General features: G+C 51.6%; 9 protein-coding genes across 16 annotated transcripts; 5 read left to right on the top strand and 4 right to left on the bottom strand.

The window, feature by feature from the left end:
• Positions 1-10,579: 10,579 nt before the first annotated feature.
• Positions 10,580-29,706, top strand: Acer1 (alkaline ceramidase 1). Its single transcript, XM_051177645.1, has 6 exons — positions 10,580-10,745; positions 24,494-24,608; positions 24,695-24,836; positions 25,414-25,551; positions 28,907-29,044; positions 29,265-29,706. Exons 1-6 carry the CDS (start codon positions 10,653-10,655, stop codon positions 29,431-29,433), a joined length of 795 nt encoding a protein of 264 aa, XP_051033602.1. The 5' UTR covers positions 10,580-10,652; the 3' UTR covers positions 29,434-29,706.
• Positions 29,707-38,066: 8,360 nt separating this feature from the next.
• On the top strand, positions 38,067-79,148 carry Mllt1 (MLLT1 super elongation complex subunit). Of its 3 annotated transcripts, XM_051177643.1 has the most exons (13): positions 38,071-38,248; positions 46,580-46,760; positions 51,871-51,953; positions 65,610-65,753; positions 68,676-68,801; positions 71,306-71,839; positions 73,895-73,982; positions 75,081-75,189; positions 76,653-76,752; positions 76,849-76,920; positions 77,015-77,086; positions 77,165-77,318; positions 77,811-79,148. In XM_051177643.1, the coding sequence occupies exons 1-12, from the start codon at positions 38,237-38,239 to the stop codon at positions 77,291-77,293; spliced, it is 1,650 nt and encodes a 549-aa protein (XP_051033600.1). In that variant the 5' UTR covers positions 38,071-38,236; the 3' UTR covers positions 77,294-77,318; positions 77,811-79,148. The 3 variants fall into 3 exon arrangements, with proteins under 3 accessions (XP_051033601.1, XP_051033600.1, XP_051033599.1); XM_051177642.1 differs by having other exon boundaries at positions 38,072-38,248; positions 77,165-79,148; XM_051177644.1 differs by lacking the exon at positions 68,676-68,801 and having other exon boundaries at positions 38,067-38,248; positions 77,165-79,148.
• Positions 79,149-82,624: 3,476 nt separating this feature from the next.
• Positions 82,625-92,765, bottom strand: LOC127216538 (long-chain-fatty-acid--CoA ligase ACSBG2). Its single transcript, XM_051177240.1, has 13 exons — positions 92,621-92,765; positions 91,973-92,247; positions 90,362-90,450; positions 89,827-89,947; positions 89,290-89,370; positions 88,855-89,004; positions 88,562-88,768; positions 88,040-88,221; positions 87,653-87,886; positions 86,659-86,876; positions 86,357-86,496; positions 84,420-84,666; positions 82,625-82,764 (listed from the first exon to the last, which is right to left on the bottom strand). Exons 1-13 carry the CDS (start codon positions 92,763-92,765, stop codon positions 82,676-82,678), a joined length of 2,178 nt encoding a protein of 725 aa, XP_051033197.1. The 3' UTR covers positions 82,625-82,675.
• A 3,771-nt stretch (positions 92,766-96,536) lies between these two features.
• Acsbg2 (acyl-CoA synthetase bubblegum family member 2) lies at positions 96,537-124,521 on the top strand. Its single transcript, XM_051177641.1, has 13 exons — positions 96,537-96,694; positions 102,674-102,903; positions 106,566-106,654; positions 108,094-108,214; positions 109,389-109,472; positions 112,220-112,369; positions 115,190-115,366; positions 120,100-120,281; positions 120,371-120,604; positions 122,192-122,409; positions 123,313-123,452; positions 123,578-123,824; positions 124,412-124,521. The coding sequence occupies exons 1-13, from the start codon at positions 96,640-96,642 to the stop codon at positions 124,483-124,485; spliced, it is 2,001 nt and encodes a 666-aa protein (XP_051033598.1). The 5' UTR covers positions 96,537-96,639; the 3' UTR covers positions 124,486-124,521.
• Positions 124,522-131,016: 6,495 nt separating this feature from the next.
• On the top strand, positions 131,017-189,201 carry Rfx2 (regulatory factor X2). 5 transcript variants are annotated; one of them, XM_051177636.1, is made up of 18 exons: positions 131,017-131,212; positions 160,146-160,237; positions 162,789-162,878; positions 164,270-164,340; positions 164,915-165,176; positions 171,288-171,362; positions 177,190-177,371; positions 178,504-178,623; positions 179,858-179,973; positions 180,392-180,510; positions 180,711-180,823; positions 181,327-181,481; positions 183,108-183,205; positions 184,638-184,787; positions 185,455-185,663; positions 187,004-187,157; positions 187,650-187,692; positions 188,025-189,201. In XM_051177636.1, exons 2-18 carry the CDS (start codon positions 160,154-160,156, stop codon positions 188,135-188,137), a joined length of 2,154 nt encoding a protein of 717 aa, XP_051033593.1. In that variant the 5' UTR covers positions 131,017-131,212; positions 160,146-160,153; the 3' UTR covers positions 188,138-189,201. The 5 variants fall into 5 exon arrangements, with proteins under 5 accessions (XP_051033593.1, XP_051033595.1, XP_051033592.1 ...); XM_051177638.1 differs by lacking the exon at positions 131,017-131,212 and adding an exon at positions 150,691-150,776 and having other exon boundaries at positions 181,384-181,481; XM_051177635.1 differs by lacking the exon at positions 131,017-131,212 and adding an exon at positions 150,693-150,776.
• Positions 189,202-193,558: 4,357 nt separating this feature from the next.
• Positions 193,559-195,415, bottom strand: Prr22 (proline rich 22). Of its 2 annotated transcripts, none has more exons than XM_051177633.1 (3): positions 195,210-195,415; positions 195,060-195,125; positions 193,559-194,652 (listed from the first exon to the last, which is right to left on the bottom strand). In XM_051177633.1, exons 1-3 carry the CDS (start codon positions 195,319-195,321, stop codon positions 193,559-193,561), a joined length of 1,272 nt encoding a protein of 423 aa, XP_051033590.1. In that variant the 5' UTR covers positions 195,322-195,415. The 2 variants fall into 2 exon arrangements, with proteins under 2 accessions (XP_051033590.1, XP_051033591.1); XM_051177634.1 differs by having other exon boundaries at positions 193,559-194,634; positions 195,210-195,414.
• A 342-nt stretch (positions 195,416-195,757) lies between these two features.
• On the bottom strand, positions 195,758-201,033 carry Dus3l (dihydrouridine synthase 3 like). Its single transcript, XM_051177632.1, has 13 exons — positions 200,846-201,033; positions 199,982-200,267; positions 198,914-199,417; positions 197,891-197,932; positions 197,626-197,778; positions 197,386-197,502; positions 197,151-197,216; positions 196,936-197,046; positions 196,688-196,784; positions 196,476-196,551; positions 196,158-196,346; positions 195,936-196,064; positions 195,758-195,863 (listed from the first exon to the last, which is right to left on the bottom strand). The coding sequence occupies exons 1-13, from the start codon at positions 200,938-200,940 to the stop codon at positions 195,791-195,793; spliced, it is 1,938 nt and encodes a 645-aa protein (XP_051033589.1). The 5' UTR covers positions 200,941-201,033; the 3' UTR covers positions 195,758-195,790.
• A 5,600-nt stretch (positions 201,034-206,633) lies between these two features.
• On the top strand, positions 206,634-212,487 carry Nrtn (neurturin). Its single transcript, XM_051177631.1, has 3 exons — positions 206,634-206,981; positions 211,172-211,353; positions 211,974-212,487. Exons 2-3 carry the CDS (start codon positions 211,185-211,187, stop codon positions 212,396-212,398), a joined length of 594 nt encoding a protein of 197 aa, XP_051033588.1. The 5' UTR covers positions 206,634-206,981; positions 211,172-211,184; the 3' UTR covers positions 212,399-212,487.
• A 6,934-nt stretch (positions 212,488-219,421) lies between these two features.
• LOC127216815 (3-galactosyl-N-acetylglucosaminide 4-alpha-L-fucosyltransferase FUT3-like) lies at positions 219,422-220,555 on the bottom strand. Its single transcript, XM_051177680.1, has one exon. The coding sequence runs from the start codon at positions 220,534-220,536 to the stop codon at positions 219,448-219,450; it is 1,089 nt and encodes a 362-aa protein (XP_051033637.1). The 5' UTR covers positions 220,537-220,555; the 3' UTR covers positions 219,422-219,447.
• Positions 220,556-240,630: the final 20,075 nt, after the last annotated feature.

Raw genomic sequence — 240,630 nt, 5'->3', positions numbered from 1 at the left:
CGGGTGTATGTGGTGGCCTGCAACCTATCCGTCTCCTGGAACTACAACTCCCAGGAGCTTTGCCTCCATGACTCCCAGGTATTGGCTTTCGGGAAAAAAAGGGGCAGAACCTAGATAGAAAGTAGAGTCCAGGACTCGCTAATGAATTTATTGAACAAAGCAGTTTAGGGAGTTGGGGAGGCTGAGGGAGGGCAGGGCGCCTGGAGGACTCGAAGGACCCCAGAGCAGGAGGCCTGGATGTTGCCAGAGGCACCGGACTTCGCTACACCTGTATTCGTTTTCAGACGGTGCCCAGCTTTCAGAAACGTCCCTTTATTGTCCCATCCCAAGTGGTGGACAGTTTCTGCTGTACAGTCCTGCACCTCGAACTGCAGCCATTAGACACAGATCCCAAAAACTCCCTCCACGGCCACACCTGTTTCTCCGTTGTCCTCTAGCCTAGCCTGTGCCCACGTTGGTCCTCACTCAGCCGCTGGAATTCCTTGGAAGAGGTGAAACTGATCCATCAAGCCTGCGACATGGCTCCTCATCAGTAACCTATGCACGCTTCTCCTTTGCCTTCTTTGCTCATATACTTGACTTCAGTAGCCACACTTCCCTCCATGTGAGACTCCCCTCTGCCCTGTGCTCTTTCACAGTGTGCCTACACCACCAGGCTGAGACATCATGTGTGCAGAAACTCACTGCCTTTGCTACCATCCCAGTCATATTCGGAATTTCCCCAAATTAGTTGTCACCTGATGTAAGCATTACTTAAAGTACTGATTGATTTTTGGTTTCGTCTTTTGTGTATGTAGAGCAAGAGTGTCACAGGGAGATAGACATAGAACACATTGGTTCATCTTCATTCGCAGTGCCAATCCTTGCTCCCCAGCCCCTCACTGGGGAATTCTCAGTGGGGTCTCTACCTCTGAGCCAATGCTTATTTAATATTCTTAGCAGCACTAAGAAACAAGACCTACTTCATCTCCAAATTACTAAGAGGAAACTAAATAAGCAATTTGTTCTAGGCCAAACAGCTAGCAAATAATAGACTGATACAAGGTGCTGATTTTCTCATTCTGCTAGGTCCCTTCTCTGCTTCAGCCCCAAATAAACACACAGACTTATATTACATATAAAACTGTTGGCTGATGGCTGGGGCTTCTTATTGGCTAGCTCTGTCTTAATTATTAAGCCATTTCTGTTAATCTATGTATTTCCACGTGGTCTTATCTTACCAGAGAAGGTTCTAGACCTGTTCTCCTTCGGCTACATGGCATCTTCTGCCTACTTTTCCCAGAATTTTCCTCATCTCCTAGTCCCACCTATCTTCCTGCCTCTATCAGCTATTGGATAAGCAGTGTTTTAATTCATAAGTCAATGAGAGAAGCATATACATAAGGACATCCCCCATCAGCTGACTTCCTGAGACTCAGTTTCCTTGCCTGTAAAATGGGAGTATATGGTGAGTCCCAGGATTCCTAAAAGGTTTCCTAGGCAACCACTGTGTTCCCTGAGGAAGATACTTTTTGGTAACTGGAGACTTGCATTTAAATTTGCAGAGGCCAGAAATGAACATCAAAGGCTATAAATGTTTCTCCCCAGAGCTCTCTAAACAGCATAGGCTCTTGGTTGCCCACCATAATCAGTTGACAAGACTCAATTGCTGAAGACACCAGTCGCTTTGGTTACAGGACATGAAGTCAAGCTGGAACTGAGCTGAGGGCTTCCTCCCTGTTGGCTTGTTTTCATAGTGCCAGAAGGTGACATTCATTCTGTTAGAGAGAAGACATATGTGGCCTTCTGCAGTGTGGACCCCGACTACTGCCACTCTGACCAGTCTCAAGTTGGTGACACTGGTGTCATAGAGTTGTGAGAACCACAGGGGCGACCAGCAATGCAGGGCTGCTCTCTAGAAGGCAACCATGCTTGGTCATGTAAACTGACCAGAGCTCACACTCGGAAGTTGTAGGCCAAGGAGAAACTTGGATCTCATTGCTTGCTGAATGGGAAACTCCCTTCTGAATATTGATGTCTGTTTGCAGAGACTCATGAGTCAGAACACAGAAGAGTGTTCAGCCCTAAGTGGTACATTTGTAGCACCACTGCCCCTCAAGGCTTGGGGAACATCAGGAAGAGGGAGCAGACAGAATGTGAAAGCTGGACAAGATCAGGCCAACAAGACCAGTCAGAGTTCCAGCAGGCAGCAGTTACTAGATTCGGTGGCTTTTACAGAAGAACACATGGAGGGGAGGAGGCTGCTTTGGAGTAACAGGAATAGAGCTGAGTAAAATACTTTGAATAAACTATGAAATTGTTAAAGAATAAAAGATTAAATAAAAAAGTTAAAAGAAATACAAACCAGGGCATGGGTAGTATGTATGTATGTATGTATTTATTTATTTATTTATTGAGGCCGGGTTTCACTGTGTAGCCCTGGGTGTCCTGCAACTCACTCTGTAGATCACGCTGGCCTTGAACTAGAGATCTGTCTGCCTCTGCCTCCTGAGTGCTGGGATTAAAGGTGTGCACCACCTCAGCCCAGCTTGGTTTTCCTTTAAAACTCTATAGAGCAGGCTGTTTTCAAACTCAGAGAGTTGCCTGCCTCTGCCTTACAAATGCTAGGATTAAAGGTGTACACTACCATATCAGGCTTGGTGGTTTACATCTTTAATCCCAGCACTCAGGAGGCAGAGGCAGGAAGATCTTGGTGAGTTCAAGTCCAGCCTGGAATATATTGTGAATCCTAAGGCTAGCCAGGGCTACATAGAGAGCCTTGTCTCAAAAAATAAATTTAAAAAAGCAATAACAAAACATGTATTTTGGTGATTTTGAAGGTTTAATAATAATAATAATAATAATAATAATAATAATAATAATTGTGGATCAGTAAATGTGCAAGTGCTACAAGGACCGGACCAGAAAGGGGCATTATATCCCCTGGAGCTGAAAGTACAGGTTGTTGTAAGCCACCTGATAAAGGAGCTGAGGACTGAACCCAGGCCTAATGGAGAAGAGCAACTGCTCTCAACTGCTGTGTCACCTCTGCAGGCCCAGAGTGTCACTATTCAGATCTCAGTGACCTGTCCAAGGATAGTATGTATTGCCTTTGTTGTTCTGAGACAAGGCCTCACTCTGTAGTCCAGGCTGGCCTGGAACTCAGCAATCTCCCTGCCTCAGCCTCAGGACTGCTGAGGTGGTGGGCATGTAGCACCAAGCCAGGTTCAATGCTAACAAGTCTTACTCCTTTTCACACTTGAATTGTTTTAAGACAAAAAGTCTTTGTCGGACCATTGGATCATTCTACGCAGCAAGCTGAAGTTGAGGGGTGTGGAGGAGTTGGTGTTGTAATCCAGGCAAATCTGGCCCTGCCCCTTGGGAAATTGGCATAATGTGTTACCCTCTGCACATGGCAAGTAGTACCCTGGCTCTGTACGCAGGTGCAAAGTTCCCTTTAAGAGAAAATATCTGCTTGCTCCTCTCTCCACCATATCTCTGAGGAGGCAGGCAGATCTCTGTTTCTCTGTCTCCTCTCTCTCTGTTTCTGTCTCTTCTCTCTCCCCTTTCTCCCTTCCACCACACCCTTTTCTTCCGGAGTAAAATTTACTTCCCATGTAAGTTCTGCCTGAGGGTGTGTTTGTGCTTCACCCCCATGGGATTTGCCTTGGTCCCACCTTGCATCATATTTCTAACAGTTGGAATACCCTTTCTATTCTTCAGAGGGTTACAAAGTTTCCTTATGTGGTGATTTTTGTCTGAGACAGGGGTCTCCCGTAGCCCAGGCTGGCCTGGAATTTACTATGTTGCCAAGGCTGGCTTCCAATTGCAGAGCCTCTTTCCTGAGGGCTAGCATGACAGCAGCCAGCATTGCCTTTCCTTTGGAATCTACTAATTAAGCTCATGATAGCTATGTGGTTTACACAAACTGTATACAGGGAAAGGAGGAGAAACCTCAAAAGAATCCAGATAAAATCTATAGATGTCAATAGCGCCAACTCTCTGATTTTGAAAGTAGAGTTACATAATGTGGCTCCAGTGAGGTGTTGGCTCATCCTTGTGGGAATTAGCAATCCTGGCAAAAGAGGCACCACTGCTACAATAGAGAGCCCACTCACTGGTGGCTCAAATCTCTCATCTCTGGCTGGCCTGTATTGACCAGGCTGTCACTCAGAAGATGGAGGCAAGAGGATCAGGAGTTCAAAGGCAGCCTTAGCTACTTAGTGAGTTTAAGGACAGCCAGGGCAATAGGAGAATTGAAAGAGAAAAGGGGTAGGAAGAGAGAGAGAAAGAAAATTGTTGCCTAAACTTTTCTCTGGGAGATATGAATCATTGTCACTGTCTTGGACTCCTGGAAACCACCCCACCCCAGTCTCTCGTGGTGAGCATGGCGTTTGTTGGGTCACTGGGAGCATGGCAGATGGAACCCTGTACACACTGGTTTCCCACCTCTGGTGCCCCTTGCACTGAGACCACATGTGACTGTTCAGAACGTCATGCAGTTGTGGCAAGTGCAGTAATGGGGAGGCTGCTGCAACCCCACATGGTTTATTTGTTTGGCTTTTTTGTTGTTTGGTTGATTTGGTTTTTCAAGGTAGGTTTCTCTGTGTAGCTCTGGCTGGCCTGTATTGACCAGGCTGGCCTAGAACCTGCAGAGATCCATCTGCCTCTGCCTTCTGAGTTCTGGGATTAAAAGTGTGCACCACCACTGCCCACCATCTACTCCCACTTATTAAAGTCTCTGTTTGGTTTTTATGCCTTTTCAAGACTGAGTCTCATGTAGCTCAGGCTGGCCTGCTACTGGCTACATAGCCAAGGATGACCTTAAAGTGCTGGAATGGCAGGTGCATGTCATTGCATTACCTTCTAAAGTGTGTCAAGTTTGTGAGTTATGTGGACAAGACTGTCCTATAACGCCTAGACAGGAGCGGGCAAGAGGCCTCAGCTGGTAAGCCTGAGGGCCTGTGTTCATCCCTGGGACCTGAATGAAAACAAGTAAAAAGGTCAGGAAAGGACATGACTGCTCCTAGGCATGGTGGAGAGAGTTTATTGTGGATCTGTGGGTGAACATAGCTGGAGTCAGACACATGCAGAGTGGACAGGGCCCTGAGCCATGTGAGGAGGAAGGAGGGGAAAGGAGAGGGGGGAGGGAACCAGGTGCAGCAGCCACGAGGCCAAAGGTACAAAAGGGATGGGTAACCAAAATGTCTCAACTGTATATGGAAGAGCCTCTGGGCTGCAGTGTTCAGGGTAGAGGGCGGGGTATGCCAGACTTTGTTACAGGTAGGGACTGAGGGATGCTGGGAGAACCTGAAGGCCAGGTCCTGCTTTGATATATTAAATAGGGACCTCAGCCGTCTGTCCCAGGTTTAAGACCTAGCACCACCCATAATGTCTGGACCAATAACTTCAGTTGCCCTTGGACTGCCACACATGCACACATAATGAATAAAGGAAAGGAAGGGAAAGACAGGGATAGAGTCAAGCTACCTCCGACACAGTGGGGTCTCCTCACTCAACATAGCCAAGCCTCCACCTGCTGAGTTTTGGAACAGGTGTGTGCCACCACACCTGATACCAGCTGGGATTTCTGGCTGATGGCTAGTTCAAATGTTCTGGGTGTGTTGGACTGATTACAGCTGAACTGCCTACTGCACAGGGGAAGGAATGGCCGTGCATTCTTCCCTTCTTGCTCTCACGGTATTTTTTTTTTTTTTTTTTTTTAAGATGAAGTTAAATTTTAAAAAAGAAAAGGGCTTGTTGGGCCTGCTGGCACATGCTTGTCATCCCAACACTTGAGATGTGGAGGCAAGAGGATGGGGAGTTCAAGGGCATCACCATCACTGGGAGATGGTATCTGCTTTGAGGGTTTTGTTTTCTGCTCTGGCATCCATGTGAAGGTATGGCACAGTGCCTGTACCCACAGCACTGGGAAGACACAGACAGGGGGATCCTAGGCTCACTAGCCAGAAGCCCCAAGGTTCAAAGACAGACCCTGTCTCAAAAAAAAGCAAGGTGGAGAGGCTAAGTTCAGATCCTGGTACTCATAAAACAAGCCAAGGGCGTCCACAAATGCAGCTTTCCCTGGTTCTGGGAAGAGCAGAACCCTGGATGAGAAGAGCAGAACCACTGGGGACTGCTTGCTTGCTGTGTGGGTGAGACATCAGCCCCAGGTTCTAGAAGAAAGGGAGGAGAATGATGGAAGAAGTTAACAGCACTCCCTTCTGGCCTACTTACATACAGAATAATAAATATTTTAATTTTTACAACAAAAGAGGGAAAAGAATATGTCTCATGGCATATAAGTGCTTGTTGGCTGGGCAGTGGTGGCCCATGCCTTTAATCCCAGCACTTGGGAGGCAGAGGCAGGCCGAATTCAAGGCCAGCCTGGTCTACTGATTGAGTGCTAGGGCAGGGTCCTCCAAAGCTAAACAGAGAATCCCTGTCTCAAAGAACAAACACAAACAAAGTGCTTGTTGCTCAAGTCTGATTTCCCAGTCCAAACCCTGAAAGCCATGTAAAGGTGGTGGGAAGAGAGAGCTCACTGCACACAGCTACCCTCTGACCTCTAGGTATGTCCTGCAGACCACACAGGTATATCACAGAAGCACACACACCATAACACACACACACGTTTAAAAATGAGGAAGATGCCTTTAATCCCAGCACTTGGGAGGCAGAGGCAGGTGGATCTCTGAATTAAAAAAGATAGGGGGCAGTGTGAACAGAGACAGACCCAGAAGGACAAGATGTAAATAGTATCAGACACCTCACATATGTGCATATATATATATATATATATGCACACATACACACTATGTACAATATATACACATGTATGCACATATAAATACACATATATATATGTGGTACTTTGTAATTGGCCCCCATAAGCTCATAGGGAGTGGCACTGTTTGAGAATGTGGTCTTGTTGGAGGAGGATGGGCTTTGAGGTTTCCTATGGTCAAGATACCACCCAGTGTCTCAGTCCACTTCCTATTGTCTTCTGATCAAGGCGTAGCCAGCACCATGTCTGCTTGCATGCTGCCATGCTCCCTGTCATCATGATAATGGACTGAACCTCTGAAATGTAAGTGAACCACTCCAGTTAAATGTTACCCTTATAAGAGTTGCCATGGTCATGGTGTTTCTTCACAACAATAGAGCCCCAAACTAAAGCAACATGTATATATATGGATACACATATGGATACAGTGCATATGTATGTACATATACATCTCTATGCATACATATATACACATACACACATAATACACACACACATGCACAAATATACATGTAGGCACACATATGCATACATATATACATATGTACTGGTTGGTTTTGTGTCAACTTTACAAGCTCCTGAAAAAGAGCCTCATTTGAGAAAATACCCCCAAGAGATCCATCTGGAAGGCATTATTTTCTCAATTAATGATCAATGTAGGAGGCCACAGTCCACTGTGGGTGGTGCCATCTCTGGGCTGCTGGTCCTGGGTTCTATAAAAAAAGCAGGCTAAGCAAGCCATGGGGAGCAAGCTAGTAAGCAGCATTCTCCATGGCCTCAGCATCAGCTCCTGCCTCCAGGATCCTCCTCTGTTTGAGTTCTTATTCTGACTTCCTTCAATGATGAACAGTAATATGGACATATAAGCCAAATAATGCTTTCTCCCCAACTTGCTTTTTGGTCATGGTTTCAGTGAAGCAATAGAAACCCTAAGACTATATACATATACATACATATACACACATGCACATATGCACACATATACATACACAATACATATACATGCATACATACACACATATACACATATGTATATACACATGTATACATTTTTTTCAGTACTGGGATGGAACATAGGACCTTTGAAGATTCTAGCCATGGACTTGCTACTGAGCTGCATCCCATCTCTATTTTTGTTTTTATGGATTTATTTTTTGAGACAGGGTCTCATTATGTAGCCCAGCCTGGAACTCTTTGTGGCACTGGCTCGCTTTAAACTCAGAGATCCACCTGCCTCTGCCTCCAGAGTGCTAAGATTAAAGGTGTATGCCACCATGCCGGGCTAAAATTTTATGTTACTGTATTTTGTTTATTTATTTTTATTTGTGTTTTTATTTGTTTGGTTTGTTTTCCAAGACAGGGTTTCTCTGTGTAGCCCTGGCTGTCCTGGAACTTGTTTTATAGTCCAGGCTGATATGCCTGCCTCTGCCTCTGGAGTGCTGGGATTAAAAACATATATCACCATTGCCTGGATATTTAATTTATTGTTTAAATAGCATCTCACGTGATCTACAGCAATAGAGAATTCATCTCCTCCTTCCTCAGCATTCCAAGTGCACAATATTTCTTTTTAGCATCATCACATTTTATTTTACTTTACTTCTGTGGGAAAGATGGAGCCGAAGCTCTCATGAAGTCATAGCAAGCTCTGACACCACAGCCCTTAATGAATATTTACTGGGTGATAAGTGCTGCTCCATCTGCTGAATCGTACTGTAAATAAAATACAAAAATACCATAGTGTAAGCCTAGAATCCCCCAGTGAGGGAATGGGGGTGTGGTCAGGGGTGGAGCCCCGCCTAGAATTCCCCAGTGAGGACATGGGGTCGTGGTCAGGGTGAAGCCCCATCAAGATCCCCCCAACCCCCAGTGAGACACTCATCCTCATCATTAACACCACAGAAACAGAGAGAATTCTTACACACAGGCAGATAACAACCTAAAGCCTGTTACTTGGAAACCTTAGGCAGGGGGATGGTATGTTGGAGCCCATCCTGCATTAAATAGCGAGACAGGTAGAAAACCAAGACTAGCCAGGCGGTGATGGCAGATGCATGCCTTTTATTCCAGCACTCCAGTGGCAGAGGCAGGCGGATCTCTGTGAGTTTGAGTCCAGCCTGGTCCTGTATCAGGACAGTCAGGACTGTAGAACCCTGTCTCAAAAAAAAAAAAAAAAAAAAAAAACCCAAAAGAAAAAAGTCCTTCTAGTGATCTGTGCGTGGTGTCTTCGACGTTCAAACTCACCAGGCTGCACCGCAGGAGGACTCAGTGGAAAAAGGCACTTGCTGCCAGCTTTGGTCATCAAAGCCTCATCCCTCACATGGTAGAAGGAGTGACTCCTGAGAGGTATCCTCAGAATACATAAACAAACAAACACAGAAATGTAGGCTCTGGATGTTTCCAAGTTCCCTCATGGAATATTCCAGAGGGCAGGGTCACACAGGAAGGTCTCCAAGAGAGCAGAGCTGAGCCCCAAGGTGATGGCCTCTGCTGGTTGCCCCAGATCCAGGGAGACGTGCCCCGGACTCTCCATGGGGACCAGGTGATTAGGTCTGTTGGGTCAAGAGTTGAATCTTAACCAGTATGGGAAATCACTTCTGTCACCTTAGCATTAAGAAGGCTGAGACAGGAGGATTGCTGGTTTCAGGCCAGTCTGAGTTATACCATGAAAGTCTGTCTCAAAACACCATTTTTTGTTTTTTAAGCCAACCAGACTTTTACTACCATGTAACATTATTCCATGTCTGAGTTTATCTGTCTGAGAAACAGGAATTGTTGAACCTCTGCAGACTTATTATTTGGTGGGTTTTGTTTGCTTGTTTGTTTGTTTGTTTGTTTGGTTGGTTGGCTCTTTTGTTTTTTGAGACAGGGTTTCTCTGTGTAGCCCAGGCTGACCAGGGAACTCACTTTGTAGGCCAGGTTGGCCTCGAATTCACAGACACCCTGCCCTTGCCTCCCAGTTTATTTGTCTTTGAGATGGGGGGGGGGTCTCATTAGCTCAGTTTGGCTTCAGATTTACTATGTAGCCTTGAACTCTGAATCCTCCTGCCTCCACCTCCCAAATTCTGGGATGACAGGTATGTGCCATCACTAACTGCCATGCCAGGCATGGAACTCAGGGCTTCTTGCATGCCAGGCCAGTCTTGAAACATATTTTAACTTACATGAATGAGCATTTGCTTGTCTGGTGCCCGCAGAGGCCAGGAGGGGGAGTCGGGTCCCTAAAACCAGACTTAAGGATGGGTGTGACTATGAGCCACCATATGTGTGCTGGGAACTGAACTCAGGTCCTCTGGAAGAGCAGCGATGTTTGTAACCTCTGAGCCATCCTTCCAGCACCCCAGCCCTATTCTTACCTTTCCTTTGGAGACGAGGTCTCACTTTGGAGCCCAGTCCAACCTTAAACTCCCCATCTTCTGCCTCTGCCTCTGAGATTCCAGATGACAGGTGTCCCCACCACAGCTGGTTCTGTGGGTGCTGGGGTAGACCTCAGAGCTTTATGTGTGTTAGTGGAACACTCTACCCACTAGGTACTGCTCTATCCAACCCCTTATTACCACAGTATTAAAGTAGTCACTCTCCTCATGTCGTGCTCCTCAAGTGCCGGCTTGGGTGGCCTCCTCCCTGCTCATTGTCGCCCAACCCGAGCAGCACCACCCCCTCAGCCTCTCTGCCCAGGGCGGCCTTGGTGCCCTACCACCGTGCACATCTGCCAGGCTACCTGGTGCAATAGGGGAGCCGCCCAGCAGGTTTTTCCTCTCAGCCTGCTCGGGGGCCTTGAGCTGTTCTGTCCCCACCTTGCCTGGGCTGGGCATTCTGAGTCTCGCTCACACAGCTGGCGCACCTCTGCCAAGCACAGGACACCAGCACCAGCACCAGAGCAAAGATGCCCAGCATCTTTGCCTACCAGAGCTCTGAGGTGGATTGGTGTGAGAGCAATTTCCAGTACTCGGAGCTGGTGGCTGAGTTCTACAATACGGTAAGGGCCTGGGTAGGGGCTCTGGGAAGGGTGGGATGGGGTAGGCTTACTGAATGTTGGATTAAAACACAGCTCCTCTACAGGGTATGTTTGAGCAGTTGACTGTGTGTGTGGCCAGACAGATCAGCTTGTATCCATTCATTCATCTGGTATAACTGCGATCAATGGCAGGTTTTTAGAGTGAGGTTGGACCCAGGCAGGCTTTCTGGAGGAAATAAGAATGCCTGGGCTCTTATCTGCAATCCCGCAGCCAAAGATGATGAATGTATCCTATGTTTACCTTTTATGATCCTATTTGAACCACTCTGAATCTTACCTTCCTGTACCTGATAATGCACTACACCGGGAGTACTCAACTCTCAGTACTTCATACACATCGACGGTGCTGGAGAAACTTGAAAGATGCAGTCAGGTAGAGGAGGCTACTCGAGCTTATTGTCACTGCCTGGAACACAGATGCTTAGCCCCGGGAAGCATCATCACTTCCCTTTTCTGAAGACAGGTTCTGGAACGTGCAGCCTGGGCTACCTGCCATGCATGTCCTCTGGTGTTTGGATCCCAACGCTGGAACTGGAAACCAGCACCCACCACACCCAATACTAGCTTGTACTCAGTGTTTGCCGTGTGCACTTTGGACAGACCTTTCACCTCCACAATCTAATCTGATCCACACAGCCTCATGGAGAGACGGGGAGACGCCATCAGGGGTGTCTCATTGTGTAGCAAGTGTTCCCTGCGATGAAGATAGGCTGGGAACTAGCCTTGTACTTAAAGCTAGACTTAGAGTTTCAGCTTGACAGATTCAAGATGTACTTGTGTGTGTGTGCATCTCTCTCTCTCTCTCTCTCTGTGTGTGTGTGTGTGTGTGTGTATGTGTGTGTTTCCTTGCAACAAAAATTCAGGAAGGGTTGGTGAGATGACTCATAGTAAAGGCGACTGCCGACATCTGAGTTCAATCCCTGGGGTTGACATGCTGAAAGGAGAGAATCAACTCCTCAAAATTGTTATCAGATCTCTGTCCCACCTTGAATCCCTCAGTGAGGTGCTGGAGCGTGGTCAGGGTGAAGCCCCACCTAGAATCCCCCAGTGAGGGACTGGGAGTGTGGTCAGGTTGGAATCCTCACCTAGAATCTCCAGTGAGGGCTTTGTTTCTGTGTCCTCAGTTTCCATCTAGGTATTGAGCCAGGTTGAAACTACCATTTTCAGACATCAGAGAGGATTAGGTTTCTACAGATAAACTTTCTGCTTTACCAAAAGCCATTCTTGTCCAGAAAATTCTCTGGCCGTCTTGGTCCACTCTGATGGGTCCCCCATAAAAGATCTCTAGAGTGTACTAAGTCAGTTTTGGCTGGGCCTTGGCCTCTCATCCCCAAATGTCCATTGTGCCCCGCCTCAGCAGCCTTAGTCATCAGGAGAGCCTATCATACCTGAAGGGAGAGAGCGATTTCACACCCTCAGCCACGGGGACATTTCCATATGCAGTCCAGGTGTTTCACAAAATGAGAATAAAACTTCCTTCAGTATGAATCCAATTAGCTTTTGTTCTTTCATTTTGTGTGGGGCCCAGGCTAGCTTCAAGTTCAAGATCCACAGCACCCCCACCCTACCCAACTTCAACCTCCCAGATGCTATCAGAGGCACCTGCCATCACATCTGACCTTATTTTTAATTTTTCCTAATACATTTCTTATCCATTTATTTATTCTCTGTGTGCAAACTCCCTCATGTGGAGTTGGGAGATCCAATGCAGACCTAGCTGGGGAGAGTTTCTGGCTGTGTGAACTGGGTCTTTCTCCAGGGTTAATTTCCACTGCACTAGGGCAGAGTGCTCGATGGTTATGTAAATGAGCCTAGATAAGGTTGTAAGCCAAAACAACTTTATTGACAGAAGCCAGGTGTGGTGGTGGCCCAGGACTGCCACCCTGCAGGAAGGTGAAAGGCAGGCAAACTTAGGTGGTGACTTCCAATCTAGCCTGGGCTACAGTATGAGGTTGTCATAAGGAGAGGGTAGAAGGACAGGAAAGGAAGAGAAAGGAAGGAAAGAAAACCAATCATGTGTACACCTGTCATCCTAACACTTCAGAGACTGAGGCAGGAGGATTCTCCCTAAGCTACATGATGAGTTGGGGGCCAGCCTGGGCTACAGAAGACTCTGTCAAAAAAAGAAAAAGAAAAAGAAAAAGGGAGTGACGAGTTTGTGCCCCCCCCCCACATCCCACAAGAGACAGGGTTTCTCCATTTACCCCTGGCTGTCCCACCTACAAATTTGTTCTTAGTGGGTTGTCCCCTTCCTGTTGCTTTATGGTGGCAGTTGGCCAGCCCCAGAGTAAATAGACTGTGGGAAGGAACTGTGGTCCAGCCTTGGTTAGTCAGTGCACTACAGCAATCTTTTTTACCTAAGAAATCCCCTCAATAGACAGTATTTATAAACCAAGTCAGCCTGAGTCACTTTTGCCTGGGACACACGGATGGATGCAGATGCTGGAAGCTGAGACAGTGTTCATGACATGTATGCAACTGGTATATTCTGGAGCCACACTGTGCATTTGAGTGTGTCATTCCAGCACTGGGCAAGCTGAGATCAGTCAGGAACTGAAGGCCCTCCCTTCTTTGCTATGGAGAGTTTGAAACCAACCAGGGCTACATGAAACCCTGCCTCAAACAAGATGGAGAGCCACTGAGGAATGACACTTGAGGTTGTCTGCTTGTCTTAGTTAGGGTTTTTATTTCTGTGAAGGGACACCATGACCACAACAACTCTTATAAAGGAAAGCATTTAATTGGAGCTGGCTTACAGTTTCAAAGATTCAGTTCATTATCACCATGGTGGGAGGTATGGTGATGTGCAGGCAGACAGGGTGCTGGAGAAGGAGCTTGGTCAGCAGGTAGCAGGAGACTGAGGCACACTAGGCCTAGCTTGAGCATATGAGACCTCAAAGCCCACCTCTACAAGATACACTTCCTCAAACAAGGCCATACCTCTTAATAGTTCCATTCCCTATGTGCCTAATGGAGGGCAATTTCATTCAGATCACCACTGGTCCACACACAAAGACACACAGACACAAAAATAAAACAAGCAACTGCTTTTGCATGCTACCAGAAGGCAACCCAGGAAAAAGTCTAATATTTTTACAGTGATTTCATGAACCACAGCCTGCAGTTGCAGAAGATGGCTTTGAGAATGGATCATCTGCATTTATTACAGGGTCTGGTTCATAGCCTGGGCTAGCCTCTAACTCAAGATCCCCCACCTCAGTTTCCCAATTGCTGAAATAGCAGGTGATGCCACTGTTTCCAGACAGAATTTCTCTGTGTAGCCGTGGCTGTCCTGAAACTGGCTCCATAGACAAGGCTGGCCTTGAACTCACAGAGATCCACCAGCCCCTGCCTCCTGAGCACTGGGATTAAAGGCATGCATCACCACTGCCCAGCATTTTCATTCTTAATGATTTTTTTTTTTAAAAGACAAAGTCTCTCTACATAGCACTGGCTTTTCTGAAGCATACTATGTAGACCAGGCTGGCCTCAAACTTGCCAAGAACCTCCTGCCTCTACATCCAGAGTGCCAGAATTAAAGGAGTGGGCCACCATGACTGCTAGAGAAACTTTTAAGTTACATTTTGGAAAGGCTTATTTTAGCCAGGAATGGTAACCAAGCCTTTAATCCCAGCACTCAGGAGGCAGAGGCAGGTGGATCTCTGTAAACTCAAGGCCAGCCTGGTCTACATAGCAAGTTCCAGGAGAGCCAAGGCTCTGTAAAGAGACCCTGTCTCAAAGTAACCAAAAATTAAAAAAAAAACCTTTAAATTATGTATGTGTGTGAGTGTGTGTGGGGGGTGCCTGCATGTGAGCATGGGTGCCCTGGGAAGCCAGAAGTGTCTGGTCCTCCAGAGCTGGATGTATGGATGGCCATCAGCTGCCTGACATCCGTGCTGGGAGCAGAACTCAGGTCCTTTGCAGAGCACTGCTAGGCACATTTTAATTCAGTGCATGTGAGTCAGTGTGTGTGGCTTGGGACAAGCAGAAGAAACAGCACACAGAAGCTGAGGGTGTGGTCGAGGCACAGGGTGCCTGATTAGTAACTGAGGAAGTGGGTAATGGAAATGGTGGCACTAGGAAGTCAGGATTGGAGTGAAAATGGTCTGAGACCATGGTGCCTAGAAGGTGACTTGAAAGGCTGTGATGCGAGAAAGCATAGCCTGTTGAGAAATGGCAGGTAATGTGGGAGAAGCCAGAGCCCAGGTTGTATGAGGATGGATCCAGGGCCAAATTGGAAGCAACTGGCTGAGGGATACATGATTTATCAGACAACATAGGGCAGGTGGACCCTGTCTGAGTGGTGGCGTCACAACATGACAACAGCCATCAGTTGGGGCACCTAGATAATATATGGACATGGGCCGAAAGAGCCAAGAGCCAAGTAGGACCTATGGGAAGGCCCAGAGGTCAAGGGTGGGGAAGAGCTGGCTTCAGTGAGATTGAGGGTGACCTTGGGATTCATACTAGTTTTCACCTGTTAACACTGGCCCGCTGGCTTTGAGTTTTCTGAGTGCTTGGGGGTGTTTCAAGGCACTCAGGCTCCTAGGGACTGTATTTCTTTACTTATCTGCACGTGTGTGTTTGTGTATCTATGTGTCTGGGTGAGTATGTGCGATACATACTCTTGAGTCTTGAGAAAAAGGCACTGGCTGCCTGGTGCTGGACTTACAGGTACTTGTGAGCTGGGAACCGAACTCGGGCCCTACACGTGTAGCAACTGCTCCTAATTGAGGCATCGTCTCTCCAGCTCGAAGGGGCTGTGAAGATACAGAACATGGGAATCATACAGCCCAAGCAAATACATGGAGGTAGGAATAGGTAGGTGCTGGGGCTCAGGGCAGGGCACATGTGGAAGGGGCCATGGACTGCCATCCACCATACCCTCCCCATGTCCTCTGAGCCAGCTCAAAGCTGCCTACTTCCTGGCTCTTCCTTGAATGCTCTGTATGTACCAAGGCTGGGGGGGGGGGGTCTAGTCCTTTCTGGTCTACTATCTACAGCTTCTGCATTTCTGTTTATCCACTGGTAGAGCAAGAGCAACTGAATACAGGTTAGTTCATACAAACAGACAGATATGGAAGTGGGTACACCCACACTATTCCCTGGCAGATAAGAGGCCAGAAATACATACTTACTACTGAAGGTGTGTACCCCAGCCCATGGAGACAGGCTTCTTTGCGTCAGGTGAGGTTCACCTGGCTATTTATTTATTTATATTAGAGACAGAGACTAATATAGTTCTAGCTGTCCTGGAATTAGATATATAGACCATGCTGGCCTTGAACTCATAGAGATCTGCCTGCCTCTGCCTCCCCAGTGCTGTGACTAAAGGCATGCACCACCACTCCCTGATCACCTTGTGCTGGGTCTTCTGGGAAAATGGCCAGGGTTCTAACCCTTAGCCATCTCTCCACCCCCTACATGACTTTTTAAAGTGGGGTTATTAGAATCTGAACCCAAGCAGGGCGGTAGTGGTGCATGCCTTTTATCCCAACTCTCAGGAGGCAGAAGCAGGCAGACCTCTGAATTTGAGGCCAGCTTGGTCTACAGTGAGAGTTCCAGGACAGCTAGGGCTACACAGAGAAACCGTGCCTCAAAAAACAAAGCAAGACAAAAAATAAATCAAACAATCAAACAAAAAAAAAAAAAAAAAAGAAAGAAAGAAAATAGAATTTTAACCCAGTCCTCACACTCACAAGGCAAGGACTTGCTGACTCAGCCATCTCCCCAGCCTCCCTGGCTCTGAGTTGGTGGCCTCTGTCCTGCTGGGCTCTTGGGATGGATGGAGACACCCAAGCCAATGGGACAATAGTTTCTTCAGTTCCTTCTTTACCAGCCAAGGAAGAAAGAAGCAGCTGGTGTGTTATGGTCTCTGGGACACAGAGGGGATCCAAATAGAAAACTTTACCCCGGTCTGGTGTTTTGGAGGGAGAGACAGACACTGCTGGTGTCAAGGGGTACAAGAAGTCAAGCAAGGATCCTGGATGGGAGAGTTGAACTTCCTCATTCTCTGTCAAGGAATGAATGGGTGAGTGAGTGAGTGAGTGAGTGAGTGAACTTTTGTTTTGAAATAGGTAGGTCTTAAGTAGCTGAGACAAGCCTCAAACTATGTAAGCAGGCTTGACCTTGAACTTCCAATCCTCTCTCTGCACTACCACACCCAACTTAAAATCACTGAATCTAGCCAGGCAGCGGTGGTGCACGCCATCCGTCCCAGCACTTGGAGGCAGAGGCAGGCAGATCTCCGTGAGTTTGAGGCCAGCCTGGTCTACAGAGGGAGTTTTAGGACAGTCAGGACTACACAGAGGAAACCCTTTCTCAGAAAACAAAAGGAAGTACAGACAGTACTGAAGAGCCTTTATGTTTGTGGTGTGCACTAACCTGGGCAGAGAGGGCATCAGGAAAGAGGCTTGCATGGTGATGCTGTGGGCTAATCCTTCTGTGCTCTGTGAGCATGCATTCCTCTCATTGGTTAATAATAAAGCTGAATTGGCATATAGTCAGACAGAATAAGGCTAAGTGGGAAAGCCAAACAGGGATACAGGGAGAAAGGAGCAGAGTCAGGGGAGAGATGGGAGCCAGCCTCCAGAGGAACTAGACATGCCAGAGAGCAGGTAAAGCCATGAAGCCATGTGGCAAAATATAGATTAATAGAAATGGGTTAATTTACTTGTAAGAGCTAGTTAGTAATAAGCCAAACATTTCATAATTGATATAAGCTTTTATGTGATTATTTGGGACTGGCGGTTGGGACAAAAGAAAAGCTCTGCCTCTGATTACATGATGATTTGAGTTTGATCCTTGGGACCCATAGAATGGAAGAAGAGAACTGATTCCCATAGGTTGGTCATCAACCTCCACAGGCAAATGACAGCCTCTTGCCCCCAATAAGTAAATAAATGGAAATTAAAGAAATTGAAGCTGTTCCCACAACAAACACGGGAAACATGATTGTAATTACCATTGACATTTATTAATACTATCTAATACTATATATTTAACTGAAACCCTCATAAAATTCCTTTGAAGTAGCTACTCTTTCCCATCCACTATACATTTTCCAGCTTTGCTATGTATTCTGGGATGACCCAGATGATTATCAGTTCCAAACTGATAATCCTCCAGCCTCAGGCTTTGAGTCCTAAGACAAGAGACTCTTACCACATTCTAACAAGAGGGAAATAAAGGCTCACAGAGAATTAGTTATTTTCCTGGGGTTACACAGCAGAAAACTGCACTGGAGCCTGGCTCTAAGCCCTTCTTGCTTAACCACTGGGACATGAGGTTGCCTAATCACTGTTTAACCACCACGTGGATACTAATTCCTACAGGTAAGTCTTGTCCTGCTCTGCCTCCAGGTACTCCACCCTGAACCCACAACCCAGGTAGGCAGTAAATGGGAACAAGTGATCCTGCAACAGGGCCAGATGACAGGTGCTGTCTGTGGGAACAAGAACGTAGGACAAAGGGTGTCAAGGTGACTCCTGGAGACAGTCCCTGAATCAGTAAGCCCAACAGGTTCTCACCACCACCTCTCCCTGCCTTCTCCAGACACACAATGATATGTAAATTGAGCTTGTTACAGCGCCTGTTTATTGTTTTACAGTACTGGGTGTGAAACCAGTGACTCTTTAAAGCCTGAGCAACACAAACCTCACTGGGGGATTCTAGGCAGGAGTTCCACCCCTGACCACGCCCCCAGCTCCTCATTGGGGGACTCTAGATGTGGCTCCACCTCTGAGAGATGCCTTGAAGTCCTCTTTCCAACTTCTATTTCTTTTTTCTTTTCTTTTTTTCGAAATAGGGTTTCTCTGTGTAGCCCTCGCTGTCCTGGAACTCGCTCTGTAGAGCGGGCTGGCCTCGAATTCACAGATATCTGCCTGCCTCTGCCTCCCAAATGCTGGGATTAAAGGCGTGCACCACCACCGCCTGGCCCAACTTCTATTTTGAGATTGGGTCTTGTTATGTAGTTCAAGCTGCTTTTATTTTTCTGGGGTCTTTTTGTTTCCTACTCTTTCTTTTTTATTTTTTCACTCCTATTCTTTCTTTGTTTGACAAAGTCATTGTAGCTGTACTTGTTAGTTTTTCAATTTGACACAAGCTATTTGGTCATTGGTGAAGATGGAACTTCAGCTGAGAAAATTCCTCCCTCAGATTAGTCTGTGAGCAAGCTGTGGGTTTTTGTCCTGAGTAGAGATTGATGGGGGACCCATCCACTGTGGATGGTGTCATCCCTCGGCTGGTGGGCCAGGGTTCTGTAAGAAAGCAGGCTGAGCAAGCCATGAGGAACAAGCCAGTAAGCAGCACCCTCCATGGCCTCTGCATCAGCTCCTGCCCCCATGTCTCTTAATGATGGTCTGTGATGATGAAATAAGTCATCTGATGTCCAGGCTGCTGTCAGTAATGCTGTTCATCACAGCAGAGAAAGCAGACTAACGTGGAACTGGTCTATAATTCTGGCTGCCTCACAGGGATATGCATGCTTCTGCCTCTCAGGCTGAGGCTAAACTGCTCTGCCACACCCAGTCTTGTTTTTCTTAATTGTTACTTAAAATAATTTTAAAATTTAAATATATTTTGATCATAATCTCCTCCAAATTCTTCTCCCGCTCCCAATTCATTCAACTTTAAGTTCTTTCTCAAGAAACAAAAACAAATAAACAAACAAACAAAAAATCACCCAAGGAGGTGGTGGTGCACACCTTTAATCCCAGCACTCTGGAAGCAGAGGTAGGCGGATCTCTGAGTTCAAGACTATCATGGACTACAAAGCAAGTTTCAGGACAGGCTGGAACTTCATCTTGAAAAAAATCAAACAAACAAAAAGATAAACAAAAGCTGTCATAAGATATTGGATAAAACAAATCAACAGAAGGAAAAGTGCCCAAGAGCAGGCCCAAAAATCAGAAACCTGTTTATTCATGAAGTCAGGAGTCTTATACAAATACTAAGCTAACAGCCATAACAGATATGCAGAGGACCTGGGGCAGACCCATGCAGGTCCTGCACTTGCAGCTTCAGTCACTGCGAGTTGAAATTAGCCTTGTTTAGTTGATTCAGAGAGCTTTGCTGTCTTGGTGTCCCCCATCACCCCTGGCTTTCACCCTTTCTGCCTCCTATCCTGTGGGGTTCCCTGAGCTCTGAGGGGAAAGGATTTGACAGAGACATCCCATTTAGAGCTGTGTGTTCCAACGTCTCTCTCTCAGCCCCCCCTTTTTTTTGGCAGTTGTCAATGGGTATATTTTAAATTATACCTATTTATTTGTGTGTGTGTGTACGTATGTGCATGCACACACATGCCATGGGGAGCATGTAACCATCAGAGGGTAGCCTGTGGGAGTATCTTCTCTCTTTGCATCATGAGGGCTCCAGGGATCAAACTCAGATCATCAGGCTTGACAGCAAGCAACTTTACCTGCTGAGCCATTGCATTGGCCTGATGCCTAAATCATAGGTTACATATAGATACTGGAGACTATATATACACATACACATATATATGTATGCACACACACACACACAAATAAATGTGTGTGTGTGCAGATGTGGATTGTGTGGATGTGGGACACACATACCATGGCAGATATGTGCAGATCAGGGGACAACCCCTTGGTCAATCCTTGTCATGTACCTCCTTAGAGATGCTTCTGTTTGTCATTTGCCAGTGAGCTGAGCACACTGGACTGGCATGCTTCTGGCGATTCTCCACTCTCTGTCTCTTGCTACTCCAAAAGAGACCAGAATTCCACCTGTGCACTGTCCAGTCTAGGTTTGGGTGGGTTCTAGGGATTTGAACTTGGATCCTCATGCATAGAACTTCATCCACTAAAGTGTCTCTGGGGCTCCCAAGGCCACCCTTATCTTGGTTTCTTCTGCCTCAGCCTCTGGAGTAGCTGGGATCACAGGCCAGCTCCATAGCTCATAGGTGGCCTTTTTAAACATTTATTTTATTTTTTTTTATTTTATGTGCATTGGTGTTTTGACCACATATGTGTCTGTGTGAGGGGAAGGTGTTGGATCCCTTGGAACTGAGTTACAGACAGTTGTGAGCTGCTATGAGGGTGCCAGGAACTAAACCTGTGTCCTCTGGGAGAGCAGCCAGTGATCTTAATTGCTAATTGGCAGGTGTTCTTAACTAAATGGAAATTGTAGCCACAGAGGCCAGTGAGTCCTGGGGTCTTTGGGTCAGCAATTCTAAAGGTGTCTGTGCCTATTTCACAGGTTATATATAGATGCCAGGGAACCAATTACCATTCCAGAGCCTCAAGCTTGGCAAATGAACAAGGTAACAGGATTACTTAGACCCCAAGTGTGGGGGTCAGAGGAAGCCCTGAGTGAGTGTGTACAGTTGACATGACCTCACTGTGTCAGGGTCCCAACACCTCACACCCAAGGAAGGAAGTGGCAAAGCCTTCCAGGGTGGGACTCGGGAACTGCTGAACTTTCCACTGGTTTGAGTGTGGATGTTGACAGTGTATGCAAAAACTAGCAACCACAGCTCCCTCCCCAGAGATCTCTACAGTTTGAGATGGTTCCCATACAGAGCCCTCCACACAGATTAGGTAAACCACCATGCTTAGCTGTGTACCATGTCCCTGCCTCCTCCATTAAGACAAATAAAATAAACGTGCTTGAATAGCTTGGCTATTTCTGGTACATCTCCATCAGAAGGTCCCAGATTTTCTGTAAATGTCTTGTGTGTCTGTCTTTTCTTGATTTCCTTATGGCCCCAGTCAAGTTTCCAGGAGTAGGAGATGCAGGACTTGGCACCCTACCTGTTAACTATGACTCAATTAAAACTCCAGGGGTTGCAGAGATGGCTCCAGGTATAAGCATTCTCTTCAAGCATATGGGCCTTAGTTTGAATCCCCAACACCTGCATAAAAATCTGGGCATAGCTGAGCATGCATGAAACCCCAGCACCAGGAGAGTGGAGACTAATGAATGGATCCTGAGAGTTTATAGGCAGGCAGCCTAGAAGAAATGGAGAGGTCCAGTGAGAGACCTTGGCTCACCAGAGGAAAGCAGAAAGGAGGAAGGCATGGAACACATACCTCCAAGGTGGTCTAGAAGTAGATGGTTCTACATTTTGTAGATTTATTTATTTTGCTTTATATGTATGAGTATTTTGCCTGCATGTATGCTATGTGCACCATATGCATGCAGTACCTGCATATGCCAGAAGGGGGCAGAAGATCCCCTAGAACTGGAGTCACAGGTGGTTGTTAGCCCCCATGTGGTTGCTGGAACCAAATCTCTTAAGGAAATGTCTCAGTTGATGCTCCAGCCTCAAGTAGATGGTTCTAGAACTGGAGGTCCTTTGTGACTCAAAAACACCCACCAAATCGCATGGTTCAGCCAGGCACAGTGGCACCACCTGCCATCCTGGTACTTGTGAGATGGAGGCAGAAGGATCATAAGGCAAGGTCATCCTGTGCTCTCATAGCACAAAGGGAAATAAAACAAAAACACTGCCTGATTCCTTCCTTGGTAATCTGTGTGTGAGCACACATTCGTGTGTGCTGGTACCCCATCACGAACTAGGGAGATCAGCGCACTGCTTTTGTGAGTGAACTTCTTTTTTTCACCGGGGATGGAACTTAGGTGCACAGCCTAGGTGGCAAGCACCTTTGCCTGCTCAGCCCTCCTTGCCAGCTCCTTTTTTGCCTTTCTATTCTGTAGTTCCTACTCACATAGCAGTGCACATCTGTAACATCTGCACTCAGAAGGCTGCGTTGGAAATTTCGTTTACCCAAGGCCAGATTGGGCTGTAGAGTGAGGCCCCACCCCACAAAGAAAGGAAGGAAGGGAAGAGAAGGCATGGGAGAGAAAGGAAAAAGGGGGGAGGGGAGGGACAGGAGGCGCAGGAGACCTGGAAGCGTCTCACTAGCTAAAATCAAGTCACATGGCTGCATGTAGCTGCAAGGGAGCCTGACAAATACTTTCGCTACAATAGAAGAAAGTAGACTCAGATCAGTGCGGGTAAGGTGTTGTTAGTTTCTAGGATTTACCTTGTACAAGCCTGAGCCACATCATCGTTTAGCTGAGGGGTAAGAAGGGAGGATGGTGGTGGGGATCTTGTGTGGTTACTTGCCGTGTTGCTGGAACAAAATACTTAACAAAAGTGATTTTATTTATTATTCATTTATTGGTTTTTCGAGACAGGGTTTCTTTGTATAACTTTAGAGCCTATCCTGGCACTCTCTCTGTAGACCAGGCTGGCCTTGAACTCACAGAGCCCTGCCTGCCTCTGCCTCCAGGGTACTGGGATTAAGGTGTGTGCCACCACCATCTAGCTGGCAAAAGCAATTTAATAAAGAGTTTATTTTGGCTCTCATTTGGAGGCATTGTGGTAGGGGATGCATGCTGGCAGCAGTGTCAAACAACAATCTGTAGAAGTCAGATCTCCCTTCACTATGTGGGTTACAGGGATCTAATTCAGGCTTAGCAGCAAGCACCTTCACCTGCCAAGCCCTCCTGTAGGCCCTCAGGTCCCTTTTATACAATGTTGTAATGTTAGTTTAGAGTCTGTGCAATTTTTTTCCCATAGTCTTTAAATATTCTTTAGATAACTTTCTCCTTACATGATATGGATATTGTGCATAGGTATCACTGCATTTTGCTTGTCTCTCTGTTGGAGACAGACAGGGTCTTACACTGTGACAGGGTCTTGCATTGTATCCCAGGGTGGCTTGGAACTCCTAGCAATCCTCCTGCCTCAGCCTCCAGATCTGTGAAATTACAGGCATGTATCACCACTCTGAAAATTTCTGAAATATGTGTATATTATATTTGGGTTTTGAAACAGGGTCTCCCTGTGTAGCCCTGGCATATCTGATCAAGCTGGCCTCGAACTTGGAGAAATACCTACCTCTTGCCTCCTGAGTGCTGGGATTAAAGGCATGTGCCACTACACCTGTCCTGAATATTTTTAATGCACAATTACTGATCTCACAAGTTTAGAATTTCCTTCTAAGGGGAAAAGGGGGAAGAACATATATGCAAAAGATTTAGTGAGTCCTTAGTGCTCCCCTCACTGGATAAATGAAAGAATCAACAGAATAATGGATTGAATGAAGGATCTACAAATGGTCCAGGAATGGCTAGGATCAGTGGAGGAGACAACAAACTGGCTTAGGGGCAGAGCCCTGCCTGGAATGCCCAAGTGATGGTCAGGGGTGGAGCTCTTCCTTAGCAGTCCATCAAAGGTTCAGGATTCCATTAGTACCAAAGAGTCTCACTGTGTAGCTCTGGCTGCCTGGAATTCTCTATGTAGATGAAGCTGGCTTTGATTTCAGAGAGATCAACCTGCTTCTGTCTCCTGAATAGTAGGATTAAAGGCAAGTCATACTAATGATTAACATTTTTTTTTTAATGATGGGAGGGCTGGGCTTGGTGGCACACACCTTTAATCCCCACACTCTATTTTAGGCAGAAGCAGGCAGATCTCTATGAGTTTGAGGCCAGCCTGAGCCTGGTCTACAGAGAGAGTTCCAGGACAGTCAGGCTCATATAGTGAGACCCTGTCTCAAAAAACAAAACTAAAGCCAGAAAGCTGTTCTGGGAAGTTAACATTTGAGTGATGAACAAATCCTGGTTCGTTGCTGGACAGCCTAGCAGATGGAGCAGCTACGGGTTGGCCCTATGTGGGAGGGAGCTCCTGCCCTGTTCCCCTCTAACCAGCCTGGTTCATGCTCCGCTTGCAGTTCAGCAATGTGTTCTTCCTCATCTTTGGACCTCTCATAATGTTCCTCATGCATCCTTATGCCCAGAGACGCACCTGGGCCATCTACGGAGTCTCGGTCCTCTTCATGGTCATAGGTACGTGCAAGTGTGTAAAGCTGTGAAAACCTTCTGGAAATGGTGCCTCCTCTTGACAGCCTCTGCTTGTCTCTGCCTGCCCACAGGTCTGTTCTCGATGTATTTCCACATGACACTCAGCTTGGTGGGGCAGCTGCTAGATGAGATCTCCATCCTGTGGTTGCTGGCCAGTGGCTACAGTGTGTGGTTGCCCCGTTGCTACTTCCCCAAGTTCATCAAGGGGAGCAGGTACAGCAGGTGCACCCTCTGTGGACCCCATGTGATCTTCCCCTATCCTGAATCCTAAACACAGGACCATTTGAGAGAGCTTCGAGTCCCTTCCTACCCCTAGGCCACCCGTGAATTTTTCTTAGATCCTTCATAACTTACCTGGAATTGGTAACTTACCTGGGCTTCCATGGACCTGTTCCATCGACACCTAGAAATTCAGGAACTTTTTCCTAATTCTAAGCCACCAGCGGTGAGGGGAATTCTAGGAGCCCATGCCAAAGGTCCTCTGCATCCTCAACCTTACGCTGATACCTTCTCCCCATCTTCTGAGCTCTTCAAGCTTCCATGAACCCCTCACCTGACCTTAGCAGGCCTCTTGAATCCTCTTCATCCTCCCAGCCCACTTCAGGCTCCCTTTAGTTCTGGTCTGATCCCTCTGGGTTCTCTTGAATCCTGTTCTTTCTGAGTAGACCTGAGGAAATTCAGAGGCTCTTCCTGAGCCCAGATGGACTCCCCAGAGTTCTTGCTCTGTCAAATCCATTTTGGCTGCCCAAAGTGACCTCGTTTAACACCTGCCCATCCCATCCTCCCTCAGGTACTACTTCAGCTGCCTTGTAATTACGAGCACTGTGATCAGCACCTTCTTGACGTTTGTGAAGCCCACGGTCAATGCATATGCCCTGAACAGCATAGCTGTACACATTCTCTACATTGTGCACAAAGAGTACAAGAAGTGAGTGCTAGGGGCAGGGGGAGTGGTCGGGGTGGAGCCGCCACCTAGAATCCCCCATTGAGAGGGGCTAGTTGCTTAAGTATAAAGCTCATGCTTAACATGTACTAGTATATGGGTTCTATTCCCAGCACCATAAAAAGGATAAATGTTAATGCTTTTGAGAAAATGTGTGGTGGCTGTAGCTGCCTAGGAGAAAGCTTTCCGTTCTCCCTTGGAGCCCTGTACTCCATTGTTCTGCGTTATGAATGTTCCCTGACCCCAGTTTCCTGCAGGGGGCGCCCATTCCCCAATGTTGACCCATTAATAGAACCGACTTCAGAGCAGTCTGCCTGCAAACATTGTCTGCTTTAAAACATGCTTTATATTCATTTATTAAGTTTTTGTTATTGTTGTTTTTCGAGACAGGGTTTCTCTGTAGCTTTGGAACTCTGTCCTGGAACTAGCTCTTTAGACCAGGCTGGCCTCGAACTCATAGAGATCCTCCTGCCTCTGCCTCCTGAGTGCAGGGACTAAAGGTGTGTGCCACCAACGCCTGGCCATTTATTTATTTTTTTTTATGTGTGGAGGTCAGAGGTCAGTCAGTTCTCTTCTTCCAAGGCGTGGGTCCTGCCCATCAAACTGGGGTTGTCAGATTAGCAGTAAGTGCCTTTACCCAGTGAGCAATCTCAGCAGCCCAGAGCTTGTCTTTTTTTAATTTTTAGTTTTGAGGTTTCATGGGCCCACACTGCATCGGGACTGGCTGTGAAGCAGAGAAGGACCTTGAACTCCTGTTCCTCCCTCCTCCTGGCTGAATATACAGGTGTGCTCCAACACATCCAGCTCAAAGCTCATCCTCCTTTCCCTTCGCCCTTACATATGCTTGTTTAGCTCTTTGTTTTGACACAGGGTCTCACTGTGGAGCTCTGGCTGCCCTGGAACTCTCTGTGGAGACTAGGCTTGCCTTGAACTCCTGGAACTCCTCCCAGCCTCTGCCTGTCCCTGTGTTAAAGCAGAATTTAACTTTTTAAAAATAATTATAATCCCCTTCCCCCTGCACCAAGTGCTGGGGATTGAACCTAGGCCTCTTAGACACTAGTCAAGTGCTCTACCAACTGAGCTAGAGCCATGATAATGTTTTGTATTTGTAACTCGTGCTGGGCCTTAGTGATTCTGGGCTACTCAATGGGGCTGACTGAGAAATATTAAAAAGAGAGAGAGAGAGAGTGCAGAGTGAAGAAAATTCCTGAGAGTGGGGCTGGATCCTTGTGGTAAGAGGGGTGGGATTCTCTGAGTATTGGGAGACCTGAGGCAAGGGTATGAGAAGCCATAGGGAAGTGACTAAGGAGAGTGTCCTTCTACAGGGCCCTGTTCCAATCCTGTCAGCTTCTGCTGGGACTCCATATTGGCCAAGCCAACTGGAAATCATTGGCCAATCCTGGCAAAAATCACTGGCCCGCCATACTGGAAACAATAGTCAAACCAACAGTAAACCACAGCTCAAGCCAACAGTGAACCACAGGTCAAACCAACAGTGAACCACAGGTCAAGCTGACTGGAATCCATAGGTTAAGTCAACCTATCCCATAGATCAAGTCAACCATATAAAATAGGTCAAGCTGACTGTGTATCATAGGTTGAGCCAACTAAAATCCATAGGTCAAACCACCCAAAGAGAAATTCCTAGAAAGCATAGGTCACATACACTGTAAATTACAGGTCAACCCAATTAAAAAGCCATTGTTTATGCCAAGAAACCATACAGCAGCACAAGTGAAAACCATTAGGCAAGCCAACTAGAAGCCATTGGCCAACTGACATAGATGTCATTGGTCAAACCAAGTGAATGGCTTCATCATGAGGCAAGTAGGTAGAACCTGTGTGTGTATTGATAAAGGACGGCTTTCTCATCCATCTTCAGACTGGGATTTGACTCTGCAAACCAGAACCCAGATTCTGGTCTTATGTTGTCTCAAGACAAGGCCACCAGAAAAATGTACTACTTCTCTCTCTCTCTCTCTCTCTCTCTCTCTCTCTCTCTCTCTCTCTCTCTCTCTCTCCCCTCTTCCTCTCTCCCCCTCTTTCTCTTTCACACATACACACACATACACCTTAGTGAGTCTTAGCTATTGGCACACAGTAGGCACCATTGTTAGCTTTCTGCTGCTATTGTAGCATAGCTGAGACAGCATGAAGAGTTAAGATTAGTCCCACATGACCCCACAGGACATAGACCTATATAGTCCCAGGTATCTGGGAGGCTGAACAAAAGGATTAGTTTATCCTAGGAGTTTGAAGCAAGCTTGGAACATATAGGCAGAGAGAGAGAGAGAGAGAGAGAGAGAGAGAGAGAGAGAGAGAGAGAGAGAGAGAGTTAGATGTAGAAGGAGGTAGAAACACAGAGGCAAAGTGAGAAAAAGAGCAGAGACAGAGAGAACTATTCTAGGAATTTTTTTCTTATTTTCTTTATTCTTTTTTTTCAGGCAGGACTTCACTTTGTAGCCCAGGTTGGCCTCCAAAATCTCAGTCATCCTCCTGCCTCAGCCTCCCAGGTTCTGGGATGACAAATGTGTCTTCCTGAACTTGGTTTGGGCTAAGTGTTTTTGTCTGTTCGCCTGTTTGCTGTTTCAGCTGATTGTTTTAGAGGTTTGGGTACTGATTGGTTGACCTTATTGACTTGGGTCAGTGGTACTGGGGTTTTCACAATCCCCTTCAAGGACACATTATCAGTGGCCTAAAGACATCATCTAGGCCACAATTCTGAAAGGTTCCATCACCTCCCTACAGGGTGGAGGTAAAGACAGATCTTTTAACAACACATAGGCCTTTGGGGAACACCTCAGAGCCAACCTACAGCAAACCAGCTCCCTAGAAAACACCACTTCTTCCTCCCTCTCTCAACCTATGAGATGCATCTCTCAGAAGAAGAATTTCCCATCAGCCACTTAGCACACTTTCTTGGGACACTGTGTTAGTGCAAATGCACCCATTAATCCTCTTTTCCATCCACCCATCCACCTACCCACCTACCCATCCATCTATCCACCCACCCACCCATCCATCCACTCATCCATTCATCCACCCACCTAGCCAGTCAGCCACCCATCCATCCACTCATCCACTCCTCCATCCATCTACCCATCCATCCATCCACCCAGCCAGCCAGTCAGCCACCCATACATCCACTCATCCACTCCTCCATCCATCCATCCACCCACCCACCCAGCCAGCCACCCATCCATCCATCCATTCATCCAGCAAGCTACCCACCTATCCATCCATCTATCCATCCATCCATCCATCCATCCACACTCCCATCCATCTGTCTGTCTATCCATCTAACCACACCCCACAAAACAGCCATTCTTTTTGTCCCCAGGACCAGCAATGGGGATCTTCGGCATCTGATTGAGATGTCTGTGATCTTGTGGGCTGCCGCACTGACTAGCTGGATCAGCGACCGTGTACTTTGTAGTTTCTGGCAGCGGATTCACTTCTTCTACCTACATAGCATTTGGTAAGACACCTCTTTTGGATCCCAAGACCCCCAAGTCAGAGATCAGATGCCAGAGTTTGGGTTGTAGATGGGAAAGAAGGCCCAGGTATTGGGATATGGAGGTGGTGGGGAGAGGTTACAGCTAGCAGTCTGGAACTATAGATACCACTCAGCATCCACAAGGATACAAGATTGGGTCAGACCATCTATTGACTTCTTTCTACCCTTCCCTCACTCACAGGCATGTTCTCATAAGCATCACCTTCCCTTATGGCATTGTGACCATGGCCCTGGTGGACGCCAAGTATGAGATGCCAGGTCAAACCCTCAAAGTCCACTACTGGCCCCGGGACAGTTGGTTCATTGGGCTACCCTATGTGGAGATCCAGGACAATGACAAGAGCTGCTGAGTTCTGCTGGAGTCTCTGCTCTCCAACCAGCCACTCAGTCTCCTGTGCTCTGAGGATGGAGGACCAGAACTTCATCTGGGACACTGTGGTCACTTTTCCTTTCCCTCATCCACACTCCATGCCCTGCTCTGTTGCCACAAGATGGGCTTTCTTGTGGCTCTGAGTACTAGTTTGATGACTGAGGGTTGGACGCTGCATGACTGACTTGTGTCCTCCTTCTGCCTGTGGGACCACAGCTTCTCCACACCACTGATGTGGTGGGTAAATGGATGCAATGGTGGCTGATACAGCACCCACTTGAAGCGTGATGCTTACTCTCTGGTATCTTGCACATCTGGGACTATTTATGAGTGTTATAGATTCAACTTGGGTCATGACTGTGTTCTGGGAAAGTAAGGAGAATCCTAGAAAACATTGTAGGTCCCACCCCTAGGTACAAGTAATTGTATAGTCATCCTTGAACCACATATACACTCAGCACATGGTGACAGACAGGAAAGCCATGAGGAAGGGAAATAGAGGGCCAACATGGGTGACATCATGGAACAGGGTGAGTGAGAGGGGAGCATGGTGGCCATTCTGGGCACTTAGTGGGAAGGTTACTATGTTATCGAAGTTTCCTTACAGCCTGGTCCCACAGCCACTTCAGCCCCAAATAAGCACACAAAGACTTTTATTAATTATAAAAGTGTTGGCCGATGGCTAGGGCTTCTTTGGCTAACTCTGTCTTAATTATCAACCCATTTCTATTAATCTAAATATTTCCACATGTTCTTATCTTACCGGAGAAGGGTCCAGACCTGCTACTCCTTCCTCCATCCTTCACTACATGGCATCTCTTCTTGCAGTCTTTCTCTGCCTTCCTTTCCCAGAATTCTATCTCCAGTCCCTCCTATCTTCTTGACTCTACTGGCCAAACAGTGTTTGTTCATCAATCAATAAGAGAAACATATATACAAAAGGACATCCCCCATCACTCTTGAGCAAAGGTGTTTCCACAATGGCTAAGGGTATGGAGATAGACATGCCTAAGTCTGATTTTCTGTTCCACAGGATTAAGCTTGGATAGTCTTGAAGGTGTGACATTTCCCAGGGCAGATGTTCAAACACTGTTTGTAAATAAAATTTCCTTCCCTCCTGGGGTTTCTGTTGAATAAAATTAGCTCTTGTATGTATGAAATGTTTGGTATAACCTTGAAAATATCCATCCACCCTTCCAACAATTCATTCATCCATCTATTATCCATCCACCCACTTTTACACCCACCCACTCACCTACCCACCCACCCACCATCCACCTGCCCACTCATACCCAATTCATCCATTCAGCCCTTCTTCACATTATTCCTTCCTCCCTTGATCCACCTACATAAATTAAAGTTGCAAATGTGGGTTGGTGGGATGGCTTGCCATCCAGTCTGATGACCTAAATTTGATCCCTGAAATTTGAATGGAGAAAGAAGTAGAATAAATTGTGTTCTAACCTTCACACACACTTGCTGTGGTACACACAATACTACTAAAGTGCGGTAGATGCACAGACAAAAATTTTAGAATGTAAAAGATGCATAGAAGGAGATGGAAGCATTGGCACAGCGATTGAAAGCACTGGCTGTTCTTGCAGAGGACCCAGATGGAATTCCAGAAACCTTGTGACAGCTCACTCTGGTACCAGGAGATCCAATGCCCTCTCCTGGCCTCTATGGGCACTGCACAGATATGATACGCAGACACCCATTCAGGTGAATGTTCGCATACATAAAATTTAAAAATCACAAATGAACTCTCCTGATTTTATTTGCAGTTCACTCTTACCTATAGGGTGTCATCCTCTCTGTCAGACATCAGACATACAGAGTCCCCTACCCTTGCTATAGTATAAGTGACAGATGGTAACTGCATGGGTGCTCACGGACATTAATGTGCTGCAAAAGCAGAGTGATTGAAAATGTTGCCGTAGGGGTCATATGCTGGGGGAGAAGCCCCCCTCATGGGTGGTAAGATGGGAATGCCCTCCACAGAAAGAACAAGCCCTCCAGTCCCTTGGCTGCACAGGATAACCTGGGAAGAGAGGCAAACTAGCCATCGCTGATCGCTGTTTGGGGCGGGGTCTGAAGCAGCAAGGCAAGCATTTCCACAGCTCATCCACAAGGAGGACTTGTGGCAAAAGGTGCCTCTGTTCTGAGTTGTAGACAAGATTTTTCTATTTAGCCAAGGCTGTCCCAGACCTCTCAAACTTCCCACCTCAGCCTTCTGGATACTGAGTTGGCAAGTATGCTTAACTATGCCTGGCTACTCACAGTGAATGGGATTTCTGCATCTGTGGGTCTTTTGACATCTGCCACAAATGAGAGTTTGTAAATGTTATCTAATCCCCACCCCCACCCCACCCCACCATACAGACACAGGAAAATATAGATATGGCTCAGAGAAGGCAAATGCCTTGCCCAAGAACACAGACTAGACTTCATTTCAGATCTACCTATCCTTTCCAAAGGTTCCTTGGACTGCTTCTAGGTTCCCTCTGTCTGTTTTCAAACCCAGGTGTTCTTCAGGTGTGTCCCCAGGATGAATTCCAGTCTTGAGAGATGGAGGCAGTCCTGTGAACCTGTGGTCCCCCCCCCTCCTTTTCTCTTTTAGTTTTTGTTCTTGTTTTCTTTTTGTTTTGTTTTTCGAGACAGGTTTTCTCTGTGTAGCTTTGGAACCTATCTGACACTTACTTTGTAGACCAGGCTGGCCTCAAACTCATCATAGAGATCCGCTTACCTTTTCCTCCTGAGTGCTGGAATTAAAGGCATGCACCACCACTACTGCCCAGCTGACTTTCTTTCTTTCTTTCTTCCTTTCTTTCTTTCTTTCTTTCCTTCCTTCTTCCTCTTTTTTTTGAGTCAGGATCATGTAGCCCAGGCTGGCCTTAGATTTACAGCAACCCTCCTGCCTTCACCTCTAGGATGCTGGCTAAAAAGGCGTTATTCACTATTCCCAGCTTTTAAAAAAGTTAAATATCTTTGTTTTTTTGCCATAGTCATCTATGGTTCCCATTGCAGGGGTATATTCCCAGTGGGCTTGGCATCAGGGTTAATCTGGGCCAGGTCTCTAATGAAGGGTCACTCCAGTTTGCTCTCCTTTCTCTAAACATCAAGAGACCAGGTGGACATTTGTGACAGTCTGAAGAACCAAGAGGCACAAAAAACACACTTGAAGCCTGAGAGTGGGGGGTTAAAAAACTCTTCGGAAGGCTGGGCCATCTACAAGGTCAAATAAAAAAAATAAATAAATAAACGAAGTATGGAGTCGGGCAGGCTCTGTGGTGCAAACCAAGACAACCAGTAGAGGGCAGTAGTCACAGGCACAAAGCAGGAGTCAGCATGTCCTGCAGAAGGTTAGTGTCCAGCAGCACACCAGGCTAGAGCCCCTGCAACCAGTTTCCCCATTTGGATGTTGTGAATCACATGGCAAGAAGATGACAGAGATATCTGATGGGATTAGTTACATGTGCATCAAATCCCCAATCTGCCATTCTCTCTTCCTCCTTGTCTTTCCCTCCTCCTCCTCTTCCCTCCTCCCCTTCTTCTTCTTTTCTTAACTTTCTCCCTTCTGCTTGAGACAGGGCTTCATTTGCCCAGGCTGGACCTAAACTCTCTATGTAGCTGAGGATGACCTTGAACTCCTGATCTCAGAGATCCTCCTGCCTCTGCCTCCTGAGTGCTGGGGTTGAAGGTATGTGCCACCACCCAGTCCAAATCTTAGTTTTAATATAGGAGGTCTGTTTTCTTGGCCCTGGCATGGTTATGGGCTCCTTTAATTGCAGCACTTGGGAGGAAGAGGCAGGTAGATCTCTACAAGGTCCAGGCCAGCCTGGGTTGCACAGTGAAATCCTGTCTCCAAAAGGAGACTGGTGTGGTGGGTGTAGTAGTGCATACCTTTAGCCCAGTACTTAGGAAGCAGAGGCAGGTGTATCTCTACGAGTTCAAGGCCAGCCTGATCTACAGAGTGGGTTCCAGGACAGCCAGGACTACACAGAGAAACCCTGTCTTGAAACAAAACAAAACAAGCAAAAGAAAGAGTGATTTATTTACTTATCTTTTTTGTTTTTGTTTTTTGTTTTAGGATATTTATTATGTATACGGTGTTCTGCCAGCATGTATGCATGCAGGACAGAAGAGGGCACCAGATCTCATTACAGATTGTTGTGAGTCACCATGTGATTGCTGGGATTTGAACTCAGGACCTCTGGAAGAGCAGCCAGTGCTCATAACTCCTGAGCCATTTCTCCAGCTCCAGTTTTGGTTTTTTGAGACAGGGGTTTTTCTGTGTCTTGGAATTCCGTCTATGACCAGGCTGACTTTGAATTTAGAGATCTACCTGTCTCCCTAGTGCTGAGATCATCATGTACCACCATGCGCGGCTTATTTATTTACCTGGTGTGTGTGTGTGTGTGTGTGTGCGTGCATGTGTGCCCCTTGTGCATGTAAGTGTCTGTGGAAGCCAGCGAGGGCATCAGATTCTGCATTCTGTGGTGTTTGAGAATGGTTCCAACAGGCTCATCGGTTTGAATACTTGTCCCCACTTGTGGAACCGTTTGGTAAAGATTGGGGGTGTTGGAAGACATTTGTAACTCAGGATTGAGCTTTGAGGGTTCAAAAGACTCCTGTAATTTGGATTTTGCTCTCTGTCTCCTACCTGTGGATCCAGACATGAGCTTTCGGCTGTTCTTGCCTCCATACCTTAGCTCTGCTATGAGGAATTCTGACCCTCTGGAACTACAAGCCCAATTAAACATTTCCTTTAAGTTGTCCTGGTGGTGGTGTTTTATCACAGCAATAGAAAAGTACCCAATACAGATCCCCTGGAGCTGGAGTTAAATGTAGATGTGAGGCACCTGAGGTAGGGATGGGAACCAAACCCAGGTCCTCTCCAAGAATAGGACCTGTTGTTAATGGCTGAAACATCTTCCTAGGTCCTGGTTCTCTATTTTGATTGGTAGATTATGTCATTTAGCATTTCTCTATTGGCCATATCCATTCCCATAATGCAATTATGCATGATGCATAGGCATGCAATGGTAAATAGGTAATAGGGGCTTCTCCTAGAAGGCTGATAGAGGACACAATTTTGCCTCACTGTGCATGTACCACAAACCAGTTCTGGGCAGATTGGCCCTTCTAGTCTTTATTCCTGGACACACTGGGAAAACACTGGAATGAAAACTCCAGTGGTGACAATTTGTCACCAAAGATGGGGAGGATTCTGCTCTTATTCAGGGATGAAAGTGTATACCCTGATGCAGATGTCAATCAAGAATCCCAGCTTGTTATGTGTATTGTTTGGAGAGAGATGTGTTTGCAAAGAACATTCAGGGATTTGGCCACCAAGTGAACTATCATAAGAGGACGGTGGGCATAACCCAAACTCAGTGTGAGTCCCAGGACACTAAAATATCTCCTGTGCTTGCCTGCCATTCAGTGACTTTAGCACCCAGCTATAACTGCCACATTACTGAGTTACCCAGGGACTGGCTGGAGAGATGGCTCAGCTGTCAAGGATGCCTGCTTTTGCAGAGGACCAACATTTGGTTCCCAGCACCCACACTGGGCCCTCAAAACTGCTTGTAACTCCATTTCTAGGGGACCCAACACTTCTGGCTTTCACGGACACCACATGCAGACCAATTTGCCAGCACTCAACTATAAAATGTAAGTAGGTTCAGAGCCAGGCTCAATGGCTGTTATCTCAGCACCTTTGAAGCAGAGACAAGAGGAAGGCTATGAATTTGAGGTCATGCTGGGATACAGAGTTACAGAGTGAGATTGAGTCCAAACTCCAAAATAACACAGGTGTGGTGGTGCATTCCCTTAATCATAGCTCTTGAGCAGCAGAAACAGGTGGATCTCTGTGAGTTTAAGGCAAGTCTCGTGTACAGAGTGAGTTCCAGACCAGCCAGGGCTACATGGTGAAATCCTGTCTCAAGCAAAACAAAGCTCAAAAACAACAACAAAAAACTAGATAGGTAAATAAATGAATAACATGGTTACTCATTAGAGCTTTCAAAATGATGATCCCCCCTCACCCCCTCCATGACTTTCTCTGTCTAAGAGCTCATTCACCGAAACTGATTTTGTGCCTTAAGGACTTAAGTCGGTATCACCTTCAGAGGTTGGTGTTTGGTTTTGGTTATTGAGATATGGTTTCACTTTGTAGCTCAGGCTGGACCTGAGACTGCCCTGCCTTGGTTTCCTGAGGGCTGATTGCATGTGTGTTTCTGGCTCTACCTCTCCAAAGCTGCTAGAGGACCCACCCTAGGGTCCTCTAGGGAGTGAGATCCTGTAGTATGTATCTGTGTCTGGTTTGAGCCACTGAGCCTAGTGTCATTGGAGCAGGTGTCAGGGTATCCTACTGTTTGTCTGCATATATCATAGTATACTTTTTTCTTTTATGCTACACTAAACTACACTTTTAAATATTTTATTCCTTCACTATCAACACTGGATCTTGGCCGGGCAGTGGTGCCGCTCACCTTTAATCCCAGCACTCAGGAGGCAGAGGCAGGCAGATCTCTGTGAGTTCAAGGCCAGCCTGGTCTACAAGAACTAGTTCCAGGACAGCTTCAAAAGTTACAGAGAAACTCTGTCTCAAAAAAAACAAAACAAAACAACAACAAAAAAGACCCAAAAAGAAAAAACACTGGATCTTGAAAACTTTATTTCTGTTGAGTGTGTGGGCATGCCTGTCATGGCACACACATGGAAACCAGAGGATAACTTTGAGGGGTTTGAGTCTTTCCACATTAATGTGGATTTTAGAGGATCAGATCCGGGTCCTTGGCTCATCTCTCCAAGACAGTATGCAGAAGCCATTCCTGCCAGCTCCTGTCAGCACTAGAGCATGACTGTCCCTCCTCAGTTGCATCCCTTCACTTGAGCTAGTCTCTCTGAAGGGTGAGAGAGGTTTAGTCGTCTTCAGGGCCAGTTAAGACACTGGTGGCTTAGTACCCTGACTCCATAAACAAGGGAGGGCAGGTAGTCTCCTCATCCCCATTTGTGCTCACAATCTTACTGTCTCTGCCTCCCAAGTGTTAGGATGAGAGGCATATGCTGCTGCACCTGGTTTATTGGACATGAGAGTGGGACGCAGGGCTTTGGCATCCTAGGCTAAGAACTAAGCCCCAGCCCCAGACTCCAAATAAAAAGTGGAAACAGGACTGTGGGTGAAGCTCGAAAGCGGGGCCCTGGGTTCAATCCTCAGCATGTCAGGATATTCAAACAGCCATAGTTGCCAGTGGTAATTGTTAGGAACTAGCAGCCAGCTGACCCCCGCTCCTGACGATGGGCAGGATGCTCATGGCTACATCATCACTACGTCAGCCTTACCTGGCGGCTCAAGCTTTACCTGGCTGCCAGAGGACTCAGTTACGCATGTGCAAGCCCCCCTTTTAACACTAGCATGCCAAGCTTGCCCCTCTCTCTTGCCCTCTCTCTTATCCCCTCTTGCTCTCCCTCTCTGCCCCCCCCTCCTGCTTTCGGTTGGCCACCAGCTACCCCCTCTTTCTCTCCCTTCTCTCAATAAACTCCACGTGGGCGCTGAGTCTCGTGTTTGTGTTTCTTAGGCATTAGTTGCGCAGCAAAAGAACAACAGTAATGGTGCACACTCTTAATCCTAGCACTTGGGAGGCAGAGGCAGAGGCAAGCGGATCTCTGTGAGTTCGAGGCCAACCCAATCTACAGAGCGAGTTCCAGGACAGCCAGGGCCATACAGGGAGACCCTGTCTTGAAAAAAACAAATAAAATCAACCGACCAATCAACCAAAGAGGGAAAGAAAACACAAACAGCTGTCATCTACAGTAGCACTGAGTAGACTGACTCGTTACTTTCCCGGTGTTCAGAGTGCTTGCTGGTCATTTAGAATGGCACCACTTCCAATGTGCACCGTTACAACCACAGCAAGAAGAACCACCTCAAACAATTCCTCTTTGTATTTTTTAAAAGACTTCTATTATTTTAAATTCTGTGTGTGTGTCTGTGTGCGAGCCCTGAACCTGTGTGCGAGCCCTGAACCTGTGTGCAGTGTGCGAGGAGGCCATAAGAGGGCGCAGAAATTATATGCCTCAGCTACAAGGTGGTGGTGGTGGGGTAAGCATCGACGCGGACGATCTCGATTTTGCAGATGCTCAAACTGAGGCTTGCGGGGGAGAAATCGGCTAAAGCCATTAGCTTTTTACGATCCAAATCAGTAAACTAACCGTCCGCTGCGTCACACAGCAGCAACAAACGTCGCCGGCGCTCGCTCCCTCCCTTCCGAAGGCTCGAACCCGAAGCCTTCATGCCATTTTGGGGGACGCTCGGGGCCCCAGCGCGCAGGCGTCACATCGCGGCCTGGCCCGCCCCCTCCACGTGCGGTGCACACCTCGCGCCGCTCGGCCGCGCTAGCTTCGCGCCTCCCTCCCTCTCTCCGCCCGCCCCCTACGGCGCCTGCTTCCCATTGGCTGACGGCTTCGTCGCTCGGTCCGCAGCCCGGCGGGCCCCCACCAGCCAGGAAGTCCCGCCCCGCGCGCGGCTCTCCAGCCTTCCGATAGGTTTGATAGCTTGTCTGTTGGCGAGGCCGGGCCCGAGTCGGCGGCTGGGGGCCCGCGGTCGCTGAGCGGCCCGGGCTGGCGGCGGTTTCCGGTTCAGCGCGGCTGGCGGGCGGGCGGGCGGCCCGGAGCAGCGGCGGCGGTGGCGCCCGACAGACAATGAGGGCGGCGGGGCGGCGCTGAGTGGCGGCGGCGGGAGCGACGCGGGCCCGGGGGCGGGGCGGGTGCCAGCCATGGACAATCAGGTGAGAAGCCTCCGCCTGGAACCGGCCTCCCGCTGCCCTGCGCGGCGCTGCGGCCGACCCTGCGCGCACACGGCCCCGCGCGCGCCCAATGGGCGCGCACAAGGCAGGATGCCCCCCTCCCGCCACCGCGACCCCCGGGCGCCCCTCCCCCATCGCCATATCGGGGCACCCCTCCCCCACCGCGACCCCACGCGCCCCTCCCCCATCGCGACCCCAGGTCTGGTGCAGAACCCCCTGGGATGCATCCCAGCACTCCAATGACACCCACTCCACTCTGGAGAACCCTTTTCCAGTGTAGTGTATCTATACCACCCTGGAGCCGCCACAGCATCCTGGGAGATGCAGCCTGAGACACCCTTTAGAACCTCAGTGAATCCCCTGGGCATCACTCAGGACCCCAGGATTTCAGCACCATGGGAACTATCTTGTTTCAGAGGCCTCCGGAGGTACCCATAGAACCCCAGTCTACACACAGTTTCCCGAGGTGCCTCTCAGGATCCCAGGGCTTTAGGACCCTGGGCATCCCAGCCTGTTCTAGAACCCTTTGGGATCCCTACCCCCCTTGGAGCTTTAGTGCTACCATAGCACCCTGGGGATCTCCTGCCGGGTCCACAGCTCTCCAGGAAGACATGGAACCCCACAGCACCTTGGGGATCCTGCCCTGATTCAGAATCCCCTGGGCAATCCTTTGGAATCACAGTACATGAATGGAACCCAGGGCACCCATTGGAATTCTAGAGCTACCCAACCTATCTGGGAACCCCAGAGTTACTCACAGTCCCTGTGGATCCAAATCTAGGCAGACTCCCCTCAGAACTCCAGGACATCCCACAGCCCCTGGCACCACAGCCTGGTCCAGAACCCTTGGAAACAGGTCTCAGCTTGAGTGGGACTCCCAGCCTCTGTGGTCCCAGCATGGCTCTGAATCTGCAGAGACCCTCAAGTGTCTTTATAGATAGACAGCTTCAGGAAATTTAGGTCCTCCCAAATCCCCCTTCATATCCTCTTACATGCCACACTGCCCCAAATCTGGCCCCTTTTCTTTGGAGAGAGTCCTTCCTGGACTTGTGGTCCCTAGTCGCCCCAAACTCCATGAACCCCCTGCCAGATACTTGTGTACTGGTTGGCCTCATTTGTTTTGAATGTCCCTTGCCAGAATTAGACCCTCTTCTATCCAAGATACTACTTCAGACCATATTTTCCATCCTCCTGCCTAGCCTGCCTCATCAACTCCTTCCTCACATGAGCATGTGTCCCTGAAACCCTGAACTGCTGCTGTGAACTTAGTTCTGATGTGGGACCTTGAGCTTGGGCCAGTGTCCGCTTCTTTGGCCCAGCCTGCTGCCACTTTCCTCTCTGCCCAGGGCCCAAGGGTGGTACCTGCCTTGAGACGCAGACCAAGGGCAGTCTCTGCTCTGACCTGGTACCCCACAAGCCCTTCAGACTCCTAATGATCCTGTTATGTCCCTTGGGTTTGGCCAGCTTTGCACCTGGGACCTGATTTATGACTGTCCAGACATCCTAGTGTAGCCCTCTCACCTGTCTGACCCTGATCTCAGCTGGTCTTCCCACAGCCACAGTCCCCCAATCATAATCTCTTCCTCCTCTGCCCCACCCCCTCTCCTCATAGTCCCATTGCTTCCCCAGCTCACCTAGGCAAAGGTGGATTCCCCAGGCTCCCAGTAGCAGCCCCCTCCCACTTGGTAACCAGCCCTGTTGGTTCTTGTAAACCTGAGTGAGTCCCTTCTGGTATCTGTGCCCATGTCACCCAGCTCCTCACCATGTGAGCTCCTCCCCATCTTCAAGTTACTCCCACCCAGGGCCGTATCCTCTCCCTTTCTTTCACAAGCCTAAGTTTTCAGGGGTGCTGGCCTTGGGAAGTTATGGGGCTGTGAGGGTGGCAGCTGATGGCTTCTGCTGTTAGCAAGGGCAGGTTGGGACATTCCTGGCTGCTGGCACCATGGAGGCGGCTTTGTCTGGTTTGACCATGTGGCTATGTGGTTTCAGGCACATGAGCCAGGGACCTTCCTGTGTGTCCCACTATCCATGGGCTAGGGTCATTGGGGGCAAGTGGCAGGTGGCATGGCTCTTGGATCTGGTGTACTTGGCTTTGCTAGTGAATAGGCTGGTTTGCAAGCCTGCTTGCTATCTGGGCTCTTCCTTGTTTGAACCACACAAAAAGTCCCTGTCCCTTCAGCACCCTCTACTCCAAAGTGCAGGGCATGGCCCTTGTCCTCACCAGAGTCCCCAGAGGTTGGAGGCCATTCCCTCTGTGGTGTGTTGTGCAGCTGTCACTTGGTGACTGGGATGGTGAGTAAAGATGGCAGTCTTAGTCCGGGACAGTGGCGAAAAGGCTCCTCTTAGCCTGAGCTCAGCCGTGACTGTGGCTGCTTTTAGGTTTCAGCCAAGGAACATGCAAAGTTGAGTCCTTAGGTCATAGGCAGCCACCATGACTGACCACCTGGCCATCCAGGAGTTTACACAGACAGGACCCTGCCACCAGAAGTCCACCAGTAGCACTGGGCTGAGTTGTTGGGTCTTCATGTGCACTCTGCCCCTCCTCCCTGCCAGCTCCTGAGAACCCCAGCAGGTGCCCTCATTGAAACTGTGAGACCCCTGTGGGGAGCTGGCACTCACAGATGTGATTCTTCCTCAGGAGACTGTTGGTGCACATGGTAGAGTCCTAGCCTCCCTCCACCCATATGTGCCTTTCAGGGAAGCAGTGGGCTGGACCTTGGGTGCTGGCTCTACATGCTTTTCTTCTATATCCCCTATTTTGGTCTAGCCTTCCCTTGTGATTCTGAGGCTGGTGGTGCAGAGGCCAGCACAGAAGTGTTAGTTTGCTTTTTGCTCTGGGCTTCTTGCTTTCCCTATAGATAGGAAGGCTTGGAAAGTGTTTCAGGTGTCCCCTACACACACACCACCTCTACCACCACCACTCTGGTGCTGTCTGATATGCTGAGCAGGGGCATGGCCAGGATTTTGGAGGGATGGAATGGAGTTGGTTTGCCCAGGTACAATGCTGGGAAGTTGAGAAGGGTCTGAGAGCCCAGTGGGTTTCTCCAGCAAACCACTAGAGAGGGTGTCAGTATCCAGTGGTCCCAGCTAAAAGCCTAGGAATCCCCTTCCCAGAGTTGCAGGCCTGGCCTCAGAAAGGGTGTGGCTGCAGGTGGCACACATGCCCACAGCCTGGCTGTGCTGTACTCCAGGAGCAGAGATTTGGCTTAGGTATGGGGGGCTGGGGCAGCTTAGGCCAGCATGGAATCTTATCCTGATGTCCTGAGTGTTCTACCTATCCACAGGAGTTCTGGAAGGGACTATGTAGGCAAGGTGCTGGAGCTGGCATTGAATCCTGGGTCCTCTGCAGCTAGTTTCAGGCTTTCTAACTCTGCGCTGCTGGTTGCTTTTATAGGGGCCAGGGGCCTGGACTGGGGTTGCCGATGGTCGAAGTACTACTGCCCGGGGCCATTGTCCACATTCCTAGGAGATACATGGTGGCTATCCTCATGTTGTGGACTCTCTCATAGAATGTTTTCAGTACCTGGCATGTCCATGTGGACAGCACACCTGTCCCTTCCCAGCCCCTACTGGTCCTTCTGTCTTGAGCCTTGTGCTCTGTCAGGAGTAAGGAGGTGGCTGGGCCTACAAAAAGGGTTACAGTGGACAGTGATTGGAGGATGGGCTGGGGCTGCTGGCTTGGTTGTTTTTTATTGGTTGTCCTCCAGACTTGTACCTTTTGGCCAGGTGCTTTAGTGATTGTCTTAGGACACCTGCTTCCCCAGGAGCCCTGTCTGGGATTAGAGGGACAAGGAAGGTTCTAGAGAGCTCAGTTGTCTTGGTCTGTGGGTTCCTAGGTCTGGGTCCTAGCACCTACCTATCAGTGTGTGTGGACCTTACTACAGGGTGAACCCAATGTTTTTTCTTGCTAAAGGGGAGGGCCAGGTGTATGCCAAGGTATTGGCTGCAAAAGCCAAATAATAGATGTAATTATTCCATGGGGTGATGTGTGGATTCCCAGAGGAAAGGTCATTTGTTAAAAAGAATTCCCACCAGGAAATCAGGTGAAAGCCTATAGGAAAATTAACAGCTAATGACTGCCTCCTGGGCTCAAGCTTGGGCTGGGTGTTTAGGGGTGTGGTAGGAGAAGTGGATGATAGATGAGTGAATGGGATGGGTTGATAGGTGTGTGGATGGAGGGTGAATGGGTGGAGGGAGGAGGGATGGATGGATAGATGGATAGATGGATGGGTAGGTGTATTGATAGGTGGCAGGGTGGATGGATGGGTTTGATGGTTATGTGAGCTCATGGTGGGTGGATAAGGGCAGATGGATGGATTTGGAGTCACACAGAGCTGTGAGATGGGATTTAGGCCCTTTGCTGGTCCACACCTATAGAGAATGGATTCCCTCAGGAAGGAACTGTGAGATGTCACATGTGCTGTTTGCCTGGCTTGCTGGATTGGGATTCTGGGTCTGAGTGCCCTCTGCCAGTTGTTCTGGCAGTGTGAAGCCTCCAGTCTGAGTTTAACTGTCCCCAGATGGCACTCTGAGCCTTTGGGCCTTACACCCCTTGGCTTCTGATCTTCAGGAGCAGGACGGGTGACACTTCTGGCTAGGCCCTGGCTGCTCACCTCTGCATCAGGGTTTCCTTGAGGTTGCAGGTAACAAGGTGCAGTTCTCAGTTCTGGGTTATGCAGAGGTGTCCATGCAATAAGTGGTCAAAGTGCTGGGAGGACCTGGTTGTGCAAGGCAGTCCTCAGGAAGCTGTGCTGGTAATGGGAGTGCGGCTTTGCAGCAGCGCCAATCCTGGAGAACTAGCTGGTTGGTTGCTCAAGTGTGGCTCTGGTTCTGGAGGGTACAGGGGATCCAGGTAGAGGAGAGCAAGGAGGGCCCTGTGAGATAATAGTCCCTGGGTGGCTAGGGCTCACTCAGCCACTGCCTTGAGCTGCTGCAACTTCAGGTGCCTTTCTCATGTTGGTGGCACAGACCCTGTGCTATCCCACTACCACTATTTCTAGAAAGTTCTAGCCTCTCAGCTCTTTCCTGAGGTCCAGCTCAAGAAGGACAAAGATGGTTAAGCATGGGGGACCTGGACACTGTTGGTCCAGTCCAGACTGTGTTGCCCTCAGCTGGGTGTGTTGTGATCCCAGTTGGTGCTGGCCCCTTGGGCATCAATGTCTCCAGCCAGGACTTTGGGCACAGTCTGCCATTGCCTTGAAACCAGTTTACTTTGGCTGTGCCTCGAAGTTCTGGTGTTTGTGTCCTCAGCTCCAATGGAGCTGTGGTCATTTGTTCTTTTGCAATAGCCAGTGTGCTGCCTGTGCTGTGACCTGACTGGGATCCCAGTATCATAAGCACTGCCAGGCAAGCAGCGTAAGGCTCAGCTGGCAAGTCGTAGGATTCAGGGAGACAGGCCCACAGCAGATAGAAATTCCAAAAGAAGTGGCTCAGGGGAGTAGGGTTACCAGTGTTTAGGAGTCCAGAGAGCCTCTAGCCAGCAGTGGCCATGTTCATCATGCCTCTGGGGTGCTGGTGGTATTGCTCCAGAATTATGTTGAACATTCTCCACCCTGTGCTCAGTCTGTCCACAAAGGCATCCTGGGGTCTGGCCATGTATCCTAGGCTGGTCCTCTGTGGGTCACTGGCAGGCACCAAACCTAGCTATATCTAGGGGTTGATGTGTCCTGTCCTGTCATGTCATGTCCCCCCCACTCCCCCACCCCTGCCTCCAGATGTCCCCAGTGCTGGGATTCTGAACCTCTGCTCTCCTCTTCCAATGACTGTCCCTGCAGAGTTGCAGCCCTGCCCCCTTGTCCCAGAGATGGGTCTCTGCACTCAGGTCCAGCTGGTTTCTCCTTTCAGCCCTCCTTTCCCTTTTTCCAGCCTCTCCTCCACTCACCACTATTTGTACTTGAGCACATCTTTCAGGTGTTCCTGTCTTTATAAGACAACCACCACTAAGAGTCTGATTTCACATGCATGAGCACCCATTTCCCATCTGGCTGCCCCTCTTGTCATCCCTTTGGCAGTCCTAGAGCAATGGAGCTTTTCCTTGGAAATGAAAGGATGCTTGTCCTGGCAGAGATCTGAGTGCACAGATACTAAAGGGGTTTTGTAGAAAGTGTGGGGAGAGGGGTTGGGGGCATAGGTGGGACCTCTAGGGCCTGGGCTCCTGGCTCTACTGGCAAGGGCTAGTAGAGGCCAGTGTGTGGGAGTTCTTGGCAGGTGGCCTGGGCCTCTTCCTTCATGTCTCGCTTGTCTGGGCACAGCACTTAACAGGCCAGCTTGGCCTATGCTGCTCTGACTGTTTCATACTAAGTGTCAAGCTCTTTTGTCAAGTGACCACAGGGAAACCCCAGCACTCAGGATGAAGAGGGATGGAGAGAGTTCAAGGCCAGCCTGGGCTGTTCAGTGAGACCTTGTCTTAAAAAAGGTAGGGTAAAGATGGGTGCAGTAGAGCACACCTTTAAACCCAGTACTCTAGAGGCAGTGGAAGGCAGATCTGTGTGAGTTCCAGACCAGCCTGGTCTACAGAGTGAGTGCCAGGATAGGCTCCAAAGCTACACTGAGAAACAACTGAGAAACTCTATCTCGAAAAACAAACAAACAAACAAACAAACAAAAAAGCCTAGGGAGCACCTGGTAGTGTACCTCAGTGATAACATTGCTTGCCTATCATGCAGTTAAAGCCCTCTGTTCAATGCCTGGTAACACACACACATACACACACACCCGCAAAACAAAACAAAACAAAACAAAACAAAAAAAAAAAAAAAAAGCTCTTTTTGGGTTGAAGGGTTAGCTCAGTAAAATCCTGCTTGCAAACATGAGGAACTAAATTGGGTCCATGTGAAAAAGCTGGATATTTGAGATCCCAGCCTTGGGGAGTGGAGATAAGGGGATCCCTGGGCCTGGAGAAACGGCACAATTATTAAGAGCACTTGGTACTGCTTCAGAGGGCCAGAGCTGGGTTCCCAGCACCCACAGGGTGACTCATAAACATCTATAACAGCAATTCTAGGGAATCTGGTTCCCTCTTTTGACCTCTCCCCATGCTCCTGGCCTCACATACAACAGATACGTAGACAAACACGTAAATAAAGTAAAATTAAATCTTAAAAGGTGAATAGTATTCTGAGGGTGACATTTAGAGCTGTCCTTTGCCTCCATGTATACACATGTGTGAATGCACATACACCACATTAAAAGTATATGAAAGGCTGAGAAGTCAGCTCATTGGCTTAAGACTTGATGTGCAAATGTGAAGCTAGAGTTGAGCTCCTCAACACTTGTGTGAAGGTGGGCAGGCAGTTAGGCAGCCCAGTGCTGGGGAGGGAGGCAGAGGTTCGCTGGCCGCTTCAGCTTTCGGTTGCTGTGATAAACACCATGGCCAGAGACAACTGGAGCAAAGAAGGGTTTATTTTGCTTTCACAGCCTATCTCGGAAGTTGGGGCTTGCTCCCCATGGCTTACTTAGTTTTGCTTTTTTATACATCCCAGGACCACCTGCCCATGGTGGGCTGGGCTCTCTCATGTCAATCATTAATCAGGAAAATACCACAGGCCAATCTGATAGATGCCTTTTCTCAGTTGAAGTGCCCTGTTTAGATGACTCTGGCTTACTCATGTCAAAAACAAGGGACACCAGAGCAAGCTAGCAGCCTGGGCTAGCCAGACCAGCACGCTCTGGGCTCAGGTGAGAGGCCCTTCGTTCATGTGTAATATAGAAAGTGGTGGGGAAGAACCCAGTGTCAATGTTGGCTCTGCATCCCCCCCTTTCCCCCCCATACAATGTCTAGAGAGGGTTTTACAGATTGCAGACATTCTGAGGTGGGTGGGCCTGCCCTGGTGCTGGGAATCTCTTGGAGTTTAGTGGCATTGCATTTACTTTGGGACTGGCTTGAGCCACTTAGGGTTTCAGGATACATTGTCAAAACACCTTCAGGAGGGAGAATGAGAGTGCTCCCTCAAGGAGCTGCTGTGGCTAGCTAGGCTGGCACCCTGGGGTCCTTCAGTACAGGGCTGCCTAGTTCTGATCTGTGAGGTCTCAGGCTCTGTGTCCAGGTGGACATCAGGGCCACAGATACTGTGGGGAGAGGCCAGGGAAAACTGCTTCATTAGGTCCTCCCAGTGATGAATCAGCTGGGATGTCCAGGGAACAGCATTGAGTTGAAGGGACCACAGATGCTGCAGCCAATGGGAGGGGCCAGGACCTTGTGTGTGGTGTATGTGTATTTGCTTCCTGGAAGCATGCAGAAGCACCTGCAGCTAGCACTGACAGTATGTGGCTCTGCCTCCATGCTGACCTGGCCTTGCCTCTCTTCCTCCTCAGTGCACTGTCCAGGTGAAGTTAGAGCTGGGGCACCGTGCCCAACTTCGCAAGAAGCCCACCACTGAGGGCTTCACCCATGACTGGATGGTCTTCGTACGTGGGCCTGAGCAGTGTGACATTCAGCACTTTGTGGAGAAGGTTATCTTCCGACTGCATGACAGCTTCCCCAAACCCAAGCGTGGTGAGTGTCCTTTCCCTGTTCCTCCCCACCAGTGTTCCTCCACCCCCAGCCTGATGATGTGTCTAGTGCCTGCCCCGCTCACTCATGGGAAGTGGAGTAGCCAAGAGACATCCCAGGCCAGAAGCAATCAGGGTGATGGCTTAAGAATTCTCTGATGAGTCTCACGTGGTATACAAACCACCCCTAAGGGCAGTCCTATGCCCAGCAGTAGATGGACTACACAAAACGAACTCAGTGGTATGTTGGGAGGTTTTTTTTTTTTTGTTTGTTTTTGTTTTTTTGTTTTGTTTTTGTCTCACAGTGCTTTGGGCTTTTTCTTCCCTTACAGATCTTTTGCTTATGTTAGTTGTGGGATTTCTCTGTGTATGTCGTCTCAGCATCTGTATGCTTTTTTTTTTTTTCCCCCTTTGGCTCCCCCCCCCCCCCCGTTTGTTTTGTCCTATTCTGGTTTGTTCATTGTTTTGTTTTGTATTATTGCTGCTTTTAGATGCCTGTTTGTATCCTAATGAGAGAGGGGGAAAACGATGTGGATTTGGGTAGGTGGGTAAATAGGGAGGATTCGAGAAGAGTTGGGGGAGGGGAAACTAATCACAATATAATATATGAAAGAATCTATTTTCAATAAAAAATGCATATTCTTTAGGGTGGAAAAATTATAGGTACTCCTGTCACTCACTGCTGTCCTTGCTTACATATCTCTTTTCTGGGTACCATGTTACCAAGGCTGCAACATGTGGTTCCCATCACTGTTCCACACATTTTTCCACTTGCCTCAGGAGCTGCTTCCCCAGAGCACAGTCTGTTAGATTTGCGGTCAGAAGTGACTTCCAGCGGAAGGTACTCCTGGCAGGCTTTGGCAAGTGCATATGTGTAGACTGGGTCACTGTCCTCACTATTGAGTCTTTACTCTGGCTCAAGCTGGTCATGCCCCTGTAGTGCATACCAATTTTCTTTTGTGCTGTGCTGATGGTGGAACATAGTTTTACATATAAGGTGGGTACTTAATAACTGGATCACACCCCAACTTGGAGGATGGTGTGTTATGGGCAGGGGTACTGGGGGTGGGGGGAATTCTAGGCAGGGCTCTACCTCAACCATATCCCCAGTCCCTCACTGGGGGACTCTAGGCAAGGGCTCTACCCCAACCACACCTCCAGCCCCTCCCTGGGGGACTCTAGGTGGGGCTCCACCCAACCACACCCCAGCCCCTCACTGGGGGATTCAAGGAAAGGGCTCCACCCCAGCCACACCTCCAGCCCCTCACTGGGGGAGTAGGTGGGGCTCCACCGCTGACTAAGCCCCCAGCCCCTCCTCACTGGGGGATCAGCTACCTATAAATGCTATTTTCTTGTATGTGTTAGCACTGCACAGAATGCTTTTCTATAGTGAAGCTCATCAGGTGGAGAGAATTGTTGACCTTCTACGTTGCTATGTGGGCTGTAGTTCATGGGATATTGATAAAAGGCCTGCAGTGGTGACATAAAGTTTTGTTTGGGCCAAGCACTTCTGTTCTACTATTTTTTCTTTTTCCTGACTTTGTGCTTTCCATCCTAATTTTACCCCTAAATGCTCATTTTCTCAGTTCTACCTGCCTTCTTCCTTTTCTTCACCCACCTATCTATTGGTCTGTCTTCCATTTACCCATCTGTCACCCACACACACATCCTCACATTCATCGCCACTCTTCCCTTCCTGTACCTATCCTTCCATCCAGCCACCTATTTGCTGTCCTCCCTTTCATCCTGTTGAGTTTCTGGTATACTGCAACTACCCCCATGCCTCCCTTACAAGATAGTCCTCTGTGCCCCTCCCTCTTTGGGTCCCTTCCCCTCTGGGATCTTGGGGTGGGGGATGTTAATGAAGAGGTGGTTCCTAATCAACGCTGTGCCTCCTTGTCCCCAAGCCCTGGCTCACTGGAAAGGCCGTTGTTAGTTTTCTTGAGCCTTGGCAGACCTTAAACTAGCCATGTAGCTGAAGACGACCTTGAACTCTTGGCCCTCTTGCCTCTGAGTCTGGAATGCTGTGATGGCCCATGAGAGTATGCCAGACATACACTTTCCACACCCAGTGGTGGACCTTGTGCACCTTGGGTAAAGACTATAAGTACGCCACTAGGCTGTTTGTTGAGACGGTGCCATTATGTTGTCCAGCTCGCCTTCAAACTTTGTAGCACTCAACATGAGCCATCACTGCCTGGCTCATGACTTTTAAATTTTCTTGAGTCAGGGTCTCATAGCCCAGTCTAAGCTTACTTCCAATTTGAGAATGACTTGAACTCCTGGCCTTCCTCTGCCTTGGAATGCTGGGATGCCATGTACAGGTGTGTCACATGATACCTAGTGGAAAACCTATGGTGTGTGTGTGTGTGTGTGTGTGTGCGTGCATGTGCGCACACACACACACACACAAGTGCAGGTGCCCCATGAAGCCAGAAGAAGGCATTAGATCCCCTGGAATAGGAATTAAAGGCAGTTATGAGGGGTGCTGGGAACTGAACTGGGGTTCCCTGCAAGGCTGTTATCTCTTCAGTTCCTAGAAAAATTTAATTACATTGATTGATTTTGTGTGTATTGGGGGAAGGGTGTGCCATGGTGCCTGTGTGGGTGTTGGAAGACAACTTCTGGGAGTGTTTTCTTCCTCTACCATGTAGGTCAGTTTGGTAGCAGGTCTTTTACTTTCTGAGCTATCTTGCTAGTCCAGATTTCAGTTTCCTTTTTGTCCTCTGAGACTCTGTGGCACTGGGAGTCCCCAAAGAAGCCTGTCTGTTCCTGCTGAACACTGGAGATGTCAGGAGCCTTTTTGGAGCCTTAGATACACAGGAGGGCTTCTTAACATGGGTGGGCTGAGGTATGTCAGACTTGCTGAGATAGTTTGTGAGCAACTAGTGATCTGGAGGTCGCCTGTCCCGCTGGGACATGGCCTTGTGCTGGTCTTTGCTGTCTACATGAGATCTCTAAGGGCTTGTGGAGAGATGATGGGGTTGGAGTTTGTTAGCATTGGTGAGGGCAGAGTGGTAATAGGACACTTCCTATCTGCCCCTCCATCGTGACACAGACCCCGTTGAGAAGCACTCTGAAGCCCGAAGACTGTCAGTGGGTTGGGCAGTAGAGAGTCTGCGTGTTTTTCCTAGGAAGATGTGGAGGGACTAGATTGCCTCAGCTAGCGGCATGTGTGGCTGCTTTCTGAAGTGCTGCCTGTGGACAGCCTTAGAGGTAGAACTAATGCAGCTTGTGATCTGGAGCAATGGAGCAAGGTGTACACGTGGTGTGTAAAGGGCACAGAGTTGGGCTCATCAGGGGGCAGGGTGGGGTGACTTTTGACCAGCGCTCAGTGGGACTGGAATCTGGGAATCAGTGCCTGGTCTTTGGAGAGAGTTCAAGAGTGGTGAAGTACTTTCAGGTGGCTGGAGCCAGGAGATGGCCCTTGGGGTGGTGGAGAGACACAGTGGGGCTTTGTGGGGAGCCAGGTGCAGGATTCATGTGATGGGTTGAGTGGCTGAGCAGAAGCTGCCCAGGAATACCTGGTGCCAGACAGTGTGGGTGGGTGGGGTGGGAGTGGACCTCATCTGTAGCACCCAGTGGACAGTGGGCCTATCCTGAGCTGCTGGCAGGTTTGGAAGTTGGCCAGAGAACATCCAGGTGGCCTTGAATCCCTGGGGGGCAGAATGAGGAGTCAGAACTGGGGACCTTAGGAGAAACAGTGGGGTGCATTAAGACTGAATGTTAGCATGCAAGTACACTTTGACCCTGCTGGGGTACATGTCAAGCACTACCCTGGTTCTGTAGAGACAAGCTCCACCCACTCCCCCTTTCCCCCTGTTCTCTGAAGAGGCAGGCAGAGCTTTTCCTTTCTTGCTTTCTCTCTCTTTCTCTCTCTCCCTCTTATCCCTCCCTTCCTGTCTCCCTCTCTCCCCCCTTCCCTTTCTCTATTTTTTTCTCTTCCCTTCCCTTCCCCTAATAAAACTTACCATATAAGCTCGGTCTCTGGCATGGTTTATCCTTCACCCACTGTGGAGCTTCCCACCAAGTCCCTGTCACATTGTATTAGAACAGTGAACACTGAAGACACTTGGAGAAATAGTGGGGGTACACAAAGACTGAGGATACTAGGAGAAACAGTGCAGGCACTACGAGGCCAGGGCATCTCCAGCAGAAGACCTGTATGTGGAATAGAAACCAGATTAGTGGGAACTGAGAATCAGGCCACAGTCTCCACCTCCATCAGTTCAAGGATGCAGCCCTCTCAGGAAAAAGCTGGGGTGGTGGGTGCTTCAGTGGCCTGTCTGATATTGTCCTAGCCCCTTTGCCCCAGGGACACCTCAGTGAGTGGAGAATGAATGAACAAGCATAGGCATTGCTCTATGGCTGTAGTGATTCAGGTGCAGACCCTGATGTCCCTAGGAAGTGCTGCTGCAGGTGTCCACAAGTGTTGCTAGGGTGGGAAGGGCAGGGTAGCCCTGGAAGAAGCAGTGCACTGTACAGTGTAGCCATGGCGGAGGAGGTAGAAAGAAGTCTTGGGCTTGCCCGTCTCATGCCTACCCTGCAGCTCTAGTCCTGAGGAGCCACAGGCTAACCTGGCCCTTGTAGTTGCCTGCCTGGGTTCCATGTAAAGCCGTACGCAGTCTCACCTTTGGTGGCCCCTAGGCCCTGCAGGCTACCTGCTTGCTAAGCTGTCTCCACAGCCATATGATGTGTACAAGGTCTGACTCCTGCTGGCTCCTGTCCCCTTCCATCCTCCTTTCTCCTTTTCTCTTTTGCCACCATGACTTAAGCAGCCTCTCTCGGGCAGGGTGTTTGAAGGTTGGGGGTAGACAGTGGGACAGGTTTTGCAGGCTGATGTGTTGGAGTATCTTGGGGAGGTGCTCCTGAGCCCCTTGCCTGGCATCCCTGGTACCAAGGTGCTTGTCACTGGATATGCCCTGCCCTCTGCCGACCATGCTGGGGCCCTCCCTTGCCTTCTTTCTGACCCCTCTCTATCCTGTCATTTTACAGAAGTCCTGGCCTGGAGCTCCATTGTCCCTGGAGCCAGGTCTCCTGCAGAGTAGCCTAGGGCCTGCTTGGAGAGCTGTTGTGGGCAGGGGGCTGATGGAAGATTTTTACTTTCTTCGCAGTGTGCAAGGAGCCCCCCTACAAAGTGGAGGAGTCTGGCTATGCAGGCTTCATCATGCTCATCGAAGTGTACTTCAAAAACAAGGTGAGAGACTGGGTCGGTGTGTGTGTGGGTGTGGGAAGTAACTGTGACCATGGGTGTAAGTGAGGCAATGGGACGAGGGGCAAGTGCCTGTCAGCACAGTGCAGAGGCTGAGGCATGGGTCATGGTCCCAGCCCACACTGCACAGGGGACCCTGACAGAAAGAAAAGCAGAAAGTGGAGGTTGAGCCAGCTGCAGTCCCCATCGGCAGAGAGGAGCAAGTGAGTATAGGTCACTTGACCTAACTGGAACAAAGAGTTAATGAACAAAGACACAGAAATCTCCAATCCAGTGTTCTCAGAGAAACAGAAACTGCAGCTGCCTAACAGCTGGGCAGGGAGGCTGAACAAGGAGATGGGGTGTATGCACATAGCTGGATAGGAAGGTGGGTTGTTTAGCTACTCTATAGGAGCAGCCTCAGTAGGAGAGTGGTTCGTAGACTGCCAACACCCAAGGGGAGAAAGGTGTGGTGCCCACTGTGTATACTGTCAACATTGTAATTACTGTGTGTGGTGTGTCCCCCAACCAAGGCTTTGCTATCCCTCTGACTCTGAGGCTATGGAGTTAGAAGGTACCTCACTCTCCCACACAGACCTACAGACAATCTTAAGTGCCCTAGACGGGCAAGTGGGGAGTCTGGAGAAGTGTAGCTAGTGTCCCTGAGTGAGTAGAGTACACAGGAGTAGTGCAGCCCCAGAGAGGGGCTTTTTCACAGCCTGCTTCTGTACTGCGCCTGTGGGTACTGTTCCCTTAGTGGCACAGGGCGGCCAGCAGTGGCACAGAGCACCCAGGCTCTTCCTCCTGAGCTGCCACTTCTGCCTGCTGGGAACCTGCACTATGCCAGTTGTTTTTCTTTGGATTCTCTCTCTCTTTCTTTTTCTCTGTATTTCTTATAATTATTTACTCTATGTGTGTGCACACTTGAGAATGAGTGTGCACATGCTCACATATGCACACACATACACACACGGAGGCCAAAGAACAACTTGTGAAAATTGGGTTCTCTCCTTTTACCAGGGCACTTTGGGGATTGAACTCAGGGCTTCAGGGTTGGCAGCAAGCATTTTTACCCATACAGGTCCTCTTTCCATTGTTTCGAGGTCCATGATGCCTTGTAGAACCCCTGAACGGTGGCACAGTGTTTTCCTGAGGGGTGTGTGTGTGTGTGTGTGTGTGTGTGTGTGTGTGTGTATGTTTACATGTGTGTACATGGAGGCTAGAGAGCATCTTCAGAGAGTTCTACCTTATGAGAGCTCACTGCAGTGAGCTCTAGGCATGGCCTGTATCTCTCCCAGTTCTGGGATTACAGATCACACTCGGGAGCAAACTCAGCCACATGCTTGTAAATAAAAATTTAACAGTGAAGTCACCTTCCCAGGCCCTAATGTATATCCTGGGAGTGTCACACTTAGCTCTATTGGAAAAGACCTCCGCTGCTTGGGGTGCCTTGTTCCACCTGAGTCTCTGAGTCTTGGGTCCTTGTTTATACCAGGCCTGCAGGAGATTGAGAGTGGCAAAAAGGGACCTCTGGGGACAGGCTCAGGTGTGCTGCCTCATGGGAGAATGTAAGCATATGGAGTCTCAGCCATGCCATGGCATCAGGGACACAGCCAAGGTCATGAGTTCCTCCCTGCGGCCCTCAGTGATTTTTGAGCAGTAGGATGCACACAGCAGTCCTTCTTGCTGTGGTCCAGGCATGCGCCAGGGGACTGTCACCCACCCTGGAGCAGCTGAACCACTTCTAGGCTAATAGGCTCCCATATCCTAGTCTCAAGAGCTGTTTGTAGTCCCCTGTGCTCAGAGGCCTTGTGTCCCTGACACCTGTGGGCCTCTCCCTGCCTAACCAAGCATGTGGTCTGATTGGGCTGGGCTCTAGTTCTTAAGGTGCTGCTCCTAACCCTAGCCACCAACAGCCCTCTGAGGTGTGCACTGGAGCCTCTTGTGCTAATGACTGGGAGGCTGTGTGGTGAACATATCATGCCATGGGAATCACAGTGCTCTTGAGCATAGGCAGGGCCTTGATTACTACATAGGCTACCACCCCAGCTTTATGGTGATAAATCCCCTCTACTCCCCCAGTAGCCAGAACCAGATGGCTGCGGGAGGATTGAGTGGTCTGGCTTTCTGATTGCAAGGCTGTAGTCAGATAGGATATCGCGGTGTCCTTACATGTCCAGTTCCTAGGGATGGGACAGCACAGAATCCCTGGGCTGGGGCGCTGGTGCAGTGGCCTGGGTGGAGGCTGTTTCCCCCTGTTCCTGTCCCACAGTTTGTCTGAGGCACATCCTAGGGTGGGGCTGTCATCTAGGTCCTTGTGTCTTTAAATGGTGGCAAGGCACCATTTAAAGAGAGTCACACTCCTGGTGTTTCTGAGTTACTTTGGCCATGGTGGGATGAACCAGGGCAGCTGGGCAGCACAGTCTTGGTCTTCAAAATCAGAGCTGTGCCCTCACCCTGATGGGATGGGTAGGCTGTACTATGAGCATGGTCTCTGCTTCCCGTGCTTCTCAGGGAGGAGCTCTCAAGCTCCCCGCAGCCTTCAGATGTGATGAAGCACAGACTGAACTGGATGTTCATGTGCCACCATGCCCTCTGGGCTGGGAGCCTGAGGTGGCTGTGCATAGGTCATGTAGTCTGCTTCACCCCACAGCCATACCAGGTGCCAAGGCATCTCTGCTTGAGGTCTTGAGATGCTGCGCTTCATATGAGCTGCAGGTCAGGCACTCTCATGAACCCCTTGTTTTCTCTGGGCTGCTGACCATGCACACAATGTTATGTCCCCACGTGTCCTGGGGCAGATCTTGGCTCTGACTAACTCATCATGGGTTCTCTCAAGTGAAGCTCTCTCGGTGTCTGTGGCTTCCTGCCTGCACACATGCTCCTGGGACAAAGGCTGGCCTGAGGAATTGTGTCTTGCTGGGAGTGAATACCCTGGAAGGAGCAATCCCATTTGTGGTCACACCAGCAGTGCCTGTGCCAAGCATGGTCTTGTCTCCTCATCACCCAGGCTGCAGATACTGGAATGCTGAGGGATGATAGGGAGAGTGGCCACAGCAGCACTGAGTCTGTAGGGCAGTGCAATGATAGCAGTGTGGTCTGCAGGTTGTGTTCCCACATTGCCTTGTGTGTTTCTCCTGGGGAGGTTTGCTGAGGATTTGATGCTGGGAAGTTAAGTACAACGCTGGAAAAACTATGAACCAAGACCTAGTGGAATTAAGAGCTTCCTGACTGTAGGCCTATACCATTCCCTACCATCTCCAGCCTCAGGGTGGAGCCAGGCCAGTCACATGGCTGTGGATTGAATCTTGCTCTGGGTGATAGATGTGCTAGGTGACACACCCGAGTCACTCAGATCTACCTGCTGCTGTACCCTAACTGCATATGCCATGTGCAGATGTGCATGCATGGCACTCAGACTAGGCGGCAGGCAGGATTACAGGGGTGCCACTGCTTCAGCAACAGCAGAAAGAGCACAGGCTCTGGGTGACATACCATGCTCACATTTCAGGACTGCTGCTGTCACAGTGGACAGGTGACCTCTCAGGTCTCAGGCTGTGAGCTTGGAAGGTTCTGAGGGGGGCAGTGGGCAAGGGCTCCTTGCTTTGTGATGTATTCCATGGACATATGTTCACATATGTCTGGGCCTGTCAGGGCCAGCTCTGGCTTAGAGACTTAGTGGTAGCCCTGAGGGAGTCAGTAGCCACTACCTTCTGGTTTTCATATCAGCCTTTTTGTGCCTGGTCAGTGTGTGACCCTGTCTGTGCCTCTTTAAAGATGCCGGATTTAATGTCCTCTGTTGATTGTGGACATCATTGAGGTGGTTGAGCTGTCAACCCTGTCTGCCCTGAACCACAGTGAACCTAATAGTGTTTGTCAGGGTTTAGATAGCACCTCAACTGTTTACTTGTTTGCTTGTGCTCTGCCTGCTGAGCAGCATCAAGCCACACCCAAGGCCTTCCTCCTGTCTCCTGCACTCAGCACACTCTCGGGGGCTACTTTAAATACTCTGTTGTCAGTAGATGAGATTAAGTTCAAGAGCACAGGCAGCAGAGAGCCATGGTTTGTTGTACGTCAGGCTCTCCTGCAGAAGTTACAGATATGGAACCCATATGCTGCAGGGGGGATCAGCCCTGCAGCATTTCAACTCTTGTTGCAAATGGAGTGGCTGTGACAGCCACAGTTACATCTCTGTACTGGCATTGGTTCGTTCGTTCGTTCTGGTAGATGCTGGTGGAGGGACAGCAGGAATCTGGGAGGAATGGGGTTCTGGCTTCACCTGAGCAGCTCCTTCATGTCCCATGGTGGCTTGCACCATTTTGGCTTTTTATTTGTGATGAGATGTCCTGTGTCAATGTGTCCTCAGCCCTGCCTGCTCTGTTTAAACCGTGGCCATCCCCATGGATGGATGGATGGATGAATGAATGGGTGGGAGGGTGGATGGATGGGTGGGTGGGTGGATGGATGGATGGATGGATGGATTCTCTTGTTGAGGTTCTAGCCACTCCCTGTTGGCTCACAGTGGTCACTGATAACTTCTCTTCAGAGAACACGCCCGCCCCACTCTCAGATTTGGTGTTGCTGCTGTGTTGTAGAAGCTCTTTGTATTCTGACCATTGTGACTGCCAGATGTGACCCGCAGGTGTTTTCTTATTTGTGTCCTTATGTACAAAGATCTCACCTTTTTATGAAATTTGTTTATCTGGGTTTTCCTTTTTTGTTTGTTTTTCAAAACAGGGTTTCTTTACTGAGTTCAAGACCAGGCTGGCTGTGAACCCCAACATCTACCTGCCTCTGCCTTTCGAGTGCTGGGATTAAAGGTGGGTGCCACCAATGCCCGGCATGGTTTTCCTTTTTTGTACATGACTTGTGTTACTAAGTCTGTGGCTCAGTTGCTGTCTGAGGGCACAGAGGCTGTTTATTTAGGGTTTCTATTGCTGCGGTGAAACACCATGACCAAAAAGCAAGTTGGGGAGGAAAGGGTTTTTTATTTATTGGGCTTATCCCTCAGCATTGCTGTTCACCTTCTAAGGAAGTCAGGACAGGAACTTAAACTTAAACCTGGAGGCAGGAGCTGATGCAGAGGCTATGGAGGGTTCTGCTTACTGTGTTGTTTTCCATGGATTGCTCAGCCTACTTTCTTACAGAACCCAAGACCAGCAGTCCAGGGACCACACCACGCACCATGGGCTGGGCCCTCCCATATTGATCACTAATTGAGAAAATGCCATACAGCTGGATCTTAAAGCAGCATTTTCTCATCTGAGGCTCCTTCCTTTGATGACTCTAGCTTGTGTCAAGGTGACCCAGTGCAGATGCCAACCCTGGGCTCTATACAAGATTTTTATTTTTCAAGACAGGGTTTCTCTGTAGCTTTGTGACCAGATTGGCCTCGAACTCACAGAGATCCCTGCCTCCCGAGTGCCTAGACTAAAGGCGTGTGCCACCACTGCCAAGCTGTGTTGTTTGTTTTTTTTTTGAGATAGGGTATCACTTTGTAGCCCTGGCTGGCCTGGAGCTCACTATGTAGATCCTGCCCCAGCTGGCCTTTCATTCATAGAGATGAGTCTGTCTCTGGAGTGCTGGGACCAGTGGCTTGTGCCATCATGCCCAGTTTCATTTTTATGTGTGAATATTTTATTATGTTTGTTTATTTTGTGTGTATGCTCATTGGGAGGCCAGAGCTCAATGTATGAAAGTTCATTCTCACCTTCCACCATGTGGGTCCTGGAGCTCCAACTCAGGCTTAGCAGTAAGCACCTTTACCTGTTAGACTATCTTGCTGGACCTTTTCTTTATTTTAATACAGCCCAGGGTCTCAGCACAGGGAATGATGTCTCCCACAGTGGACAGGTCTCCTCAGTTTACTTAACCTAATCATGTCAGAATAATCTCATGTCAAAGTAATCAGGCATGTTAGAGTCCTGACTCCCACACAGGTAACTCCAGATCTCATCAAGGTGGCAGTCACCACAGCCTCACACCTGCAGCTTCAGTGAATTAATTAACACTGTAACTTAGGCACGTGTGTGCATGTGTAGGGTTTCCCATGACCCTCACATCATTTGCAGTCAGCCTGTCATTGCTCTGGTGAGTACTTCAGCATTGGTAAAATGGGCATGCTCACCTCATTCCTGGTTTTAGGGGAAGTGTCCAGTTGAGTGGGACATCTGTCATGGATCTGTTGTAAATAGCTATTATGGGTTAAGGAAGACTAGTTCTAAAACTAAAAAACAAACAAAACTTTTCCTACCCCAGCATAGCTCAGGGTTTGCACACATCACATGATCCTGCTCAGTGTCTGTGCACATCACCCATGAATGTGCAGGGCCCTCAGCAGCTTGTTTAGTGGGAGCTGTCTCCTGACCACTGAGGAGGTAGCAGGGACTAACTGAGCTTTCCATGTTACACCTGCCCCTACCTTCCTATGCCATTCGCTTTCATGATGGAAGAGGTACTAAATTTTGTCAAGGGCTCTTTTTCTGCCACTGTCAACAAAACCATAAGGCCACTCCCTTCCTGTCACCCCTGTGCCACCGCAGGTGGCTTTGTGTGCTCTGTTTTACACCCCTGACCTCACCCTGGGTGTGTGATGTACACTATTCACAGCTCGAGTTCGCTTGCAATCCTAGTTTTTTCCCAGGGTATTTGCATCTGTGTTCATAGGCAGTGCGGGTTGGTGGCTTCCTGTGGTGTCCTTGCTTTCTGTATGGGTGAATGCCAGCAACATAGACCATCTTAAGGAGTGGCCATCCTGCTAAGTTCAACAGGATGGGCTGTTGTCTTTTCATATTCAATAGGATGTGCCAGGGAGGATTTGTGGTCCTAGAGCCATCTGTCTGTGGCAGGATGTGTTTATAGTCCCAAGGTAGTTCAGAGTCCACTGTCCTCCTGCTTCAGTACACCCAGTGCTGAGATGCAAGTGTCACCTCTGGCCTGTTGTTTCCAAGGAGTTCCTGATAGCTGCCTGAATCTCTTGTGAGTGGTGATCTTTTGAGAATCTCTACTTTTTGTGTGTGTGTGTGTAAGATTATTTTGTTGAAAAGATATATTTTTTGTGTTTGAGTGTTTGCTTGCGTGTCTGTGTACCACATATATGCCTGGTGCCCAAGGTGGCCAGAAGAGTGCATTGGATCCCCTGGGCCTAGAGGCTGGTAGATGCTGGGAACCAAACCTGGGTTCTCTGAAGGAGTAGCTGGCTCTCTTCTGGACTGTCTGCTTTGCCATAGGAAGATGACTAACCTGTCTATGCTGTTGTTGAAAGTACCCCCTTAGAGTTACACTTTACTGTGTGTACTGTATGTGTGGTGTGTAGAGGTCAGAGGTCAGCAGAAGTGTCTGCTTTTGTCTTGCCCCACATTAAAAAAAAATTGGGTTTTTTTTTTGTTTGTTTGTTTGCTTGCTTGCTTGTTTTTGCTTTTTGGTTTTTCAAGACAGGGTTTCTCTGTGGCTTTGGAAGCTGTCCTGGAACTCGCTCTTATAGACCATGCTGGTCTCTAATTCACAGAGATCTACCTGCCTCTGCCTCGAGGGTGCTGGGATTAAAGGTGTGCACCACCACTGCCTGGCTTAAAAAATTATTTTACTTTATCTTTTTAAAGTAGGATTTTGTTTTCTTAAAAAAACAATTTTTTTCTTTATTTTTATGAGTATGGGTGTTTTGCGTATGTGTGTGTCTGTATGCAGGCCTTGTGCCTACAGAGACCAGAAGAGGGCATCACATCCCTGGAACTAGAGTTACAGATGTTGTGAGCCACTGTGTGGATGCTGGGAATCAAACCCTGGTCCTCTGAGAGAGCAGTTGGTGCTCATAAGCACAGAGCCACTTTTCCAGCTTCTCTGTACCTTAATTTTTGACCCAGAGTCTCTTACTCACTGAACCTGGAGCTTGCTAGCGGCTGCAGAGGCTGATGGACAAGTCCCTAGGGCCCTCCTGTCTATACTTTTCCATGGCTGGGGTTACAGGCACGTGCTGCCATACCTGCCTCACACAGGGGCTAGAGATCTGCACTCAGGTCTTTGAGCTTGTGGCATGGGCACTTTACCCTCCACCATGCTGGCATTGCCCAGTTGGCTGTGGTTTGGGTCATTTGTATGTTCTATTTTTTATTTTGTGTGCAGGTGTGTGTGCCCCATGTGTGTAGAACCTGCAGGGATCAGAAGCTGGCGCTGGTCATGTGAGAGTGCTCTTAACTGCCTGCCATGCTGTCTGCTGGCAGGTTTGCCTAATCTGCCACAGGCTGGTTACAGTAATGCCATCAGACAGGCCATTTGGAACTGAGCTATTTCCTGTGCCATCTTTGCTCTCAATGTATTTTTCTTTCTTCCAAGTCAAGGTCTCACTCTGTTCAGGCTAGCCTGGTCTTGGCATCCCCCTCCCTCGGCCTCCTACACACTGTGACGACAGGCACTACCCTGTGCCCAGCTCCCAGGTGACTCTTGTCTGTGTCTGTGCTTGCTGAATGTGTCACATGGTTTCAGCCTGGTGTGAGGTTCCCTGGCCTCTCCTGTCCCCACAGATCAGCTGGTGGTCCTCCTTCCTGAGGTCGGTCTCCCTGTTCTGTTGCTGAACTCTGCACTGTCACTAGGAGCTGCTTCTCAAGTTGTAGTTCAGGGCAGAGCCCCATGTTCCGTCTCCACCTCACAATTTCCCTGCACCTGTCCCAGGGGACCTCAGGGCCTTACACTGGAGGAGGTTGGGGCCAGGGTTGTGCCTGATGTCCCTGTGCATGTTCCTCTTGAGAACAGGACTGGGAAAGACTCTATTATGACCACATTGATATCTGACTGGTTCTGAGATAGTTGTCCCTTGCTGTCAGCCCAGTGAGTCCCCTTCTTGGTTTAGGGCTGTGTACCTAGAAGGCTGGTTGTTTTGATTGTGAAGATGGGCATTGTCGGTCCCATCTGTGCTCAGGTGTCCTAGGTCCTGCAGTAGTCCCATCACAGAACCCCTCATGGAGTCACATACCCAAGGCAGTTGCACACTATGTAGGGGCCCATGTGTTGGGTCCATAGTGGTTCTGATCCCCCAGTCCCTCAAACACAGCCTATTGAAGGCATCGTGGCAACCTCTCATTTGTTCCCAGCCTCCAGCTCTGCCTCCTTGGGTTGTTTAGGCAGCAGTGTGAAGAACCCTTGGCTCTGGCTCTGCTGTGAGTGGGTTTGGGCCTGGCTTAGCAATTGATGCTATCATAAACACTTGCCACTGGGCTCCAGTTTTTATCAGGGTAAGACACGTGTGACCTGTAGCTGCCCCAGGCTCCCAGTCCTTACATTGGAGTGCTCTGGCTCTGCTTTGTTGAGGGGATTCCCAGCATGTGACTCCCCCCCTGTGCCATGCGCAGTGCAGTGCCTGTAGCTGCCTCTACTACCCTGCCGTCACAATTCCTCAGTGGCCACCAGTCCTCCTTCCTCTGTCTATGAGCTTTATTTTGGGTCAGGGCTTTGTGTTTCCTGGCTTCAAGTTCTGTGTGGCCAAGGATGACTGTGCTGTCAATATGCATGTACCCTGTGCTCGAGTTCGTCGATTCCTTCTTCTCTTTTCTAGAAGATTTGTTTATTTTTGTTTCATATGTATGAGTGTTTGCCTGTGTGTATATCTGTGTACTGTGTGTGTCCATGCTTGCACAGACCAGAAGAGGGTGTCTGGTTTCCTGAAGATGGAGTTGTCACACAGTTGTGAATCATTATGTGGGTGCTGGGAACAAGTGCTCTTAATCCAAGCCATCTCCAGGCCAGATAGTGCTTCCCTAAACTGTCCCAGGACACTCCCAATGTCACAGGGTCCTCTGTCCTTGTACAGTGTCTGCTGCCAATACTTCACTGGCCCACACTCCCAATGGTTCTCCTGTCTTCCTTCAGGGTGGATGACACTCCTCTCTCACTACAGCAAGAGTAGGTGCCAGTGCATGTTGTTGGGACCCTTGGAGAGCTTTTCCACCGGGTCTCTGGGAAGGCCTTGTGGATGTGGTCTGTGTGGCATAACTGTAGCTACATATGACCTGGCTCTCTGACCAGATGCCATTGGGACTCAGACTGTCCCTGGTACTGCAGAAACCTGGGCACATAGCAAATCCTGGAGGCACAGGTGATCCCAGGGGAGATCAGGAGAAGGGCCCATAGGACACAGATGGTGACAAAGAGCTTCAAGGAGAGCATGACAGAGCTGTGTGTGCAGTGAGCAGTTTGTAATTTAGGGAGGTTTAGAATCTGCAGAAGTGGAAAGCAGCCTGCCAGCTTCGGGCTCGCCTGCAGCGCCTTCTCTCTCCACTCACAGAGTGTTTGGACATGAGCCCTGGTGACTTACTGGCTCAGTGTGTGACCTGTAAACAGTCCACTGCGTGTCTGTAGGAGATAAGACTTTGTGACACCTCTTCAGAATGTCTGTAGATTTGCACCTTAGCGTCTTGTACATGCACTTCCTGGTGCCTCATAGGCCAGTGTCTGATGTGGGGGCTGAGGGTAGAACCCAGGGCCTCTCATGTGCCAAAGTACATGCCCTGTTATTGAGCCACACCCAGCCCAGGTGTGTGTGTCTGACTCTCTGTGTGTTTGTGTTTATCTCTGTGTCTGTGTATATGTGTGTCTGTCTCTTTCTGTGTGTATCTGTCTCTCTCTTTGTGTGTGTGTGTGTGTGTGTCTATTGGATTATATGGTTTTCCCTCTTTGTATATGTGTGTTTTACTAGTCTGTTTTGTTCAGGATTTAAATCAGCTATCAGGACAGTTCTTGGCTCTTTGGCTGGGTTTCAGAGCCTCTTTCAGTCTTCCCCTTCTCTTCCTTCCTCTCACCCCTTCCCTTCCCACCCTTGTTCACTCTCCATCACCTAAGAGTGTGATGCTAAGGATAGCCCCTTTGTAACATCTCTTTGTGAACTTAAACTTGAACCTGGGTCCTCAGTCATGTTCAGACCACACTCAAATGTAGCTGACTGCTGACTGTAAGTCTGTGGACCCCAGGCTCACAGCACACTAGAACCATCATGGTGACTGCTGTTCTCTCATATCCAGGGTGGGGGAATGGGTCCAGGTGCTTGGGGCCAACCTGCCCCGAAGCCCTTCCTCCTGAGCTGTGTGGACTCCTGGCCCCCTTGGCACCAGCACTGGTTTGGCCAGTTGGGTGGCATTGCAGTTGACTAAAGCTAGACAGATGCTGGCTTGCTGCCCATTGTGGCAAGTACTGGTGACTACAGTGCACCCATGTGGGGCCTTTGATGAAGCTTGGAGTTGAGACAACTTGGGGATTGGCTGAAGTGACTATGGACCTTAGACTTGGGGGTCTGGTTAGTACACTGCTGGCGCTCACGTCCTGGAGTGTAGGCACTTCTCCACTTCTCAGACGCTGCATCCCTGGCGAGGTCCCCTGTCTTTCTCTGTCTTCTGTCACCTGTCCTGAGTCAGCATGGGTGACTAAAGTGGTAGTGCATCCCAGGCTGTTCTCCCTGTTACTTCATGGAGAACAGGGCTCAACTGGTTTGGCATGAGGACTTAAGCAGCTCAGGAAAGCTGTGTGTGTGGTGTGTGTCTGTAATCTGTGCTAGGGATGGAAACCAAGGGATCCCTGGGACTCAGTGATCGGCCAGCCGATAATTGTTAAGTTTCAGTGAGACCCTACAACTGAGGAAGACATTAATTTTACCTGCTTTGTGTGGGGGGGCGGGGGAGGCTAGGGAAAGAGAGGAGAGTGTGTACATGCATACATGCCTAAGAACTTAGCCTTTTCTCCTTAGGGTCCTTGCTTGTCCTGTTGGGCCATCTCTCTGCACAGCCCTTCCAGGCGCTGCTGTAGAGTGGCAGCCAGGGACTATGGGAGGCAGTTGGTCTGGTCCTTCTATTGGTGACTAGACTAGTGGTTAGTCTTTCCTCTTCCATCACCATATCTGAGCCATTCCTTCAGCTATCCTTCCCCTCCCCACCCCCTTCATTTCTCAGATCATTTGCTGAACACCCAGGGTGTCCATTTGGTGCTCTCTAGTACCACCCATTTGGGGTGCTGGTTCATCTTCCTAGCAGTTTTTCTCAGTTGGGACACTGGGTCCTGAGGCTTGGTGATCCCAAGGGCACTGTCTGAGCTCACATCTGTGCTGTTGGCCAGTAGACTGGGCCCAGATCTAGTATTGCACAGTAGCAACTCCCCCACTTCTGTCCTCCCTCCTTGCCCTGCTCTTGTTTCACTGGCTGTGTTCATTTTGTAGGGAATGCAGGGTAAGTGCCCAGTCGTCTCCATAGCCAAGATAGAGCCCGTCTGTGAACAGTGATGTTTGGGATACAGTTAGGGGTGGTAGGTGAGAGATCCAGTGTGGGATGTTGATCTCTTGTAGAGCTGACCAGCCCATCTATTGCACCTGTACTAGTCTGTGGCTGGAACAAGAGAGGCCACAGTCCCCATTCATCTAGGCCAACTTCCTGCCTAAGCATGGGGTCCTCACCCTCCATTGCCCTTCACTCACAGCTCTTAGAGGACCCATCTAGTGTTTGCCATTAGATGATCAAGGACACCTGGGGCCATTCTGCTGCTGTGTTGGGACGGCACCATAGCTGGCCAAGCCCCTGCTGTGAGTTGAGTAAACTGTGACCTACACATCCCTGGGAAGCCAGGGAGACTGTCCCCTTCACTAATCTACTGAAGGAGCACTTGGCAGGCTGGGGCATGGCTGCAGGAAACAAGGTCATATTGGCCTGGGGCCTGTCCTCCTGCTGCTAGCAGAGATTTCCTGTCCTGTGTCCTGGCTTTCTGTGTAGTGGAGGTTGTTTGTTTTGTTTGTTTGTTTGGTAGGATTGGTTTTTTTTCCTTGGGAGTTGAATCTATTGGTTAGCTGACATGACTCACTGCTTCAGCAGGTTTAAAGTTTAGGCTGCTGTCAGTCGTTGGACTGGGTCCATCCCAGCCGAGTTGGGAATGGGCCCAAAGGCCTCTTATTTTTCAGGGAGGACTGGCCTTCCCTCCATCAAGGATGTTATATAGGGGATGTATCTGGAGATGAGGATGGGTATGGCAATTCTCTTCTCATCCCAGCACTCAGGAGGTGGAAGCCGAAGCACTGTGAGTTCAAGGCCAGCCTGAACTGTACTTTGTTTACACAACATCACCTGGCAAAGGGGTGTTGTGTCACCCTAAGAAAGGTTCTTTGTGGCTTCTACACCACTCCACACAAAGCCTCTGGGTTTTGATTTCTGTGGTGGCTCTCAAGGACCTTCTGTAGTAAAAGCCCACTCCTGCTGGCTCACAAGATGGCCCTAGAGTAGGACCCACAGAGTATCTGGGGACTCCATAAGGAAAGAGCAGAGTGCCTTGCTGTGTGAGGCTTGAGGAAGAGCAGTCTCTCATGTGCTGCAAATTTATGGGCAAGCGAAGGACCCTCTTAGTTTTTTGTTTTGTTTTGTAATTATTTATTTATATTTTATGTGTGAGTGCTCTGCATGTATGCCTGCATGCCAGAAGAGGGCATCAGATCCTATTATGGACCTCTGGAAGAGCAGCCAATGCTCTTAACCGCTGAGCCATCTCTCCGGGCCCTGAAGGGCCGGCCCTATTGTTAATGGCTGGCAAGTCCTTTGGATGGCAGAAGAGATGGGAGGAGTGGGGCAGGCATGGGAAGGCCCTGTCCTGTCCAGTGTGTGGGCTCCCTGCTCACTGCTGATGAACTTCCATGTTTTGTTGTAGGAGGAGCCCAGGAAGGTCTGCTTCACCTATGACCTGTTCCTCAACCTGGAAGGCAACCCTCCTGTCAACCATCTGCGCTGTGAGAAGCTCACTTTCAACAACCCTACCACTGAGTTTCGCTGCAAGCTGCTCATGGCTGGCGGGGTGAGTGTGCCTGCCTGCCATCTCTGCTCTGTGCTGGCTGCTAGTGTGCCTGGGCCTGGGTGGTCCTTAGCTGGTGGGGTGGGCAGCACCCTGAAGGCATGGAGGGACCTATGGACAAGGGCAGACAACTGGCTGGACATTAAAGGAGAAGGTGGCAAAGCCATCTCCAGTGACTTAAGGTCACAGAGCATGCCCAGGTGCTAGCCTAGGCCTGTGATGCTCTGGCAGGGGGTGTGAAGATATGGGGGGGGGTGGGCAGTGGATGTAGTGTATGTGGGTGTGGGGGGCACTGTAGGGGTAGTTAGTATGGCTGCCTGTGGTACATGTATGTCTGTGCACATGTGTGCATGCAGGTGTATAAGCATGGGAATGATTGATAGTGTAGGTATGTGATTATGCATGGGAGTGTGTTGTGTGGTATATTATGCATGTATGTGCCATGTGTGGTTGTAGTGTAGAAGGTATATGTCTTGTGTTGTGCCAGGTGCTCAGAATATATGTTTAATGTAGGGTGTGTGTATTCTTTGCAGGTAATATGTGGTACCTGCTTAAGAGAGCATGGTGTTTAAGGTGTGCGCACAACGTGTATACAATATCAAGGGCATAAGGTAGAGGTGTGTGGCCTGTGTGGTGTCCTTTGAGATGTATGTGAAGGGGATGTGTCTAAACATAAGACAGTGTATATGGTAATATCTGAGATTTTGTGTTTATGTGTGTATGTGAGAGGGCATGATGTGGTCTGTGGGGGGGGGCCTGTGTGTGGTGGTCTGTGGTGTGTGTGTGTGTGGTAGAGAGAGATGTGAGGGGGCATCTGTGTGGTATGGGAGGACTATGTGGCCCTGTGGTAGTATCTGTGGCCAGCCCTCTTCCTCGGGTCCATGCAGCTAGGGTGTTTTTTTTATAATCAGGTATCCCCTTTCTCTTGGTTCTGTAGTCAGAACTGCCTTCCTCAGAATGGAAGTGGTTGTTCCCAGGCAAGGATTTGAGTGGGTTTCGAACCCCTGTGGTGCCAATGAAGCTGTCTGACTGCCTGGGTGGTTTAGGGCAGTGGCAGCTTGGGATGAACACGCAGACAGAGGTGATGCTGCTCCGCCCTCAAGTTGTGGAATGGCTTAGGGTGTGTGGGTGTGTGCAGAGGCTGCTCCACCCCCTGCTGCCCTACACTAGGAGCCTCGTATCCACAGCGTGCGTGGGCGTGTCCAGGGCCCCAGGTCAGCTTCTTGGGAGCGTCAGTGGCGTCTCAGGCCTCTCCAAGCCTCTCAGGTGCCAGGGGAGGTATTACCCAAGCTGTGGAGAAGGCTCCCAGGGTATCACCCGGACACGGCATAGGAGGAACAGGGAGGGAAGCTGTGTCCAGCCAGCCTCGAAGACAGACTGCAGTGAGGTCTCAGAGTGCTCCCAGGGAGCCCGCCAGCTAATCACTCTGCAGCCCCAGTTGTCCTAGCTATGAGACAATGGCTCTCAGGTGACTCCCGGTACCAGGTAACTGTGGCCCTTGTTGTTGGCTTTCTGGGTCATGAATACTTGTGGGGATAATGCTTCTTGTCCAGGAGCTGTGGGTACTGGGGACCTGGAGATGGCATGTCCCTGTACTGGCTCCAGGTTCTATACTTGACTGTCCCTAGGAATGACTGGATTGGGGTCCTCCACTGCCCTAGCCAGGCAGCCTGTGCTGCCCTGCTTGGTCTCATCTGCTTGTGACCTGGGGTTGTTTGCACCAGGTAACCTGGCCCATGTGGCAGCTGGTCTGAATGCCATCCCCACCTGGCCTCAGGCATCTTGGCAGGGAACAGAAACTGCTGGCCCTGGAGGTTAGACTGGCTGGCAAGTGGAGAAGAATGCAGTCCATGAAGGAACTGTCTAAGGCCAGTTGCCCTGCAGCTGGGTGTTCCTGTATTAGGCTCCTGTCATGTCCTGGAAGTGAAGTCACTTACTCACAGGACCACTGTCTTGGGGCTTGGGCCTCACAGATGCTTCTAGGAACTGGTGTTCATGAGGCTCACCCAATAGGGGACATACAGCCTCTCTAGGAGCCTCACCTTTGTTGTGGTTGGGCAAGCACCAGTGTCAAGTCACAGCAGGGCAGGTCAAGTTACTGCCCTTTTCCAGTGCGGTGTCCTTTGACTGTGGGACACGAGCATCCCAGAGGAAAGGAGTGGCTAGTTGCAGAGTCCAGGTGCTCAGAGCTGAGCACCACCTCTTCGGCCAGCCTGAGCCCTTTTCTTGAAGCCCCATCCTGTCTCTGTCTGCTGCACTCTATGTGGTGTCGTGTCCTCAGTGGTCGGCTTCTATCTTTATGTGAACTTGCTGTTTGGAGGCCAGTCCCAAACTGTTGCAGGTGTCTTGGGAGCTGCTGAAGCAGGGTGGCACTTCCTGAGCCTCAGGCCAGTCCTCATCCCAGCCTGTGACCTGAGCTGGCCAATGTTCTCAGCAGTCCCAGCTCTGGCCACTTAGCTCTTCTCTTGCCCCTCTTACCCTTGGCCCTGTTCTTGGCCTCTGCCTTGCTGCTTGGGCTCCATGTGGCCAGCTGCAGCTGTACCTGAAGTGAGGAAGGCTTGTCCCCAGCTGCATCTGTGCTGATCCCTCAGAAGCCACTCTGCTAATACCAGCTTCTGCCTCTCCTGCTGTGCCTCCCTCCAGCCTCCTCCTCAGTGCTCAGCAGTCTGTGGCCCCAGCTGCATCTCTTGCTTTGCCACAGGTTCTGAATCTTCTTGGCCAGGGCTGCAGTCTGCTGGCCAGGGTCCATCCTGGAGGCCTTGAGGCTGTCTTGGTCCCTGCCACTCTCCATCACAAGGACAAACCTGTGACTCTTCTGGGCAGCTGGCCTCCGGCTCCCTTCTCCCTCCCCAGGAGGCCAGCTCCACGGCCGCCAGCCCATCGCCTGGCGCCTGTGGATAACCTCTGTCTCTTCTTTGTCACTAGGTGATGGTAATGCCCGAAGGAGCGGACACGGTGTCCAGGCCCAGCCCCGACTACCCCATGTTACCCACAATTCCACTCTCTGCCTTCTCTGACCCCAAGAAGAACAAACCGTCCCACGGCTCCAAGGTTAGTGAGGTGGAAGGCCAGCATGGCAGAGCGTGTGGGCCTGGCCGCTGACAATTGCAGGCCATTGCCACCATCTGCTGAGCCCGGCCCTGCACACCTGCCACCTACATCCCGAGCCTCTGCTCATGCTCCTTGTCGCTTCGATAGCTAGTGTGGCAAGGAGTAGTGCTTGTGACCTGGCTGCTCATCCTGCGCCCTGCTCCTCTTGAGTCAGGCCTCCTGGGCCCTCTTTCCTTCCCGGTGGTGACTTGCCTCTGGCCACTGGGCAGGACATCTCTATCAGTGGTCCCTTTGGCTACCTTCTTGGCTCCAGCAAGGCCAGGCCAAACCTGTAGCCTCTCCCAGGTCTCCTGGTCAGCATTGCTGGCATGGGGCCAGTTTGGGGAATGCTGAGAGTAGCTTGTGTGAGACTGAGCTAAGTCTCAAAGACACGCATTTCATTCTGTTATTCAGCCCTCTGGAAGGTTCTCACTGGGCCTCCTGCAGTAATTACCCCAGCCACAAGCTGGCCAGTGCTCTCAGCACCACCATGACATCTGAACCCAGACCCTGGCCCAGGCCAGTCCCTCGTGACACGGGGACTTGGCCTTCTTGGGACCCTCTCAGGGTGACTGCTGAGCTTGTGTGTCTGTCCTTCATTTCACATTCTTCTTGCTTCACTTGCCTATAGGTCGTTGTCAGTGGGGCATCCCTGTGAGACTTGGCACCCTTGGGCCCCTCAGGAAGAGAAACAAGCACCAGGATAGGCTTCTTCCAGCTCTTTCCACAAGGCTAGCAGGCCTGTGGCATCCTCAAACTGGTCAGCATCTTGGAGTCCTAATCAGGCCCTGATGTCACCCTTCACTGACCTTTGGAGGCTGGAGGAGAGGCCAGGCTTCGCTAGCAACCTGGGGCTCCTCGCCCAGCCACTGTTTGGAGTCCATAGAAGGCTAAGGTGCTCTGTGCTGGTGCCTCCCTGGTGGCTAACACTGCTGTGGGGCACTGCCTAGGGCCCTACAGATTTTTAGGCAGTACAGTTTCTTCTTTTTGGATGACTTTCCCAGAAGCTCCAGACGTGAGTGTCAGCCCCTGTGCTACCCTGGCTGAGTAGTTTCTGATGGCCTTTGGTAGGAGCCAGGCCCACCTAGACCTGTCCCCTGGAGGCACAGATTGTGTCACCCTAATGGGCACCAGGCCATGAGCCTTGGCAGCCTCTCTTAAGTTCACTTCTTCACTGTTAAGGAGAGAGGGCAGCATTGAGCCCGCGACAGCTCCATCCTCACACACTGCTTTCACAGTGTTTGAGATTGGGGCTCACTGTGGAGCACTAATTGGCTGGGAACTCCATAGTTACCTAGGCATGCCCCCCCCCCAAAGTGGCTCCTGTCATCCACTCACAGGTGTGGGCACATTCTCATCGGCCACTCTTGCCCCACAACCCTGCAGGCTTGTCCTCTGCAAGAGAGGGTGAGGACCACACTCTTCTCATTTCTTGCCTCCCTCCTGACTTGCTGGGGCACAACTCCCCTTCCTCCAGTCTGTGCAGTACACTTGTCGCCAGGCCTTATGCCAGCTGCAGTGTTCCTTGTCAGGTTTGCAGGAACATGGCCAGTGGCATAGGCCACAGTCCTGAGGCAGGTTCATCTATCCCTAGACAACTGAGTGGTCCAAGCAAGTTGCAGAGTCCTTCTTGCCAGGTGCTTCTCCACCAGCTTGGTGTCCTCTGTGGTACTTTCAGCAGTGTCTGTGCCCTGGGGTCTGGCCTGCACGGGACGAGCTGTCACCTGTCAAACTCTGAGCTATTTTGCCTGGCCACTGCCATGCCTACTGAAGAGAAGGTTGGAACTGGTGGAGGCATGAGTTGAGCACTCCAGAATGGTCTGGGTGACTGGGATATGGAGAGGGGATATGAGAGAAAGTGTTGCCTATTGGGCTGTAGCCCTGCTGACAGGCATCATGGGCACTGGCTTCTTTTCTGAGCCCTGTCTCTGTGAGTTAGGCACTCGTTCCCCCATTCAGAGGGAACATGGGTGCAGAAAGCTGGGCATCCCTCACTGGTCCCCATGGCTAAGACAGGACTGTCTCCCTGGGATGCCCATGCCTGTCAGCCTGAGGCCTCTGGACCCTTAGGTCTAGCTTGAGAAGAGCCACCTAGGTCATCTACCTTGTGCTGTGCCCACCCTGTCAGCTTGGAAGTGCTGGCTGCCCAGCTCAGCTCCAGGATGGTTTGCCAACAGCGAAGATGTGGACTAGGGCCTCGAGGAGAATGGCTGACTACACTTCCAGTCAGTGCAGTCCTGGGTCTCCCAGATTCAGGTAGCTGCAGGCACTGGTGGCTGTAGTGACCTCACAGGTTTGTGGGCATGGCTCTGCTGTGTCTGTCGACTGCACCCTTTCACTCTGTAATTCTCTCTACACATTTCAGACAGGCGCATCAGCCTGTGCCCAGGCCAGGGTGGCAAAGTCCAGCAGCCCCAAGGTGCTGCTAACACGGCTTCCTCACCTTCCTGCCCTTGGCCTTGCAGGACGCCAACAAGGAGAGTGGCAAGGCGTCCAAACCGCACAAGGTGGCCAGGGAACACCGTGAGCGGCCGCGCAAGGACTCAGAGAGCAGGAGCTGCTCCAAGGAACCGGAGCGCGAACCCAAGAGCGCCAAGGACACTGCACGCAAACTGCCCAAGGAGGAGAAGGCCCCAGCGCCCAAGGCTGCCTTCAAGGAGCCCAAAGTGGCCCTGAAGGAGGCAAAGCTGGAAAGCCTGTCCCCCAAGGGGGCACCCCAGCCCCCTACCCTGCCCAAAGCCTCCAGCAAGAGGCCTGCTGCCACGGACTCACCGAAGCCCAGTGCCAAAAAGCCTAAGAAGAGTGGATCAAAGGGGGCACGGCGTGCCCCGGGCACCTCACCCCGCACCTCTTCCTCTTTTCCTGACAAGAAGGTGGCCAGAGACAAGAGCAGCAGCAAAGGTGACAAAGGGAAGTCAGAGAGTGAGTCTCGGGAAACTAAGCGGACCCAGCAGGCTGAAGACTCAAACTCAGAGGACGAGGCCTCCTTCCGGTCAGAGGTGAGCAGGTGTGCTGGTTGTCTCTTGCCAGGCTGCCATCTACCCTGCAGCAGCTCTCTCTTGCTCATGCAGTAGTAGCTGAGGTCCCTAGGTGGTATAGGCCATGTAGTACTTCAGTTCAAAGCCGCGGCCCTGATGCTACCCACTAAACAGGCTGTGGCTTTGGTGCTAGGCAGGCAACTTTAAGATCAACCCAACAGTTCACCCTTTGAAGGCCTGTCTTCCTGGTGGGCCTTGGCCATGCTGTCCCATCAGGAGGGCAAGTGTTGGCCACAGAGTCATCCAGAGCTCTTTCTCTGGGAATCTCCTGTCTCCCCCACCTGCCCTGCATAGCGAGGTACAGGTACAGTCTTTCCACTTCTGGGAGACTGCCTGCCTGTGTCAGAGCTGTGGGCTCCTAGCTGTAGAGAGTGTTCTGTCCCCTGGAGTTCTCAGGGAACTGCCTCAGCTCTGCAGAGCCAGAGCAAGCAGCCTGTCAGAAGCTTCCAGGGCGCATCACTGGAGGTGTCTCTGAACTCAGGCACTGGGCTGTGTGGGTCCATGTCAGCAGCCAGAGTTCGACTCTGGGTGACTGAACACTCTCTTCCAGGTGCCAGGACAGGCACTTGGGGCAGTTGTGATCCCAGGCAGAGAGCTCACAGGATACTCTGTGGGTACTTGTTGGGCCTCAGCCAAGTGTAATCTCCTGGGGGGAAGAGATGGGCAACTCTGAGGAACCAGTGCTGTTGTAAGCTCAGTGTCCTTGCCACTGTGCTCAGTCCTGCTGTCCACATGCTCATGCTCATGGAGTTTCTAAACCACTCAGTCCTGGCCACTGAGGACCGTGTGGGAAGTATGGCTGAAGTAGGGCTGTGGTGAGGCCCACTGGGCACTTCCTGGGTCTCACTGGAGAGAAGTTTCCAGATTCTGGTAGTCTCTGCTCTTGGGGTCTCTGTGGTGAGAAAGGTGCCAGGAGGTCTGTGGACCACCACAGTTCCACTGAGGCCTCGGAGGGGCACCTGTCCCCGCCACCTCATGGCCTGTGCCTAAGCCTAATAGGTCAGCATCCATCAGGGGGCCTGCAGGGACACTCCCGTACAGGTGGGGAAGTTCATTTTGCTGCCCAGGGAAAACAAATGAACCCCGGGTGTGTGCAAGAGAGGGTGCCCTGGCTCCGGGCCCAGGCTGTGAGGTCCCACCCTGAGAGCCTCACAGTGGACAGCAGTCGTGGGTGGCTAGGGCAGGTTCCCTAGGGACTCCCACTGGCCAATGGAAGGTGGGTGGGGAGAGGCCAGGCTGCAGGGGACCCTGAGCGGGACAGTTTCTGCTATTAGCCTGCAGTGTTCTCTCTGGGTAGAGCTCTGGGTCCTGAGCTCTACCCTGACAGGTTTGTCCTGTTCCCACACTAACCCTTTGACTGGGGAGGGAGAGGCCGTAGCCACTTAGTCCCATGTAAATGACAGACTTAATGGGGCTTGGGCCCTAGAAGATCTGCTGTCCCTGTTGCTTTTTCTGCTTCCTCCCATGGCTAGCCTCCAGCTATTATCTGCAATAACTGGTCTGTATCTACCTATGATCTTGCTATGTATCAAGATCACACCCCCCACACCACACACAGCAAACCCACACTATATACCGCAACTCACATACCTTACCATACATTGCACACTACAGACCTCCACCACAGATCACACCCTACACACTGCACACACCACACACCCCTCCCAGCACTCACTGAACGACTCTCCAGTGGCACCCTGCCTTGTCTTGTCCTGGCTGTCACTGCCCCCTGGTGGCCAAGTCCATCCCTGTACAGCCACAGGAAGACCAGGCAAGGCGTACACTGCGCCAAGGTGTTTGTGACACACAACTCTACCATCACTCCTGTGCACCTGGTGGGTAGTAGTGAAGCTTGGGTAGTGTCTTGACATTAGATCACTTTCCCTAAGCCCCAGAGAAGCTCATGCTTCCTTCCCTGGCACCTTGGGGCCATATAACTGCTTTACTGCCCCCTCCTCCAACTTGCAAGGTAACAATCTCTTCTCTCCCTCTGTGTTGCCCTGGCATGGGCTGAAGTCGGCCCAGTCAAGCCCAGCCAATGCCAGCTCTAGCTCTGACTCCAGCTCCGACTCAGACTTTGAGCCATCTCAGAACCACAGCCAAGGTGGGTCCAAAGGGGAGGTGGGGCTGGTACAAGTGGGTGGAAGAGGGACAGTAGGCACAGCCTAGGGAGGAGCACAGGCCTGGGAGAGGCATGGCTACAGTGACAGGATGTGGTGGGCTGCTTGTTGCTTCAGAAGGACTGACCTGGGCTTGCACTCTTGAGCCAGACCCTTGTTTGGCATCTCTTCCCCCTGGGCTGAACTCAGTGCCCACAAGTCAGGGGAGGCCCGTGCTATCAACTGGGACACCTAACAGGTTTCCTGGTGGTGTGGGGATTGGTAAAGACAAGGAGCTGTGCTCACCAGGAACCAGGTCACTCCCTGGAGCTCACAGGCCTACAGCCAGACAGGTATTCCCTCCGGAGGGACAGGCACTCAGCATGGTAGGTTCAGCCTGTCCTGACCTATCAGGCTGATGTCTGTGTGTTGGGCCTGGCTGTTTCAGTGGGCCTTCCAGGGAGGGGTATTTAGGCTAACTTCTGTATCTTGCCTTAGAGCAGCCTGGGCAGATTGTGGGATCAGGCCCAAGCACAGCCAAGCTGCCCTGATGAGCCTGCCTCCCATGGTGGCAGCCTCCTTTGGGGGCAGGAGCCTGGCTGGGGGATGGGGTCCTTGAAGTTCATACTCTCCAAGGTTCTTACCCGCTGATTAGAGAGGGAACCAGCTGAATCGGCATCATGTGACCAAGGTAATTGAGGGCTTTGTGTCCCTCTGTTGCCTTGGCAACAGGAATATAAACCAAAGATGCCGTCTGTAGGGGACTGGAACTGGGTGCCTCTGGAGAACAGGGAGGACGGTGGACCCAGGGAATCATACAGGGTTTCTGAGGACTGGGTATCCTCGTGAAGGGGTGCAGGCTGGGCGGGGACTGTGGTCCCAGGCAGAGTAGGGGGCCAGCTGAGACTCTGAGCTTTGGCTGCTGTGATGGAGGGGTCTTGCAAGGTAGTCACAGACCAGGAGCCTGAGGCCTATGAGGAGGGCCAGGAAGGTAGGGGTAGGGAACTCTGCTGTAGGCCAGGGGAACCCTACAGGTGGTGATGAGTCTGGGGTGACCCTGGGGCAGGCCTCCAAGGGCTCAGCTCTCCCCTGTTTGCCCCCAGGACCCCTGCGCTCCATGGTGGAGGATCTGCAATCTGAGGAGTCTGATGAGGATGACTCGTCATCGGGAGAGGAGACCACCGTCAAGGCCAACCCAGGCCGAGAGTCCAGGTGAGTGGGCAGTGCAGACCCGATGGGCCTGGGTGGTATTAGAGGCAGCCTGAGTGTGTTAGGCTTTCACTGTTAGGGCCAGGTTGGGGAACTCTGAAGCTGGCCTTTTCATCATGGCTTTTGGTGGCTTAAGGTTGACTGCCTGTGGGAGAGCTGGGCACAGCAGAGGTGTGTTGGAGGGTGGGGGGCATGGGTACCCAGGTGAGCCAGGGCTAGGGTAGCCATCTCTTGTGGTGAGCATGTCTTTACTGTGGTTTCCTGGAATGGGAGATCTACTGGGACCACCTTTCCAGGCCTCCAACAGGCTGAATACCAGGTTGTGACGGGCAGAGCTGGGGATGGCACAGCAAGCCAGGGCTGCAGTGGCCCTCCCTTAGGGTAGTGTACCCAAGAGTTCACTGTAGAGAGGTCCCAGAAAGTTTGACAAATGTTGGTGATAGTCCCTTCCCTGTCATCCAGGGCTACCAGCCTTTCCCTGTTCACAGTGAGCCAGGCCCTGCACACTCACACAGCATCATACACCCAAGAACCATGAGATTCAGACTTATCTCCCATAGGAGCTGGCCTCTGTTCACAGAGAGGACTTGACCCTGGGAGAAAATGGGAAGCAGGTTCTTGGGAGTCACACACAATCCCATCCAAAGGGGTCATAGATTCATGGGTTACCTTGTGGAGACATATATATATCATCTTCAGGGTGTTTGTGTTAGCCAGCAGGGCTAGAATTATCTATTGTCAGGGAAGGGTCACACACAAGGTGCCTGCTGGCAAGGCCCCATGTCTTGCCTTACCCCTAAGGAGGTCCAGGGCCCAGCATCCCCAGGTGCCACCTATTGAGCACAGGAAGAGGCAGAAATAAGGGAAGCCTGGGACTGTGGTTGCCTGGTAACAGCATGACTTGGAGTCTTGCTTTTGGCCTTGGAGCAGGAGCCCTGGGTGGAACCAACTGACCGGGAACTAAAGGAGGAAAGTGCTGTCCTGGTAGATGGTTCAGTGAATAAAGTCACTTGCCACCAGGCCTGAGGACCTGGGTTTGACCTCAGAGCCCAATGGTACAAGAAGAACTAATGCTGGGGCCTGTTGGAGCCAAAGCATGCTGTTGAGTGTGCCAGGAGACTGCTCTGGCCACTGTCAAGGAGCTTGTTACTGATAGGATAAAACAAGGGCTAAGGGTCTACCTGTCACTTGGGTACTCAGGTTGGACATCATTCTGTGTGACCTTTACAGCAGGACTGCTGCAGGGGCTGAGACTTGCTGCAAGGGTCTCTGGTGTTCAAGGTCAGCGTGGTGTCTCATGCAGCAGCTAGGAGTGGGTCAGAGAGCCCTGGAGCTCAGCACTGGGCAGCTCCTTCATGGGGTGAAGGCAGGGCAGCATGTCCATAGTAGCACCCCATTTCTACCAATGTATATAGCATGAGTCAACTTGACACCACCCTGCCCCCCCCTTTTTTTTTTTTTTTTAGGCTAAGCTTCAGTGACAGTGAAAGCGACAATAGTGCTGACTCCTGCCTGCCTAGCCGTGAGCCTCCACCCCCCCAGAAGCCACCCCCTCCCAGCAGCAAGGTGAGTGGGGTCAGGCTCTGAGCTGGGCTCTGTAGCTATCTTGGGAGGGTTAGGTAGGAGGGCATGTTGGAGCTCACAGGTCTGGGGTCCCTGCAGGTGTCCGGCCGGAGGAGCCCTGAGCCTTGCAGCAAACCTGAAAAGATTCTGAAGAAGGCTACCTACGACAAGGTGGGGTGCTTGGGCCTGTGAGGGTGTGTGTTGGCGGGGTCTTGAACTGTGCTGCACCCAAGTACCCCGAGCTCATTGACACACTTCTCCTCAGGCTTACACGGACGAACTGGTGGAGCTACACCGGAGGCTGATGGCTCTGCGTGAGCGCAACGTGCTGCAGCAGGTACTACGCCCTTTCCTCTCAGGCCTGGACATGGGGCACCCAGCTCTGTTCCCTGAGTCCACCAAACCCACCTTACAGATTGTCAACCTGATTGAGGAGACTGGTCACTTCAATGTCACCAACACCACCTTCGACTTTGACCTTTTCTCCTTGGACGAGAGCACCGTTCGCAAGCTGCAGAGCTGCCTGGAGGCCGTGGCCACATGACCCCAGCCGCCACTGTAGAGCCACGGTGGGCATGGGCACGGGAGGGGCTGGGCATGAGGGCTGGCCCGCCATGGCTCCCGCTCCCGGTACCACCCCCAACTCACCATGGTGCCCTGGTGCCCCTCAGTGGTTGGTGTTGAAGGGGCTGCGGGCCACACTTCCACAGGAGGGGGTGACACAGGACACATGTGGCCTGCAGCCCCTCGTTCATTCTGCCAGTTGTCCACTGTGGGTAGGGCTGAGTGGCAGGTCACTGCCTGGGCCTCTCTGAGTGGCCAGGATGACCACAGTCTTCCATGCAGTTCACAGGCCTCCCTCTGCTGGCCTGCCTCTTACACTCACGGGTCTATCAGTGTGACCAGGGCTAGCCATGGACACCTGGCTCTGCCTGGCAGGTACCTGCCCCTGGCATCCTGTCATGCAGCCTTGTGTATTATTGTGTGTACTCTGGGTGTGTCCAGCAGCTGGGGAGGCTCATGCCACCTCCTGCTAGAGGCACGGGGGATCTCCTCTCTAGATCCCAGGATACCACTGCCTCTCGTGGCCCCAGGCCAGTGAACACTACAATGGGCACGAGTCTTGAATCCACAAGGGCCACCTCTGTAGCCATGTGCCAGCCAAGCACCCACAGTTCCAAGGCTGGCCATACTGGCACTACTGGGCCATCATTCCCCATGGGCCGCCTCCTCTGCTCTCTTGCTGATCAAGTCTTTGAACTTTGAAAACATGAGCTTTTGCCAAATATGATAGGACGGTGTGTGTGAGGCGGGCCCAGCCCCAGACTGCCTCTGTTCCCAGCCACATGGCCTCTGCCTCTGCAGTGGGCCTTGAGAGGCGTTGGACCTTTGCCCCGTAAACTGCCAAGGGCCAAGCCAGCCCCCTTCCCATGCCTAAGCCTGGAGGACCCTCCCCAACCCCAACTCCAGTTGTTGTCAGTGTTTGTGCCCAAACCAAGGTGTTTGAAAGAGGCCTGAGCCCAAGCTGGCTCACAGTTGCCTCTCTGATGTCGCTTCCTCCCCAGTGTGGGTTCACCCCTGGAGGCCTGGCCTCCCAGCTCCCTCTCCCTGTCAGAAAGACCCCAGCCTCTAAGGCTTCCCTCACCCCCAGGGAAAGGAGAGGCCTCCCTCTGCAGCCCCCTTCCTACTCCCTCCAGCTGGGAGGAAGCAGGGTTGGGGCTCCACACCTCTTCCCAGACAGGCCGACAATACTCTCCACCAGGCATTCTGCAGCCTCAGCCTTTGGTCAGAAGGCCCTGGCACCGTGGCAGCCATTGGCATCCACATGGAGTGCGCCAGGGCCCCAAACAGCCTCAGCCCAGGGTGCCATTCTTCCTCCTTTTGCAGTTGCCAGGGGCCCAGCCCTCCTGCTGCCCTGGGCCTCAGTGTCCAGCCCTTCCAGATGCTTCCAAGGCCCTCCTGGAAGCACCCACCCATCTCAGTTACCTCCTCTGGCCAGAAGGTCACACCACTGTCCTCCAGAGCCACTCTGGGGCCCATGCTGGCTGTCCAGAAGCCTAAAAAAGCTTGTAGACAGAGCCCCGAGGGCTCTAGGGACTAGTCCATAGGAAGGGGTGGCACCAGGATTGCCCCCCCAGTGAGTCCCTGTGCTACAGCCTCCTGAACCAGCTCATGACACTGGGTGCAAAAGGTATTGGATACCTGTCCCTCTCCAGGGTTTCACAAGACATGTCTCCAGGAATAGACACGTCACTGGCCCAGACGAGCCCTGGACAGAGGGACAAAGAGCCGTGTTTCTAATGAGCTGCAGGGCTGTTGGTCCCGCATTTTAAACTTTTTGTTAAATTGTGAAATTATGGAGGAGTTTTATAGAAAATAAAGTGAGATGGGAACAGTGAGTGTCCCACCTTTGATTCTGTCAGGAGTGGGAAGAACCACACTGGGAGCCTGGACTACAGAGTGGTCCACAATTTCCCATTCCCTTGGGAGCGATGGGTGAGGGCTGGTTACAAACAGTCTGGAGTCACAGAGGAGTGGGTGGACCAGCAAGGGGGTGGGGGGGTGACGTGGGAGGAGGACACCCAAGTGCTGGTCTTCCAGTTCCTACACCTTGGCAGAACCCACAGGCCTCTGGTGTCACCCTCACTGGGCCCATTTTTACAGATGAGCTCCCCTCAGAGAGCCAGGAACGTGGATGAGTGACATACATAAGCCTACATCCTCGGCTACCACACCCACATAGCAATCACCTCTTGAGTCCTATTAGCAAGTGGTTCATGCTCAGTGGTGAGAATGGACTCTTCTAGGACTTACCATCCCAGCCCACTTTGCTCTCAGGGTACTGCTGCCAGATATCATTCAAGAAAGTTGTTGGTGTAATGGCTATCAGACAGATGCCTACTCACCAGTGTTTGCTGGCCACGCTCAGGGCAAGGGCCCTGGAGCAGGACCCTGCAGAGAGATGTATGGGTGACTCAAAATTTTGAGGGCTAGACCCTCAGGAAAAAAACAAACAAAAACTGTTGTATGAGCCTGGGGACCTGGGTTCCATTCCAGAATCCACTTAGTCAGGTGTATAACAACATTGGCATGTTTGTGTGTGTATATTGGGAGGTGCTAGTCAGGGCCAGGAGACAGTGTTGCAGGTCATTATGAGCTGCATAGTTTATTAGGAACCAAGCACTCATCACCACTTAGCGTTCTCTGTCCCCCACCCCCACCCACTGTAAGCAAGGCAGCAAGGGTCTCACTTGACAGCCAGTGAGGACTGTGACTTCTTTCCAGGCCCAGTTCCAGGTCCCTGTTGTATTAAAAACAAGATTGAGGATAGTTTCCAAGGAAGAACAAAGGTTTGACCCCTTGTCTCCACAGGCATACATGTGCATGCAGTTTTTATTAAAAATATGTGGGCACATAAAATTAGAATTTACTAGTTGTACCTAGCAAAGTTTATTTGGGATTTGGATCACTGAAGAATACTCTTTCTGTGACTGCAACAGATTACCCGAGAGTGGGTAATTTGTAAAGAAAAGGTCTGTGTGGCTTGCAGTTCAGAAAGCAAGTTCCAGTCAGGCTGCTGCATCAGCTTAGCATTTGGAGGTCTTTGTTATGTTCCTCGAGCAGGTGCGCATGCATGGAGAGGTCTGAACTCCCATAACATGTTCCCCATGAAGAAAGCAGGAAGCCATGGAGAACCAAGCTCTGTAAGAGTGTTGCTGAGGACAGACCTGGTCCTTTTCACAATCTAGTTCCCACTGACCATTCCTTGTTATAATAGTTTGTTTTGAGAGAATGTCATGTAGCCCAGGCTAGCCTTGAACTCCTCCTCCTGCCTCTATCTACTGAATGCTAGGCTGACAGGTATGCACCCCATACCAGTCTGTGTGTTGTTAGGAATGGGAGCCCAGGGCATTGTGTACATTAATGTGCTCTCTGCCCCCTGAGCTGCAGCCCATAGTAGTGTTTGCTAAGCTGATGTCCCCAGTGACATCATCAACAGGTCAATGACATTCTCATGCCAACATGATTACTTCCCAAGGTGCCATCCCCTCCCCTGGTGTCACCATATGCCAATGTCACCTACCTTATGATACAGCTATAGGACCATACCAAATGACATCATGCTATTTGGACTGTCATAACCTCTCCTTGAAATCTTAGCAGCTTCGAGTGTTTTATCCCTGCAGTCTGTCTTACACACAGGTTTCTCCGCCTTATGCTGGTCTAAACAGCTCAAGTTGTCTATCTACCATCATCTCCACCTCTAGACACATACAAGAACTGTCCATACTCAGCATTTTTTTTTTCTTCAGAATGGAAATAACTTCCAATTTGACTCACCAGTCAGACTGGGGGTCCAGAAACCTGATCCATTCACTTTGTCAGTTATAACTTCCTGGGTACCCATGATGGACCAAAGGTCAGCTACCTTAGTGAGTCAGGCAGATCCCTGGGGGTACTTGAACTGTGTCACCATTGAGCCCACCACAGTGTAGGTGCCAGTTCCAAAGTTGTATCCATGGAGGCCCCTGCTTGATTCCCCACCTGTATCCTCCTCCCCTGCCAGCAATCCTGACAGAATGCTTAATGTGTGGATGGGCTCCAGAACCTTCTGAGAGTCATTTCTTCCTGCATTTTAATGAGTCTTACAGGACACCAGGGGATAAGTTCCATTTCCTCTGTTATAAATTCTGTGCACCGGCTGCCCCCACTGATAGGACATCCCCTGTGGTCCCTTCTAGCCCCATCAAGCTTGCTCAGCCATGTGTCCCCAGGGGAACTCCAGCACAAGCTGTCTTGAGCACATCACAGGCCTTTAATGTCCGCACTTGTGAGGCAGAGGCAGGAAGATCTGTGAGTTCGAGACCAGCTTGGTCTACATAACAGAGTGAGTTCTAGGGCAGCCTGGGCTACAGAGAAACCCTGTCTTGGAAAACCGGGTGGGGGTGGAGTCCCAGCTGCTTGTTATGAAGACAGCATAAGATCTCCTGAGTGTGCCCCCTAAACTCCATGTCCAGCAGCTACTCTTGGGTCCCTTTGTTTGCCTCTGTTGCGCCCACAGGGATCATTTGCAGTTAGTTTCTAAGGAAAACTAGGTCCCTGCAATTCCTCAACTTCTCATTTAGTGTAGTATATAAGTGAGTTGGAGAAGCAGCTCAGTGGTTAAGAGAGCTTGCTGCTCCTTCAGAGGACGCACATTCAGTTCCAAGCACTCATGGCAGCTCACAACCCTCTATAGCTCTAGCACCTGCCTAGAATCTACTGGTGAGGGGCTGGAGGTGTTGCTGAGAACCAGACCAACTGTGACAAAAAGCAAAGTGTAGTTTTCAATTTAAGAATAAAGTCTGTGGGGGGCTGGAGAGATGGCTCTGTGATTAAGCAGCTCACTGGCTGCTCCTCCAGAGGTCCTGAGTTCAATTCCCAGCAACCACATGATAGCTCACAGCCATCTGTAATGAGATCTGGTACTGTCAGCAGAATACATTTTTTTTTTTTTTTTTTTTTAATGAAGTCTGGGGTGGGAGCCATTTCAGTTTGAGTCTTCCTTGATGTGTCAACATGAAGCCTGGGTCAGGAGTCACTACAATTCAGGGTCTTAACCTGGCATCTGCAGCCTCTGGGCCCTGCTGAGCACTGTGCAGTGTCCTGGGCCTCCACCTATTTCACAACCAGTCACGACAGCCAGATGTCGCCCAGTGTCCCTTGACAAAATCACCTCTGGGTGAGATCCACCACTTTAGTGAACACATTTAATTATTCCTTTAGAATTCAGATCCCAACACTAGAGGGCAGGATATGCCTTCCACCCACACATAGAGCATCCCCCACCCCTCCCTCCCCCCACTGTAGACATTGCCCCTTGACAGGTAGGATGGAAAAACAGGAACTACCAGCATTTGGCCGAAGATTGGAGTGCACAGGGTTGCTAGGAGCTTGCACTCCTTTCATAGAATTTCTGGATATCCTCCTGGTATAACTTGGCCACAATGGTCCTGTTTATCTTGGACATGGGCCCTGTGATGGAAGCAAGGCTGTGGTAAGCCCCCTCGAATTCCTCCCAGGAGTCCCCTCTTGGAAGCCTGAGCTGTTGTCAGAGGGCTGAGTGGATGTTAGCGCATGAGACCTGGGTCAGGAGAGTAGAAACCCACTCCAAGGTACCCCATGAGTTCTCTCCTACAGTCACAGGGTGGGGGTAGGTGAGGCAATTGTTAAAACGTAGGCATGGAGATGCCACCCCCAGGGACCTGGGGTCTAAACAGCTTTGGGCCACATTTTGTGGGTCCAGTCCAGAATCTTCCAACACTCAGATGCTGCCTCAGCCCCCAAAAGCCAAGAATTAGATCTGGAGTTGGTCTATCTCCTGCTGAGAGGAAAGTGTTGGGGTTGAGTTCAGCAGACCACATTTATACAAGCAAGGTTTAGATGTGGCAGACATTTTTGAAGATGTATTTTATTTTAAATATAGGTGCGTGTGTGCGTGCGTGTGTGTGTGTGTGTGTGTATGTGTGTGTGTACACGTGTGCTTGCAGTGCCCTCAGAGGTCACAAGTGGGCATCAGATCCCTAGAATTGGAGTCAATAGCTGGTTGTGAGCTGCCCAGTGTGTGTATGTGTAGGCATTGGGAACTGAACTTGGGTTTTCTGCAAGAGCAGTAAGTGCTTTTAGCCCCTGAGCCGTCTGTCTGGTCCAGATGTGGGAATGTGTGCTCTTCTGGCCTGAGGAGGGTGTCATGCTCCATCACTCTCACACAGGGTCTGTCAGTCAACTTTGAACTAAGCTGGTTGGCAGCAAGCCCCAGGGATTCGCCTGTCTCTGCCGCCACATCATGGCGTTAACAGACCTTCACCTCTACACCCAGCTTTTTAGAGGAGTCCCTGTGGCCCTCATGCACAAGCTCCCATAGCCACTAATAATCTCCTTAGCTCCCAGCGTGTTTTGTTTTGTTTTGCTCTTGAGGTAGGGTCTCACTATGTAGCCCTGGTTATCCTAGAACTCACTTTATAAACCAGCCTGTATCTGACTCCTGAGTGCTGGGTTAAAGGTGTGCACCTCTACTTCTAGCCCTCCCCTCCCCACTGGCCAAGTAGGCTAGGCTGATGGTCCAGGGAGGACCAGGGATTCTCTGATTTTTGCCTCCCCAGCATTGGGAGATAGCTGTTCCTGCAGAGAGTCTGGGTTCACTTCCTAGCACCCAGATGGTAGCTCCCAACTACTCCAATGGCAGAGCATCTGGTGCCTTAGTCTGATCCCTGTGGGTACAGGACAAACATGGTAAACATGCATTCAGACAAACAGTCATATGCATAAAAATAAAGGCCAACAGCATGCCCGCGGTTGGTTTGTTTGTAACATGAGTCTGCAGTAATCAAACAGGTCTTTGTGATTGTGCTGCCATCATCCTTACAGACTGAGCCATCTCCCCAGGTCCAGGTTTATTTCTGAGACAGGGTCTCTCTCAATACCCTGGGCAGGCCTTGAATACACGATTTTCCTGCCTGGCTCCCAAGTTCTCAACTGACAAATATGTACTACCATGCCTATTTTAAGTGTGTTTTGTTGCAAACATAAGCTAAAGCCATATGACCACAAACCCTTCCCGTACTCGGTGGAAACCTGGGGCTAGGAGGCTGAGAGGGTCCATGGCTCACCCATGCCTGCCACTCACTCACCAAGCTCCCCACCGCCAACAGAGAAATCGTTGTCTAGAATGACCCACTTAATAATCTTGGCACCCTCCGAGGGTGCCTCGGCATTCACATCCTGGATGCCCTGGCTGATGAACTCTGTGACCAAGGGGTCACGGTCGTATAGGACATCTGTCAACCAGGTGGACTGGCTCCGCAGTTTCCGGCAGCAGGCCACAACCTCGCTGGTCAGGGCACTCCGAGGCTCTCCAGTCTCTGGATTGATCTGACACTGTGGAGGTGGACAGAGTTAGTGTTCTGTGAGCATCCTTCAGGGGCTATTCCCATGGCACGTGGGTCCTCCAAGTTACGGGTACCAGGGCATCAGAAAGCCCTGCCGCTTCCAGTAGGGAGGGGAAGAGCATGCTGCTCAAAGGTCATGCAAGCCTGCAGAGCAGGCATCTGGGAGTCAGTTCTCTCCTTCCACCATGTCATGTGAGTACTGGGGTTGGAACTCAAGTAGTCAGCCTTGGCTCTCAAGCCCTGCCCATCTTCCCCTCAACCAGGCTGTGGTTGGCATCCTCAATTTAGTACCTTGATGCCAGTGGCCCTGTGTCCATGCTTTGAGGGACACTGGTGAACAGGGAAAATTCTAGATTCTTGTATACTCTCAGGCACTCTGCATCCCTCTCCAGAACCAACAACCAGAGCTGGGATGTGACTCCACGTGACAGCTGCCTCAGGGTGCATCTTCACTGTCAGTGGGCCAGGGTCTAGAGTCACCTCTGCCATGTGCCTGGGTTTCCAGAGGCCTAACTGAGACAAAAGGCCCATCCCGAATGTGGGCAGGGGTCCCTGGAGAAACCAGGGCTGTGAGGTGACTCAGTGGGTAAAGGCCTTGAAAAGCTGAGGACGTGAGTTTCATCTCTGGAACTGTGTACCAGTGGGAAGAAAGTGAAGATGGAGGTTTCTGTCCCGCCTGGTCCCACAGCCACTTTGTCCAAAATAAACACACAAAGACTTAAATATTAAGTATAAAATATTTGGCTGATGGCTCAGGCTTCTTATTCGCTAGCTCTGTCTTAATTATTAACCCATGTCTATTCATCTATGTACTGCCATGAGGCTGTGGCTTACCCGTAATCTAGCATATTACTCCTTGGGCAGCATGGCGTCTCTTGGCAGCCTCCCCCTGCCTTCCTCTCCCCAGCCTTCTCCTGGTCTGGTAGCTCCGCCTATGCTTCCTGTTTGGCGACTGGCCAATCAGTATTATTCATCAACCAATAAGAGGAACATATATACAGAAGGACATCCTTTTTTTTTTTTTTTTAAGGACTTTCATTTGTATATCAGGAAATAATGCACTCCACAAAGCTGTCCTCAGACTTACACACAGGTGTTGTGGCACATAGACACAGATACCCATAACAATAAGAAAAGTTTTAAAAATTAAGCTGGGTGGTGGTGGTACAGATCTTTAATCCCAGCACCCAGGAGGCAGAGGCAAACAGATCTCTGTGTTAGAGATCAGCCTGGTCCTGAGTTCCAGGACAGCCTAGGCTACACAGAGAAACCCGTTCTTGAAAAAAACAAACATGTGTAAGTGTCTGTATTGTGTGTGTGATGCATGGAAGTCAGGGGTCAGCATCTGGTGGTGGTCCTTGGCACTGTCTGCCTTTTAAATTTGAAGTATGGTCTCACTGGCCCAGAGATTCGCTGGTCTTCCTGGCACTGGGATTATAAAGTGTGCTCCCTCATGCCCAGCTTCACACATATGCTCTGGGACCCAAACTCAAGTACTCATGATTGCATAGCATGTACTTTATCCATGAAACATTTCCCCTGGCCCTGAAATTGCTTCTAGTTAGGTATTTAGTCACAGTGACAGAAGCTACTAAAGTGGTGACTGACTGAATGAGTCCCATCTCGCCCATCCTCATTCCGTACTGTCAGAGTCTTGCTCTGTGGGAGCCTCCAGGTACCTTCAATGTAAGGAGGGCGCACAGGTATGGGGCACCCTGGCCCACCATCATTGCATAGCGCACAATGGGAATACGCATCCTCACTCGCTCTTCGATGGGACTCGGGTTGATTACTTCTCCTGAGCTCAGCGTGATCAGATCTGTGGCAGGAAAGAAAAGCATTTGTCTCTGAAAAGGTACATCCAGTGGCTTATTGGGTGGGGCTGGAGTGGGGACAGCCCCTGGCATCCCTCCTGGAGGGAATGGAACCAATTGTGCCTTTGTATGGTGTGCAGCCTGCATGGCTGTACCACATTCCTCACCGTTGCTATTCCCCAAGACATAGGTGAACTTGTCGACATCCAAGAAGCCCAGGTCCTGCGTGTGTAGCCAGCCCTGGCTGTCCACCTTCTTCTCCGTGCCTTCCTTGTCATTGAGGTACCCCATGAAGATGTGGCGGCCCCATATGCACAAGTTCCCGACGTTTTCCCTGTTCTCCTTTTCCACCTTTGTGTGGCATCTGGGAAGGGCCTTCCCACAGCTGTGGACATGGAGGGGATAGCAGTGCTGGCATGCTCCCCCACCAGGATGGATGCCCTTCAGGCCTCCCCCATCTAGTCCTCTCCTCACACCCCTTCACTGTCTCACTCAGAACAAAACAGTGCAGAAATACATGAAATAATTAAGGGTAAGGCCCAAAATTGCAGTCAAGACAGACAGCCACATGTTGCACTGCATTCTCAGGGTCAGACCGAGGCCAGAGAGGCTGGCCATCTGAGTTTGCTGTTTTAGGATTCAGCCCAAAACTGGATGTGATGGCACATGCTTGTCATTGCAGTTTGGGGAGCTGAAGCAATGAGTTTGAGGTCAACCATAGTCGTGCAGGGAGATCCAGTCTCATAAACAAAAATGCAACAAAGTGGGGGTTGGGGGTGCTGCCTTTTATCCCAGGACTTAGGAGGCAGAGGCAGGTGGATCTCTGTGAGTTGGAGATAGCAAGTTCCAGAACAGGCAGAGCTACAGAGAGAAATCCTTCAAACCTTCTGTGCCTCGCCTCATGCACAACCCGAAACAATGTCCACAAAGGACTAAGTTTCCCAGTCTGTTTCCAGGCTGCCCCCCGCCATGTGTGGGTGCCCAGCATATGCTTGATACTAAGAGAAGCCTGGATCCTACCTTCCCTCACCCCCACCCCACAGAGAGAAACATCCCAGGAAGCCTTGCCCACGAAGAGCAGCAGTCACTTGCTCAGGAGTGACCCACATCCTGGGGACCCCTGACCCGCCTGGGGTAAGACAGACCCCACCACCGATCTACCTCAGGAGACGGAAGGCCTGGTGGCTGGATATTGTGTGTAGTCCACTGGACTCGGTCAAGCCGTACATCTCAAAGATGGGGATGTCCAGGCTGAGGAAGAAGTCCACGGTGGCCCTCGGCAGCCCCAAGCCCAGGTTCAGGAACTGCTGGCAATGTTTGAGACCCAGGAACTTCCTGGCTGGGTCGAAGGTCAGCTTTTTGGCCAGGCCAAAGCACAATGGCTGGTGTATCTGCCTTTAGAAGCGGAGCCATGGCCACTTGTGACCCTTGCCCCCGCTCCTGGGTCACCATCCGCTGGGTCCCCGGCGCAGGCTCCCAAAGCCCCTTCCCTGTCTAACCGCATCTCTGCCCCCTGGTCCCTGTCTGCCCCCATCCTGTAGGCTGTACCCGAGCAACCGCCTCCTGTTGGTGTTGAGCCCTAGGCGCATAGCCCAGCGGTCAATCTTCCTGCGGAAGGCGGTGGCATCCAGCTGTTTGGTCTTCAGGTTGTCCAGCATGCAGTCCCACACCCATGGGATGCCGCAGAACGTGGTGGGCTGGACCTCGCGGAGCATCTCCGTCAGGAAGCCCTGCATGGGGCGGGATCAGGCTCTGGGGGACCACCATGCACACCAAGTTCATGAGGCAGGGAAACCAGCTTGGGGACCAGGTTGGGGCCGAGGACAGCGCAGGTAACAGGTAGAGCCATGCCACAGAGGACCCCTGTCCCCGAGTCGAGGAGCGAAAGAAAGAGGGCCAGAAGGGGGTGGGCAGAGTCCAGGAAACAGAGGGAGCTCTGTAGCCGCTTGCCCCCTACTCTTGTCACTTCACCCCTAGCTTACAGCTGGCACAGAGACAGTGAAGGATCCCTGGCACCCTGTCCTTTGCTGCTCACACCTGACCATTGTTGCTCTCAACCCCAGAGCTCACCGTGCCAGGGGCTCGTGCTGGCCCATTCCACTTCCCTGCCTCTGGTGAGGGGAAGTATACTGTTCCAGCCACGGAGATGGCCACCCATACATCCAAGATCTGGGCCCCGGCGAAGCAAAGTGGCAGGTAGCTCACAAGGACCTCCTGGCCATCAGGAGGACACTTGTACCCTAGGCTCTGAACAGCGGCTGCTGTGGTCCATGTGATCTGAAAGGTTCATCACTAAGTCAGGCCTAGGTTCTTAGTTTCACAATCCACCGCACTGGGCCAGCCCCTCGGGGAGCACCACTCACGTTGTCATGGCTGAGCATTGTGGCCTTTGGGGTCCCGGAGGTGCCCTGGTTGTATACCAAGGCACAGCACTGGTTAGGCTTCTGTGAGTCAATGACTTGGTCCAGTTTTTCATCCGAGATGCCATCTGCGAGGTCCAGGAAGCCTTTCCACTGCAGAAAGGCTGGCCAATGGGCTTTGGAGGAGTCGAGGCTATCCCAGAGACCCTCCCAGCCCAGCCACCTTGGCTCCATCTGTGCACTGGAGTCATGAAAAGGAAAGCCATTTGATACATGCTCCAAAATGGAGACACTTCAAGAGCATAATGCCAGGCACATAAGGACACACACTAAAGAATCCCACTCTGGCTTCTGTGGACCCTCGGTGTCACCCAGCACCAAGGTTGGCCTCCATGTATGGGCTGGCTTTCCATCTCTGACTCCCCTGTCCAGGCATACCGAGTATAGATTTGGCTGTACTTCCTGGATGTCTTCTCTGTATTGTATGATGGCCTTGAGATGCTTCAGATAGCCCTGGATCTGCAGGATACCGTGGGGTCAGCACCAGCAGAAGTGGAGAGTCCTGTCGCTCAGGATGGATTCAGACTTACTATGTAGTGGGAAGTGACCTTGAAATCCTGATTGGCCTTACTACCAGTTTCTGTGGTGTTGGGGATGGAGCCCAGAGCCTCATCCATGCTGAGCAAACACTGTGTCCGCTGAGCTCAGCCCCAGTGTTTTCTTTTAAAATTATATCTTATGTGTGTTGGCGCATTGGTATTTTGCCTGCATGTATGTCCTTTGTCCTCCAGGGCAAATGCCCCTGCCCCCCTTCTTTGTTCATCTCCCCTTCTCCCTCATCTTCTCTCTCCCTCTCTCTGTCTCTTATTCCCTGCAAATACCCTTTGTGCTGAGAACTTGGTCCTGGGGTGTCTGGTACAGACATTAATTTTTTCACTGAGAGCATCCCAGACCCCATGTACTCAAGAGACTCACCTGGTTAACCTTCTGCAGCTGTCTGTCATTATCCACCACGAAGATGTCCATCTCTGAGGTCTCGGCGATGCCCTGGCAGGCTTTGGGCGAGTTGCTGCAGAGGATGCCCACAGAGATGCCACTGGAAGCAGAATGCAGAAGCTGAAGACCTAGTGAGTGAGGGCTTTGGGGTACTGTGGGGTTCTTGGGGCATCTTCATACCCCCTTAGAAGGTGGGACTCAGGGGAACCCCTTTCAAAGCTCCCACAAATATTCTACACTGAGTATAGGGAGGACTCGGTACTAGGGTATCAAAAGAAATAAGTATATCTAGAGGAAGGGGCATAAACGTTGGGTTCCAAAGGATGTATATGAGTTTGATGGATGGGGGAGAGAATAGAAGGGAGAAATGAGAATGCTAAGGACTGTGTTGTTGACAAACCCTGTGAACAATTGAGCTGTAGCCCATGTGTGCTCCCTGAGCTGAAAGAACCCAACTGACTTCCACAGAGGCAAGGCCTCAAGAAGCTCCAAGAACAGGCCGGGTGCCCCTTACCCTGCCATGATGGCTCCAATGTTGGCAATTACCCACTCTGTGGAGTTGAAGCCCATGATACCCACGCCATGGAATCGTTCCAGACCCACCTGAGGGAGGAGAGACCTTTGAGAGACTCAGCTATCATCACCCTGATTTCACAGGAATCTTTTTGTTTGTTTTGTTTTTTCCAGACAGGGTTTCTCTGTGTAGCTTTGGAGCCTGTCCTGGAATTCTCTCTGTAGACCAGGCTGGCCTAAAACTTATAGAGATCCACCTGCCTCTGCCTCTGCCTCCCAAGTGCTGGGATTAAAGGCGTGTGCCACCATCGCCTGGCCTCACAGAAATCTTTAGATGAGAATCTCAGTCTCCTTTTCTGGACCATTTGCCCTCCAGCTCCAGGTGCCACGTAGCAGTAATGCTAAGCAGAGCATCTCCACCACACTCTTCTGTTACCCATCCATTCACCTGCCTATCACCCATTACATGCTGTCAATCCACCATCTACCCATCCATCCATCCATCTACCCACCCACCCACTACCCATCATCTATGCGTCTCCACCACACCAGGCTGCATCTTTTGCACAGAATGTGCTCCCTGGCCCAGGACCTTTCCATGCTCTGTGCCCTTGGCTTGGTATATTCCTCCCTAAATTTCCTGATGTGTCATAGTTTAAAACTCCACTCCCTACCTCCTGTTCTTTCTTCAGCAGGCTCTGGATCACTGACCTTATTTCCCAGGCTGACTGGGCAAGACACTTCAGGTTCCTTTTATGCCCTTCCCTAATGTGAAGGATGGACATTTAAAAAATTCATTTACTCAACAAACACCAAAGGATGGAACAGTAGCTTCCCAACTAACAAAGATGCCATCATGGGTGGATGGTGGGGCTGGGAGATGGCTATATTGGCAAAACACTTATGTTTTGCTCAGTCATGCGTGGACTTTTGGATGAAATCATTCTTTCTTACACTCTTTTTTTATTTTTTTTTTTATTTTTTGTGTATGTGGGTATTTTGCCTACCTTTGTGCCTATGCACCAAGTGCACACACAGAGGCCAAAAGCGGCATCAGGTCCCCTGAAGCTGGAGTGATAAGACAGTTGTGAACCACCATGCAGGTGCTAGGAATGGAATCTTGGTCCTATGCAAAAGCAGCCGGTGATTTGCCACATCTCCAGCCCCTATTTCTATATATTGTATGTAGGAAAGCATTCAGTATTCACACAACACATGTGCCCTGTGTGAACATGTTCATATTTATGAATATGCACACTCTAGATTTCATGATTTACATGAACGTATTTAACTGTATGATATGACGCAGTATACATGTGGTACACCTGATAAAGCTCTGTATACACATACAATACTAAAAGACACAAAATATGTGTAATACAGAAACTATCCTCAAGGTCTGATACACACGCAATGCATCTTTGATACAGAATGAATCTTATACATAGGAAAACTGAGGCACAGGGTGGCAAGTAATTCGCATGACTAAGGTGGTGTGCCGCTCAGTGGCAGGAATGAACAACAGGAATCACCTGGCCCCATACCGCCCACAGTGGGCAGGGTGCGCATGCGCAGGTGGATCAGCGTGGTTGTGCGGATTCAAGCACAGTACCTTGAGGAAGGCCTTGGCAGCCCGCCTGCAGGCCTCGTAGTACTCAATGTAGGTGAGCAATTGCCAGCTCTTCTTGTACTTGGAGCCTATCGCCAGGTAGTGTGAGTACTTGGTGGCGGCACTCATGATCATGTCCGGCACTGTGATCGGAGGCTCATTCTCTGAGTTCTTGCCCATGCGCAGCTTCACTTCACCATCACGCTCAGTTGTCCAGTAGCAGCTACCTGCTTCAGGGTCAGAGGTCACTCCATGGGATGGGAGGAGGAATGAGGTTCCTGGGAGGATGGGGGTCGCTGTCCCCAGTACAGGAGGACATGGGGTCAGAGGTCATTTCTCACATGAGGATTGGAGGATAGAGGTCAGTGTCTCCAAGAGGACAGGACAAAGGACAAGGGTGATGTTCACTGTCTCCTGACCCACAGGAGAGAGAGCACAGAGTCATAGTGACTGAAGCCATAGGTCGATAAAGCTTGGAAGGTACCACCCTGGTTCCCCTGGTACACCTGGCCCCTCCACAAGGTCCTCACCCGCACTGATCATCCACCCTCTGGGACCAGTGCTCCTCCACTACCTGGAGTGACAGGACTCCTTGGGACCCCATGCTGACCCTGTCAGCCTCTCCTAGCACCCAGGGTAGGGGCCTCCCACCTGGGGCCATTGTATCTGAGTCTACAGATCTTCGTGTGGTTTCCTTCTTCGTCATTTTGCTGTAAACTTTGGTCTTCAGGATGGTTTTTACTGGCAGGCTAGACTTGGTGCCTTCAGGGTTATCTTGTTCCTTGGGGTCAGACATCCCCTTGACAGAGATTAGACACACAAGAGATTAGTTCACACAAGGTTATAGGTGTCAAGTGTACCCGTTAAGATGCCTGCCCTCTCATGGAGTGGAGTGGACAGTAGTCGAGTTGTCTGGGCAAAGATGAGAACCTACAGACCAGTTGTGGGTATTAGCACAGGAGACTAAACAAACTAGGTGTTAGTGAGAATGTCTCGTGTGTGTGTGTGTGTGTGTGTGTGTTGTATGCAGATGTGTGGGGCCCAGAGGTCATACCCATGTGTGGTCCTCAGCTGCATCATCTGACCCCCTCCCCACACAAACCTGCTGCCAGTGAGAACCAGGGATCTTCTTCTTGCTGGAGGGGGTGGGGACTGAACCCAGTTCCTCAGGTGTATGTGGTATGTGAGTTAGTTCCAGGGTAGCATGGGCTACAAGAGACCCTGGGGAGGAGAATTGTAAGGGGAGAAAGGGATGAAGGAGAAAAGATTACGGTTTTTCAGTACACTAACCCTGCCTAGCTGCCAGGAGTTTCTGGAGAGAGGCTAGGGCACATATGGCCCTCAGACCTCCCTCTTCTCCTTGGGCTCTTGATGCTTTATCATTGGTGGGGCAGTGGTGATTCTTGTCCAGCTCCGTCACCACCTCCCACTCTAGTCACAGAGGGACAAGAAGCACCCAGACTGGATGTCCTCCAGGACATTCTCTTCTATAGTCTAACCCTTGTGACATCACTGTATTCCGTGAGCCAGGGCCTCAATGGAAATGTGACCCAGTGCTCCTTTTCAAGAGGCTAGCTCTGGGGAACAAGGACAGGTGCAGCAGAAAAGAGACTTTGCTATAAGTGCTACCAGCCAGGGAGCTCCCAGGACACTGATCCCCAAAGAGCTGGTGGCAAAGTTCTGGGTTCTGGTCTGGTAGCCCGAGGAACTCCAGTGTCCCAAGGGCAGACCGGCCTACATAAGACCCTGTGTCAGGATACTAAGAATAGAATGACCTGTGATCTTGATTCCCCTTCTGGACATTTGACAGAAACCATCGAAAGAAGGGAATTAAGTGGGGCATTGGTGGGGCACACCTTTAATCCCAGCACTCAGGAGGTAGAGGCAAGAGGATCTCTGTGAGTTCGAGGCCAGCCTGGTCTACACAGCAAGTTCCAGGACAGAGAGAAACCATGTCTTGAAAAACAACAAACAAAACAAAACAAAACAAAACAAAAAAAAAAAAAAGAAGAAGAAGAAGAAGAAAAGAAGAAAGAAAGGACTTGGTGATGTCACATATCCATATTCACACTGCAGCTGCTCTGCTCCTAGCCTGTGCTCAGTGTGAGGGAGGGCGGGTGTGGGCTCTCCAGTCTACAAGAGGACATTCTAATGGACACCCATCCTAATCAGGGGGAACCATGATGATACAGTGAAATGTGCCAGACAAGAGCACATGCCCCAGGGGCTCACTTGTAGGCCCCTAGAGCAAGTCACAGGAAGTGCTTGGTGGGGATCCGGGAGGATATGGAGCTTGGGACTGAGTACTGAACTGCACAGAACTTCAGTATGGAGAGAGGGAAGGTTTTGCACTGGAGTGATAAGGTTACATGGTATGATTGCATGCTTTGTTTGTGGGAGGCATCTTTGAAGTCTCTATTATCCAAGGATAACTTTAAACTCCTGGTCCCCCTGCCTCTGCCTTCCCCCGTGTTGGGATGACAGGCATATGTCACCATGCCCAGTTTGTGTGACACTTGGGATCGAATCAGACCTTGTGCATGCTGTGTAAACGCTACCACTGGCCTACAGCCCCAGACACGATGGTGATTTTGTTTGTTGTTTGTTTGTTGTGCTGTGTGTGTGTGTGTGTGTTTTCGGGCTCCTGCAAGTACCTGAATGGACCTGTCTCGTTTCACTTATATTTCTGTCCAGTGTAATGCACAATGCCCAGCACTGGAACTTTAGAAAAAACTAAAAAACTAAACAAAAACCTCACAAATGCTTACAAATGTATGAATGAGTGTTGTAATTTTAAAAACTCCATGAAGAGAAGTCACACCAAATAACAGGACTCATATCAGAGGTATATGGGAAGAGGAGAAGGGGCAAGAGAGGGCAGAAGGGGAGGCAGAGACTGGTCCCTGGGAGCAGGAGTAGAGAAGGGGGAGAGGAAAAAGAGGGGGAAGGGGAAAAGATGGGAGGTGGGCAGGGCCTTTTAAAAGGGAACTTGATTGTGCACAGGAGGTGCTCTTACTGGCTGTGGCTAAGGGCGCCTGAATACTAACAGTGAGTGGGTGGATGAATGAATGAATGAGTGAATGGTTGGGTGAATAGATGAATAAGTACATTGGTGAGTGAATGGATGGGTGAATGATGGGTGAAGAGAGCCCACGCTCCCCCTTCTCCTGAGGCAGAGTGCAGGGGAGGATGGCCAGTGATGTCACAAGGGGTGGCCTGAGTAGAAGATTCCAGAAGCCTGAACAGGACAGAAGCTCTGTGGGGCAGGAAACCCCACCTATTTTGTCCCTCTCTCCACCATCACCCTGACAAGCCTGAGGGGGTGACCAGTGCTTCTGAGACGACCCACCACTGACCAGCTCTGTGCAAGGAGAAATACCTTGGAGACCAGATGTGCCCATTTGTGACACCTGGTCACCTGGGCCAGAGCCGCACCCTGTGAAGGAAGGGTGATGTTTGGTAAGGTTCCAAGATGACCTCTGCATGGAGCACATGGCCCTTTCAGAACAGAGCGTGCACTTAGGGAAGGCAGAGGTTTAGTTTCTCCCCATGGAGGGAAGATGGCCTTAACTCCTGATCCTCCTGTACTTGCTGCACAGATGAGAGTTGAGGTTCCTAGATCCATGTAAAAGCTGAACCTGGCAAAGTGGAAGGCGGGTGTCCACCAGAGCTGCACTCAGATGTTGTGACAGTGTGCATTGTCCTGATGGGAGCAGTCAGTGTCTGTTGCATACAAAGGGCATCTAAAGTCCCTTTGTGTATGTGTGTGGAAGCCAGAGGCCGACTTTGGATGAGGGCCCTCAGACACTGTTTACCCTGTGTTTCGAGGGCAGCTCTCACAGAAACAGAAGCTTCCAGTGAGCTGTGAGTGGGTCGGATGGCTGCTGGTGAGTTCCAGCAATGCTCCTGTGTCAGCCTCTCCAGAGCTGGGTGCACACCACCACATCTAGGGTTTCATAGATGCTGGTGTCAAACTCAGGTCCTTGTGCTTGTACAGCACACATTTACCCACAGAAACATCTCCTCAGACCTTGCTTTTGAACTGAATTTTGTTTTGTTTCTAGACAGGGTTTCTCTTTGTAGCCCTGGCTATCCTGGAACTCATTCTATAGACCAGGCTGGCCTCGAACTCAGAGTTTGCCTGCCTCTGCCTCCCGAGTGATGGGACTAAAGACATGCGCCTCCACCGCCCAGCCTATTATTTTTAAAGAGCAAGACCTACTACATTGTTCAGCTGCCCCGACTCTAACCACAGCCCTTCAGAGAAGCATGGTCACAGCATGCACCCTATGCCTAGCTACTGATGCTTAAAAATTACTTTATTATTATTGTGTGTATTTGTGCCTGTGTGTGCCACTGCATACATGTAGAGGTCATGGGACAACTTGGGGCAATCCATATCACATGGGTCCAAGGGATTGAACTCAGGTCATCAGTCTTGACTCTGTGTTTACCATTGAACACCCTCTAACTTAGAAATCCTCCCAGGCCAAGTCAGACATGACTAAAGCAATCCTGAGCAAGGGTCAGGCAGACATCACCAATGGATGGAGGTCAGGCCCTCTGCCTTTCTTGCCAACCTTACTCTGTTTCCTTCTCTGATTCATTGCCTGTGGCTGTGCAGCATTTTGACGAATGCTCCTTGTGAATCTGGAAAGGCTGAACCACCAATGGCTCAGGAGAAGAAGGTGGAGGACCCTGACAGAGGCATGGATGTCACCCCAGGTCTGTGATGGCCAGAGAGCACCGGGGAGTGGGTGGGCACCGTGGCCCACAGTGCCACCTGGGCTATCTTGGCCGAGTATGCCTGACCTTCCTGGTTGGGCATGAAGTAGCAAGTGGTCAGCAATTTGGAATTCAGTCACTTAGACCACGGGTGACCACTAGGGGTTGTTGGCCCTTTGGGAACCTCACTTACATATTATCTAGTTTCTGGAGCTAAAGACAAAGGGCAAAAGTAACCTAAGGGGGGATTAAGTGAGGTGGATGACAGCTCTAGGCATGCTGCAGGACACACGATCTAGAGAGTTCTTCACAGAGCCTCTTCCGGGCCATTCAAAATAGTGTCAGCCGACCAAACTAATCACATAGGTACTTTGTTCTTTTCTTTTGCTTTTTCTTTCATTTTTTTGGGGGGGGGGCAGTTGGTTTTTTGAGATAGGGTTTCCCTGTGTAGCCCCAGCTGTCCTGGAACTTGATCTGTAGTCTAGGTTGACCTCAAACTCAGAGATCCACCTGCCGCTGCCTCCCGAGTGCTGGGATTAAAAGAACGTGACACCAATACCCAACTCACACAGATACTTTAAAAAAAATTACATGGGGCTGGAGAGATGGTTTGGTGGGTAAGGTCACTATCTGCTCTTGCAGAGGACTTTGGTTCTATTCTCAGAACCTGTGTGGTGGTTCAGGATTGCCTGTAACTACAACAGACTCCCCTGGATCTGAAGTTTTTGTCTCACCTTCATGGGCACCAGCCACTTGTGTGGTTCACAAACATACATGCAAACAAAGCATCCTTGCACATAAAATTTGAAAAAGGATTGTGTGTGTGCATGTGTGGTGCATGCATGTATGTGTGCATGCATGTATGTGTGCATGCATGTGTGTGTGCATGCGCATGCACCTTCCTTCATGATCACACACATCTACACCATGGAGAGTCGGCAGCACCTCTGTGTGTTACAGATCGTTCTTTGTCCCGGGCAAGTTCCTGCCGCTCTGGAGCCCCTAAATAAACACACAGACACTATATTAATTATGAAACTGTTGGCCAGTGGCTCTGTCTTAATTATTCACCCATAACTATTAATCTATGCATTTCCACATGGTCTTGGCTTACCGGAGAATGCCTTGTGTGTACTCTCTTCCTGGGTTCACATCTCATCTCCACTCTGCCTATACTTCCCAGCATTCTCCTCCTCTGGTAGCCCCGCCTATCCTTCCTGCCTGGCTACTAGCCACACCGTGTTTGATTCATCAACCAATAAGAGAAACATTCACACAGCAGGATATCCCCCATCATCTCTGTTGGCATTGTGCCCATGTGGGTGACATCCCAGGAGCCATTCCTGTAGATGACATGGGTGAGTGTTAGTGAGTTGGGGTCATTATGCAGGGACCTGAGAAAGCCCTAAGGTCAGCGTGTGATCTGAACAGCTTTGTTCACCCCTGTACCAGCCCTTCTCAGAGGAGAGGTTTGGAAGAGTGGACACTTCTGTAGTCCCTTCTCCAGCAGTCTTGACCTTGTAAAAACTTGCCTTGGAGCTTTGGAGATGGCTTCACAAGCATGGGTACCTCAGTTGCCCCAAAGCCCATCAGAAGGCTAGATGGGGAAGGCTAGTGGCTATGGATTGTGACCCTAGCCCTGGGGAAGCAGAGACTGGAGGGATCCCTGGGGCTCCCTGGCCCCAGCCCAGGCAGTCAGGGAGTTTGATTTCAGTGGAGAGACCATGCCTCAAAACACAAGGTGGAGAGCAACCCAGGAGGACATGGATGTTGACTTCTGGCCTCCATGTGTACCTGTATATATACGTATCCATACACACTGGTTTATACAGATGTATGTACACAGACACAAGTATAAGCACATAAACATAATGTACATATACACAAACATACTCATGAACATCAGTAAACAATCACAGATATAAACATACATATGCACAGATACACATGCACACACACACTGTTATGTGTTACCCCCATTGTGTAACAAGAAAGACTTTTCCCAAGGAGACACCAAGTCCACTCATCCCAGGTAGGGAGTCTGCAGCAGAACAAAGTATGGATACCACCAAAGTCCCACTTGGTGAGCCATGAGTTTTACTGGGGTCACTGACAGGAATATGGGTGAGGGGAGACAGCTGTGTCACCAAGATCCACCCCAGCATGGCTGACAACTCACAGAGCTGGAACCTGTAGGCCACCACACAGGGTGGAAAGCATCCTTTCCAGGTGCTTCAGCTAGCCTGAGCCTCTTCCAGCTCAACAACTCTGACAGCGTGTCTCGGCAGTTGTTAGCAGTTATATACATCTGTAGGGTGTGCCTTAGCTAGGGTCTCTGTTGTTGGGATAAACACCATCTAAAAGCAAGTTGGGTAGGAAAGGGTTTATTTTATCCTATGCTCATGGTCCATCATGAGGGAAATCAGGGCAGGAGCTGTAACAGAGGCCATGGAGGCTGCTGTTTATTGGCTTGTTCCCCCTGGCATGCTCAGCCTGTTTTCCTACACCATGCAAGAATGTATGCCCAGGATGGTGCCACATCCAACTGGCTGGGCCCTCCCACATCAATCATCAATCTAGGAAGTGCACCACAGACTTGTCTATACGTCAATCTGATGGAGGCATTTTCTCAATCCAGGCTCCTAGACACATCTAAGGTTGTGTCAACTTGACAAAAAACAATGAGCACATGCAGGGAGGAGCTGGTGAATCTGGTCAGTTTCAGGGACTTCCTGAGGGTTCTGAATTGTTTACTTTTGAGCATTCTTGGCATAGTGGCGTGTTTGATCTCAGAGGGAACTTCTACTCAATGCACATGTACATAAACGCACACACTTGCAGGTTCCTCCTCTCCAGCTTGCAGTAGTACATGCCCTTGGCTGTTGCTGATGCTCTGAGGCTGTGGCCTCCCTTCTGGCCTTCTCTGATCCTTGGTACGTTGGTTATTTTCAGTGGTATGGTGATACCATGACCAAAGGTAACTTAAGGAAGAGGTTTTATCTGGTTTATGGTTTGGAGGACTGAGTCCTTGATGGAAGAATGGCAGCAAGTAGCAGTCATGGCAGCAGGAACCAGGAGCTGAGAGCTTGCATCTGGAACCAGTGATCAAAGTAGAATTAGCATGGGGCTTTTTAATCCCAAAGCCCATTCTGCTGTGACATGCTTCCTGCAGCAAGGCCACGCCTAACCACCCACCCCTCCAAACACATACACAACAGCACTAGAAATAGGGACCAAGTATTCAAACATATGTACCTATGGGGCCATTCTCATTTAAACCACCCAAGAAGTCAGGACAGGAACTCAAGCAGGACAGGAACCAGCAGCTGATGCAGAGGCCATGGAGGGCACTGCTTACTGGCTTGCTCTCCATGGCTTACTCAGCCTGCTTTCTTAGAGAACCCAGGACCACCAGCCTAGGGATGGCATTACTAACAGTGGGCGGTGCCTTACCCATCAATCACTAAGAAAATGCCCTATAACAGAATCTTAAGGTGGCATCTTAATCAAGGCTTCCTCCTTTCCGATGACTGTACCTTTTGTCAAGTTGACGTAAATCTAGCCAGCACACAGGATAACCCCTCCACACACAGCCTGGCTTAAGCATCTCTGAAGCCACAGAAAAAGAATCCACAGTTCATTGACTCTTGCATCCCTTGTCCGTTCAAAGCCAGCACCTTGTAAACTGTGCTACCAGCTTGAGATGGGTCCCGCCCCCTTGGACCACAGCACTGCAGTCTTTTCATCCAATTGCTTCCCAGGAGCACAGATGCCCTCAGGAGTTAGAGCTTAGCTGGGTGGGGTTGGCCTGATGGTCCTTCCCTGCGTCCCAGTGCAGGGCCAGCCTCTCTCTCTTTTTCTCTGCACACTCTACATTTTGAAACTCTTGCTCTTTTTCACTCTAGACCTTCCTAAGAGTGGTCTCTCTAACAAGACAGAGCCAACATTGTGCTTCAAGCTTCCTGCAACAAAGGAAGAGCTCGTTACTTTAAAAAAATTGTTTTTCATTTCACTTTACGTTGTGGATGTTTTGCTGGCATTCACACCATGTGTTACGGTATCGTCAGAGGTCCCTCACAGTCTGGGGCATTTGGACTCTGGTCTCGAGCTGGTGCTGCAGGAAGTGAGTGTGTCACATGGGTAGGATTTGAGATGGAAAAGCCCTCTGCTTCTTGCCAGGGCTACATGAAAAGGTCCCCACACATAGATCAGACTTGCTTCAAGACCTCACTTGTGAGGATTGATGACTGGCTGTGTGTCTCTCTTTATTTTTATTTTTTAATATTGTATGTGCATTGATGTGAAGGTGTCAGAAGGTCCAGTTCCCCTGGAACTGGAATTACAGACAGTTGTGAGCTGCCACATGGTGCTGGGAATAGGACCTGGGTCCTCTGGAAAAGCAGCCAGTGCTCTTAATTAACTGCTGAACCATTTCTCCAGGCCCGTGAATCCCTCTTTAATTAAAAAAAATTCATCCCTTAAAGCTCCCCCCACACCACAACCAACCAAAATTTCAAGACGGTTAGCAGTGGTTCTCAACCTGTGGGTCAGGGCCCCTTTGGGAGTCAAATAACCCTTTCACGGAGGTCACCTAAGATCATGGGAAAACACAGACATTTACATTATAGTTCATAAAAGTAGAAAAATTACCGTTGTGAAGTATCAAGGAGCATAACTTCATGGTTGGGGTCACCACAACATGAGGAACTGTATTAAAAAGGGTCGCAGCATCAGGAAGGTTTGGAACCATTGAGAACTCATTGTATCTAAACCACAGTGCACTGATGCCCCATGATCCTGTTGTCTGAGACGGTCTTTGTCAGTTCCTGTTTGTTTTGTTTCCCCTTTTGGACACCATGTCTTGTTTAGCCCAGGCTGCTCTTTAACACACCATGAAGCTAAGGATGACCTCAAATTCCTCCATGTATGTGTGTGTGTGTGTGCATATGTGTGCAGGAGAACATGCACCCTAGTATACCCACATGCATGTGGAGGCCAGGAGGCAATGTTAGGTGTCCTCCTCAGCCACTCTCATGTATGTATGTGTGTGTGTGTGTGTGTGTGTGTGTGTGTGTGTATGCATACATGCATGTATACTTTCTATCCTCTGTCTACATCTATCCATCCATCTATCCCGTCTATATCCATCAATTTATCTATGGACTTACATCTATTTATCTGTTGGTCCATCTATTTGAACCAGTGGTTACAGGCCCACCATGATGCTCCTGGGTTTTGTGTTTTTCGTTGTCGTTGTTGTTGTTTTTAACCTGAGCACATAGGACCTGAGATCAAGTCCTCATGCACACACAGCAAGCCCTCACTGACAAAGCCTACTCGTAGCCTCCAGAGCTCTGAGCTGATAAACAGGAGACACTGTGCCTGGCTCCTTTAAAAAAAAAAAAAATTACATTTATTTGTCTGTTTTTGAGGGTGGGGCTTACCGCTGTATACATGTGGAGCCAGCTCTCTCCTCCCCCCCCCCCCATGTGCATCCAGGGGCTTGGACTCAGGCCAGCAGCTCGGTGGCAGCACCTCTAGCCATTGAGCTTCCAATATTGGATAGAAATCCTGATGGGGGCTGGAGATGCTGCTTAATGGTTAAGAGCACTTGCTGTGCCCTCTTCTGGCCGTCGTAGGCACTGCAGGTGAACAGTGCAGACGTACATTCAGGTGAAACAATCACCCACATCAATAAATAATTGTAAAAATTCTCTGAAGGCCGGGCTGTGGTGGCGCACACCTATAATCCCAGCACTCATGAGCCAAAGGCAGGCAGATCTCTGTGGGTTCAAGGCTAGCCTGGTCTACAGAGCAAGTCCCAGGGTAGCCAAGGCTACCAAAACAACCAAAACAGAAAAACAAAAAACTGTGTGAAAATGCCCATGTAGGGCTGAGGCTGTGACTGGGCTGTAGAGCATTGGCCCAGTATACACCAGTGCTCCAGCTCAGCACCACCCACACCTACGACTCTTACAGCTCCTCCCAGGCTGTGGAGCACTCACTGTGATGAAGAGGTGCTCCTGAGGCTCTCCAGACATGGGCCAGGCCATGAGACCCCGATGACCATTCCCGAGCTGTTTCAAGAGTCTGTCGAGCGATTTGGTGCTTACCCAGCCCTGGCCTCAAAGAACGGCAAAAAGTGGGACACGCTGACTTTCAGCCAGTACTACGAAGCATGCCGCAAGGCAGCCAGGTCTTTCATCAAGGTGAGCAGCTCCCTGCATCAGCCATTCAGAAGCGGTGGTCCATAGAGTGGGGTGGTAGACTCTGGGGTCCTAAGTTCTGAGCCAGCCTAGGGTACTGGAACCCTGTCTCAGAAAACAAACAGAAAGTTAAAAAGGAGCTGGGTGGAGCCTCAGTGACCAGAGTGGTGTCTCAGCATGGGCAGAGAGCCCGGGCTCCATCCTCAGTACCACATACAATCAGGTATGGTGGTGCACACCTGTCACCCTCACTCAGGCAGGGAAAGCAGGAGGGCTGGGAGTTCAAGATCATCATGGCAACAGAGTGAGCTAGGGTCTAGCCTAGGCTACATGATTAGACACCATGAACAAGGCAACTGGGACTGGCTTACAGTCTCAGAGGGCTAGTCCATGACCATCATGGTGGGGAGCATGCAGAATGCGTGCACGGTGCTGGAGCAGTAGGTGAGAGCTTACATGTGGTAAGCAAGGTAAGAGTTGGCCTGGGGTGGTATTTGAACCCTTCAAGCCCACCCCCAGTGACACACCTACTCCAGCAAGGCCACACCTCCTAATCTTTCCCAGTTCCACTCACTGGGGACCAAGCATTCAAACATATGATCCCATGAGTCCATTCTCATTCACACACATTCCGCTCCCTGGCCTCCTAGGCTTGTAGCCATATCATAGTGCAAAACTGCATTCAGTCTAACTTCAGAAGTCCCTATAGTCTAGCACAGTCTAACACTTCCGAAGTCCCAGGTCTCTTCTAAGGACCAAAGCACTCTCTTAACTGTAAAATCAAATCAGAGCTTGCACACTTCCAGCATGCAATGACTCAGAACATAACGTTATCATTCCAAAAGGCTGGGAAGAGAGCATAGTGAGGAAACCAGAAGGATGGAGAGCTGGCAGGGAACTCCATGTCCTGTCCTGTCACTCTGGTGTCAGCTTGGATGGCTCTTTGGGTCTGCATGCTTTCCAGTATCAATGACAGCAGCACACTTCTGTGCCTGGGTCTGACTCCCTGCCTGAAGTGCAGCTCCACTCCATGGCAGGTATCCCACATTCAGGCATCTCCATCACCTGGGGTTCTCTAATACATCCCAGGCTTCACTTCCACAGCCTCCATGCAGGGACTCCCCTACCACATGCCTGGCCTCTGCGCTTCCTTTAACCATGGCGGGACATTCCAAACCACTTTACTCCTTACCCTTCGTGACCAGAACCATATCCTGATGCTGCCAAGGCCTGCTGCCTCTTGGGGGAAGAGCCTAGACACCCCAGACCTTTGTGCGCATGTGCTTTGACTCATTGCACAGCCTTCCTTTAATTTCTTCCATACGTTGCAGGATTAGCTGAGTGGGGTCTCACCCTGAGGGTACCACTCCTTTATTTCAGCATCAGACTTTTCTCTAAGCATGTCATACCCTTGAGCACAGGACTTGGCCCCAACATGACATTCGTGATGCCGCCCAGAGCACATTTTGTACTTCTCTTTGCCCTGCTCACTCCTTCCCTTGTAGACCTGCTTAGATCACTAACAGTCATGTGACATAGTCAATATTAGGCTGTCTTGAAATCTCATTTGCCCACAACATTGGTCCAAATCTATTCACATTAGCCTCAGGCAGAAAGTAGCCACATTCTTCATCAAAATATCCTAAGTGGCCTTTGGCCCTGTTGCTAATACTGTCCTCTGAAACCTCTTGAGTTGGGCATCCATAGTCTACAGTCTCCCAGCACCACTGTCTTCCAAGATCATCCTAGGATGGCCCATGAAGGCCCACTTAAAGCATCCAGCCATTGTCCTAATCTAAAGCCCCAAAGTCCATAATCCACCAACAAGTGGCATGGTCTGGCCTGTCACAGTTTTACTCTGCTCCCTGTCACCAACTTCCATCTTAGTCAGTGTTCTATTGCTGAAGAGACACCATGACCAAGGCAACTCTTATATAAAAAGGCATTTCATTGAGGGGCTGGCTTACAGTTTCAGGATCTTAGTCCACAATCATGGTGGAGGGATCAGACAGGCATGGCGCTGGAGGGCTACATCCTGATCCACAGGCAGAGGGAGGAGGAGTGAGGCTGGGCCTGCCATGGGCTTTTGAAACCTCCAAGCCCACCCCAGTGACACACTTCTTCCTACAGGGCCACACCTTCTACAGCTTCCCAGACAGTTCTACTACCTGGGCCCAAGCATTCACATATATGGGCCTCTGGGGGCCATTCTCATTCAGACACCACAGTAGATACAGATAAACATTATTTTAAAAAGCTTGGGGTGGGAGTGGTGGCTCAGCTGCTAAGGACTCTTGCTGCTCTTCCAGAGGACATGTTTGGTTCTTGGCAGTGGCTCAGGCTAAAAACTCCAGTTTCAGGAGACACAACACCTCAGGCTTCCATGGGCAGCGGTATGCAGATGCACACATCTGCGAGTGTGCACACACGTGCTCGTAATTAAAACTAAGGAGGTGAAGGGTGGATCCTAGGTTACCCACTTGTGGCCTGGCCTGTATGGTGAGTTCCAAGGAGAAGCACAAGGCTGTGCCTGGAAAAGTACAAAGGCGTGGGCCAGGCCCCACGCTCCCCAAAGGGGCTGTGCTTCCTGAACCTTTCCCAGCAAGAACTGATTTCAAAAGCCAGGTGTGGCTGTGAGTTCTTGCATTCCCCACCCCCACCCCCAGCCAGTGGGTGAGCAGAGGCTCATCCCAAAGGCTCTCAGGTGTGGCTGCTTGTTCCTGAAGCCCCTGAACAGGTGGGTGAACACAGACTCACTGGCCTGGTGCAGTGGGACACCTGTCTCAACACAGGGACAGAGGAAAAGGTGAGGTCCTGTCCAGCCTCCTGCATACCCATACACCCAGATGAATGGCATGTGAGCAATGACCCCTGAGGATACCCTCTGTGGGCACATGCATGCACAGGCATGCACACCATTCATACACATTTCCTACAAAAAAGGCATAGAATTAGCAGACCACCCAGAATGTTCTCTTGTAAGTATATGCTCGGAGGAATCATGACCAGGGCCTTACAAGAATATCCATACATCTGTAGCCACCACAACAATGTTCACACCAGCCAAGTGCCCACAGTGCTGGTGCATAAGCAAAGTGTGATGTGTCTGAACAGTGGGGTGCTATACAGCCTTGGAAACAGGAAACCTGATACATGATACTGCATGGACAGCCCTCCCACCCCCCACCCCCAGGACAAGATACTTGATGATGTGAATCTTACACAGAGGACACACACTGCAAGATCTCATCCTAAGGGGTTCCTAGACCCATCAGACCCACAGCACCAGGAAGTGCGATGTGGGTTCCAAGGTCTGGAGAGGGACAGAGTTAGCATTGAACGTGGGCAGAGACTCATGTGGGGGAAATGGAAGAGTCTTGAGGCCGATGGTAGAAATGGCTATACAGCCAAGTGGACGTGCTTTCTAGCCCTGTCCCACAATGACTTCTGCACCAAGGGGACTTCATCGCATGGATGCACAGAGGGCAGTGAGCAAGCTCCTGGCACTGGAGTGCAGGCTGCACAGCAGCCCCCTGCTCCCTGCGACTGCTTTCGCGCTGGTGTTTTTGTTTGTTTGTTTCTCCCCTCCTCCTGACCAGATCTTGAGTAGAAGTGGTCATGCCCAGGAGCTGATGGCAGCTTCCTTCTGTTTTTGTTCCCTCCAGCTGGGCCTGCAGCGTTTCCATGGCGTCGGCATCCTGGGCTCTAACTCCCCTGAGTGGGTCATAGGCGCCATCAGTGCCATCTTGGCTGGGTATGTTCCACCGCTGGGGTCATGTTGACGAACCACTGCCACCAGCTGCTCAGTGTTGGGTCCGGGAGCTGCACAAATATTGAGAACTAGGCCACCCAAGTTAGTTGAGCAGAGGCAACTTTAGTTCATCACCACAGGGGACCAGAACTTCTATCTAGTCAGGGCCACAGGCAGATCGGGTTCTGACACCATGACTTGGAACAGAGTGAGTAGCCTCTTTTTAAAGCAAAAGTCACAGGTAAGGGGGGCGGGCAGGGGTGACATAAGAAAGAATTTTTACAGTTTCAGATTTGGGTATTGGCACATTCCGGGAATTTACAATTTGTTATAACAAGGTGTTTCTACAAGCTTAATGGGGTTTGCTTACACAAGTCTGTGGTTATCATAACACAGCTCCTGAGACATCTGGGCTCTTAATTTTTAACCAATATGTCTTCTTGTGACTGCAGAGGATATGGGACAAGGGTCATGCACAAGATGCTGGGTAGATGGCTAATGTTCTTGAATTATTGTTGACTCATCACAAACCTGGATTCAGATTGGCAGGTCAAGAGTAACACCCCCTCCACCTGTGACCTCGGCCTCATCTTCGTTTTTAAAATAGCTTCTTCAAATTTAAGATTTGTGCACATGTGCGGGTGTATATTTGTGTGTGTGCGTGTGTGTGTGTAGATGTCCAGAGGCCAGGAGAGGGGGTAAAGGGGCCAGATCCCCTGCAGCTAGAGTTACAGGCCATTGTGAACCAAGGTGGTGCCGGGAACTGAACTGGAATCCCCTGCAGGATTGGCCGTCCCTAGCCCCGGCTGAGTTCTCAGAATTGGAGTCCTCTACGGAAGCCTGGTAGTTTGGGGCTCTGTGGTAAAGTGGTCCTTCCAAAAACACACAGCCCTGGCTAGGGAGCCAGCTGGGTGGTCAAAGGCTTCATGCTATCAGTGTGAGGACCTGAGCTCAATTCTGAGAAGCTACGTAAGACACTAGCACTGGCTGGGGAGATGGCTCAGAGGACAAAGGTGCTTGCCACCAAACTTGCTGACCTCAGTCTCATGCCTTGGCTTCAAGGGTAGCAGGAGAGAATCAGCTGGCTACCCTCTTACCTCCACGGGCCCACTGTGGGATGAGCCACCACATCCACACAAATGCATGTAATCCTAAAGAAGAAGACATTGTGGGAAGAGCACTGGCTGCTCTTGCAGAGGACCCAGGTTTGATTCCCAGCACCCACATAGCAGCTCACAACTATCTGTAACTCCAGTTCCAGGGGATCTGACTCCCACTTCTGGCCACTGTGGGCCCTTTATGCATGTGAGATACACAGTCAGACATACAGACAAAACACCCGCATACATTAACAAAATAAAACAAGAAAGTCTTTAAAGAAAGGATGATCTCTTTCAAAAGCACTGAGTCCGCCCACGATTGAGTGTGTCTTGTGTCCCCAGGGGCCTCTGTGTTGGTATTTATACCACCAACTCAGCTGATGCCTGTCAGTATGTCATCAAGCATGCCAGGCTGAACATCTTGCTGGTGGAGAATGACCAACAGCTGCAGAAAATCCTGTCGGTGAGTGGGACTCCGGGTGGGTGCTGGGATGTACAGTCTGAGGCATACCCACAAAAGATCTCCAGAAGAAACTGCCTTTAGGGAGCAGGGTGAGTGTGGGGAGGTTGATCCCCAAGCCTTCCCAACCACAGTCTAGCTAGCCTCCCAACCCAGGAGGCTAGCACGGCTAGGCACCTGTGACCCCGAGCATTTATGTTCACTTTCATTTGTATTTTTTACGGATGTTACAGAAACACCTTCTACTCCTCACATGTGCATAGATGCCCAGAACTTGCCTGGGTTTGCAGGATGGTCTGGAACCCAGGGGGCCAGATGAACACATTGTTCAGTTTAAGATTGGCCATCAGGGCCTGAGGAGGTGGCTCAGTGGGAACCTGAGGCTGAATCCCTATGCCAGGAGCCAGGGCCAGTGGCACAGATCTGTCATCACAGTGTGAGGATGACAGAGATAGGACCCCGGCCAGTCAGTCAGTGAGAAACTCTGCCTCAAAAGACAAGAAGAGAGTGATGGAGGAAGATGCCCAGCATTGTTCACCCCCTGATGTTGTCCTCTATACACATGAAGATGCACACACACATAGACACAAACGTTAAAAAATTAAAATACAAGAGCTGCTATGGCAGTTGGGTCCATGTTGCCAGTCTTGGGTCAGACATTATCTAGAAACTTTTCAAGCAGGGACTACATGTCTGTCCACCTGTGGTCTAGTTGTTGGTCATGTTTATTCAATGAATTTCTTCTATGGCCATGTCAAAGAAAGCATGTCTGTCAGTTTCGAGCTGGGTCCTCAGGTAGCCCAGGCTGGTCTCCAACTCACTGTGTAGCTGAAAATAACCTTGAACTCCTGATCCTCCTGCCTTCATCTCCTGAGGACTGGGGTGATAAGTGCCATCACACCTGATTGATGTGGTACTGAGTACACACCACAGCACGTTGTGAATGCCCACTGAGCACAGCCCCAGCCCTGATTTTTAAAAACGTCTTTCTTTTAAAAAAATTACATCTGTATATGTGCATATATGTGTGCTGGTATACGCATGCCATCGTGTGTGGAGGACAGAGGACAGCTTTGTGGGGTTGGCCCTCCTCTCCCACCGTGTGCAGGCGCCTTGATGAGCAGGCCGGTGCAGATCCTGCGTCCCAGGACCCTGAGTCCACAGGGAACTCTTTCAGATTCCACCGGACAAGATGGAGACTGTGAAAGCCATCGTGCAGTACAAGCTGCCCTTGGAGGAAAGCATCAGGAACCTGTACTCCGTGAGCGCGGGAGGGGCGGGGCTGTGGGAGGGGCCTGCGGGAGGGGAGGGGCTTGAGTCTGGTTGAGATCGTAGGTGGGGACACAGAGGTGAATACACAGTGAGTGGGCAGGAACTCCTTGAGGAATTGTGCAAGGTGGTGGTGGGGCCTCTCTAGGGAAGGAGGTGGAAAGGCCCACACAAGAGAGTGGGTGGGCCCCTTAGAAAAGTGTGTGTGGCTACAGAGACAGTGTTAATGGGCGAGCAGTGGCAAGTGTTTCTGTTCTTGTTGAGATCCCTCAACTCAAAACCAGTAGATGAAGGCAGGAACTCATTATTTTGTGCCTGTCAGAAAAAACAAAGTAGTTGGAAAAAAAGAAAAAGAAAAAAACAATTGAAAACTTAGTTGATTAAAACATGTTATTTAAAATCTTATTTTCAACTTTCAAGGGGGAAATTGGCATATCTGTATTTGCATGTTTTATCTTTTTGAGACACAGACCCATAATCTATATCAAACTTATAGCCTACTATATGCTTTTTCTCTTTTTTCTTACAAACCTTACTGCATTTACTTGTGTTAGGAGTGTATTATTTGTGGGGGGGCGGGGAGGTAAGAAAGGTCACCTCTCTCATTCCATCATGTGGGTCCTGGGGTAGTCAGGCTTGACTGGGCGGGCTCATCAGTCCCACGATCTAATATTGTAACATCTATGTACATCGTGGAATGACTACATGGAGACAGTTAACACACATGGCTTCAAGTATTTATCTTAAAAAAAAAAAAAAAAAAAAAAAGCCCATTGCCAGGCATGGTAGCCACACAGGAGGATCTCTGTGAGTTCAATGCCGGCTGATTCGGCATACATTGAGAGTTCCAGGAAAAGTGGAGCATGATGGTGCACACCTTTAATCTCAGCTCTCAGGAGGCAGAGGCAGGCGGATCTCTGAGTTTGAAGCCAGCCTGGTCTACAGAGCTAGTTCCAGTCTCGAAAAAACCAGCCAAACAAGATTTATCTTTGAAGCAAGGCTGGGGACACAGGCCTGCTATCCTAACCTATAGGAAGATTCAGATAGGAGGATTGTGAGTTTAAGGCTAGTGGGAGCAACAACTAAGACACTCTATTAAAATGAAGAGGCTCAGAAGTAGAAAGGCTGCTGAGACTTCCCAGTGAGGGGTTGGGGGCGTGGTCAGGGGGGTGAAGCCACTGCCTAGAATCCCCCAACGAGGGGCTGGGGGCAAAGCTGTCTGTCTTCTTGCCTGGTGTGTAATGAGAGATCTTTAATGATGAGTTTTAAGAGGAAAGAAAAATCAAAAGTAAGCCTCCTTAGTTAGAAGTATCCCTGACTAACTCTTCAGGCTTGGCACTCTTGAACTTGGGGCAGAGGACCCTTGGTAGGGATAGTACTGAAACAGTGGGATGCTAAGGCTTGCCTCTAGCCTTTGGCCACTAGGTGGCAGCAGCATCCTCACTGTAGGAACAGCAAGTCAGTACAAAGATTATGCCATGTTCCCTCTGAGCAGCAATACCCCTCACTGGGACACTTACAGGGGATGGTTCTGTTACACAGCAAGGTATCTATCTATTCCAATCCTATAAGGTTGGAATGGAGGTAGATCTGGATATGTTGCCCAGGCTAGTCCTGAATTCATAGCCCAGGCTGGCCTAAAGCTTGACATCCTCCTGCCTCAGCCTCCTGTGTGCTGGGATTTAAAATCTTGCTACCATGACAGGGGTTCAAGCCTACAGTTTTAAGATTGAGTTTAAGAATACACGTTTTTATGGACCAGTGCCTCAGTCTACTTAGCTGCCCTGGAAAGATCATCTGAACCTAAAGGGTGCTATTGCCTTTAGCCCCAGCAGAGGCAGGCAGATCTCTAAGTTAGAGGCCAGCCTGGTCTAAAGAGTGAGTTTAAGGACAGCCAAGATTATACAGAGAAACCCTGTCTCAAAAAGAAAAAAGGCAAACCCCAATTGTCGTGAAGAAGGGAGGCCAATTGTCAGCCTCTTTAACTGCAGCTCAGAAAGGTTTTATGTGGCTAATCTCCTGGCTCTTGGCCCCCACCACCGCAGGACCCTGCAGTCCCATCTGTACAGCCTGTATTCCTCCTCTTCACAAACTCTGACTATTCAGTCCTGGATTGATGAGATACTCTGGCTTCCTCCAGTCAGGGATGACTTCTGGGTGGGGAACCTTGACAATGTGAGCTCAGGAAGCCTAGGATGGGAGCTCCCTCCAGGGAATCACCTGCCTCTGGGGGTTGGGCCAAAGAGAGGGCTCAGCAGGTAAAGGGGCTTGATCCTGGAAACTCACATGGTAGAAGGAGGGAACTGACTTCTGTAGGTACACTGTGGCATCTGTTCCCCAAGAATGCACCCCCAAATAAGTAATTAACTGTAACTCTCAAAATCTTCTGTTTAAACTATTTGAGGGTCAGTCTTTTGTTATTTACAACCCATGCTGTCCTTCAGGATAGCATATACACCAAAGGGCTAGGTCAGGGGACCACAGATGCTTGTCCAAGGCCACAGCACTGCCAATCAGTCAGTCACTTCTTGGGACAGCCCAAAGAGAGGGTCTAGCATTCCTGTGCTGTAGATGAGGCCTGTCTGAGCTGACAGGCCCTGGGGGCGTAGCTGGGGCATTTCTGAGCACTCTCCCAGCTGTTGGCCCTTCCTCTGTATTAACTGGAAACATGTCTTGGGGTAAGCCAGTGGGATGGATTCTGAGCAGGAGCCAGCTAATTCCCCACCTTGCCATCCACAGTGGCATGACTTTATGGAGCTGGGTAACGCCATCCCCAACGTGCAGCTGGATCGCATCATCTTGAGCCAGAAGGCCAATCAGTGCGCAATTCTCATCTACACCTCGGGCACCACAGGGAACCCCAAAGGGGTGATGCTGAGCCATGACAATGTAAGCCAGGGTCCCCCCCACCTCTGCCACCAGCATGTTCACCTCTGGGTAAAACAGAGCAACATGGAGGGGTGTGTGAGGTCTGTATGGGTCTTTTCTCATGGGGAATTGGGCAGTTGGTAGAGCTGGAGGCTTGGAAGACCTGGGTCCAAAGCCAGGCTTGGTGATCTTGGGCAAGAAAACTGATGATGCCATGCCTCAGTTTCCCTGTCTGTGAAATGGGAGTTGGTGTCTTGGTTTCTATCTGGTGGCTTTTTTTTAAGTGTGTGTGTGTGTGTGTGTGTGTGTGTATGTAAATATGTCTCTCTGTTTCTATATGTTTGAGTGAGTGTTTGAGTGTGAGACTCTGTATGTGTGTGGGGGGGGGACCTGACCTCAGCTGTGGTCCTTCAGGGGTTTCTATCTTGGATTCTTTGAGATAGGGTCTCTCAGTGATCAGGCCAGGCCAGATGGCCATGGATCCTCCTGCCCCACCTCTCTGGGGCTGGGATTATTAGTGAGCACCATCACATTGGCTCTGGGTCTCCATGCAGGAAGGCACTTTACCCACCAAGACATTTCACTGGCCTGATTGGTTTACTTTATTTTGTTTTTAGATTTTGAGATAGGGTGTTATGTAGCCCAGGCTGGCCTCAAACTTGCTGTGTAGCTGATCCTTCTGCCTCTGCCTCTGCCTCTTGAGTGCTGGGATGATGGCATGAACACTTGTCACTGATGTCTTCCTCAATTGCTCTCCATCCCATATATTGAGTGAGGCCTCCCATTGGGACTCAGGATCCTAGGTTCAGCTGTTCTGGGATCCTTTGCCTCCACCTTCCAAGTGACAGATTGCAGGTGACACATGTGCACTGTGCTGGACAGTTTTGTTAATGACAAAGCCAGCGCATCTGAGAGGAGGGAGCCTGCATTCAGAAAAATCCTCCATAAGACCAAGCTGCAGGCCAGCCTGTGGGGCATTTTCTTAATTAGTGATCTGTACCAGGCCACCAGCCAGCTCCCAGATCATGACACAGAGACTTAGTTATGAATGTCGGGCCTCAGCTCAGCTCTCCTCTGGACTGCTCTTTTTAACTTAAATTAGCCTGTTTCTCTTTATCAACCTTTGCCTTGGGGCTCCTTGCCTTCCTTCTGTGTGTCTTACTTTGGCTGCTGGCCGGGGAATCCCTGTTCTCTCATGTTCCTTCTCTTTCTTCTTGCTTTTTCTCCAGCCTAGATTTCTCCTCCTATTTATTCTCTCTGCCTGACAGCCCCACCCATCCTTTCCCTGTCTAGCGTTTGGCCATTCAGCTCTTTATTAGACCAATCAGGTGCCTTAGGAAGGCAAGGTGAAACAGAAGCAATATATCTTTACATAATTAAACACACATCCTTACATTGTTAAACAAATGCAGCATAAACAAATGTAACACATCTTTGCCCAGTTAAAATAATATTCCAAAACAGTGATCAATGAGGAGGGCCCACCATTGTGAGTGGTGCCATCCCTGGGCTGGTGGTCCTGGGCTGAGCAGGCTGAGCAAGCCATGGGAAGCAAGCCAATAAGCACTCTCCATGGCCTCTGCATCAGCTCCTGCCTCCAGGTTCCTGCCCTACCTGAGTTCCTGTCCCGATTTCCTTCAGGACTGAAGAAGCCTTCCCCCCCCCACATTGCTTGGGCCTCACAGCACTGGTGACTGTGACTAGAACACCACTCATGTCTGGATTCTGGAGACCTGAACTCCAGTTTTCAGTCTTGTGTGAAAAGAGTTTTTTAGCAGAGCCATACCCCATCCCCTGCAGATTGACATTCTAGATTAACCATCACAAAGCAGTACCCTTAGATTCACTCCTCCTGCTTGCTGGGGTAGTTCTACACAATTGGGATTCTGTTTGTATGCATATGGAGCATGTCTTCCCAAGTCACCCTCCCCCTTCTTTTGGGGACGGGGCCTCTCATTGAACCTGCTGTTCACCTGTGGCCAGCCACCAAGTCCCAGGGAACCTTCTGTATCCACAAGCATGACAGTAGTGGGTCACAAATGGGAAAGGTTGGGCAGTGGCTTTAGTACGGCATTCTCCATACGAGCATGGGATCCTGAGTTCAATCTTCAGCACCCTGGGCGTGGTAGGAATCCCATGTGAGGTGGGACAGAGACAGGAGGATCCTAGGTGCAGTAGGGGGTGCTCACTGGCCTGGCAGCCTACTTGAACTGTTGAGTCCTAGATCCGGCAAGAGACCCTGTGTCAAAAAACAAGGCAGAGGGGGCTGCAGAGATGGTGCAGTGATTAGGGGTGGAGTGTGGAACCCAGCACCCACATAGCCATCTGGGCATCACATGAGCCTGTCACAGCTGGAGGTGAGTCAGGCAGAGACATGAGGGTTTCCAGGCTTACTGCTGCTTCCTAGCCTGGCTGCAAAGTGTCCAGTTCAAGAAGAGAGCCTGCCTCAAAGGGGTACACACACACTCACAGGTAAGTACACATCTCAAGAAATTGTGTATGTGTGTGAGAGACAGACAGACAGACAGACAGCAGGTGTCTGTGAGTGTCCTTGGAGACCAGAAGAGGTGATATCTGGAGCTGGAGCTATGGGCGTACATCAGAGCCACCACGTGGGTGTGGAGAGCTGAAAGGGCCCTTCCTCCCTCTGCAGGAGCAGCGAGCCACCGATCCACCAGCAAGCCACTGAGCCACCTCTCCAGTCCTGTAGCTAAAATTTCAAAACAGTGAGGTGGGGAGCAGTTGAGGAAGAAAACTGGTCTCTATCACACATGCATGTGCACATGTGCACAGTGGTGCTTGGGTGAGGCATCAGAGCTCTGGATTACCCTTGTTTTCTAGATCACATGGACCGCAGGGGCCTTGGGCCAGGAGCTGTATCTGGGCCACGCTTCAGGGCTCCAGAACACAGTAGTCAGTTACCTGCCACTCAGCCACATTTCGGCCCAGATGATGGATATCTGGATCTCCATCAAGGTCGGGGGACTCACTTTCTTTGCTCAACCAGATGCACTCAGGGTAAGGCTGGGTGAGGGCCCCAATAAGCGTCTGGACTTCTTTTCTCCATCTTCCTTTCCTATTTCATTCCACAGTATTGAAAACAGCTGAGTAAATTTTCTTAGTTTTATCCTGATGTGAAGAACAGTTGTGTAGACTGCACCCTAAACAAGTTCAGTAGAGACCTGAGTGGCGTTGGAAGTCTGTATCACCTTCAATATCTCTTGCATTTATGTATTTATTTGGGGTATGCGCCATGGTGGGCACATGCTGGTCAGGGGACATTTTAGGGTCCATGGACCATTCTTTCTCCCACCCTGTGATTTTGGGGACAGACTCAGGTCATCAGGCTTGGTGGCAAGTGCCTTCACCCACTGAGCCAACCTGCTAATTTCCCCCTTTAAGAAAAGGTTATGTGCTCACATATGTGTGCACACACAGGCTCCTGTGAATTCCCAACCTCTAGGGTCAAGTCTGGCCTGAGAAGCACCAGCTGCTCCCGCAGAGGACCAGGGTTCAATTCCCAGCACCCAATAGCAGCTCACACGGGCATGTAACTCCAGTTCCAGGGGCCCAGTGCCCTCCGTGAGGACAGACATTTTTGCCTGTCATTTTTAACTCCTGTCAGTGTTCTACTGTGAGCCGGCTGCTTATCCTTGTGTTTGTCCTAGGGTGGGATAACTAGAAGCAAACCCTGAACTGGGTTTGTAACTTATTGCAGTGAGATAAAGATTGGATGGAAAAGAGACAAGCAAGGAGCAGCAGAGAGGACTGAGCTAAGAAAAGAAGGTTGAGCCAAGCATTGGTGGTGCACACCTTTAGTGCCAGCACTTAGGGATGCAAAGGCAGGTGGATCTCAGTGAGTTTGAGGCCAGCCTGGTCTAAAGAGGAAGTTCCAGGACAGGCTCCAAAACAATACAGAGAAACCCTGTCTCAAAAAGCCAAAAAAAAAAAAAAAAAAAAAAAAAAAAGGGAAGGAGGAAGAGGTTGAGCAGTGCAGTGCCAACAGACCCCTGGGGAGCTCTGAGCATGACTCAGGTCACAGGTGGTGCACGTGGCCACACGCTCAGCACGTCTGTGTGCTTGTGTGCAAGCCCAGCTGCCCAGTATTGCAGTTCTGTGGGAAAGAAGATGCTGTGGCTCATGAGGGACCAGTCCCAGGGTTGGACTGGAGCCCTGTGCGTGCCGCTCCGCAGGACCTTCTTGGCTTCCAGCTTGGACCCTGTTTTCTGGGGTCTTCGAGGTCTTTCCACCCCTCCCCACTTCCTTCATAGAGCTGGAGATGACCGTTAGAATAGCCGTGGAAAACAGATGCCCTTTGCAAACGTCACAAAACCACATGAGAAGTCTGAGTCCACATCATTCTTGGCTGCCTCATATAGTGACAACAAAAGAAGCCGGTTATCACAACATACATGTGTCCTTATGAGCGCTGGGCTAGAGGTTCAAACTGGCCCGTCAAGTGGCGAAAGTGGAGGTGTCACCAGGGCTGGTTTGTCTCAGAGCATTTGGGGGAGACCCGTTTTCCTGCCTTTTCCAGTTTCTAGAAGGAATGCTGCCTGTATTCCTAGGCTTGTGGTCTCTTCCTTCATCTTCTAAAACCGTATTATTATGTATGTGTTTATGTTCCAGGCAGTTGGGTCCCCACATGGGTGCTGGGAACCAAACTGTGTGCTCTGTAGGGCCATCAAGTGCTCTAACTAGTGAGCCTGCCTCCATCCCCTCTTCCCTCTTTAAAGCCAGCTGCTCATTATCTGCAGTTCCATTCCTAACACAAAGCATATAAGCACAAACATCAATGGACAGACACTTGCATTCGAACACAGAAAAACACATGAACACAGTTCACATATTCAAACAAACACACACGAACACACCATAAACACAGTCACATACATAGACACATATATGTAAATACACTGTCTCAGGTAAGATTTCCATTATTGTGATAAAATATATTGAGCAAAAGCAAGTTGGGGCCAGGAGGTGGTGACCCATGCCTTTAATCCCAGCACTCAGGGGCAATGGCAGGCCAATCTCTGTGAGTTCAAGGCCAGCCTAGTCTACAGAGCGAGTTCCAGGACAGATTCCAAAGTTACAGAGAAACCCTGTTTCAAAAAACAAACAAGCAAACAAAAAATGTTAGGGAGGAAAGTGTTTCTTTGGTTTATATTCTCCACCCCTGTTCATCACTGAAGGAAGCCAGGACAAGAATACAAACAGGGCAGGAACCTGGAGGCAGGAGCTGATGCAGAGACCATGGAGGGTGATGCTTACTGGCTTGCTCCCCATGGCTTGCTTAGCCTGCTTTCTTATAGAACCCAGGACCAGACCAGCAGCCCAGAGATGGCACCACCCACAGTGGACTGTGGTCTCCCAAATTGATCACTAATTAAGGAAATGCCCCACAGGCCAGTCTGGTGGAGCCATTTTCTAAACTGGGAGTCCTCTTCCCAAATGACTCTAGTTTGTGTTAAGTTGACAAAACACTAACCAAAAATGCACACAAACATAAACATAGACATGCAAACATACAAATAAACACAGAAATGTACATTTACACACAGTGACAAACATAAATACAAGCATATAAACACAATGAACACACATATAAACACACATAGATGCCACACTTACACCTGCAGTCACACAGCATACATGTGGGCCTCAGTCCCCTGCTGATGCCCTGTCCCTGCCATGTGGACCCTGGACAGGACACTGAGCCTCCTGATCACCCAGGAAATCTGGTTTCTCAAGATCCTTAATTTATTGTTACTCTTTGAATTTGTATTAGAGTTTAAATTTAAAGTGAGTGCTGGCTAAGGCATCTGGGTCATGTTAAAAGTGAAACTCAATGGAAACAGTGAAGTGTGTAGATTCACATAGAGTCACATGCAGACTCAGACACAAACACAGTTACATGTTGACACAGACACGACAGAGCTACACACGGCCTCAGACACAGTCATGAGACGCAGACACAGCCACACACAGACCACCACAGAGACCCAGAACCACACACAGACACACTCTGCCTGACAAGGAGCCTGAAGACCTGAGTTTGGTCCTCAGTCCCTTCAAGATGGAAGAGAGAACCAATTCCTTCCAGTTGCCCTCTGACCTCAACAAGAATACCGTAAAGAAAGTGAAAGAAAAAAGTCATTCATGGCCAAGTTTAATCCAGATAACCAGGGCTCTGTGGTTTTCAATATGATGGATGTTTCTGGTGGCAATCATTCCCTCCTGTGGGCCCCAGAAGCATTGCATACCACAAATATTAGAGCTGATGCTACAGAGACATCTCAGCTGGTAAGATCATTTGCTGCACAACCATTAGGACCTGAGTTCAAATCCCAAATGCTCATGTAAAAAGCTGGGCGTGGCTACTTGCATATACCCTTCTCGCGCGCGCACACACACACACACACACACACACACACACACACCCAGTGCTGTGGGAGTAGGAGGTCTCTGGGAATTGCTTGGCAACCTAGCTTCAGGTGCTAAGAATGAGTTCCTCTCAAGCGAATAAGGCAGAGTAGCCTCAGGACACCGGCCTTCCTCCTCTCCCCTCCATGTGTGTGGCTGTGTTATCTTGGGTGTTTTGTTTGTGGAATAGGATGGGATGCAGGGTAAGTGCTCACCCCGGAGCTGTGTGCCAGACCTTTGAGTGTATCATGTGTTTCCACTGACCCAAGAATCCCTTTTGCATATTTTTATCACATTTAGGTTTCCCCCGCTTCTCCATTGCCTTCCAATGCAGGTTGTATATTCATGTTTTTAAAGCATCATCCTCACTGACATTTCCTTCATTATTAATGATGCTGAACACCTTCTCATGGGTTCACTGACTGCTTGGATTTCATGTCTTCTCTTTCTTTCTTCAGATGTTTGTGCCCTTTTTCTTTATTCTTCCCTCATACATTCATCCTGACCATAGCCTTCCCTCTGCATCCTGTTATGTTGTGTCACTGGGAGACCTGCTCCCTTTAGAAGGAAAAATGAAGACTACTTGGATTTAATTTCTGTTCAGATCTTCTGCATTTCAAGTTTTCTTTGTATATCTAATTATGTTGATTTTTAAGGTTTCTTTAAGCATTCAGGTAATGAAGCCTTACCAGGTGCCATGATTTGCAAGAGCCTTCTAGTTCCCTGGCTGTCTTCCGTTTTTCCCTTCGTGGTCTTTTTAAGTGTGAAGGAAGTTTGGCTTTGATGAGAGGTTCAGTTTATTGCTTTTCCCCATGCCCCGCTACCACAAAGATTTTCCGGCTTTCCTCTGTACGCTCTTTACATTTAGCTCTTCACTTCGGGTTGATTTTCATGCTGGCTGAGAAGTAGGATTGTAAGGCAAGCGTGACTGTCTGCTTTCATACATGAACATCCTTTCCCAGTTGCAGGGAACTACTCAGGATACACGTGCTGAAGTCAAATGATCATAAGTGTAAAATGATGTCTGTGCACCAGTCTGTATGCTTTTACACACACATCCACACATCCACATCCACAAACACACATGCACACATATTCATGCACACATGCACTCACTTGCATACTCATGTTCTTGCACACGTGTGCACATGTGCAAACATGCATACGTGGGGATGGGGGAGTGGATGAATCTGAATCTGATTGGCTGCTGTGAAGCCAGGGGGTTGTTGCCTATGTCTGATACAAAGGCTGCTCTTGAGGAAGGGAAAGGGACATGTGTGGCTCCTCAAGGAGCTGCAGTACTTCACCTGCTCTGTCCCGCATAGGGCACCTTGCTGTACACCCTTCAGGAGGTGAAGCCTACTGTTTTCCTGGGGGTGCCTCGTGTCTGGGAAAAGATGCAGGAGAACATCAAGGAAAATGTTTCAAAGTCCTCCAGTCTGAGGAAGAAGGCGTTCACATGGGCGAAGATGCTCGGCTTGAAGGTCAACACCAAGCGGATGCTGGGGTAGGCACAGTGTCCTGTAGTGGGTGTGAGGGAGCATGGAGGAGGCTGTGCCATCTGAAGCTAGGTCTCCTTAACGATGCCATTCCTAGGAAGCAAGACATCCCCATGAACTACCGCATGGCCAAAGCTCTTGTGTTCACGAAGGTCAGGACCTTCCTGGGGCTGGACAACTGTCAATTCTTCTTCAGTGGGGCCGCGCCGCTCTCCCAGGATGTCTCAGAGTTCTTTCTCAGTCTGGACATCCCCATTGGTGAAATATATGGGATGAGTGAGACCTCTGGACCCCACTCAGTGTCCACCAAGAACAGCTACAGAGTGTTGAGGTACCAGTCTGCTGCAGCCCTCAGGAGCCCCCAGAGTCATGGCGTGACGTGTGAAGGGGGTGGTGACTGCTGGGTGACACATCCTGAGCCTGGGCATCCCAAGGATCCCATTCTCCAGTCTCCCTGCCCAGGACCTCTGGCTTAGCACACAACCTTCTGGGAAGGGCACTTGTTCTAGACCCATCTATCATGTTGTGTGACTTTCCCTGGGGAGACTTGAATGAATGTGTGTTTACCCCAGAGAGAGCACCAAAAATACCAACGAATCACTTCCTCTCAAGTGTACCTCAACACGCTTATTGGGGTGATTAAAGACTGTGGGTCAGAGGTCGCCGACAGGAGTGCCTGTAGCACGTCGCCCACAAATCCACAGCAGCCTGGGCCACACCTCAGAAAAGCCGCATCCAAAGCCCCTGCACATTTGACAGGCAGCTCCAAGTGTCTCCCTGGGACTGTTTCGTTAGTGGAATCTGGGGCTGGGCTCCGAGGCATTATACGTTTCAGGGATTCTCAAGACTTGTGAGTTTTCATTACTTCCTGAGTTCTAAGAGGCCTCCTTCCAGGAGGCCATGTTCTAGTCCTGAGGAAGATATTGCTGCCTGATACATGGTTTCCCTCCCAGTGCCACTTAAGTGTTCTGTGACCTCAGGACCCCATTGTCCTCCAGCTCAGGAATCTCCCTGGTTCTTCTGTGGGTTCTGTGCAGCTCATCTCACCAGGTCACAGTGATCCTAACCTTGCACACTGAGGGGCCCCTCTACTGTGGAGGCTGACCTCTTCCAGAATCCTTTAGCTACTCTGCTGACCCTGCTCCTGCCACCACATTGTATGTCTGGCTTTCTGCTTTTGCATGAGGTTTGCTGGCATACAGAATGCAACCGAGAGACCAAAATAACAGTAATGATAACAGCAAAGGAGGAGGAGGGGGGACGAGATGAGGAGGAAATGGAGGAGGAGGATAACTGGAAGTTGATGGTGTCCTTGGACTGCAGACACACCCTCGGGCACACTTCAGCTACATGTGGCCTTCTCTACCCATGACCACATCATGTCATTTTACCAGGACATTAGTCGCACTGTTGGCTAGACTGAGGAGGAGCCTCCTGTGTCCACCTCCCAGCATTAGGATGGCAGGCATATGGCCCCTTATGGTGTACACAGTGCATTTCTATAAGCCAGTGGACGAAATGTGCTGCCTCAGTTTCCCTTCTGTGCCTCTTCTCATAAGGTTGAAAGCAGCTACCCACACATTCCCTCTCTGTGTAATGTTTTGTGCTGCTGTCCTGGCCATCACATGGCTGTTGCCCCCAGCGTTCTCATAGGAGAAGTGGCTCGCTGTCATCCTAGGGTCTTCAGGGGTTGTAGTAGTGGATGTAGAAACAACTTCTGGTCCTTTGGACCTTTCAGATGCCCTGAATGTGGAGAACCTGAACACTGGGTCAGACCAATATCCACTGAGTCTCAGAGGGGCCTGAGTTCAGCTGGGACAGCCGAGGAACGTCAGGACTCTGGGTTGCCAGTATGGGAGGACCCGGGGACCACACCACCCTGTCTCTGATCCACTTTTATGGCTCACATCCCCGACAGCTGTGGCAAGGTTTTGAATGGCTGCCGGAACATGCTGTACCAGCAGAACAAGGATGGCGTGGGTGAGGTGTGCATGTGGGGCCGGCATGTGTTCATGGGTTACCTGGACATGGAGGATGCTACATTGGAAGTGCTCGACGGTGACGGCTGGCTGCACTCTGGGGACATGGGCCGAATGGACAACCAAGATTTCCTTTATATCACCGGACGAATCAAAGGTGCCAAGAGCATTTAGGGCAAAGAGTACTAGATGTATTAGGGAAACTGGCAGGAATTTTGGGGTGTCCAGGCTGCCAGAGGTACAGGCAGTGTGGGGGATGTTAGGGTGTCAGGTACTAGGGGCACTAGCAGCATTCCCAGGTCACCAGGGTCCTTCCCTGTAATACTGGGAGCAGGTTGCTCTAGACCTGAGACTTGTGCCCCTGAAGCCTTGTGCCGGCTTTGCCAAGCAGTAGAAGAGCTAGCCAGGAGAGGCCAGGAAGTGTCAGAGAAGCTTCAGAGGGAGTGTGGGGTGGCCCTGTCATCACAGCACTAGGGAGGCTGGGGCAGGAGAATGGGGCAGCCTGGGGCTTATCCTGGGCTGCACAGGGAAAGTCAAACAACCCTGCAAAAAAACTTCAATGCATTCTGTCACCATGATGAGCACTGTAATCAGAAGCAGCGTAAGGAGGGAAGGGTTTATTTAGCTCACAGCTCAGGCCACACTCCATCATCCAGGAAGTCAGGACAGGGATTCAGGGCAGGAACCTGGAGACAGGAGCTGGTGCAGAGGCCATGGAGGGTGCTGCTTACTGGCTTGCTCCCCATGGCTTGCTCAGCCTGCTTTCTTATAGAACCAGGACCACCATCCCAGGGATGGCATTACTCACAGTGGGCTGGACCCTCCCCCATTGATCACTAATTGAGAAAATGCTCCACAGGCCAATCCAGTAGAGACATATTCTGGTTCGGGTCCATCTTCCCAGGAGACCTTGGCTTGAAAGTTGACAAAAACTAACAGGACAAATTCTGTCCATGTGGGGTCCTGAGAACGTAGATGTTGGCAGGGAAGCCAGCCACAGCAGTCTTTGCCCTGGTCCCAGGTGGGTGGGACCCTGTACCAAGCTGGACTCCCATTCCAGAGATCCTGATCACTGCTGGTGGTGAAAATGTGCCCCCCATCCCCATCGAGACCCTGGTGAAGGAGAAGATCCCCATCATCAGCAACGCTGTGCTGGTGGGTGACAAGGCCAAGTTCCTGAGCATGCTGCTGACGCTGAAGGTGACCTAGAGCTGCGCCAGCCTCTGGGGGCTGCAGGCAGCTGGGGCTCAGGCTCTGCTTTGTGGCTTGGGTTGGGGTCAGGGATGACTGGGGAACATGCATGGTGACAGGCTGTCCTGGGGTAGTGTGAGACAGACCAGATGAGCGGAGAGCCCCTGGACAAGCTGAGTGCAGAAGCCATCAACTTCTGTCGGACACTGGGCAGCACGGCAGTCACTGTGTCGGACATAGTGAAACTACGAGACCCGCTGATCTACACAGCCATCCAGTGTGGCATAGACATCGTGAATCAGGAAGCGATCTCTGATGCGCAGAGAATTCGGAAGTGGCTCATTTTAGAGAAGGACTTTTCCATCCAAGGTGGAGAGCTGGGTGAGTAGCCTGGCCTGGGCCTTTGAAGGGTGACTCTGGATTAGGTCTGTGGAACCAGCTAGGACATGGGACATTGTCGCTTTTACCAACCATTGAGCTCCCAGCTGGCCTCCATGTGCTGCCCTTTCCCTAGGACAGACACATTCATGCTCTGGAGCTAACACCAGAACTCCACTGGGCTGGAGGGACTGATCAGTGGTTAGAGCATTTTCTCCCTGTTCCCCACCCCCAACTCAGGACAGAATTCAGATCCCAACCAAGTCTGGTAGCTTACAGCCATCTGTAACTCCAGCTACAAGGGATCAGATACCCTTTTCTGGCCTCTTTACACAATACACTCAAATGCACACATATGCCCCACATACAGAAGACACATCATTAAAAATAAAATAAATCTTGAAGAAAACAAAAACTTTATTATAGGCAGAACCCTCACTACCACGAGTCTACATGAACATCTCATAATCCCCTCTCACTGAGAGCAGGAGCAGACATCCAGGCCAGCCCTGGGACCCTATCCCTGGTTGCCCATGATGCTTGTGGCCCTTTTCCCTCCATAATTTAACTGCCCTCTCCTTTTTCCACAGGGCCGACATCAAAACTCCGGAGACGTATCATAACCCAGAAATACAGACTCCAAATCGATTCCATGTACTTGTGACTGCTGTGGCAAGAGCTTCCTTGATGTCCTCATGGTGAGACCCGATGGCCTGGCTTTGTCAGGCTGGGTGGTAATGGGTGATGGCAGAGCATCCTGCCCTTTCTGTCCTTATGATACAGTCTTCCCAGCCAGGACCAGTGTTTCTCATGGATCCCCACTTATTTATTTGATCTTGACACAATATGTATGTGAGTGCCGTGGTCAGGGGACAACCTTGGGTGTCACCTTGCTTGTTACCCCCACTATGCCAAGTCCTGCAGCCTCGATGGCCCACCACCTTCTGGGTTCTCCTGGCTCCACTTCCATCCCCCATCTCAAGGAACTCTGCTGGGTCTGAAGATCTGAACGCAGGGCCTCACATCTGTGTGGCAAGCCCTTTGCCCACTGAGCTGTCTCCTTCAGTCCCTATTTCCCATGGCTTTTGTTCAGAGATCTGGGCTCTAGAAATTCTGACTCACTACACCTGCTAGCCACGCTCTCTCCTCTCCACCCACAGGGAGCACGGTGGGTGAGGGGGGCTGAGCACAGGCATGGCACCCATAGTCACTCTCAGTCAGATGTCACCCTGTCATGAAACTGGTGTCTCTAGCTAGCCCATCTGTGTGGCCTGAGGAGCAGGCCTCCCAGGAAAGGACACCACAGCTGGCCACCAGCCCAGCTCTGGGTCCATGCATGGACAGGGCTGCTGTGTGTATGAGTGTATTTTGAGATAGGGTCTCTCACTGGCCTGGAATTTTCCAAGTAGGCTAGGCTGGCCGGAGAACCAATGTGCTGGGGTATAAGTGTGCACCACAGGTAGCTATATCCTCTCGTTACCCTTCCCTCCCTTCCTTCTCCCTCCACTCCCCCTCCTCTCCCTTTCCCCCCTCTTCCCCACTCCCTCCTTTCTTCACACAAGTGCTGGGATTTGAACTCAGGCCCTCTTGTTTGTTTACCCTCTGAGCTACCTCATCTCAGCCTTTTTCTTAAGGACACTGGTCAGACTGGATTGGAGCTCACCCTATGCTCTTCACTTTAGTGCTATAACAGCCCCAGTTTCCAAATAAGGTAGCATGAGGCATGGGGCTCAGGCTGCACAGTTGAGCCATGGCACTCGGCCCTTCAGTTCACTTCTTAGCCAGCACACAGTGCCTCCAGGCAGTGTAGGGCTCAGGGCCCAGGGCGCAGGGCCCAGGGCGCAGGACGCAGCTCCGGTTGTGTGGGTGGACGTGTACCCGTCAGATAATCAAAGCTGTATAGTATAGCAATGGACATGGGGACATGGGTGGTCTCTCCCCATCCTCCTGACAGCATAAGCCTTCACTTTGAAAGGTTCAGCCTAAAAGTCTCAAAGTCTAACTGATGTCAATATTGGTAAAAGTGTGTGTGAGAGAGAGACGTGCAGGCCAGAGGAGTTCATTAATCAGGTGCTCTGGTCTGAGACTATTCCCTTGAGACCAAACCTGAAATAGGCTTTTGGCCTACACTGCTGAGCACAAGCTGGAGAAGCCACTCCCAGTTTTTAACATGGGTTCTGGGGGTTCGAACTCAGGTCCTGATACCTGTCCAGCTCTCTCATCCATTGAGCCATCTCCCTAGCCCAACACTAGATTTTAACTGCATGCGTGGTTCATGTGGCTGTCCTAGCATGGTGTCCCTGTAGCTCACAGTCGGTGGATGTATATTCATTCCCTCCAAGGCATTGACTGTCCTACCAGGGCCCCACAGACTAGCCCAGGCCCCTCCTCTCCAGCCTCCCACAGGTAGACCTCATCTCAGTGGTTGACTCCCCTGCCCAGGGAGACCCCTCCATGCAGAAGAAGCCAGACCACCCTTGGCTCTGTTGGTCCTGCCTCAGCTTCCTGTGGCAGGAGGCCCAGGATAGAGACACCAGAGTTGACCAACCTTCCCTGCATGAGAGAAATGGCAGTGTGGCTGCAACACGCTCTTCCTCCCCTAGGATTTTGTATTAGGAAGAAAATGCTTCAGAGGTGAAGAACTGGACCCCCAAACACCTTCCTGGGAGCAACATGGAAACCTCTCAAATAAGATGTAGTCAGGCACATCACAGCTTGAGGCCTCGTTCTTTCCTGGTGCAAACACCATCCATCCACCCACCTGCCCTGTGTGACGGTGAGAGCTGAGTGATGGAGTCCACTGTGGGTTCAAATTCTGGGAAGCCATGTGTGCGCATCCTCCTGAAAATTGGCACATTGGTTGCCTTGGCTCCTTGTGTGGTGATTTTGGCGTCTGGTGGGGGGTGGGCAGGGGGCTGGGAGTCAGGTACCTTGCCCTAGGGCTCTCCACGGCAGTGGCTGGGAGTCCCTCATTCCCTGATCAGCTAGACTGCCTGCCACCAAGCCCCAAGGATACCCCTGTCTCTGCCCCTCTGGCAGTTCATCAGGCTAAGCCATCTCCCACCCCTCAGCTAGCCTAAGCTGACTCAAACTGGCTATGTAGCTCAGGCTACCTTTAACCTCATCATGTAGTCCAGGTTGGCCTATCAGCAGTCCTCCGGTCTGGGCTTATTCCCCCTTTGACAGCACCCTCAGATACTTTTAACTTTGGTAATACCCAGTTTACTTTAGTCTTGCGTTGCTGTATGAGCTGTGGTGTGCATGCGTGAGTGAGTTCGGGCCTGTGGAGGTCAGAAGAGGGTGTAGCATCCTCTGCAGCTGGAGTTTCAGACAGCTCTGAGCTGATACATGTCAGTGCTGGCAATAGAACTCTGGTCCTAGGAACAGCTGCTAGCAGTTGAACTGCTAAGCCATCTCCCTGGTCCCAGGGGTCCAGCCCACAGGTCCAGTGAAAACTTGCACCATGCTGAGTTTCCCAAATGCACACTATACAGGCAGCATGCTGAGTATCCACCACAGGTAGCAGATCTGCACCAACTAAGAATAGTGCAGCTTGTTAGTGGTGCACGCCTTTAATCCCAGAACTCGGGGGTGGGGGTGGGGACAGAGGCAGGTGGATCTCTGTGAGTTAAGGCCAGCCTGGTCTACAGAGGGAGTTCCAGGTCAGCCAATGCTACGTAGTGAGATTCTGTCTTGAGAAAACCAACCAGCCAACAAATAAAATTAGTGGGCACCAAAGGGATGGTTATTACAGACTGGATTTCCTCACATTTGAATTGGCAAGAAGCCGCCCCTTAAAAGGTGTGGGCATCAATGTGGCCACTCACCCTGGTGCATCTTAATGAGAAAGTAGAAAGATAGCTGAATGCATGACCCTGTCATTTTCTGTTGCTGTAACAAAATGTCTGAGGCTGAGGAACATAAAGTTCAATTACCTCACATTTATGGAGGCCAGGATTCCAAGATCCTGTTGATAAAGTCCCCAACCCACCCAAGAGTCACATGGCAAGCGGCTCACATGAAGGAAAGCAATCCCTTTTGGAAGCAGGAACAGACAACTGGCCTGGACTTGGTGATCCTGCCTGAGTCTGCCCAGTGCTATTGTGACAAGCATGCCTCGCAGCTTCCCATCTTTTTCCTTGTGTGGTGTAGTCCTGTGTGCGTGCGTGCATGCATGTGTGTGTGTGTGTGTTAGCCTGGAGCCCGCTGTTTCTGCTATGCTGGATGGCTGGGAGCCCCCAGAATGTGCTGCCTCCTCCCACAGTGCTGGGTCACAGGCCAGGTTGCCTCTCTGGACTTTATTCATGAGCGCTGGGGACAGAACTCCTGTGTTCACTCGCTCACTGAGTGTATTGCCTTCTAAGTCATCTCCAAACTCCTAAATTCCACTGTTTTCTTTTGCTTTTTTAGGGGAGCAGTGGTCTCACTGTGTAGGACAGGTTGGCCTTGAATTCATAGCAATCTGCCTGCTTCTGCCTCCTGATTATAAAGAGCTGGTCCCACAATCCCACTTTTAAAGGTCAGCTGTGAGGGGTGGGGGACAGAACCCCAGATCCACACAGCCACCACAGCAGCCTGAGCATTTTGCTTAATATATGGGAGTGTTGGCTCAAGCACACCAGGACTTTAATGATCCAGAAAAGAACTTTAGGATGAAACAGCCTGCTTGGTACTAGAAGACAATGTAAGGACATTTGTGGATTGATTTATTATTTATGTATTGGGGTGCAGGTAGAGGTTGAAGGACAATGTGTGTAAGTCATCTCCCTCCAGCATGAGAGTCCCAGGGATGGAACTCAGTTCTTCAGGCTTGGCAACAATTACTTTTACCTGGTGAGATCTTATTGGCCCCTAAACAAATTTTGTTTTTAAATTTAGATTTTTGAAAAGGGTTTGTTGTTTTTGTTTTCTGGGCATATGTGTTTTTCCTGTGTGCATATGTGGGTAACAAATGCATGCCTGGATGCCCACAGAAGGCAGAAGAGGGTATCCATCCCTCTGGAACTGTATTTATGTATAGTTTTGAGCCATCATGCAGATGCTGGGGACTGGACCCATGTCCTCTGGAAAAGCAGTCATTGCTCTTAACTGCTGAGCCATCTCTCCAGCCTACACATTAGAATAAGACCTTAAAGCTGGACATGGTGGTGTACTCCTTTAATCCCAGCACTCTGGAGGCAGAGGCAGGCTGATTTTTGAGTCCGAGGTCATTCTGCTCTATAGAGCGAGTTCCAAGGAAACCTGGGCTACACAGGGAAACCCTGTCTAACCCCCACCAAAGACTTTAAGCATGAGGACTGAGAGAGACCCCTCCTCCAGCATTCGGGTGCCAGCTGCTCTATGGAGCCTTGGCTCTGAGTCTTCACAGGATCTGGTAGGTTCTAAGCTCACAGGGGAATCCCTCCGTGTGTGTGTGGGGGGGGGGCATACACGTGAGAACAGCCAGAACAGCCAATGAAGAAAATGCCTTCTGGTAAGACATCTTTACTTACCAAAGGTCTTGCTGAGGTTCTCAAACTGTCCAGTCTGACCAGGGAAAAGAGAACCCGCCCAAGGCCCCACACATTCAGGGCTTCAGCCTGCACCACTGTTAGCCTGATGTGAAGTACACATGAGGTTAAAGGTGGAGAGTGACACCTGCAAGTTGATATCTACATGTGTGTGACATGCATACATCACACCCTAAAGGAACACATGAAAAAAATCTATGCAAGAAATGTACTGACACCAGCTAGTGAGAGGCTCAGGACTCGGAGGCAGGTTGAGATGAGAGGCCTCTCCTTCCTTCCCGCCCTCAAGTGTTCTAGGTCTTTCTATGCTTCCTAGGCACCACTTCCCAGAGTTCCCTTGTCGAGGACTGGGTTTCCATCCCATAGACCCTTGGGGACACACTCCGTGGTGTCCAAAGCAGTGCTACTGCTGAAGGGCTACAGTTGGTAGAGACACTGATTCTGTTTTCTCCAGCACAGGGATTTGCCTGCAAGAGTACTTAAAGGTGAGTTTGTGGGGGCTGGGTCTCTCAGCAGGGCAGGATAGCCTACGACCCCTGTGTCATGGCCCTAGCCTTCCAGTTCCTCAGATACATTTATTTTGGAAACTTCAGTCCCAGAGACAGGGTCTATGATCCTTCTCAGAGTCTGAAGGATTTCACTTGTGCAAACATGTTTGGCGGCACAGGCCTGCCATCCCAGAGGCAGGGGGCTGAGGCAGGAAATCATCAGCTTGAGCTAGCCTGGCCTACATAGGATCTAGTCTAGTGTGGGCTACTTAGCAAGACCCTGCGTCAAAGAAAAAGTAAAGCTAGATCGCTTTGGGTATATAGGTACAGGTGAGCCAGACTATTCCGTGAATGAATGAAAGAGCAGAGCTAAGGTGGGAGGAGCCCTTGAATCTCCTGCCTGCCCCTTCTCACAACTCGTGTTCCTTAGCTGTCAGTGTCGCCCCACCAAAATAAAAGCTGTGAAGGTCCCAAGTTTTGACCTGCTCATAACATATAGTGCATGCGCGTGTGTGAGAGAGCGCGCACACCCATCATCCCGCACGAGGGAGGTGGACGCAGGAGGATCAGGAGTTGGAGGCCAGCTTCCGTTACATAGTGAGTTTGGGTACAAGACACTGTACCCAAAAAACAGGGAGGAGGTCTGAGAGCAGGCTCCAGGTGAAGAGCAACTGCTGCTCTTGTCAAAGACTCGAGTGTGCCAGCTCACAGCCACTAGTCACCTTGGCGCCAGGCGATCCGACGCCCTCTTCGGGCCTCCGTGGGCACTGCACGCATACGCACCGACAAAAATTTTTCCAAAGAGGAAAGGGTTTTCAGTCTGTGGACCGTGAAAGAACGGGCGGAAAGCCGGAGTCCACTGCTCCCCTTAGATGGTCAGAGCCTCCGCATCTGGCAAAGTCACTGCAACTTGGAAAACTCGCGCTGCCCCGACCCACTCCGCCCGCCCGCCCTCGTGCGCCTCCTCCTAACCAACCCAGAGCCGCGCGCCTCCCGCCCGGCCACGCCCTTCCCCACAGCGATTGGCCAGGCTTCTACTCAGGGGCCTACCCTTCATCACTGACGGGCATCATGAACAGCCAATAGAAAGAGCGCCCGCCCTCCCCGAGGCCGTTGGAGATGGGCGTGGGCGGGCCGTTGGGGGGGCGGGGCGTGCAACCTGGTAACCGTTGCCGGGCGCAACGCCCCGCCCCGCGAGGGCTGCGCGAGGCAGAAGCGGGCGGGCGCTAGGTGCGGGCGGGCGGGCGGCGGGAGCCGGAGGAGGAGCGGCCGGCGCCGCCACCGCCGCCGCCATAGAGACTGTAGCCGTGGAGACTGTTACTTGCCAACGCGGAGCGACACGCAGCGGCTGCCGCCGCGGGAGCCGCTACCCGAACTCCCCGCCGAACTCCAGGTGAGCGATGCGGGCCCGGGCAGGGGGCGGTGGCGGGCGGGGACCCCGCTGGGGGGGTCGCGGGGGCGGGCGCTGCGGGACCCAGCGCCCCAACTTTGCAGACGCCAACCTCGCCTACTTCTGATCGCACCTCTGATTTGGGGGAGCCCTGTGCTGAGGGCACCCGGCTCACACTCTTCAAAGTTTGTAAAGTGTAGTGATCTTTTCTCGCATTTGACGCACTTAATCTAACTTTGAAGGGCGGGGACTCCAAAAGACCCCCCCCCCCGTCTCTTATTTTTAACCAGAAACGCCTGGAGTGCGGAGGCGTCCCCAAAGTGGCTCCTCACTCATTATCCCCCAAAGCCAGGATGGGGGCTCCCCAAATCTGCTCCTTACTGTCATCACCCAAAACCTAGATTGGGGGCTGCCACAGAGCCAGCCATTTCACTCAAGTCTGAAAACCCTTTACACTTCTGAAATCTGGGTATACTGGGACCCCGGCCTCATCCCTGAACTTGACTCCGAGGGGAGCCTTCTGTTTGCCCCCTAAGTTCCGAGCGTCCGGTTTCCTCCTCGACTCAAACACTTTGGGTTTGAGGGCACCGCCCCCGGCACCCCTTTCTTGTGCCTTGACCAAAATAGTCAGCGCGTTTGTCCTGGAAAGGATTCTTCCCCCTCTATTGTCCACCCCAAATTCCCTCGGCGCCTCAGATCCTCGGACCCCCTCCCCCGCCGCGTGAAACCCCACAGCACTGCGTTTGGGGGTGTCCTGGGACCCGTGGTCCTTTCCCACACCGCCCCGGGAAGCTCACGCGCACCCGCAGCTTTCTCTTCGCCGCCGGGATCCGCAATCCAGAAAACTTTCCTGATGGAAAATACTGTGTGAACCGTTTGCAGAAAGAGCCGGGAGTCCAGGAGAGTGCGTGCGCACCGGTGCGTGTGGACCCCACCCGTGCACACGCACGCACACCCCAAAACACTCGTGTCTCTTCTCGCCCCTCCCCATGGGCCGCGTTCGCAATCGGGATTCGCTAGAGCAGCGGTTGTTTCTTCGCTCCCCCACCCCCAGTCATTGCCTTGCTTTGCTCACAGCTTTACACCAGCGCCTGGTTCCGCCGAGGAAAATCCTACTATGATTGGGTGTTAAATAACTTTATTAGCATGTATTACTTGTGCACAATATGGCCTCTGACCTTTCCCTGCATGTATGTGTTCTGATCACACCCCACCCCCACCACCCTCACCTCTCTTATTCCCTCCCACTCCTGATGACACCTCTGTTCCCACCCAGTCCCTTTTCTACTTTTTGCCTTTTTTTCCTTGAAGAGACTGAGTTTAGTTGGGGTTGCTCTCAGGAACAGGGGCACCCGAAAGCTGGCCACAACCCCAAAGACAATGGCTCCCTCCCCGGCACCAGCGTTAACTGCCTTTAGGTCTCGGGCATCAAATAATTGTGGCAAAGTGAATCGCTTTTCTGTTTAACTTTTTATATGCATTTATTTATTGTGTGTGACTACACACGTGCGCACAAACACGTGGGTCCCAGGACCATGGGTCAGCAGGCCTGGTGGCAAGAGCCCTTACCTGCTGAGCCACCTCCTGGCTGGCTGTGGAATGGGCTTTAATTTAAAATGAAGTAAAAATACTTCCAGAGCAAGCATGGCATTAATAATAAAATAATGACACAGAACTTTTTAAAACCTTTTCTGTCTGTCTTTTTAACCTCTTTGGCCAGCCTGTGGAGGGCCCTGACTGAGTCTAGCGGCTGTCCCTGCCCTTCCTCCCTGTCGGATTCAAGGACTGGAATAGACTGGAAAATCCAGCCGGGTGTAGTCACTGGTCCCCTCCCACTAGAGAAGTGAGAGCTCCAGCCAGCCTCGGGGAAAGGAATCTAAGGCTCCTACCACCAAGACACCATGTCCAACACACCGGTTAGGAGGGGCCAAGGATACTTTGACTCAGTGATGGTTTTTCAACCCAATACAATGTTCTACTACCAGTCATGTGGGTCCCTGCAGACCCTGAGCCCCAGGGCCACAACAGGGCTGTGAACTATGTCACCATACTCAGCCTTTAAAATACAGCTTATAATTCTCTTGCTGCTTAAAGGGTCTGTGGTGCCTTAAATTACATTAATGGTGTTTTTTTTTATCTTTATTATTTCAGTGTGTGTGCATCACCTGTTGTGTGTACATGTGGAGGTAGGAAGACAAGTTACTGGAGTTGGCCCTTCATGTGGGTCTTGAGTTTCAAACAAGGATTATCAGGCTTGGCAACAAGCCCCCTTCCAGTCCCATTGGTGATATAAATATTCATATATTCTAATCAACACACTAATGTATTCGTATATTAATTAGTTCATCTATGAACTGATGATTGCTTGGCTTGTTAAATCCTTAGCTAAAAAGAATCATATATGTTTTTGTTTCCTTCTTTCCTTGTTTGTCTACTTATTTATTGAGGTGCTGGACTTAGCACATGCTAAGCAAGCATTCTGCTGCTACCCAGGCATCCTAGCCCAAGTTCTTTTTATATTATTGTGTTCTTTGAGGAAGGGTCTCACTGTGTAGACCAGGCTGTCCTGGAAGTTGCTATGTAGACCAGGTTGGCTTTGAACTCACAGAAATCTGCTTGCCTCTGCCTTTGCCTCCCAAGTGCTGTGATTAAAGGCATGTACCACCACCATCCCCCAACACTTTACTATAATTTCAGGACTGTGTGGGACTACCCAGCCCACCTATGTCCAGCATTAGTATGTGGATGGCTACTCCTTTGTAGATTGTTTCTCGTACCTGAGGTGGTTAAGTCCGGCTCCCCATGATCCCCCAAGTCCATTCTCCCCATGTTACTGTTTCGGTAGTGAGCAGCAGCTGGGCAGTCAGATTGTGAAGCCCTCTAGCTTATCTAGAGGCCATCAGCAGTTCTCACAGCACCCTGTCCCTCTAGGTGCCTTTTGTCTCCTTACTGGAAAATGACAGTCTTTAACATTCTGCTGTCTCCTCTGGGCTTCTGTCCAGTGCCCCATGTACTGCATGTACACATTTTACTTTATTTTGCAGTGCTGGGGATGGATTCAGGATCTCGAATGTGCCAGTCTAGCTACAAAAAAAAGCCACTGAAATTTAAACCTCACCGCCAATGTTGAGTGTCCTCCCTTTGACCCCCCACCCCCACTTCAGGCATCATGGTGAGTTTGCTGGGTAGCCAGCCCACTGGGCAGGGCAGCTTTGATGTCTGAGATCACCAACTTTCAGATGCCAACACTGTGATGTCTGGAAGAGAGCCACTGGGAGGCAAGCTGGCCTGGCCTTCATGCCAGGACTTGAACTCAGCCCCCAGGACCAGGCACCCAGCCCTATGCAGCTCAGCTCTTTCTCACATTCCTGTCGAATGAGGTGTGGGCCTGGCAGGTTCTGTCACCCTGCCCAGTACCCTGGCAACTCTGGCTTCTTTTTTTGGGCCCTCATGAATCCTGTGATTTCTTGCCAAGATGGCTGACTGGCCCCTAAGTCCTTATAGACCAGAGACTGCTGCTGCTGCTGCTGGAGATTTGTACCGCAAGGGTTCACTGATTACTTCAGGAATACTATACAGCTGTTCAAAGTGTGGAGAGTGGAGCTGCAGAGCTGGCTCACAGTTAGGAGCACTCGCTGCTCTTATAGAGGACCCCGGTTTGGTTCCCACTCACACACACACCGGTCTGCAGCTGGAGCTCCAGAGGACCTGATACTCCTCCCCACGGGCACCAGGCGTGTACATGATACACTGATGCCTGCAAGTAAAAGTCCATACACATAAAGTTAGAAAACTTAATAACAATAGAGTGGTAGGCTGGGGCTCAGTGGGTAGAGCGTGTTTGCCTGGCATGCACAAAGCCTTGGGTTCTGTCCCCAGCACCTGGGAGACCAGAAACTAAGTGTGTGGAACATGCCTGTCAGCTAGCCCTGGTGAGGCAGAGGCAGAAGGATCAGGGGTTCAAAGTCATCCTGGGTTACATAATGAGCTCAAGGCCAGCCTGGGCTACATGAGACCACTCACAAGATAGACAGACAGAAGTGTTATGGCCTCTCGTGATTAAGTATTACATATAAGGTGATGATGATCAGATTCACAGGGTCAGGAAGTACAAAGGCCCTGGGGTGGAGTGCTGTGTGGGGCCTACTGGGTATACTCAGGCAGAACAAGGGGCTGGCTGCTGCCTGGAGACTGGAGGGAGGTGAGGTAGGGGGTGGAGCCATGGAGACGGGCTGACAGGTGTGAGCTGGAGGTGTTGAGCTGTGTCCAGGAAAGGCTGCCTGCATCTATGGCTCATCAGATGCCAGTCACCATCCCCACTATCTGAATGTCTCCCTCAGGGTGCAGAAGGTATTGTGCCTAGAGGGCCAAGACAAATGGGAAGGTAGTCAGGGCTTCAGCAAACCTCAGAGTGGCTGCCAGCGGCAGATGGAGAGAAGGGCACGGCCATGTTTTCACGTAACTTCCAGAAGGTCTTGGCCTAAGCAGGGATTGTTAACAACAATTCTTGGGTCAAAGCCTACTGGTTATTTTTAAATTTGGGGGGTGGGGAAGCTGTGATATGCCAGGTTGGCCTCAGACTTGCTGTGTAGCCAAGGATGACCTTAAACTCCTCATCATCATTCTATCAACACCTACTGAGTGCTAGGGTGACAGTCATGTGCCACCATACGGGTTTAGACAAAGCTGGGGATGGAACCAGGACTCCTTGGGTGATAAACATTCTACATACTGAACCTCTGACTCCAAAATCTTTCATGTATGAAGCAGTGACAGACACAAGCATCTGTGACACAAAGAATGTGACCATTCAGCTTGAGCTGCATCTCCCAGACCATCCCCTGTCTCTGTGTTATGGGCTGGGCTCCTCGGGGTTGGAGCTTCTGGTGCCTGCGCTAGAGGCTGCAGCTGCAGTGGGAAAGGTGATAAGCACTGAGGTGTCTGTCCCAAAGGGCTTTCCAGGGCCCGGGTTCTCATCACTAAGTCCCAGTCCTTCAGGAAGGACGGTGACTCCTGAAATGTGTGGCTTCAGGGCCAGCAGAGCCTGGCAATTCAGCGACCTCAGGGATGTGGAGGGGGTGGGATGGGAGCCAGCAGGGGCCATGCAGCCAGCTGTGTGTTTGGGACACTGAGGGGACAGCAGTGAAGTAGGCGGGGCACTCATAGGTCAAGGAGCACGTATCCCAGCCAGAGGTCAGGCTTCAGGGGTGTGTGATGGTGTGAAGTTCAAGAGTGGGTAGACAGTGAGAGGAGCCAAAGATGTCTACCCAACTCACGGTGGGCCTGTCATTGAGACACACTGCCCAGCCACATGAAGAGCATCTGTGTGGCCGTGGCCATCTCCATCTCCAGAGTCCCCTTCTGCCCCGATGAGAGCCCTGCAGCCATTCAATACCAACTTCTAGCCAGTGATACCACCGTCCCTGTCTCTGTGGATCCCAGGGCATTGGGACCTCCTGTGGGTGGCCTTCTGTGTCTGGCTCATTTTAAATGAGCATTGTATCCCCAAAGTCCCTTTTTGCTGGTGGGATGGCTCATCTTGTTAACTAGACTGCAGCTGGAGTTAACTAAAACCTGAGCAGCTGAACATACCTGTGAGGGAATTTTTTTATTTATGTATTTATTTATTTTTTGGTTGCACCATTTGAGGTCAGAAGACCCACCCTACATGTAGGCCACACCTTCAAGTGGCCACTCACATGAAGGACGTGGAAGAAGGGTGCTTGTGTTTTCTGCCGGCTCACCTGCACTCTGGATGGCAAGTTTATTCACACTGATGCTGCTAGATCCCAACATGGACTAAAGCCTGGCAGCTCCAGGACTCCCCTGACCTCCAGCACCAAACAGGACTGCTGAGATGTCTGGTCTCGGAGACCCAAGAACCACTACGACACATCAAGAGACAGCACAGTTGGACTACTTGGACCACAGCCCATGAATTGTATGTTCATTTTTCAGCTCTGTTCCTTAGAGAAACCTGGAAAATCGGCTAGATCAAATATCAGAGTTTTCTTCATTCTCATGGTTGAGTAATATTCCAGTGTGTGGATGGACTACATTGTGCTTATCCACCCACCCGTCCACCCATCTATCCACCCATCTATCCACCCGTCCATCCAGTACTGCAACTGTTTCCATCCAGACACCGAGTCACGTGAACCGAGGCCTCTGAGCAGAGGGAACTGAGTAGAGGCAGAGGTGGCAGAGGAGGAAGTCACTTCGTGGACTGAACACCAAGAAGATGGGAAAGATGAAAGTGGAGAAATCTCAGGAGAGGGAGAGGCTGTGACCCAGAAAGGCAAGGCACCTTGGTTCACCGTGGAAGTCACAGGCATCAGGCTCTGCCTGTCTTGTTCCCTGCAAACTGTTTACCTCTGAGAAACATCATGTTGCCCAGAATACATTCTGTCCAAGAGGCGGTCTATGGGCTAGGTTCTTGGAAGAAGTTTCTAGAAAAGTGTACAGACTTCTTGTGACTCTGTCACCACCAGTCTTTCCGGCCTCTGGGAGGCCTCCAGAAGGATGGTAAAGGAGGAACACTTCTTTCCCCACTTTTTAAAAAAAATAATTTAACTTGCATTGGTGTAAAGGTATGAGATCCCTCAAAACCAGAGTTACAGACAGTTGTGAGCTGCCTTGTAGGTGTTGGGAATTGAACCCAGGTCCTCTGGAGGAACAGCCAGTGCTCTTAACTACTGAGCTATCTGTTCAGCCCCTTCCCTCTTTTCTAGAAGGCCTCCTTTAGGCCTTCGTTTACTGCAGTGTTCTGGAGCCAGTGTCCAGCAAATATTTGTGGGCCCAGTCAGCCACCATCTGAGTGGCTGCCCATGTTTCAGGATGTGGAAAGCTAAAGGGAGAAGGTGTTGGGGATGTGGTCACGTGTAAGCAATCCCAGTGAGAGCTCGGCCCGTGATCCAGGAGTGTGTGCTGTGTGAACCCTTAAAAGGCCTGCAGAAGCCTGTGTCTTCCCAGCATGGAGACTCAACCACACTTCTAGCCTCAGCATAGGCCAAACATGGCGGCCCCCAGATATGCCCGGTCAGGGAAAGAGTCTCCTTCCGCTCAGCTTACGACTTCCGGTCCGGAACCTATCCTTCTGCTTCCAACACGCAAGTACGGGAGGCCTGCGGACAGGGTGGGTCGGGGCACCTTCCACCCTGGGGCAGGGGATTGAACCTGGAGTATGAGGCTTGACAGCAGATGCCTTTATTGCTAAGCCCTGAGGGGAGCACATGTGTGCGGAGGCGAAGCGTAGTCAGAGCTGCAAGTTCTTTTTGAGAAATTTCCCGGGGTCTCGTCGTTTGTGAAGTCTTAGTGTACAAGCGCAGAGGTCTGAGCATACAGAGTAGGGTATTTAGTGCTTGGCTCTGTTTGGTCAGTGGCAGTGCACAGATTCTGTACTTGGTCTAGTTTGGAAGTTTCCAGAGGTTTCACTATGTTTAAAACTGGATGTGGGACAAATGTAGACCTCCAGAAGACAGCAATTCCGCCATCTATCTGCCCAAGCATCCGACCATCCATCCCTGAACCATCCCTGAACCAGAGATTTCCTGTTAACTTCTAGGAAAAGGAAGTTGGGAAGAAACTCCCAAGTGTTGCAGTTTTATTTACTTATTACACCTTTCCCATTTATTTGTTGAGATTATAATACCTTATTACATTTTAAATTTTATTTTGGTGTGTGTGTGTGTGTGTGTGTGTGTGTGTGTGTATGTGTGTAAGTTGGAGGACAGATTGTGCAAGTTGGGTCTTTCCTTTGGGTCCCGGGGCCGGAACTCATGTTGGCAGGCTTAGCAGCAGTGCCTTTGCCCCTGAGACCTCTGGCAGGTCTGTGGGAGCTGCAGGGTCATCTTGGAAGCTGGTTCTGACCAGGCAGTGTCCTGGGAGGAAGTAGTCACTGGATCGGAGAGAGCTGTGTGAAGTTCTTTCATTTTGCTACCAGATCTTGCCCCTGGCTGTGTAGCCCAGGACCTGCACTCTCCCTCAGCAGCTCAGCTGTCTCTTGCCCTGGAATGTGATTCTTAGAATGCTAGGCACACAGAGTGCCCTGTCTGTCTCTCTCTTTCTGAGTCCCTGATGCTCAAAATGCCCATTATGAAAGAAAGATATATACTGAATATGAATATCGATGTGGGAAGGGAATATGGTTGTTTGGAAGGCTTGGTCTTGCTGCTACTGCTCTATAAAGCTCAAACCACAGGCACCCAGCTGCCTAGCAAGTGCTCACTCCTGACTCATAGGATATCATGTAGCCCAAGGCTGACCTTTAGCTCTGTGTTGCTGAGGATAACCCTGAACTCTCTGCTTCTACCTTCCACGAGCTAGATGTGCACCACCCAGCCCGTGGAATGGGGTACTGGGGATGGAACTCAGGGCCACAAGACATGCTAGCATGTTCTCTATCCACGGGCCTCTGAAACTCAAATTGCAAACCAGTTAAAGAGATGGCTTGAGTTTAGTGAAAAAATTGAGCAATTCCCCCAGGGAAGGTCTGAGGGCATGGTCAGGGGTAGAGCCCTCCCTAGAATCCCCTAGAGAGGGTCTGGGGCCATGGCTCAGCAAGGTGCCCACCTAGCATGTGAGGCCTGGGTTCTGTCTAAACACAGCCAAATAAACAAGCAAGAAACTCCAGCAAGTTCAAGGGTAGTAAAATATTGCTGATTGTTTCCCAGTGGCCCATGATAAATACGTTTGCAGACTGCTGTTGTATAACCAGGCCCTCAGAGCATCTGTGCCTGGCATCTTGCTGTGTGGCTTCTTAAGGTCCTCCATGGCCATTACTGATGTTCCTGGGTTTTGCATGAGGAACTGCAGCCATGTACCTGAGCCTGACTTTGTGACCTTCTGCCTCTTACGCTGCTTATGAGAATGGACTAATTTGCCTCTTTTGGTTTGGTTTTTTTTTTGTTGTTGTTGTTTTTGTTTTGTTTTGTTTTGTTTTGTTTTTCCCTCCTTGCAACAGCATCTCACTAAGTTTCCCAGATTGGCTTCAAACTCCTGTCCATCCTCCTGCCTCAGCCTCTGGAGTGCATAGTCGGCTGACATACCCCACCAGGCATGGCAAAAATTGCTCTGTTTTAGGCGCCTGCCCTATACATATTTCTGCATATTAGTGCAAGTGCCTCATGTTTCTTGGGAAGAGGCAGCTGCAGAGCATGGTGTGGGAAAGGAGACTGGAGTGGGCTGGCCTCCAAAGCAGATAACCGGTGTCTGCTGCATTTTCAGGGTCCATAAAAATGGCTTTGCTTCATCTTGGCTTAAGGTCAGAGAGTTCAAAACTATGCTTACTCTTCCAAGATTTAAAGTAATAAGACCTGAAGGTCTAAGGCATGGCTACTGTAGGATGTTTGGTCTTAGGTATGGATGTCTTATCTAAGTAATAAGAGACTTGGTCTAAGGTATGATTACTCTTAGCCCTCAAGGCCAGATAATGAGAGATTTATTTTACTGAATATTTGGAAAATTAAGAAATTAAGTCTATTTGTTCCTTGTTTCTTGATAAAGAAGTCTCTTGCCTTTTTCCCTTTTTTGGTTGGGGTATATAGAATGTTGAAGAATAAACTTGGGTCTAGTATTCACTGGATTGCCCTCCTGACTCAATTCTGTGCCTCTATCTTGTCCTTAGTATCTTTTCCTGCCGTTTCTCAATCCACCCTCCCCCTCTCAGGTACAAACTAGGAAGGTCGGCTGGAGCCCCCCCCCCCAAAGAGGGTTCCTACAGATGGCCCCTCAATGTTGGGCACAAGCAAAGGGTTAATAAAGACTGGAGCTCCCCAAAGATGGGTTACTACAGTGCATGAGACAGAAGAAGGTCATGCTGCTGCTGGTGTTTTCTCAGTTGTAGCTAAAAACAGTGTGTGTAGAGGCACAACTAGGGAGATGTGCCAATAAAACTTTATTTGCAGATGTTCAACTGTGATTCCCATTTATTTTAACTTGTCACAAAATATTTTGATTTTTGATGCCTTCCAATCACTTGAAAGAAATGTGAAACCCATCACCTTAGTAGCTGGCAGATGATACAAGCAATTGGTGGCCAGGTTTGTACAGCAGGCCATGGCTCCATGGTGACTGTCCAGTGTGGTGGGTCAAAACCTCAGCATTCATGGTCTCCCTTCTTCTGAGCCATATCCCAGGGAAGCTTACCCCCTGCACCCCCTCCCCTGCCTTACAGGGCCCCATGTATTCCATGCTGCCTTTAAAGTCCCTGTGTAACTAAGGCTGACCTTGAACTCGAGCTTCTGCCTTATGAGTGCTGGGGTGACTGGTGTGAGCCAACATGGTTAAATGGTGCTGGGGATGAACCCAGTAGTTCATGTGTGCTAGACAAGCACTCTACCCACTAAGGTCCCCCCATCCCCCGCCTAACGTTCCCACTTTATGCACAGCTCAGTGGCTTTGGATATAGTCACAACATTGTGTAACCATTACTGCTATTCCAGGACATTCTGTCACTCGCAAAGAAGCTCCATCTCCCGAACAGCCCTCTCTGTCCATCACCCCATGAATCCATTTCCTTGCCTCCGGGTTTCCATGTTCTGGATGTCTGTCTCTGTCACCAAGCCTCAAACCCTGTGGCCTTTGGTGTCTAAGTCTTTCTAGCTAACGTTCTGGAGGTCAGAGACATGACAGGCATCCATGGATGAACTAACTGCATCTGGCAGCCCTCAGTAGCCCCCGTTCCTGGCTCCTCTGCTGATGAGCCTGTGTTTCCACTGAGCAGATGTTTCTCGGGACCCGCTAGCTCTGGATTAGAGGGACACTGTGGTACTGCCTGCACCCCAGAAGGAAGCGGATGGTTCTGGGGCTTCTTGCCTTTGACCACCTCCTCCTACTGCCCTGCTGCCCTTCTACCTAAGAAGCCAAGGCCACAGCTGCTACCTCCACAACCACAACACATGCATACATTTCCCATTCATGGCCTTCCTGCCCAATGTTCCAGAATGTCAGGTAACATCCTGTGACCATCTGATGAAAACATGTCCTGTCCCCAGCAGCACACTAGGATGCCATCTTGCATCCTAAAGGCACCAGAAAAGGTTCTAATGCCCTTGGAGAGCCCTCCCTGAGCCGCACCTCACTGTATCAGGTCCCTATGTGCCTGCTGCAGCCGCATTCCTCACTAGGAACTGCACCCATACTCCCCTGCCAGGCTGGTTCCCCAGCCACAAGTCTGTGCTTGTTGCCTTGAGTACACCAGGGCTGGAGGAGCAGCCAGGCTTCCTGTCCCCAGTCCCAGCTGGGGTGAATGACTTGACACTCAGCACCACCAAAGCAGGGCCCTGCTTCTGCCAGTACAGTCTGCATGCAGCCTGCAAACGCCCTGCCCATGGTGTCCTGCCTGAGTGGAGGGCTCTTCACAGAGCTGCTTGCTGTTCTGGGTAGTTTCTGCTGTAGTCTGCCTTCTCTCTTTAGACAAACAGTTCAAAACAGAATTGCATGAAACATAACTCTAGTGTCAACTCTCCTCCGTTGCTACTTTTTTGAAAATGCATTCATTCTGAGACACTAATCTCAAATATTTTCTTCTTCTTCCCCCATAAATATTCCTGAAACTTGTAGAGTCTTCCAGAAACTACCAGTTCCAATCCCCCACCACTGCCACTCCAGGGGTAAGGTTCATTGCAACTTGTCCAGAAATGCTGCAAACCCAGGCCTTTAGTGTTTCGGGTTCCACATTATGCAATGCCCACCTCCTCTCCTTGCTTCCCATTCACCCCTCAGCCTGGGCTATTTATGGGCCTTGCCTAAGCAAGTGTTTGGCAGCATAAGTGGCCTTTCTAAAACAGGCCAACTGCCCCCCTCCCCTCCCTCCTGTAGGAGACCTCCCCAGCAAGGCCTCTTACACTTGTTTGGTCCCCAAGTTCATTGCTGCAAAGGTCAGAAGGATTTTGACTCTGAGTTTTCGTGCCAGATGTCTCTTGATCACAGGCAATGCCATGGGTGCCTTCTCCAAGGAAAACAGTCCCCCTGCACTGGGGGCGATTCTCAACACTTAGTCCACAAATGTAAATAAAAATCCATATAACATAAAGTTAGCCTTTATATTTTTTATTGCCTTATTTATTTCTCTGTGTGCATACGTGTGTGTGCAGAGGTCAAAGGACAACTTTGCAGGAACTCTTTCTTTCCCACCATGTGGGTCCTGGGAATTGAACTTCGACCCTCAGGCTTACCAGCAAGTAAGTCTTTTATCCATTGAGCCAAACTCACTGGTCCTTTTCCTGTTTTGTTCTGTGACAGTGTCTTCCTATGTTCCTCCTGCCTCTCTCTGCTTTCAGATGCCAAAGTGACAGTCCTGCATCAGCACCAAACTGTCCACCTCCTCTTTACATGGAAACTACTGTGCACTCAAATTACTTAATATTCGAGAGACATTTGAAATACAATCAGGCAATTAACACTGAATCGACAAAGCTCACTAATGTTTTGTGCTGTGATGATTTTACCGTGAGTGTAATTACCCGCATTAAAACACATGGACGCCATTGCTTCCATTTAAGTTGGTGATTAATTAGTTCACCTTCATTCAACAAGCGCAACCTTAGTCAGCTGCCCTGTTGGGTTCTGTGAGACAGGCCATGGAGCGTTGCCGTCAAGGGGGAAAATGTTTGTGCTGGGCCTCATGGCACAGGCCTTTCAGGCAGCCAGTGGGAGTTTGAGGCAGGAAGATTGACAGTTAAAGACCATCCTGGGCAGTTCCGTTGGATGCTGTCATGATAAAACAGTGAAAAGCCTGAGAGCATGGTCAGGGATAGAGTCCCTGTCTAGACTCCCGGAGTGAGGGGCTGGGGGCGTGGTCAAGGGTGGGGCCCCCACCTAGCATGCACAAAAGCTCTGCATTTAACCTCCACTAATTCATTGTTTGTTTGTTTGTTTATTTATTGGTTTTTCCAGACAGGGTTTCTCTGTATAGCCCTGGATATATAGACCAGGCTGACCTCGATCTCAGAGATTCTCATGCCTCTGCCTTTTGAGTGCTGGTATTAAAAGCATGCCCCACCACTCCTGGGCCCACATACATTTTTTTCAAAACAGGTTTGTTGCAGCCAGCAAAGTGTCTTAGTGGGTAAGGACGCTTGCCCAGAACTCTGACTACCCAGTTCAGCCCAAGTCCCACGTAGCGGAAGTCGAGAACCAGTTGGTGGAAATGGTTTACATGTGCACTGTGATGCGGAAGTATACACATGCACACCCTAAGTATAATACAAGAAAAAAAAAAAAAAAGACTCACTGAGGTGTATTGTAGACCACAAAGTGTACCCATTTTGTATATTCACAAAGTTAAGCAATCATCACCACTAACCAGAATATTCTGTGATCTCCTAGGAAACACCATGCCTGTGAGCTGCACCTTCACACTCTCCTCTCTCCAGTCCCAGCACCTGCAGATGTACTTTCTGTCTTTAGAGCAGTGTGTTGTGGAGTCCCATGCTATATGACAGCCTGTGCGATGGCCTCAGTGTTTCTGCACGTTGCTGTGTATGTTAGCTCCTTGCTATTCATAGCTGAGTAATATTCCAAACGGGCATGGAGCATGCTGGGTGCCCGTCCATCCTTCTCCCAGGATTGGCCAAGTGTCGAAAGGAGCTCTGGTGGATGTAGCCCCACACCAGTATGGCCAGTATGTTTCTCGGGTGCATTCCTTACACCTAGCTCCTCCCACCGGGCTTAGAGCAGCTCCTGTGTGGTAGAGCCATTCTGGCTCTTCAGTAAAAGCTGAGTCTGCCTTGGGGTCAGTGAGGAGACAGGTAGCATTCACTTGGAGAGAGGAAGTAAATTCTTGCTTCTATGAGTTCTGTCTCCCTTGTGTTCTCATCACTCTGGCATAGATGGGACCAGAGTCTTCACTCCGGTCCTTGCAGAGCACCACGCTATGCAATTTGTCCTTCAGGAAAAGGACACGGCCACCCCAGCAGTCCTGATGCTTGGCCCTTTGCACTGAGAGCAGTTGCTTTGAGACTGATGCTAGGTGAGAAAATGCTGAAGGAATCCGTGTGGATGATTAACTGTACAAATATTCACTGGACAGCCTAGGCCTTTGAGGGCTGGCTGCCGACCCTTTATCACTATGGCTTGTTTTTAAAATGGCAATGTGACCCCTGGGTGGGGGCATGATGCAGTGGATGAAATGGGTTCCAGCACCAGGAACTGAATTCAGTTTCTACCAACAGGCATTCACTGGGCACCTGCTCTGTGCTGAGCCCACAGGCAGACTCTACGCTGTGGTTATGTGGTCATTGTGCTTCATATGCTCCAGCCACCCAAACCAGGAAAGAAGTCAAAAGGGACAGGAGTTGAGATAGTGGTCCAGGTCACCTAGCTGAAATGAAGATGAGGTGATCTGGAGCTCTGCATTCTCTGGCTTCCAGTCCAGCTTCCTGTGGCCCTGGTTTTCTTCTTCATTCCCTCCCTAAATCTTCCATCTCCTCTTGTCATTTCCAGCTGTTGTCCCATTGGCCGGGAGGAGCACTCTCCTTCTGGATCCTCTGCCTCATTCTCCTGGGGACCCCCATGGCTCCCAATAAGCAAACCCTGGGCTTTTCTTTAAGTTCGGCCTCTAGCCTGGCTGTACCCAAGTTCTAGACTAGATGTCCACCCCTCAGGCAGCTGCCCTTGGGTGCCACCTGACAATACTCTAGGTTCCCACTGCTGCATCAATGCCTGGTCCTGCCTTGTCTGTCTATCATTCCATCTCTCCATCCCTCTAGTGTCTGGCTTATTTCCCCACAGCCTCTGTCTAATACACGTCAGACCTCAGAGTCCCAGGGATCAGAGTGTGGCCACTGCCAGGGTCCTGCAAGCTCTGGACCAGCCAGTGTTCTCCACATGGCAGCTGCTGACTTCTAAATGTGTATCACAAATGTCCTGAGACACCTTCTAGTGGCTTCCCACCACACCCACAGTGGGGGAGGGAGAGAGAGCTTCCATGGGGCCCCATGTGTGTCTTCCTCCATCTCCCCCATCTCCTCTCCCATCTCCTCTCTCATTTCCCGTCTCCTCCTCCATCTCCTCCTCCATCTCCTTCTGTCTGCCATCTATTTTTGGCACAGCATGTTTGTCATCTGACCTTCCATGACCTTGGTGTCACCTACCGCCTCCCTCTTGAGTATCAACACAAGTTCAGGGATGGTCTGCTCTATTGCTATCAGGTTTCTTAGAACTTGGAGCATCACATGGCAAATAGCTCTTGAGTGAATTTGTGGCCAATGGCTGAGCCCCGGGCTCCTAGAGTGCAGTGTGCTGTGTTTGGCTTTAGGGGCTCTGGGCATGTGGGGACATACAGAAGTTTCTGGGACAATATGAGTAGCAGGTGCTGATGTCCTCTTCTGGCTCCTGGTGAGCAAACTCTGGGGTAGAGAGTGAGAGTGAGAGGACAGGTTGCTGGGGGAGTCGCCTTTCTTGTGCACCAGGTCTGCCCCTGTGTCATACCACAGTGACAGAGTCTCAGTTGTCTGTGTACCAGTGGTGACCCTCTGTCTTGCCATGTTCACCCCCTTCACTGCTGACCTTGACTTGAGCAATTGACATAATTGCAGCAACGGAGCCAAGGGCCCACTCCCTGGGCTGTGCTGCTGGTGATGCCAGTGTTGGCTAGTTGTCCATGGCAACCCATGTGCCTGCACAAAACCCACACAGGCTATTAGGAGGTGGAGGAAAGACGGGCAGCCAACAGATAGGCCAGAGTGAGCACAAAGCCAATCACATGTCAGCTATAGTGTTGCCATTCTTGTGTGGTGCTGAGAACATGCCAGGCAAGTGCTCAGCCCTGAACTGTGTCCTCAGCACTGTGTTGTTGTTGTTGTTGTTGTTGTTGGAGGCAGTCTCTCTTCACAGCCCTGGATGTCCTGGAACTCACTCTGTAGAACAAGCTGGCCTCAAACTCACAGAAATCCTCCTGCCTCTGACTCCTTAGTGCTGGGATTAGTCATGTGCCAGCATTCCTGGCAGTATAAAATCTTAAATATGAAATTTACATGGTTAGTAAAAGAAAATGCAGTGGGCGTGGTGCTCACCTGCAATCCCAGCATTTGGGAAGTGGAGGCAGGAGGGTCAGTTCAGGGCTGGAGAGTTTGAGGCCAGCCTGTGCTATGTGAGATCCTGTCTTAACACAAAAAACAAAGCATTTTCCAATTAGATTTCAAAAAATCCCCATGTATCTCTTTCTGCCTTTCCAGAACTCTCAGAACATTTTATCCCCCTTTCCCAAAATTATCCTGAGCTCCTCTTTGGGAGTTGACTTAATACAGAGCTAGGAATGGAGTTGCCAAAAACAGAACAAGACAGACCTGAGCCCATCCTGGTGGCCTGATGGTCATGGGGGAAGGTGCTGTCCTCGGATCTGCATGTAATCAGTTTCTTTAAAAATACGATGTTTATCTTGATCATAGTCACCCCAACTCCTCCCAGATTCATATCACCACCACCCCAAACTCAGTGTCTTTTTTTGTGCTGCCCATGTATTCCTGGGTGTGAGGCTGGCTGACCACTGGGGCATGCTCCTCTACTGGTGGCCACATCCCTTAAGAACGCTGCCTCTGTCACCCCCAGTGGTCACCAGCTGTCAGTGGCTCCTCAGTAAGGGGTCATGAGCCCCTCCCGCTCCCTGCTGCAAGGCCGACTGGTCTCATCTGGTACCCCAACCACAGCTGCTGTGTTCCTGAGTGCTGGGGTCCTGTCCTGTGCAGAAGACAGTAGTTCACTCTGGTTCTGCCTGACCTCGCGCTCTCACTGTCTTCTGTGGTGGTCCCTACAGGGGTGTGGCGTAGATGTCCTACCCCTGGCTGAGCACTCCTCCGCCTTGTTCTCTGCACTTTGGCCAGTTGTGCATTTATGTGTTGACCACCGTCTACTGCACAAAGATACTTCTCGGATGAGGTCTGAGCACTGTTCTCTGGGCTCACAGCCAAAAAGAGGGGACTTTCCTTATGGTGCTCATGGGGCCTGTAGGCACCCAGCCATGAGTCTTTGGCCAGGTTTATCAGGCATGAGTTGGTAAACTTCAAGGCCTGTGGAACTGGCCTTAAAGCAAATCAGAGAGCAATTGGTCACCCCTGCAACACCTGTGCCACTATTGCATGTAGGGGGTATAAGGACTCAGGCATTACGCTGGCCTTTGCCTGCACCTGGCAGAATGCACTCAGGCAGTACCCTCATCAGCCCAGGGTTCCATGGTTGTGGAGTCTACACGAGGGTGCACTTACACTCTTTCCTGCTGTTCCCTGGGGCAGACAGGATGTTTCCTGTCTCCCTCTTCTGTCCTTTCTCTGTTTCTGTCTCGTCTCTTTACCTCTTTTCAACCCCCTCCCCCCCCCCCCGTCTGCTTCCCTTTCTAATAAAATTTCTCACTTAAGCTCTGTCTGCCTGGCATGTTTGTCCCCCACCTTGGTCGCCGTCACCCACCACGGAATCCGCCAGGTTCTCACAAGCTTTGTGCTAACAGGTGGTCTACATTTTACTGCGCTGCCAACTTTATTTATCACTGCTCCCCATACCCACTGTCCTCTTCTGTCTCCTCCCATCAGGCTGTCAGCCCCAGGAGCTGGTCACAATGCAAGTCACACCCCACCCTCCTGTCTTCATCCTTCCTGTCACCCTCAGCAAAAGGCACAACCCCTGTCTGAGTTGACCTGTGGTGACATTCTGGTCCAATCGGCTCTGCCTCAGGCCCTTTGCCCTGATGGGCCCTCTGAGCTGAATGGCTCCATCCCAGTCCTGTTGTCCCACTCCACTGCTCAGGAAGGCAGCAGGCCTTTGAGAACTGAAGCCCACTAGCCAAGCCCATACGCCCTATGCCTGCCGCCTTCCCCTCTGCCACTTACTGCCTTGCCTGGCAGACACTCGAGTCACCACTCGGGCACTGCAGTGCATGCACTACACCACACGTAGATGAGATGGCCCTTGCAGAGAGGCTCTTATGTGGATCACAAGGCAAAGCCCGGGTCATGCAGGCATTCAGGGTGCATTTATTATTTTGTTGCTTTAATTATTCATGTGTGCACATACACGAATGTCACAGTTCTTGTGTGGAGGTCAGAGGACAACTTGCGGGGGGTTGTTCTCTTGTTCTACAGTGTGGGTCCTTCCAATCAAGCTCAGGTCCTCAGGCCTGGCAGTAAGCACCTTTATCCTCTGAGCCACCTCGTTGCCCGCAGCCCCTGCTTTTGCTTGATGCCTGAGAATAATACATCTGCATTGGTCCTCCAAAGCTTTCTTCCCAATACAGAGCAGTAGCTATGACCCCAAAGCAGCAGTCACAGCATCGCCACCCAGTAACCCCCAGCCAGTGACTGCCTCATGTGTCACCAAGCAGTGTTTCAGCCCAGTTCTTTGGAGGACATCCATTCTTTCACATATATTCACCTCCCAGGTGGCAGCTTAAAATTACATTTCTGCACAGTGACCCTGTCTGCACAGGGAGCCACAGGGACACGTGTAATTGACCCGTCTATTGGTGTCTGTGTTTGAGTTAGTGTTGGCCCAAGAGCATGGAGTCCCATGCTTTCTGTCTGACTGAGATGGTTTCTGGGGGCTGCAGAGATGGCTCATGGGTAAAGATCTACCTAAGTTTGATCCCAAGGACCCTTTGGTGGAAGGAGAGAAGAGACTTGCACAAGTTCTTTGAGCTCCACGTGCAAAGGGGATGTGTGCATGTAAGTAAATGTAATTAACGGGAAAAACAGGAGATGGCCTCAGAGCCGTCCCTGAAGTGTCCCTGAAGACAAGCACACTAGGTGTGTGCATGGGACATGGGTCAAGGCTGTCCCTCACAAGGGCCTTCAAGGCCATGCCCTTGAGCCTCCTGCCCAGTGGGCCCTCTGGTCACCCAGCTCCTCTTAGCAACATTGCCTTTCTCTGGGAGGGTGGAAGGCTGAGTGACAGTCCCCATCCTTGGTGGAGTCTCCTGGGGCAGGGCCACCCTGAGCCACAGGTGCTAAGTGGGCCCTCCCATGCTGCAGCTCCTGTGGAATCATTCATGTTAGGCAGCTGCTCTGATCTTACACTTTTCTCAACTAGCTTAACCCTTGGTTCTTTGCCTAGAGAACAGTTGTGTGTGATTTGCTGTCTGAGGGTAGTAAACCCACCCTATTTTCCTCCCCAGCCCAGTGCTAGGAAGGGTGGCAGCCTGTCTGTCCCAGGATTCCTTGGAGCTGCCTTGGTCGGGTCCCTGGGCTTCTGGCCTCAGAACAGATCTGGTGAGCTGTTGGCCTTTCCCAGTTACTATAGAGAAGAAATTATTTGTCTTGCTGTTCAGGCCTCTGAAAATAATAGATTACATATTTGGAAGGGCTTTCTTTTTATTTATTTATTTTTATTTTAGATCTGGTTAACGTGAGATAGAGAAGTTGCCCCGGGGATGACATTGTTTGGTTTGGGAAGTATTCTCTTGGTTGCCGGGCAACCGGTGCTTGGAAACGGGAGTGGACTGCGTCGCCCCTGGCAACTGTTGTTACTCAGCAAACAATGAGGGCTGGGCACGCGGCGCCAGAAGCCTGCCCGGTTCCCATCCAGCATCTGCATGTGTTTTTTTCTGATTAGATGATGGGGGTCAGTTGGGGAGCGCCAGGTAGGCGGCATCTGCTGGGGTCTGCGCTGATGTCCCTGTGTGCACTCGAGTTGTTGCTCAGCCCCACTCACTCTTGCTGAAGTTTTTGGTGGAATTTTAAAATCTAATTCCTGGTGTCTCTAGAGCCCCTATCGGGGCCACCACAATGGAAGACAAGATGGATTCCACTCAGGACTGCCTGGTGTTGGAATCCGAACCCAGACTCCCCTTCCCGTGCTGACATCCCAGCTAACCCTGGAAGGTCAGGGTGACCCCACAGTGCATGCTGAGATGCTGGGGGCAGCCTTGCTGACAGGTGCCCCTCACAGGCCTCTCCAGCCTTAGCTGGATCAGGATCAGACCCATGACCCTCCCACTCTTCGCTGTGGCTGGAGATGGGGACTATTTACCCTGGCCCGTTGCTGAGGTAAACATTCACCCTCCCTGGAGCTCTGCTTGGGCTGGGGATACATCTGCCTCCCTCCTCCAGCTGCCCTGCCCCCATGGGGGGATACTATAAATCAATACTGCAGAGCAGGGGTGGTTTGTGGGGAATTCACCTGGGTCGAAGGTGCTTCCAAAGTGTCCCCAGGGCCTGCCACTAACTCCCTCCTATAACTCCCCTTTCAAAAGATACCTGTTTGATGGATTAATAGAGACTGTCCCCAGCCTTTTATTCAAGTGACTCAGCTCAGGTCTTGGGACATTTGAAAGTGTTGCAAGTTTCTCAACTTTCAGGGTTGCTCTTATCACTGAATGTGACAGTGAACTATTAAAAAAAAAAAAAAAAAACGGAAGCAAGCTCGTTGGATGAAAAACCAAAGGGCAACTCAGCAGATCCACGTCATACACCATGGTTAAGATCTAGTGGGCTGGGCATGGTGGCACTTGCCAGCCACCCCAACACTTGGGAAGTGGAGTGGAGACAGAGTACTTGGAGCTCACACCCAGCCTCACTTACGTCATGGGTTTGGGGCCAGCCTTGGCTGTGGGAGATTCTGTCTTAAACAGGGGCGGCCAAACAATACATTATTATTATTGATTTTTTTAAATTTTTTTATTTATGGTGACTGTATGTACCTAGACATGCCACAGCTCACCTGTGCAGGTCAGAGGGCCAGTTTTGAGAGTTGGTTCCCTCCTGCCACCATAAAGGTCCTGGGGATCGAACTAAGGTCATCAAGTTTGGGGTGAAAATGCGGAGCCATTCCACTGAGCCTAACTGATTTTTGTTTTTTAATTTCCTGTGAAATGCTTGCTCCTTCCAAGTGAAGCTTTGCGTCTTGGGTAGACACTGGGTTGCAAAGTGTACCCGTGTCAGATGATGGAGTCCTGTGTGTGATTAACAAGGCTCTTTCTATCAGAGCGCTTCCAGGTGGGAGTCGGGAAACAGAGTTCGCTGGAGTGGGGAGAATCCAGAGAGCCAGCCCCCCATCACTGGTACAGCCACATGGTCAGAGAGGGCCCCAGTAGGCTGGAAGTGCCACTTGGGCCAGCCAAGACCTTGTTACTGGGTAGGCATGGCCCTCCCCACTGTCTCTAGCCTCATACTCCAGAAGATGCTGTGAGTTAAGAAGACCCATGACCTCTGGGTCACAGGCAAGAGGGACAGGGATAATGCCTCCTGCTTCATCTTCTCCTTGGCTGTCCAGCTGCCCTCTGCCATTAGCCTGGTCAGGGTGCAGTGTTCAAGAGTAAGGACAGTGTCATGAGGGACAGGAGTCAGGTGAGCAGGAGGGGTGACAAGCCAGGGGGCTGCAGGGAGCTGTCCCCAGGCAGGCTGCCTCTCGGCAAGGCCAGGCTGTGGAGTGGCAGGGCTGGGGTGAGCAAGCTGAGCTCTGGGCCCCCAGAGCCCACAGGAGACCAATCTTCGCCTACAGGAAGGGACAGTGTGATGGGAAGGAACACAGGAAAACAGTGAGGAGCGGACATGCTTGGCCTACGGCTGTCAGCACACACTTCTGTCCCCAGGGACCGACCCATGGAGGTCATGGTAGGAGCAGAGGGTGCTCACACTCATCCAAGTGTGGCATTCCACACCTCACAAGCCTTGGTGGCCCAACCACAAGCCAGTGTTGCTCTGAGAAACCCTCTTATAGGTGCCAAGATGGGGTGTCCTGGCCAACTGGGGCCCCTGCAGCCATTCATTCAGTTAATTCAAAGTTCCTGGGGCATGGGCTGACTTAGCTTCCCTTTATGCTTCATTTGTTTGTGTTTGTCTGCATGAGTGTCTGTGCACCATGCATGTATCTGTTGCCCATGGAAGTCAGAAGGCAGCACTGGACCCCTTGGGACCCGTATTACAGACGGTTATGAGCTACCATGTGGGTGCTGAGAACTGAGCCTGGGTCCTCTGCAAAAGTGGTTTTGAGTTAGGGTCTGATTCTGCAACCCTGTCTGGCCTCAAACTCATTATGTAGCCCCAGATGGCCTTGAACTCACAATCCTTGCAGGAATTCTCCTGACTCTGCCTTCTGGGTGTTGAGATGCCAGGTAGGAGCCACCATATCTCAAATGGCTTTTGTTCTTCCCAGGGTGACTTGGGCATCACTATGTAGCCTAGGCTAGCCCCGAATGGAGTTCCTCTTTGTCTCATTTCTTGAGCTCATGGGAAGCAGCGGGTTGGGAGAAGAGTCCCTTTGGGTGGTGGCACTGAGGGCAGAGGTCTGGCAGGTAGCCAGCCCAGCCATTGGACAAGATGAGAAGTGACTTCAGCTCAGTACCCTGAGAAATGTGTGCAATGAAAGCCAGGGCTATCTGGCTTCCCGACCCACAGTACAGCTCTAAAGAGAGGCCGGCCGTGTCTGCAAGGTCAAAAATGGCCATGTTCTGGGAGTGACTCAGCCATGTGAGGTGGGGAGCATGTGTTTGAGTGTGTCTGTGTGACACTTCTACCCCAGCCCCCAGTCACCAACATGGCGGGCTCAGGGCACCCTGACCCAGGGGTGAGTTTACATTCCCCATGCTAACACAAAAACATGGCTCTCCACTCAGAGGGGATAAGAGTTTATTCTGAAGCCAAGTTTGAGTGATTGTGGACCAGGAACACTTGAGGTCCATGTTCAAGTGTGGAAGCCATTCCAGGAAGTTTTACAATAACAAAACAGAGGGGATTGTAGCTGAGGATGGAGGCCTGAGGGACAGCCACCAAACAGTGGGGAAAGGTAGTTGTGGGCCTCAGATGCTCTTGATGACTCAGCTTTTGGGTTGGTGGGAAATGGGTTCTGTTAAATCAAACCCAAAAGTTTTCTAGTCTGGATTTTGGGTCTGATACAGAGAGGCAAGAAATGGCTACTTAAGAGGCTAAGACTAGCCCAAGATAAACTGTAATTAGGCTAGAACCTACAGCATTCCACCCTCCCGTAGTCATTGAAATTTTAATGTCACTCAACCTCTGCAGGCACAGCTCCTTCCCAAGGCTTCTCCCTCATGTCAGAAGCATATATGCATGCATATACACATACATACATACATGCACACACACATAAATGGTAATGGTATTATATTTATCTATGTAATTATAGATATAGATATAGATATAGATACAGATATAGATATAGATAGTTGGTTCTTTGAGACAGGGTTTCTCTGTGTAGCCCTGGCTATCCTAGAGCTTACTTTGTAGACCAGGCTGGCCTCGAACTCACAGAGATCTGACTGTTTCTGCCACCTAACTGCTGGTATCAAAGGTGTGCATCAACACTGCCTGGCTTGTTTGTTATATTTATTATGTGTGTGTGTGGGGGTGTGCATTGCCACAACATATATGTCAAAGGACAGCTTGCAGCTGTCAGTGGGCCCTGAGGATTGGACTTGGGTTTTCAGGCTTGGTGACAAGTGCCTTGACTCTGAAGGTTCACAAGGAGAAATAGTTGCTACTTCCAACTGGAAACCCTGCTGGTGTCAAAGACAAAACTGTTGTGGCCCAGTGGGCAGCTCTGTCCCCAATACCTCATAAGCCAGGTGTGGAGATGGAAGTCACACCCCTGGCATTGCTGTCCCGGAGGAGTGGAGGCAGAGAGATCAGGAGTTCAAGGTCAGCCTCAGCACTCAGTGAGTTCAAGGCTTCTGGAGACCCAGTCTCCAAAAATCTAAGAAAGCAAAACAAAACAAAACAGGAGTGGAGCCAGGCACCCCAAAAGCTCAACTAAGATGGACATTGTCTGGGATACCCCAGCTCTCTGACTTGTCTCCTCTCCCTCCCTCTCCTTTGGCTTCAGAGGGTAATGACTAGGAACACTGAGTCTCTTGGCCCCCATGGATTGCCCTGACTCTGGAAGTCTCACCTGGGGTGGTTCTGTCCCTGAGAGACTCTAGCCCTTCTTGGGGACATGTGTGACTCACACAATTTGATCCTGGTATGAGCACTGCCCAGCCCTGAGTATCTGCTAGAATCGATTCAGGGCTGTGGGGGACAGAATTCACCAGAGAGTAAAAGCCTAGGTTCACAGTGGAGAAGGAGACAGTTTCTCACAAAAAAGGGACTAGGTGCAGCCACCAAGGCCATCTCCCCAAATGCCAGTGTCCCTTCAGCCAGGGCTGAGCAGGGCAGCGCCCCCCCCCTCCCACCCCGCCAACAGGCTGCCATTGCCCACTCTCACACCTGGGTCACCTGCTCTTGAGACCTCAGGTCACAAGGAACCAGGGGACTTGACATCAGGAATATGTCTGTCTGTGTTCAGCAAGTCTGTGGGAGCTGAAACCTGGACCATCTGGCTGGATCTGTCCCCTCTTGTGCAGAGTGGGGATGTAAGTTACATAGGTAGGACCTCTGGTGCCATTCATCCAGATGCCACCAAGACAATCCTAAAATCAACTGAGGCCTGACTCCCCCAAAGCAGAACTTAACCACTAGGCTCCATCCCCAAGACTCCAGGTGACAAAAAGTGACAGGGCCATAGCTTCCCTGGTGAGGTGGACAGTGTGGTGGGGACAGGAAAGGGGAGGAGGGAGGAAAGAGAGGGAGGTAGGGAGGGAGAGAGAGGGGGGAGGGAAAGAGAGAGAAAGGAGATTGCTTAAGGTCACAGTGAGTCAGGGCAGCCAGGAACCCAGCCCAGAAAAGGCTTGCAGCCTCCCGCCCTTCCTAGCCTGCCCACTGGTTGCTAGGCAACCGGAGAGTTTTCCTGTAAACAAAGGGCGCTTCCCCGGCAGATCCACCTGGCTGCAGTCCAGCTCCAGCCAGCTCACTGCAGCCTGTGACTGCCCCTTGGAGTCGCCTGGAGACAGCAGGCCACTGCTGGCCACTTCAGTCTGCAGTGCAGACTCTCCACTTGGCCACTCTGTCAAGTTCAAGTTCAAATGAACAGGATGAATTCAGGATTGGCCTTGGGGCACTTCAGACTTCTCTTGGGCCACTGACCAGTGTGTGGCAGAGCTGGGCCACCAGGGGACCACAATCTAGGCTCAGAGAGGCAGGACGACATGGTGCTCACAGCCTTCAGGCTATTGGTTTCTCTCAAGCTTCTGGAAACCCCAAGGAACGGAACTGGTGTGAAGACAGGCAGAGAAAGTCAGGCCCCCACAGGAGGAAAAACAGGAACCGGTAGAGAAGCTAAGGGCCATGAGGAAGACTCCTGCACCCACTGAGCTCAGCACACGCCATTGCTACTGAAGTCCCTCAAACCTGCATGCAGGCATACAAATGTGCATATATGTGTACAGACATTGCATGCACACACGTGCACAAGTGCAAACACACTAACTGCATAGCTTATATGTGCTGTAGCCCAGGAGGCCAGCTCCCAAGACTGCACCTAGGGTAGTAGGAAGAATGCCTTCTCAGAGCAGCAGGGAACTCAGAAAAATTGTCTTTTCTGTCTTTGGGCTAGACTTTTCTATCCAAGGGTAAAAATAAAGAAACATATACTTTCTGGTAGTAACTTAAGGAAAAAAAAAAAAAAAAAGGAACAAACACATGCATTCCTGATGGCAGTCTTCTGTTTACTTCATCATGAATAATCTCTCTCTCTCTCTTGACAATCGCTGTACATAGTTACATTTCTTTACACACAGTTACATATCTCCCTTTACATACATGCATCTTTTTCCTGCACAGCCACATCCCTCTCCCCTGCTGCAGGTACTTTGTACACAGCCACATAGTTACATTCTCCACACCCACCCACTTCTTCCTTCACACAATCTCTCCTGCACCCACATCTCCCTTCTATACAGCTCCATCTCATATCTCTGCTCACTCAGCTACATGTCTTTACACTTCTTCCATCTCTCACACCTCTCTCTGCACATTCCTTCACACACACACACACACACACACACACACACACACCTCATATCTCTCCTATTCCTTCCTACATCTCTCATACTTCTCCCCTCACAGCAAAGCCTCTGGACAATATGAATCATGTCTTCAGTCACACATCACTTCTTGAGTAAACCATAAGAACAAAAGCCAAACTGATCAGTTTTGTCTCAGGCTAGGGAGGTCTCTCTGACGGGCCAGTGAATAAAGTAAGCTTTGAGTGGTCGGGGTTCCCAGACAGAAAGTGACATTGAAATTCGGGACTTAAACAATAAAACGTTGGCTGAACCTTGAGGTTGGGAAGTATGTGCAGAAAGTCCATTGCTGAGAAAGTTATGTCTGCTAACGTTGCTCATGCTCTGGCCTTGAATCAGCAATAAACACCTGGGAAACTGACCTGTGCATCTGTCTCCAGGGGCAACCAGGGTGCTTTGAATTTGTTCTGAAGTTAAAATTATCTGTCTTTGTGACTGAGAATACTATTACTTTCTTATGTCAGTCTGAGTAATGAAAAATATCCTAGTATTATTGCTGTTCATCAGAATTAATACAATTAAGCAGAAATCATCTTCCTGATCATCCACAGCTTCATGTACGCCCAGTAGATGGAATATGTACACGAGATAAACATACAAGCATTGGAGAAAGTACCCATAGCTGGCACATGAGAAAAACTACATCAGAAACAACAGTCATTCACTCTCAGTGACTCCATGGTCTTTGCCAATTGGGGCTCTCCATCAGAATTATTCATCCAGTAGGTCGACCTGTTAAATACTAGTTGTCACCAGTTGTATACTCAATGGCCTCCTGGCAAGTATGCATCCTCATCCTTTCCTTATTAAATGACAGCCTTTAACATTTTAACTTGAACCATACACTTCCTGGACTGTCCTCATCACCAGTATCCTGAGCTTGAGGCAGAATGAGGAGAAGTGGGGTCATTTGATTGACAGTTGATCCCACAACCTGGGCAGCTACTGAGTGAGGCTCCAGTGACAAAGGAAGACTCACACCCTGAGTGCAGGAATTAAGCAAGACCAGCCTGAGCTGAGGACATGATCCCTTTGTCCCTCAGGGCGGCGGCTGTGTGGTGGTCCACAAACTTTACTCTTGGAAACCTCATGCAACTGTGTATCATGCAGATACTGACAACAAACCCACTGGTCATTTACCATGGCTCTCCCCAAGTGGTGTTTGTTTCTGAGACAGGGACTCACAACCACTGCTGGCCTGGAACCTTCCTCGTGCTGGAACCAAAGGTGTGGCCACCACCTGGTCCATCTTTATACCTTTTTTGTTTCTTGATATTCACATCCGTAGGGCTGGGCTTAGTGGGTGTTCACAGTGTGAAGCCCCAGCCTCTGTCCCCAGCTCGGCAGAAAGGAGATGCGGGTGGCACTCGCCTATCATTCCTGGTGGAGGCAGGAGGATTAGGAGTTGGTCAACCTCAGCTACCTAGGGATTTGTTTTTGTTTTTGTTTTCAAGACTGTTTCTCTGTGTAGCCCTGGCTGTCCTAAACTCAGAACCACCTGCCCTCTGCCTCCCAAACATAGGGATTAAAGACTTGTGCCACCATACCCTGCCTACATGGGGTTTTGAGGCTGGCTTAGGCTACAGGAGTCTGTGGTTCAGAACTAAAGTTCTCAGTCTGCAATTCTCATCCACTTTTTGAGGAAGAACACTGGAGTTTTTGTTCTTGGCCAGGGTGAGTAAGATGGCCACCTAGGTAGGCTGTGCTCAGACACTGTCTCCATACCTCTCATGATGAACACCGGCAGAGGAGCTGGAGGGAGTGGGGATTTCAGTAGACCTGTTTGGAGAGCCGATGAGGTGTGTTACTCAGACATGGAAGCAACTGGGTGTGTCATTTCAGAGGTTCTTGTGAGTCTTTGGTGGCAAGTTTAATTTGACACAGAGCCTCACTCAGTAGTAGCCCAAACTGGCCTGTGAACTCCAGGAACACCGCCCTAGCCCACCCTCACCCAGTCTCTGCATCTGGGACATCAAACCTGTAGTAGCGTTTTACTGGGTTCTGGGATTCGAACTCAGGTCCTTTCGTGGTGGGGGAGTCGAGGGCGGGCGTGGGGAGCGCTTTGCTGACTGAGCTTTTGGCTTAAAACACTGGATTTGTTTTATTCATTCATCACTTGTTAATTATTCCTGTGTATGTATACACGAGATTTTTTTTTTTTTTAACAAAGTATTTTTGTTTTGCTTTTGTAGCCCAGGCTACCTCATGCTCCTGCCTACATCTCGGTGCTCCACAGCTGTGTACCCTGCGCTGTGCGGTTCTGGCGCCATCTAGTGCTATGCTTGGGGCAGCGCAGGCGGGCGCGGAATCCGTCATATCTCTTTGAGCGTCAAAAAAAAAAAAAAAGCGTTAGGGGCTGAGAGATGGCTCAGCGCGGTTAGAGTTGGGTTCTGTTCACACCCGCACGCGTGAAATGTTTTTTAAAGATCAAAAATAAATAAACGACTTTAGGCAGGCAAGGTGGTGGCGCTGGCACCACAGAACCCGGTAGAGGGGGCAGCGGATGCAGACCAAGGCCTGCCTTGGGGGAGACTCTGAGATAGTTCGGCCTGGGTGTAGGAGCTTGGGACTGACCCGGGTCAGAACAAGAAAGGCTGTAAGCTCAGATGGCCCAGCGGGAGAGGCACCCCCACCACCCCACCAAGCAACCCTGAGGGCTGGAATCAATCCCGGGACTCACACAGTGGAAGGGGAGGACTGGTGCAAGCATATGTACAACACACGCATGCACATGTACAACATACATGCATAACACGCGCAGCACAGCACACATGCGTGTGCACAAACACAAATGAGTGTATGTTTTTTTATTAGTTAGTTTATACATTTGTGTGGCCTGGGAGTCAACCTCCAGTATCTTCTTTGAAACAACGTCTCACTGAACCTGGGATTCCAGCCCTGCTTAGTACATGGGCTCTGGGGATTTGAACTCAGGTCCTCAACTGTTTGTGAGGCAGATGCTCTCTCTGTGAGGCTGTCTCCAGGCCTCAGTGGCCAGGGTCCCTCCACGTCAACACTGGTTTACAAGCCGACCTCTTCGGTCGTTCCCCAGGGTGTGTGATCGCCTCTTCAGCATGGCTCTCTCCACTCTAGGTCTGAGCATGCAGAACTCCGAGGGCGGAGCAGATTCGCCAGCATCAGTGGCTCTGCGACCTGCAGCCCAGCCTGTGCCAGCCTCCCCGCAGGTAACTGTGCTCGCCCCACCATCCCCAGAGCTCCCCCTGGTGTTTGAAAGGTGCCACCAAAGGAACCATGGCCTCAGAAGAAGCCATACCCCACCTGTCAAGTGCATTTCTCCCGCACTGGAAACTTGAAAAACCGCGATAAACACAGATGTGGGCAGAATTCTTTGGATGGCATCTCCCATCCTCCTTTTCACCTCTTTTCTCCTTTACTCTCTTCTCCATGTCTTCCACCTCCTCCTCTATTCCCTCCATCCCCTCCTCCTCCATCTTCTCCTCCAGCACAACCCCATATAGCAATGGAGCCCAATGTCTTGAGTGTTTTTTGAACCCATCATCCCCTCCTCCCAATTTCCTTACCTCCTCACCTTCCTCAGCATTTTCCCTCCCCCTTTCCCCTTTCACCCCTCCCCAACTCAGGTCTTGGATTTCTCAGACAGTATTTCACACTAACCCAGCCTGGCCCTGCCTCAGCCTTCTAGGACCTAGAGTTGTGAATCTCCACCACCATGTGCCCCATAGCTTTTACTTGTGAAGCCAGGTTTGGGGGGAGCGGGGGCTCCCTGTGCATCTGACCCTTGGGTGCCCTCGAGGGCTGGTGCCCAGCTTTCTCTCAAAGCCCATTATGTGCTGGTGCCAGCCTGTGCGTCTCAGGTCCCGAGTCCTGCCACAGAGGAAAACACCGTGCTCCAGCTGTGGATCTATCCAGTCTTCCACACTTCCCAATTAAATGCCTGTTCACTGCCCAATCGCACCACCTGCTGTTAGCTGTGGCTACAGACTCAGTGACTCTGTTTCGTTCTGTTACTTTGTTGAGATTAAGCTGACTCGGGACTGTCAGCAATCCTCCTGTTTCAGCCTGACCCCTTCTCCTATCCTGAATGCCGAGGTTACAGGTATTCACCATCACACCCACACACCATGATAACCCTTAATATTTGTGGATTTTTTGGGTTTTGAGGCAGGGACTGATGGTGCCTGAGCCCCTTTTACATGGTGCTGGAAATGGTAGCCAGGGTGCCATTCGTGTTAGGCAAGTCACAGCCCCGCCACACTTTATGTTTGGTTTGGAGTTTTGTTTGTTTGTTTTGAATGAGCTCGGACTCTATTACACAGACTTGCTTCAAATTCACAGCTAATTCTCCTGCCTCAGCTTCCTGCATGCTGGAATTTCAGGGGTGTGCCACCATAGTGGGAGGGAGTATGCTGTATGTGGGCACACACGCCTGTGCGTAGCATGTGGTTGCCAGGTAAAGGGCCCTTTCCCTCTCCACCTTATCCCTAAAATATGGCCTGCCATCGAGCCCCAGTGGCCCTGTTGTCTCTTCCTGTATACTGAGGCCACAGCGACTCGAAGCCACACTGGCTTTTTGTGTGGGTACTAGGATTTGAACTCATGTCCTCAGCTTGTACAGCAAGATCTTTACCCAGTGCAAGTTTCACAGCACCCCTGCCTAATTAGCCTTTGCTTTTTAGAGATTTATTTATTTATGTATACAGTGTGCTGTTTGCATGTCTGCCTACAGGCCAGAAGAGGGTATCGGAACTATTTTAGATGACTGTGAGCCACCATGTGGTTGCTAGGAATTGAACTCAGGACCTCTGGAAGAGCAGCCAGTGCTCTCAACTGCTGAGCCGTCTCTCTAGCCCGCCCCCCCCCCCATTACCCTTTAATTGAGGCTGACACATCATAATTGACACATCATAAAATGGCTCATGTGAGACTAGACTGGTTTTTATTGTATTCACAGAATTCAGCCATCCTTTTTCTCTAGTTCCAGAATATTTCACTACTTGCCACCCCTGTCCCCCAGGTCTTCCCCAGTCAGCAGCCATGCACCCCTTCCCTGTCCTGAACGATTTCCTGTCTCTGGGTTCTCCTGTCCTGGAAACCCATGTCTGTCCTTAAGGTCTCTCCGTATTGTGAGTGTCAGAGTCCCGCTTACTCCAGCGTGAAGACAGACACCACGGTGTGTGTCTATGTTCGTGTGTTGGGGTCCCTACAGTGGCCTGTGTCCCTGTGGTGTTTGTCTAGCTGTAGCTCACAATGGCTGGTCCCTCACCCACAGGCCCAGCCAGTCATGGCAGGACCTTGCTTGGCTTGCAGTGACGTCCTTGAACACTAGAGGACAGTGTGTCCTCACTCATTCTCTCAGCATCACTTACAAAGTGGAGGGTCACAGTCCCCTGTGTTCCCCTCCCCCAGATGCCTCCACACCCACATTTAGTCTTCTTTTACATCCAAGACAGGCAAGATATTGCTCACCAGTGAAGGACAGGTCAGGCCTGGGTCCCCTGCAGAGGAGGAGCCACCTGCTCATCCCAGCTCCTGGGCCTGAACTTCGTATTCCCAATGGGGTGTTTCTGTATGTGCCCACATGTGTGTGGCTTGTGTGCCTGCCTATCTCTGCATCCCCATGAGTCCCTGTGTGTGCGTCTCCACGGGTCCCTGTGTGCTGCTGCAGTAGGAGGGGGACAGCCAAGCAATAGTTCTGAGTGGGTTTTCCCCAGTGCTTGCCTCCAGTGGGTCTGACTGCCCCGTTGTCTGTTGCAGAGGGTGCTGGTCCAAGCCGCAGGCTCGACTCCCAAGGGTGCCCCAATGCAGCCACTCACCCTCCCCAGAGTCCAGGCGGTGCCACCACAGGTAAGGACACAGCTTGGGCATCTGGCAGCTGTGATCAGTCTCTGGCCTATGAGCTGTTTCCTGTTGTCAGTGGTGTCTGCAGTCACCAGAAAGTTCTGGAAGCTCTGTTAAAAGAATAAAATTCACTTACCACAGACACATGCAACAAGTGGAGGAGAGTGGTTTCTCCTTTGTTCTCAGAGGCACAGTGCCAGCTGCAGCAGGCCAGGTGGTCCTAAGCTACCTGAAGCTCTGCAACAGCCAAATAGCTGGAGGATTGTGTGAGGAAGGGACTGAGTACCGATAAAACTTTATGTACAAAAAGGCACAGGGTTTGCCAGGCAGTGGTGGTGCACAGCTTTAATCCCAGCAGTCTAGAAGCAGAGACAGGTGGATTGCTGTGAGTTTGGTGCCAGCCTGTTCTACAGATCGAGTCCAGGACAGCCAGGGCTACACAGTGAAACTCTGGAAAAACCTAAAAAAAAAAAAAAAGTCCCCAGGGCTAAGTTGCCTTTGGTCCTAAGGGAGCTGCCTGGCAGCAGGCAAGGAGTGGGTAACAGTGACTATGTGAAAGACCAGTGAAGGTCACCAGGGTCTCTTAGGGGTCACCAGGACCTGGCCAATGGCTCTGTAGGCAGAGGGCACACAACATCAGCAGGGTCCAGAAGCTTCCCCCACTCTGGGGTGGGGAGGGGAGGCCTCAGCTCCCACTGAGCTATCTCCTGCTGGGTCCAGGCTTCCTCTACCCCCTCCCTGTCCCTGGAGACCCCACACAGAGCTCAGAGCACCCAAGTTGTGGATGGGCTGCTGTAGTCTGGGAGCCCAGAAAGCCATTCCCCAGGCCGCTGAGATGGCTTCCCACAGACTGGGTGGGGAGAGGCTGAAGTTTGGGCCACAACATGGTAGACATCCACTATAGGACATCCGCCCACCGAGGAAGGGGTGGGAGAGGGAGTCGTGGGGGAGGTGAGAGGGGTGTGGGGGCAGCGGGGATGGGGTGGGGTGGGAGAGGTGGAGGTAGGATTTGGGGGATGTGCTATCACGGGTACTGGTATCCCCCTTCGAACTCTGTCCAGCTCGCCTCTGTTTCCAGCGTGGGCCCCGCCTTCCCCGCCTCCGCACCCAAGAAAGGGACCACACACCCGCTGCTATACCTGAAACAGGGAGCTGTGTGGGACAGAAGCTGCTTAGCTGCCACAGAAGTAGAGGGTCATGGATTCAAGGTCATCCTGGGCTACATAGTTCAGGTCCAGCCTGGGCTACATGAGACTGCCTCAGAGATAAATAAATATCTACCTACCTAAATAGATAGTTAGGTACATACATTAATCACTAAGCTCCATGCCTGTGGACTCTAGCTGCAGCACCTACCAGCGAGACCTTGTATGACATGCACCCACGTGTCGTTGCAGGTTCAGCACGTGTACCCTGCGCAGGTGCAGTACGTGGAAGGTGGAGACGCGGTCTACGCCAACGGAGCCATGTATGTGCTCCCTATGGGGCGCTGGACTCCATTGCTCTCTATGGAGTCTATGGAAACGTTTGAGCATGTTCTCCCTGCCTGATCATGTCCCTCCTTGACCTGAGGTCCGAGTTCAGAACCACAGGCCTTTGTGCTCTTGGATTCTAGAAAACTCGATAAAAATATCAAACCAAACCACAGTCCCCTGGAGAGCAATGGCCTGGGAACTTTCCTTCTGGGCCATTTACAAAGCTTATTTTCCAATTTTTAAGAAAGTTCGGGAACTTTCTAGAATTTTCTTTCTTCTGTCTCTTTTGTGTGTGTATTTGTGTTTATTGGGGATACATACACATCAGTTTGTGTGTCTGCATGCTCCTGTTTTAGTGTGCGTGAATGCAGTGCCCATCGAGACCAGCAGGGGGCGTCAGGTCCCTTGGTGCTGGAGTGACAGGTGATTTTGAGTGGCTGTGAGCCAAGTGGGTGCTGGGACCGGACCTGGGTTCTGTGCAAGTGCAGCTCTGAGTCTTCTTTCTTCCTTTTGCTGTTTTACTTGCTTGTTATTTGTTATAAAATGCTGGCACTTTCTGTCCCACAGCCGAGCAGCCTATGCCTACAACCCAGACCCTCAGCTCTATGCCCCCAGCAGTGCGGCTTCTTACTTTGAGACTCCAGGTGGCGCTCAAGTTACAGTGGCGGCCTCGTCCCCACCGGCAGTCCCTTCTCATGGCATGGTGGGCATCACCATGGATGTCGCAGGGACCCCCATCGTTTCTGGTGCAGGAGCCTACCTCATCCACGGGGGCATGGACAGCACGAGACACTCCCTGGCCCACACTGCACGCTCCTCACCTGCCACGGTATGTACAAAGGCCCTGCAACTGCGGGTAGCCCTGCTAACCTTGGCATCCTTCAGGAGGGGAGGGGAGTAGGAAGGACCAGGTCATGGTCCTGTCGAAGCTGAGGCACTGATGAACAAAGACGGCCGGCAGCATGCTGGGACCTTTACCCCATTTTCCCACTAGGGAAAGACAAGGGCCTTGAGAACGTTGGGGAGCAGAGCCTCTGCTGGTGGCACCGTTTGCTGTCCTAGTCATTACTGTTTTCAGAGGCAGCCCCTGGGAGCCTGCCCCCAACAAGAGTATGCGCCTCTGCAGGGACTCAGCCTCCTGAGTTCACTGCCTTACATATAGCTTGAGTTGGACTTTGGGGGTTTTATGGGGGGAGGGGTGTTGAGACAGGGTCTTGCTGTGTAGTTCAGGCTGGTCCGGAACGTCCCCTGTAGTATAGGCGATCATAGGCTGACCTCATCCCCACGGTCCTCTGCCCCAGCCTCCCAAGTATCCAGCTGTGTCTCAGTTTTTTATGTATATTGTTATTTTATCATTTTTTAAATTGCCACATAGTCACACCCGTTCTGATGCAGAACCCTGTAGGATTTTATGTGTGTGTAGGTTCCTGAATTCTCATGGCACACATGCTCCCACCTGTCCCCCAAAAGTCTCACCTACAATGCTGTCAGCTGTCGATCTGTTCTTTGTCGCTGTGGTTTGACACTGGTGGGCTTTCAGAAGTGGAGTCAGTGATTGCCCCTGGGGCTGGCCTCCTGTCCTCAGCATTGGCCCTCAAGACCCCTTGACATGAGTCCACTGTTGTCTCCCCTTTTGGGGTTAGGGGTGGTAAACGCCTCCAAGTGGGTTGTGCTGTGCGGTCCACTTCATTCGAAGCCACCCATCCATTCCCCATTTCCCAGTGGTACATTTAGCCACCTGTCGGGGAATAAGTGTTGCTTCCTTGCAGGCACTTGGAGCCATTGACATTTTTTTTTATTATTATTATTTTCTCCATCCTGGTAGGCAAGTCACAAAGCCTCTCTGTGGTGGTGATTTTTTAGCTGGGAATACAGGGTGCTTGTCCTGTGGTTGAACATTACTTGAGCAGTCTGTTTATGGCTGAGCCAGATAAGTGTCTTCCTGCTCCTGAGTGTGGAGAAAGCTTTATGTCCCATCAGATACATTTAAATTGAAGCCCTTGGGAGATGCCTCAGTGCTTAAATGTGCAAGCGTGAGGACCTGAATTCGAATCCTCACACTCCACATGAGTGCTGGGGAGGCACACATGCAATTCCAGGGTCCCTGCAGCATGCTCCCTAGGGATGAGCAGTATCCTTGAGCTCTGGGTTTGACTGAGAGAGCCTGCCTCATTGAATACAGTGGAAGAGCAACCTAAAATGTTGGACCTTGGCTTCCACATTCGTGTACAGACACACACATCCACAAACGTGCAAATGTGCATACCATGCACATGCTCAAACATTCATACCAGCTCCACACATTCTTTCTTCTCATGTCCACAATGACCCCAGCACCCAGTTCTGAGGACAGGTGTGACATCAGGCCACTCACTTCCTGAGGGTTGTGAGGTCCCAAGGCTTGCTACTCTTGTTTGCATTTACCTGGCCACCAGCACCTGAGTCTGGCAGCATGTGACACCACAAGACCTCCTTGCCTCCTGCGTAATATTCACAGCCAAGAGCATTTCCATAATATGCTATCAGCTTAGGTAGCCTGCTCCACATATGGCTGTCATGTCACGGACCCCCACCCCCAGAAACAGCAGTGTATCCATAGTGTGTCTTAAAGGAGTCAGGGACAGCTCTGTGGCTAAAGTACTTAATTTGCGAACATGAGGACCTGAGTTTGGATGCCCAGAACCCATATAAATGCCACACAGATGGATGGGCATGGGGCCCACCCTTCGTTACAGCCTCGGGAGGTAGAGGCGGGATGCCCAGAGCAAGCTGCAGTCAAGTCTAGCCATATCTGCAAGCTGTGGTTTGAACTCAGAGACCCTGCGTCAGTGAACAAGGCGGAAGAGGCATGAAGAATGATTCCCAATGCCAGCGTTAGGCCTCCCACACATGCATCTGCCCACACACATGAAGAGAACAGGGGAAATCACGTGATTGTTCTTGGCGTTTCTTTGTGCCACTTGTCTTGGTGGAGATCTTGGTTGTTGAATATAAATGGTCTTTATGTTATAAAGAGATTAACATTAATACTAAAGATAGAAAATTTAGGAGCTGGAGAGATGCTGAGTGGTTAAAACTCATGCAGAAGACTGGGTTCACACCCAGGTCAGGTGGCTCACAACCACCTAACTCCAGCTCCTAAGGACCCATCGCCCTCTTCTGGCCTCTGTGAGAACTACACTCATGTGCCTGAGCACACACCCACACACATACACTGATACCTAAAAATACACACTTTAAAGGGGTAGAAGATATTTCAGTTTCCTACTTTATTCTTTATCTTTCAACTCTTTTGCTATTATTGTTATTATTGTTGTTGTTGCTTTCTGTATTGCTTTGGAGCCTCTTCTGGCACTCGCTCTGTACACCAGGCTGGTCTTGAACTCATGGAGATCCACCTGCCTCTGCCTCTGCCTCCCAAGTGCTGTTATTGTTGTTGTTGTTGTTATTACTATCATTTACAATCTGAAATGGAGAACATTTTAAATATGTAGATTCATGTCTTTCATCAAATCTGGGATGTTTTCAGACATGATGTCTTCGGATTTCAAGTTGGTCTCCATTCCTTGCTCTTTCCCCTTTGATGGCTGTCTCTGTTTGATGGGCCCATTCTCGTGGGTCCTTCTGCTCTTTGTAGGACACTCTCTTTAGCTCTTTGAGCATGTGAAGTTGACTTAAGTCATAAACCAATGTTATCGTCCTAGGCCCTTGGGACAGCGCTGTCAACTCTGTCTGTGTACAGACGTATTCTCCTTTATTTGGATGCCTTATAATTTTATGTAGAAAAGGTATCTTCAGCATTACTATGTGGATGCTGTAGCTGCCCCATCCCTCCATCCTCCCGGGTTTGCTGTTATGGCAGTTAACCCTGATCATTTGTGTGGTGCCCTCTCTGGGTCACTGTGAAGTCTGTATTCTTTGTCATGGTGAACACTGCAGTCTTTCAGCTAGCCACGAGCCAGCTGGTGTTGACAGACTGGCCCCCCAGGTACCACACGTGTGGTTTTTTCTGCTGCTGTCCTCGTTGTTGTTTGATGAAGGGTCCAACCAATTGCTGTACACTTTCTGTTACTTGGAGAAGAGTTGAGATGGTTCTCGTCAGTTCTGCTCGTGTATCCGCCACTTTCCTGGAAGGGTGGATGGCCCTGACTTTGCCCTTGCTCCTGATATTGAGTGTGTTTTAAATGTTGACTTCGTGTGGGGAGCTCACAGATGTGGCGTCAGGATTCTATATTGCAGCTAAATGTTAAGACGTGCCAGTTCTGGAGTTCGACGGTGGTGTCAGATAGAGTGACTTGTGGCATGGTGAGGTGGGATAGGGAAGAGGCCCTCCTTGCCCAGCTGTTTATTTTTGTGAGGACAGGGTTCTTTTGACACTGTCCCTTTAAACTGGGAGAACAGGCAGTGATGCAGAGTGGAGTCCTTGCCACCCTCCAGAACCTGAGGTGGAGGAGATACACGCAGATGTAGATGTTCAAGTCCTCTAGTTTTGTTGTTTGTTTTTTAATAACCAGAAAAGACAGCTATTCTTTATTTTTAAATGCTGTTACTTGTGAACTATAATGAACCAATTATTTTTTAAAAGAGTGAAAACATAGATTTAATTGTTCCACCATAAATTCTGTGGGGCAGGTTTAGTTCCTTTTTGTTGTTTGAGGGGTTTGGGCTTTGTTTTAGGGGAAATACATCTCACCGTTGACCCCAGGCTGGCCCCCTACTTGCCACCCTCCTGCCTCATCCTCCCAAGCACTGGGTTGATGAGTGGTGCCCCCTCCTACACACACACATCTAGCTTGCTAAATATAGTCCTTAAAAATAAAATTTTGGCCAGGTGTGGTGCAGAGTCAGGAGGATCTGTGTGAGTTCCAGACCAGCTGGGGCTGCATGCTGAGACCCTATCTCAACTCTAAAAAGACAGACAGACAAATATAGGGCCTGGGGATTGGCTTGGTGTATAAGGTGCCTACTGAGCAAGCATGGGGACCTGAGTTCAATCCCCGGGTCCTATAAAAGCAAGGCATGGAGGTACACACTTGTCATCCCAGCCAGGGACAGGAGGATCCTTGGGGTTCACTTGCAAGCCTAGCAGAGGTATGTGGGGAGACCCTGTCTCAAAAAATAAGATAGAAAGCAACCAGGAAAGAGTCCTAGCCTCTGACCTCAGCTCCCACAAGCCAGTGAGCCAACCACAATCTCCCCCACCCCCACCCCCACCCCCACCCCCACCCCAGCTCTTTTTTTACTGGGAGTCTCAGTAGTTTTTAATAGTGTGATGGAGTCATTCAGCTCAGGGTTCAAACCTCCTGTCTCTCCCTGTCCACCTCCTGCATACAGACTGCTATCTTGAAGGGTTCCTTGGAGCCAGGGGCTGTCTGGGTCCCTCATGGAAGGTTCCAGAAGTGTGAAAAAGCTGCCTGCTGGTTGATTCAATGGACACTCACACAGCCACCCTCCACCCCTGCTGCCCACCAGGCCCTCAGTGCCTTCCTCTGCCTCTGGCATGCTTCTGTCTTTTTGTCCTCCTGTGCCCAGTGCTGATAGGAGCAGAAGGTGACCCTGGCCTCTGCCTGCCCATGCCCTGTGGTGTCCTCTGTGCTGTGTCCTGGCTCACCTAGGTGTTACTGTAAGGAGATCACAGAGGCCCTGTGACCCCTTTGCCTTTTCTTACCACACTGTATGTATTGTGTGTGTGTGTGCACATAGGTGCCATGGCACACTTTGGCGGTCAGAGGACAGCGTGTGGGAGTGGCCTCTCTCCTTCCATGGGGGTCCTAGGGATTGAACTCTGGTCTCTAAGCTTGGCGGCAAGAACATTTACCCACTTAGCCCTCTCGCCCACCCTGTCCCTCTATCCTGAACATGTTTCCAGGGAGCCTGGTGAGTGAGACACTCCACTTGCACTTAACCGAAACCCAGCTGAAGCCTCTGCAGTTCTGGCTGATGTTAGCTCCTACTGCAGGACCAGGTCATGTTCAATACAGACACATGGTGGCCCCTGCCACAGCCAGACACCATAACTCCAAGTCTTCCCTCCTCCACTCAACCCAGGTCCTCGGCCCAAATTCCCCCAAAAGCCCACTCTGTGCCTGCTCATTTTCCCAGGCTCCGTATCCATCTCTCCCTTGCTCTATCATCAGGCAGAGGTGTGCACTGTGGCAGCACCCCATGGCCCAGGGCTCAGAGTCACCTAATGTCCCGGGGCCTGGGGAGAGGGCTCAGTGGGTGATGTCTGACCCCTCAGCCCCACATAAGAAGCTGGGCATGGTGGGGCCTGCCTGTGACCCCAGTGCTGAGAAGGATCCTAGGAGCTTGCTAGCCAGTCAGTGAGAGACCCTGTGTCAAAAAATAAGGTAGAGAGATGATGGCTCCGGGACTAAGAGCACTGGCTGGCCTTACATAGGACCCAGGCTCAGGTACCAGAACCCTCATAGTGGCTCACAGCCATCTATAACTCCAGTTGCAAGGGATTGGACACCCTCTTCTGGCCTCTGCAGGCACGGGGCACATATTCAGTGCACTGACAGACAGATATACAGACAAAACCCACACACACATAAAATACCGACACAAGTGAATAATGAGACTGACTGAGGAGGGTTCTTGCTGTTGGCCTCAGCCTGCACGTGCACGGCTTCATTCTGGGTGCCTTGCATCCTGTGTTGGGATATGATGCCAGCCACCAGACTTTTCTCTCTGCTACTGTCTTGGGCTCTGGGCTTAGGTGCGTGGTGCAGGCCCTTGAGCCTGCCACAGCTTCACTCACCTCACGGTTAACCCCCCTGCTGCTAGCTGGTGCTGTTATTTGGATGTTAATGCAAGGCTGAGACTGGTACGAGCTGCCTGCAGCTAACCATCTGATTTCCTTCTCTCCCCACCCCACCCCACCCCACCCCACCCACACCTCTTTGGTTTTGTCCTGCCTCTGTACACATCTACGTAGCTTGAAATGGCGATTGAGACTCTCCAAAAAAGCGAAGGCCTCGCCCCCCACAAAGGCGGCCTGCTCAACAGCCATGTAAGTGTGCTGGGGCCCCGGACACCCTGCTCTGTCTGGAGTGCCCACAGATGTTAGAAAAGCCCAGGGAAGTGACATGATGCAGCCTTGAAGAGGTTAAAGGGAGAGGAAAAATGCTAGGCAACATTCCCAGGAGAAGCCTTAGCCAGTGAGGAAGCAGCCAAGTCAGGGCCTGCATGGGCATTAGGCCCGAGGATGACACCTGTGTCCCAGGCTTGTCTCTCGACGACGTGTAGACTGGTAAGATCTTAAGAAGAACCAGTTCAGCAGAGGTAACTGGTGTGGTCACACCTGTCAGCCCAGACAGGAGGGTGCTGGATCTTAGGACAGCCTGTGCTGCATAATAAGACTGTCCCAAAACAGAAAAGATGGGCTGGGGTGAGCTCGGGGGCCAAGTATGACATTCCTAACATCACGAAACAGGTGTGGTGATTCACACCTCACATTGTCACAAGCATGCAAGAGACTGAGGCAGGAGGATCAGGTCACTCTCCACCCCCCACCCCCACCCCCACAACACAGCAAATTTAAGGCTAGCAGAGGACCCTGAGTCCAGTTCCCAGCACCCATGTGGCGGCTTACAGCCATCTACCTCCGTTTCCTGGGCATCTCATGCCCTCTTCTGGCCTCCATGGGCACTGCATGCACATGGTGCACAGACTCACATGGAGGCAAACACCTACCTGCACACACGAACTAATGATAATAAAATAATATTTTATTTCAAAGGAGTGATATATTATCACAAAGGAGTGATAATAAAAATAAAATAATGAAGCAGAAATACAACTTCTTAAAGGGGAAGGTGGTTTGGGCTGACTGGGTTGCCGTGAAGGCCCTTAACTGTGTGATTTGGATGTGAGACGGGGGGCAGGCGGCAGGCACTCTTGAGTTTGCTCTGCAATGGAGGCCTCTGTGGGAGATGAGCTCTCTGGTACGACACAGCATGGCCTCTGGGCCTGGAGGAGGGGAGGGCTCAGTGTTTGTCCTGGGAAGCTGAGAAGGAATGTTCTGTCTACTCCAACACCACAAATGCCTCTTGTCCAATGTGTGAGCCCCTCCATGTCTTGTTACTTATTTTTTCAGAAGCAGGACCTTGCTATATAGCCCAGGCTGGCCCAAACTCCACATCCTCCTGTGGATCACAGGCCTGACTGTTGGGGATTTGATTTACTTATTGTTTATTTATTGAGACAGATTTCCATGTAGCCCAGGCAGGCCTGGGATTCACTGTCTATCTGAGGTTGGCTTTGAACTTAAAATCCTCCTGTCCCAGACCCCTGAGATCTGCGATGACAGGAGCCCACCACCACACCTGATTGGGTTGGGCTTTCCAAAACTAAGACCCATTACCAAAGCCAGACTGGGCTGTGGCCATTGACACGGCCCCCAAAGGTTGCATTACCCTGAGGCTTCTAACATTTGCTTTTGTCCAGTTTGACTCTGTGACCCCTTCACACCCCCACAAAGCCTTCTTGCTGGTCCAGATTCACAGTGGACTGTTGTGGAAGAGGGACAGATGCTGATCTAGAGAGAGGTCTAGAAGTCTTGAGGGCTTACAAGGTTAGCGCTGTCCCAGGCAGTCCATGGTAAGTGTACTGTCTCAGGAGGCAATGACAGGGACATTTCTTCCCACTAGGGCCCAACCCCTCCAGGATGAATAGCACCCTCCACTGCTAGACAGTGTCCTCCTGTGGCCACAGCCCAAGGGGACACAGCTAAAGGACATGCCTTTAGCATGTTTGAGGGAAGGGCCGCACATCACCCAGGTCACATCATGAGGGGAAGCCTGGGATTGGCCACAGGCTCCGGCTGAAGGCAAATGAATGTGATCCCCAACAGCCCTCAGGGTGGGGGGTGGGGCATCTGTGGAGACAGAGCCCCCAAGTTGTTGTGTCTGTAGTACATCCAGAATGTGTGCAGGGACCACACAGAGTGCTCACTGAGGGCTGTGGAGAGCTTGCTTTGTAACCTGTGTCCACAGATGGACCCCAGGCTGCTCCCTCCATGGTCAGCATTCACCAGGGTGAGCACTCTTTAGCCTTTGGGGCTTTGATGACATAGAGCAAGGGAAGTAGAGATGAGATCTTTTCAGAAGGTGCCTGAGGGAGAGGACAGGGCTGCTGGTGGTCTGCCTTTATGTCCAGGGCTGGCTGTGGCCACGATGGCTCTTGGTTGGGCTTTCTGGAGGGTAAGGGCATCAGCACTTCAGGCCATCTCTTGATCCTTCCAACTAAAGACAGAGGGACCTGCACCACCAGGGACAGGCGTCCCTGGTGGCCTTTGGGTGTTGCCTGGCCATCACTATGGAGCCATGTATCTCCCCATGCTTCTGTCTGGGCACCTCAGCATCTGGAGGGAAGGGGCCCTGGAGAAGTCACGGCTCTACCCATAGCTGTCATTAGAGCAACTTCTGGAAATGGCCACCCATCCAACCACCCTTCAAGGGCTGGAGCAGCCCCGCTGCCTGGGGCAGGAGGCTTCTCCTGAGACTGTGCCTCTGCTCAGCCAGCACTGGGACTCCCTCAGCTCCACCCTGTCACCCTGACTGTCCATAAAGTGCTCCATACCACCAGGCCAGAAGAATGGGCCAGATGGATTAATTGGAAAGATGAGGCATTTTGTTTTGAACCTGAGATGCAGAAATGATCTTGCCAGCTCTCCCCTACTGTAACAAACATCCGAGGAGGATCCACTTAGAAGAAAAGAGGCTTAACTTAGCCCACAGTTTTAGAAGCTATCCCACAGCCAGCTGGAACCAGGCCACACAGGACACAGTGGCAGGAGCATGTGGCACCAACACTCACCTTTAAGTGCCAAAATAGGGAGGAAGAAGCAGCTGCCACCCAAAGTCCTCTTGGCCTACGCTGCCCCTTAAAGGCCCTGTCATCTCCCCAGTAACACTGTGCTTGACCTCCAACACATGGTCGTTGGTGGCTGTCTTAGACCCCACTATAGTAGTGGCATAGTCAGGACCACGACCAAAAACAAGCTGGGAGGACAGGGTTTGTTTCACTGGGGCCACTCTCTGTCATCCAGGGAGGCAGGAGCTGATGCCGAGGCCATGGAGGGCGCTGCTTACGGGCTTGCTCCCCATGGCTTCCTCAGCCTGCTTTCTATAGAACCCAGGACCATCAGCCTGGGGATGGCACCACCCACCATGGGCTGGGCCCTCCCCATCAATTATTAACTAAGAAAATGCTCCACAGGCCAGTCTGGTGGGGTCAGTCCCTCAGGTAGGGTCCCTCTTCTCAGATAAGTCAAGTTGACAAAAGCCGGCCAGCGTAATGCCTTTGTTGGACCCTGCAGCAGTGGCAGTGGTGGTGTTTCAGCCCACCCCAACGCAGTAGCTTCGAGGGCCCAGTTAGCATTGTCATCGTGAACCCCAGCCCCATGCCACCTTCACCCTTTTAAAATAATTATTTTTGTTTGTTGGGGAATACCCTGTTGTGCATGCAGAGCTCAGAGGACAATTTGTGGCAGTTGGCTCATCCTCCCCCGTGGGTCCCAGAGATAAGCTCCTTTGCTGGCTGAGTCATCCCGTGAGTCCCACCCCCACTCTCACGCCGAGCCCCAGAACTAGACCTGACACCCCATCCAGTGACCCCGGGTCCCTCCCTCCCACTCTCCTTCCACACTGCAGAAGCTCTCCAGCCTTCAGGAAAGACCTGGAATCAGGTAACAAAGAAAGGGACACTTGCAGCCTCCATCCCAGAGCCTCTCTGCAGTCTCCTACAGACAAGTGGCTTTAGACCTAAAGTGTCGCGTTAAGGTCCTGGGGCCCCAGCGTGAACAACCGCAGCCATGCCCCTGCCCATAGAGATGTAAGAAGGAGTTCAAGGGTCCAAGTGGCCCTGATGTGTGAGAGCCAAGTTCTTGATGGATCCTTGTACAGTAATGGACACTGCAGCATTGTGCTCCCCACGGAGTGAAATGACTGCATGGCTCAGCACTGGCCCCAGGGTCCTCAGGGTTCTGTCGAATGGAAGACCCATGGAAGGCTCTGAAGTGACCAAGATCTGTATCAAGATGGGGAGGAGGAAAGGACACTGTACTCAGCAAGTCAGAAGGGGACATTGATGGCAAACTGTTAGGTATCCCTATCCCCATGGGGAAGAGAGCCCCCAAGTCTCAGTCCTCCTGAGTTGGGGGGGTCAGAGGCTTGTGCCTGCTTCCTTGTTTAAATTGTCACCAATTATCCATTGGGAAAATGAGGACAAGAGACTGTCCTCTGCGGTGACGGGGACAGCTGGTGCACAGCACCTGCATGGTGCAGACAGCGGGGATGGCTGCTCCTGAGTCGCAGCACAGCCGAGGGTCTGCTACCCTGCTACCCTGGCCAGCGCCAGCCATCGCGGGCTCGTGACAGAAGAGTTGGGTGTAATTGCTGGCCTGAGTAAGCAGGGCAGTAGGATGACCCTAACTCAGTCCTCAGAGATCCACATGCCTCTGATCAGTTAGCAGCATTGAAGGCCAACTCCTACTCAATCCCTCGAAGCCCACCTTGTTTGCCCAGAGCTAGAGCCAGCCCTCTACCTCTCCCAGGCTGTGAGTCTTCTCTTGGTCCCATGGTGCCAGAAAAAACGTGCCTGGGCCTTCTGCTCTCTCCAGACACAGTGTGGCACCCAGCCTCTGTCCACTCAGCTAGCTACCCTGCAAGTGTGGCAGAGCCTCTGCTGTGTCCCTAGGGCAGCCTTTTGATCTGGCTTTCTGATCCACAATGAGTATATCCCCAGGATGAAGGAGAAGGGACCCAGGAGTAGGGAGGCCAATGGGAAGCAACATGGGTGTGTGGTGGTTGTGTCAGGGACGCCCTGCCCGTCCCCATGAAGGAATTCTCTGAGTAAACACCCTGTTTATAGAGGATCGTGACCTGCTCCCCTCTGCAGTAGGGACCCAGCCATGTATCCATGCTTCTGTGAGCCTGTTCCCTAACAGTGATTGCCCTGAGTGATGCTGCCCAGTTTGGGTTCAAGGGGCTGCACAAGCATGGGCACAAGGGCACCAGGCTGGGAGGGGCTGGATAGGCAACAGCCTTCATTCACAAGCCACAGTAGCCCCACAAGCAGAGGGATTGAGCCTCCTGGCCAGCATCATAGCTCACACCTAGTCACAGTGTAGCAACTGGGCCAGGTCACATGACCAACGTCTGAGAGAGAATCAAGACTGGAGGGTGGCAACACCCACAGCAGGGAGCAGGTAGTAGATTGTCTGCACCTCCCTAAGCCATGGCCTCTGTACACAGCTTCATCCTGTGCCTTTTGCTGACTATCAGACCCTCCCTGGGTGTCTGGGTTTTACCAAGAGCCCTCTGGCTTTGGAGTTTGGGGCAGCAGGCCATCAGTGACCTGTGGCCTAGAGCACAAGACTCCATCCAGTGTTGTGTGTTTCTGCATCAAATCTGTCACTGTACAGTGGGTTTAGGAGACTTTGGTGTACTCGGGTATGTGATGGTATGTGCATGTTTCAGCCTGGACACATGGCCTGATCTGTTTCCATCATATGGGGACTCATAAAAAAAGAAGTCAGGGAACACAGAGGCCAAAGTGTACATGGATGAAAGCAATGAGTGAACGGATGCATGGATGCGTGCATTGATGCCAGGGAGGGTAGGTGGGAGGGTGAGTGAGTGGGTGGGAGGTTGGGTGGATGGGTGGGTGGGTGGATGGACAGATGGATGGATGGACGGATGGACAGATGTGACTGGCATGTGTTCAGGGGACAGTTGTGAGAGCTACACAGGTGGCTCTGTCACTGCCCTTGCCAGCAGAGGGAAGTGAGCCGCTGTCTTGGGACCCCAGGCCTTTGATGCCCATCTGTCCTCCAGCTCCAGTGGCTTCTGGATAATTATGAGACAGCAGAAGGCGTGAGTCTGCCCCGCAGCTCCCTGTACAACCACTACCTGCGCCACTGCCAGGACCACAAGCTGGAGCCTGTCAATGCCGCCTCCTTCGGCAAGCTCATCCGCTCTGTATTCATGGGACTGCGCACACGGCGCCTGGGGACCAGGTGGGTGACAGTGGCCTACGGCTCTCCAGTGTCCACAGGCCCACAGTGCAGACTTCATGACTTCCAGCTGCCAGAGTGGGGATGCGGAGACACTTGGAAGAGATGGGCTTCACTCTCATTTTGTTAATTTTGTTGTTGGGCTTTTTTTAGACAGGATCTAACTGTGTAGCCCAGGCTGTCCTTGAACTCCCAGAGATCCACTCACCTCTGCCTCCTGAGCACTAGGATTAAAGGCATGCACCGTCATGCCAGACTCACTCCACTTTTTTTGTCCATTTGAAATTCCCCTGAGCAGCAAGTGTTTTTATTTTTTTCCTTCAAGACAAAGTCTCTTGAGGCCCTGGCTCACCATGTATGTAATGAGGTTGGACTTTTTCCTGTCTCCATCTCCTGTTTGCTAGGTGACAGGTGTGCTGGGAATGGGATCCAGGGCCTTGGGTGCTGGTGAGCCCTCTGCCCAGTGAGCTTAGCCGTAGCTCTCTTTTGAAAACTTCAATCCTTGTGCCTTAGCCTTCCAAGTACTGTGATAGCCAGCCTGCATCACCAGCACAGCTGGCCACCTGCCTGCTGGACAGTCGCTGGCGTTGGGGTCACTGTGTTCTGGCAGAAGTGGGTTCAGGTGATAGGGGACCCTCAGTCCCCAGGAACTACAGGCTCTCCTTGGGAACAGATGAAGGAGGGAGGCATTGGGGGGGGACAGTGACAGGACAGCCACCTCTGCCATGAAGCCTTCTCCCCACTCCCAGGGGAGTGCAGCTTCCTGATTGGGGCTCATCTGTGTGTCATCCCCTGAGCATGGCAGGCACCTCCTCCTCCTGGCTGCTTCCTAAGATATGCCGTTTTCCAAGATGGGGTTTTGGAGCCCAGTGTGGTGACGAACATCTGTCATCCAGCTCTCAGGACATGTACGCAGGTTCCTGGGTTACAGTGCATCCCAGGCCAGCTGTGAGACAGGTGTTTGAGGGAGACCGGAGAATTGTCAGTCATAATCATAATAAGTAGGCAGATGTTGGCCTGACTTTCTTATTGTGAGCCTTTATTATACTAAAGTGAGTGATGCCTCCACCAGAGGCCACTGTATATGGATGGAATGTCCCCGTGCAGTGTCTACCCTGTGATGTTTCGTTTCCAGGGGCAACTCAAAGTACCATTACTATGGGATCCGCCTGAAGCCAGACTCACCTCTGAACCGATTGCAGGAAGACACACAGTACATGGCCATGAGGCAACAGCCCACGCACCAGAAGCCCAGGTGAGTGACAGCAGCCAGGCTGCCAAGACCCACAGCCCCAGACTTAGGGTGCCGCCACAGTATCCCCAAACATGACAGATAAGACAAGACATTCCATGCGTCTTCTGCTCAGCCTCCTGTATGTTTGGACAGTTACACAGTGACATGTGTTGTTGAATGAGGTAATTTTATTGCCTAAATATCCCCTCTCCTCTGCCTGTGCCTCCCTCCCACCCAGACCTTGGCAACACTAATTTTTCCTTTGTTTTCATTTCATTTCTTTTTGGGTGTCTATATTTCCATTTTCCCCCAGAAGATGATGTAATTAGAATCACAGACTCTAATTATCTTTGTTTTACTTTATTGAGGTATGAGGACCTCAAATATTCTAGGCAGGGGTCCACCCTTGACCATGTCCCCAGCCCCTCACTGGAGGATTCTCTAGGCAGGGGCTCTACCCTGACCATGCCCCAACCCCTCATTGGTTCCTTCCATAATCAGCAGACAGGAGGAAGCCTTCATCCTTGTCAAGGGACATCCCAGGTAGCTCATATGCACCTCAGAGGTACCTTCTCCCTCCCCCAGGAGGCCCCAACTCAGTGCCCTTGGGTGACTGTCACAGCCAGCTCTCCCAGCAGAGTCTAGGAGGCTAACTGTGTGTGTTTCCCCCGCTGTGCATCTACGTGGCGTCTGTAGTAGATAGAGCCCAAAGTAATCAAAAGTCAGAATCTCCACACAGTATTGAAACATCTAGAATCATCAGTCTGTAGAGGGAAAATCATACTGAAGTCACACGTTATAGGTGACTTCAACACAAGTCAACACTGCCCACTACTAGAATACCATTCAGCCAGGAAAATGGAGAACATTCTGAAGTCTGCAACCTGAATGGACACCATGCTTGGTCACATGAGCCAGACATAAGACACAGGGCAAGGTCCTCCTCTCGGGAGTCCCTGGAGCCAGCAGAGTCACAGAGCCATGAAAGGGGGGTTAGTTATTTCTAAAGCCGGATGGTGGGGGCGGCTGTGTGAGGGCTTCCTGCCGCTTGAGCCTCATGCTCAACAGCTCTGATGCTGGGCTGAGGTCTGTCTGGGTTTAGGACACTTCCCACAGGTTCAGTTCCCATCACTGGGAGAAAACGAATACTTCTGACCACTATGAAAGATGACACGCATGCCCGCACACACTCTGTACTCCCATCCCAGACTGTGCTGCTGAGGACTCAACAGTGGTACCCATGTCCCCTGACCAGGTACCGGCCAACCCAGAAGTCAGAGAGCCTTGGAGACAGTGGTGCTCATGGCAACCTGCACGGCACACCTGAGCAAGCCATGGCCACTCAGGGCCAGCATCACCAGCAGTATATAGGTGAGCATGGAACCTGCTCTGTCATGTAGTAATTTCTAGGAAGGTCTAGGAACCGTCTTCCTGACATCTCTGGGATTCCAGAATGATCATTGCATGCCCAAACAACAACTAATATGTGAGCAATTTAGTGACCCTCCCATAGGCCAGGATGACCATACCTTCCTGGTCCTCCCAAATGATGGGGTGAAAGGTCTGCAGTACTGTGGGTGGGACCCTTCGAGGCCTCATGCATTACTCCAGCCCAAACCCAACCCCAGCCTGTCCCTGCTTAGGTAATGTCTGTGAGACATTGCTGTGCTTGTCCGGATGAACACCTAAGGAACTGACACAGTCACTATATGGCCACTGTACCAGGGCTGCCATTGTGCCTGTGTCCCCCAGAGCCTGTGTGTAACAGGTATGTGTTGTCTCTTCCCAGATGTATCCCACGTCTTCCCAGAGTTCCCGGCACCTGACCTAGGCAGTGTGTTGCTGCAGGAGAGTGTCAGCCCTCACGATGTGAAGGCCTTGCAGCTGGTGTACCGCAGGCACTGTGAGGTGACGCCCTACTCGGCCAGACCCACCCCACCTGTCAGATCCGTGTGCTATGGGAGGGAGCCCAGAGCCCATGTGCCCCCGCAGGCCCTCTCCCATTCTCTCTTCACTAGCCTCTCTGGGGACCTCAGAAAACCGCATAGCCGCCTAGAGCACCAGGCACATGTCCAGGCCTAGCCCCTGACAGGCTGTTCTGCTCCTAGGCCACCCTAGATGTCGTCATGAACCTCCAGTTTCAGTACATTGAGAAGCTGTGGTTATCCTTTTGGAACTGCAAGGCCACCTCCAGCGATGGCCGTGCCTCGCTGCCTGCCAGGTGATACCCCAACCCCAGGACAGGGCAGACTCAGCCCATATGCTCCCCAATTTAACCCCAAGCCAACCCCTGATACCTTCCATGTGTCTAAGCTGCCTGAGACATTGCCTAGACTTCCTCTTCTCAAACTTCCTGCCACCGCCTTCCTCTACAGCACCCTGTTCTGCTGCAGTTCTGGGGACCCAGGGCCTTTGCATATGCCGGGCATGGCCTCTTACCCTGAGCCATGCCCCCTGCTCTCTTGATGTAGCCCACACTGGGCATAGCTTGGTCATCCTGCTGCCTTGGGCTCCTGAGAGTCAGGACTATGGACCTGTCCTACCAAGTTGTGACCTGGCCCAGTAACTGCAGTGACATGCGTTACCCAAGTCACAGGCAGATAGGGAACAGACAGTGCTGCCCCTTGGGGGACACAGAGGGACTGTGAGCCCGGTTCCCTCTGTGCTTTGTGTGGTCCCTGCCCTATCACTTTGGGCTCACCTGTGCCCTTCCCCTTCCCACAGCGATGAGGAGCCAGAAGTCACCCTCCTCCCCAAGGACAAGCTCATCTCTCTGTGTAGATGCGAGCCGATCCTGCAGTGGATGCGCAGCTGTGACCATATCCTGTACCAAGCGCTGGTGGAGACCCTTATCCCAGATGTTCTGCGGCCTGTCCCCAGTAAGCTACCCCATCCCAAAGCCCTGCCCCCCCCAGAGCCACCAGTCAGCCCCGTGGGTACCCTCACCTGCCAACTCCTCCCCACTCCTGACCCCAGAGAGCTCTGACAGGCAGCAGGGCCCTTAGAGCTGGCCTGAGCAGGTGCCAGGCTTTCCAGAAGGTTCCCTAGAGGGCAGGCAAGGGCATCCAAGAGTCACCTATTAGGAAAGCCATTGTGGCTACCTCAGTTTCAAGCGATGCTAGGCCACCATGGGCATCAAGGATCTTTGCTAGAACAAATGGCCAACACTTGCCCATTATAGAGGGCATCACCCATGAGCCCAGATGACCTTGGACCTGCACAGGCCCTTCCAGGCTCAGTGGCTACAACCCCAGAGTGGGCAGGAAGCCCGGCTTCGCCCTGGGATGCCTTTCTTGCAGGCAGTCTGTGTGTATGTGGGGCTGTTAGTGTGAGGCCAGGCTGTATCTTCCTAGATGAACTGGGGGCTTCCTGCCAGAAGTTAGAAACAGCACAACCATGCGTGGCCTTTCCTGAGTGACCTTGCCCCCTGGGGGACTGGCCAAGGAGACATTCTGCAACTCGGAAAGACAATGATGTTGAAACATATTTTTCTTTAAAAAACTGAAAATAAATTAAAATCAAAAGAAAAATGAAAACAATTGCCTGATTGTTCAGGCATGGTGGCACACACCTGTTGTCCAGTCACTCAGAAGGCAGAGGCAGGAGGATCTCTGCATTCAAGACCAGCCTGGGCTACAGAGTGAGTTCCAGGACAGCCATGTAGAGACCCTCTCCCAAAAACAAAAACAGAGAGTCCAATTTCTCCTTATAGCAAGTCAGTGTAAAATAATTTGAATGCTGACAGAATACACTTTGTATATACGTGTGTGTGTGTGCATGTGTGTGTCTGTATGCATGTATATGTGTGTGTGAATGTGTGTCTGTATGCATTTGTGAATTGTGTGTGTGTGTGCATGTGTGTGTCTGTATGCATGTGTATGTGTGTGTGAATGTGTGTGTCTGTATGCATGTATATGTGTGTGTGAATGTGTGTCTGTATGCATTTGTGAATTGTGTGTGTGCATGTGTGTGTCTGTATGCATGTGTATGTGTGTGTGAATGTGTGTGTCTGTATGCATGTGTGAATGTGAGTGTGTGTTTGTGTGAATGTGTGTGTGTATGTGTGAATGTGAGTGTGTGTGTGAATGTGAGTGTGTGTGTGAGTGTGAGTGTGTGTGTGTGTGTGTGTGTGTGTGTGCGCGCGCGCATGCGCACATGTGTGCGTCTAGCCCTGATGCTGTGGTACTGGTGGCATGTATATCTTTATTGTAGGGCAGCCCAGGCAATGCCATGTCCTGGGCAGGTGTCCTTGGTCTCCATGCCAGTAGCTCCATCACTGAGACAGCCATGTGTGTTCCCAGACTGGATCCAGTGTGTCCTCAGAGCAGAGGACAAATGTCTGGTTTTCACTCTTGCCCAGCACCTCCTTCCCAGGTGTCAGGGCCCCAGTCACCCTCAGGCTGCTGCTTGTCTCTCTATGGAACGTCTGCCTATATTAGCATCATGACCCCATGGGGTGCATGCAGCCACCCCATTCACCATGAGCCTCTGATTCGCGCCTCCAGGTTCCCTGACACAGGCCATCAGGAACTTCGCCAAGAGCTTAGAGGGCTGGCTCATCAATGCCATGAGTGGCTTCCCTCAGCAGGTCATTCAGACCAAGGTACCAGCATGGTTGGGTCCGGGGGACCCCCTCATCCTTTTGGGTGACATGAGGACCCTTGAGTCTGTCTCAAGCCACCTCCCCTGTGTGTCTGGGGGATGGACCTCCCAGGATGCTGTGGGGGGTGGGAGAGCTGGCAGGAAGAGGACCATAGATGGCGATGCTCTTGGAACACCATAGAGCAGATAGCTGCAACTTCCATCTCCTCCCCGGCCAGTTAGTGTAGTCTGGGCCACAAATCAGAATCTTCAGTGTAAATCTGTGGCCTCAGTGTGAAGCAGAAGTGGGGCCCTGGCAGTCCAGGATGTGTGCACAGGGCCTCGAGACACCTGGGGCTGGACAGGCAGTTCAAGAGATAACATGTTTGCCACACAGATGTGAGGGTGGGTGGACCCTAGCACCACATAAAAAGTTCTGCATGGTACTGCACACCTGTAACACCGGCTCTAAAGAGGCAGAGATAGCGGTCCAGTCCCCGAGGTCACCCGACCAGCCACCAGCTTAATCAGCAATCTCCAGCTTCAATGAGACCATCTCAAAAAATACAGTGCAGGGACTGGCGAGATGGCTCAGTGCATAAAAGCACTTGGCATCAAGCCTGATGAGCTGAGTGCAATCCCTGGGACCCACAGTGTGGAAGGAGAGAACCAACTCTAAGTTGCCCTCCGACCTCCACACACATGTGTGCATTCACACACAAATAGATAAGAAAAAACTAAGGTGGAGAATCAAGACCCCCAACCTCTGGCCAACACACACACACACACACACACACACACACACACACACACACACACACTGCATGCATGCTAACTTGGTGGACCTGGGATTCTAGGCTTCCACCTCTTCTTAGCTCAAAAGTTTTTCCAACTCATAATCCGGCTGCCTCAATTCCTTGAGTGCTAGGACATCCCACCTCACTGGGGTCTGTATCTTTACCATCCACTGAGGTGTCTACAAGCAGGGATGCCCTGTGATGGGCTAGCTGGTGAGGACTGAGAGCTTCATGCATGACCCCACCCCTGTCTGCATGTGTAGAGTTACTTGCCTGACAGTAATGCAAGGGAGGAAGGGTTTATCACAGAGCATGATTGATTGACATGGCAATCTGTCATGGGCAAAGCACGAGGCTGCCCTCCTCAGTCAGTGGGATGGGTTTTCCTACCTGTTTCACAGTCTAACTAATCCCTCAAGGGCCTGCAATGAGGCTTGTCTCCATAAAACCAGCAAACGAGGTGGGCCTGCACAGATAGTAGGACCCTTACCTACAGGGTCCTGTGTCCTGCCCCTTCCTCCCTCTGCCATCCTGAGTCCCCACAGTCCTTCAGGGAGAGGGGTGGTGTGCATAGCATACAAGAGTGTCTGTCCAGCTACTGCTCCCACATCCCCCATGCAGGGGCTCTGCTGACCTTGTGACCTGGGTCCCTTACAGGTGGGTGTTGTGAGCGCCTTTGCACAGACCCTGAGGCGCTACACATCCCTCAACCACCTGGCTCAGGCGGCACGGGCCGTGCTGCAGAACACGTCACAGATCAACCAGATGCTGAGTGACCTCAACCGCGTGGACTTTGCCAATGTTCAGGTGACTTGGCGGTGACATCTGCTTGCCCTGCCGTGCTCCAGGCTGTATGCTCCCCACCCAGGCTGGCCAGCAACCCTACAGCTGGAGCTGCAGCAGGCAGCTCATCCCTCCCTGGCCTGCACATCTGCAGTGGGACGCCTGAGGCTGGCTCCTGGCCCACCCGTCCACCTTGCAGTGTCTCAGGTCCCTTTTGTAGTTGGTTTATCGAGCAGCACTCTGGTCTGTTTGCATTCCAAACACTCCCAGCTGCTGGACCTTGTGTGCCTGGCTCTGTCTTGCCAGACAAATGAAAACCATGGCATAGTTGAGGACATCCTTCCTTTCAGGTCCCTGAGAAAGGGACCCTTGGTGAGGCTCAGTGGCACACATCCATCATCACAACATTCAGGAGACTGAGACGGGAAGGTTGGGCATTCTGGGTCAACCTGGGCTACCTCTTGAGACTTTGTCTTGATAAATAAGGGAAGGTAGGGAAGGGGCTCAGTGGGCAGCAGCTCCTGTCTAGCATGCAGGTTCCATCCCTGCACATCAACCCATCTAGGATCAGGAGTCAAGAGTCACCCCCACCTTTACCCACAAAGCAAGGCCAGCCTGGGCTACATAAGACCCTGCCTCAAATAAATACAACAGAAGATCCCCCAGGCCCTCACACACTACCCCTTCACAGGAGCAGGCCTCGTGGGTGTGCCAGTGTGAGGAGAGCCTGGTGCAACGTCTGGAACACGACTTCAAGGTGACCCTGCAGCAACAGAGCTCGCTGGACCAGTGGGCCAGCTGGCTAGACAACGTGGTTACCCAGGTGCTGAAGCAGCACGCAGGCAGCCCCAGCTTCCCCAAGGCCGCCCGCCAGTTTCTGCTCAAGTGGTCATTCTACAGGTGAGCTGGGTCACCCTTGTTGGTAGTGAGGTGAAGTCCACACACTTGCTAGACCCCTGAGCTTGGAGCAGATGGGGCTGTGTCCTGAGGGCAGGGCTGGAACCCACCACAGCCTCAGACAAAGCTGCAGGAGCCATGGCCACAAGTCCCATATGGGACCATCGAGAAAGCAGAACAAGATTCAGGGAGAGAGAAAGCCTGGGACGTGAGCTGTGCTGTCCCCACACAGACACCCTGCCAGGACCAGTGTATCAGCTGTACACCTGTGACAATTAGCCTCAACTACATTTGAGTCCCGTAGAAACATGTGAAAGGTGAGACTGTGGGCCTGCAAATCAGAAGTCTCCAGGGACAGGTGATGTCCTAGTCAGGGTCACTAATGCCTGCACAAAACATCCTGACCATAGAGAGCTGGGTAGGAGAGGGGTCATTTGGTTTACACTTCTAGGTCCTTTATTGAAGGAAGTCAGGACAGGAACTCACACAAAGCAGGAACCTGGAGGCAGGAGCTGTTGCAGAAGCCATGGAGGGTGCTGCTTACTGGCTTGTTCCCCATGGCTTGTTCAGCCTGCTTTCTTATAGAACCCAGGACCAGCAGCCCAGGGATGGCCCTCCCCATCAATCACTAAATAAGAAAATGCCTTACAGCTGGATCTCACAGAGACATTTCCTCAACCGAGGCTCCTTCCTCTCTGATGTCTCTAGCTTGTGTCACATTGACATGAAATGAGCCAGCTTGGCAGGGCAGGGCAGAAACTCGGGCTGGAGTTACAATTGCAGCACAGGGTGGAAACAGCTGTTTCTGTGTGAGGCTTTTCATAGGGTTGGCTGAGGCACAGTATAAAGCTGCTCCTCAGCCACATGCTGCTATAGGAAACTGTTGGTTGCAGAAGGCTCGTGTGAGGAAGAAAGTAGGGGAGGGGATCACGGAAGAAAGCACAAGGCTGAGGCAGGAGGATCTAAGTTCAACATGAGCCTGTGCCACAGAATAAGACATTGCCCTCTCCCCCACCCCCTGCCCACCATTCCCCCCAAAAGAGGAAAAGAGCAGGGGATATGAAAGAAAAGAATAAAAAACAGAATTGGGCTGGAGCACTGGCTCAGTGGACAAGGTACCGCCGAGCCAGTGTGAGGACCATATCCCAACCCCAGTACTCATGCAGAACAGCCCACATTACAGCCTGCAGTATCAGTGCTGAGGTGGGCTGCCCTATACCCACCCGCATTTCCTCTCCCTGTGTGTGTCTGGGATTGGGTGGGCATCCCCTGCCCCTGGAGGCGGTCCTGGAACTTGTCAGCCTCCAGCGGGCAGCCTTGCAGTGCTCTGTCCCTGTCCCCAGCTCCATGGTGATCCGGGACCTGACCCTGCGCAGCGCAGCCAGCTTCGGCTCCTTCCACCTCATCCGGCTGCTGTATGATGAGTATATGTTCTACCTGGTGGAGCACCGTGTGGCCCAGGCCACTGGAGAGACACCCATCGCTGTCATGGGAGAGGTGAGGCAGGCAGGGAGAAGCAGAGGCCCAGAGCCACACTGAGCTCAGGTCTCACAGACCCAGCACCCACATAGTAGTAACTCACACCTGTCTGTAACTCCATCTCCTGGAGATCCAATGCCCTCTTCTGGCCTTTGTAGGTATTACACACACACACACACACACACACACACACACACACACACAACTCACACCTGTCTGTAACTCCATCTCCTGGAGATCCAATGCCCTCTTCTGGCCTTTGTAGGTATTACACACACACACACACACACACACACACACACACACACACCCTGAAAAGGCAAAGAAATGAAGCCATGTGAAGGCATGCTTGTGCTCTGTATGGGCTGGTGACAGGACCCCCCCAAGAGCAGGGGCTATCCCCACACAGCCCTCTACATCACTCTGTCCACCCCCAGGGCCTGGTAAGAGGAGCCTCTGGCTATGCACTGGGATTTGACTGACATCTCAGACCCCTCCCTTCTCTTCCAGTTCAATGATCTGGCTTCACTGTCGCTGACCTTGCTGGACAAAGGTGGGTGTGCCCTGTCTCCTGGTGCCCTTGCACTGTGTCTATGAGCAAAACACTATGGCAGCCTCCTGGGTGGGTTGAGAACTCCAGGAGCTGCATGTAAGTGGTGGGAATCCTGTCCACTGAGCGTGATGGCTTAATGAGGTTCAAGAAGAGCTCATTGCTGGCCAGTCTGGGTGGCAACCCAGGCCAGTGACTACTGGCCACAGGAGATCCCGGGTTAGAAGGCCAGCCTGTTGATTGGCCCCAGGTCATCAGGCAGGACATGGGGATAAGTTGAAAGTTTCACAGGCTACTCTGTTCTTACTGTCACCTCTGTCCCCTCACCCCTGCAGAGGACATTGGGGATGGACACAGCAGTGAGGCAGATGTGGATGGCCGCAGCCTGGGCGAGCCCCTGGTGAAACGGGAACGGAGTGACCCCAGCCACTCACTGCAGGGCATCTAGCCCCTTCCCTGGGCGCCTTCCACATGCTTCCGGAAGGCGTCACCTGGCCCTCCAGGAACCTGGACTCTCAGACTATCACACTAGTGCCTCTTAGATGATGCCATGTTTACTGTGACCCAAGGTGCCCCACCCCCAGAGGGCCAGAGACTGTGGGGAACAACTGTGGGGTCACTCAAGTTGCCCCGGCCCTGGGCTGTCCCCCGGGGGGAAACAGTGACCCATCTGTCCCCAGTCCCAATGCCCTTCCCTTCTGCGTGTGCGAGTTGTGAGGCACAGCCCCCTGAACAGTCCCAGCCGCCCCCGTGGCTTTTCTACTCAGTTGCTCTTAACTTAAACCACCATTTCAAAGAAAAACCAACCGTAGGAGTGGGAAGGATGGCACTGCTGGCTGGCCACTGCCCCTGTGCTCTGGTCTCCATGAACCTGGATGCCTCTTGTGGATGGGCAAGGCCTCCAGGTGCAGGCCCAGACCCTAGTGGACCACAGATGCTAGAGGAATCTTGTCTCATCCTTGACAGGTCCAAGTCCAAAAAGAAAGCAAAGCTCCATGTATAGCCCAATCGCATCACCTGGTCAAACTGTCCAGTTCACAGTTGACACCAAGCTAACCCCAGGCAGGCGGGGGGTGGCTGGGTTGGGTTTGCTCAAGTGGCCACAGTGGTCAGCACTGCCCACGCCGCCTGGCAGCACCCCACAATCTGTATGCACCAGTGTCGGGCCTCGCAGTCTTCCAGACACTACCCCAAACAAGCCATGCTGTCTGCGCTGAGGAGGTGGCTGACACATCCTCAACCCCAGACCTCAAGATCTCTGGGGACAAATGAACAACAAGGCCATACGGACCCTGAGTTCTAGACGCCCCAACAACACATGGCCACTGCACCTCACTGCAGTTGCCATGTCGAGAATTATGTCCCAAACACAAGCTCCCCCCACAACCTAGGAAGCACCTCATGAAATACGATAGTTTTTCTCTTTTTGGAAAAAAAAAAAAATGTTCCCCTTGGTAGTTTTGTGCTGTAATTGTTCTTAGAAAGTTCTTGTGAATGTGTCCATCGAAACACGCCCAGTGCCTGTGTTTGTTCATTCACGCGACACTGTTCACACAGAGCTTTTAGACTTAGACAAATCCAGACACAACGGTTTTCAACGATGGTTTCCAGGGGACAACACACCTGACAAGGCTCTGTCATTGTGGAAATCAATACACGCTGGGGTGTTTGTGTTGTCCTTTGTAGGGCAGGTGGATCCCCATCCATGCTCCAGCTCCAGTGGACCATGTAGGTATCCCCCCGAAAACCTCTCTCTGGGGCAACCAGCCTCCCGCACTGACTTGCTGACTACCCAGAGAGAAGACAGTGAGCCCTTTGACCTCAGGGTCTCACTTCTGTGTCCCTAGCAAGGCCAACTTCAAGTTGGTGACAGCGGGACACATGCTTGCATGGGGTGGCCCTTCCAGGCACAACAGAATAAACACATGCTGTCATTCTGGGCACCCGAAAGGCACCTCAAAAGGCTTTGTGTCTGTGCCGGGATGAGGGCAAATGTCAGCCTCTTCTGGGGACTTGGGGTGAGTGTATACCCAGAAGTGCTTTTGTCCATGGAGATACTCAGGGTGGAGTTGGGAGTGGGATCCTGTTCCTTACAGGACATTCTAGAAAGGTGGACACATGATCGCAAAACTACTGCTCGGGGGCCAGGCCCACACATCTGAAACACCAGGCCTCAGCCAGCCCAGACCCTCTAGTCCAGGAAGGGAGCCCGGGGGATACCCAATGAGGACAAGAGGGTGACATCTTAGTCCCTTTTCTGGCTTCTGTGACAAAACAACAAAAGCAACCGGACGGAAGGGTTTGTTGTGGTTCAGTGAATACAGCCAGGTTGGTGGGAAGAAATGGTGGCAGGAGCAGAAGGTAGCATCTGGCCTTCTCATGTTTTACATTGTGTGCGTGTGCGTGTGTGCGCGTGTGTGCGCACCCGTGTGTGTGCACATGTGTGCTGTGTGTGCATGTGTGTGCGCGCGCGTGTGTGAAAGTCCGACTCAAGTGGGTCTTAGGACTATGGCAGCAAGCATCTTTACCCATTGAGTCATTTCGCTGGCCCATTTTTCTCAGCCATTGCTCATTTCACACCAGAACTCTCCAGACTGTCTGGCAGGGACCCCTTCGTCCTTCCCTTCCAGACTCAGATCGTCCTCAATTGGGTTCCCTCCCACTGAAGCCACCAAGCCAAGTCAGAAACTATACATCATCAAATAATAGCAGCTCCCAGCCTCCTGGTGGGAGCTAGCCTTGCTCCAAGTCCCTGGTGACCAGTGAGGAAATGGAGACTTCTGAAATGGGAAATGGTACTCTGGGACTAGAGAGAGAGAGGGTCACGCTGAAGTCCATGGGCTATCAGGTCCTGGGGCAGGGACACTGGACAAGACTGTGAGGGTCCTGGGACCTCGTACAGAAAGCCTCTGGGAGGCCCTGTGAACACAGTATTTATTTCCACACTATTTCCCCCAAAATACAGGCTCACTAGAATAAAGCTATGATGGCTGGAACACCAACAGGTACCTTGGGCCTCTAAATGGAAAAGGATGGGACAGAAACCTGGGTTTTCTGTGTCTTAATTGCCATTTTGTCACTATGAGGAGACACCATGACAAAGTCAACTTAAAAAAGAAAGTAATAAGCAGGGCAGTAGTGATGTACATCTTTAATCCCAGCACTCTGGAGGCAGAGGCAGGTGGATCTCTGAGTTCAAGGCCAGCTTGGTCTACAGAGTGAGTTCCAAGACATCAGGGGCTACACAGAGAAATCATCTTGAAAAACAAAAAGATTTATTTGGGGGCTGGGAAGATGGGTCAGTAGTTAGTGCAGAGGACTCGGATCTGATTCCTAGCACCTACATGGCACTTCACAAGCATCTGTAACTCCACTAAGCCCCCCATGCAGCCTCCTCAGGCACCACACTCACATGGTGCACAGACACACCCGGGCAAGACATCAACACACATGAAATAAAAATCTTTTTGTTGTTTAATAAAACAGAGATGGCCACACCCAGGGAGGCATTCTCTTCCTGAAGCTAATCCTCCCCTCCTGGTTCTCCCATCTCTCAGGCTGATGTTTCTCTGTCCCTGGGTCCTGCTCTGGGCCCCGCCCACCACCCTTTAGTGACTTCACCCATTCCCAGAACTGTTCTCCCATGCTCAGGCTTGTCAGCTCCTTGCCTTGCCCTTAGCAGGAGCAGACAGGAGATTCTCAGGATCGGGGTGGGGATGGCACAGGGGTGACAGGTGGGATCTCGGCATTGCCATTTAGACATTCCCACAGGACAGGCAGGAGTTTGGCACCTCCCTTCAGACATTCAGGGCCTAACCTTCAACCACGGCCTTTCCCTTCGGACACTGTGCCAGGTTGTTTTCTGGGGCAAGCTCCCAGACACTTTAGATCACCAATCAGCCCAGGATTGTGCATGATGTGAAAGTCAGAGGACAGTCTCTTACTGAAACTAGAACTAGGCTGATGGCCACCAAGACCCCACAGTCCTGTTTCCATTCCTGCAGTGCTGGAATTATCAGTACATGCAACCAATTTCAGCTTTTTACCTTCAAAGATAGGGTCTAACTATGTAGCTAGTCTGGAACTGTGTAGCCTATGCTGGCCTCAAACTCAGAGAGCCACCTGCCTCTGCCTCCCAAGTGCTGGTCTTAAAGGCTATGTAGCAGCAGATGACCTTGCACCAAGTTCTGAGATGATGTGTGGGCTGCTGTACTGTTTATGTGGAGCTGGGGGCTGACCCAGACTTCATGCATGCCAGTCAAAGGCTCTGCCCATGTGACCCAACCTGTTTTTCATTGATCTCAACTGAACTACTTCCTGGGTAACTTCCTGGATGTCCCCCAGCCCGATGGGGAGCACTTCCCTGATGCAACGTGTTCCCCACCCATGATTCACAGCACGCATGCGCAAGCCCTTCCAGCATTGCTCTACAATCAGAGAGCTGTGTTGCCCAATCCCGTCACTCTTGCTTAGCCAGCCCTGGAGGGAAGGAGGCCAGGAGATGGTGGTCTCTCTTCTCAGTGAGCCTGGGAAGAGGGAGGGGGTCATTGAGCAAGGCAGGGAATTCCAACTCTCATAGGATGCAGTTGGTGAAATTAAGATGGGCTGCTCAGTGGGCAGAGCATCTGCCCACACACAGGAGGCCTTGAGCTCCGCCACAGGACCTGTCAACAACACTGAGTAAGCAGAGACCAAAAGATTAGGAGTTCAAGGACATTCTGAGGCCAGCCTGTGCTACAAGAGACCTGCCCAAAAAAGAAAAGCAAGCTGGGCATGGTGGCACATGCCTTGAGGGAATGTAATCTCTGTGACCTCCAGGCCAGCCAGGGCTACACACTGAGACCCTGTCTCTGCAAGAAACATTTACAGAGGTGGTGAAGGAGAGAATGACGGCCACGAGGGATGAGGGACGGTTGCCTTGGGCTTGAGCTTGAGGTAAGCAGAGGGTGACAGACTGTTGCATTGTGACTGTAGTCAGAGGACAGCTTTGTTGACCTGGCTCTCTTTATATGGGTCCCGGGATCTTGTTAGCCCCCAGGAGACAGACACCCTTCTGGCACCTTCTCAGCTTTTTTGGGGAAAGACTTGTTGTCTCCCCACAGCATGCAGCACCCTCCCCCAAAGGCCACACCTGCTCCCACAAACAAGCCTGTGGCTCTTGCCATCAACCATCTGTGTCACACCCACCCCAGCAACCATGCTGAGGCTGAGCCCAGCTTCCCAGATACCACAACCCCCAAATAGCAGCAGTGGCTTCCCTGCCTGCATTCCACAAACCATGGCTTTGTGGCAGGAGCTGGGGAGAGCCACCCTCCAGGGCTGCCCTGCACACTGTCTCAGGAGGCCTCCCAACATGGCCAGCCCCAGGTGACTGATTTTCTCCTTGATACAGTCTCATGTAGCTCAGGCCAGCCTTGAAATTCTGATTCCCTTGGTTCCTCTCACCTCCTCAGCACCAGGATTATAGCCATGAACCACACATAGTTCATTTGCACTGGCCATTGAGCCCTGGATCTTGTGTAGCAACTGAGCTCCAAGCACTGAACCCCAAGCACTCTACCAACTGAACCCCAAACCCCAAGCACTGAACCCCAACATGGTACTCTACCAAGCTACAGCCCAGTCCATCCTTTGTGGCTCTGACTGACCTCCATGTCCCCTGCGGCAGCCTCCTGAGTACAGGGCAACAGTTCAGATGCACCCCTGACACCTGACACCCGATTCTGAGGTTCCTAGCTCAATTCTGAAGGTGTCTGGCTACTGCCAGGTCCCCATCCCCCCCCCCCCCCCACTATGCAGTCTGTCTGAGCAGCCTTGCCAGGTCACAGCAACAGGGCCCATGTCCACACAGAGCACAGATCAAATCACTTTAATTGGGGGCAGTTCCCGGGTCTGGACTGGGTCCTGAGGTGGTGGTGCCAGCCAGGCCTGCAGTCTGCCTGTGTCTGCCACCTGGTTTCCCTTTCTTGGTGGATGTGGTGGTCTTCTTCCCTGACTGATGGGACCGTAGGCCAGGGGCCACTGTGTCAGTGACAGGGACACCCACATGGGGCAATGGCTCATCATCCAGGGCTTTGAAGCTGAAAACGTAATCCACACTGGCCACAGCATCCAGGACCTCAGGGACACCATAGTCGAAGGACAGCAGCTCATCCGGCAGGTGCAGGGAGCGGATGTCAGCTGTGCAGTCACCACCACCACCACCACTGTCTCTCGGGCTGGGCCCGGGACCTCTGTGCAGGGTTACCTCAGGTTCAGCGCCACCAGGGAGACAATCAAAAAGTTTCATGGCATCTTCCAGAAGGACCTTGTCCGGTAAGAAGAAAGCGCGGGCCACCTCGGGAGGCACGGTCTCACCTGAGCCCATTGGGGTGATGTCCTCCACCTCGGCCACCTTGGGCTCCGCAGGCCCAGGAGGGAACCGCAGACCCAGCCTGGCCACAGCATTGCCCTGCAGCTCCCTGGGGGCTTCTATGGGCCTCATGGTCACCTGGGGCCCTGGGAACTGGCTAGCATTGCCACTGAGATGGCCATAGGGTCCAGGTGGCAGCGTGTGTGCTGTGGGGACTGTGATGAGCAAGGGAGATGGCTTAGTCTCTTTGGGCGTTGGTGGGGGTGCCAGGCCATCTCTGAGCATCTCCATGAAGTTGAGGGGCCCTCCATCCCCCACAAAGCCCACTGCTTCGGGCCCAGACTCCTCAGGTGGAAGGTAGTGTGTGAGGTACGGTGGCCCACCGGGAGCTGGCTGGTAGTGGGGATACAGCGGAGGCGGAGGCCCCGGGGTCTTGAGGTAGGATGGGGCCTCCAGCAGGTAGCCACTGGACAAGGTGGGACCCCCAGCCACTGCCACCTTGTACAGGGACGACTGGCCGAAGTCAGAGGTGGCCCATTCGATTCGGTAGATGCGGGGATCAAAGAAGCAGCCGCAGGGAGCCATCTGGAAGCCTGCAGGTGGCAGACACTCTGAGAGGGGTGTCCATGGGGGACCCAGACCATGGGATGGGAGGGACAGACAAAGACCTGGGCACATAGGACACTGCCCTCACCTCAAAGGTGCCTTGTGTACTGGTTTTGTTTAGCAGTCATCTGGGGACTCGTGGGGAGTAAGGCACTCAGAGACTGTTGGGGAGACTCCTATTCTCAGGGGAGCAGTGACCTGAGATTGTGAGTGGCTGGGCCTTGTGGAAAGCCTTACCTAGTGGCAGCTGTTGTCACCGAAGCAAGCTTCGGCCTGGTCTCTAGTTGTCACTTCAAACTGTGGCACATGAGTTAGTATGGGGGGATCTGTCTGGGGTACAGAGGCGACCCAGGGTCTCATCTCGGGTCAGGACGGAGCCTGCTCTCAGCATGCTCAGGGCGCTGGCCAGTACCTGCTGGAGGCGCAGAAAGCACATCCTGGTCCGAGCCGGGAGTCTGATAGAGCAGGTTGGTGCTGGCTGTGGATAAAGGCGTCTGGTGGGTGGGGCAGGAGCCCAGGTCCCATGGCCATCACACACCCCTGTCTGTCACCACCATCGTACCTACAGTGGGAAGCGGTTCTGGGCCACCTGGCACCTCAGTGCCCTCCAGGCCCCGTGGGCCGAAGCCTTCCTGGGGTATGGCTGGGGGGTAGAGGGTTTTGGGGTGCTGCATGGGGCAGACAGGCCACCCCGGGGGGGCCCGGGTGGCAGCAGAGGCACCTCGGGGACAGAGTCCCGCTGGGTTCTGTTTGCCCTGTTGCTAGGTGGAGGGTTCCAGTCTAGGATGGGCCCACCACTCGAATTCCGGGGTGGGGGTGGGCAGGAGGTGACTACCTCCATTGCGTGGGCAGACATAACCCTGGGCCAGGTTGCCCCAATTCATAGCCACGAGGGTGCTGGCCAGCAAAATGGATAGCTGGGAGTCAAAAACATGGCAGACAGGGACCAGGCACCAGCCAAGGCCACATCCTGGGGGAAAGAGGAAAGAATGTTGCCTCATGACACCCAAAAGAAAAATAATGGTGGGTGTTTGCCTAGGGTTCCAGTAGTTCAAGGACATCCTAGGAAACACAAACCCTTGTCTCAAAAAACCAACCAAGAAAAAGAAGTTGTAGAAGAATAAAATTTATTGTCTCTGCTGGCTACTTGTAGGCATTGGCTTTGTGCTTGGGCAGGAAGACAAAGCCGGGTGGGACTGGTCCAAGCAGCATCTCACTGTGGGGACAGAGTGAGAAGTCAGGCCTGGTCCTCCCAGCATCACCCCACAGAACCCAGGCCAATGGGTACCTGATGCGAATCCAGTCTGCAGCCTGCTGGCTGGCCATGAGCGTCTCCAGGTGGTCTCGGCCTAGGTAGTAGGGTGGCCTTTCATTGATCCTCTGTGGGAGGCGCTCAAGCAGGCCCACAGGCACATACCTGAAGGTCAGGGAAGACAGAGGAGGCAGTAAGGCTGGGTGAGGCCTGAGGCTACATTCCCCAGCTTGGACACTCTCCTCACCTGACGCTCACCTGCAAAGAAAGGAGAGCCACTCAAGAAGGAAGCGCCGGGTCCGCTCCACACCCTGCGTGTCAGAGCCCCAGTGCTCCAGGCCATAGTGTGTGAAGTCCCTCAGGATGTCCAGGCGCTCAGAGGACGAGATGTCCCAGTGTCTCTGTTCCTTGATCTCCGTGAACAGCCAGGGCTTGAGCAAGGCACCACTGTGGAGGTAGACAGTCAGCGAGGGCCTGGTGCTCTCTGCCAGTCACCTCAGCACGGGGCCTTGCCCACCCAGGGGCCCCAGGTGTAGAAACTTCTAGCATCCCTGCCCCAGTCCAGCTGCCACTCACCGGGCGATCATGACCCCCGCGACACCCGTCTGCATGGCACAGTTGGCATCCTCAAACGAAAGGATGTCCCCGTTTCCTGAGGAGACAAAGTGCCACCCACTTTGTGTTGTGGATGCCATTGGTCTTGGGATTTCCCAGGGACCCAGCATCTTCCGTCTTCCCAGCTGAGACATGCAGCAGGGTGAGTGGCCCCGATGCCTCTGGACACCTACCGAACAGGGGCATGGGGCTGGCCACCTTGGCGCACTGCTCGATGTAGGGCCAGTCTGCCAGCCTGGTGTAGCGCTGTTCCCGGGAGCGGCCATGGAGCTGAGAGGGTGCAGTGATGAGCAGGGAAAGGTGCAGAGTTGAGGGTGAGAAGGGGACAAGGGAGACAGCAAGGAACCAAAGGGACAGAAAACAAGAGACCAGGAAAGCCACAGTGACTCTAAGAAGAGACCACACTGACCCTGACACCCACCGTGACCAGTGCGACACCCCAGTCCCGCAGCTCAGGCAGCAGGCGGTGTGCCAGGCTCACACGCTCCTGGACACCCGTACGCATCTTCACAGTCAATGGCACATCCAGCACCTGCGGGTACAAGCACAGAGAGAGAGCAGACAGGAAGACTGGAGGGTGTGTGGCAGAACTATGTGGGGATGAGGAGGGACATGTCCCCAAAGAGCCCAGGTTACCTCATTCACGCCCCTTACAATCTGCTGGAACTTGGCTGAGCGATTCATGAGTGCGCAGCCGCCACCCTGTGGGACATGGACAACCTGGTGACCCCCCTGAGAAACACACACTCCCCACATACAACTGAATTGCCTGCCACCCAGCTCAGTGTGCTCTGTGTCCAGATGGAGACGGCAGAGCAGGGTCCCGACTTGAGACACACCCTCCCAGACTCCAGAGCTGAGTAGCTGTCACCTTCTTGTAGACAAGGTCAATGGGGCAGCCCACATTAATGTCCACAAAGTCCACGTCGATTGTGCGGTTCAGGAGCTCTGCGCATTTGGTCATGGTGTCGGGGAAGGCACCCTCCAGCTGCACCAGGCAGAATACGGTCAGAATCCAGCCCACCAGGGTTATCCCATTAACACCAGATCAGGGGGGCACTGCTCCCCAACAGGGCAGCCCCTTCCAGCTTCCCTCAGGGCAAACACTGACTTGCACCCCAAAGATGTCCTCGCAGGGGTGGCGCTTGAGCAAGGCCCACTCAGACATCTGTCCCTGCAGCAGGTTTGTGCACACAGCCATCTCACCGCACGTCACATCCGCACCGAAGCGCTTGCAGATGCGACGAAAGGGTAGGTTCCCACACTGGCCAGGACAAGGACATGTTCAGGCCCCAAAGGTCAGCAAAGCAGTGACACCAAACACCAGCAATGACCCAGGGAACAACTGAGCCACCCCCTCCCCCACCACTTCCTACCGTGGTGAGTGGAGCAAGGTATAGCTTCCCACTGATGTCCAGCTGGAAGGAAAGGAAACATCAGATGAAGTCAGTCCTCCTTCTCCACTAGTTTAAAGCACCCCCCCCCCAAACACACAGTGGCCTCCTTCTATTGCTCGCCTCTATACACAACACGTCCATTCCTCTTAGGAGAAAAGTTCATCAGTGCCCGGGCTTCTATACTGGAGAGCTTTATTCAACCTTTAAAACCCTAGTCTCAATGCCCTTCCCTTCAGGAGCCTTCTATGTTGCCCCCTAACCTAGCCCAAATCCTCCAGGCTATTTCTGCTGAGGCAAGATTGTGGACAATGTTGGAGCCCAGCTGCTGTGCCTGCCTGTACCTGTAGGATAAAAGGGCCAGCCAAAGAAACCCACCCTGGCCCTGAAATTAGAGCCAACAGGTTTAAAAAGACCAATGAAAGAAACACACTTTGACCATGAAACACATATGCTGCTGAGCAGGAAAAACGAACCAATACCTGAGTAGAAAATCAGCCAGTCCAGATCTAGCCAATCTGGGCTCAAGGGACTGAAATGTGACCAATCCCCACCCTTCTCTCTGGAAAACTCTGCCCCAAGAAGTCCTATATAAACCCTGTGGCTGTTCAGTTTGCTGCCGCAGCCTTTTCCACCCTAGTAGAGGCAGCCACTCTTCCAGACCCTTCCCTCCCAATAAATCTTTTGAATTGAATTGAAGGTTTGGGTGAGACCTTCCTTCCCTGGAGCAGAGACAGGGCCTGAGCGAGCAGGGCTGTAACACTCTCACCAGGGAAACCTTCCCCTAGCAGAAAGGAGTCATTACACTACACTCTAGGGATGGAGAACTTTAACACTTCACTGGGGAAACCCTCCCCTGCTGGAACAAAGCTTTACACTGGGAGGCCTTTCCCTGGAGCAGGGCCGTAAGTTGCTAGGCTCACTGTGACCTGTGGTGTTCCTTGGCCCCCAAGCCCCAGGGTCCCTTTCCATCTGAGCCACCGTGCTTACAGCACCCTTCCTTACCCGCTTCTTCTCACAGGGCCGCAGCCGAATGATGTCCTCGTCTGTCAAGGCACCACAGGTGGAAACGGGGCTGCCACATGGGGTGCTGACCCCTCCTGCAGTGTCCAGCTGGGCATGGCAGCTGTTCTGCTCTGGGGTGACCGTGGCTACTGCGGTCTCAGAGACAACGACAGGCGCAGGGCCCTGGGTCAGGCGGCGCAGGGCCTGCTCAGCTCGCTCAAAGCACACTTGGCGCTTCCGCAGCTGCTGCTGCAGGGCCCTGTTCAGGCCATTGCGCACCAGAGGGAGGCTCACACAGCGAGCCACCACCTCTTCCTGCACCAGGTTCTGACCCTCGGGCCCCAGGTGTGCCCCTGCAAAGCGACAGGTCACACTGTATGGGCACCGGCCAAAGGTGTCAAAGAGCACGCAGCGGGGGCCCAGGTCTGCTGGTTTTGTCTCCAGGTAGCGCCCCACATCATGCAGGAATCGGCACCGGTCACCAAATGCACATGTGGCTGACTCCTAAGGGGAACATGAGGGAGGGGCTGGGAGAGGAGGGAGGGACCAGGGCAGTTGCAAGGATTATCCTCCCAGCCTCCTGTCCCTGGGAGTATCAGCAACCCCAGAGTGCCTATGTCTCGAGCTCTAAAACTGGAATAGTGTCAGGTCCACATGAGGTCAAGAGCACCGGCTGCTCTTGCACACGACTGGTTTGATTTCCAGTACCCATGTGGCGGCTCACAATAGCCTGTAACTCTAGTTCCAGGGGGTCCAACGACCTCTTAGAAACAGGTAAGTAAAAATAAGTCTTTTGGGGCACAGCATCATGGTTCACCTGAAACATGATTAATCAGACTGGCATGGCCCACACAGAGAAACCATGTCTCAAAAGACACAAAAATGCTGCATTGTGGCCTGCAGATGCCAGCTCAGCATTAGCAGTGGTTAGGCTGTCCTGAAAGCAGCATCTGTGCACCAATGAGAGGCGAAGGTACTGCTAGGCCAAGGGCCATGTACATCTCATAGCACAACAGCTTCAGGCTTTGAGGTGGCAGGCTCATGGAGTCTTCCCAGAGCCGTTCTCACCTGGAGGAGGGAAGGGCAGAGCCTCTCCTTGTCATAGTGCGTTGGCTTCACATGAGGCCGGCTTTTGTTCTGGCCACGGGCCCTCTTGGGCACTTGCTGTTGCTCGTGGGGCTCAGCTGCCGCCTCTGTCTTCCCATTCTCCTGCCCATCTTCCAAGCGGATTCTCTTGGCTTCGGGCTCGGCAGGGTCACTACCATCAGGGTCTCCTATGGATGTTTCCTGACATACATCCTCCCGCTTGTCTGTGTCCAGGTATTGGTGGAACCGTTCCTTGGTGGTGCGGTACCTGCCAGAGAGGGAGAGGCTCCGTCGGCATAAGGAAAGGAGCCTAGGAACCAATGTCCTGGCTCACATGCTTCTCTACAGAAGGCTCGCTGCTTAGAACCAGCTTTCACCCTATGGCACCCCAGTGACAAAGGGACACCTATTTTGCAATTGAAGGACCCATTCATGTCCCTGCTCAGAGAATTGCACTGTTACAGGTTGTGATGCATACATACCAATAATCACGTTAGACTTCAGAGAAACTACAAGTCCCTGCATGCTTGGCAGGTAGAGCCAAGCTGCCACGCTTCCCAGGAAGCCTTTCGGCCGGCTTACAAGCGGTAATGCAGCGCGAGTCAGGAAAACTACAAGCCCTAGCATGCACCGCGGGCATCGCGGCGTGGCCCCAAAGATGCGCATGCGCACAGCTGTATCCGACTCGAGTGACAGCCGACAACGTGTTACTGTCCGCAGAGACAGTGGAGCTACTGATCTGCCCATCTCCAGGACGCCGCCACACCTCCCGGCATGCACCGCTCGCGTCGCGCACGGACGCCGGGAAGGCCCCATCAGCTTCGCCTACTGGCGCCAGGAACTCACTGAGCTTTAATGGGCGCTACACCCCGTTCGCACGCGCCGACCCCGGAGTCACCGCCACCACCGCTCTCGGCTGCTGCCTCCGCATCATCCGCCATCGACGCCCCTCACGCTGTCTCTGTAGTGTGGCACGAAAATCTTCCGGGTCGTGCGTGTCCGCCAGAGCCTACCGAGCAGAGTGCGCATGCTCAGACCGCACCAATGACGCTAAGGCGCGTGTGGACGGCGGTCCCGTGGGGCGGGGCCTCAGGGCTGGTCGGCCGGCTCAGGAACCGGAAGTGCCCGGCGTCCCCGCAGGGTTCGCGTGCCGGTCACCTGTGGGAGGTGGCGCCTGCATCTCTCACAGGAGACCTCGAACACACAGATGTTCTTGGGATTAAAGGCGTGCGCCAGGGTCATCTATTCTCCTGTGTGTCATGCGTGTGTGGCGGTCAGAAAACAATTTGGGGGCCCTCGGCTTTCCCGCGCGGGCTGCAGCAGGCGCTTCTCCCCACTGATCTTAAGCCCACTGTACGATCCACCACCACCCCACGTCATCCGGGCACTTGTGGGGTGGCGACAGCAGGATCGGGAGTTCAAAGTCATCCTGAGTTCGGCCAGCCACGTCCAACAAACCAATAGCAATAGGGGTCTCCCTCTGTAGCCTAGGTTGGCCTTTAACGCTCGAACTAGACGCTGTTTGTCTAACACAAGGGGAAACTGAGGCCTCGAGAGGGAAAGACCTCAGTGGCGCCCTGCTGCTCTCTACCTCCCCCTGCAGGACAAGATGGGGATAGCACGATATTCATGCAAAGCCTGGGCTCCTTTGTAGTGTCCACCTTGGGTCGCGATGAGGACACAGTGGGGGAAATTGAGGCCAGCAGAGGGCGACTGTATTGTCCTCTCCTGGGCAAGGCAGCCCCGATGGGATTCCCGCAGTTGGTGCGACAGCCGCCTGGATAGCTGAGGTACAGTGCCGCGATGGTGTCGTTAGTGAGCCCTGTTCCAATCCTGTTCCATCGCCCAGGCCTCGATTTCCCAACCTGGCCAGTGCCGCCATCCCCGCCCGCCCCGCAGCACGGCCAGAATCCGGTCCTCACCACCAAGCCCAAGTTCAAACCCCCCCTACCCTTTCATATGCTTTCCCTCCACCTCCACCCGCTCCTTTGTCCCCTGGAAGTTTGTCCCCAGGGTCACCCCGGCGTCGCCTTTTGGGGGAATCCGTGGCCCCTCAACGGTACGATCCGGAGAATCCTGGAGCTGTGGCAAGCCATGCCCAGGCCTGATTTCACCTGACAGACACCAAGATATGAGGGAGGCAGAAGGGAAACCGAGGCACCAAGTGGGGACAGAGAAGACTCGAGGTCCCCAGCTGCTGCATCCTTCCACCTTCCTCTCTGCCTGTCTCTTCCATTTAGTCTTAACAATTTTATTTTCACGGTTTTTGAGATAAGGTCTCAAGTAGCCCAGGCTAGCCTCCACCTTACTGTGGCTGAAAATGACCTTGAACTCCTGATGCTTCTGTCTCCACCTCTCAACCATGCTCGGCATTCTCTCTCCCATTTTTGTCTTTTTGTGACCAAGTCTCACTTTTTATTCAAGGCCAACCCCAAATTCAAGGCAATCCCCCTGCCTCCGCTTTTGACTTCCCTTTTTTCTGTCTCTCCAGGTCTGTGCCTGCCGAGTACCCCCCCATTGCCCCTCCCCCCAGGTCTGGCAGGTGCAGCCCTAGGCTGGGTGCCCACGGCTGGCCTCCCGGATTTGTGTGGCTGCAATTCTTTTATCTGTGTCTGCAGCTGGGTCCTTATCTCAGGGTTGCAGGTCGGGAGCAGGGGGATTAAAGGAGCCAGGGCTAAGTCAGTGGCAGAGAGCCGGCACCCCTGCGAGTGTGCGCGTGCGCAACACGGCCCGCTAGCAAGCCCGCCTCCAGCTCCGCCCGCCGCGCGCAGGCCCCGCCCACGAACCGCCCCCTCCCAGCTCCCTGGGACGGAGCCGCTGTCCAGGTGGCCCGCCTGATGCGTTTCCCACCTTCCTGACCCCGGACCCCGGGGGGACCCGGCCTTGATCTCTGACCCTGGGCTGTCAATGGCTCCCGGGGGGCAGCCCGGTCCTGTTTTTACCATCCTCGCCTGAATCTGCAGTCTGCTCTTTCCTGCCGCCCACGGGCCTCCAGGGTCCCTTCATTGCTGGTGACCCCTCCACCCCTACTAGAGAGAGTGTGTCAGGTGATGCCAGGGGCCCCGCTGCAGCTCCCACACTAGGAGCGACAGTCACCCCAAAGTCCCTGAATCCAGTCCTGCAAACCGTGGAGACAGGAGGATAGAGAGTACCTGGGCTGCAGAGCAAAGCCTTGTCAGAGTCATCATGGGGCTGGGCTCAGTGGGTAGAGCCCTCGCTGACTCAACTGAAGCTCTGGTTCCATCTGGAGCCCCTCAAAGACCACCACAGGGAACATGCTCGGAGGGTCAGGAGTTAAGTTCCAGGCTAGCCTGGGCTACAGTATGGTATCCTTTCTCAAAACAAAACCCCATTCGAGAAGGGAAGCCCAAGGCTAAGCCTGGAACACACCTAGGAGCTATTTCACAGATGGGGAAACTGAGGCTGGGCAATCTCTGTCACCTTGAAACCCACACAATGCTAGATGATGACTGTGAAGTTAATAGTCACATGGAGGTGGCCTAGGGGAGTAGAGGACACACTGAATTCCCAGGCACCTACAACCCTGCTGGGCTAGTCCCTGGGGTCCCCTCCCCCCAGGGGTCCAGCCCCTGATTGGCTGAACCTGGACCAACTCCTAATGCTAAGATGGAAACTTCCCCACCAGCCAAGTTCATGTTTTGGCCAGAGGCCTCCAGCCTCCCAAGCCTTGGCCTGGGTCTCCACCCAAGAACAGAGAGCTTCCCCTTGGGAATGGTGGCCGGCAGGAGAGGTCAGGCCGGCTCCAGAGCAGGAGGAGATGGGTGGGTGGACAGGGCGGGATGTTCTGCAAAGTCCCCAAGTTACAGCCTCTTGCTGTATGACCAGGGCCTGGTGCATAACCTCTCTTGAGCCTCAGGTTTCACAACCACAGTCAGTCACCAAGATGGCCATGTGGCAGGGCAGGGGAAGTTGTTTGGAGATGAAAGAAGGTAGATACAGAAATGGAAAGAAGTCCAGGCAATCTCAGGATGGGGGCGGAGGCCACAACTCAGGTTCCTGTCACCTTCACCAGGGCCCTGCACCCTTGTTGAAATGGATCAATGGGCCTGCATACATCTGTATATCTTTGAGCCTTAGATCCACCCCATGTAGGCTCTGATAGGGAATCTGGAACAAGAGGGTTTAACATAATATGCTATAAGCACCCCCAGCCCAGCCCTGAGCTCAGCCTCCCAGACCGGATGGCTGTGAGCCTTCTCTGAAGGAGGTAACACCAACAGTGCCAGTCTCCATGGAGCATCTGTCTCACCCAACAGGATCCCAGTAGGGGACCGGCCTCATCTTAGCTGGGGGTGGAGAATTCTGTAGGGGTGTGTGTGTGTGTGTGTGTGTGTGTGTGTGTGTGTGTCCCAGTTCCCAGCTGAGGTGTGACTCACAGAGTGACAGGGCATCTGTTTGTCACCCTCTGTCTGGGGGGGAGGTGACAGCATGTGGGTGACCTAGGAGGCACCTGTGTTTCTGGTGTGACCATGTCCAACCCTGAGTGAGGCAGCTACTTTGTGTCTCTGAGGCTGATGAGATTGTGGGTGTTTGTAATGAACCACATGTCCCAGAAATGGGGTCATAGGTGGGTGCAGATTCTGTGTCCCCACCTTCTGCTCTTGTCCCGCCTGCTGGCGTCAGCTCCACTCCTGCACCCCATCCCAGAGGAAGAGCCTAGTCTTTCAAGTTGCTGTTGCCAGGGCAACCATTTTATGAACGCCCACATGGTGGGCACATGTGTATGTCCTGCTCCCCATGTGTCTGTCTGCCCCACCCCCAGTGACGGCTGGGCCGGGTGAGCAGAGGTGGCCACAGGGTGACTGGTGACAGCTTCATGGTGGCTGGCCTAGTGGGGGTGGGCTTTAGCCAGCTATGTATACAAGGGGCCCTGGCCTGACAGACCAGCCTCCTATGTGTGTCATGTTGTGTTAGTGTGTCAGTGTGTGCCTTTGCACCAGTGATGGGTGTGACAGAGGACAGGGACAGGGAGCGGCTGTATTGTTTATGCATATAGGCCGGTGTGAGTCTGTGTGTCAACCAGCACCAGGCTGTAACAGAACTGAGTGTGTGTGCATAAGCCTCAGGGGAGAGCCTCTGTGTGTGGGCCAAGAAGAGACGTGTGTGTGTGTGTGTGTGCGTGTGTGCGCGCTTATATGTGTTCACATATATATGTGTGTGCATGCATACTCTCGAGAAGGAGCATGTGTAAAGTCAGTGTGCCTCTGGTGTGTACAGGACTTACAGCTGAGTGTCATGCTGCCAAAGATATGAATGTGCAGCTAGCATGCTGCTCACCAGCTCCATGCCATCTCCCATCTCCCTCATCCTGTGCCAGGCCCTTGTCCATCTCCTCCCTCCTCGGCCCCACCCTCAACCCATCTCCCCCATGCCACACCCTGACCCTATCTGACTCCATGACAGGCCTTCACCCCATCTCCCCCTTATTACCAGGCCCTTGCCCATCTACCCCCTCCCATGCCATGCCGTCGCCCCTGGACAAATAAATCACTTGGAAACTGCAGGTACAGGGAGGAGTCGCTGCCTCAGGTCTCAGAGCGTACAGTGCACAGGTGACTTTCAGAAATCTGTTGGTCTGACCCACGAAGTCAAACAAACCTACATTACCACCTGCACCCAATGTGCACATGCGCACACACTCCATCGGCGCGCGGGAGGTGGGGGGCTGGTGGCTACCCAGCGCAGGCCCTTGGGAAGGGGTGGGACTGGTTTGGGGTTTAGTTTTGAAAAGGCTTCTGGGATGAGTGGACATTAAGTCAGCTCCCCACCCTGAGAAAGTGGTGGCAGCCAAGGGTGCTGGGGAGGAGCAGGCACTGGGTGTCGAGGGCGGGGCCTCAGGGCAGTGGTTTCTCAGCAACTGGGTGTGGAGGCGTGGCCCTCCCCGCCCCTGAGGGCTCGGGCTCCGCTAGGAGGCGCTGGCGCGTCAGGTGGTGGAGTAGGGTGTGGTGGGTTTGGGTGGTGGGGTCCCGAATGGGGTGTTTTGGGGGAAGCCGTTAGTGAAAAATGGGGTCCCCCACGGGACTCTGAGGGACAGGGTAACACGAAGCGGCAATGGATGTGGTGCGGACCACGGAATCTTCTACAGACCTACATAATCCAGGGTGTCTGAGCAGAGACCTTAAACTCGTTTTCCCTGGGAAGGCTTCTTGGGGGAGAGGGATGGGGAGAACTTGTGGGGGATCATGGGTGGGTGCAGAGTGGTTTTTGGCTGGCTAAGAGGGTCATGGGGTGTCTTGGGACAATAGGTTTCAACTTAGATGGCCTCAGAGCATTGGGAACATCAATTTGGGGTAATGTAATGTTCTAGGGGTTCCCCCTCGTGGGCAGTCTTAGGGGGTCTAGGTGGGCAATTGGGGATATGGGGAATAGGTGCGCAAAGTTAGTGCGGACTAGATTCGGGGCGCAAAGTCTCGGATGAACGAGAGTCCCAGGAGAGTACAGTGATCTTTCGGTGTGGTCGTCTAGGGCCTCCCGCGTTCCTGCCACCTGCTCTCCGGCGCGCCCCTCCGGCTGTGGGCGGGACGAGGGCGGCTCCCGAGCCCGGGAAACCCTACGCCACGCCCACATCCACGCCTCCGGGAAGGCCACGCCCCCTTCAGCCTGGCCGGCCTGAGCGGTGCGCGGCGGGAGCAGAGGGAGAGCGCGCGGTGGCTCTGTCCGTGCGCCCCGCGCTCCCCGCGTGGCCCCGCGTCCCGAGCGCGCTTCAGCCTCCCACGCGCGCCGCCCCGTGTTGCACTGATCCCGGCGAGACCCGGGAATCCAGAGAGCGAGAGAGGACAGGGGGGGAACCCCATGGCCCGGCCCGCGTCCCGCACCTTGTGCGGTGGCCTCCTCCGGCACGGGGTCCCCGGGTCGCCTCGGGTCCCTGCGACCCGGATGGCGCACGCGGTGGCTGGGGCCGGGCCGGGCTCGGGTGGCCGGAGGAGTCACCACTGACCGGGTCATCTGGAGCCCCCGGCAGGTAAGCTGAGTCCCAGAGTACAGTACGGGGGGAGTCCCCAAGGGCCCCCTCCCGGGTCACTGTGGGGTTCCGTACCCGACGGGGCGTGCTCCTGGCTCCTGAGCTAATCTGCTGGACCACCGGACCCCCGTGAGCGCTCCGCCAGGCAGGGAAGATGGAGTGGGGACATCGAGGTCGCAGTGAACCCCAGAAGGGGGCCCGACCGCGCGCAGCCCCGAGGCGCACAGAAGTAAACACGTCAGGGGCGCGTTCCCTGCGCGCCCAGGGACACCGTGTCCTCCCCGGTAAGGGCCGGGCCGCTGGGCTCCTGAGTCGCTGTTCAGCCACAAGAGGGCGTGGGGCTCTTTGGAGGAGGGGGTGTCCCTTAAGGGCAAAGCTCAGATTGGAAACGGGGTGTGTGTGTTCCCCACTCTCCGAGTTCTTGCTCCAGAATATCCCCAGATAATTCGGTTTATGGGTGAGAAGTCACCAGGCCCAGGGTTGCTGCAGAGTGGGCAGACTTCAGGTGGGACCGGAGGCAGAAATCGTGAATCCCAGGCTGGATGCTGATATGAGAATTTGGGGGGACTTGTCACCTGCCTGTCCCACCGGGCCTGGGGAACTATGCTTGAGTACTGGACCCCTGGGTTTCTGTCATGCCGCCTTTGCTGGGCCTCACATCCCTGATGTTCTGGGACACCCTTTGTGTGTCAGCGCCCCAGGCTGAGGAAGCCCCATGGGGCGTGACAGGCAGGATGTCAGTGGCGGGCAGATCCCAGCCTGACCAGCTCCTCTCACCCGAGCCCCGGGCTGGACAACCCCTCCCGCTCTTTCATCCGGGGACTTCTGAGGGTACCGGGCCCCTAGCCGGCTTCAAACCCCTGGGCAACCACAAAGGGCTGGCTGTGGCAGCTGAGTGAAAAACAAACGCCCCCACAGCCAGACACCCCCGGCTGGTCACCCCCAGCCGAGTACCTCCCCCTAGCCTTCTACCCCTACAGAAGGCAACCCTCCAGCTGGTCACCCCCCAGCCTACTATCTCCCCACGGACATGCCCCCAGCTGGGTACTCCCCAGCCTGCTAACCCCAGAAATGGGCACCCTTCAGTTAGTCACCCCCCAGCCAGGTTACCCCTCCGACGGTCACCCCCCCCAGCTGGTCAACCCTCCACAGGCTGGCCCCCTAGCCAGCACCCCTAGCCCAGACAACTCCTCTGATGGGTATGTTCTCCCAACTTGGCACACACCCTCAGCCAGGCACCAAAACACAAAAGCCAGAGGCGCTCGGACGAATGTGTACCTGTGTTCTTAGAAGCAGCCACATGGCATCCACAGACACAGGGGACCTGTGACAAGACCTCTTGTGCAAAGGTGAGAGGCTCAGGAAATACTTCCTGGGGCTGGGCAGGATGAGTACAAGTTCTGTAAGTGAGGAACGCTTGGCTTGTATGGGGACAGTGACCTGCTGACGGGTGGGGAGACAATGTTCTGAAAGGTTGGCAGGGGAATCATGGAAAGCAGTGTGGCATCTTGGGCCTGTCTTCACAGATACTCAGGAGCTAGAGTCAGGAGATCAGGGGTTCAAGGTCAGCCTCGACTACCTAGTGTCCAGCCTGGGCTACACTGACTCAAACAAAAAGAGGCACAGGGAAAATACTAGGAATAAGTCAAGGAGGATAGTGCTTTTCCTGGGGACTCTGCAGCCCGTGACCCCTGTGCCAGGGGTCGATGCCCATGCACCTGCCTCCTGCAAACACACTGAATTTAAGGTAATTATCCTCAATTCAAGAGGAAAAAGAAGCTCCAGGCGCCTAGACTCCCATCTCCTGTCCAGGGAAACTGAGGCTCAGAGAACCGACACCTTTATCTGGGACCAAACTTCGGATGAGGGCAGGCAGCCCCAGGGCCTGCCTCAGTTTCCCTTCCAAGCCAGATGGTCAGGAGTAGGGCCGGCTGGCCCCCAGCCGCCCTTGCTCCCAACGCCAGCAGCTCAACCCGCATTAGCTTGATCCTGTTATCCGCAGGGCATGCGCACAGCCAGCCCCGGGACAGGCACGCGTAGTGCTGTGTGTCCTGCGGGGACAGTCCACCTCTCTGGTCCAGCCTGGGGGTGGGGGCCTCCCCAGCAGAGGTCGCAGAATCACCGAGCAGCTCCCCCTCCCCCGCTTAAACCGATCTGCTGTGCGAGGAGGCTGAGCAGCGGTGTCCTTTGTTTAAGAACATTTTAAGTGAGACAGGAAGGCTAAGCTGATACTTGCCACTAGCCTGGCCACATGAACCCAAAGAACTGACTCCACAGGGTTGCCCTCTGACCAACCTACGTACGGACGCACGCTGCGGCGTGTGCTCCACTCCCGCAGACCATAATAAGATGCAATCTCTTGGAAGTGTAGCGGGACATTGGAATTGGGGCTTTGAGGTATGAGCAGGAGTTTGAACAAATCAGGCCTTAGAGGTGCAGCGGCCCTGGAGTTGTTACCCATCCCAACCGTCGCGGGTGGGGATGGGGCGGCTGGGAAGGAGTGGCTGTGTCCCCAACCCGCTGAGCCCCAAAGGCCACCCTGGGCCGCGGCCCCCATAGCTCATCGGAACCAGCTGTGCTCTGCAGATGTTGTTGCTTTGCCCCCAGATGTGCGTCCCGCCGGCGGGTGGGGCCCTCGGAGGGAGGTGAGGACCCGAGTTCCGGGAGGCCTCAGTTTCCCTACAGACTGGGAAAAAAAGTGTCAGTGCTGATGGGAAACTGAAACATGGACTCTGCCTAAAGCATATATACAGAAGGCCCCTCCCCCGGGGCCCCAGTGATTTTCTAAAATTGAATGACTTCCTAAAGTCGGAAGCGGTGGCACTTAGAAGGTGGAGGCAGAAGGGTTAGGAGTGCAGGGTCCTATCTATATAGTTGGAGGACAGCCTGGGCTATGCGTGACCCTATGGGGTCATAGAGGAGGCTGAGCGCGCCCTCCCCCCATACACGAGCAGGTCTGCTGGACACCACTGCAGACGGGGAAACTGAGGCCCGAGGAAGGACAGGAGGACGCAGTGACCACTGGGCTCCATCCAGGAGCCTCTGCGTACCTACGTCATCCCCCAGCACCCCCTCCCATGCCAGACAAACCAGTCGGGTGACCCCAGACAGAGAGACCATTGTTCACCAGTTCGGAGCTCCGCTGGGGGTCTATAGTCATCTCTGCCAACATACTTCCTCAATAGAATCCAGAGGGGGGAAACAGAGGCACAGCTCATGGGGGTGAGGGGAACTGAGGCACGGGCCTTGGCCATGAGGCAGGTATGGCAGGACAGACACTCTATCCCCGTAGAGCATGACCAGAGGTTAATTCCCGCCCGTGGGCGTGGAGGACCTGGGTTTGGTTCCCAGCACCTGCAGCCAGTGCTCGGGCGCTGGCACTTGGTCTTGGAGACCCCGGGCCATCCTTGGTTACTGGGAGGCAACAGGGCCCTAGCAGACCGGTGGCACAGACTTAACTGCTGCAGTGCGTCCACCGTCCTTGCCCTGCTCCCGAGACGTTGCTCCGCCGTGTGGGGTATGTGTGAATGTCAGACATGGACAAACACACGCATGGTTCACTGGGAGGATGTAGAGTTGGTGCTCAATAACGGGGGGGAGGATCCAAGGTGGGCAGAAGGGTCCGAGTTCAGGACCAGTGAGCCTCCACCCGTTCTGTGCCTCAGTTTCCCAGCTTAACGTCGACACAGAAGCCTCCTGTGTGTTGGGTGTGTGGCCTGTGCTGGGGTGGGACCATGCAAATTGCACGCAAATATTTCCAGGCCGAAGCAGGGGACGCTGGGTAAGCAGGGGGTGGTCTAGCAGCAGGGAAGGTAGGCTAGTGAGGGCTGAAAGATTATTAGACACATATTGTGTGCAGTAAGGAGGAAGTATGGGTGCCCTGATGGAGGACAGACTTCGGGGAGGAGGTGCAGCCTGGTAGGGGAAACTGAGGCAGGCAGTAAGTGGCCAAGGGAAGAGAAGATGTGGGACTGCCCTCCAACATGTCCTGAGCCCAGGCCCCCTCGTACAGTACCACCTGCTGGAGTCATCTCCTGCTGTCACTCACCCTTTCCCTGCCCAAGCCGGGTATCCGTTGCTAGAATATGCCAAGTGTCATCAGCCTCAGGACATTTGCACCCGCTGTTGCCCCCAAAGAGACAGCTGCACATTCCCTGCCCGCGGGCATCCACCACCCCGTGTCCCCGCAGGCTGAGGCCCAGGATGAGGCGCTGGAAGGCAGCGGCCCTGTTGTCGCTCGTCTGCAGCTCCTTGCTGTCTGTCTGGATGTGCCAGGAGGGTCTGCTACTAGGCCACCGCCTGGGACCCGCGCTCGCCCCACTGCGACGCCCTACGCGCACCCTGGATGCACGCATCGCCCGCCTGGCCCAGTGTAAGCCCCGCCCCAAGGGATGAGGAGGCGGGACACCGGAAGGGGCGGGTCACCAGTGGGAGTTTCCGAGGTGAACCCCTTAGCTTCGGGGTGTGGTTTCTCACTTTTGATTTATTGAGATGGGGTCTCACGTAGCCCAGGCTGGCCTCAAACTCTCAGTAGCTGAGGATGCCCCTGAAGTGATCCCCCTGCCTCTGCCTCCTGAACCCCGTCCTGTCCGCGCACCCTTCAATTACAGATGGAGTGGGGAGCAAAGAGGCCAGGTGGTGGGTGGCCGTGGCCCCGCCCTTTCCGTGCAACGTGTGCTCACTTCGTTGAGGGCCGGAGCTCTCACTGGCCAATCGTCTGTCTTCTTTCTGACACAGACTGAGCTCTAGCACCGGGCGTCGCTGGCTACGCCCCCTGCACAACGCCTCGGAGTGTGCATGCACAAGGCAGGGACCGGGTGGAGCCGGTTCCCACGGCCCAATCCTCTGGCTCCCTCTTCCCGCCACAGACCGAGTTCTTCATAGCGTCTCCTCCGGGGCCCAAGCCAGTCACAAGTGCGCGTGCGCAAGGCAGGGAAGTGGGCGGGCCCACTCCTTACGGCCCAATCTTCTGTCTCCCTCTTCCCGCCACAGACCGAGCTCTGCTGCAGGGCGCCCCTGATGCTGTGGAGCTTCGAGAGCTTTCCCCCTGGGCCGCGCGCCCCTCGGGCCCGCGCCGTCGAGCGGGTCCCCGGCGTCGGCGTGCGCGTGCGCGGTCTGGTGCGCGGCCGTGCGGCCTGAGAGAGCTTGAGGTGAGCGTGAGCGAGTTGGGTCTGGGCTACACGTCGGACGAGACGGTGCTGTTCCGCTACTGCGCAGGCGCGTGCGAGGCGGCCGTGCGCATCTACGACCTGGGCCTGCGGCGCCTGCGCCAACGGAGGCGCGTGCGCAAGGAGAGGGTACGCGCGCACCCCTGCTGCCGCCCGACGGCCTACGAGGACGAAGTCTCCTTCCTGGATGTGCACAGCCGCTACCACACGCTGCAAGAGCTGTCGGCCCGGGAGTGCGCGTGCGTGTGACGCTACCTCACGCCCCAACCGTGTGCGCCTGCGCAGGGACAGTGCTGACCCTCGCGAAGACTGAAATCACATAAAGTGTGGGAACTGTCGTGGTCGGTGCTTGTTCACTCTGCGGGGAGTGGGATGTCGGAGGTGTCTGGTGGCTTGGGAGAAAAGGGGAAATAGATGTGAGAGAAGAAAGCCCTGTTGTAGGAGATAGTCTTGTTCGAGGAGCCCACGGGGAATGGTGGACAGACAGGAGAGGCGCAGGCCAGAGTTAGCCATAACACACACACAAACACGAGGGGTTGGCGATTCAGCGGTTAGAGCACCGGATTCGGGCCCCAGCACCCAGGATGTGACTCTAGGCAACTGGACACCTCTATGCCCCCCCCCGGGAGCGACTCGTGTGGTGTGCAGTCAAAACACACAGAGTTAAGAGAGAGGGAAAAGAGTGGACAGGGAATAAGGAGAGAAGAGAACAAAGATGGCCCGTGTGGTCAGTCATACTAGTCTCCCCAGCCCTGTAGAGGCTGAGGCAGGAGGAGGCCAGCCTGGGCCACAGAGTGAGTGACTGGCTCCTTGGGGGCCGCTTGGTCATCTCTAGAGAGAATCAGAGCCATATGTCAATATATCCTTCCCTGAGCTAAAAATTACTTGCTGCCCACCTCCAGCGGGGACGGGTCTGGGGCGGTTGCCAGCTTCATCCAGCCCAAGCCTTGACCTGCCTGGCACAGCCAGGGCTGGCTATTCGTGGAAGGATGGCTGGGGTTGGTGTCCTTGCCTTGGTTTCACCTTGACCCCTGGCAGGCCTGGAGGTGCCGGGCAATATTAGGTTCCCAGAGTTGGGGGGTTCTATCTGTGGGTCCCAAGATGGGGACTAAGTGGGGAAGGGTATTGTATAACATGAAAGACTTCCTGGGGACACACAACACACAGGTCTACTCACCCCAGGTAGAGAGCTCACAGCACACCAAAACAGATACCAACAAAACCCTGCTTGGTGAACCATGAGCTTTACTGGAGTAACTGAGGGGCATATGGGTGAGGGAGACAGCTGTGTCACCAAGGCCCACCCCAGCACAGGTGATAGCTCACAGAGCTGGGGACCTAGAGTGCACTGCACAGCCTGCAGGTGGCACAACAGGCCTGGGAACATCTCTTCCAGGTGCCTCAGCTGGCCTGAGCCTCTTCCAGTTACCTGAGGGCACCCTCAGCTTTTATTGCTCATGGGGGTGTGGGGGGTAGTGAAACTGGTCAGTTTCAGGGACTTCCTGTAGCTGTTTTGTTCACCTTATTTAAAGAGTCTCCCTGCAGGAGGGAATGCTTCAATATTAGAGGAAACAGTTACACAATACCCTAACCCTCCATCCTTTGCACTTGATCTTCAGTGGTCTCTGAGCCATGGAAAGGGTGACTGTAGCCATCTACCTATGGCCTTAAATCAGGCCACCACAGCACGGGAGCTTCCTGCAGGATGGAATGCTTCGGTATCAGAAGAAATGGGTACTGAGAGCACTTTGACAAGCACATCACATCTATGTAGAAAAACCACAGATGCTGCTTCCCTGTTGGGGCTCAGAAGCTTTCCAGCCATAGGTGTTATCCTGCTTACAGTACTGACAGGAACTTACTCTGCAGAGCAGTCTTAAACCCAGTCTAAAGGCTGTTGGTGTCAACCATGACAGCCTAGCCACTATCACGAATCAGGCGCACCATGCCTAGCATGTCTCTGTATGCACAGTTCATAGCTGGGAGGCAGTGTGAGTGACTACAAAACTCAATGGCCCTGCAGCCTCGAAACCCAGCCTACAGGGTGGGGTTTCTTGGTCAGTCCCAGTTTAACTTCTTCATGTCTTGCAGTCACCGTGTGTGTGTGTGTGTGTGTGTGTGTGTGTGTGTGTGTGTGTGTGGTGTCTTCACCAACAGGGTCTCACTGTCTAGTCCTGGCATAGAAGCAACAGCAGCAGCTACAGCCTTTATGTATATGGGGCTCGGGGCCTTCCTGTGGCAACAGCTCACAGAGAGGGAGCCCTAAAGCACTGGGGTCTGTTAGCTCCCAAATAACCAGATGGAGACTTCTTATATAAAATGTTTTGCTGATAGCGTAGGCTTGTTGCTAACTAGCTCTTGCAACTTAAATTAGCCCTTTTTTTTTTTTTTTTTTTTTGATCAATCTATTTTTTTCTTGTGTCTTTGTTACCTTTACTCTGTACTGCCCATGCTGTTTCCTCTGGATCTGGCTGGCAACACCCCCTCCCCATTCTCTCTATCCTTTTTCTTCCCAACATCCTCTCTGTCCTGAAAATTCTGCCTAGCTATTGGCTGCTCAGTTTTTGTTAGATTAATCTGAGTGACAAATCTTCACAGTGTACAAAGAGATTATTCCATAACAGGGGTCTACATTCAGTAACCTTCTGCCTTTGGGGAGTGTCCCATTCCACCTACATAGGGTTTCCTTCTGGATTTAAATTCTTAGCTATTCTCTTAAAGACCATGTTTGCCTCCAGTTAACTGAGACCCGGCAAGGCTGTGACGCAGGTGGAAATGCCACTGCACTTGGGTGTCTCTCTGATGATTTTCCAGATCCATGAGACATTCAGCTTGCCATTTTGTCATCTATAAAACAGTCGTGCCCGGAGGATAGGCAGGACACCACAACACCCATAATAGCCAGTGGGGTCTCAAACATAACTTCTGCGAGGCCTTCAGAGTCCCCTGTCTTGTGTGCTCAGCACTGTCAGGTGACTCCAGAAGCTCACAGCTCAGGAGATACTAAGGTGGGACAGAATCAAGACCCCATATAGCATGGGAAAGGGTCCATCCATCTGTATCAGTTGCTTCCTGCACAGATCACAGTAGGGTGTGAGCATGAACTGGAACCCTCCACCATTCTCTGAGCTTGTGTCCTGGAGCCTCCCTACATTTCTCCCTGTCTAATGAACTCAGGGGGCTGACTGGATCCATTCAGACCTACCCAGGGCCAAGGGAGGCCAAGGTCCTGCATCCCCAAGGCATCTGCTGGTCCCAGGTTGGCATGGTGGATATAGCTTAATCATCTTAACTCATGCTGTTCTGTCAGGAAGTCGTCTACGAGCCTTCCCGAGGCCTGGCACCCAGTGTGGCTTTGTCCATCAGTTCTTCCTCAGGAACCCCACCAGACACAGGACAGATCTCTCTCAGCTTTGCCATTTCCCCGTGCCCTCTAGGTTGCCTCTTGATATATGGATGTTCTTCATATGCTATCTAAGACACTGAGATTTTTTCAAAGCCTTTCCTATCTTATAAAGATCTTGTCTCACCAACCAGCTGAGGTCCCCTAGGGATCAGCCTTTTCTTATTTTAACTCCGCTGTGAACACAGTCAAATGCAGCTTCTGTTATCTCTAGTTCCTGTATTAGCATCTGCCCTCCTCTGTGGTCCTCCGATGTTTGTGGGAACTTCAGCCGGAGACAACCAGGTGTTTCTAATGGCTCTGTAAAGCCAGTCCACTAGGAACTGATTCCCTCACACTGTCTCAAGTTATGAAGCCTTTGCCTTAAGGAGGGAGGGGAAGTCACATGACTCGGTTTCCCTGTCTCCACTGCAGAGTGGTCTGTCTGAGCTGTGGCTGTGCTGCTGCAGGCTCTATTGTTGTTTGTTTAAAAGCCTCCCCCAGGTGTAGCAGCGCAGAGGCTAAACATCCCCTCACCACAGATTCTGGGCCGTTTTTAACGTCCCATCTGCATGCTGGATCTCAGGCTTCCCTTTTTTTTTTCTCTTAAAGGTTGGACTTGGAGGGTATTTTCTGTGTCTGTTCCATGTCCTCTTCATCACTCTGTCTCTCCACAGGTTCCAAGGTCTTGGATCTCAGGAAGGGCTTGAAGCACAGGTCTAACTTGTGACCTTTCCCTTCTGGCCCTTCTGCTACCGAGCCATTAGAAGCCACAGCCACTGCTCCCATCTCATTCCCTCGTTTCTCTAATTCACTTGCCAGATCTGAGGCTAACATGGAGGATGCTACTGCATCTCCTTTTCTTGTTGCAATTGCTCCTTTACACAAACAACTTCCAGCTTGGCTCCATCTCAGCCCCAGGTGCATTTCAAAGTACTCAGAATGGCAGCCTGGCAGCCTAGCAGCCTCTGCTGCTGCTGCCAACCTCAACCCTCATGCTAATCTTAAAGACTAGAAAATGTCCTCTAAACCTTTAGGAGTCTTCAGGGCATCTCTGTATCCTATGGAGGACCCCACTCATGGAGCAGGCATGCCACCTCATACCACACAGAGGAACATTGTCATGCTGGGATGCTCCCTCCGACACTCCTGATCCTGATGTCTCTGGCTCAGTTCCATGACCTATAACAAGAACCACGCAGCTTCCACCACAGCACACCAACACTGAGCACCCAGGGAAGAACAGCCTTCTGGACTCTCCCGCACAATGTCTACCACTCAGGCTGATTGGTCTCAGTAGCATGCCTTGCCACCCACAGCCTGAACCATGCACTCACTCTTCCCTAGCTTGTCCTTGGTTCTGCCATGGCTCTCTTCAGGTGCCAATGTTGTGTGACAAGAAAGATAACACACCCAGCTACTCACCTGAGTAGGGACCCCATAGCAGACCCAGGTATGGATACCACCAAAGTCCTGCTTGTTGAACCATGAGCTTTACTAGGGTCACTGACAGGCATATGCCTGAGAAAAGGTAGTTGTGAAATTAAGGCCCACCCCAGCATGGGTGACAGCTCACAGAGCTGAGAACCAAGAGTGTATTGCACAGCCTGCAGGTGACACAACATGCTGGAGAGTATCCCTTCCAGGTGTCTCAGCTGGCCTGAGCCTCTTCCAGGCAGCTCAGTTTCCCTCAGCTTGTATTGTTCACGCTGGTGGGGAGGAGCCCAGTGGAACTAGTTGGTTTCAGGGACTTCCTGAAGCTGTTTTGTCCACTTCCCAGCTTAAGGAGACTATGTAGGGTGTAATGTTTCATCTGGAGGACATTGCTGCCCAGCAAAGGGCAAGGTAGCTTTAACCACAGCTTACTATGACCCTGGCATCTGCAGACACTCCGGTTGGGAGTTTAGGGGTGTCTGTCCCTGTCCAGCTTTCTCAATGGTCAGTGGGCTCAAGACAGATACACTCCTGCCTCAGTGCCCCAGAGTAGGGGCTCCCAAGGGCATTCCCTTCTTCACCAGATCAACTGAGGAAGACCTCCTGGTGTCCTGCAGGACACGCTGCTGCCCCAGGCTGTGGATGTTCCCAGTGGGTGAGGGGTTGGGGCCAGACCCCCAGTTTCTTGAGACACGAGGAATGAGGAAATGGGTTTCCCACTCCCCAATGGTGGGCAAGAGACCAGGACCCCCATGTGCTGTGGAAACCCCTTAGTGAATGTTCCTGGCCTCAGTTTCCCCAATGTGTTGACCTGAGAATCCAAAACTGTTCTCCCTGAGGCTCCCTTGCCCAGGCAGGTGTGTGTCCCCATGCTTGGGGAAGCAGCCTCCCACCTAGGCCTGCGGGACCTTGGCTTCCTCTCTCTCGCCCACTTCCAACATGCCAGCCGCAGAGTGGGGTGGAACCTACCAGGAGATGGAAACGTAAACAGAGTGTCTCCCACAGCCTTAGCTCTGCACCCAGGCTGGGGAGCCACACGGGGCCACCCACAAGGCTGAGGCTCCCGATCACACCGATCCCACTGTGTTGTTGTTGCCAATGGTCTCCAGGAACCCAAGATTGCCTCCAACTCTCTCTGTAGAGGAGGGAGATTTGAAGTCCTCATTGTCCTGCGTCTACCTCCCAGGTGCTGATGACACTCCCAGCTGGGCACCCAGTTCTGCCCAGTCCTGTGCACTTCCTCCCTGAAGGTGGACGCTGGCCTGACCTTTGACCCTCTCCTACTTTCCTGCCCAAAAACCTTGGCCAAGTCCCTCATCTGTTGTGTCAGGCAACCTGTCTCCTCACCCATACCACCTCATCCTGACCTGTCCATCTTCCTAGAATTCACCCCAGGAGACATCAGCTCTGAGAGAGGGCAAAGCTGTCAGCTGACTGACCAGTCTTACACATATACACAGACATGGAGCGCATAGGCAGAGGAGGCCATCAGAGGTTGCTCCTCACCATACATTTTGAAGCAGAGCTTCTCACTGACCATGCAGCTGCTGACTCAGCCAGACTGACTGGCCAGTGAGTCCTGGGGATGCTCTTGTCTCCAACTCCTAGTACAGGGGTTTCAGGCATGCATGTGCTGCCTTGCATGTCATTTTATATGGATGCTGTGAATCTGAACTTACATCCCTTTGCATGTAATAGTGTTTACAATGTCTTAGGACAGCCCCCAGCCCCCTCTCCTCCAGAGTGACAACCACAGATGTCAGCAGGCATTGTCTGAGCATCCCCAGGGGTAGGTTAGCACACCTTTACCCTGGATGAGATTCATAGAATAAGGTCTCAGGTCAGTTCTTGCAATGCTCCCATCTGGGCATGTGTGATACTGTCCCACCCCGACCTCCGAAGGGATAGTTGTGTGATTAGTACTACAAGTAACTGAGGCAGAACCACCACCCACCAGTGAGAGGTGGGAGAGATTCTGGGGAGTCAGAGGCCTGGAGCAGAGTGTGTTGGGAGCAGGTAAGGCAGGTATGTCTTAGTTAGGGTTTCCATAGCTGTGGTAAAATGCCATGATGGGTAAGCAACTCTAGTTTTATTTAAGCTTACGTGTGTCTCAGATACATTCCATCATACAGAGAGTCAGGCAGGAACCTAGAGGCAGGAGCTGATACAGAGACCAGGTAGGGTATTTCTTCCTGGCTTCCTCTCCATGCCTTACTCAGACTACCTTCTCATAGAACCCAGGACCACCAGCCCAGGGATAGCATCACCCACAGTGGGCTGAGGTCTCCCTATCAATAACTAATTAAGAAAATGCCCTGCAGGCCAATCTGTTGGTGACATTCTCAACTGTGGCTCCATCGACTCACATGACTCTAGCTTGTTTCAAGTTGAAATAAAACTAGCCAGCACAAGGTGTCTGTCACCCAGGCTACAGAGGATGATTTTGAGTGGGACATTGCCTGCAACACTCTGGCCAGCCACCTCAGTGGAACCAAGAGGCCACACTGTGGACCGTCTGGTACCTCTGGTCCCACTGCAGCTGCCTGCATGCCTGGCAGAAGGCCAGGGCCATACTGGACAAGCGAGGCCTGAGTGTCTCCCTCCAGCGGAAGTAGCGCTGGTAGCTCTGGTTGTCCCTGTCTAGCTCCTGCAAGTACCGAGCCAGGTCCGCCGGGCTCTCAAAGTCATCCACGTGGATGAAGGCATCAGGGGGCAGGAAGCGTTCATAGTTCTTCCTACTGGGCCCCATGACCACAGGCACAGCCCAGGCCTCCAGAGCATTCTTCCACAGCTTCTCTGTGATGTAATCTGGGTGGAGGGAGTTCTCAAAGGCCAGGTAAAACTTGTATCTGGCCAGCGTCTCCATCATGTCCCCTTGGGAAAGCTGCATGTGTCCTCGGCCATACACATCCACATGGAGGTGACTCTGAAGCTTCTGGTAGTACTGCACCCGGGCCGACTTGGAGTTCCAGTTGGACACAGCCCAGGCCACCAAGTCCGTCTTGGCAGACAGGTTGACTTGGGTTTGGACTGGAGGCTCCGGCCATGGCTCCAGCCAGCCATAGGGTGTGAAGATGTCAGAGTCACTGCGATAGGACATGGTGAGGTTGAAGTAACCATCCAGGGCTGACAGCCTGCTGCAGTGGCTGGGCGACTCCAGGCTGAACCACACCCAGCGCTGGCCTGGCGGCCTCTGCTGAGTTGGCAGCTGTGACCTGGGGTTGGCGCTGACTTCTCGGTGGTGGATGATGACCGCATCTGCTTGGGAGTACAAGCTCCGGTTGATGGTCATCTGGCAGTCAGCAGTACCTGGGAGCATCTTGGAACAGGGGGACAGAGCCAGTGGGCTGTGGAAGGGCCATGTCCATAGTAGGATGAGGAAGGGCCTGGGGTCAGGGATAGTTGGGGTGGAGGCTGGTTCTGGGGAGCTATCAGGAGCTGGGGGGCCAGGTTGGTCATGGGATACTCGGATGTAGGAGAAGAAACACAGAGCAAACAGCAGCTGCAGCAGCAGCGCTGTGAGGCACGGATGCCAGGGACACTGTGCCTTGGCTGCTCGGGGCATATCCATGGCCTGGGAGTCCTGGGAACAGAGGAGAAGGCAGAATAGGTCACTGGTCATCTCTGGAAAATGACCAAATTAACAATCTACATGGCTCTGGTTTCTTTTGCTTTTTTTTTTTTTTTTTTTTTTTTTTTTTTTTTTGTTTGTTTGTTTGTTTGTTTTTCAGACAGGCTTTCTCTGTGCAGCCCTGGTTATCCTGGAACTTGATCTGTAGACCAGGCTGACCTCAAAATCACAGAGATCCACCTGCCTCTGCCTCCTCCGTGCTGGGATTAAAGGTGTGTGCCACCATGCTCAGTACTCCACATTTTTAAAAATGTTTCAGTCAAGATCTCTTATATCCCAGGCTAGCCTCCATATCTATATATAACTTAGGATGATCTTGGCTTCTGTTTCGTTTCCCTCAACCTGACACTTGATTGGATGTGGTGGACACATCTATATTCCCAGCACTTGAGAGACAGAAGCAGGTCCTTCTCTGTGAGTTTACAGACAACCTAGTCTATAGTGAGTTCCAGGATCGTCCAGGCTATAGAGTAAGACCCTGTCTCTAAAAACAAAATCAGGTAATTCTGATGCTTTCATTGTGCTTTGAAACATATTTGGAGATAAAATCGAAAACATGATTTTTGAGTCTCGTGTAATAGAGGGTTTAAAACCATGGGTTCTTTGAAACATGCAGGGACCCCATGATGTCACTGGCTCGCTCTCAGCACCATGCATGGCTATGCATTGCTGATGCAGCTCACTAATGCTGCAAGAATAATTTCAGCTCCAGGGGATCCAACCTAGATATACATGCAGACAAAACAACCAACACAAACCAAAGAAATCTTTAAACAAGAAGAAGAAACATAATTACCAAATCCCAAACCCAGTCACAGCTGGGGACTTGTGGAGTACTTGTGTGAGCTCAGGCAAATGCCTTGAGTTCAATTCCCAGCATCCAACACATCCAAGACGATGAAGAAAAATCCACAGTCCCAGAAGTGGTACACCACATCCAGCACCTGGAAAGGAAGTACATGGGCTGCACAGAGAAACCCTGTCTCAAAAACAAACAAACAAACAAACAAAAACCCAAAACCATGGGCTACACAGTGGGTTGGAGGCCAGACCCATACTCAAAGACAACTGGAAAACCAAATTTTAAAAAAAAATCGCAGAAAGGCCAGGCAATAGTGTCACATGACTTTAATCCTAGCACTCAGGAGGCAGAGGCAAGCAGTTCTCTGAGTTCGAGGCCAGCATGATCTTCAAAGAGAGTTTCCAGGACAGTCTCCAAACCTACAGAGAAACCCTATCTCAAAAAAAAAAAAAAAATCACAGAAGAAAGCCAGGTGGTTGTGGTACATGCCTTTTGTCCCAGCACTCAAGAGGCAGAGGCAGGTGGATCTCTGAGTTTGAGGCCAGCTTGGTCTACTAAGCTACAAAGAGAAACCCTGTTTTGAAAAATAAACATAAAAAATCACAGGAAGATAGAGAGATAGAGATAGAGATAGAGATAGAGAGAGAGAGAGAGAGAGAGAGAGAGAGAGAGAGCATGGTGCCTCCTCCTTGTAAGCAAAATGTTTGTGGTGGAGGGTGGATGATTTTGGAGCCCAGTTTCAATCTTTGGGCTTTGACTTGACCTTTGATCCTGTGTGCCTCTGCTTGTGCAGGGCAGGAGCAGTGATCTGGTCAGCCTTGTACACTCCACAAAGACTGTCTGACTGAATGTAATAATGCCATATAGCCCAGGATGGCCTTGAACTCCTGTTCCTCCTGCCTCGGGTTCCCAGATACAGCACACACCAGTGTGCACTGCCACAACCTCAGCCTGGCACTGAAAAAATATTCTAAAATTGAAAATTAGAACTTTCCAAACAGAAAATGTTTCTCCATAAAACCAACTTTTGCTGTTTTTGTATGAGCCCATTTATTTGGATGACAAAGGAAATTTTATCATCCAAAGAGACATGTTTCCTAGAGGGTAAAAACACAGCATGGCTCCTGAGGACTCTGTAGGAAAGAAGGAACCTAAGGGCAGCCAAAGGGCTCAGCCTGCAGGTAATCCCTGGCCCCCACATAGGAGAGAGAACAAAACCAAACCTTGCTGCTGACTTCTGCCCTCCGTGTTCATGTGCATGTACATGTGCACACATACACACTTATATACAGGTGCACATATATACACACGTACACACATGTGCAGTTACACATACACACTCATACACAATCACACATGCACATACAAACATACAAACACATATACAGATGCATACACATGAACAGACACATGCACACAGAATAAATAAACATACTGAAAAACCTAAAGGAGAGTGCACCAGCAAGTTAATAACTTTCTCTGTGGGTCACATGTGGGAACAGTTCTGTGGATCTGTATACTATGGTGCAGTTTGAGGAGCTCAGAAAGTTCTGGAGACAGACAGCCAGGGACGGCTGCTGGTCACAACTTCATTGCCACATCCTTCCTAGTTTTCCTTTACTGTCAGGGATGGAACCCAGGGATGGGAGGAAGGGCAGGTAGTGGGGGCTGAACCCTGACCCTTACTGGGGAATGCTAGGTTGGGGCTCCACCCCAACCATGCTCCCAGCCCATCACTGGAGGATGCTAGGTGGGACTCCACCCTAACCACGCCCCCAGCCCATTACTGGAGGATGCTAGATGGGGCTCCACCCCAAGCACACCCCCAGCCCATCACTGGGGGATTCTAGGTGGGGGCTCCACACTGACCACACTCCTAGTCACTCACTGCTAGGGAATATTATTTTAAGGTGTGTTACTTTTGTTTATATTTGCATTTGGTTAACTCTGTGAAGCTGTGTAACTGTGCCTGTCTAAAACACCGGATGGTCTGGTAAAAAGCTGAACAGTCAAACAGTCAATAGCAAGACAGGAGCAAGGACAGGCGGGGCTGGCAGAGAAGATAAACATGAGGAGAAATCTCAGAGCAAAAAGATATGGAAAGGAGAGAGGAAGGAGGAAGACTTCAGGGGCTAGCCACCCAGCCACACAGTCAGACAGAGGAAGGAAAGAAAAGGTATATGGGAATAGAGAAAGATAAAAGCCCCAAGGCAAAGATAGAGGGAATAATTTACAAAAAACTGGCAAGAAACAAGCCAACTAAGGCCGGGCATTCATAACTAAGAATAAGCCTTTAATCCCAGCACTCAGGAGGCAAAGGCAGGAAGATCTCTGTGAGTTTGAGGCCAGCCTGATCTACAGAGCAAGTTCCAGGACAGGCTCCAAAGCAATACAGAGAAACCCTGTCTCAAAAAATAAAACTAAAAAAAAAAAAAAAAAAAAAAAAAAGAATAAGCCTCCATGTGTCATTTATTTAGAAGCTGGGTGGTGGGCCCCTCAAAAAGCCAAAACATCACAGAACACCTCACTGGGGGATTCTAGGCAGGGCCCATCCCTGACCATGACCCCAGACCCACATATGGGTTCTGCACTGGAATACTCTTAATTTACACACGTGTTGAACCCTCAAACTTGTGAATATGGATTTTTTTTTTAAATTGGTTTTTCGAGACAGTTTTTCTGTATTGCTTTGGAACTTGTCCTGGAACTCGCTCTGTAGACCAGACTGACCTCGAACTCATAGAGATCCCCCTGCCTCTTCTTCCCCAGTGCGGGGATTAAAGGCATGTGCCACCAACACCCAGCTGGATTTTTTTGCATTTTAAAAATCTCTTGTGAGACAGGTGGTGGTGGCACATGCCTTTAATCCCAGCACTGGGGAGGCTGTGGCAGGCAGATCTCTGAGTTCAAGGCCAGCCTGGTCTTCAGTGTGAATTCTAGGACAGCCAGGGCTACACAGAGAACCTGTGTCTCGAAAAACTCAAAAATAAATAAAAGTCATACGTGAGTGTCTGCACTGTGTGTGATTGTGGTCATGGGTACCCTCAGATCACAGAAGTGTTGGATTGCTGAAATTATAGGCAGCTGTCAGTGCTGGGACCAAATGCAAGTCCTCTGCAGGAGCAATGTAATCACCTAGCCCCTGACATGTTATCTTTGTCTGATCATCTCTGTAGTGTGGGCTGACCTTGAACTCCTGATTCTGCCCAAGTGCTGGAATGACAGATGTGCACCACCACATGATGCCAACACACACACACACACACACACACACACACACACACACACACGTCTTTTCTGTTTATTTTTTAAGACATGATGTGGTTTGAAAGAAAATGAAATCTACAGAGAGCGGCACTATTAGGAGGTGGGGCCTTGTTGGAGGAAGTGTGTCAGGCTTTGAGGTTTCCTATGCTCAAGCTACACCTAGTGATACAGTTCACTTCCTGCTGCCTCCAGATCCAAATGTAAGAACTCTGAGTTCCAGTTCCAATACCATGTCTGCCTGCACACCACCATGTTTCCTCCCATCACATGAAGATAATGGTCTGAACCTCTGAACTGTAAGCCAGTCCCTATAAAATGTTTTCCTTTATAAGAGTTGCCATGGTCATGGTGTCTCTCACAGCAATAAAATCTTAACTAAGACACATGGTATCCATCAGTAGTCAAGGCTAGACTTTGATTTATGGGAACCCTCCTGCCTCAGTCTCCCAAGTGATATGTTCAGACATACTGTTACACGCCTTTACTCTCAGCACTCGGGAGGCAGAGGCAGACAGGTCTCTGTGAGTTTGAGGCCAGCCTGGTCTACAAAGCAAGTTCCATGTCAGCCAGGGCTACACAGAGAAACCCTGTCTCAAAAAATGTGTGTATGGTGTGGGGTGTGTGGAGGTCAGGGGTCAACTTTGAGAAGTCCCTTCTCTGTTCCACCTTCATGTGGGATCTGACTCAGTTTCCCAGGCTGTCACCACAAGTGCCTTTGCCTACTGAGCCACCTGTGTCCCCCACTTGGCTTTTTGTTTTTAAGGACTTTGTTTTGTTTTTAAAAACAGGGCTTCTCTATTTTTTTGTAGCTTGGATGACCTGAAACTTCCCCCCAAGGGGCATGTGCTACTGAGCCACTTTATTTCTACAAAAGGGAAAGAGACAGTCCCTCCTAGAGCAGGCACCCTAAGCCCAAATAGACTGGGAGCTGAAGAGGGCAGGTGTAACAGCAGCCATACTGGGGTCCAGATGCAGGGAGGTCAAGATGGGAAGGTGAAGAGCCGACTGGGGGCGGGGCCTGGGCATGACCCAGAAGGGCGAGTGTGCACTGCAGCAGGGTGCGGGTAGGGTGCAATCTGGGGATTCCCTCACCCCTGAATCCTGTCTCCCTTGCTCCTTCTGCAGACAGAGCTCTACTACAGGGCAGCGGAGATGCGGGCAGATATTCGAGAACTTCTCCTGGGGCTGGCAGAGTCTCGGTGTCAGCTCCTACAGGTGGCGCATGTACAGGGAGTGGGTGCACGTGCAGGCTACCAGGGTGGGTTTCCTTCCTGGGCGTGCCAGACAGCGCCAGACAGACCCATCTGCGCCTGCGTGCGGACCTTGCCCTCTAGCCTGAGCTCTGTGATTGGGGAGTGGGTCAATGGCTGGAGTGAGAGGTTTCTAGTGTCCTAGGAGAAACGGGGAAGCAGGTGGGAGAACAGGGGCTGGGGCGATGGTTCAGTGCGTGCTGCCTCTGCTTCGCAAGCATGAAGACCTGACTTAGATCTTCAGGGCCCACGAGAAAAGCTACAAGTGGTGACATAGGACGATAGCCATGGTGCAGGAGGCACTGGGGACCTGGGGATGACAGGATCCAGGGACTGGGGGGGGGGGGACTCCCACTGGCTTCTGCCCCAGCAGGGTTGGCAGGAGTGCACACGCAGGTCACACGTAAGAGACCAAACGGGCAGAGGAGAGTAAAGACTGAGGCTGGATGCAGTCATGCTGGGGTGGGGTGGCACAGGCTTGTCACCCAAGCAATCAGGAGGCATGAAGATCAGAGTTTCGTGGCCTAGCGTGGCAACGTCTTGAGTTCTAGGCCCACCTGAGACTGTCTCAGATCAAACACCAGCAATGTGGAGGGGATGGCGATGCCGTCCTCACCTGTGCTCATCTGAGCCACTTGTGACAGATCCAGGTTGGATCACATGGGTGGAGGCCAGAAACGTTATGCTGCGCAAGTCTGAGGTCTGAGTGGACCCCAGACTTCCACGCTGAACTGGCTTCCTATCTGTCTCCTTCCACTGCCCACCTCTGGGTGGGGGCAGGATTGGGGTGGATGCCAGCACCACCCCAGGTAGACACCTACCAGGCACAGGTTAGTCCCCAAGGACCTGGGTTATGTACCCTTAAAGCCTTGACTGGGAATAGAAGGGGATGTTGTGGCCTTGGTGCACCTTAACCCCTGGTGGGCCTATAGGTGCCAGGCAGGATTGGGTTCCCAGAGATGGGGTCTGGGTCCTAAGAAGTGTAAGGGTGCTTTTGTCCCAGCTTGCCATAACCCTGGCCACCCTGGCATCTGCAGACACTCCGGTTGGGAGTTTAGGGGTGTCTGTCCCTGTCCAGCTTTCTCAATGGTCAGTGGGCTCAAGACAGATACACTCCTGCCTCAGTGCCCCAGAGTAGGGGCTCCCAAGGGCATTCCCTTCTTCACCAGATCAACTGAGGAAGACCTCCTGGTGTCCTGCAGGACACGCTGCTGCCCCAGGCTGTGGATGTTCCCAGTGGGTGAGGGGTTGGGGCCAGACCCCCAGTTTCTTGAGACACGAGGAATGAGGAAATGGGTTTCCCACTCCCCAATGGTGGGCAAGAGACCAGGACCCCCATGTGCTGTGGAAACCCCTTAGTGAATGTTCCTGGCCTCAGTTTCCCCAATGTGTTGACCTGAGAATCCAAAACTGTTCTCCCTGAGGCTCCCTTGCCCAGGCAGGTGTGTGTCCCCATGCTTGGGGAAGCAGCCTCCCACCCAGGCCTGCGGGACCTTGGCTTCCTCTCTCTCGCCCACTTCCAACATGCCAGCCGCAGAGTGGGGTGGAACCTACCAGGAGATGGAAACGTAAACAGAGTGTCTCCCACAGCCTCAGCTCTGCACCCAGGCTGGGGAGCCACACGGGGCCACCCACAAGGCTGAGGCTCCCGATCACCCCCATCCCACTGTGTGCTACGCATCCCCAGGGAAGGACACACACATGGTCACCCTGAGTGAGACTCATAGACTAAGGTCTCATCTGGATCGTTATGACAGCGCCACACCCTCAAGTGTTAGTTGTGTTATATGCATCAGGAGCAATTGAGGCAGACTCACCACCCACCAGTGGGAGAGAATGGGGCTCTGGGAAGTTGAGTGTGTCAGCAGTGGGTTCTCTTGGTACAGCTCAGGCTTCCAGGTATTCTCACATCCCCAGTGGGCAAAGTTCTAGATGAAAACCCCAGAACCAAGGCTCTGGGCAGCTGAGATGCCCATCAAGGGCATGTCTGTCACCCAGGGGCTACAGAGGCCTGGGAGTCCTGGGAACAGAGGAGAATAATAGGAATTTGAGGAGCAGTGTTATTATTCATGGTCATTTGAAATTTCAGAAGGGTCTCTTATGTAGCCCAGGCTGATCTCTAATACCTACGTAGCCAAGGATGATGATAATCCCTGGTGTCTCTGGCCTCCAGCTCCCGAGTGCTGGGATGACAGGCATGTGCCACCATGCTCAGCTAAATCTGGAGAGAACTTGTTATCATTTCCTATGTGAGAGACGATAGAATTCAAAGGCTGTCACAGCAAAGACCAGAGACCCAAGGACCTGATCTCATGGGCTCCCTCCTCCTTCTTGCGGGAGAAATGGCCCTCTCCTTGGGCAAGGGTCTCCAGGAAAAGTTGCTCTCTGGTCCCACCTGGACTTCACCTTTTCCCAGTCCCTTCAATGACAAGGAATACAGAGCTGGACAGAATAGCTCACTGAAGTTTCCAGAGTTTTGATCCTAGGATAATGGCTGGGAGGACTAATGGGAAGTTCTGAGGCTGTGTAAGAAGCCCCACCTTCATCCAGAGATGAAACTTACAGGGACCTCTGCTCTAACTGTAGTTCATATTTGATAACTATTTTGTTACATATTTTACTATGTTAAAGTTAAAACCCTTCTTTTTATTTAGACGAAAAAGAGGAGTTTGATGGGAGATGTCATTCTGTATTGGTTAATGAATAAAGCACTGTTGGCCAATAGGAAAGCAAGATAGGCAGGACTAGGAGACAAGGAGGTTTCCAGTAGAGGGAGGAGGAGAGTCAACATGTAAGACCAAGAGAGCAGAGGTCCCAGCCCTCTCTTCAGTAACATAAGACCACGTGGAAATACTTAGATTAATAGAAATTGCTTAATATTTAAGAAAGAGCTAGCCAATAAGTAATGCTAGTAACAGGCCAACAGCTTTATATCTAATACAGTGTCTCTGTGCGTTATTTGGGGCTGGTGCAATTGCTGGACCAGGCAGGCGGGAAAACCTGCTCGTAACAGGAACCATTTGTCTTACAAAGGGGAAACTGAGCCTGAGAGAGACAGGCATGCATCTAGCCATGTACACTCAGTCACGGATGACTCAGACCTTCCATTCCTCCTGTGCCAACTCCTCAACCTTTCAGAATGGCTGTTGACACCTGCATAAGTCAATGTCAGACTTTTTCCTCGATTGTTCTCTGCCTTATATTTGGAGAGAGAGTCTAGATAGTTCAGCTGACAAGAGTTCCTCCTGTCTCCACTTCCCCAGTCTTGAGATTTGAGGCATGTAAATATACAGGCTTTTTAATGTGAGCACTGGGGATTTGAACTCAGGTTCTCTTTTCAAGGTGGCAAGTACTTTCCAGACCAAGTGAACTCCCCAGCCCTTATCTTTTGGATTTTTGAGACAGCACCTCAGGTAAGCCAGGCTAGCTTTGAACCCATGGTGATCTCCCTATCTTGGCCTCCTTGGGTGCTGTGGTTGTTCCACCCTGCCTGACTTAAGAGTCTTGTAAATACTGATACTTGGGCCTGGGGATGGCTCAGCAGTTATGAGCACCAGATGCTCTTGCTGACAACCTGGGTTCCATTCCCAGAATCTTCACAGTAGGTAGCTCACAACCACTTGTAACTCCAGCTCCAGGGGACCCAATGCCCCCTGCTGGCCTCTGCAGGCACTGTACTCACGTGCATACAGTAAAAAAAATAAAATAAAATATGTGAAAACCAACCAAAAACAGCAGGAACAAAAGAAAGAATGAAAAAGAAACACAGACTGGAGAGATGGCTCAGCAGTTAAGGGCACTGGCTGCTGTTCCAGAGGGCATGTGTTCAATTCCCAGCACTGATATGGCAGCTCACAGCTTTCTGTAACTGCAGTTCCAGGGCTTCTAGAACCCTTACACTGACATTTATGCAGGTGAGACACCAATGCATGTGAAAATGAGTGAATGAATGAATGAATGAACGAGTGAATGAATGAATGAATGAATATAAGAAACATAGGTGCTGAGCACTCCTGCCAGTAAGAAATTCCAGATGAAAATGTTGCTTTTTGGATTTTTCCTCCTGCTGCCTGTTCTCTGTTAGCCCAGGTTCTGTCTTTGGGGTTTGACCTTGAACTGTCCTTACGTTCCCCTGTCCCTTTGTCTTAGCCAGTGGCCAGGAGCACTAAGCAGTGTGTTCACAGGGGCACTCTTTAAAAAGATTGATTGATCGACAGACAGGTCACATGATGTAACCCACGATGGGCTTTAACTCCTGCCCCTCCTGTCCCAAGTTCCCTCTGGGATGCAGCTCATCAGTGTGTACTAACACACCCAGAGCTTTACTTTCAAAAAAGCCTCCTCGTTTACATTTGAAATTTTAAAGTTTTTTTTGTTTTGTTTTGGTTTTATTTCTGAGACCAGTTCTCTCTGTGTAGCCCTGTCTACCCCAGAACTTGTTCTGTAGACCAGGCTGTCCTCAACTTCATACAGATTTCCCTGCCTCTAGGTGGGGGGGGGGTGGCTCACTCAGGGATTCTAGGCAGGACCCCTCCCCTGGCCACTCCCCCAGCCCCTCACTGGCATCCTTCTCAGGAGTCTCCATTCCTGAGTCCCCATAGTCCTCCTATTTATAGTCCCTGACCTATAATTTGAATTTCAGATTTGCCTGCTGTAAACCTGGGCAGGTGGGCAGCTGAAGGATGGATTGGTATTTCATTCTGGGCCCTGAGTAAGGCATTTGGAAGAAAGGAGGATGACAAGTTGGCCCAAACTTGGGTTTGGGTGGGTCACGGCATGTCACTGTGATATATTACTCTGGGGGATTATTTATTAGTCAAAGTATCAGAGTTCGGTTTTTCCACCAGTGTCACTGAGCACCCCTAACTGATAGGGAGCAAAGACTCCCACATGTGACCTGAAGAGGATGAACTGCAGAGCAAAGGAGACTCAGATCCCATCTGTTCAGAGCCCAAGACACTTTTCCTAGAAGAATGGGAAAAGCCCACTTTCCTGGAATGGAACAAAAGTCAGTAAAAGCAAAGCAAGCAATGAAAGAGAGGGAAACACCCTAAAGCCACAACCTGGCATGGTAACACATTCGTCATCCCAGCACTCCAGAAACTGAGGCTAACCTGGACAGCATCTCAGAACAAACAAAACAGAGGTTGAGGGATGAGGACTATGGGCAGTATTCGCCCAGCACAGGGATCCCTGGGTTTGTCCCCAAAGCCGAGCACGGCTGAAGTAGAGGCAGGACAATCAGGACTCAAGGTCTTCTTTGACTACATAAGAGGTTTGAGGCCAGCCTGGGCTTTGTGAGACTCAGAAAGAGACAACAGCAGTAACCATGCCTGGCTTTGTCCCTTCTTTGTCAAGTGAGAAGACAAACAGGTGACGGCAGGGTCGGTCTGTAGACTATATGATTTCCGGTCCAGCCCTGGGTCAGGGTAAGGTTTACATCCCCCTGACTCTGTCCCTGGGAAGTCAGGGAAACTCTGCTCCACAAACCCAGACCCACCCTGCTGCTCCTGTCTCTGGGCTGGGTAGCTCTACCATCCAAACCAGACCCTCCCCATAGGTCCTGGATCAATCCTGGCTACAACAGGAACAAAAAGTAAGCAAGCTGGGGTTAGACTAGAGGAAGGGCAGGCTAAAGAGGTGTCTCCCAAGAGAGGTACTCCAGAGTTGGGTGAGTGAAAGGGGCCTCCCAAGTGGTCTTACCTGGATCAGGAAGCAGCAGCAGCAGCGAGGGGCTGGTCAGCACCAGCTCCTTCCCAGGGTGCTGATTGACTGAGAGAAAGGGAAGAAGGAAGTGGATTGCAATTGTCTCTTTATTCTTCCTTCAGGTGATCCAGCCCATTAATTGTCAGGCTTACCCCCAGCCACTCAAATCAGCCTCCCGATGAATAACATCCTATATTTAAGGTCCCACCTATGCCTTTGTCTGAGGCTGAATGGCTTAGAGCTGGCGGCAGAGCCACTGCCCCAGAGGCACCGATTCCCTAATATAATGCCAGTGTGGGCACTTGGGGTTCCTGGGCCCCTCGTTGTCCGAATGAAATAGAGGGGGCAGGGGCCTGAACAAAGACCCTGAGGCAGCCAAAGCCCTGAGTTCTTTTAGCAACTGTGGAAATGTGATGAAGGCATATCTTTAGGACAGCTGACGATGAAGCTGGAGGGGGTCACGAAGTCACTCTCTAGGACAGGGCAACAGGGAGCCATAGAGGTATCGGGCAGAGGGACGACCTCATGCACTTGGGATTTCAGTCACTGATGCAGATGTAGAGGCTATGATGTAGAAAGGTCATGTACTTGTGACTGTAAAACCATCATCTCCTTCCATGAGTTCTCCTGCCTATCAGGGAAACTTCTTTCCCTCTCCTGGTGGATGGAGAATGTTCTGACAGGTTTTTAGAATCCATCTTTTCTTGGGGATGGAAACAGTAGGCTGAAGTCTCTGTCAATTCTCTCTGCTCCATGTCACCTAGAGTCCCACCATGCCAGGTTGGTGGGTGTCCTGGGAAATTGGTTTACTGAAGGAGGTGGCCGCCCTTTCTGTGGCTGGATTGGTCTGTGATTCTTTGCACATGATTTACAGGCATAATTTCTGAGTTGTTCATCTTAATGTCACTGTGCCCTTGACCTGTGTGGCCAAACACTGGGTGGGTGAGCTTTGGACTCTGCACAGCCTCCATGTGTAGGCTCCTCTTCCAGAAGGCCTCCTCAGGCTAACTCCCCTGTCCTTCCAGCCAGATCTTCCAGCTTTCTGAGTTCCCTGGGTGTATGAAGGCTGAGGCTGCTTCTCCTGGCTGGATTAAGGAGGGTAAGACAGAAGGGCCAGGGGATGCAGGATCATATTTCACAGAATAAAATGAATCATGTATTTCTTTTCTTTTCTTCCTTTTTTTTTTTTTTTTTTTTTCTTTTGAGACAGGTTTCTCTGCATAGCCTTTGCTGTCCGGATGTAATTCTGTAGACCAGGCTGTCCTAGAACTCACAGAAATCCTCCTGTCTCTCCTGTCTGGAGGAAAGCCTCCAGAGTGCTGGGATTAAAGGTGTGTGCCACTATGACCCAGTACAAATAAAATGAATTCTAAAAGCAGTTCTCCAGTGGAGGGCCAGCTGGCCCTTGTCATTTAACATGGGCCTATTGTTTGTATGTGTGGTTGTGGCTTTGAGTCTGGCTTTTAGTCACCGAGGCAGCCAGAGCTGGGCTCTGTTTCCAACTTCTACAAAACAGCATGTTGACCCAAAGTCTAGCAGCAGGCCTCTTGGTTGACATTTGATTTCTAGATGTCTCCAAAAGCCACAAGGGGTGCTTGGCCATCCCAGCATGCCTTCGTGCTCCAGAGTGGTGTGTGGTGGCCTCCATGTAACCCACCTGCCTGTGGCAGCAATAGGCTCACTCTCATTTGACCCAGGGCCAGATGGATTGTAGGCGTGGCGCTGGAGAGCTTCACACACCAGCACCCAGGTGCGAGGGCCCCTGAAGTCCCTGGAGCAAGAGGCGTCCATCCATCAGCAGGTCACTGTGGGGTGTGGGCTGCGGTGGGATCCAGCACGCCCTGGGGCTGGCAGGAATTTTCCACACTCCTAAGCCCAACCCGCTGAGTCTCCTACCGGCTGGAAGCCCCTGGGTGCAGCCCAGCACGGTCAGACCACCAGGTTGGTGGCATGGTGATGCTTCCAGCGGGGACTACTATAGCACTAGACTGAGCCCTGACTCCAGGCTCAGCCCTGATCCTCAACTGAGTTTCTGACCCTAGGCTAAGCCCTGACCCCCAGACTGTGATCTGATCCAGGGCTGAGTTCTGACTACCAAGCTGAGTTTTTGATCCCCCCAACCCTGATCCCCAGGCTGAGCCCTGTTCCTCAGCTGATCTTCCCACCCCTGGCTGATCCCTGATCCCCAGCTGAGTCTCTGACCCCAGGCTGAGCCCTGATCCTCATTTGACTCCTGATCTTGGGCAGAGCCCAAGTCTTAGCTGAGCCCCAACTCTGAATCTCAGTGGCAGATAAGGGAAGTTGGGGTTCAGAACCCCTGTTCCATCCTGCCCCTTATACCCCCTCCCAGAGAATTCCATCTGTCCATAAGGACTAGGAATGACCCTGCAATCCTGTGTATGTGTACATGTGTACCGGCATGAGTGTGTGTGTGTGTGTGTGTGTGTGTTGTGTGTGTGTGTGCATGACTGGAAATAAACCCACATCCCTGTGGGTGCAAGTATATGTGTGCACACCTAGAAATGAACCTGCAGTCCTGTATGTGTGCATGAGTGCATATGAGCATGCATACATGACTGGAAATGAACCCACAGCCCTGTGTGTGCAAGTATATGTGTGCACGCCTAGAAATGAACCTGCAGTCCTGTATGTGTGCATGAGTGCATATGAGCATGCATACATATACATGACTGGAAATGAACCCACAGCCCTGTGTGTGCATATGAGGTTGCACGAGTGCATGTGTGACTGTATGTGCATGACTGGAAATAAATGGACAGTCCTGTGTACGGGTGTGCCTGTGCAGGCCAGAGGTCAGCCTCATTGATCTAGCTAGTCTTCTGAGGGTTTCACTGCCAAGAACTCCCCAGTTCAGATGGGCTGTTTGACCAGTGATCCCCAGGGATCCAGTATCCACCTCCCCAGCGCTGGGTTACAGGCGCATACCACAAAGTGCAGCTTTCTCCATGGGCTCTGGAGATTCGAACTCTGGTCCTCATGCTTGAATGGCAAGCACCCTGCCTGAAGTCATCCCCTAGCCCTTTGATGGCAGGAAGCACCTTGGGGATCTGGTCTTGCTTCACACACCTCTCCCCTGAGTACCCTGCCCCCCCTTTAACCTACAAACCACCCATTGTGTAGCGTCCTTTTCAGAAATGTTTGTACTGCCTGATCTTCCTGGTCCCCACCTTGGTCACACAGCTGGGCAAACCAGTCAAGGGCCAGAGGGGGGCAAAGGGAGCAGCCACTGATGTGACGGGGTCAGTCAGTGGGGTCCCTGTCCAGTAGCTTATTCCTCCCAAGAGTGCTGTGAGCCTAGAGACGACTTCTGACCCTCTCTGAGCTCAGAAGGGGGCCTCTGGAAGTCTCTCCCCCAGGCTCAGGACCAGCTTGAACCAGCTTCTAAGATGGGGTGGGGTCATCCACATGTTCTGAAAGTCTTGGCTGTCAGGCCCCAAAATGCTTCCCTCAGCTCCAGCTTGAAAGCCTGCTGGGGTTTTCATCCCTGAGGCCCTGTGGAGCTGTAATGGTGGAGGAGTCTGTGATTCAGGGTGTGGAGGTACAGGGCTCTCAGGCCCATGCCTGTCCCCCACAGACCCAGGCCTATCTTTCCCTACTCTTCAAGCAAGTCCTAGTCATGGCCTCCTGAGTCCCTCCCTGCACACCCAGAGCCAGGTGTTCTGTGTGGGTGGCTCAGGAGCCAGGGTACACACAGACGCTGGCTCAGGCCCGGGGTCACTGGTGGGCTTGTCAGAGCACCACAGGCCCCCCACATTGTCAGCTGTCAGGGGCTCCTTCTGGCTTCCCACCTGGGCTAGATGGAAACATACCTCTGGCTTTCCGTGAATTCACTGTGAAGGTGGAGAAACTGAGGCTTAGAGAGACTTGAAATCCACTACTACCCACCCAACTCATTCCCCTCAGTGGTATTTTGTTTTGTTTTTGGGTTTATTTATTTTAAGGTCTCAACGCATAGTCCTGGTTGTCTTGGAACTAGCTCTGTAGACCAGGCTGGCCTCGAACTCACAGAGATCCTCCTGCCTCTGTCTCCCGAGTGCTGAGATTAAAGGAATGTGTCACCACTGCCCTGCTCCCTAGGCGTTCTTGAGAGTAGCAATCCCCTCAGACCCAGAGTGTTCTAGAACATTCCATAAATTCTCATTTACAGTCCTAACCCAGTAGCCCCTAACTGGTGAATCTGTGCTGAAACCTGGGTCCATCTGACCTCAGGTCTCTAGACTTTGGGGTACAAACTTGTCTCTGAAAGCTATGTGGCATTGGGGGTGACCCTAGTGGCTCTCAGAATCTACCCTGCCTGGTCTGCAAACAGAAACAGAACCCGTGCTAGCGCCATTGGTGGGGATGGGAGCATTCATAATTATCCATCCATGAATCCGAAAGATCTTCACATATCTTTCTACAGAACTGTGAGCATAAGCCAGAAAATATGGCCTCAAGTGTCCTCTCTTATATTACTTTTAAGAACTTAGCTAGTGATGGCGCACGCCTTTATTCCCAGCACTCAGGAGGCAGAGGCAGAGGCAGGAGGATCTCTGTGAGTTTGAGGCCAGCTTGGTTTACAGAGCAAGTTCCAGGACAGCCAGGGATGCACAGTGAGACCCTGTATAAATAAATAAATAAATAAATAAATAAATAAATAAATAAATAAATAAGAAAGAGCTCAGCTTCTCCTTGCATCCTATCCCTCCGGGGCTGGGGATGGCGGAATGCAGCCTGAGTCTGGGAAAACCCAGGTGACAGAAACCTGGCATGGCCCCACCACCCGCCCCCGGCCTGTCCTCACCCCGGGGCCCCTGGCACGTCGGGGTCTGCCTGCCCTGGCACCCCAACCCAGCCAGCTTCACACATCTTAAGTTTCAGCTCATGGTGGGTAAAGAGGCGGGCCAGGCATGCTTGATTTCCAATTTCTGGAAATAAATGTCACTGGGCCATCTTTGTCAAGTAGAGGGAAGAAAAAAGCCCCTTGCCAAGCCGTGTGAGAAGAAACAAGACCTTGTAGGTGCAGGGCGCTGGCAGAGAAAATTCCAGAGACTATGCAGGGCCAGAACAAAGGGGCCTTTCTCTCTGGCAGGTTTTGGGGAGTTGAGGTATGGTGGTTTGAAAAGTCAAAAAAAAAAAAAAAGTCAAGAATTTTGCCAGAAGGAAAACAGCTAGGCTGTGAAGAAGTAAGGAAGAGGTTAAAAAGCCAGGTTTTTTTTTTTTTTTTTTCAAGGCTTTTATTCATTCGGGGGACTTGCTTTTTCTAGGACACCTGTCCCACACTTGGGTAAAAGAAAAAAAAGCTAGAATGTCATGTCAACAACCTGGGCAGCGGGCCCAGCGCCACAGGGAGCGTATGGAGAGATGCCACGTGCTGAAGACACTCTGGAATTTGTCCCCATCCGCCCTGCTGTCCCATTAGCATTCTCTAGAGAGCCATAATTTCCCCTCCCTGGACTCTCAGAATGCTCCGGAAGCCTTCATTTACAGCTGGAATCCACCTGCCAGCTACTGAGACTCAGCAAGCCCAGCTGCGGCCCCCAGTCCTGTCACCTCCCAAGTCGGCACGGTGACAGGGAGGAGAACTGGGTATGAGGCCAACCTCCCTTCCAGACCCTCCCAGGACTCACTGCCTCTATAGTCATCTGACCCCAGGACATTTGTGCATGCCCCAACACGCATAGCAGTGCCTCACACACTCACCCGGCATGCATGGGGCCTTAAGGTCCATCTCCAGCTACAAAGCAAGCTGGAGGCTAGCCTGGGCTATGTGACACCCAACTCACACAGGTAAATTATCCTCTTGACCTCCTCAGTGTTGTCTGCTCCTCCTCAGGGCTGCATCCTGTTCCATCATTTATCTTAAGTTGCCCATTTCGACAGCTCCTTTGTCTTTGTTGTTGACAACTGGAGTTGTCATAACTGGAAATAAACTGAACAAATGAATGGATTGATGAATGAATGAATGAATGAATAAATGAATGAATGGGCGGTCTAAGCTGGACCCCAAATACTCCCTGCCTTCACAAACTCTTCCCCCAAACCCTTGGGAGCACGACCTTGACCCGCACTTTTCCTAAGGGGCAGTGTCTGGGTGGGCTGGGACAGACACATTCTGGGCCTTGCAGGGGCCCCAGGTGAGCTAGGCCCCCCGGGGTGACACGGTGGGGGCTCTGGACAGAGTCCTGGGTGGCAGGCACAGGCAGGCTGGGCCAACAAGAATGAATAAACAGTATCTTTCCGCAGCGGGCTGGGGGTAGGGGACGCTTTGAACCTCCAGCTTGGCTGGGGATGTTTGCACAAGGCTGGCAGCCAGGGGGTGTCATCAGAACTAAAATTAGCCTGTTTTCCCGCTCGGCCCCTCCCCGCCGGCCAGGAGGGAGGCCGGGGCCTGGCGGGGGCCCCTAAGCAGCGCACTGTGTGGCAGGCCAGACACCAGCATAAATCAGTGTCATCCACCAATAGCTGTGTAGGCACAGCTATTGCTGGCCTGTCATTTCCATTTGACAGACAGGGAAACTGAGACGCAGAGACAGTAATGGACTCAGAGTCACATGGCGCACGAAGTGGCAGATCCCGAATTTGATCTGAGGTCTATAGGCTGTGTCCTAGTCTTTGACTGCTCCCTGAACGCTGAAGAACCATAGTACTGTGACCTGGAGAAGCACAGGGCCCTCTGCCCAGCTGGGACGACTCTTTAGAAGAGGGGACGGTAGAGACCCTTCTCTCTGGTGATATATTGGCTAAGAAATCCAGGGCCCTCGAAGGATCCACCCCTTGACACGCCCCCAGCCCCTCACGGGGGATTCTAGGCAGGGGCGCCACTTCAGCAGCTTTGGGTTTTCCTAGGCAAATTCCCCAGAGGTGTAATGGGACCTCTGCTCTGCCAGGGTCCCTAAATTTCCTCCCCTGTGGCTCAGCTCCAGGTTGTCTGGGTAAGGACGTGGAGGTGGCCCTGCACCCGTGACAGGCTGTCAGTCATGGAGTAGGTCAGCTCCAGTGTGCACACAATTGCATCCTAAAGTTCCCACTCAGGCTGGGCCCCCAGGAGCCCAGTCTCCCGCAGAAGAAGGAAGCAGGGCTCAAGGCAAGAGCCTGTCCAAAGCCCAAAAGCAGGCCTTGGGGTGTTTAGTGAGAGCTGCTCGCTCGCTCGGAGGGGCCTCCTAGGTGTTAGTCAGGTGACCAATGATGGACTTTCCAGGTACCTCAGAGGCCAGCTGCATGGGAGGGGACAGCAGGGCACCTCCTCCCAGACTGGCAGTAACAGCCTCTCCATACTGCAGGTGATATATTCTTAATGGGGGTAGTTCAGGATAAAGGGGCAGAATGGGGGGGCAGGATGGTGGGAGGGCAGGATGGTGAGGGAGACATGATGGTGAGGGTTGGGATGGTGGGGGGTTGGGATGGTGAAGGTGGGGTGGTGAGGCGGTGGGGTGGTGAGGCGGCAGGATGGTGGGGGCAGGATGGTGGGGGGCAGGGTGGTGGGGGGGTAGGATGTGGGGGGGTAGGATGTGGGGGGTAGGGTGGTGGGGGGGTAGGGTGGGTGGTGGGGGGCAGGGTGGTGGTGGGGTAGGATGGTGGGGGGTAGGATGTGGGGGGGTAGGATGGTGGGGAGGTAGGATGGTGGGGGGCAGGGTGGTGGGGGCAGGGTGGTGGGGGGGTAGGATGGTGGGGAGGTAGGATGGTGGGGGGCAGGGTGGTGGGGGCAGGGTGGTGGGGGGGTAGGATGGTGGGGGTAGGGTGGTGGGGAGGTAGGATGGTGGGGGCAGGGTGGTGGGGGGTAGGATGGTGGGGTAGGATGGTGGGGGGTAGGATGGTGGGGGTAGGATGGTGGGGGGTAGGATGGTGGGGGTAGGATGGTGGGGGGGTAGGGTGGTGGGGGTAGGATGGTGGGGGTAGGGTGGTGGGGGGGTAGGGTGGTGGGGGGGTAGGATGGTGGGGTAGGATGGTGGGGGGTAGGATGGTGGGGGTAGGATGGTGGGGGGGTAGGATGGTGGGGGTAGGATGGTGGGGGGGTAGGGTGGTGGGGGTAGGATGGTGGGGGTAGGGTGGTGGGGGGGTAGGGTGGTGGGGAGGTAGGATGGTGGGGAGGTAGGATGGTGGGAGGTAGGATGGTGGGAGGTAGGATGGTGGGGGGGTAGGATGGTGGGGGGGTAGGATGGTGGGGGCAGGATGGTGTGGGGAGGCCGAATGGTGGGGGGCAGGGTGGTGGGAGGCCCCCTCCAAGAGCACAGGTCAGGAAGGGAGCCCCAGCTCCCCTCAGAAGACAGGCCTGGGACAGGACCATGCTGCCCTCCACCCTCACATCCAGTTTCCTTTAAGATTGAGGGGAGAGACCAGAGATGGCCTTTAGCTGTCCTCAGACCACCATGATGGGGATCAGATACTGAACCTCTAGTAGCCAAAGGGGCTGCTTCATCTCTGAGTGAGGCTGCTTGTGACAGCTGCGGCTTTTGGATCTTCACAGCTAAGCTGGGGACTTGACAGAAACTCAGCCCAGAGAAGGACCTGAGCACCTGGCACCGGGGCTCTCCCAAGCCAGCCATTCCCTTTCTGTCCTCAAATCTATTTCCCAAGCTATTTCTTACCTTTTCCTGTTCTGTAAACTCCTACACACACTTCAACACCTGTTATTCATGGATGTCTGGGTATGAGGCTACTGGCTTTCTCTCCATTTACTGTGACTTTAGGAATGTGACTATCCATCTCAGAGCCTTTGTCTTGTCTCTAAAATGGCATAAATAACTCCTGTGCTTCCAAGGGGCTCAACTAACTGTTAAGCAAAGCTCTAGAGGGGCCACAATGGTGGATGCTGCCAGCAGCCTAACACGGAGGAGGACCTGGGGCCATGGACACCCTGATGTGCTGCTAGCAGAAAGGCTATGGAGACTCGCACAAAGCTACCTTGCTCTGACCACAGGCTCCTGCAGTCACACTTTTAGTATTTACCCAAAGGAGGTAAAAACTTGTGTCCACACCAAACCCATGCGCACGGATGTTTATTGAACC

Source organism: Phodopus roborovskii, unplaced genomic scaffold (genome assembly GCF_943737965.1).
Source record: "Phodopus roborovskii unplaced genomic scaffold, PHOROB, whole genome shotgun sequence".
Taxonomy (NCBI): domain Eukaryota; kingdom Metazoa; phylum Chordata; class Mammalia; order Rodentia; family Cricetidae; genus Phodopus; species Phodopus roborovskii.
The sequence above is the reverse complement of the archived record's forward strand: the minus strand, read 5'-3'. Positions and strand labels throughout refer to the sequence as shown.

What these genes read in the sequence shown, in the direction of transcription:
- Nrtn (XM_051177631.1), top strand. Translation starts at nt 211,185, where the DNA reads ATGAGGCGCTGGAAGGCAGCGGCCCTGTTGTCGCTCGTCTGCAGCTCC. An exon ending in CATCGCCCGCCTGGCCCAGT is followed by an intron (nt 211,354 to 211,973) that starts GTAAGCCCCGCC and finishes TTCCCGCCACAG; the next exon opens with ACCGAGCTCTGCTGCAGGGC.
- Acer1 (XM_051177645.1), top strand. Translation starts at nt 10,653, where the DNA reads ATGCCCAGCATCTTTGCCTACCAGAGCTCTGAGGTGGATTGGTGTGAG. An exon ending in AAGTTCATCAAGGGGAGCAG is followed by an intron (nt 24,837 to 25,413) that starts GTACAGCAGGTG and finishes ATCCTCCCTCAG; the next exon opens with GTACTACTTCAGCTGCCTTG. An exon ending in GTGCACAAAGAGTACAAGAA is followed by an intron (nt 25,552 to 28,906) that starts GTGAGTGCTAGG and finishes TTTTGTCCCCAG; the next exon opens with GACCAGCAATGGGGATCTTC.
- Prr22 (XM_051177633.1), bottom strand. Translation starts at nt 195,321, where the DNA reads ATGCAGCACCCCAAAACCCTCTACCCCCCAGCCATACCCCAGGAAGGC. An exon ending in AGAACCGCTTCCCACTGTAG is followed by an intron (nt 195,126 to 195,209) that starts GTACGATGGTGG and finishes CTTTATCCACAG; the next exon opens with CCAGCACCAACCTGCTCTAT. An exon ending in GCTTTCTGCGCCTCCAGCAG is followed by an intron (nt 194,653 to 195,059) that starts GTACTGGCCAGC and finishes CACCCCTCTCAG; the next exon opens with AGTGTCTGCCACCTGCAGGC.
- LOC127216815 (XM_051177680.1), bottom strand. Translation starts at nt 220,536, where the DNA reads ATGGATATGCCCCGAGCAGCCAAGGCACAGTGTCCCTGGCATCCGTGC.
- Dus3l (XM_051177632.1), bottom strand. Translation starts at nt 200,940, where the DNA reads ATGGCGGATGATGCGGAGGCAGCAGCCGAGAGCGGTGGTGGCGGTGAC. An exon ending in GTAGCGCCCATTAAAGCTCA is followed by an intron (nt 200,268 to 200,845) that starts GTGAGTTCCTGG and finishes CCTCTCTGGCAG; the next exon opens with GTACCGCACCACCAAGGAAC. An exon ending in TTGACCTTGTCTACAAGAAG is followed by an intron (nt 197,217 to 197,385) that starts GTGACAGCTACT and finishes CATGTCCCACAG; the next exon opens with GGTGGCGGCTGCGCACTCAT.
- Mllt1 (XM_051177643.1), top strand. An exon ending in AAGTGTACTTCAAAAACAAG is followed by an intron (nt 51,954 to 65,609) that starts GTGAGAGACTGG and finishes GTTTTGTTGTAG; the next exon opens with GAGGAGCCCAGGAAGGTCTG. An exon ending in AGGCCTCCTTCCGGTCAGAG is followed by an intron (nt 71,840 to 73,894) that starts GTGAGCAGGTGT and finishes CATGGGCTGAAG; the next exon opens with TCGGCCCAGTCAAGCCCAGC.
- LOC127216538 (XM_051177240.1), bottom strand. Translation starts at nt 92,765, where the DNA reads ATGTCTGACCCCAAGGAACAAGATAACCCTGAAGGCACCAAGTCTAGC. An exon ending in CTGCCAAGGCCTTCCTCAAG is followed by an intron (nt 90,451 to 91,972) that starts GTACTGTGCTTG and finishes CTCCTCCCTCAG; the next exon opens with GTGGGTCTGGAACGATTCCA. An exon ending in AGCTGCAGAAGGTTAACCAG is followed by an intron (nt 89,371 to 89,826) that starts GTGAGTCTCTTG and finishes GGTATCCTGCAG; the next exon opens with ATCCAGGGCTATCTGAAGCA.
- Acsbg2 (XM_051177641.1), top strand. Translation starts at nt 96,640, where the DNA reads ATGGCTCAGGAGAAGAAGGTGGAGGACCCTGACAGAGGCATGGATGTC. An exon ending in AGCTGCAGAAAATCCTGTCG is followed by an intron (nt 108,215 to 109,388) that starts GTGAGTGGGACT and finishes GAACTCTTTCAG; the next exon opens with ATTCCACCGGACAAGATGGA. An exon ending in CTCAACCAGATGCACTCAGG is followed by an intron (nt 115,367 to 120,099) that starts GTAAGGCTGGGT and finishes TGTCCCGCATAG; the next exon opens with GGCACCTTGCTGTACACCCT.
- Rfx2 (XM_051177635.1), top strand. Translation starts at nt 150,749, where the DNA reads ATGATGGGGGTCAGTTGGGGAGCGCCAG. An exon ending in GGTCAGTTGGGGAGCGCCAG is followed by an intron (nt 150,777 to 160,145) that starts GTAGGCGGCATC and finishes TCTCCACTCTAG; the next exon opens with GTCTGAGCATGCAGAACTCC. An exon ending in CTGTGCCAGCCTCCCCGCAG is followed by an intron (nt 160,238 to 162,788) that starts GTAACTGTGCTC and finishes TGTCTGTTGCAG; the next exon opens with AGGGTGCTGGTCCAAGCCGC.